This window comes from Cynocephalus volans, chromosome 16 (genome assembly GCF_027409185.1).
Source record: "Cynocephalus volans isolate mCynVol1 chromosome 16, mCynVol1.pri, whole genome shotgun sequence".
NCBI lineage: Eukaryota > Metazoa > Chordata > Mammalia > Dermoptera > Cynocephalidae > Cynocephalus > Cynocephalus volans.
The window spans coordinates 32,187,183-32,475,540 of NC_084475.1; the positions used below are offsets into that span (position 1 = coordinate 32,187,183).

Sequence of the window (288,358 nt, forward strand, 5' to 3'; positions counted from 1 at the left end):
GGTCTCTTAGTAAATGGGAACTGATTTTTTTTTTTCTCCTACTGTTTCTTTTCAGAGGCCAAGAGTTTTTCACTCCCGGTCTGCAATACCCTGCCTGGGCTATCACCCAAATGGCTTTCACACTTAAAGTGAGACAGAATTAAGTACTTCTGCGATTGAAAAATGGTTCTGCCTGCCTTGGAGCCACAAGACTCTCTTTACTGAACTATTCCTTTTAGACTCCAAAACTAAATGTACCAATGAGCCTACCATGGTGCCAAGAAAGAAACTAGAGAAAGAAGAAAATCTCATGATGGTGTGTTCACCTAGTTTTTACCCGTAGATGTTTTGGGGGAGGAAATTTTCACAGCTGTTTTCTGGTTTTCATACAGTGAGTCTAATAAAACCTCAGAGGCTGTTGTCTTTATATAATTTCCACACAATAACAGTCTAAGCTGGTTGCTCCCCACATTTTCATAATAAGTTGGTTAGAAGGAGATTTTACCTGTGCTTCCAATACAATATTGAACTTATCCCTATAACAGGGAAAAGCATTTAAGCTGATCTCTATCAATGATTATTCTCTTTGGAGGGCTAAACAGATCTCTTTACATCTCAAAAGTGTATATATTATCCTGTAATCTGTGTATGTCTTTTACAAAGCAAGTTTGCCAAGCAGAAGAAATATTTGAATCAATTTGCCTTAAATATCTTCCAGTATTTCACTAAATATTTACTTATCGTTATGCCCCTATAAAGAATGACAATCTTATAAATTCTGCGTATTGTTTAAGGCCAACCTTAGAACTATTGGATGGTGGCCTAGCAAATCTTTCTGGAGTCTGCCAATTCATTAAAAACTCTGGATTACAGTTCTTTGTTACCATGTTTTCTTTTTTTAAATGTAAATGTTCAAGTCATCATTTCCTTTAAGTGTTTTCCTTTACATAACTTTAAGCAAGTCTAACCATGTTTCTCAAAAGCAATTTTTAAAAATTCAACAGGGATCAGTGAGTCCACTAAAAATCAGTAAAAAGTAGAGAGAAGATCTGTATTTGAAACTGAGAGAGGGACATCCCTAAAAATCAGAGAGCAGCCAGTTTAGTTTTCATACCTGGAAAATACTAGAACAAATCATCAAAAAATCAATTTGCAAACACCCATACGATCACAGAATATGAAGTAATAATCAACATTGCTTTGTGAAGAATAGTCTTGTCAGACCCATCTAATTTCCTTCTAAAACAGAGTGACAGGCCTCGTAGATCAGAGGGATGAGACAGAAGTAACAGAGCTTGAATTTTACAAAGCTTTTGATTCTCTCCTCCATGATATGCTCATCAACAGATGACTTCAGGCCAGAAGAAATTTGCTACAAAGACTTACTGAAAAGCACAGCTCTCGGTGTTTTGACTTTAAATTGGCAAGTGGGGGGTTAGGTAGGAGGGTATTTGGTATGATATCTCCCAGACTCTTTAATATGCCCATCAGCCCTAAACACAGTCCTAACTCATGCTATGTGCTCAGTCAACTCTTGTTCAATGACAGAATGCTCAATAGTATAGCAGTTGCTTGGTGAACTATCATGACTCTAAAATTAATGAGGACAGAATACCCAAGGACCTAGGCAAGGAGCCAAGGCCCGTAGCTCCCTCCACCTGGAAACAGGCAAGTGAGTATGCCCGGGGCCCTAGCTAAGGAGCCAAGGGCAGTACACCCAGCCCAAAAGCAGGTAAGAGAGCATGCAGAAAACACCACTTTCCACATGGGTGGCCCACCACAGCCATTGCCACAGCCACAGTTGCTGAAAAAGCAGCCAACACCACAGCAGTAGCCACTGCCATGGAGTAGGCAGCCCGCTGGACACTCAACTGTACTAACCTGCATTAACACAAGGAGAGTCACCAGCAGAGACCAGAAAAAGAAGAGGGTGTCTCTCTCCTCAAAGCCCACTCCAGAGTAATAGAAGAAGCAACTGCATCACCAGATAACCAGACATCAACATAGAGATGATAGAAACACAAAAACTCAAGAAAATATGACACCACCAAAAAAAGACAGTAATTCTCAAATATAGACCCTAAAGAGCAGCAAATGCTTGAAATGACTGAAAAGGAATTCTGAGCAACAATCTTCAGGAAACTCACTGAGATATGAGAAGACTCAGTGAGACAACATAATGAAATGAGAAAAAAAAAATCCAGGATATGAAGGTGGAAATTTACAAAGAAATTAATACTTTTAAAAAGAATGTAGCAGAACTCATGGAACAAAATAAAAAGCACAACCAAGAGCTTAAGCAGCTGGCTAGAACAAGCAGAAGAAAGAATTTCTGATCTTGAAGATAGTCTTCTTGAAATAATGCAGGCAGACAAAAAGAAAAAAAAAAGAAAAAAAGAATTTTAAAAAATGAAGGAAAACTAAGAGAGCTAGCAGGCAACCTTAAGTGCATAAACATTCAAATCATGGGTGTTCCAGAAGGGGAGGAGAAAGGAAAAGTCATGAAAAACCTATTCAACAAAATAATAATGGAACACTTCCCAGGTACAGGAAGAGACACAGACCTTCAGATCCAGGAGGCTCGAAAATCCTCAAATAGAGTCAACCCCCCAAATCCTCTCCAAGACACATTATAGTCAAACTAGAAAAGCTCAAAGACAAAGAGAGAATCTTAAAAGAAGCAAGAGAAAAGCATCAAGTCACTTATCAGGGAGACCCTATCAGATTAACAGCAGACTTCTCAACAGAAACTACAAGCCAGAAGAAAGTGGGATGATACATTCAAAATAGCAAAAGAAAAAAACTGTCAGCCAAGAATACTATATCCAAGAAGGCTATCCTTCAGAAATGAAGGAAAAGTAGTATATTTTCCAGTCAAAGAAAGCTGTGGGATTTCACCACTACATGACCAGCCCTACAAGAAATCTTCAAGGGGGTCCTGCATCTGGAATCCAAAAAATGATAATCACTACCACAAATACACACGAAAGAACAAAACACACTGGTAGAACAAAAACACAAATGAGAAAGAAACTAAATCTTACCACCACAAAAAGCCATAGTCACAATGTAATAATGCCCCTACTTTATTTCCCATTTTAGTAATTTTGGTCTTCTCTCCTTTTCCTTGGTCAGTCTAGAAAAAGGTTTGCAAATTTTGGTTTTGTTAATTTTCTCTATTGTTTTTAAATTCCCTATTTCATATATTTCTGTTAATAATCTTTGTTATTTCCTCCTTATATTTGCTTTTGGTTTAGTTTGCTCTACTGTTTCTGCTAAGACATAATCTACATTACTGATTTAAGATTCTTCTTTTATATACGTGTTTACAAGTGTAAATTTTACTCTAAGCACTGCATGAGCCCTGCATCCTATAAATTTTGATATGTTGTGCTTTGATCTTTATCTCAAAGTAATTTTTCTTTTTACCCCTTGTTTATTTAGGAGAGTGTTGTTTAATTTCCACACATCTGTGAGTTTACTAAATTTCCTTCTGTTATTGTGGTCAGAGAACATATTTTCTATGATCTTAGGCTTTAAAAAACAAAAGGGAAAAAGTTAAACAAACAAAAAAACTTCATGGAAAAATGTCCATTATCTTTCAATTCTATATTCCCATGAACTTTCTGAAGTGCCCTTGTGTTTATATTTTGTTTTATTGATTTTTTAATGCAATTTATGTTGCTAAACTTAGATATTTAATTTCTGTTCTTTTTATTAAGATCACTTGTTGATTTGCTTAGAAGTTAATTTGCCTTTGAAAAGTTTATTCATCTTCCTCTGTTGAAATTAATTTGGTATTTGCATGCTTTTGGAAGACTTTAGAAAGCTATTTCAAATAATTGTAGAGATTACAAAATGAAATATGTAAATTTTAATAAGTTTCACATCTCCAGTTTGTGTGAAAATTAAGAGCCCTACTTTACACAGAGTATTGTTATTCATCTGTTGTTCAGTTTACGTACTTTTTATTTGAACAAATAAATGTGAATATCCTTGTTATATTAGAAAAAACTAAAAAAAATTGTTAAATTCATTTATAAATAGAAAAAATAAAAAATAAAATATGATTAATGGGTGGGAGAGACCAGCATATTGTAGAAGAATATTTGCCCCTCTTCTGTGAAGAATTAGCTCTCTAAGGGCACTAAGGGCACCTGAGACTCTAGTAGGTAGGGGATTTGCATTGTTTGGGATAGATTTAGTTACAAATTATTCTGACAGGTTTTATAAATATGCAGAAATAATGGTATAAAATTTATACTGAAGAAAATCAAAGTACGTAAGCTCAAGTTTTGTAAAATGCAAGATGAATTAATGGTATATGAAATGCTGGTTAAGTGAAAGGCCATATCCTTAAGACAACTTGGGGTGAAAATTTTGAGAAAAGTTGGGTGGCATGAAGTGAGAATTTGGGAACCAACTTGACCACTTATTAGTTGTGTGACTGTGGCTAAGTTATTTTACTTTTCTCAGTTGTCCATGTCCTTGCATGTACCATGGATCTTCCAAATCTTACAGAGCTGAAGTCACAAATAAATGAGACTTCATATTCACTTCATATTCAGTACAAGCATACTCAAAAAGTTAGTGGTAAATAGTGGAAAACATAATACGAATCTTTCCATGACCTTTTGGAAATACCCTCAGATATGCATTTAGGTAACTATGTATAGAGGCACCTCCTCCAGAGTCAGGCACACTTGTAGGCATGTCATAAATATGAGGGTACTTCCAAAAGTTCATAGAAAGATTCATATCACTTTTTAATTCTATTTTGTGCAGACTTTTTGAAGTACCCTCGTATTAGTTCTTCACTTCATTCACATGCAGGTCAGTCCACCTCAAGAAAGGAACTTACCAGTAGATTTGGTAACACAGCCACCAAGTTCCTGCCTTCTGCCATCAATCTGAAGTCACCACTGGCTGCTGTTCACCCCATGTTTCTTACCCCCATCCCAGTTTCCATATGTTAGACACCATACATGGAAAAGGCACAATTTTCCTGTGGATGTCTATGGAGACGCTGCCTCCCCAGTGGCTACACCCTTCCCCTTCTCAACCATGTTCAGACTACGTGGCTGTGACAGAGACTCCCTGTTTTCTCATATTCTTGCTATCTGCACCCCTATCACTTCATCTGAAGTGGGCATCTGAACCCATACAGGCCAATTACCACCAACACAATCGACTATTCCATAGGTGACCATCTGATACAGACGGGTCTTTGGAGTCTTCTCATAGAATTGGTTTTGAACTAGAACTCAGAGAATTTGAGGTGAGTCAGCCTTTCCTTTGTTGATAATCTCCATTAGACCTATGGAGATGTTTCTCATCATGAGAAAAAGCCAATCTGTCCATAAAACAATGTCCAGAGAGCAGCAGGCAAGAGTGATGGGGTAAGACCTGGCAACATGCAAACCCTGATTCCCATTGTACCTGAGACCTGGCCACACCCCTGCCCTGCTATAGCTCAGTTCTTCAACCCTTTGCATTCCTCTAGCCAATAAACTGTGTTTTTGCTTATGCCTTTTCACGTTGGGTTTTTGTCATTTGTAACTAGATTTCAAAATAACATTTTATGTTGTGTACATTCACCTGCACACACACACACACACACTCACACACACACACACACACCGAGTAACACAAGCCAAGTAGATGAGTATTACACCACAGGATGGGAAGATGGGACAACAGTGCAGAGGAAACCTGAATGAGCACGTGGAGTCGATCCACCCCCAGCCCAGCCCACCCACCTGACTCGGGGCTGTGATTTGACAGATACTGCTTTTTTATTTGCTTGTTTGTTTTTGATAGCAAGAGAAAATTACAACTCTCTGAGTCATTTATTTGTTATTATTAACTGTAAAGAACATTTCTAAATGGCACGCATTCAAATAAAAAATGTGATCCCCTTTAAAAAAAATTTTCAATTAAAGTCCTTTAAAAAATAATCTTTGACCATACCCTCAGATATTTACTTACAGTAAAATAATGGAAATTGCATTGCTGGGCCAAAGCTTGTGTACATTAAGAAGATTGAAACATATTTCCAAAAAGCCTTCCAGAAAAATTTTACCAATTTCAATCTGCAGAATATGAAAATGTCTGTTACCTACTCCTCCCTAACATTGGGTTAAAACATTTTTTTTTTTTTTTGCCTATTTGATAGGTGAAAAATGCTGTCTTTCTTAAGATGTACTTATTCAGCTATAAATGGTAATAGTGAAGGTATTTGCTTTTCATCTTTGCTGAACAGTCCATTGGCATCATGTACCCAATTCCCTATTGTACAATTTCCGATTGATTTGTAAAAGCTATCTATATTAAATAATAAAACTTTGCTTGTCATATATGTTGCAGATATTTCGTGCAATTTTGTTATTTGCATGGTTGCTGTGCTCTTCTACATAAGAGTGAATCAAAGGTTAAATAAAGAACAGTCCTCATTCCTTTTTTGGAAAAATAGTACTATAATTGCTCTTTCAGGGAATTCTCCAAAGCAATAATACCCACTAATTCTTAAATATTATTGAGCCATTCAAATATAATTGGAATATAATCAACACTTAGTTGTTTTCTTTAACCATTTAAAACCTCCAGATTTTGTTTACTTTTCCACCCTTCCAGGGAAAAACAGTGCACTTGCCATTTAAGAGCTGGGCATTTTTGTATGGGGAAAAAGCTCAAGGACTGTCAGCAGCTCTGTCCAATCTCGGTATCTTTCCATCTTGACTTTTCTTCTTTCTTTCTGGCAGGTAAGTTTCCTTGGTCCTCTCTTTCCTCCACCGTAACTAAAAGTCCCCTTCATATAGCCTACTCCATAGATGTTAAAATATCTATTCAGCCAAAAGAAAAAAAAAAAAAAACCCGAAGAAGTTACAGTTATTGGACCACTAAGGTAACAGAGAAAAAGAAATAGATATGGCTAGAAATGAACATAGGTAACCCTGAAAGTCAATATTAGTTTAATAACAATTTAGAGGGAGATCAAAACTAAAATGTGATGCAAAGAGAACTAGATAATGGATTTCTCCTTTAGTGTTGTAGGGAAAAAACGTGGACAAGACCTCAGTTACAGGTAACCTGTGTATTAGTTATTTATTGCTCTATAACAAATTACCTCCAAACAACAAACACTTTTATCGCACAGTTTCTGTGAGTTGAATCCAGGAGCAGTTTAGCTAGGTGGTTGTGGTTCAGGGTTCCCATGCACCTGCAAACAAGCAGCTCCTCTAACCTAGGGCTGGAGGACCGCCTTCCAACCTCTCACATGAGCCTCTCCACAGGAGGTTCACACATGGCAGGTGGTTTCCCCAGAGCAGGTGATCCAAGAGGGAGGGAGGGAGGGAGAGAGAGGGAAACAGAGAGAGAGAGAGAGAGAGAGAGAGAGAGAGCGCAAAACAGAAACCCCAGTGTCTTTTATAACCTCGTATAACCTAACATGCCTTCACTTCTGCCACGTTCTACTGGCTACACAGAGCAATCCTGCTACAATGGTGGAGGGGCAGCCATAGGTGGGACTACTGGGAGGCGGGATCACTGGCAGCCATCCTGGAGGCTGGTGGCTACGGCCAGTGGTCACTCGCTTTACTCTCTTTCCTCTTAGATCTGCCCATCTTAATTCTCAGGACTTTGTCCAAGCCTCTCCTCTGCTTGGTGTGTACTGTTAGGCCATCTCCTGCATTCCCATGGCTTCTCTTACCATGGGAATATTGAAAGCTTTGATGTTGGGCCTGTATTTCCACTCTCCTCCAAGACCTCTTTGTGTGTATGTCTTGCAGTAAATGCCATTCCCCACCCTTCACTTCCAACTTGCTCCTTCTATCTCAGACGATGACACCACCGTCCACCCAGGTGCCCAAGCCACGGACCTGGGCCCAACACTACCTGAATATTGGTAGCTACACACATCTGATCATATGTGCGTTTGCTTAGACATTAAGATATAGTTGAAAACAGCATGAAAAGGGAATTTTCCTTTTTAAAAAGTCCCCCAACCTGCATTGTAAAAAGTTGTGCAACTTTTTCTTTTTTGATTCGGTTGCCAACCTGCTTGATTATTGCCACATTTGTAAAATGGTAACTTATATATATATAAGCTAGTCAAATAGTTCCAAGAACAAAATGTGCACCAAAAATGCTCCTTACCTAACAACTTGAGAGCAGTGGAGACAATCAGAGGAAGAGTTAACGTTTTCACTGCCTGCCATGCTGGCCACCGGCACCACACAGGAGCTCCAAGAGAACGTGAAGTGCAAAAGGGGACTGTAGCCAATTCTGGACATAAGTGATACCTCCCTGGACTGTTGGTGATTTCCAAAAAGATTTTTCAGGGACCTCGGATGAATAGAATTATAATTTCATAACATCCCTAAAAGGTGATCCCACTTAAAACACTTACAGCTGCCCAATTCTCCTCCAGGGAGCCAATTATGCACTCATCTAAATAGCTATGCATCCTGCACTGGTTCTGGCAGCCCTTGCTTTTCACAGGAAAGCAATTCAGATAGGAAAGCAACTGGTCCAAGTTCTGCAATGAGATCTTAATTAAAACTCTACCAAGCCATCTCTCTGAATTCCCTTAAGAGTTCCTCATTTGGTAGGGTAGAGGATCAGCCTTCTTTAACACAGGTGTATGATAATAAGCCCTCAGAATATAAAACCAGCCTGCCCCCGAACTTGAGCAACAGATCACAATGCCTTTGTGCACCCAGAATAGTGGCACTCAGGATCTCAAGCAACCTGTGTCCTCTGCCTTGAAGCCCATCAACCTATCCTGCAAGCAGGGCCTTTTGTCTCAGCACAATTTTAAGATGACTGTAAACAATTGTTTTAACCACCATGGTTGGGCCTTTATGAACTCATGAATCAAAATACAAAATAGTAATCAAAGAAAAGCTTCCCGTGTGACCCATCATTCAAACAAGAAGATTGTACATGTTACAACATTCTTAAAAAAAAAAAAAAAGAACAGAACAAAACACACCATGTTTTATCAAAAGATTAATACAAAGGTAAAAAAAACTGAAAGACATTTTTGATGCCACACGTGTTTTGCTGATGTTTTAGTCACCATTAAAGTATATAGCTTTTAACAATGCCTCTCATCTAAAGATTAGATTTTAGTCACATAGAAAATATCATCAGGGCCGGCCCGTGGCTCACTTGGGAGAGTGTGGTGCTGACAACACCAAGGGTTACTATCCCCTTACCAGTCATCTTTTATAAGAAAAGAATAAAAAGAAAGAAAATATCATCAAACCAAAAATCAAGCTTCTCAGAGCTGAGGACACACTGTCTATAGCAAAACTCATGCTCCACATTATTTTTTTTAAAGGAAAAGTGGAATTTTGCTTGTGCTTGGTGAAAAAGTCATCTTTCACTGATCAAAAGAGACTCAGAGAGCATATGGAAGTGAATGTAGGAGTAAGAGGTAACCAAAGGAACATTCTAGCAGCTGTATCCCCATGCTGACCATTGGCAGAGGCTGGGGACATGTCTCTGGCATCAGACTGATTAAGCTTCTGTTATGTTCCCTTGAGTAAGTCACTGAACCCCTGGGAATCTGGTTCCTCCTTTGTTAAATGGGAATAACAAGAATACAGGTCCACAAATCCCTTCAATTCCAAAATCAAAAATTCAAAGAAAACTGGAAGTTTGGTTACAATGCATTTGGGGACAAAACCAACCTCAACTGAGCTGTAGATGTTTATAGTCATTGCTAATTCCACTTAGTATGAGCATTCAGATGTTTTGCCCCAGAAATATTAACAGAGTTATTATGGGTGCTCCTGGATGGGACATACTGTGCAGGGCATGCAACATATTGTCTTTTTAAACTCCAAAAGCAATCTGCATTTCTAAATACACGTGGACCCAAAGATTTCAGATAGGTTTTGAGGACCCAGACCTTTACTTCACAGCATTGTTGTGAGGACAAAAACGAGGTTGTGTGAGTAAAGCATTTAGCCTGCGGTTGGCGTCTCATTTGTTCTCACTAGTGTTAATGAAAGCACTAATGAAAGCATAGCTGTTACGTAGAGCACATCCAATAATTGTTATTGTGACTTTCTGCCATCAGGAAAGTTTTACAGCATTTTTTGGAAGGAATGAAAGGCAGAGGAGAGTTCAACACATTTGAGCATTTTCTGTCAAAAAGTTTAAGTTTTGGTTCTTTGAAAAGTAAATCTCAGTTATCTGGAAAACTAAATAACACAGTTTTTCGTTCCTTGAAAAGGCCAGATGACTGAGGTAAATGATGATGCAACAGAATCATTCACATCAAAAATGAGAAAAATTTTAATACATTTAAAAAGACAAACCTTTCTAAGATTGAGCAACACTGGTTTGCCTAGTCTTACCCTCCCCTGGAGGTGTGTGGTCAGGTTTTAAGTTTACATGAGTTTTACAAACCTAAACAAATCTTTTGCAAGGAGAAGCCATATGCACACACACGCACGCACATGCGTGCACACACACATGCACACTGCCGTGAGCTCGTGCCCGGGCCACCCTCTTCAGGCCCAGCCCCTCCAGGTGAAAGCAAACTCCACCATGTGCAAGTCCACCCTCAGGGACCAGAGTGAATCCTCTCACACTTAGGGGCACTTTATGCCTGAAGATCGTCCCTCAGGAAAAAGTGTCCGAGAATCAAGGCCCCTGTTCTCCGAGCAACCTTCACAACCTTCTTGTGCCTGGGGGTGTCCTTGTTCACTTGAAGATGTGATGCGTGAAGATGCACGTGCAGTGGGGCTGATCAGCTATGAGGACAGAAACTGTAACTCTGACTTTTTTGACTGAGCCACACAGCCTGAAATCACATTTCACTGACACTGCCCACGTAAAGATGAAAGGGACTACGAATGTCTGAAGGACACTTAGGAACAAGGTGTGACAATTGATTTCCTCAATTAATCCAGAAACAAGGTTTGTTTTCATTTACCTGGGAAGGACTAACAGCCTTTGGGGAGTGGTGCTTTATTCTCAGCAGTAACAGGCTTCTCTGTTTTTGTGTACTAGGTTACTGCACCTCAACCGAATAGGTGTTTCAGTGAATAGTTATTTGTTTCAGCTAAACTGTCCTGGGCAAAGAGTCCTCTAACTGAAGTTCTTTAAATAATGGGAAATCATCCTGAGGAAAACTCTTCTTTGCTCGAAGAACAGTTGTCCTGGAGTCTTACTTCGTCCCTCATGGCGTTTCCTGCTGCTGTCTCTCCGGGGTCCCTGTTCTGGCCTAGCGAGGAGGAAGGGCGCAACTCAGCCTGAGCCTTCATGGTCACAGCATCTGCAGCATTTTACCCTTGACTTAGTTCCCACCACCAACTCACTCATTCTACTGCAACTTCCTAGTCTCCAGGGAGGAAAAAAAATCCCTAGCTCAACCCACACTTGCTGCCACATGATACAAGATATGGTCAGGGTAGCAAGTCTGACAGCTTCTTTTAGAAGAGGCAGTGGAGGTGTCCAGTAGATTGGGAAATGGCCAACTGCTCCTTAAGTCTACGGAGAAATGCTGGGCTATTCAACTAAAGAGTTGGAAAATTTTGCCGCCTAAAATCTCAAAACCCAAATAGCTCATAAGTACCTTCTAGTGTGTGTTTATTTTGCCAGGCCAAGTCAAATAAAGTGTGGCATTTATGTGAGTCTAAGTCTTCTTCCAAAATAGCCTAGAACTTGTCAGTTCTGAATGTTCTCGTTAACCCGCAATGCAAAGTTAACTGGGTGCGCTCCCTGCCTGAGATGCAGAAGGACACGTACTCACACACAGTGATATTTGCATGCATGTGCCACATTCAGTCCCCAGGAGGCACACAGCACAGGAACTAAGCTGGTAATCTGCAGCTGATTTAAGTTTTCAGGAGGTTCTGTCTGTGATGCTGAGACCTCAAGTCAGTTAATATGCATAAAACAGAGCAGAGGTAGCAGTGTCTTGAACCTTCCCTTTCCATCTCTGCTCCAATTTGCTCCAACCTGCCATGCTGGACAGATGGCACAGAATTCTGGACTGCAAGTCAGGAGCCTTAGGTTTCAAGGCGGCTTGTATCCCTCGGAGACATGGAGCATGGGTACATCATTTTTATTGTGATCCTCAGTGCTCTTTTGTGTAAATTCAGAATTTAGCACCCGCCCTGTCTAGGCCTGCCGTGAGATCAGACGGGACAACCTTCCTAAACATCATCATCATTGTGCTCATAATTTTCCTCTAGACTACAGATGGCCCTGTGGGAATTCTTCTCTGCAGGACAGAGACCTAGAGTCCTAGCTGAGAATTCCCTTTCCCTGGGGAGAAGTAAACTAGAGCCCAGATCTCCTGATAATTCCTATCTAGGACCCACAAGATTGTTACCTGCTGCCAAAAAACCCAAACAAAACTAAAATAAAATGGAAACAGCAGCATACAAGGGAGTTCTTTCTACCCTCATGATAGCACTGCTGTTAAAATCTCTAATACATGAGAAGTTTTCTGATGTGCCAGGTTATAAAAATGAGCCATTTCCACTGTCAGTTATGAATGTAAGTTTGAACCAGAAGATAGATAAATGCAATTAGCTCTAAAGAACGGGGATGGTCACCGGCTGCAGTTCTACTGCTGATGCTCCAGTGAGAAGCTGTGGCACTGCAGGACCCAGAGCTCACTGTGGAAAGCCACTCTGCAAGTTGCCCAGGAGCTAGGTAGCTTCAGAAATAAGAGCATCCAAGAATACCAAAGAAATATACTTTTTGGTACCAACATTTTTATAATTGCGTAATTGCTTCCTCAATGCTGGACAGTCTCAGAACAAATTTCCTTCTGACTGCCAGAAATACCAATTACCCAAAGTTCAACATTTTGTTTCTAGGACAGCATCAGTGCAAGGATGCCGAGATCGAGGCATGCAAGCAGTAGCTGAGTTGAATGCTGTGGCTGCTCCCAAGGCTGGCATGTGCACGGCTCCTCTGTCCAGAATCCCACCTGCTGGTGGAGGGACATTGATTTCTCATTCTAGGCTGCGGGGTCCTAGAATCTCACGACTGCGAGAGATGGTTTAAAATGGACTTTCTGGAAATCCCATGGCTGTGTAATTCCAACCACTTGCAGGTGTTATGGGGCTGCAGCTGAAGTCTCAGCACACATCATTCCAGGAAGGCTGGAGCTCTTGCAGCTCACTGATCATGAAGCCACCTTGCTAAGTAGTGGCTTGAAGTGAGGTGTGATCCACAAAAACTCTAAGATCTTGGAGTGTGTCACTCTCCATTTGATCCATCCATTATAGGAAGGTCTTGATGGCTTCTTTAATCTGGGTTTCCTTCTATTGTCTCGATAGTTCCGCTTACGTCAGTCTCCCATACCCTCTATTCTCTCAATGGAACCAAGTTTTCCCTGGTTCAGGGTGATTGCTATCTATGTTGTTCTTCAGACTTTGTAAAACCATACTTGGAGCAAAAACTATACTAAACCTAAGAACTGAGTTTAAGCACTTACTTTTAAAATTATAATTACATCAACAACCTCCTGTACAGATCAAGCCAGGCCTGAGATTTACATATACCATAGGTACTTCAAAAGGTACATGGAAAAATAAAATTTAAGGATGATACAAAGCTTTCTATGATCTTTTTGAAATACCCGTGTAGATACAAAAATTAATCTGATAAAACCTTGGCAACAAGAGGAAATAGATGCCCTATTTATTTTAAAACGTTAGGTCTATGTATGCATTCATCTCCATTTTTTAAATCTAGTCCAACAGCCAATGTTTTGTATTTCTCTAAAGAGAGAACAGAAGACTTGACCTGTCAGATACCAAATGGGAATTCTAGTTCCTTGAGGCGGGTGGGTACACTTCTTCCTTACAGAAGTGTAAACACACTGCATGTGTCATACTTTTTGTGCCAAAGCTGTATTTTACCCCAAAGCTATATCACTTCTTAAAACATTTTAATGAGGATACACACATTGATCAAGGAATACTTTAAAAATGGAAAGAAATAAAACTTGACAGAAATAAAACTTCCTCACTACCTTCCCAATCCCTCAAATGCATCAAACACTATAATAAACAATAAGCCATAAGCCCCAGTACCAAAGCTGGGCCCTAGAGAGAAGAAGCTGAACACAGTTCCTGCTCTGGGGAAGGGGCACTGTGTCCCACGTGAGAAGTGAAGAGCTCCACAGAGGCCACCGTGTTGCTGCTGTCCAGCCCTTGGGATGCCACTCTACGAGGGATCGCCACCTTCTCTTCTTCAAAGCCATCCATAAATCAGACGTTCCAGTTAGGGCAATGTCTGGTCCATTCTGTCAGTCCACAAGGTCAGCTCTGATCTCTGTGCTTCACTCGGCTAACCACCATCCCCTGCTTCACTCCTAGATGCCACAAGTTTTCTAGTGTTGCTATAGTTTGGATATGTGGCCCATCAAAACTCATGTTGAAATCTGATCCCCAATGTGGCAGTGTTGGGAGGGGACCTAGTGGGAGGTGCTTGGGTCTTGGGGGTGGATCCCTTGTGAATAGATCAATGCACTCTCTGAGGGGGAAAGGGGAGGGAGGTAAGTTTTCGCTGTTACTTCTGGGAACAGCTGGTTGTTAAAAGGAACCTGGCACACGCTGGCTGCCTGCCACTTTCTGCCACAAGTAGAAGCAGCCTGAGGCCCACACCAGACACAGCTGTCCCAGAATCATGAGCCAAATAAATCTTTTTTCCTTATAAACTACCCAGTCTCAGGTATTCTGTTATAGCAACACAAAAACTGATTAATACCTGATGCAAACGTGTGCAGATGCACTGAATGCATCAGTCCCTTCTTCAGACCCACTTTTCCCTTTGGCTAAATCTTTGGAACAAAAGCTGCAAAAAATCTGAGATCATCCTGTAGAGATGACTAACATGTAACAGAAGCCAGCACAGTGCTACGCACATAGCAGATATTCCACATTCTTCTCTTCTGGTCCAACAAAACCCCCACCATCCTGCCTACAGGTGTACTTTTGAAAATCACTTTCCCCCATATTTTCTGATTTTTAATTTTTAGGCTGGCCTTGACAGACTTGTATGTCATCATCTGACGTAGCAGCATGTATGGTACTCACATTGAAAGTACAGTTTCTAATCCAACTGAAGAATACTGCTGACCTCTACTCTCTCGGCAGCTAAAGAGCTAGCATCTCTTACAGCCGATCACTCCAGACCACTGTGGGGCTCCCAACCCCCCGCCTTCTATTCAGTAGATGCTTAAAATGTCATATTTTGGGGTCTCAGGACTTAAGAATTCTTAATTTAAGCTCCTTATGTTGAATCTTCACACACCCAACCAGTAGAAGCCCAAGAAGTCTGGTGCTTTTAAACAGTTTTGTGTGTTACAATGGAAATGTTTCCCAAACCCAAATGGCTGGCAATGGTCTGTGTGGGCTAACTTTAAAGCAGTGTTGTCCACAGAACTTTCTGCAATGACAGAATGTTCTGTAAGTTTGTGCAATCCAACACAGTAGCCATTAGCCACATGCAGCTACTCAACACTTGAAATGTAGTTAGTGTAGCTGGTGTACTGGATTCCTATTTTAATTTAATTTTAATAAAGTTAAAATTAAATGTCCACAATGGTGGAAATATCCTAGTGGTAACCATATTGAATAGCGCAGCTTTAAAGCATCGAGGTTTGAGTGACTTGACAACTTTTTGACAGTGTTTTTACAAATCAAAGAGGTGCTCAATAAATATTTGGTAGCAACCTGTCATTGATAACCTCTATCCCCTATCCTTTCTAGCTTCTCTCAAGTAAAAATAAAAATAAAACAAAAATAGCAACAATAAAAAAACCCACATTATTTTAACACCAATCTGCCTTGAATAAAACTAGTAATTTTTAATATATAGGAGAGGAATAAAGATAAAAAATAAACTAAAACACGCAGAACAAAGAATTAGAAAAATAAACATACTAGAAGTTATTTATGTTTAATGCTTAAAAGTCTGAATGCACAAACAGTCTACCATTATAGAAGTACTGGTGGTCAATACAATGCATTAGAACTATGTACAATGCACAGTTTAGTATCAAAATCTTTCTACACTGGAGAGTTTTACGAAACCGTTAATGACATCAACACTAAGCACTTAAGACACCATTTTTTTTCTGCTACCACATTAGGAACGTCAATGGACAGTCCACTTCAACTTGCAGCATCCATCCATTTCTAGTATGAAATTAAGTAATTTTCTACTTGTACAATAAAGTTTATCTACACGGTTCTTTTGATTTTGATCCATAGCAGCAAAGGCACTGTACATCAGCAGATCCACAGACTTAAAAAGATTTTTAAAGCATTCAAACAAAAAATAATAATTAAAAAAAAAGGAGTCACATATTATAGTTTAACAGCAACAACAACAACATAAAAGATAACACAATGTTTCTGGCACAATGGCACAGCTTGTGTCCATTTCAGGGACATCCAACTAAGACATGGAAAGAACCGGAGGTAAAGAAAGCAAGTCCTCATCCCAGGAGAGAGTCCATTCTTTGTGTTTTTCAGAGGGAGGTCTCTGAAAACCCTCCTCTGTTTGTCCTTGTTTTGTAAAAGACTTGACTAGCACAGCGGTGGGAGTCTTTCCCGTATCTATGCAGCTCCAAAGAGCATGCCACAAAATAGCCCATAATTTCTCATAACAACAAAACTGCCCAAAGATATACATCTCCCTTTGCAAAGAAATGTGGCAAAAATATCCAGAAGGGATTAAGTTCTCTCTTTGAGGCCAAATTTAATTTGTTCATCTATCTATAATACAATAAAAAAGAATTAAAAACATATTACAAAGACACTTGTCAACAAGTCAAAAAAAGAAAAAGAAAGTTCAATTATTTTTATCAAACATAATCTAAAGCTATAGATATAGTGGGTTAAAGTTGTCTAAATAGACTCAAATGAATATGACTTGGCTTGTCGTGTTCTAATTATTCAGCCAAACTTCCAAATGTCTTTAAAATAAGTAGAAAACAAAAAACCTAATAACACAGCAACATATTGCTTCCATGTGTAATTATACATTTCACATCTCTATACAGTCATTAGTCTACACTTAGTGACATTTTTAATCAATTACTTTAAACCTTCCTTTCCCCTCCTTTGCCAAAAAAAGGGGGGGAGGGGTATCAAATACAATGCTTCATTATCAATGCAGGAGCAGACAGCTTTATTTAGTCAGTCATTGTTAGAAAGCCTTCTTTAAACAAAATAAATATATTACAGATATAATACATAATTAAAGTTTCCGTTCTGTTAAGTATGCTTATGCCATGTTCTTCCAAGTAGATAGCTGAAGATTTGGTATCACAGATTCTTAATGAGTATTCACAATTCAACAGCAAGTAGGAAATGGGGTTAAGGAAGGGGATTAAACTCCACAACTGCAATGAGTATTTGAAGTCCTTGGTTTTAGATGCAGGGTAGGGGGTGAACAGAAAGGATGACGGAGCAAAGTGCTACAAGGAGAAGGAGTCCAGTTTGCATGAAGATTTGTCCTTAATAAATAACTTCATAAACTGTGGCCTTCTTATCCCCAGAACCAGTGACAATGTATTTGTCATCCACAGAGATGTCACAGCTAAGCACCGATGAGGATTCTTTGGACTAGGAAAGAAACATATAGGAAGGAAACATATAATCAAAAATGTTAAATAGTGAAAGAAAAACCCAGGAGCACTGAGAGGCAGGACTGGAGGACTTGGAGCAACGCAAATGTAACATGCTCCAATGACCAACAGGAGCCCCTGTGGGGAAGGGAAATCACAGCACTTTCTTAAAATGGTGGCGCTGGATGGGACCCACTCTTGGGGACTCCTCGCCCGGTCAGTCTGGAGGCTCTTGTCCTGGGGACTTCAGATAGGCAGGCTCGTCAATGGTATGAGCACCTCTGCTGACGAAGCAAGGCCCCACTTCAAAGTCTATTCTCCAGAGGTTAAGAGGAGGGTGTTGTTAGTATGAAAAACCCTCATTTCAGCCAGATGGCTTGGATTCGGGTTGAGCTGCAGAACACTGGACACGTCTTTTAACCTGTCTGGGCCTCAGTTTCCCTACAGAGGCAAATCGGTAAAGACATGTTTCTTGCCTACCACTTCAGAGGGATGCAGCAGAGTTTAGGTGCAGTAACAGCCATGACACCACATGATGACATTTTGGTCAACAATGGACCACATATATGATGATGGTCCCATGGGAATATAATGGAGAGCATACCATATAGTATAGGTGTGTAGTAGGCTATACCACGTAGGTTTGTGTAAATGCACTCTGTGATATTCACACAGTGATGAAATCACCTAATGAGGCATTTCTCAGAATGTATCCTAACTGTTAAGGGATGTATATGTATGGGAAACAGCTCTGAAAACACAACATTTTTTAAGATGTGACATGTGAAAATATTCCTAGTAAAAAGCCTAATGTTCCCACTGTAAAAATATAACATGAGCTTTCAAGAAGGCAGGTGGTTTAATACCTGGAAAGAAAAACATATCATACTTAGAGTTTTGTTTACCATTTGCAACTACACTATGAAGGATTCAATGTTAACTCTGAATGTGCTTATTTAAAAAATAAAAATAAAAAAATCATAGGATTTTAACCAGGACTCTGAATATTTTGAACACTTAAAAATTAAATATACGATATGCAGCTGCTAACCTACTCCTGGTGTTTCTCAAACTTTTTTGATTGCAACTGATAATAATTTGTATTCACATCCCAGTATATACATAAGATAAAATACTTATACTTACTGTAAAAGATGCACTCTAATATTTTTTAATTCATTATCTTAAATGAGTGCTTTTGTTGGGACCATCTAAAAAGTTATGATCCACAAAATGAAAAATTCTGTATTAAATTATAAGCTCCATGACAGCAATAATTAGCTATTTTTATCCTACTAATTATCTTGCATAGTGTTTTCAGTCAATATCAATTTTTTGATTCAACTGAATTAATATACTCTATGATAACTTGATACCACTTGATCAAGGAAACTTTTACACTATTCCTAAAAAAAGAACACTAGAAAATAACGTGTTAATTATAGAAGGTTAAAACTGGCGTCTTTAACTTGCCTATGAAATTCTCATGTACTGTAAGAAAGAGAAGAAAATATTGTGTGTGTGCGCCATGTCTACAATTTGGTCCTTCTACAAATAATTTCACAAACTATACTAAATTCTACTGAGCTAATAGGAAGAATAAAAAGACCACACACACACACACACACACACACACACACACACACACACACACACTCTCTCTCTCTCTCTCTCTCTCTCTCTCTCTCTCTCTCCACAGAAGACAACACCTCCACCCTAACGTATAAAAAGGGATTGAGGAGGAGGAGGAGCCGGTGAGCAGTGCACCAGCAGTGCACCAGGTACAGCCCTGGCTCCAGATTCATCCTGCAACACTTAACTTCCCTCAGGCTCTGAACAATGGGAAAAGTACCAGTTCTGACCTCCTGGGACACGTAAGTGCATTATTAATCTGAGTGAACGCATAAGAGTTTCGTGTAACAATTGCCATGCAGTGAGCACATGGTAAGTGGTAGATGAATAAGTTCAGGGTTACCTGGAATATACTGGCCCCATAAGGTGTTCTCCAGGCATTCAGAAGGTTGTCCTTTCCAGTGCTTACAAACCATTTGCCTACAGGAAGAGGGTTTTGAGAAAGGCAATGTTCGTGTTACTTTGTCAGACACCCGAGATTTGTTTTACAAAGCATCAAACTATTCACAGAAAACTCACCCACCTTCCTGGATTTAATGAGACATTTATACTTAATGATAAAAATTAAAGTGGATTAATGCCAGAATTACATGGCAGTAAGGAAGCAGGCATGTACAAGGGAATAACACAGTTCTGAAGAGGGACACATTAATGTACAGGACCTGATGTGGAATAAACAGGAGGGCAGACAGAACAATTCTGGTTGACAGAAAATGGACAAAAGAGGCTTGCTTACCACAGTGGGCAAACTTGAGCGACAGCACACAGCTCTCGTGAAGATGTAGCTGGTATTTGTCTGGCTTGGTGACATGTAACACTTCCACGTTACTGTTCTCCATCCCCACCGCAAGCCACTCTCCGGTTGGGCAGTAGCCCAGAGAAAAGATCTAGAATTTTAAAAGGCGATGTTGATGACAGCTACAGAGGACATGCTTCCTTGCACAGTGAGGTACTGTCTTTTCTGGGGATACTACTCAATTTATGAAGGAAATCAAGGTAATTTGAACTACACAGGAAGAAACTGAAGTCAAACAAGTGATACCAAAGTAATGAGACCCCCCAAAGTAATCCAGAGTCAAAGTGACATTATCATATGGCAAGTGGACTGCCCCCTTTTTTGAGCAGGCCATTAAGTTTCAAAAAACCACATCTCTAAAAAGTCACAGGCACACAGACCATACCTGTGAGGTGAAGTCATGCTGCTGCAGCTGCCGCCCTTCCCGCAGGTCCCAGGACCTGACTGTGTTGTCCAGACCGCCTGTCCAGAGTTTGGTGCCATCATTAGAAATGTCAATGCAGCTGGCTCCGTCTGTGTGGCCCTGGAATTGCCTGAAAATGTCAAAATGGAGAGAAAGCCCTTGAAAAGTGAGTTTTTAGTTTAACTTCATTTACAACTCCTCGGCTTTCAATTCAGGCCTTATTTGTATATTTCATTTTGGTTTACTATGTTTTCTAATCATTCAAAGTAATAACAAAACATATACAAAAAGATTAAAGTTTAATTGAGATGCTGAGTTTCCTGTACTTTGTGTTTATTTCTGAAAACTTAGGAAGTTCTTCAAATTACTCTTACACGAAAACATGATTGATATTACTGATGAAAAAAAATCTCCAACTGAAATGAACAGAAGAAAACACACAACTACACGTAATGAACTAATCAAAGATATATTCTGAGACATATTCTATCACTGTAATATGAAGGAGAGAAAGAATTTAACTCCCTTCTGCAAAGGATTGGGGAAAGCCCAGGGAAGGGCACAGCACATCCTGCTAGCAAGGAGCAATGCACCTGTGGGGGGCTGTGCAGGACAGAAGACACAAGACACCCAGTGTGAACTGCTGCCCCAGGAATCACTTCTTATCAAATGTACAAAGGATACTGGGGGAAGAAGAGGTTAGAAGCAGTTCCTCATAACAGCCTTACCCATGTGCAACAAAAGTGATTTGTTTTTGGAATAGTATATAGAACTCAGTCCTTCAAAATAACTTACAGACAGTACAAGCCTCTTCTCTTTACATGCTCACTTTGACTTGTAGGTTTGATTACAACCTTCTCATACCCTTTGGTTGATCATACCTCACGCTTGCTGATCTCCTAGGTGTTGACATCTGGAGACTCATTTCAGGGCTTTACCTACCAACACCGACCTACCAAGGCCAACCCTATACGTTCTCATTTCTAAATAGACATTGTGGTTATGTTTATCCATCCTTAAAGGTGGGACTACAGATAAGATAGACCAATTTAGGGTGAGCAGCACCCAACACAGTGCCTGGGCCTGTGGCAGGTGCTAAATAATTATCTTGTTGAAGGAATAAACATGATACATATGGTACCCAAGACAGTACCACACATTGCGAATCTCCTCAGTGAGGATCTAGTGACAATGTTAGCAAGCACAGATGGCAAATTAGAGAAGTTGAATGAGCTCATGAGGTCATGGGAACCTTACGTACGTTAATTATGTCAAACTGACCTCATATTTTATAAAAATAGGAATTGATGCTTAGTATAATGACAAAAAAGAAGTTCAGATAGTGCGGAAGACAAGATTTTACATTAATATTTCGTAGCATCTTAAAATGAACCTGTTCTTAATAATAATCTATTTTTATTTTTGGTAAGATAATTATATTTCATCTACTTAAATACATATACATACACTCACACACACACACACACACAGCACACACACACACACACACACACACACACACACACACACACACACACACACACACACACACACACACACACACACACACACACACACACACACACACACACACACACACACACACACACACACACACACACACACAGCACTCTGGCACGATGTGGTAAAGTCAGCTCCTCCTTGCCACCTGGTAATGGATCCTGCTGACCTACCTTACCAGCGTCTGGTTGTGTAGGTCCCACACTGCGATGTTGCCATCGCTGCAGCACGAGAAGCAGACCTTGGAATCAGGGCTGATGGCCAGGGCATAGCAGGCGGGGGCTGAGGATGTCAGCTCCGCCTTGATGCGCGGGGTCGGAGCTGCCAGGTCCCAAATGGACAAAGTACTGGCTTCCCCTCCAACAATTAGGGTGCGACCATCAGGGAGCAATCTGCAGGAACGGATGTAGTTATCCCTGTTCTGTAGAGACAAAAACCATCAAGAGATTACTCATGAGGAAAGGAAAACAGCATTAACATGAGAGCAGAAATCCATAAAAGTATTGTGTTCGCTCCTGGTTTAATGAGCCATTTATACTTATGACAATGATAAAGTGGATTAATGCTAAAAAATTACATGAAATTAGGGAAGTACTTAAACTTGATCTACAAAATTTAGTACTGAGATATTTAATCTTAATTTGCATCAAAATGCTAAGATCTAGAACTACTCCCACCACCACACCAAATTAACCAACTGCTCGTGTCATTTGCACACACAGATACACCCGCACACTAATGCAGGAGCTTGTGTAGTCCTGAGCATCCCACCTGGAACTGTGGCATACTCAGCTCTGCTGTTGAAAGGTCCTGCTACTGCTGCCAAGAGAGTGTCAAGGGGTTAAAGACACCCAGCAAACTGTTCCTTTTGCTCGGCTGTGCATTACATGACTAAAGGGCATCATGGGTTTGACGAAGTTGCATCAATCAGAGGCAAGACTCAATCAAGTAGTGCTAAGTAACAGAAAAAAAACTCCCAGTGCATGAGGTTATGGGGATCTTATGTACATTTAACTCTGTTAAACTGACATAGCCTCGTGCTACAGCAAAAATTCCATTGCTGGTATGAGGGAAGCAAACAAACTGAAATTTCCTAAGTAACTCAAGGACAAATGCCAATGAAACAGCTAAGAGACTATCATGTTTGTCACATGAAGTAGTAAGTTACTCTACATGTGACAGATTATGGTATTTAGGTGCACTCTCATAGAAACTGTTGTGTGGGCTCTCAGTTTTCTTAAACCCCTTCATCAGATAGGAGAACAGGTATTTTGCCTATTCCCATGAGAGGCACTGGTGCACGTGCCACACATAAAGAGCTGGATCCTTCTGCCTCAAGGAACCGAAAGAAGACATGCCTCCAAGTGAAAGACCACAAACCACCAAAGACCAACTACCCACTTGGGGTCAACACTGTGTGGGACAGCTCGTACGCACACTCCTCTCACCATCCCTTTCTGTTTTCTGAAGGAAGGTCTACGTCTTTTTCATCCATGTTCACTCACCAGACAGTCGAGCTGAGAGACAGGACTCTTATTGCCAGGATGGCTGATGTCCCAGACCTTGACGCAGCCCTTCCCACCCGTGTACACGTGTCTTGTGGGGTTGCTGATGGTCACCGCACACACCACCTCCCCATGGTTGAGCGTGTTGATCTGGCGAGCATGTCGGGGAATTCCAGGTCCAATGAGGGCGTCAGGGGGGAAAGGGACAGGCTGCATCTGACCGTCTGCACTGACATGGAAGGAGTATGCTCTAAGGCAGTGGAGAGGAGAAAAGACAGGCAGAGGGGAACGTAAAAAATGTCACTTAACTGTTCAGTGTAATGAGATACAAAATAAAACATTTTCAGTGTCACTTGTGATTTGCAAACAAGTCAGATTTACCTGGTACTGTGGAAAGAACACAATTTTCAGAGTCACACAGCTAGATCTATAATCTAATCTGAGATTGCCTCTTTGCTAGCTGCTGTGTGACATCAGTAGATACTTAGGCTCTCTGAACCCTAGTTCTCATCTTGAAAATGGAGAGAATCCTGCCAGCACCTCACAGAGCATTAAGTAAGATACTCAGTGCCAAGCCCAGCACCTACTCTCTGGGGAGCAGTCTATAAACTTGCACTGCCTTTTACTTCGGGTGATTCCTAGGCCTGTGATGAGATTCTGCCTATAGATCAATTAATTCCAAGCGGGTGACTTTTTAATGGAGATCAGTAAGCCAAAATTATGAAGCTTTAAGGAGTTACAAGTCTCTAGGCTTAGATGCTGAAATGGCAGATGTGCCCTCAAAATTTAATAAAGTAGATAAAGCCCGATTTTAACACCCTGATCAGACTTGACAATCGCAAATTCTGGTAAATACAAATGGGATGGGAACCTGAAAAAGTGTCCTGTGTGTGACAGTCCCAAAGGCCCACCTATGAGCATCTATCAGCATCTCAATCTTCAGTTCCTGCCCAGGGAAAGCCCTCAGGTTGTGAAAGCATTTGGTTCTAAAAGGCAGGTTCAGTTAGAGCATCTCCCTTAACAGACTCATCTTTAATTTCAAAACAGTGAAGTCAGGTGCAGGGTGGGAAGGCGAGGCTATAATGCACATCATGTTTCTGGAGGCACCTGGGTCTGTCTTGGGGGCTATCACGGGCAACACCCATTTTGGAAATTATGTCATTCTACTTTGGTATGGAGCTTGGGAATGTGCTCTGTTTATGGTAAGAAGTTTACAAAAAACATACAAAGAGAATGTGTGCACTTGTGGGCACACAAAGGATAGGGGCTTGGTCAAACTGCAGGGAAGTATTAGAGCCAAGTTAAAACAGTTTACATCTCCTTAATGCAAAAATCTACAGGCTGGTCATGTTCATCAAAACTCACCCCAATAATGAGGGGCCCTCATCAACCACCTGAATGTTCCCAGAAAAGATGAAGTGTGCACTGTGGCTGTGGAAGACATGGGAGCCAGATGGTGGAGGGTTTTTACTTTAGTTATAGAAGAAAGTAGTATATCAGACTTGTTGAGGAGCTGGGAAGCTAGGAAGTCAATGGATAGATGATATTTCTTGAGTCAAATCAACAGGACTTGGAAACCCACTGGATGTGGGACTTCAGAGAAAGATGCTGAGGAGGACGAGGTAGATGGCATTAACTAGAGAAGGTGACAGGAAAGCACAACTCAAGGGTATACATGTGGGCAGGTAAAGGATTTGACTGTCTTGAACTTGAGGGCAGATGGAAATTCAAAGAGCTATGATTCAGGAGAGAGGTCAGGTTAGAAATATCAATGTGCGGTCAATCCACAAAGAAATGATAATTGAAGCTAAGGGAGCCGAAAGAATAATCCTGCAGCAGATTATGTGATGAGAAGTAGACCAGATGCAGAATCTAACAGAACACTTACATTTAAGGAATCCCCAGCAAGAGCAGTCAGGGAGGTAGATAAATTATCAGGAGAGACACTGAAGTGGAAAGGGGGAGAAGTTGGTCAATCACATGAAAATTTACAAAGAGATTCATCTGCTTAACATGTACCTTGGGTGCTCTAAGGTGCCAAGCATTATGCCAGAAAGTGGGCAAGAAAGAGACCCACCCATCCTGTTCTCCTGAAGTTACAGCTACACACTCACTGTGAGATGCTCACATAAATAACTACCAAAATGCCAGACAGTCAGTGCTGTGAGCAATGGAAGTTCCAAGGTACCCTGGGAGAAAGACAGCACGACGAGGATCCAGCAATTTCACTACTGGGTATACATGGAGGAGAGGCAATCAACACGTTGAAGAAATACCTGCACTCCCATGTTGATCACAATGGAGGGGGGGTAGGTAAAGGTTGGCTAATGGACACAAAATTACAGCTAGATAGGAAAAAGAAGTTCTAGTGGTATACAGTAGTGCTAGGCATCAATAATTAACAATAATTTATCATATGGCTAAAAGAGAGGAGCTTAAATGGTCTCATCACAAAAAATTGATAAATTTTTGCAATGATGAATTTGCTAACTAGCCTGATTTGATCACTACACATAACATACATGTACTTAAATGCAACTCTGTACCCCAGAAACATGTACAATCAATACATTTCAATTAAAAAATAAAAACAGTATGATGAGAAAGAGAATGACAAATATAAAGGCCAGAGCGAGAGAGTATGCATTATCCATTTATGCAGCAAATATTAAATGTCTTACATGTATCAGGTACTATTATGTACTGAGGAATCAGAGGTGAACACCGTAGACAAAGTCCCTATCCTCACACTAGCCTACATCCTAGAGGAGAAAACAATGAATATATAAGCAAATAAATCAGTAACTTCAGACAAGGGTAAATGCTGTTAAACACACACAGTTTCAGATAAAAGAGCTTAAGGGTGTGCAGGGTGGTGGTCCATGATCCTTCTCTGAGGAGGCAGCATATGACCTGAAGGTCCGGGGTTAGTGGGGAGGGGGTCCCAACTAGAAGGAACAGCAACTGCAGAGGCCTTGGCACAGAACTAAGCAGGAAGGCCAGAATGTGCTCAGAGGAGAGTGACAGGACGTGAGCTGCAAGCTGTGATAAGGAGTGTGGATATTGTTCTGAGTAGAACGGGAGGCCACTGGAAACTCACACAAGGGAGGGACATGATTCAGTTAATGTTGTCAAAGAATCTTCTGGTTGCTGGGCGAAGAATGGACCGCAGGTGGTAGAAGGAAGGACAACTAGTCAGGGGATTACTGCAGTAATTTAGGGGAGAAGCCAGTGGCTAGGGCCTGGGAGAGAGGGAGAAAATTGGAAAGTGAACTTACAATTCAAAGGATCACTCTGGCTGGGTGGGTGAGAAGGCTGCACTGGATGGGATGCTTGGATTGTGGGGGTGACACAGGGGTGATGACAAGCTCTTCTCTGTCAGCCTGTACATACAGGTGACTGAAGTAGAGTAGGGCAGAAGTTCACTAGAGACAAGTTGTCCACTTAGGGAAAATGCAGTGGAGAAGGTGGAGAAGAGAGGCAAATGGCACAAGCCTGAAAGGTGCAGGGTTTTCACAAAAGGGTGGAGAAAGCTCAGTTCTGGAAAGGCTGGGGAAACGGGGGCAACCACAGCCTTTATCAACCCTACCACTGGCCCTGAGGATTGCAGAATGTGGAAAAACAGAAGGTCATCTTTTGGAGAGTTGCAGGTGAAGGGTGACCTCAGGAGACAGCCAGGTTTTTGTTCAGGCAAGAAGGGGACAGCAGTAATGCTCATTAAGAAAGGCTGAGATTCAGAGGGATGACGAAGGAGAGAAAGGCTAATGATTTAGCAATTAAGAGGTCATGAAGACTCAACCTGAAAGGAAGGTTATTCCAAGTTTAGATGTTGTTATACATTCTTAACGATCATTTGAAAAGACAGCCCTTTCTCCTCTTTAGAATCACTAAATGGTTTTCATTTCAAACGATCCAGGCACCTGCAGTATGCTCTTTTTAAAACAAGTGCATCGAGGTCATTATTTGGATCATCATCTTTCAATGAAGACCCAGCACATTTAAAGAAGGCCCTTGGCCTTCCCGCCTCTCCTCCCTCCCCATCTCAGAGACCCACTTCTGTGACACTGCACTCACCTCTCACACCTCACAACACTTTCTCCATGTTTTCCATGTCTCACAAGACAGGGCTACACCCTGAATTCCCAATTAAAGGTCTGGCTGTTGTACTTTATGAAGTATGGCAGAAAACTAGGTTTTAAGTAGTACATGAGCCCTCTAGTAGGTGAGTCAGCCAACAAAAATTTGTTAAAGATTTTTATGATATACCAGCTATTATTCCCATTTTGAAAATCTTACTTTATAAAAATAAACAAATGCAACAACAGATGCAGATTTCTGAATTGTGAGCGGCCTGCAACCCCTAACCCTGAGATCTTTTGTTTTGGCTGTATTCACATGCCATATCCCATACTACAACTAGTACCATCGTTTTAATCAAATAGTTTTACACTATTCATAGAAGTTTCATTGAAGCAGTAAGTGAGGGAGAAAGTGGATTTTCAGCTTATACTGAAATTAAACTATGTTGTCATTCCAATTACATATTGAGTGGAACCCTTGCTAATTCACCTGAATAGACAAAAGACTCAATATGGATTATCAAATAAATGCTACTTTATTCATTAGTTTGAAACATGCATTTAATTATAATTTTTGATAATATCTAGCAATTCATTTTGTAAAAATAATTAGGACACAGATATAAGTCTTTCTGGAGAAAGGCAATTACTTTGTGAGTGTATGTGGCAGGGGAGACCTTTAGGTGATTTATTATGTTTTATGTTTTAGTACACTTAAAAAAGGTTTTCTGTTGAAAGATATTCACAGTTCTGTATCTTATGATCTGGAGAGCCACATAATCGTTATAATCATTTCTGCTATAAAAATATATAATAAAAGTATATTATCTCCACATGCATAAATGAATGTGAATTTATATGTCCTGTTACATAAAGACATACCAACAACAGAAAGGGTGGAATCTAATTTACTCAATCCAATCTTCTTGCCATTTCCGCCTCTACAAAGCATTGCACCTTCTACTGCATGAGTAGTTGAGAAATAATACTGTGGGGCAAAGCAGAACAGGAAAGGATGCTGGAGTTGAGCGAATAGCACCCCGTATTAAACATGGTGCTGAACACATCACTTATTATCTTACTCCATCCTCACATCCTTCTTGTTGAGGAGGTGCCACTCCTTGTTTATGCATGAGCCAAATGAAGCTCATAAAGTGAAGAAACTGTCCGTAAACTCTCTCTTCCTCGTCATCAACTGGTGGAATCAAAATTCAAACTTGGATCTGACATACCCCCAAACCCATACTCTGGTGACCACACCACACATATTCTGGTATTCCTGGTGAGATGTCATTTGCCAACTGCATGAGATGTGATGCCATAACTCCCATGAACAACACTTCTCAAAAATCCTCACTGTATAGGGATGGTACGTCTTCCCTAAAGGAACCCCTCCATCTCTCCCTCAAATTCATATGGAACTCACAGGTACTTGAGTCCTTATTTGATTAATCCTAAGACCCTGTTATTTAATCACTGCTTGAAACAGACCAAACTTCCACCTTCAAATACATCAGAGTTCTTGGTCAACAAGACTTGCCAGTCAGTCAACAACTATTTGCAGAACACACACAGGTACACAGAATTTTATCATAAATGATATTTATACCTTCAACTCTCAAGGAACTCAAAGTCTAATTTGCCTTGTCTCTCTTATTAATCAGTCAAATATTTACTGAGCAACTAGGCTATGGAGCTGGCACTGTGTTTGATGCAACAGGGAAGTTTAGGGTAGAGTCTGTAGAGAAGTCAGTCACAGAAGGAAGAACCAAGAATATGATTCATCAGATGGAAAGTGAGGAAAGGGTCAAGATCAGGTATGTTCAGCACTGAGGGGATAGGCAACACAGAAAAAGAGGACACGCAGGAAACACCGGTGTGACGACTAAGTATCTGAGTGCATAGTAGTGAAGAAACAAGCAATGGGAACTCAGAGAAGGAGAGTTTGGCACATATTCATTCACTGAACAAATATATACTGTAAGCACCAACCACCAGGATGGCAGAAAGGAACCAGGCACCATTCTAAGCAGTGGAGCAACTTCTGTAACTAAATAGCAGAAAGCTGTGCTCTGCTCTGACAGAACTTCTATTCAAGTAGGGAGAGGTATATAATGGCTATAAATAAGCATTAAAAAGGTAGAGGAATAGAAAAAAGGGGGGGAGGAAGGGAGAGAAGCATGAAATTTTAGAAAGTGGTGTCCAGGCAGAAGGCTCTGGTAAGATGACATCTCAGAGACATCAATGACACAGTAAGCCCAAGTAAAAGTGCCGCGGAAGAAGAACTAGTAAGAGCAAATGCCTCAAGGCAGGGAAGCCTTTAGCTGCTACTGAGGGTCAAGTTCAGACAGCACCAGAGACCAGCGAGGCGGCATGTGTATGGCGTGTATAGTGACAGAGAGGACACCAGTGTGAAGAGTGGTGAGAATGAACATACGCATGGGACTAACAAGGCAAGGAGGGTCTGCAGGGGATGCTTCTCAAGAGAGAAGAGGAAAAGCCAGCTGAGATTTTAAAGAAAGAGCCAGTGCTACTTTATAGTAAAGTCTCTTCGTCGTATCTGGGAAGATCAAGCCAATTCGCAGAGAGAACTGTGTTTAGTTAGTAATAAGAAAGTGCACTGGGTTGAAACGAAGGATGTGGAATGAGATACGTGAGAGACTAGAATGTACCAGAGGAGGCTGCAACAACTGATGTGCTGTATTTTGTCTTTCATAACTCAAGAGGGCTATGACTCCAGATGCCCAGCTCACAGCACACGAAGCCAACTGAGCAAGTCACTTTTTCTGGAAACAGAACGGAGCATGAGACTGCCCTTACTTCTTTTCAGCCTTTGAAGTTTGGCATGTCTTTTACCAACACATTCAAATTTTGAGCATCCAGTTTTGCACATAATAATCAGACTTTTTGAACAAAGAATTGCCTTGAAATCAGCAACAGATATAGAGAAGACCTGACTGCTAGAGATGTCTCTACAATTTGCATTTCCATATTAAAAGCTCAAGATTTTTAAGTGAACATACAAAACCCCACCTCATTACCTCTTTTCCTATGCTAAGACAGAATGAAAAATACTTCATGAGGAAAAAATGCAGGTCACAGGAAGCCCTAGCACTATAGAGCAGTGCTCAGGGTCTAGGGGGCCGGTGTACCAAGGCCTGGCACACAATGACTACAAAGGCATAAAGGAACTCACGGTTTTCCTCCAGGAATGCCTGTCAGGTTTGGAGGTATTGCTGGCACGCGCATGTGATGATGTGGATCAAATCCCACCTAGAATTTTTCCCAAGAAGAACAACAAAAAGAAACAGTTACACTAACTTGTTTCATCCTACTCAAAATCTTTTCTAAAACGTGGGACAGGAGATTCTTTAAAAATAATATTTTAGAGATATATACAGAAATATTTATTGATTAAATGATAGGATTTTTTGGATTTAATGGTAACCTACTTGGGGGTGGAACATACATTAAAAAATTATACTAATGATTACTGAAGCTCATGATGGAAACAAATGGTTCATTATATTCACGATACTATGCGATCTAATTTCATACGTTTAAAATTTTCAAAACAATACTAGTTAAAAACAAAAGACATGAAATAAAAAAGAAATTCCCTCACCTTACAAAAGAAAATGGATCTCAAGATATAACTAACTGCATGTAGCTTAATTTACAAATACATACAGATCTATCTCTAAATATCTCATACAGACAACATTTTTTAAAAAAATGTACGACAATCCTCTACACTCTGAAATATTACTTTATAAAAGCCACATTGTAAACGTACCACTGGTGACCTCCCATAGGCGGCGGCGGCGGCGGCGGCGGCGGCGGCAGCACTCATCTGTGGGGAGATGTTGTGCAGCCCAGCATAGGCGGCTCCGGGGCTGGTCAGCTCGCCATTCATCCCAGCATGGGGCACAATCCCAAATGGGGTTGGATATGGACAAGGTACTGCCATCGGGGTCCTTAGGCTCGAGGCTGAGATCAAAATGGAAGGAAAAAAGAGAAAAACCAAGAACACAGGAAACTATTTGGAAGACATTCTTAAACACATAAAAAAAAAATAAAATAGAATTCATGATTCAAGTGAGCTTATTTTAATATTCTCAAAAGTCATTCAAACTTCAGAAGGGTTCATTCATTCACCTTATTTCACTGAACACCTGTCATGTGCCAGACAGAGTTGATATCTGGCACTTAGTTCCGATTAAATAATTTTGTCTAACAGACATTTAATGCTGGTCATTAGTAAGCTTAATGTACTGCACTTTTTAAATTCTTTCACAACAAAACCATAAACATACAGAAAAATCTTTCTTCTTACTAACCCAAGGGGTCAACTCCTGGTGGTTTTCCAGGTACAGGTCTCAGTCCGGGAGTGGAGTTACTGCCTGGGGTGGGCGCATCAGTTCGTGGAGTAGGGGTATTAGACTTTGAAACAGGAGTAGTAGATTTTTCATTCTAACAAGAGACGAAACAAAATGTGCCAGCAATTAGAATGTGATTTTAATGATGTTAAACATTAAAAAGGTAAAGAAAAGAAAAAGGGAAAAAAAAAGGCAAGGAAGAAGAGAAATGAAAGAGGGTGCTCAGCTTGGACCTTCACTTTCATTAATTAAAAAGAGCTAACAAAAAAGTTCCTTGAGGACTCAGAATTAATGTCCAGGAGGACATCAACTGAAGCTGAATTTAGAGTAGAGAGTAGATCATTTCTAGGAAACTGGTCTGAGTCAGACAGAGGCTGAAGGAGGCTGACAAACCATGATGACTGTGACCGGCCACTTGCAGACGGCTTTGGTTTAAAACTGAATGGTTTAATTCGGGCTCCTAGGTTCATGTTACAAGAGGATTCCTGGTAAACAGGTCCCATTAGAAAAGATCCAAACCTGAACTGTCACAGAGACTCAGCACAGGTGGTACCATTAAAAGAAGGCCAGAAGGCCAAGAGAAAGCAACAGGAAAAAAACCTAATCTAGCCCTTTGCTAGACATATCCCCCTAATTTCAGACAAACTGAGGAAATTTCCTTTACTATAGCTATGAATTCAAATGGTTATTTGAAAACTGAATGTCTTTTTTTAAAAAAATGTCATGTTACAAGGAAATAACTGGTGAGGAAAAAATACTGTGCAAAAATGCAATTTAACTGCACAGCCACAGAAGAAGGGGGTTGCAGGGAGATTATCCTGACTTGTGAGCAGTTCATTTTTGCATTTGTGATTTGTGGTATGAGTCAAGGTAGACTTTTATAAATGACAGATTACTTTGTACATAGGAAGGGAAAATTATTGCAGTCATATAGCTCAGTAATTCAAACAAAGCTAACAACAAAATCACATCCCAGCCCCAAACTAAATCTACCATAAACCGCAGGCAACAAAACCATCTCTGTAACCCCCAGCATTTATTTTCCATCTTTGCTAAGACATGTTTTACTCAATTTCCCCACACCCCTCTCCTATCCTTGCAAAAAGACTCACAAAACAAACACCCACCAACACCAAGCTAGTAACCCATTCTGCTCCCAAAACACTTCTGTCAGTTAAACTTAAATACTGAACACACACATGCATTTGGAAACAAAAGTCCCATAGAAAGATATGAAAAATACAAAAATCAAAAACAAACCCAACCATCTTGAAATAGGCAACACTAAGAAAGATGGTGAAGAGCCGCTTACAAGGCTAAGTTCTTTGGATTTGGAGGAAGGAGTACTGCTGGAAGATGCAATAGAGGCTGGGCTGATTGGGGCATCTTTCTTGAGCAGGCGTGTCTTATCAAGGCCATTCTCTCTCGGGGAATGTGCTGGGCTCCCTCGAGGGGAAGATGGATCCTACAAAGGAACATCATGGGTAGTAACGCAGCACAATGCATTCGCAATGCTGGGGTCCTCAGGTGTGGACATTTCTAGCCAAAAGCATTTAACATCTTAGAAGTGCAAAATGTTCTGGAATGGATAACAAGACTCACTGAAATTGCTGAAAAAAATATTCAGTATTGAGGCCCCCCCAAAATACTACAATATTTACAGTACATATTTAAAACAAAAACAAAAAATCAAAATCCCACCAATCTGCAAGTTGCTGGTCAGTGAGTTTTGTATGCTGACCACAGACATCTGGTGTGCATTTGTTGTGGTAGAAAAAGACACTCGCACTTCATAGAAAAAACAGCAACAAAAAAAGGACCAGCAACATATAAAATTAGATAGACAGATAGATAGACAGACAGACAGATAGATAGATAGATAATAAAATTTAAATAAAAAGTGAGTCCCTTTGGAAATTAAAAGAACATTGTTGATGCTAATTGGGCACTAGTCTTTGTTACAGTTGGTGAGATCAGCAAGTTAAACAGGCCATAAACATACCTCATTGGAAACATCGACCACCAAGTTGTCATCACTCTTCTCGCCATCACTATCCTGCATTGACAAGTGAGAAGCATTATCTCCTCCCCCAGCAAAAATATCACATTTTTAGTCAGATTTACCCTAGATAAGTTTGGACTAATTCCTCATATCTTATAAAAATGAACTGTACCAAACACTGTTAAACACTGTACAATGTACTACTTTCTTTAATCCTCACGATGAGGTTATGAGGTGGGTACTATGATTCCATTTTCCAGTTTAAAAAACTGAAGCTGATGGCTTGCTTATTATTCTACAGTGTAAGCTGCAAACTGACATGCCCGGGCTTATACAGTCTACAAATGGGCGTGGCTGAATCCAGATTTTCAGCTTCCCATAAGGCCAGCAGTCCTGCAAGGCCCTAGCAGGGGAAGCAGCCGAGGGACGGACACACACGTACACACACACACACACGCAACGCACACCTCCCCCCGCCCCCCTCCGCCATCCAGCCTGCTCCCTTTCACTTGTTTGACCTGCCCAGCCACTGGTTGAAAATGAGCTTCAACTCGTGCTAGGGATATTCTGGATATCTCTGCAAAGTTATATTCCACAAAACTTGGTATATTCCTCAGCATGGGTCTAGGTATTTTAACAAATTTTCTGTGATTTTACATTTTTCCTTAACATCTCTAGTTAACCTAAGAAAATACAACCACCCTGAAATATACAGGGAGAAGCAAATCCACCTATAGAAATAACAACATGGAACACCCAAGTTTCCTGTCAGCTGCCCAAGGAAGCACTTTATCCTCTCACATGCACAAGTGCACACACCTGCACACACACAGGACTTCGCTAGCCAATGCAGACAGAGCTATAAATGCAATAAATATTTTTTTCTCATATCAGATGGTGCTATCCTGGTTCTAGTGTTGGTTGCTAATAGTCAAAGAGTAAAATGGCTGCAGATAAAAAGCAAGGCAAGCTACCCCCACCCCCAGCCCACAGCAAAGGTAAATGAGCTTACGTAACGAGCTGCAATTTCCTTTTCTTCAGTTTTCTGCTTTTTGCTCTCAGAGGAGTAGTCTGTGGAATTTCTGTGCTTCTCAGCACCTCGGAAACTGGCTGATGGGGATACCGAAGAGCTCTGGAATCAGAAGGGGAAGAAGGGTTGACAAACGATCATCCATTTACCAGAGTGACTCTTCTAATCCCTTGAGACTTTCTTTTCTTCTTGTTCTTTAGTACACTCTTGCAAAGCTTTTAAAAATGGATAGGAGAGAGTGGAGGACATAAAAGTAAGAGAAAAGAGGCATATATGGGAAGACAAGGAGAAAAAGACAAGGGGGAAAGAAACGGGAAAAAAAGAACAAGGGAGAAGAGGCAGAGATGAGACAGAGAGGAGAGGAATAAAAAAGTGGCAGAGGATAGTGTAAACTTGAAAGAACAGAATGCGGCTTGGTCTAAAGGATATGTTTCTGTTATACTGCTGAAGCTCCTTTAGAAAATTGGGAAAGACAGCAGATACAAGAAAAAAGGGAAGCGAAAAAAGGAAACCTTTTTTTTTTCTTTTGTTTTTTAAGTTTGCTGGCTAGTGGGAATCCAATATTTCAAGCTTGTACAGAGAAACTATGAATAGTCAAGCTTAAGAGATAATTAGTAATTCTTCAATGAAAAAAAGAGGAGAGGTAATCTTTGGGGATTTGAGCAACCAAAAATGGTGGTCATGTGACATAAAGATCATATCTGCAGAATTTTGCTCAGCCCCACATCTTAAGAGCCTAGAAGATGGAGAGTGGCAGAAAAAATAACACCTGCAAAAATGCACATTATTCCTTTCCAGACTCCTTTCATGAGCCTGCTCCTTTTAATCACTGGAAACCCAGGAACCCCACTGGGGCCACATCCATGTCTCTTGGGATCACGAGGTCAGGGGCAATCTGTATGGGCTGAGGTTGTATTCTTCACCTCTGTTCTTTCAACGAGCTCTCAACTGGAGGACTCCCACACAGAAAAGAAACACTGGTGATGAGATCTGAAGCACAGAAAATGAATCTGTCTGTCATTAAGGCTAGGTGGTTACTGGGCACATTTAGATGGTATGAGCGCTTAAACCCATGGATGAAGATGACAAAGCGCCAATGAAAACTGCAATTAACCTTAAGAATTGGCTAGTGACTACGTTATAGACAGACAAAAGGGAAGATCTTAGTAAAGTTGAGGAGGTGTAAGAGGGACAGTGGGGCCACGGGCAGGGAAGCCCTGTTGAGGGGTGGATGGACAGTGAAGGCCTGAGTAGCAAAGCCCCTCAGCTGGGCACCAGAGCAGGACTCCAAAGTGAAACTAACCCAGCTTGGGATAAGAAAGGGCTGACTTGGAGGCTGGTGGAAAGAATATTTGGTGATAAAATGTCTAAGGAGAAAAGATCTAGGAAGAACAAAGAACCATCTCCACCCGAACACTTTTGCCTGGCATCCAAATCAACTCAGAAAACTGTTCAGTAAAGCTCTTCCTCATTTATAACTATTCATTCATACAAAGCTGACTCTGAACTTTTCTTTTTCTTTTTTTTTTTTTTTTGCTTTATCTTAGTCTGTTGGTAATAATTAACATTTATAAAGATACATGAACTTTATGAGGGCTTTTTAATTAACTATGGGAGGCAGTATGACATCCAGAACTTTTGGCTCTATGTTCCATTTTATTTCTACTAAACCATAATGCCACATTCTCTTTTGTGCCACTTCTTAAACTTTCAAGGCATGTTGTTAGAGAGAAATCAATAGACTTTTTTCACGCCTGGGTCCGTATAGCTACTAAGACATTAGTGATCAGCTGTGGTGGGTGATGGCAACTGCACCACTAGCTCCTCCAAAGGTGTACAAGTGGGAGTTTGGTAGGGAAGAAGACGGGCCCAGTGAGTGGGTGCCCACTGCCAGGTGCTGGGTACTTCATCATCCCGTCCCCCTGCTGTGCCAGCCCCTCTTAATGTTTTACGTGAATACTCTGTAAACTGTATGCACCAAATCCTGTAACTATCCCTCAACTCAAACATTCAACCTTAGTGGCAGAAAAGATTGCAGGTATTATTCAGTAAGGCCAAGATTGAAGCAAAACATTACAAGCCAAACACATTTTGGAAGTGGACTGCTTCTTGACTTTCGTATATCTCCACTGAGTTCCAAACCTCATTTCCCAGGCCACACAATTTAGTTCAATGCTTCTGCTTCGCTTTCACACCACAACCCAACACAATCCGGTTTTTATGACCACTGAAACCATGCACACAAACACCATCTGTGAGCTATTACCTACCAGACTGAATGCCAGAACCCTATTTCTCATTGTTCCTCTCTCCAGTCTGTCTTCCACATTCTGGAATTCATATTTCCCAAAGATAGATTCAGCCACTTCTCATTCCTCCTTAAAAAGTACAAATGATTTCCTACCAACCACAGGAAAAAAGTCCAAATTCCTAAGTATGGCTGTTTTCCAAAGCTCTCACTCCATGCCCCAATCCACAGCCCTAGCCTGGCCTGTGAGCTTGCCTTCTCCAGCACCTTCATGTGTTTTCACTGTATCTGTGGCCTTTTCCCCTGGCGTATGGAAAAGCCTTTTCCCTCAGCATCTATCTTCTGGAATCCTCCTCATCCATAAGAACTGGCTCTAATGCCACCTTTCAAAGCTTCCTCAGATGCTGTCAGGCAGAATTAAACACTCATTCCTCGTTCCCTTAACATTTTGCTCCTCTACTGAGTACAGCGCTCACAATAAACTTATTGCTAGTTGTTTACAAGGCCACTTCCCACTTTGGCCTGTGGATTCCATGGGAGCGGGGACATCAGCACAGTGAGCAGCAGAGAACTGCCCAGAAATGTTTTTAAACACAAGTGGCTGAACATCCCCTCTACTCCCTTAACCCTAATCCAAAATTCACGTGACACACTTCCCGTGGGAAGTGGAATCCCATGGGAAACCATTCACTAGAGGAAGATGTGAGTAGCGATGCCCCTTGTAATCAGTAACACGGCAGCTCTGCCCCTCCTCACCTGCACTCCTTCACCTGACAAAGACTGTGCGTGTGTGTATGAATAACAACTACCTTTTAATTCTGGTACACTCTACTGAAAGTTATTTCCACTATTCAGAAGGAAAAACAGATCCATAGACAATGATAAAACACTTTCTTAATACTAAATGGTAATGCCTATTTAGATCTTTATGCTTATTATTTGCACATGTGTACAATCAAATAGCTTTATTCTTCTTAAGCTGGCTGTTTCTAGTTGCTCAGGCAGCATTTTATTTTTGCTTTTTACTGTAAAACAGTTACATGCTGGAGTTTCCTGGTAGAAAGATAAAGTAGTTAATTATCACTAGTATTTAAAGGTTATACTGCACAATGGGCAGTAGGGCAATCAGCAATGTTCTAATAACATAATTGCTCTAGAATCAAACTGGACTTGGCATGAACTGTTGTCATGAATCTTAGAAGTCTACCATTTTGCCACTGGAAGTTCACTTGGATCTTTGCTGGGCATGTGAACAGGAGAAATTAAATAAATATTTATTTTAAAAAGTCATGCTTCTATTAGAAAAGCTTGTTTTTATTTCTCTATTATTATTTTTAAAACTCAGCTAGGTCAGATATTTCCCTAGCTTACTACATAAGAAACTTACTTAAGCTGTATTATGACAACCCTGTATATATTTACAAATTTAGAAACATTAATATGTAAAATTGTCTTGAATGGAGTCATAGTCAGAAGCAATGGCTGATCCAGAGAAGGCAAAATATCCTGAACGTGAATGTTTAGTAAAGCTCTACATTTTAAAAAAGTAAACATTTATACTGGGATATTAAAAAAGAACAGGGTAAATGTGTTTAATTAAAGAAAAAGAAGGGAAAAAGAAGGGGAAAAAAGGAAAGAAACCAACAAAAAAAATATTTAAAACTTATGTCTTATTATATGGAAATCCCAATTGCTTTGGTAGCAAAAGATAAGCTTTAAAGACAGTTATTCCTAACATAACAACATCAGGTTCTCATCAGGTTCTCATTTCAAAATGAGAAAATCCTAGATCCTAGTTTGAAATCTACTCTAGACTTTCTGAGGCAGTTGACCAAGTCAGATGGAAAACCAACATCTCCAGCACTGAATAGGAGGGACCCGCCCCTATCTTTACTCCTCTGCCACCACAAGATCAAAGATTACCATGTATGTGAATGAGTTCTATAAAGTATCCCCCCCCCCCAAGAAGGCAGTGCTGTTATAATTAACTAATTTTAATAACAGAGAGCACAGATTTTAATAGCAGGCAATAGCATCTCTCTGGAGTCAGACTGCCTGGGTTTGAGTCTGGAGTCTTCCACTTAATAGCTATGTAGCCTTAGGGTAGGGATGTTGCTGTCTCAGTCTCTCTGTAGTCTGGGATAACAACACTCCACACCCCACCCCCACAGGGCTGCTTTGAGGACTAAGGAAAGTACAAGGCATAGTCCCAGCACATAGTCTACCACTGAGCTGCTGTTGCCAAGGGACTATCACTACATATGCTGCACTCCAGCCAGTTCTATTTACTGCACAGACTGAGACGGTGAACTAGTGTGGATCTTTTATTTTAAGTGTCTGTAAGGATTATGCTAGGCATTTGTATAGCACTTTGCCTCAGCATAGATATTCAGATGGTCCATAATGTTAAGGTTTCAATAGTCTGCTATTAACCAAAACACTTTTCCTTTCAACAATCACAGTAAGGTTTCGGTTCAATGCTGCACTGAGGCAGGACTATAAATACCACCTCCACAAGGGACTTTCTAATTTGATTTCAAATACATATCAAGCTAATTCTACTTTCCATTCACACAGGTTCAGTGCTCAGATGTCCCTGCCCACTCGCAAGATAACAACCAGAAAGAATATGCTAAAGGTTGAGTGGACAGCCATGATCAAGAACCCTAAAACTCATTTTCTATGGCTTGTTTGCTCATCAGCTATGCCTTCAAAAACCCTATCTAGAGGATGAGCCCTACAATCACGAATCATCCAGAGTCTATTATACTCACTAGTCCTCAAAGCACTACACATCAGAAATACTTTCAACAAGGTTTGAAGTAAAAGCAATAGCCTGAATAAATCTATGTACACCAAACTATTAACATAGTACCATATCCCAGTGGCATTTCTGATTGAGATTTCATTGTATAATATTACAGAAAATGTTTATATTCCCATTCATAGAACTCTTTATAACTGATAAAACATTTTAATATATATTACCTCATTTATAAGAAAACAACCAGGACAAATGGAGAAAATAATCCTCAACTGGGAAAAATTAAATATAAAATCTTCAAAATAAATAAAAATTATTTGGTAAAAATACACAAGTCTCACATATTGACTCATAGCAAATGCAAATTTATGTAAATTAATAAAATGTATGGCATGCTGGTGGTGTAAAACTTGAATATGATAGGGTTCTGAGCCAGTCACTGGTGTCAGTCTATTGCTCATTAGAAGACTTTTTCTTATAACCTGCTTGATTAAGGAAGTCATTAAAAGTACAATCTATATACAACCCTCACAGAACTTGTTTTCAAATTAACATAAATCAAAACTCACCTTCAAAAATTACGGGGCCTTTCTGAAAATGTGCCCTTGTTAACAGAAGATTTAATATAATCTCTATATAAAGTAACGAGCCTGCTCTTAATAATTGTTTCATCTTCTATAACATTTCAGGAACAACATACAAGGAGTCTTCAAAAAGCTCATAGAAAAATCCGTATTATCTTTTAATTGTTTTCCACAAACTTTTTGAAGTATCCTCATATTCTTTAAAATGTTGTATTGTTGTCTTTGTCTCTCTGCTTTTCGCCTCATAAGAAAACCTTGGGTCAAGATAAATTTCTCTTGCAGGTAATCAAAATATTATCAAATCAGAGTACTGATAAAAGAGAGGCAGTGTCTACAACAGCCATGCTATGGGTACTACAGTCAGCCAGCCCTGGGTTTAAGACTAGGTTGTAATACTTGCTGTGTGACCCTGAACAGGTTAATGAATCTCTCTAAGCTTCCATTTCCCCAGTAGGCAAAATGAGGGTAATAATAGTACTTCCTTACAAGGCTGCCGTGAGGATTAAAGGAGAGTTCACATTGTGAAGCACAGTACCCAGCATCTAGTAAAGCCCTCAAAAAGAGCTATTCCTCCTTGGCAAATGTGGTAACCACCATATAATCTTAGATCACTTATAGACTCATTCAACAAATACTTATTGAATAAAGTATACCCACTAAGTACAGAAGTACAAAGATGAGCAGAATATACACCTTACACTCTCCAGTAGGGCTTTGTGAGTCAAAGTATTTAGAATTTTAAAGTCCTACATATTTTTTCATTTATGTAGTAGAAAATACAGAACTTCAGTATTCAATCATTCATGTTTTGTTTTCATGGCCTCAGCATTATGTATTACTTGGTCAGGATAAAATGCTCTAATAATTTATAAGGTATCAATAAAATTGATTTTAAATTAGAACATTATCTTAATGTCCTCTTGGGGTTTCTTGACTGTTATTTCCTCTTCCTGGAATAAAGCTGTTGGCTCCACCCCAGAAATTTCATTAAATACAGTTACTTTAGCTGGCAAGCTGAGCTGCTAGGACATAATGCTTTGACACCAGAGATATAGGCTTGATTCTTAGGTAGGCAGCTTAGCTTCCCCCTTTTGATAGCCATAGTCTGCATGTGGTCCAAGCTGCAGGCAAATGAGCAGGCAGCTGGGGGAATGAGAGGGGACAACTACAACCCCTCACCACTGATGGAGAGAACACAGAGCGTAAGCTGAATTAATCAAGTAATCTCATTCCTAATTATTAGAGATGGTATAGTATTAACAGTCTACCAGAGGGCCGGCCCCGTGACTCACTCGGGAGAGTGCGGTGCTGGTAGCACCGAGGCCACGGGTTCAGATCCTACACAGGGGATGGCCGGTGCGCTCACTGGCTGAGCATGGTGCAGACCACACTGTGCCGAGGGTTGCGATCCCCTTACTGGTCAAAAAAAAAAACCCAAAAAACAAAAAACAAACAAACAAAAAAAACCCACCAAAAACCATCTACCAGAAACTACCCTAATAAAAATTGCCAAGTGCACACAACTTTGTTCTTTCAATCTAATCACACCAAAGCTATTTCACACCCTTCAATCCAATGGACCTCCTCAAAGTTTGCAAAAACCTAACATTCCTACCTGCATTTGTCCTCCACCAAGAATTTCCTGTCCTCATAGATACAGATTCTATAAATCTTGTGTGCTAACTCTGTGTAAATTACAGTTGCATACACTGGCCACTTTCTGGCATTATTTTTTTTCTGTATGGCACCTATAAAATATAAAATAAACCACTTATTCACCTACTGTCTTATAACCAATGTTACTAAGTCTCACTGGCAGAGAAGACGCAGTACATGAGTCTGACTGTGCTTGAAAACAAAGGGGGGTGGGGAGAAGGCTGGCAAAAATTTCCTTCCTGAATATTCTGGGAAGGTGAACTGGCTTTAGACTATTCCTGCCCTGTGCTCTGTTTTAAAATCAAAATATCAACACAATTCAAACAGCTGCTTTGAAAGAAGTTGAAGTACGGTTGTGGCTCAGAGAAAATAAGTGACTAAGCTTTAAGACTTGGCAAGTCATATCTTAATGGACCAGAATACTCATTTCAGTAACTATTAAAATTTATTGGAAAAGAAAATCTTTTCATGTTGCTATTTTTTTTCCAGTAGACTGTTTTAATCTATTTGAAAGGCTGAACTTTTTTTCTTCCAAAGAGTGTTAACTACACAGAGGCTTATATATATACTTATGTATTACGTATGCAAATATGCTCTACATAATGTCTCAGGGTAATTCAGCAGGAACATAGGAGGAAATAACAATAAATCAACTTAAAGGGAGGCTGCCTAACAGTTTTAAGGTTGCTAGATCAGGAATTCCTTGTCTTCATAGTACCACAACAAAATGGCTAAATAGTTTTCAGTGATCACTTAACCAATTGGTTTTAATTAAATATCATGTGCGTTGTTCTTTAGCACCAACAAGCGGAAATATAATCTGAGCCACATGTATTTCACATTTTTCTAACAGCTAGTTTTTTAAAAATGTAAAATAAATAAGTAATATTAATTCTAATCATATATTTATTTTACCCAATGTATCAAAAAATATGTCGATGCATAATCAATATAAAAATTATTGAGACAGTTTACATTTTTTAGCACTAAGCCTTCAAAATCTGGTGTGCCTTTTATACTCACAGCACAACTCAATTTGGACTGGCCACATTTCTGGTGCTCAAGAGCCGCATGTGGCTTGCATCAATCATATTAGATAACACAGGTCTAAAAGTACTCAAAGTCACAACAGAAATCAACACCCATTACTACAAGCATTTAGCACTTTCTAGGAGTACCTGCCTGATCTGGCCCCTCCCTACCTTCTCCAATCTGAAAGTATTTTAGAGTGCTGGACAGGCCAAATTTTCCACTCCTCAGAGGCTTTGTGCAGAATTTTCGTCCCCGACCTCTGAATGGCTAGCATCTTTCATCTTTTATGTCTCAGCTTAAATGTCACATCCTCAGAAAGGTCTTATCTGTGATGCTATCCAAGGAGGTCCCTCCTGTAAATCTCTTGTCAAAGCCCCTTGTGTGCTTCCTTCCTAGTACTGTTATCGCAGTCAATATTGATTATTTGCTTGTCTTGTCTACTTAACTAGAAGTTCCACGAAGCCAGCAACCAACGCGTAAAACCAGCACTTTGCTATCTTGATTCTGAGCTGCTGAAGAAATGAATGAGCACAAAACTTGATCTACTCATACATACTTCTTACTTGTTCCCACATCATTTTCATTACATTGAGATTGGAGATTATGCATTCCTAAACAGCATGTACTATTGTGCCTTAGTTCTTTGTATCCTTAGCACTCAATGCAAATGACATGTCAGAACAACAGGGGTGTGCGTGCATGTGCACGAAATGTGCAGGCACACCAAAGGAAGGAGGCAGCCTTCAAAAGTGCTAGTTTTGAAAGTGATATGGTGACAAGACACTTCTCAGAACTATGCTGAAAAGATATTAAGAGGAAGCAGTGCAAAAATAAAACTGAAACGAGGGTCCGAATGGTGCCAGGCAGAGAAGGGTCAAAGGTGGTACTCTGTCATTGTTGTTCCCCCACCAATCAAGGGTGCAGGCCCGTTCCCAAGGTCAGCGCCAGGTTTGGCCTCTGGGTGGGCACGCAATGAATATTCATTGCTGAGTAAATGTATCAAGGCCACCAATTGTTTTTCTTTTTTGTAAAAGAAAAAAATCTTCAGCACCAGGGAGCCACTGGTAGCCCTCCTCCTTGTCTCTCAACATCATGCACTCCTCAGCTGTCTGCGACCAGGAGAAACAAATCTTACTGAAGCCTTACCACTGAGGAGGCAGGATTTAAAGGAATCCTGCCTGAGAGACCCACCGCAGGAAGAATGCAGACATCAGCAGTTTTTCTTGCCGCTCATTTAGAAAATAGCCACCCCTGGGAATCTCATTGAAATGTTTATCCCCTAAAGAGATATGTGGTGAAAGGAAAAACATTCTCAGTACTCCCATTTTTACTCTGGATAGTAAGTTACCACACACAGGTGATGAAAGCCAAATATAAGGCAGACAGATATAACACATGTTTAAAACAAAAAAGGAAGAGGTGTACATTGGTTGATTTTTAAGTTACAGATGACTACCAAGAATTTTATGGAAGTTTTTAGTATGTAAAGCAATATAAAGCATTAATATCAGTTGTGATTGATAGTGACTTCAGTATACTAAGGGAAGAAAACAAATGAGATACAGATACTTACAGATACAATTTCAAATTGTTCTAAAGAAATGATTCCAAGCAGTAGCTTTTATAAGATCACTGCAACTAAAGATGCAAGGGTGGTTGACTAAGTATATAAAACACCAGAAGAAGAGGCTGATTCACCAAGCATACGTCAAGACTGCTCTGGTCTAACCGGGCACTCCACTTATCAGTGCTGAAACGCTGGAAGGGAAGGCAAGCTGCGGTCTATCTTTCAGCCTCCCCCGGAAACGATTATAGTTTAGAGAGCTAAATTTAGGGGAATAAGAAAAAATCTTAGCACCCCCTTCTAGTTGCCAATCCCAGACAAGTGATTACTGGTCTAGTGCTTCTGCTTCTTTGACCTTTCCCTCTCCCCTCTTTCCTCCTCTTTTTGCTTCTCTCCTTTCCCTTTTCCATACTCCTCTCCCCACTCTGCCTGCCCCTGCCCCCACCCTATCAGCAACATCTCTGTCAATACTTAGTCTGGCTGGTAGCACTATGGGCTAAAGAGGTTGTTGACCCTTATTCTAACATGTCCTTTTAGGTTAATTACTTTTGTATACTCGGTGTACCCAGTGACATTTAATCACTACAGAACTACTCGGTAAACAGAACTGCATGAAGCCAACTGCAATTTGGCACCGAGCTAAATGGTACGGTAATAGCAGCATGCTGAAAATGGACTGGAAGAAAATATATTCACTCACCACACAGAGAAATGAGGTGAATACCATTCGATCCACCACCATTTTATTAAAAAGAAAGAACACTAACTCAGTGGTATAATACTAAATATGGCTCAAAGGACATCCTGCACTTGGTAATGCAAGGACAATTCATAAGTGTTTGCTGAACTGATGGACTGAAGAAAAAATAATTCAAAGCACATACATTACTTTTCTGGTGTAGTCCAACTGTCTCTCTTCACATGTGTATACACATGTGCACACACATCTTATCATAGGACAACCCTCTACTGACACTGGCCAACAGCCTATATCTTGCAAGTCTAGTGGTTTGTAAGCATCCAGGGCACAGTAATCTAGATGATCCCACAGCCTAGTGTGTACAAAGCATCCAGGAGCATGGGATTAATCAAATATAACGTCACTAAAGTGTTAGAGCCATTGACAAAGTTTGCTGTAATAGACATCCACTGACCTCCCTCCACTGAGAATACAGAATGGGTCAGAGAGGTCATTAGCAGTTCTGACAGGGCCAGCCAGGCCATGGGGGGAGGAAGAAGAGGGTGATTCTGCCTACGTATTTTCAGCACTAGCTGGTAGATGGAAAAATGAGGTTTTACGCCTCCATCTGAAGAATAACGAAGACTTTACAAGCAGAGTCTTGTAGTATCAGTCGAATCCAGCAATGTGCTAGGCACTGGGGACAGAATGGTGGATAAGGCACCCCCTTTATAACCTTAGTCTAGGGGGAAGGGGACAGCATGGAATAGGAATGGGCTGTAGAGTGAGAGTGCTCTGGTTCCAATTTTCAACTACAGCACTTGTCAACTGTGTGACTCTAGGCAATTTAACCCCTCGAGGTTTCAATCTTCATGCCTGTGAAATGGAGATAAGAACATTTACCTTACAAGACTGTCATTGCTGTGGTCTGAATGTCTGTGTCCTAACTCCCAAGGTGATGGTATGTGGACGCAGCGCCTTCAGGTGGTGATCAGAGTACAAGGATGAAGTCCTCATGAATGGAATAGAGCCCCTATAGAAGACGATCACCCACACCTTCTACCATATAAGGACACTGCTAGAAAGTGCCACTTATAAACCAGGAAACAAGCCCTCACCAGATACCTAAGCGGCAGCACCTTGATCTTGGACTTCCCAGCCTCCAATACTGTAAGAAATAAATTTCCTTTGTTTAAGCTACCCAGTTTATGGTATTTTGTTATAGCAACCAGGACGGACTAAGCTAATCATGATGATCAAATGAGATCTACATGAAGTGGCAGGCACACTGCTCTTCCTTTCATGCTTATTTCTGAAACCTACCTTAAAAGGCAATAGCCAAACCTTTGCCAGCAACCCAATCTGGGCAGCCGGAGGCTCAGAGAGTTGCTGAGAATGTCTCCTCTCTGCCTTCCTTTGAGCGTAACAGGCATTTTCTCAAACCTCAGGACTCTGGGGAAAAGCCACTGCACTTCTCCAGATTCAAACATTTCAGACAGCATGTTCTCAAATCTAGGCATCTACTCACCCTCTTCGTTTGGTGCCCTCTTCAGAAGTTCTCTTTCTCCAATTTGTAGAATTCATGTCAAATGTGCCTTCAAAGACAACCCTGAGTTAAGGTGGCAGAAGTAAGGACTAGACTTGCACCCCCAACTCCACTAGAATTTGATAAAGGACTCCAAAGTGAGTGAAGGATGAAGACTAATTATGGGAGGGAGGGTTGCGGCACTTAATCCCTTGTCAATAACAAAGCCCCAGGGTTATTTATGAAGTCCTCACTACGTGCCAGGCACTCTGATGGGACCTGAGGCACTAGGCATACAATAAAAAAGGCAGATGAAGACCCTGCCCTCAAAGAGCATCCATTCTAGTTAGAGGACATAAAAATAAAGTAAAGTAAGTTCTTAGTAACATTAATAAAAAATAAGTGCAAATGGCGATGTGTTACAAAGGAGATGAACAAGATAATAAGACTGAGACTAACTAGCACCAGGGTGGGTCAGGGAAGGGCTCTCAAAAACATGACATTCTGGCTGACACCTGAAGCAAAAGCTGGAGCCAACCACAGTAACTGCCAGAAGAATGTTCTAGACAGAGGGAAGAGCACATGCACAGGTACCAAAGAGGGGAAAAACTTTCAGTGATACTGGAACACAAGGGTGCCTGATGTGGAGGGAGCATCAGAGGACAATGCTGTGAGGAGGGGGGCCCAGAGTGTGTAGGCCCAGCAGGCCACAGTGAGGGCTGTGTTTTACTCTAGTGCCACTGAGCGAAGTGATGAGACGACACACATGCTCTAAAAGTCCCTCAGAGATCTGAGAAAAGTTGTATGTGAGAGGGAGGCTAGAATCAAGTAAGAATTTTAAAAGCCCTTAACAACAGAAAAGATTATACTGCCTACCTCCATCCTTTGCAAGTAAAAGTAAAAACAATAGTAAGTATACAGTATAAATCTTACATGGATGCTAAAATTAAAATAGTAAAATTCTGAATCAGATCATCAAAGATGAGCCTTCATCACTTTTGGTACCCTTGCTTCCCTAGTGCTGACAGTGTGCACTTCAGTGGGCCTGTCGCATACCAGAGCCTTAGAGGGGAAATGGGGCAGATCAGGAGCTGCTGCAGTGGTCCAGGAGGAGATGCTGGTGGCTCATACTGGAGGGGTATTGAAGATAGGGAAAAGACGGATCTGAGAAAGATGTCAGAGATATAACTGACTCATTTAAACAAACACGTGTGTGTGTGTGCATGTGTGTACGTACATGTATAAAAATTAGAATGGAATCAATTTTGTTAAGAAAATGATGATTCATGAACTGCAATTTGACATAGGTTCTAAATTGGAAAAGGGTAGGAGTCTTAGGTATCCCACAAGAATGCTCTTAACCTTAAGGGGGTCCTGGGACTGCATGATACACGTGAACAGCACCCTCCTGGTTTATCACAGATGGGGGAAAAACAACTGGGAGGTTGATAACTACTGATCTAATCAACCAGGATTAAATGTCCACAAAGTGATTGTTGGGAAAACAGAATTTAATCAGGCCCCCTCACCTTAGGTCCTGTTAGTGGTGGTGCAGCGCATTCTTTATAAATAAGTTGTGTGTGGGTGGAGTTAGTGTACCTGCTTGGTGCTGCCACCTGGCTGGCATTTACTGCCTCGGGCATCCACTCCGCGTGGCCATGCTCTGGAACCTACAGCTCCAAGGAACTTTTTGCCGATTACCTAGCTCATAGACCTGCATGTGAAGGGTTTGTGACCCAGTCTGGACAACGGGCTTGAGGAGTCTGTGAGCTCCAGACCCAGCCCTAGCTCTACAGTGGTATACCCAGGTATTTGAGATAGATGCTATAATGCTGATCCTTACCCAAAACAACTTAGAAAAAAGGAAAGTAAGATGTATTTATGTGATCAACAGTAAACTGAATTATAAGAGCATTGTGAGATGTAAGAAACTGCACTCTCAGGTTTACGGAAGGGTGGATCCATCCACTGAGACCTCCTATAGGAGAGGTAGCCCTAGAATTGCTTGGAAAGGAGAAGTAAGCTACAGGACCCATACCTGGACTATTCAGGAATGTGAGGCAGCTGGACTAAGTCTGGCAGAGAACAGAGCAAGACTGAGGCATACAGCAGCAAAGACCCCAACAGAATGGGGTTATGGCTGGGATGAGACAAACCAGCACAGAGCAAACAATTCAAGGACTTGGCAGTGGTTCTCAGCCCTGGCTGCACATCAGAATCACCTGTGCAGGGTTTTTTTTTTTTGTTTTTTTTTTAAAGCCCCACCTGGGCCCGACCCCAGAGCAGTTAAATCAGGCTCTCACCAGAGGGGGTGGGCTTGAGCAAGGACCTGGGTACAGGTAATTTTAAATGCTCCCAGGTGATTCTAAAGTTAACGACCTCTGACCTAAGACATGTTCAGATCACCAGCAAGCCACTGTGATTGCTGTCAGTTAGAACTCCTCATCAACTAGACCTGCCTACCTACTAGCACTAAGTCACCTTCTGCTCTTTCCCAGAGCACAGTTAGTTCAGTGGTAGATCCCAGACTTTATCTCCCTGCAGCAGATCATACCAGGATGGACCACATTTAACTCGTAAGAAACAACATATTTCAAAATCATAGTTCAGAGTTGAAAGAGAGAAAAAACATAATCACAACCCTGTCATACAATGAGGCTAGATTCTCTTTACACATTTCTGAATGCCTGAATGTGGCATTCCAATGTGTGATTCTACCGTGCTGACAAAGTGATGTATTTTGAGTGCCATAATTAAAACAATAATCTCAATAAAGTGGGCATTATGAGATAATTGGCCATCCTCAGGTATTAAGCAAACTGTGGTAAAAGCCAAGGATACTCATTGCCAAGGTCAATTACAATAATTGCTTATCTGAATTACATTATTGCTATTGTAAACTCTGCTTGATTTAAAAAACAATAAAAATTGATATAACACATACCACAGGGAAATGACCTGAGAAGTGTTCTTGTTGTTCTTGTTGCTTGACTACTGGTCATTTAAGAATTCTTATAATCAAATTTGCAGAGCCCCACTTACACCCTATGCCTTTAAACACACACACACACACACACACACACACACACACACACACACACACACACACACACACACACACACACACACACACACACACACACACACACGTTTCTTTGGCTTTGCTGTCTGAATTCATTAAGGCAATATGTCTATCAGAACTTAGAGAAGTGGCTTAGAAGAGCAATATATGGTAACATATAGGAAAATTGAGTGACTCTAAATTAATAATAAAATTAGAGGGTGTAAGGGAAAAATAAATGCCCACTACTCTGTGAGTTGCATTTATTTTCCATTAGTACATTACTGAAATCATCACTGCCTGGATCTCTCAGTTATGCTCATGGGAAGATATTTTGTCCTCCACATGCCACTGTCATCTTGTCTAGATTAAGTCTCAGGCTCAAGTAACCAATGGTCAAATAGAAAAGAGTCCAGAAAAGCTTTGAAGACCAGAAAGGGGAAAACAGAATTTTTGACCTTCCTTCAGCTAATTGGAATGTGTTTGGCAATCAAAGAGTATAAAACTTCTCTTTAAGCTGTGATTAAACATCAAGACTTTGATGTTTTATACGGCATTCTTCCCCCACAACTAACTTCATTAGTGTAGTTAATTAGTAGGGAAGAATACCGTATAAAACATCAAAGTCTTGATGTTTGTGTCACCATCAGTTCAACTAAACAGTAATAAAAAAATTTCTTAAAACACATTTTATGCACGCTCAGCACTTCTATTTACAAGCTCAAATTGTATGATAGGAACATTTTTCAAAACATCCAAAGATGCTATCCACAACATTGCAATCCAGCCGCACTGACAGCAACAACATACCATTTAATGTAGTGCAATTAAATGGCCAAGAACGCCACATAAAGCAAAAGAATTGAGGCATTTAATCACAGTTATGAGGATGGTTATAAATCTACCATTACTGTGAGATGAAGGAACGGGGAAAACCCAAGGCAAACAGCCACAAGAAGAACTATGTAACCTAAAGGCTAAGTCCAGTTATGCATTAGACATTGGGTTTAGCTTCAGTCTGGGAGGAAAAAAAATGGGCCAAGCTATAAAACATGAACTGCAGACAGCAGGTCCTTTCAAGCACTACTCAACAGCAGCAAGTGTACTCTGACCTTCCCATTGGTACAAAGTGTGCAGGGATGGTGAGAATGCTGGAATGTGAAGACACATGGGCTGGGCCTTCTCAGTATGGAGCTCACAGCTACAGACAGGCTCTATTGAACAAGGCTGGAAAGTTCTAACTTTTAGCTGAGAGGGACCGGAGAAATCATCTAGCCCCTTGCTACTCAAAGTGTGGTCCACTGTCTAGCAGCAGCTGCTGCCCCATTCCTGAGAGCTTGTTAGAAATGCAGAATCTCAGCACCACCCCCAGAACTACTAAATCAAAATCTGCATTGTAACCAGCATAGGTGTTTTTTATACTTATCAAAAGTTTGAGAAGCACCTGTCTATCTCAGCATCCTCATTTTATATAGGAGGAAACCTTAATTCCGAGGGATGGAGGAAACCTGAAATCCAAGGGATGAAGTCACTCACACAAGGTCACAAAGGGCCAACACCAGAAGACAATCTTCTGATTTTAAGGAATGACTATGACATAAGAGGCACAGGAAATAATGCCTTTGTATTGTGGAAAGAAAGCAACCTGTACACAAGGCAGCAAGGAAACATCAAGAAAAGACAAAGAAGGGGACAAGGGAATGACAAGGGGCTTGCTTTGTTAGGGCTGATAGATCTGGGTTTAAACCTATCGACTTACGCCAAGAGCTCTAAGAAACATGTATGAAGTAAAAACTTATAAGTTCTATAAACATGAAAGATGAAAAGGGCATTAAAATGTTTTTTAAAAAAAGAAAAGAAAAAAAGCTCAGAGAAGAAAAGGATCGGAGGTCTCCACTTGGAGATTCTTTTGGAGGGAAAGGGAGAGACAAGAAAGAAAACTTGGCATCCATGGGGCCACCACATATGACTGCACAGGACAAGACTGCACAAGCCTGGGGAGTGGCACAAATGTATGCATCACAGGCCATGGGGATGATGCTTCTGCACAACTGTGCGATGCCACACTCATCACCCAGGCCCGGGAGGGAGGAAGGCGCATGCACAAGCTCGCTGCCTCAGTGAGGATGTGGGAGGAGAACAGGAACCTAGGCTATGTAAAGGCCAACAAGGTGCTACCATCAGAATTGTCAATGTGTAACTGACGTGTCTCTCCCCAGTGAAACCTAAGTTCCATGAGGGCAGACATTCCTTCCTTGTTTTCACCATTGTATCCCCAAAGCTTAAGTACACTGTCCGCAGGTGGCTAGGCAGTGAAAGACAACATTTTAAAAGCTTTCAACATGTAACAGTTTTGTGGCTTATTTTATGTACATGCTCACTGTGTTTAGCATCATACAGCATCATACATACACTGATGATGAAACAAAACTGACAGATAAAACTTGATTCTTGGAGCTGTATCAGTTTCCTAGCGCTGCTGTAACAGCAGAAGTTTATTCCCTCACAGTTCTAGAGGCTCTAAGTCCAAAAACAAGGCATCAGCAGGGCCATGCTCCCTCCCCAGGCTCTAGGGAAGAATCCTTCTGTGCCTCTCCCAGCTTCTGGTGGTTGCTGGCAGTCCTTGGCATGCCTCGGTTTGTGGCAGCATAACTCCACTCTCTGCCTCTGTCTCCATGTGGCCTTCTTTCCTGGGCCTATTCCTTACCTTCACATCTCTTCTTATAAGAACAGCCGTCACTGCAAGTAGGGCTAACCATATTCCAGTATGAACTCATCATAACTTGATTACATCTGCCAAGGCCCTATTTCCAAATAAGGTGACATTCACAGGTATCGGGGATCAGAATTTTATATCTTTTGAGAGAGACAGTTCAGCTCACAACAAGAACCAACATTACAGATGTTTTAATAATGTTTAGAAACTGGTTGGCTCAAAGCTTTGGTAATCAGCCATTAAGACTGTATTCTCCTCGACCACAAGGAAATACAACTAGAAAAATGTTCTCTCTCATTTTACATATTTCCCTGCCCCCACCCCCCATCAGTAGGGTTTACAGTGTCACTGAAGTGTCTCAACAACTATTTGTTCTAGATGACTTTCTCAGCACATCTACACATAGCCACAGTGTCAAGGTAGAGGCACTGGCTTTTTTAAAATTAGGATCTCTATATCAAAGTTCCCTGTTCTTATTTCTTTTGGTGTCTTGCCTCATCTTCACCTTTCGAAGTACTAACAGAATTCAACCTGTAGCACTTCTCCAAAGGAACAATATTTATATTACAAAATGATGAACCTGACCCTCCAAAACATTGAGTCAAGATCTTGAATTACTGAGGATAGCAGCAGACAGGATGTGAGAGACCCATAAAAAAATTCCTCATGCAATGTATGTAGGGTCCCTTGAGACACGGGGCTATTGGGCTGAAGATGAAATAGGAATACATGAGCTTTCTCCTTTAAAAAAAAAAAAAGATTTTAAAAAGATAAATGATATGCTTAAATGATGTGACTGATATATATACACATTTTCTTAATTACATGGGAGTCAATTTCTGAAATCAATGTCTCAATCATAAAATTATTTCTGAAAGAAAACTCAAGATGTTTTTAACTCAAGCCAAAGTAGCTAAAAAACAGAAATCACACTCTCTTACATCCCAATATTCTGCCAAGTAGTTAAGTGTGATAACTGACATTCAGACATATGACCTTCTGTTCAATTCAAATGAGTTATCTTTAGATATTTTGTGATGACTATCCTTGTGATTTAAGTACCTCATAATAAAATCCATCTTTCATCCTGCTTTGGTTTAGGAAAGGCTTGAATAATCCCCCTACAACAGTGTTCTGGCAAACATTCTTAAATTATGTAATTCACCAGGTTCAACTCTGCTGCTACTATCACTTTCAAAGAAGATGGTTATAATACATTATCATTACAGCTATACAATCCAAGTTGAATTTTCCTTGGCTGAATTCCTAACATTTTAATGCTGAAATTGATCTGTTTTAAAAACATCATGTGAAGGGTTTTTAAATACCATACATGCCCAAGCTCTTTATTTTAAATGCTTTTGAAATGAGCTTGCATAAACAGGGGAAAAAAAAAAAAAAACAACTTGTTCTCTAATCTAGCATTAAGCATATTTTAAAGAACAACAGGCAAGTTTCCAAACAAACTATAGCAGTATCCAAACTACCCAGCAGGAATTAGGATAACAATGCTTCTTGTATGGGTTTAGAACCCAAAGAAAGCTGACATTTTATCAAAGTTGTCTTGGAAACAATATTCTTTGTGTTATTTCAAACACGAGAGGTGCATATTTGGGTATGGGCTATTTCTTGCGAAGCAGTCAGATGGTGAGGCTGCCAAAGTTCTAGTGAAATGACGAGGAATGAGAAGGTGTAAGCAATGAAATTACAAAAGGTGTTTGCATGAACAGGGGACCACCACGAATCACATGCCACCAATATGACTCGCACGCCAGGCTCCAATACAGTTCCCACTTGGGCCGACTTTCTTTTACTTCTTCCACCATTGTGTTAAACTGACTGCAACAGTGGCCGCAATTTTTCACACCTCCCTGCATCCATATTTGGTAGTGCCCTGTCACACTGATGCTAGACTTGGTCATATGACTTGCTTTGGCCAATGGTACAGCAGCAAACTTGATGCAAAGAGAGGGTCTCTTGGACTCTGCACTACTGCCAAAAGAACAAGCCTTAACTTAGCTTGCTAGAGGGATGTGAGAGATACAGGAAGGAGAGCAAGACCACTAGAGCTGAAGACCTCCTAGACCGTCTGCTCACTATAGACACATGAGAAATTCAAGCCCAGCCTAGACAAAAGAACTTCCCCCACAGGTGACACAAAGTCTAGAGATATAACAAATGGGTTTTGTTTTATACCACTAAGTTTTAGAAAGGCTTATTACACAGTAATTGCTAATCAATGTAACCATTTAATTGAGAATATGCATTATAGGAATAAACAAACACCCCTGCCCCTTCTCAAGATATCCATATTAGGAACAGATAAAATAATGTAAACTAAAAAGCAACCTCATTCTTTCTATGGAATTATGACTTCTGGTATATTTAAGAAATGATCAATGTATGTGTAAATGATAAAGTATCACAACAAATTCATTACTGCTTCACTAACACCATTTCCACATGCACCATCACATATGCCCTCCCCAAACCTTAAAAAGAAGAGTATTATTACCACTATGTTAGTGATGCACAAGCAGAACTCTAGTGAGAGTAAGTGACTGCTTATGGTCACACAGCTAGAGAAGAGTGAAGCTAGTATTAGAACATGGGCTTTCTTTTTTTTTTTTCTTTAATTGGTTATGAATATTCATGAGGTACACAGCAAATTGTCACCACTCGTGCCTAAGATGTGATGGCCAGATCCATACTGGCAGCATGCCCATTACCACAAATTGGATTATACCCCCTGTCCCCCACTCAATTATCCCCACCTCCCTTCCCATCCCCCTTTGTCCACTCCACTTTGTATCCCTAGGTATGCTCTCTCCCTCTGCAAGTCCAATACACCACTGTGGTCTTTCCTTCCTTCTTTCCCTCTTAGCTCCCACTTAAGAGTGAGCACATACAAACATAGGGTTTCTGACTCTAGACCTCAACTGATTTTCACTAATATCCTGACACAAAATATGGAGAATATGACAAGGTCAGTGAGATTACTCACACTTCACCAACTCATGGATTACGAAACAAGATATAAAAAAACTGTATATTGATATAACTAAAATAATTTCGAAAAAAATAGAACGGCTCACAGTATGATTCCTAAATTACATTGATATTCCAGGATTACATAATTTAGATATGTACCATTGTTGTAAAACTATCATTTCTTTAGAGTAACAAATATTTTTCCAAGTCAACATTTTTGAAATCACTTTCAGTATTCAAAACATATATACAACTTTGTCAATCAAAGGAATTTTGAAGATGAAGGAACCGGAGTAATGGTACCTTAAACCATTAGTCAGAACAGGCATATGGAAGCTCTATAACTGGTTCTCTCCACATCTGAATATTAAAATAACCCTCAACTTCATTCTACATATCTTCATTTAAGTTTCCTCCTGAGCACATTTTTTAAAAGGAGATATATATATATAAAGCATATTTTAAGATTATCATTTTTTCATGGAAAAAAGTACCACCTGAGCCCTGTAAGAATGATCATGGAATCAGCAGACTCTTGAAGAATAAGGATGGAGAAGGAAAAAAATCAATCTTAAAGACAGGAGGAATAAGGGCGGTAACTAAATTAATGGTCTACATCAGAGGTTGACACATTTTTTCTGACAGGGCTTGACAGGGCTTGACAGTCATCATTTTAGGCTTTGTATGCCACATAAGGTCTCTGTTGCATATTCTTTTATTATTTCTTTATACCCTTTAAAAAATGTGAAAACCATTCTTCTCTCATAAGCCACAAAAAAACAAACTGGGAAACAGATTTCACTTGTGCGCCACAGTTTGCCCATCCCCCGCCTATATAACTGCAAGAGAATGGGGTATATTCCTACATTTTTTTTTTTTTTTTAATAATCTAAAGACTACCACTACAACAATCATATCAAGTTTCCAGCACTCTCTTCTCAGGATGCACTCAATAGAACTCAAGAGAGGCGAGATGATGGTTGTAGTATAGTATGACCTGCAGCTCCACCCAAGTCATTTTACCACCCAGAGATGCCTGAGCATTTTCATTTTCATGATTTTAAATGCAGGGGAAAGGACCTAAACTATTGCCTGTTAACTTCAGTTATCAGGCAATTGAGTCTCACAGGTGACTTTACGCCTGGAACACTGCACGGGAAGGGAACTGCTGGCTGACTAGTTTGCAGCAGCAGTTGCCCCACTGTTCCTCCCTCCCTGCACTGATTAGTTCAATAGTGTAACAAATGACTACTGTAATAGAAGCACCCTCACAGGCTGAAAGGAACAAGGTCTTTGCCCTCTTTGCCTCTTTTCAATGGGAAAGTTAGAGATAAGATAAGCACATAAGTTCCAAGGCTAGACTTACAGAGGCATGTCAGATATTCTTCATGGCCAAATTTGCTTTGGAACTCAGTATTTTGGGAATCTGAGGAAGGTAACACAATACATTTTACTGGAGTAGGGTCCGTAATAACAGCCTATAATCAGATATTACTATTTTTATTGTCATTTCAGGCCAGGTTCTGTTTTGTGAAATGAGAAGCAAACAAACAAACAAACAAACCCTTCAGTTTTCAGAGCTTTTTAAATTTCACAATAGTGAATAAGGGAGTGTGGGCCTGCCTAATATTAAAAAAAGCCTTATATTTATCTTTATTTCTCTTTTAAAATAAAGTTTTAACTTAAGAAAATCACAGAATATGATGCTTCCAGTTCCAAACTCCAACCAACTGAACTAGTGTGGCCTTCTTTACAGCATCAAATCTTAACAACAATAGGTTACCTGAGACACCAATGAGGTGAATTCAAGCTAATCAAGATTTGACTCTCTCGGTAAATTTCTTATGCCATCCAGGAGTCATTAAAAACATAAATAAAGGGCCCAGCCTGTGGCGCACTCGGGAGAGTGCAGCGCTTGGGAGCGCGGCGACGCTACCGCCGCGGGTTCGGATCCTATATAGTAATGGCCGGTGCACTCACTGGCTGAGTGCCGGTCATGAAAAAAAGACAAAAGAAAAAAAAAAAAAAAAAAAAACATAAATAAAATGAAAAAACATATATATATAAAATACTCCCTAGGAGGCAGTTAAGGAATACTTGGAAAGCACGTAGCATGTTTTTCTTAATAAATTACCCACTGAATCCCTGGATACCCGTATCTATGCAGTTAGAAAAGTCAATATGCACTTGGAAAGGCCACCTTAATGTGGACATTGGCTGTGGATTGAATGCCCCCCGCCCCCAAACTTAATCCCCACTGTGACAGTGTTAAGAGGGTGGGAAATCCTATTATGGTAATTGAAAGGTGGGTCTTGAAGAGGTGATTAGATTGTGAGGACCATGCTCCAGTAAATGGATTAATTTACTGATAGTTTAATGGTGGTCATGGGTGAGGTTCTGAGGGCTTTAAAAAGAGAGCCAGTGAGGAGGTTAGTCTCTCTCTCTGCTCCTGCCATATTCACCACGTGATACCCTGAGTCGCTGTAGTCACCATGAGGGTAAGGCCCTCACCAGATGTGTTCCCTGAACTTTGGACTAAATGGCCTCCAAAACTGTAAGCAACAAATATAAATTATCCAGTTTCAGGTATTCCTGTTGTAAGCAACAGAAACGCACTACAACATAATAGCTGCAATTTCCAGGAGAACATGTCCCAACACCCAATAATATGAAAGCAAGAGACCTTTTCTGACCTTCTCAGTATGTATGTCCTGTCACTCTATGAGGAAAGAGTCTAGATCCAAATGACCTTTGCTTCTGCTACAGCACTGCATGTGAAGAGCTTTTTACTGTGTAAAGCAAGCTCTTTATCAAAATCTAACAACTATATAAAAGCTATTTTTATTTGTACACTTAAACATGAAGAACAAAATACAATGCTCATTGAATTGACTGATGGTGACTTCCTTTCACCACAGTGGATAAAGTATATCTAAGACTCATTCTAATCATCAGTATATAATTTTCTCCAGATTAAATCTTAATTTTTAGCTGTGCACACAAGCTTAGAGAGCTCCTAGTCTTACCACTTCGGTGGTAAGTACTAAGTAAAAACAGGTGAAGGGACTTTTTCCAAAGTCTTACAACTACTAAAAAGTAAATCCAGAATTAGAAAAAGGTCTGCATGTGGTTTCCAATTCAAGCTTGCAATGGAATTCTGCTAATAAACGAGGACATTTACCCAACAGAATACAGATAGATGAAAGCTTACATATTATTTTTGGCCTTGCTACATTAGGCTCATCAGAGAGTCAGGATTACAAGGAAACAAAGGTATTAGTTATCAAAGAGGCAGATTCACACACATAACTTGATGAAGATCATCATCCAAGGACCTCAGCATTCTGGATGCTTGATAAGGCTGCTGTGCACAATTTCTGTTCTGCCTCATGTCATTTATTTCGCAATATAGTTCACACATGTATTAATTTCTGTAACAGACATAGAGATTGTAAACAGTATAAAACAGTTCCCTGGATTTGTTTAGCAATTACATCACTCACTACTTGCTTTGCTCAGAAGCTAATGATTTGATACTCATATCCTTAGACACAGATAGGTCTTCTAAAGAGAAGAGAGAGAGAAATCATACCTACAGCAGCTGGTAAGGCTAACCTTTCAGTAATTTCCTTCTAAGGTTTCTCAGTTTGATAAATGTAATGAACCTCTTACAGCGCCCACTTCTGATTCTATAAGTAAAAGAGAACTCACAATTTGACTATATTTATGTAAGTGTGAAAATGACTACTAGCCCACAAAATTCAGAAGCAGGAGAGTTGTGAGGATGCCATATCTTAAAACTTCTGGACTAGGACAGGCTCAGTGTGTGTTTCCAGAAAAGAAAAAAATTAGATCTATCTCTGGTTATATATAAATTCAAAATACAGACGAGTCTTACAAAAGCTTGGTGAAGAAATAACTATACAAGAAGTTATCAGGATCTTTAATTACCAATTTACAAAGATAAAGCTTCTACCATGTCATCTTGTCCCTGCTGTTATCATAGTCCAGTACTTACAGGTAATTAAAATTAACGTCTTACAGAAAAAATTAACATCTTGCCCTAAAATAAGACAATGCATGTAAAACACATGGCCCAATGTCTGGCCCAAGACACGAGCTTAAGATTCTCTAGTGATCTAGCTATTGTTAATACTTCTATCTGGGACGCATCTGCAAAAAGAACAGAAAATCGTGAAGATGCCACAAACTGAATTAATGGTAGGGACTACAACTTTTAGCATGCAATTTGTGTCTTAAATTAGCCAGAATACTATTTTGAATATAATCACTGAGAACTGACTATAATGCCAGGCACTTTGACAGGTACTTTACACAAAGTCTCATTTAATCTTGTAATAACCCACTAAGATAGATGTTGTTATTTATTATTATTAAAAAGGACCTTGGGAGAAATTGAGTAACCTGCTAAGTCATCTACCTCTAGTCTATGAAAGACTGTGATTTGAACTCAGATCTATCCTTACGGATGTTATACCAATATACTTTCCACTATACCATGTTTATTCATAGCTAAAACCATGAATTGGAAGGGAAATGCACCTTCAAATATACTAAGTAAACTAAAATAACAAATAAATCTTTGGTTTACATTTCTGAGACAGCTCCAACATTTCACTCAGAATACCTGAATGTACAGAATAGCATTCAGTTCGAACTAATATACTGGGACTTTTGTATAGTAAAACACTGCTCTTAAATATTAAATAAAAAAAATATTTCATAGGTACAAATAGTACTTGATGAACTCTAGGTTTAGAAGAACCTGAGAGGTCATGCAGTCTGACTTCCTCAGTTACAGACGAGAACTGAGGCTCAGAGAGGACAGAGGGCTGGTAACAAGGTCAGAGGATGGTGGTAGATCTCCTGAATCCCAGTCTACAGTTCTTTCTACTACAACTCTGGTTGGCTTTTTTCTCTTTCTACATTATTATATTTAAAAAAAAAAAAGAAGAAGAAGAAAATGCACTCAATAAGTTAGAGTACTGAACCAGAATAGTTTCAGTGGTAACAAAAGCAGTGATTTATTTATGTGTTGTGCCCTTTGCTAGAAAGACCTTGGGGAGCAAAAGCAGTGAATAATCCCATTAATTAGACTATCTAAAACAAACATCAGTGGTAATTAACAGACCATCAAACACCGCAGTAGTATAAAATGAGCATAAAATAGAGATCCTTTACTGCCACTCTACCAGGACAATCTAGCCTCAAGCATCTTGCATGATACCTATTATCCAATCACATCGAAGTGGCTGGTATATTTTGGTTTTAAATAATGGTGGTCAGTTAAATGAAGAATAAATGAGATTTAATTTTTATGTCTTAAATCTTTTCAAGTGGATTCATAAATCAACACAAAAATGCTCTTATTTTTAAAGTATAAATCACCATCATATGTAGACCTCAAGTTAACACCTTAAGTTATCCTCAACAAATACAGCACTGGAATCAAGCGTTCCTCTGTGACTGCCACCCAACTATATGATCTGCTCTATTCTCAATATACTAAGATTTCCCTTTTTTTGGAGGGACAGGAGGAGGTAGTAGCAGAGGGAGAGAATGGAAATATTAGAAAGGAAAACAGAACAGTATCATACACAAGTGGTCCCTGTTCAATCCATGCCATAAAAATCACCAAAAGTCACCTGACAGGGAACAAGAGCCAAAACATCAAAAGTCTGAGTATTTGTTCATCAATTAAGGAAGAGTAGAAAGGATGAACAGATTTAAAAATTATAAATTATAGGCACTTAAGTTATAAAGTATTATCACTAAATAAACTTATTGGTTATAAAAACCAAAAAACTGACCCTTTCTTCTCCATGATGTCAAATTATAAAACCCAAATTAGGGAATTCTGTTACTTTAAGAGTATTCCTATTAGCCTCCAGTAAACCGAGGAGACTACAAGTTATAACTATCAGATTTTTTATCTGCATACATTTTAACTGATCAGATAACAGATTCTGAGCTGTAAGAGAAGGAGGATACATCTGCTGGATGAGAAGTTTAGCACAAAACCACGCACAGCAATGTATGATGACATTCCAAAATGCTGCGAAGTAAAAATGGCCTTGAACCACCATTTTGAAGGTCCACAAAATGTGAAGTGTTGTAACATCTCTGCCCTATGTGACGAGTTTACACTCTGTGAGCATATGACAGGTCACACAAAAACAACAAATCATAACAGCACTACTGCAAATACACAGTCAGCATCCATTTAGTTTGGATTTTTGTTGATTTGACAGAGAAGAGAAGAAGACCATACAAGGATACCTCAAAACAAACAAGTTCATTAAAAAATAGAATTAAAAGATAATACAATTCTTTCCATGAACTTTTAAGACCACTCATATGATACTGATTAAGTGCCTTCCTAAGTGTCAGACACTATGCTAGGACTTGTCGTGTCTCGAATTCTTACATTTTGCCTACACCAAATAAGGTACATCCACATGAGGTTTTTAACTGACCCTAGAGTAGAGATGATGGGGATGGGCTCTGGAGACTAACTGGATTCTAACCAGCTCATTATTCACATTCTGGGTGACCAAAAGCAAGTTACTTAGGCTCACTGTGTCTCATTTTTCCTCATCAGTAACATGGGGATAATAGCGAACTCCATTTTAGTGAGCTGTTCTGATGACAAAACAGAATGACAGCTATAAGGACCTGACCAGCACAGAGTACATATACCCACAGTGCTGATTATTATGGTTATTATTATTATTATTATTATTATTATTATTATTATTGTCCAAGGTCATAAAACTAGCAAGCAGCACAGCTATCTCTAGAACCCACGGCAGTGGCTAAAAAGCTCATGCTTTTTGCTCTATACTAACCAGTCTTCGAAGTGTTTTACATAAAGATTGAGAAAAGACCACCTCTTTTCTATCTTGGAGGGGTCCACTACATGGGAGGGAAGCCTGAGGAATGTGAAATATGAGGGATCAGAGAAGGGAAAGGCAATTAAGAGGAAGAAGATCCCAGGGTGATGAGCCCAGGGACAGGCAAATGCAGGAGCCACTAACCAGAACTGCCCTACAAAGTCATCCCACTGAGGAAGGTATGCACAAGCAGGACTGGAAGCAACTGCCACCAGGGGTTGGGACAAAAACCACACACATGTGGCAATGCCCACTCACTCTGTATTTTGAGCCTATGTTTTGTTTCATGTTTCCTACATTTGAGCAAGCTGTGGCCTGTGGTTTTGGTGGCTGCCAATGAGTAAAATGTAAATTATGCTACTACTTTAATATTTTTTTTAGGAGAAAGTTATTCTACTAAATACGTGAAAAACTTTCTAGGTGTAAAATAAAAGAAACTAAAACATGCAAAGGAGGGAATCAGACAGCAGCATTTCATTCTTCCCACAAAACTAAACACTTCAATATGGACCTATGCAGAAAATAAAGTGAAAGTTAAACTATGCTTTTAGAATCATACAGTATATCCCAAAGGTAAACAAACATTTTTCAAATCTCTTACAGCCAATCTGCTTATACGGATTCCAAGAGGTAAGTAAATCAGGAAAGAAAAACCTCCAAGACAAACTCACATTATTTTGCCTTAATGGAACAGAGTTACATTCAATATTGTTATAAGTAAGTGGATGATTGGTTAGGGTCTAGAAATTGTTTGGTGATAGAGATGTTTTTGTTGTAATGATATTTGTTATAATCAGATTTGATTTGTACATCTCCCAAAACAAATGTTGTGACATCCATAAAAAAATTTCAGGATCTTAAGACAAACAAAACTAGCTCATTTAGAAATTTCATTCCTTGTAGAATAAAAAGACTGTACAACACTCTCTGATATTTATTCTGAATATTTCAATGATGTATCTTCCATGTTCTTGAAAGCCAAAGGCACATAATTTATAGCAGGGCTTCTGAAACTGTGCCCTTTTCATTGGTTGCCGGCATTTAAAGCATGTTTTCACACATCTTGCAATGTTCTAAGACTATCCAAATTGATTAGGATTACATTTTAAAAGCATTTTTAATTGAGTCCCTGGGCTGAGAGCTGCCTGCACCCCACCTGCCCTCACTTGTCTTTAACAGAACTCTAACCGTGGCTGTAGAAAGTTTCCACTTAATCTAGTCCTTCCTCATAGGGTTTTCTGAGCTAGAAAAATGTGTATTTCTTTCCCTTATCTTTTAAAATAAAATAAACTTCTACAATGATACACAATTGGTGTTTAGTTTTGATAACTAGAGAAATGTGAATCCCTCATAATCAAACTCCAAACCTGAGCTAAGCGCCCCAAAGTGGATCTCAGGTGGGTGAGAAAGTAGAAGGGGACAAAGATTCAAGAACTCTCATGCACAGTTGACCCCACAAAGGCTTCCTGGGCCTTCAGAGAAAATAGTATTTTAAAGAAAAAAATCTGGTTCTTGGTAAGAATGGGTTACTTCAAATATGGCCTGATAGTTCCCAGGTCCTTCGTCTCACAAAAACATATCATCCAGGAAGATGGCTCAACACATCCAGATGAACTAATTCTCTAGAAAACAGATTCACTTGAAAGACACCTCCTAAGCCTTTGCCAGACCAGCCCTGGCCCACGTGAGAAGCACGGCCACGTCAGCCTGTTGTCCTAGAGTCTCCTATAGGAAAGCCACACTCTTTCCAATGAGGGCAAACACCACCCTATGCCCACTATGTACCTTCTTTTCCAGACCTCTGGCCCCGTTTACTCCTATTAAGAAAATATGGAATTTGCTAGAACCCTATTGGTATAACTTTAAGCAATCTGAATTTTCATTCTGGGAACCCTCTCTCCATGATAGAAGGGCTCCCTCATTTTGTAGCTCTGGAAGACAGCTATGTAGCAGAGCACTGATAACTGAAAGGGCACACACCAAAAAAATAAGCAAAAAAATGCAAGTACTGGTTCAATGGCCTAAAAAGAGTAGGCCATATAAAATCTTCCCAACTGACATTTTCATAGAGAACCTGAGGCTAGTCTCTACTGAAAACACAGCAACCAGAGTCACTCTATGAGAAGTGTTCATGTCTCAAATAGGAGGAGTGGGGGCAGAGTCCTTGGCCTCCGCCGCCAAACACAGTTCTGCTACCTCCACAGCACTCTGAATGTTGCAAATGCCCTTTCCCCTTCAGACACACCTTTGCCAAAGCCCATACCAAGACTGGCTCTCACTGCCTCGTGAGATTCGTATGCTAACTCAGCCTGAAGAAAAGAAGCTGCAAATAAATCATTATTATAGTGCGGAGATATGTGTTCCTTCCCCAAACATCCAACCTTACTGAGAGGGATTAGGTGGATCAGTAGTAAAATAATGAAAAGCAGCAAGGTCTCTCCTGCTCGACAAGCATCTGTTGGGTATACTCCCTCCTCTCCCCACACAATTAGAAGAACATTAGAATTGCTACGGTTTACAACACTGGAGGGAGAAGTCCATTTTACAGAAAATCTGACATGAAAATAAAAGAAGCTCTCTGCAAAACACAAGGTAAACCAAGAGACCACAGTCTTCAGGCCACTCATGCAGCACCTGTAAGGGTAGTTATCAGCTTCTGCTACCAGCAGAAGCACACAGTACTGGCACAGCAGGTGAATGTCTTTTAAAACCAGGATTTAGACAGGCAGGAACCCACAAGTTCTCTCTGTTTGATCTCTGATTTCATCTATTATGAGTGGCAAGTGGTTTTGTTATAAAATACATAAAAATCATGTTCTCAGTCAAGGCTGAACTATCCCAAAACACAAAATCCCCTTTGGAATTAAATACGTGCTCAGATCAGCTAAAGTTAATTCTCAACCATCTGCACATACAAGATCCATTTTGTAGATTTTTTTGCAGCAAAATTCTAATCCCAGAATAATTTCCCCCACAGCCTGGCACATTTCTAGTTTGCTTCTTTCTGCTGTCAGTCTGGTATCTGCTTATTGAATACAAGTTCATTTAAATATTAACCCCCAAAAGAGCAAACAGAAACAAGTTTCAAATTACTCATAATATAAAAAAAGTAATAAAAGCCAACTACTAAGTGTTGGGCACCTTTATCACCCCCATGTTACAGTAAATAGAACACAGAAAAGGAGCTTGCGCAAAGTCACAAGGTTGGTAAACAACAAAAGGGAGGATCTGAACCCAAGCCGTTTGACTCCAGAGCCTGAGTCTCTAACTAGTATCTCTGCACTGATTTCTGCCTATGGGCTGGCTAGACTTCCCGGCATGTCACATGCACAGAAGGACAATTCCCAACCACATAGCAGCTTCCCAACCTTAAGAAATGAGGTTCCGACAGTGTGCAAAGAGTCTCCTTGAGTCACCCTTCACAAGGGTGTTATTTCAGATTTAAGAGCACAGGAAACATGAACACCTGCTCGAGTAGCGGGAAAAGAGCAGCTGTGAAGACCAAGGCAGATCTGTCTATAAAACAGGTCTCTTCCAAAACATGCTTACCCTTGTAGCCCTGGTCACTGCCCGAGGGTGCAGTGTACCAATCTATTTGTCTTAGCCTAAGTACATTTCTCTTGAACTCATTCCTTTCACTTGTGAGCCTTTTATTGTTTTTTTGCCCAGTGGAGTCATGCTGAGTCAAGTCCGTGGAGTCTCAGTCTCTCTCTTTTCTTCTAGCTTGTCCATGATGATGAACTTTTTGCCTTATTGTCTTTTCAAGTTTTCTAACTTGCATAATTTTCCCACCTCCTCCCTTGAGCACTAAACCCTGGAAGAAATATCAGCTGCTTAATCACATAGATCTATGTGTACCCACTCAATACCAGTCCTTTCAGTGGTTTCTTCCTTATGAATTTACATCTAGAGCCCTACACTTGATAAAACAAGCAAAAATGTCACCTTGAAACTGAAGCATTCATTTTGTATTACTTTTTAGTAAATTTCAGAGCACAGCCATGTAATTCACGCTCCCATTTCCAAGTCCCAATCTCCCAACTGGTTACTGATGTACAGATGCTATAGAGATTAAAACAATCTACCATTCCCATATTTAACATAACTGCAGTAGATTCCTATTCTTTCGTACTACAATTCCTCAAGTTTGGTCACATGAATTACTGGAACCAAAGAACACTTTCACAAAGGTACAATCTAGTCTTTCTGTCACTAGTGGGGGAGGGGAATCCAATGCATGAGGTCAGAGAGCAGAGACTGAAGTGGAAGCCCCAGCCTCCTCCTTGATCTGACACTGGTGAAGTCCTGCCAACAAAAGAAGGTCTTAGTGACGGTCCCCAGAATGCTTCAGACCAAAATTGGAAGCCAAATACAAAGACGTGACTTAATTTTCCTGACCTTTGAAATGTATTTTTAGTAAACTCTTCAATTATCCTATCTCTGAAATCCACTGTCCCAGAGGGCATTTTAACAACCTAAATACAGTTTCTGTCTATCCTTGCCCATGTTTTAAAACATTTTTCTAACCTCAGTACTTATTCCAAATCCGTTACTTGCCAGGGAAGGAAAATTCTGTGGCAGTTCCTATCTATCCCTTTTGCTGGCTTTTAGACAGTGGCCACAGACCTATTGAGATGAATTCTTCAGAGGGACCTTTCTCCGAAACCTGCCCACTTCCACTGACCATCTGTGCACTGAAAAGAACTCCTCAGCTTCTGCGTCAATACTCAAAGGGAACTTTCACTTGGAGACATTTTAAAGGAAGAAATATGCATTCAATCCTCAGCCAAGAAGACTTTATGTTTTGGTTTGTGATAGGGAAAATACATGCACAAATGAAGCCTGAGAGGACTAAACGTGAATTGAAATCATCGAGCAGAAGGACAGCGGCTTCTCCGACACTCAATCATTTTCAGTCACACTATGTTGTCCAGTAACCTACACTGATAATTCCTCATGAATAAACTGCCAGCATTATCATCTGCAGCTATGTTGTTGACATGCCTTTGCTATTTCACTAAAAATACCATTAATTTTCTGGCTTCACAACAGCTGAGCTACTCCCCATTTGAATATACAAAAGAGTATTTTGTTTAAACTAAATTAAAAGCGTTCCAGTAAATGACTTCCATTTTGCTAGCTATACTATTTTAGCATATACTGTTCTTCTTAATCCTCTCTACCTCAATGTCATGCCTGTCATCCCAATCCAAAATACTTCCATTATTAATACATATATTTTTTTAAGTTGAGGAGGGGGAATCCAGAAACTATTTCTGTTGTAACATTCCTGGCCAGCAACACACCTGACAGCTATGGTTTATGGGGGTCATAAGACACAGTGTCCTCCTTGATTCTCTCACCTCTGTGAGCCTACGTACATAAGCAGCAAACCATTTTCCAGTTTGCTATATGAAACGAAAACCATCACACACAAACACACACAATACACCTTCCACTTCCCATCTAGTTAAGTTCTGACATCCCCCATTTAAGTCAGAATGAAAACTGCTACTCCTGCCAAGCCCTCCTGGCATCTCACCACTTTATTTGTTCCCATTTGTATCTAATGCTTTTGTCAACAGTTCAACAAAAGTCAAAGCAAACAACCCACTGCAAACACTGGGGGTAACAGCAACAAGCATGAATCCTTCACAATTATCCAGCCCAGCTGCTCAGAGCTCGTCTGGGCTGCTTTCTTTTACAACAATGTCAACAAAAGGCTGAAACCCAATAACTAGATGGGTCAATACCACCACTGTATACCCTCTGGAGGAGGAAACGCTGTTCTTCTCCTTTGTTGCTTCTGCAAACATGTAGGATAATTCAGTCAGATGGACAAGTGCTTGTCTAATCATTTGTTATGTGAATTATTCAACGACTTTCCACGGTAAACTACTAAACAGGGCTCTTCAAATATTTCTGTGGCACTCCCAGCTGTCCAACTGTGGAAGCGCATAAAAGGAACAAAGGCAGATCAAAACAGAAATCATGACCCGAGTCAGTTCCCAGTGATAATCTCTAGTCTAAGAAACCTGAGTCTCCATCACTAATCCCTTAGGTCTAACCCCTGGTCTGGTGGTACTGTCACCAGCACCCAAGCTTTACTGTGGCCCGTCCTGGAGAGGAGGCCGAATGGAAAGCCATGCCTGCAGAGCTCCAATGTCTTGCTCAACTTGAAAGTTTCCCCCTCCCTTTCACAAGCTCTTCTAATAGCCGGATTTAGGACTTTTAATGGAGTATTTGAAAAGCATAGTTGACATTTGTAAACAAGCTGCAAAGCACAGTTTAAAAGCACCTTTTCGATTATACTATATAACGTTGAATATACTAATTATGCTGATTTGAGCATCGCATATTGTATACAAGTATTGATATTCAACTCTGTACCCCACAGATATGTACAATCTGAAAGTACCTGTTCCTAAAGATGATCTTTTATTTTATATTACATATATTTTTATTATATTTTAGAATTCCCTGTTGACATTTAACACGTTGACATTTACTTAACAAAGAATTACTTTGAGATGTAACAGTTCCAAGTTCCCATTTCGCTCTTTCCTCTTAAATGTATAGCTTATGAAATAATACCACAAACCAAGCAGCCTGACAAGAGGGGCCCCTGACTTGGGCCTGGGCCCTCAGCCGGTTGAGCCCCTCCTGGAACCAATGGGACATGCCCACACAGCCTTTGCCCACCCCCTCTACACCATGAGCTGGATACCCAGGACCCTGAAATTCCATGCCTAAAGGCCCCACGCGCAACTGCAGGGCCTAGCCAGTCCTCCTCCCAGGGCCACCCAGGAGAAGACCAACACTGCTGGTTTGAGTGCACCTAGACCTGAGAGCAATTGTTGAAGTGCAATGAAGCTCTGAAGTGAGAACTTAGGTGTCTACAAGAAAACATGCGAGGGCCCACACAGTTCCAGAAATGAACTCCAAAGGACCCGAGAATTTTAAATTCAAACCTGGTCTTTCAGGTCATCATGACAGTGTATTTATGAATTGAATTTGTATCTTTTAAATACTGAGGCATATGGTATAAGGGCCTCCTCATTTGGACTCTTTCCCTGACCCTGAAAATGTTAGAAGTAGGCCCAACAGGAAAGTATCAGACACAATGTTAGGTAGTCCCATCTTAAAATGTTCAAACCACTCCTATCATCTAACATGCCACTGTAAAATCGTGTGTATAAGAAAACCATGTAAGAATTTTTTCCCTTAAACACTTTTGCTTTTATACATCCACATATCCACAACAGTAATTAAACTGATTTTATTTCTATACTACTTTTAAAACACGGTAAGTTAAAAAGTTATAAATAAAATTCAAGAATTATTGCTATTTGCCAGAGATACAGTAGAGATAAAATGTATGAATCCTAGAGACCTTTCCTTTCTAGATTATTTTGTGTTCTCTTTCTTTTTTCCAGCCTTCAAACGACCAGATAACAAAATTACTGCTTTTAACATACATTGTCAAGCACAGATGAAGAAAATAGCAGAGATTCATACTAATTCAAACTCATTTCCTCGTAACACTATGGTCAACTTACTGCCACTTATTACTGTGGAATTTTTACTTTTTACCACAAAGGTCTAAGAATTTTTAGTTCTTAGCAGAAAATATTATGCTTTAAAAAAACAAATATCAGTCCAGGATATAAAAACACAACTTGAGAATTCTACCTCCTTCTAAAGATATGTAATGATCCCTGTAATGATTTCATTTCTGATGCTGGTTTCAAGTAACAACTAGAAAGTTGGTAACTTTAAAAAAGATTCTTGGAAAAAGAAAATACCTATAACATCTGAAATGAATGAGAGCAGCAACAAAAACTATCTTTTTTCTTAAATTGGAGAAACCACCTGAAAAGCAAGTGAGGGTGTTCAAATACCAACAAGTCAGATGGTAATTTTTTTAGCTCTACAGTTCAATTGTTTTGCTGAGTCCTATAAAGCACTTTCTGAATTCAAGCAAAAGGCACACATCAAGATTGGGAGTCTAAAAGTCAGTGTTTGCTAAAGGTTCCATGTTTGCGTGTATTTGCACATCAGTCCTGGCAGATTCCTGGGAAGACTGCCTTCAGAGCTAGTCCTCCAATCATCACAAACTAGTTTTATATGCACATCTTTAAAGAATTCAGGATTCACCAGAAGCCCAGAGAAATGAAGAGAAATGATCCAGTAATATATTTTATTCTACTCAGAAGGCAGGATATCTCAGTTCCCTACCTGAGTAGGAAAATGACTTGAGGGAATGGATTCTATCTAATCTTTACTATGCACCCCCAATGACACAGTGCAGGCCTGTTTGCCCTCCAGATGCCAAATCAATACCTACTGACTAATTTTAAATATTTTATTTAGACTGCATTGCTCAATTTTCAAGTTCATCCATCAACACCAACAGGTTTCAAAACCAGGAATCATTAAAATACTTTTTGGTTAGTTATATAACATAATCAGGACAATCTCTCAGCTACAGAGGTATATGAGTAGCTGTGCCTTTTTAATATCCAAAGGAAGACATATGAATCGACAAGTAGTTCTCTCTACTTAAATGCCCTTCAATATTAATGACAATCAAGAAAATGAAATGGACCACCATGTAGCACAGACTATGCCTTAACACATTTATTAAAGAAATTTTTCACCCTAAATATTACACTACATCCATTGTGAAACATTTCATATGTAACATTCTTCTTTCCTTCCTCCCCAGGAAGGAAAGAGGGTTGACCCATAAGTAAGAAAAAAGGGAGAGAAACAGAAGGGCCGAAGGAGGAAAAAAAGGAAGAAAAGGGAATTGAAAATGACAAGGGTAAGCAAGACAGTTTATAAGTGAGCATCCGGTAATGACAGGAGGAACTGAACACGAAGTCTGTAGTCGTGCTGATGTCTAGAGAGAGGGTGACAGTTTGAAAATGGGGGGAGGCGGGAGAGAAGGGGAAGAACTGAAGAAGTCAATCCTGTTAGGGGTGAGGGAGTAACTAACCAACAAAAGGATTATTCCTGCCTGCTTATATATTTAGTCACAGTTTGCTCTATCCTCCCAATGGCAAAAATGTCACCAGCTTAGTTTTAAGTTTTCCTAAATAAGGTCAGACTAGGTTACTACCAGATTTATTATCAAAACAGACTCCAGCCTAAGCATTCAATTTGGGAGTCTCATTCAGACCAGTAATAGTCCAATATGGTCTGGTTATAATCCCTGGGACATGGGCTGGGCCTGGGGCAAAGATGTGGAATAATTCAGAGAGCTTTCAAGTCCTGATAACTGTGGTATAAACACAAGTGATTATTTCAATTTTCTCTGCAGATTATTTTCTCAGGCAGCCCAATAAACCCAATAATGCCCAGCTTTACTAGAAAATTTTTTATTCATTTCCCCATGCACCAGAAAGTAAGCTAATGACATCCCATTGAGAGTGCTGTCAGGCTAAATCCCTCCACTACTGAACACACTCCTGGGATAAATCTCCCCTCACTTTCCATTCCACCATCCACTTTAGGGCAGGGCCCTGGGGACAGTTCCAGATTACCCCTCCACACAGTCACAGACACAAACCCGAGTGGCCCAATCAGTACCAAGAAGAGAACAAACTAAAAAAGATTAATTCACAGATGTTCATGCATTTCACATACACTGTGCCCCATGGTCCGTTGCTAGGGCAACAGGAGACCACCAGTGTGAGCTTTGTTGGCTTTATGAAGTGCGTCTCAGGGACTATAGTCCAAGAAATGCTGCATAACAATAGTGTGGCTTTTCTGAAGCCTTGTTTTATGTTTATCCACATTTAACCTTCTGAGTATTATAAAGATCACCCTTATATAGCCTTCAAATCCCCTCCCCCCACCAAACTGTTACAACTTTCTATCTGGAAACATTAAAATGCATCTCCTAGGGGTGTATTTTGGGAAGACCCATGTTAAACTACTCAACCAGTCCATGAGAAGAAAAAAAGAAAAAAACCTACAACCAGTTAAAGATCACTATATTTGTGCAGCCTACCATACAAACCACCCCTGGGCAGTATAATACATGCTCCTTGTTTTCTATGCATGGAGAAGAACCTTGCTTTTGACTATCAGGAGTCAGTTTTAACCAGATAGAACAGCAGAACCAGCCAGGCTCATCAGGCCAGAGTCTCTCTGAAGCACTGTCCAACAGAACTTTGAGCGATGGACATTCACATTCCCATTGCAATGTTCTATTCCCAGTTAAACTCATTATACTCATTCTTTTTTTTTTTTTAAAGAACTTTGCTACAGTGGGAATGTTCTGTATCTTTGTTGTTAGGGTAGTTTCTATGGCCACATGTGGCTACTGAGCACACTTATTATGTGGCTAGTGCAACTGAGAAACTGGGTTTCTAAATTTTAACTAATTTAACTTTAAATAGCCTCATGTGGCTAATGACTACCACACTGGACAGCACGAGCCTCAGAGGCTTACCAGACAACTATGTATGTTTTTAAAAGCTCCTAAAATCTGTCTCTTCATGCTTTTAGTTCCTGCTTATTTCATAAAAATATAACTTCAAGTACATGTACACAGAACGGCCTACATGACAGCCGCTGGCTCGCTTCGTAAAATAGGCCCAGGGAGCAAAACTAACTTCCTCTCCTTCCCCTCCCCCACCCCGACCCTCACCCAGGTTGGGAGGTTAAAATCACAAATGTCACAACCCTCAGAGCAGTAGCACAGATCAAGTGTTAATCTAAAGGGAAGGGGTGGATAAGGGGGAGAATACAGGCTGGTGGGGACGAGGGAGGACCTGGAATGAAGAGAAGGAAAATAAAGCCAGAGAATAGATCAATAGAAGCAACAGCTTACATTCAGATTCACAGGAGAAAGAACACACCGAGACAATCATTTCCTGGGAAAAGCTCAAGCCTAATGAGAATTTACTCTGCGCCTTTATGCGACAACCAGCCCTTTTGTGGTGCGGGCTTCCTGACTGACAGGAACCCAGGGCCCCTTAATAGGATTTCCATATTATTTCCAACACCTGCCCAGAAGTTATTTGTTTACATTGAAGAAGGCAAGATTCTCAAATCAGACATCTGCTTCTAGTTCAGGCATATCTTAGGAAACCATCTAGAAAGCAGCTTTGTTACCATGGTGACATTTTTATTTTCCTTCTTCCCTTGGCTCAAAACATTAGCATTTCCAATTTTATTTTGTTGTTCCAAAGGCCAAATGTTGCTCAAAAAACCAGAATTTTTTAAAAAGATAAATGAATAGAATTCTGAAAATTTTCCAGAGTAATTAAAATGACCATGAGTAAGAATAAAAAAAATGAGGTGTTATTACACTGCCTGTGGCTTCTCTCATTGGGTGGCATCACCAACATGTTTACCTCCTCTCCCGCAGCCCACACCTTTCCCCCTCAAATGTGAACAATCAGCAACCCAAAAAGTACCAATTTAAAAAAGAAGATTCAGGAATCCTTCAAGAAATGATATGATTAAATAATGAGTCCATTTCCATGATAAAGAATTACTCATACTCACCCTTATCACTGTATCTTAGAAAGTCCACTTACAAGAATGCTTCAGACATTTTAACTTCCATCTCACTGCTGGCAAGTCAGCACAAGGGGAGGGTATGAGGGGAAAGAAAGTGTAAGCTGGCCATGAGCATTTTGTGGATGCAGAGGGGACGGCAAATCAACAGCCTGAGAGAGGAAGGGGAGGCCATCTGTGAGCGGATTCCTTGTACGAGCATGTTGATTTCTCCTGTTTCCATCTAGTGAAGCAAAACCAGAAGCAACACCGAACCCAGGGGCAGGGGCAGGGGCAGGGGCAGGGGGAGGAGGGTACTTCAGCCAGCAATTGCAGCAGTTATAAACAAACAGAAATTCCTTAAGTTACAATACTACTGCTTGCAGCCTAAAATGTCTTTTAAAGCAGTATAATATACCACATACAGAAATAACTGGATTGGTTCTGAACAATGAACAATCGGACAAAGTTAAAGCAATGTGACATATTTTGTTCAATATTTAGATTCAAAGAAAAAAACTAAGCACCAACTCTAACATTTAAAGTTTTGATTTGCCAAATCTAAGCAGCATTTAGTCTTGAAATGATTTTAATTATTTAACAGTAAGCTTATTTAAAAGAATCAAAAACTCTCAGAAAGTACTACTCAGCTCTCAGCAAACCTTTCCATTGTTAATTCTTTCACAAAACTGGAACTCTGTCCAATCCTGTCACAGTGCAGGTGCCACGGTAATAATTAGATAGGACTCTTCAAGTCCAAGATTACAACCCTTATTAGTGGTGGCCCCTAAGTTTAGAGTCTTTGAACCAAGAGTTATTTCAGACCACCACAGAACAAAATAACATAAGTTGGATAGAGGTAAGTGTTGCAGAAATAACTCAAGAAAGTGAGGAGTAAAGGTACTAAACTTCCCCATGGGTGATTTTATGATTTCTCCAAAGTAGGTTCGTGTTCCATAAGAATTCAAAAAAACATGGTAAACAATTCTTTGGAAGAATTCTATTGGAAGAATTACCTACATTCTGAGAAACGAATGCTTTTGAAATTCAAGTGCCAGTTACAACACAAATAAATCTTGGGCCTCTTTAAAAATTTTTTAAATGTGTTAAATGCAAAAAAATGACATAATATTTTTTGCAAGAGGTGAAATGCACTCTAAGAAAATTAGAGATATTAAACATCAGGATGAAAATGTCTAGTAAGAAGGCTGGCTTATGAGGGAGAAAGAATTAAACCACTTTTGCCAAAATCAGCCTGAGAAGGCTGACCTGACCAGGAGCCCGCCCTGTTAATTAATATTTGTTCTGCTTTAGCAATCAGTGGAGGAGGGTGCGGCAAAACAAGCGTATCCCCGTCATATCATTACTGCCTTTCTGCTCACCACCTGAGGACCAGCTAGGCCCTACAGATATTTATATTCATCTGCTCCTCAAACAATTACAAAACATTTTCCAGAATTAGGGCACCTGTTACATTTCACACAGTTTACATGCCTAGAGGCAGGTATTAATTAATACTGAACAAATTACTGCATCATAAATCCACAGAATAAAAGTTACTGATTGTTCTTTGATAAGGTAACTCGAAATAGTAAAATACCTGGTGGAAACAGATACCTTTACAAAGAATTCAAAACCAACAGTAATATGGAAACATTTAATTTCAAACTACCATCTTATTTTGGAAAATTGAAAATTACAACGTTAAATGCTTGAAAGTCATCCTTTAGACATTTAACTATCTCCCTGGCACCCAACCCTCCAAATGAAATAGAACTACCACTGTGTATATTTGGCTAATGGTATGGCCAACTTTATTGCTGAAACATAATCTACAGTATAATATTTTTACTTCAAAATTCATTTCTAGGACAGGGCTGAATAACACATAAGAAAACACCTTCATACCAAACGCTTGATAGAATGCCTAGAGTACAGACTTGAGATCCACGGCGATTGCCCCTGATACACGGCTTATCTAGTGGTAGAGAGAAGAGGATTGCTGAAGAACCTGGGACAGCCTTCCTACAGAATGGCTCATATTCTAGATGTTTCAGTGTGCTTTCTTGTGGTGTCAAGAATACTTCATGTGGAATCACACCAGGAAAAGCCCTTTTCTTATGATGGGATAAAAGAATGAAGTCTGGGTTTGCATGTACATGTTGATGATGAACAGTAAAGTGAATTTTACCAATAACCAAGGGAGTAAAATATTTAGAAATGAATGGTGATCATCCATCAATAGATAAGAGTTCTAGTTGTATTCTCTAACCTTTAAACATAGACTAGAATAGACTGAAACCCAAATCCACTGTTCAAATGTAAGTCCTGCTTTTAATAGGCCTTTTAAAATATACTTTTAAATATAATTTTTAAAATAAGTACATCTATTTCGCTATGGGCACTATCTCTGATTCCCCATGTCTCAAACTCTCTCCCACCAAATTTTCAGCTCCTTGAGGACAAAAATATTAATCTTCTTTGTGGAACTGTATAAGAGAACAATCAAGGATTAGTCTGAGAAGGTAATTATAGCAGAATTAGGCAGTGGCTTAGAAAAAAATTTTAAAACTGAGAAATACTTTTAGATTTAAAAACATCTAAGAGATATCACAACAAAATGGAATGGATCCTATTCAGGTTCCACTTCAAGCAAACCAATTATTTGAAATAATCAAAGAAGCTTGATTATAGACTGGATATTAGAAGATATCAAAGAATTATTTTTATTAAGTGATTAATTATGGTTATCTTTAAAAAATGCCCATTACTTAGACAAATGTGTTGATTTTACAGATTGAAGTATGTAAGGGCAAAATGTGTGCTATCTGGGATTTGCTTTAAAATATTCAGCAAAGAAAAAGGAATAAAATGTGGCTAAATATTGATAGCTCTTATATCTAGATGTTGAGTGAATGGGGATTCTTTGTACTATTCTTTGTACTTTGTAGTTATGTTTCAAATTCTTAATAACAAAGAGTAAGACTGAGTCACCAAAAGAGCTTCCCCCTGAGGATGGCACTGGCCATGTGACCTTTGGCCAGGGCCTTCACACCTCTAACCCTTTCCTCAGGTATGACATAACAAGACCTACCTTCATGGGTGAAATCTAAACTGGGAGATAAGTATGCAGTGAGGGGTGGGCTCAGATCAGCGGAGCTGAGTGGACCCCACAGACTCATCTTTTTTTCCCTGGGCTGTTCAAGTCACAACCCTTAACTACGCAGCTCCTTTTCTCAGATTTTAATGACTGAGGGGAAAACAGCAGATAACAGAGATCTGCTACTGTTTTGTTTTTTTGCTTAGACACTCTTTTTAGTGTTCTATTGATTTCACCTATTCCTCCCTTTTTAATCTAGCTTTCTATTATTTTATGCCTTTGTCTTTTCACAATGTATCCTTCTAAAGTCTAAAGTAATGCAAATTTATACCACCAAGGTTTCTCAAAGGGTAAAGTTCCTATCTCAAAGGGATGTATGGTAGAACTGTTAAAAAAAACTGCCTGGGCCATGTGATTATCCTCTCTCCACCTGGCTCCTTTCCTCCTAAAGTGGTTTCTTCTCTGCTATTCTCCCACATAGGGCATTTCAAAGGGTTAAACATTTCAAAGGCACTCTTCTTTCAGACTGTGTTCCTTTGAGATAGTAAAAACAGGTGGAAGCATGGGGGCAAGTCACACATGTTACACAAGATCCCAGAAAAAGAACCTTGACCATTAAGTCTCAACATGCAAAGTGAAGTAGCAAATAGAAGTAGTCATTCTGTTAATTCAGGCTAAAAACCCACTTTCACCTGTTCCACCCAACTAATGAGGCAAAGTGCTTTCTTGGCCTGAATCATAGACTTCAATTTGAACATAAAAACAACCTTATTCTAATTTTCCACCAATAAACTTTTACCGCCAACAGAGAATAACTGGGAGAGAAAAGAGAAAAGCAATGCACCATGTTTTAGTTATCTATGCAGAATAAACACCAAAATATAAGTAAGGCAGAACACAAGGGATTGCCTTAAACACAATGAATGATGGGCTCATTATAAAAATCTTTAAACAGAAACAGAATTCACACAGGATTAAAAAACATCATATATACACCCACAGAAAAGCATAACTTAAAAAATAACTACATATAAATTTTAAGAAATCAAATACACCATCTATACTCATCATACCAGCAAAAACTACAAAAATATAAACTTCAGCACTGGCAGACTGTGTGGAAACATACTCAAACACTGCATTTGGCATTTTAAATTGGAAGAGAGCTTTTAGAGATCAATTTGTCAATGCACAAGTCACTAAAAATGATCATACACTTTGATGATGCATACAGTACTTTGGGGAAGGCATTCTAATGAAATAATAAAATAAAAACACCACTATTTTAGAGAGAAAAAAAATGTTTGTACTTCTGCTCTACTTTACAGATAAAAAATGACAAATCCCTCCCAGACTTGATTTGAGAAGGTTATTGCACTCAAGATAAAACACAGGAGGACCAGGTAGATACATTAAAAGGACCTATGAAGTAATAAAGAACGCACAATAACAGCAACTTGGGAGTGGCCATGGAGCTAATCAGTATTAGGGGACAGTGAATCTTTCTATTTATATTTAAGCTGGGCATGATCTTGATGCCTATTTTTTGCTACATAGCATTGAGATTATGTAGACCTGGGGAGGGGTTAATAAGATTAATTCCTCAACCTCAGATTCCTACCAAGTTTTAAGCAATTTGGTCTTCACAGCTTTGAATCATTACCCTCATTTCCGTCACTCAGATGAAAACTTAAGAGTGATGTGTGGCACCTAATGACTCAGAGCAGCTGACTCCTCTTTACGAATTGGTACCCCCAGCAATCAGGAAGGTCCTGGCAGAGTGTGGGAATGTCCTCTCTGCCACCACTTTGGAGTCAACCACTTTTCCTCCTCAGGACTCAGTGGGAGAGATAGGCAGTGGAAGATTCCATCACCCCAGAAAACATTTCCTCGCTTTTACTTATATGTTTTCTAGAGATGAGAGAAACGGTTTTCTAAAGACTCCAGAAGATGGTGAGAAAGCCGCCACCTAGGAAATAGGAGGAGAGCCCAGTCTGGAGGCCTTGTGAAGAGCCAATCTAGCATTGAGAGTAGAGTGAGTGTACATCATGGTCTGTGTTTCTTGCTGTATTCAGGCCTCAAATGTGGGCTTACTGTTTGACATACAGTCATTGGACGGCCAGTGGCAAGAAGGAAGACTGCAGGTACCACGGCCCCTTACTTCGAGAGCCCTAAGAAACACACTGTTCTAGTTTCTCATGACCAAGGAAATTGATTCGTGGGCTCCTACAGTGATTTCTCCTTTAGATCTATATTTACAATCTCCATCCTTGTTGAAAAACTTCACAAACAGGTCTGCAAACAACAGGCTTAGGAATGAATTTGGCTACTGAAGCTATAGAAAACAAGATCAATAAAGCCAATACTACGTGATTTAATGGCCAAAGAACTTCCAAGAAAAAGGAAAAGAAGGAAAAACACCCAACACTTTAACAAGTGAATTTCTTTCATTTTACTTGGCATCTAAAGGTAAAGCACCTTAATTACCTAAATCCTTAGAGTAAGTTTAGATTTACATTTTATAAACTATTCTGCAATCTCCCCTGTTTAATAATCTGTAACACCAAGGAAACATTTTAAAGTATCTCTCACAATTAAACCCATCCACAACCTTGTATAAATCAAAATTTTGCTACCATATCAAAACGTTAAACTGGGGCTGTATAACATCGCCCACATCCTCATTACATGCAACACTAATTACTAGCAGCAGATTCAAAATTTTCTGCACATTAGAGGCTTTTAGAGGAGCTATAAAAAATTTCAGGCACCATTAATTTAAATTTGTATTGAAATTTCCTTTTGACAGATGGCCAAAAATTACTTATTATTTAGAGTACCAGAGCTGCCTGTTTGCACATTAGAAGAGGAAAGGGAAAAATTAAAAGCAAGAAGGAAATTTATGTCACGTTCATTACCTGTTAAATGTTAAGGAGCATTATCCTGCATGAATAAATTATTTCATACAAGCCCGACTCCAGCTGCAGGCAACTAACTGGCACGCTCTGGCTGATAAAAAACCATCAAGAGTCACACAGCAGACAATCATAAAAAGCCCTTCTTAACCAGGAACCACTTACGAGAGGACAAGGAGGATCGATGCGACAAGCAACTAACTGCTTCTCTGAGCATCACAGAACACATTTAAGAAAATTAGTGAACTATTTCACCTTGCAAAGCTATAGGACAGCACCAGACCTGACACAATACAACTTCAAATTAGAGAATGGTACCCAACAAAAACAACTATTTATAGCTACCATTCCATAATAAATCAAGGTAAAATCATTCACCTGTAATTTCTTTTTGTTTCCCCCCTGGCTTTTAGCTATATAAACACTCACTTTCAGGCTCATTCTGAATGATTACAGATTATATAAAAATACGCCCTACTCTTGCGTGAGGGAATATAAAACATAACTGACACAAAAGTGCGCACTGGAGTAGAAGTATTTTCACAGTCTTCTGGGAGTGAGACATGGGAAAAGCCTTTTGTTTAGTTTACTGGCCTGCCTAAAGGTATGTATTTATCATTAAGAAGGCAGGAAATGTTTATATTATGACCTCAGAATAACTAGACAGGTTTTTCAAGGGCTGCTATCAGTTAATCCTGGACATAGCATTTACCTACTACTTCCTAAGTACACATATATGAAACACCTACCACACTCTGATTAAGAATGCTTTTTAATCTAGGTATTGATATTCGTATTATACAACAAAATACACAACTCTAAATGCATAATTAAATAATTCAATGTGTGCAATTCCAATTGCAAATGTTGACATTTATATAGGACTGCAGATGCCCTTTCAAATTATAAAGACTCTTGAAGGGTAAAATAGATACACTCAATTTTTATATTCCATTATTTAAGAGCTCTGGCAAAAAAAAAAAAAAAAACCACCGCAATTCCCTTTTACAGGACAAGGAGTAAAGGGGCAGTCAAAGTGATCACGCATATGTTTTTAGAAGATTTTAGTCTTCATACACACAAGCTTTATTAAAAATTGCAAGAGATGTTAACTACCTACACTCCAAAACATTCAACTGTTGTGAAATACAAAAGGAACTGACAACATCTGTACTTTAGCCAATGTTTAAGAACTGTCCTTTCCTTCCAATCAATAAGTAACACAAGCATATGTAATAATACAATTATGCCTAATACAATGGCAATTTACATTGCGCCTGGCTCAAAAGTGATCAAAGCTATTTTCATACCTTACTCATTTTCTGCCATGGCAGCCTGTTTTTTCTTGTTTGCTTACTAAATAAATTCAGATATCCTTAGCACATCCCATTCTGGTGTTATACAAGCACATACAAAATTAGGCCCTAAATACTTTTCCTCTTTCCCTACAACTTGTCAACAAAAAGATACAGAAGGCAGATAAGGCAGATGTAAAACTTAAAGAGAATTAACTTGCTATGCTGGAAACCAAGATGTTAATTTAAAATATATATACACACACATATAAATATATATTTGTTATGAAGAAAACTGTTCTTAAACATTTTGATAGTTTTGTAGGATGAAACTGTTTCCCAAAATATGAGACTATTATGTATTTCCTTACAAACCTATTTATGCAAGCCAGATCTTATATTCTACAGATCTGATTCTGACAGAGAAATGGGACCTTATTTTCAAAAATCTCAACTACAACACCTGAAAGTAATCCAAAAATTCAATTAACTACTATTTGGTAAAGTCCACCAAATCATTCTCTAAATCTCAAAGAATCCATTATTAGATTTATTCAAATAATTTAGAGCCCTTTTAAAGCATTTCTTTGTGAATTTTGAGTCTTACCTTGATGGAGTCTCTGTCTATAGGCAAAACAGCAGCAACACAGCAGATAAAGTGGTGAGAAGAAGGAAAAAAGAGAAGTACTAGTCAGTTTACACAAAATCATACATTTATCATACCTGATCTCTGATAAATAATAAATTGCACAGATGTTAACTTTGCTGTAAAGTTAATTATTAATAGTACTCAACCAGATTCACAAAGCATCTACCTTTGACATAATCTACCTTTGACATAATTTCAAAAGGACCTAAAAGCTGGACCTTCTTCTTATTTATGCTCCTTGTGGACTTTTCCACTTATAAAAGTGTTTACAACCATGTGAGCTCTGTACCACAGCATTAGGATAACTGGATAACAAATATTTCACTGTTTCTAACATCAGAGATGGGAAAGTTATGCTTAAGTGATAAAAATTTGCCCAAGATTATAATTCATGACAATGAAAGAAGGATATGAGCTTTTAATCATGAACCACACCCTTCAAACCAATGAACCACTCATGTACTAAGCAAATTCCCACAAAGGAATGCTAGGATAGACTTTTACATTTGCTTTACTCTCACTGACTAATAAAACTTATTAGTAAGCACCATACAAACATATAGTCACATCAAAATGTTTCTGCACCATCATCTAACTTAGTGGAGTGAAGAAACCACTGTAGAAGGAGCACAACTGGCCTTTAAATCAATTAATTGCATAAATAATTGTCTTGTTCTTATAAGAAGAAATTAATTAATTTCATGTTTTCAAATAGACTGGGTCTTTAAAAGAGGTAGTTAAACAAACAGATTTTATTAATTTGGGCTGTACCTTCTACTGAAATTGTTTTCTTACCTGTGAGATGTTTACTGCTCTATATAGGCTCATGTGATTTATAAATAATTGATTTGGTCAAACATCAAGTGAGCCTTTATCAGGAAGTCTTTCCTCAAATAAATTCAGTCAAAATTACCATTAATGCAACACAGTATTTCAAACACAGAGTACCAAGGGATTTCACGAGTGATTTAGACGTGAGGAACATACGAGGTAGCAAGGAATCAAAGGCAGGAAACAGGACCCAGGCCCCCCTGCCTCCAGGAAGTGCATTACCTCTTCCCAACCACTAGGATTCATTTAACAAAGGACTGCTTTAATTTACCTTCTAGGAGAAATCATTAGTTTAGTTACAGTCACTGGTAAAATTAAATTCAGAGACAGAATAAACAATGGCACCCAGAACCTACCCGCAGCAGCAGGTAGGTAATCTCAGACTGACATCCCAAGAGGATTGCTCACCTCTTTGGTGATCATTGTCATGGTGCTTCTTCTCGTCTTTAATTGGAAGGTGGGACTGACCACCCAGGGCACTAGATAGGGCCAGAAGCCCGGCACTGCTACCAATGGGTGGAATGGCAGGGGGCTGAAGCCCTGAAGGGTGTGGAGTCAGAGGTACAGGAAGACCATGTCCATGTGATAAATGCTGGGCCTGGAGTTGTTGCTGCTGTGAAAAATCAGAAACAGATATTGAATTTGTCCCATATATCCATCCCCCACCCCAGCAAAAAGAAAGGAGGTACAAATAGGTAATGAAAAATCCAGAACCCACAAAGCAAAGATTTATCTTGCCATAAAGGAAAGATGTGTCATGAAGTTGGTAAATGCTACCTTTCTTAACTCAGATTTGGGGATTTTCCACATGTACTGTAAATAACTTAATTTTTAAATAATGAAATTATCTAAGTAACTTAATAATTGAAATTCAAACAGATTTCTTTAACAAAGCCTCAAAAAAGGGCTTTTTTGAGTTCTTAAAAAGAAAAAATCAGTCCTTGCTATCATACATTTCTAATCAAAACATGTATGTGAATAACTGTTAAAGCGGTTATGTTGAACAAAAAAAGCTGAAAATTGAGAAAATTAGTGTTAAACAGTTCTCCCGGAACTGCTGCACAGCATGCAGGGAGAGTTAATTTGAAAGAGAAAACCTGAATTAACAACCCAGAAAAGGAAACTGGTTGCAGCCACCGTTTTAAGCCCTTTAAGTGTCCTCAGCGGTACTTGAGCAAATTACTAAAGAAAATCTAATGTAGCAAGGCTTGGGTCCTCCTGTAGGCTTGCTCAATAATGCTGAAATAATTGGGCACTCTGTGCACGTTTAGTGATGCTCGAATGAAAAGCTAGCGGCCTGCCCTTGTACTCTTCTCTAGCGGCCGACTCCGTGTTGTGACAGGTTTATTTGAGTGGGACTGTGATGCATGCACCAGTAACTGCGCTGACAAGAGTTTAAAGTCATTTTTACCAGCACACTGGCAACACACAGAGAAAGCCCTCGAGAGGCCGGAATGGGAGTGCTTGACCTCAGCCGAGAGTCTGCATCAAGCTCCGCTACAGGAACCACGTGGGCAGGCCTTGTTGCCTTTGGAGAGGGGGGGATGACAGGAGGATGTTAAGTTAAATATATCCCTCAACAGGAATCCCTTCAACTCAAACCCTGCTTAGCAATATTCCAACAGAATAAGTGTTGAGTAATTCTCAGATTAACTTTTGCAGCGAACAAATTTGTTACTGCCTTTAAATAAATCAGGCCTAACCTATAACAGCCAAATAGTCCCTTCTACAATTTTCTTTCCAAAGAGGGAGGAAGGAAGGGAGGGAAAAAGTATTCTAGTAAGAAGAATCTTGAAATTTTTTTCTTAATACTTGAAAGAAAAAATTGAACACTTTTTTTCTCCTCTCCAAATTACTTTGATTTTCTTTTTCTTCTACATGTCTTCCTGTGTTTGATTATAAAAGTATAATATTAATTAGCTCTTTTCTCCTATTGGCCTGCACCTGTTTTCTGGCTACATGCACTTAAAATATACTCAATAAAAGAAAGTAGTAAGTAACACTTTGAAGGAAAGTTTACATACATAAAATGAAAAATCAGAGCAGTATCCAGGCACTCCACCTACCAAGCCTCACCCTCAAAGACCTGCCATAGCTTTTCCTAACTGGATTGTTTTTAAATAAGGTAGTTCTTCATTTGAGTGGCCAAAAGCATGTTCATAATTCTTTACATACCATTATTTAGTCGTGACCCAAAAGTATGAGCACACAATTATTTTCTCTAAATGTGTAGAAAATAACATGAAAAAAACATAAGAGTTTATGTAAATATACGGCAAATTTATTTCAAAACCTTGTTCAACTGAAATAGCCAGAAAATTGCTCCAGTTCTCTTTCTCCTCTACATTCCCCTAATACTTAACGTGTACAGTTTGGGCATGTAGCCACTTCTACCTCGGATCAGAGTTCAATTGGCAAGCATTTGTTAACGTCCTGCATATATGTCTCTCCTGCCTCCTCTCCTGGACTCTCAGCTCTGTGAGCCTACATCAACACAACCCCAGCTAAATGCAGTCACTGAAACGGTCACACATTGTCTGATAAACTAAAATATATATTTCATTAGACATTAAAAAAAAAAAAAAAAAAAACAACTCAGCCAAAAATCAATACCTTCAACCCTTCAATGATCCAGGTGTTTTACTTTCATTCTTCTTCTCTCATAGGATAAAAAAAAAGCACTAACTGCCTCATTTCTCCATCTGACCAGGAACTTTTCAAAGGCAGAAACTATGCCTCCAGTTTGTCTTCTGCACATGGCAATCATAGTGAAGACTTCCAGGGTGCCCACTTCGTTCTCTTCCACCTACAAACAGCCTTCAAGCCCTCAGCCACGTCCTGCCTTGCACCCGCTTGGAGGAAGGCCACCCGTGCAGGCCACACCACCTGGCCTCGCATCCTCGTTCCATCCAATGCTCCTTCAGTCCTCCAATGCTCTCCCTCCTCTTCGGGTGTTCTCTGGCACTGATTTTGTCCTTCTGTTTGTAAGCTTAATGCCAGAGTCTCTATCATTTTGTTTACCATCTAAAGTCAAAAGAACTCGAGGCAGCACTTTTTGGGGGGGACAAAAACCCCACTGTATTTTAATCACCTTTGTCCTCCACTTCCCTCCTCATATAGTGCCTTGCACCCAACTGGCACTTGATAAATGTTAAATTTAACTAAATTACCTTCTTTTTCCCCACTGGCAGTTTTTTCCTAAATGCATGTCATTCTGCACCTTTTAAAATAATCTCCACATTACTTATCTAAGTTGTACTCACCCAGATCAGCTCATGTTTCACCCGTTCTCTAAAGGCTTCTCCAAACATCCCATGTGTCTACTATGTTACAGGACCCCAGTATCATTCACGGGGACATGTTGCCTCGTAAAGGTATTGTTATTCGTCTTTTTATGGATAAGACGACTCTGACTTGCCAATGAGATTGCGAGACTTTGAAGAGACCAGCTTCAGGCCTCTTTGTAGCCCTGGCACCTAGCTCAGTCCCCCACACATGGTGGGGACGCACTAAAAAATCCTGATATTACTGATAATACAATATTTCTTTGACAGTTACTCCCTGGTTCCAAAACAATAGACCCCTTTTATCTAAAAGTAAAAGTTCAAATTTCTCAGTACTCAAGACCTCCATAAACTAGCATCAGCCTAACTTTACACACTACTGTGCAACACCATCCAGGAAAATCTTCACGCATAACACTAGCCTATTTAGTGAGACATCTAAAACCCTAGTAGCTCAGCTTTACTAATTAATTAACACACACATACACAGTCCTGTCTCATTTGTCTCTACATATTTAAACTCTGCTCATCCTTCTATGCCAAACCCCTGCCTATCTTCTCTATGTGAAGACATCCCTAATCACCCTGGCTCGAAGTAATTTCTACCACTGCCTCTAAATTCTGACAGCATAGAGGCCAATGCCATTTATGTCACTTAACAACTCAAGACAATAAAAGATTTTTTAAATATATGCCAAAACCCTTTAATCAGAGCATATCTTCTAAATTTCCCACAATGACTAGATATTTCTTGTACTTAGTAGGTACTCAAACAGGTTATAACAAATGTCAACACCAATTTTATAAACTAATGAATTTTGGTACTATATTCTTCCAGATAAGGTCTCAATCTTCAGATTTTAAAATGAAACCAGAATAAATGAAAAAGTAAGCTGCTTAGAATCTTTCATTTGGACACTTTAGGCAGCAATAATCTAAAATGAGAAGGATATTTTGATGATCAAATTTAGAGCTTGGTACCTCCATATGAACAGTCTGCATTTATTTTTATTGTTGGTCTTTTTTTAATTCTTAGTATTATGAATTAGAAATGGGCTCAAATATAACTACCACTAAACTTTCCCTAGTGAACTCAAACTATTTAGTCATATGTCCATATATTAAAGCTTTTAATGAGTTAAGTCTACACATATAGAGTTCCCATATTTTCTTTATCTGCCTGCCTTCTACTATTAACATTTTTCATAACCACAGAATTTATTAAAACTAAGAAATTAACATCAGTACATTACTATTAACCAAAGTATGGAATTTATTCAGATTTCCCTAGTTGTTCCACTAATGCCATTTTTCTGTCCCAGAATTCAAACCAGGATACCACCTCATATTTAGAGAGGTTTTATTTTTCAATTGTTATTATACCAAAACTACAAAAGTCCTTTCAAAGATCTTATAAATGGCAATAAATTACAGGCATACTGTGTAACAGAGAACATGACTTGAATTTAGGAGAGAAAAGAAAATGAGGGGGGACTCCACAAAACTATTTTACAAATCATCCATTATATATACAAAATATCAAACAAAAAAAAAGGAGACTCAGTAGAGCATCCCATAGAAGCAATTTTTAATCAAGTGTTTTAAAATATAAAACTATAAAACGAGATTAAATATGTCACCAAATGGTATATGATAAAAATGTAAGACAGATATACTGAAATGCCATAGTAGGTTTTAAAATGTTTACATCAATAAAACAGACCACTTTCTGTACTTAGTGGTCATTTTTAAGTTTCTTTGTAAGTTCTAATCTTAGGAACTATCCTAGAACTAGAGTGACATACGTACTTAAAATTGATAATAATTAGTCATTAACACATATTAGAGACCACCTTCTTTAAATAAAAACAATATATATCACCACTGGCTAAACTGAACTTCACCCTTTTCCCATTAAAAACAAATGGCTTTAATTTATCAAATTTCAAATAACGTTCAAGAATTCAATTAAAAAAAAAAGAATTTCTATAAAGTCTTCTTTATCAGCAGAGGAAAGCTCAAAGCAAATGCCCTCGAAAAGGAGTCAGTTAGATTTCTCTGGCTATTATTCAAGGAGCTGAGAATAGCACAATCTAATGGACTCCCTACAGTACGGTGGAAGCCTGTTAATGTTTCCCAATAGCCTTGACACTGTCCTCTGATCTCCGTCCCATCTGTGTTAATTACAGAGCAATTAACCCGTAAAGTTTTACTACTTTATACTATAGTCACACTAAGAAACATAAAACCTCTTGCTTTTTAAACACCAAGAGAAGGGAAATGTGTATTAAGAGTACACAGATCAACACAGATTCGTTACTAAAATAATTTAAGATAAATTACCACTCTAGATAATGACAAACCAGCAAGTTAAAAAATATTGACCTTAGAAGAAAAAAAAAAAAAAGGCAAAAAATCAATCAAGCCAAAGAATCAAAGAGGAGGGTACAGACTGCAGTAGCAATTAAAAATGAAAATTAATGTACTCTAAACCATGACTGCGAAAACTACGTGTCATCAAAAAATTCTTCTCACTGATCTTCCTAGGCTGTTCCTGAGTGTCTTATTTCATTAAAAATAACAAAAAAAACAAAAACAAAAACAAAAAAACCCATAACTCTCTTATCTGAAACCACAATACAAAATAAACTGTTTTCTATATAATATACTATTATATTATACCATTATATAAATATACTATTTCTTCTTTCTGTTATGGGCTATTCAAGAGAATAAATATTAACATGCAGTGAACTTTAAACTTAGGCAAGTACTCCTTTAAGATAATTAATTTAATTCTGAAAAATAGCCAGTATGTCTGAATGAAGTAGTAGACACAGCCTCAATTCTGTTAGCAGCTTGGCTTGTGAATTCAGCAATGAGGTAGTAGACACAGTCTCAGTTATGTTAGTAGCTTTTTGATGAATTTTCTGTATTTCCTTGCAGTTTCAAGTTTGGCACAAAGGGCAGAAAAGGACCACTAGAGAATACAGTTCACAGGAAAGGTCTTTCGAAATGTCTCTTAGCAAAAAGTGGAATTCTTTTTAATCAAACTGCTTGATCACGAAAGGCTGACTGGTCAATGACCAAGCAGGAGCTGGTGAGGGTAGAGCTGCAGCCCCCCATGTCCCTAGCTATTCTGACATCTCCAACTGGAAGCCAAGCAGAGGTTTTCTTGCTCACCACCTCTCATCTCTACTATGCTCTCAAGAGCAGAAGGAAGAATCCTCAAAAACTATGCATCTTCCTTAGAAGCAATAACATCCCAGTAGCAAACAGCACACCTAGTGTCCACATCATGGTTTCTAAAAAAAAAAAAACCAAAGTACAAGGTAAGCCCACTACATCTTGTGCCAGAAAGCAAGAAAGCTATGTAGACTAATGGGTAGTGTCCAAAAGACAACAAGCCAAATTGAAGAGGTCCCCACTGGCAAAATGTGAGACAATTTCAGCATCATAAAGAATAGTGACTCTAATAGATTATAGCACATTTTTTAAAGTTTCCAGGAGTGGAATACTTGCTACTTCAAGAAAACAGGTGGAGCTGTGGTACATTCTGGGGTCAAGGACTAGAGAATAGTTCCCAGGCTAGGGCAAGCTCTTGAACTCAGGGCAGGTTGGCTCACACCCAACTCTACAACCACCCTTCCACCAGCTGGCCAAGCTGGGTGCACTGAGCATATGTGCCTGATCAAGCCAGGAGACACCATTCTAGGAGAACAGAGAGGACCCCGGCAGACCATGAGAGAAGCCAGTAAAGAAGAGGCAACAGATTGCAATGGAGCAGCAAGTACAGCAGGGAGCCCAGGACTGCACTGGTATCTGCACTCCTTGGCTTGTGAAGACACTGTTTAGTAAGGACACTTCTGCTGACCTGGCTCCTCTCTGCGGGGGATGGACTGAGTCTGAGAAAGGAGGTCCTGGGTGACATACAGGAAGCATCACAATGAAGTGGTGTCAGAGCCACCCAGCTGGAATCCTTTCCATCTATGTGAGCAAGAGCCAGTCACTGAACATTTCTGAGCTTCCGTTTCTTCACATAAAAAGCAGTTAACAGTTATAAAATCTACCTACCAAGGTTGCTGGGAGAATTATATGAGATTATGAATATAAAATACTTAGCACTGTGCTTGGCAAATAATAAACACTCAATAAATGATGGCTGCTATTATTCGAAAAAGGTATCCAGAAGTCCATATTCGCAAACATGCACACACACACAGAGAAAGAGACGGACAACAGGAAAAGCTTTTCTTTGCAGAATAATACTAATTTAAAAAAAAATAACTTAAAATTTACCACTTCACCACTCCAAATGTATTTATTATCCAGGACGGACCAACTGATAGATGCTAAAATCACTGGGTAAAAAGTTGTTGGGGAACAGGTTATTTGATGTCAAAGAATCATCCCACAGACTACCTAGCTTCACCAATAATCAATACAATTGGAAATACACAGCATCACGTTGGCAGTATTCCTACTATAGATACTTACACTGAATCTAAACATTAGAAAGCAATCAGAAACAATCAGACAAATCCAGACTGTGGAAGATTCCACGAGACTGGCCTGGAATCTTCAAAATGCCAATATCATAAAGTAAAATGATTTGGGGACCATTCTACATCACAGAGGAGTAAAGAGATATGACAACAACTTTTGAATATGAATCCTGGATTAGACGAAAAATGCTATGAAGAAAAAGTGCTGTCACAGACATTTTGTGGACTCCTAGAGAAACATGATTATGAACTGCACCACAGAGATGTGTTAATGGTATTATACAGGAAGGTGCTCTTGTTCATAGAAGACACGCACTGAGAATTAAGGGGTGAAACATCATGACCACCTCTTATTTTCAAACAGTTCAGCACGCTCAAAGAAATTTATGTGTATCTGTTGTGTATGTGCAGAGATATAAAGCTAAATGATGAGTATACAGGGTTTGTTTATTATTTATCCAACTTCCCTGTAATTGTGGGACGGAGAAAATTAGATGTGCCCTTTTTGCCAAAATACGGGAGTTCTTCAACAAACATCTCTATAGCAAAAGCTAACGGTTAGTGAATGTATGTAAAGAAACAAGAATAAAATGAACAAAGGGAGAAACTTTTCAAGCTAAGCTTATCTGCAACTCATACCCAATGTCTTAAAACATGGGATTTATTGCAGGGGAAAGACAAGCATTTAGAGCAGCAACCCAAGAAAGATTATCATTGAAATGGTAAGTTCCTCATGCTAAACAAATCACAGATCTCTGTAGTTCTTGAGCTCTCTCAACTGGTCTTAAGGGCCAGCCCGTGGCCCACTTGGGAGAGCGTGGTGCTGACAACACCAAGTCAAGGGTTAAGCTCCCCTTACCAGTCATCTTTTTAAAAAATAAATAAATAAATAAACTGGTCTTAAAAAGACAGGTAACAAGCAAAGCAAGCAAATCCCATGAGACCTGTGCCAAGGGCTCCATTGTCCTAACTTGTAGTTTAACTCTCTAAGTAATAATGGCAAGAAAAGGAAGGGGGGAGGGATTCAAAAAACCTGATTTATTGATTTTCCCATATTGGTGATCCTGTTAGCATTTTTTTTTTGAGTTGACCCATAGTTTACTAGGACAGTTACTTCTAAGCAAATTAATTATGGAAATACAATTTCCTGGAGGCTTGTTTAAGCTATTTAAGGAAAAATTTTAGAGACTTTAACATCTTACTGAAACCAAAGCTTCTATTTCATAAGTTTTAGTCATTAAAGTCACCCAGCTAAGGGATTTCTTTAGTTACTTCAGAATACTTTTAAAAAGTAAAGCTGTATTTAAAAAGCCCAGGTACTTTAGGTTCTTCAGTAACTTGCATTTGATCTTAGAACTTTACAGGTGAAATGAACCTCAGATGTCATCTAGATAGGTTGCTTTCTAATATTTTGACCATAACTTCTGCATAGAATATACACGGAAATGAAAATAAAGTTTATCAAACAATACCAAACACTACTATGTGCAACACAGTCTAATATTTTCTATTTTCTATCTTTTTTTAATTAAAAATGCTGCCTATGGCCCACTGAATTGATCTCACTATATGCTCAGGAGTCTTCTGAGCCACAATTTGAAGAACACTGTTCCAGGCCAACACCCACACATGTGAGGTCCAAGGTGAGAGTTAGCGGGAGACAGTATCAGCATCAAGAAATGGAGCACAAGTCCCCACAATCCAGGCCAGTGATGTCCCTGCTGCCCCCTCAGGACCTTTTCTCAACTAGGGAGGTTGTACCATAGGAGTTAAGCAATCGTTCATTCATATGAGCGAATGGCGGCAGCTACTCTGGGGAGTACCATGCAGAGAGTTGGCAGAAGAAAATCAGAGGCAAGAGAAAAGCAGTTGCAAAGATCCCGAATCCAGGTGCCTGCTGTGACCAGTGAAGAAAAAGGGAACCTGGTGTGAATACAGCGTGCAAGGGGGAAGTCGGGTGGAATATGAGTATTCTGGGAGTCAGTGCACACTGAGGGGTTTCAACTTTTATTGAAGAATAATGATAGCTCTAGGCTGTGGTCGGTTTTTTGGTTTGGTTTGGTTTTGTAAACTGAACTTTTAGTTTGTCTTTAAGTTTTATAATATGGATCATAATCATTTGTTGGTTACATGTGCTGCAAATACCTTCTCCCATTTTCTGGCTTGTCTTCTCATTAAGGTATCTTTTGATAAAGAGATGTTTTTCATTTCAAGTGAGTAATAAATACTATCAATCTTTTCTCTTACATTTTGAGCTTTCTGTGACCCATCTAAAAAATTCCACTCTGCCCCATACCAAACTTCTTCCTGTTTTGCTTTTTTCGGGGTTTTTTTTTTGTAAGTTTTGAAGTTGTCTTTTTATGTTTCTAGGATCTACTTCTGCATATTAAGAAATGTATGAATCCAATTTCATTTTTTCACAAGAATAACTATTCTCCCAGTAATATTTGCTGGTGTCCATCTTTCTCCCCACTGATCTCCTTGCCCACTCTAACATATATGAGTGGATCTGCTTCTGAGTACTTTTTTCTATTTTGCTGGCCTACATAAAGACTAAGAAATATTTTTAAGCTAGAATATAAAAAATTTAAATTTTTTCTACAGAGCAGAATACTATGTAAAGATTGGATCCGAGAGTAGCAAGAATAAAAGGCAGGAAACCAGCTAGGAGGTAATGCAGGGGTTGAAACCAAAAAATAATGATGATCTGGATCAGGGTTGTGGCAGTACAGGTTGCAGAATAGGAGGAGTTGAGATATATTTTGGAGACAGAACTGAAAAGACATGGTTATGGAAGGGAAGAGAGGTGAGAATAACTGGAGGAATTGGTTGTACCATTTACTCAGATGGAAAAAAGAAAGGAAGAATGGCCATATACATACAATTTTGTCTTAGAAACTTTTTTTTCACATTACAAGAGCTGCACGTTAAATGAAGACAAGCAGAGTGGCAAGAAAAAATAAGTCAAGCATAATCCTATCAGCCAAAGAAAATTACTAGTATAATGTTGGTGCATCTATCCAGTAGTTTTTCAATGGCTCTGGGTCAACATCTCTCTGATTCTACGGCCTCCCTAGTATCCCAGTCCCACATCACAAGATGGCCGCCACAGCTCCACAACACCTCACATCCTCACATAACAGCGTTAAAATGCAGAAAGGAGGACAATTCCCCCTCCACGGGTCTTTCTGTTAAAGAGAAAAACACATTTCCTTATATCTATTCATTAACCTGGATAAAGTTGCATGCCCACAGTTCAACTGTAAGGAAGGCTGGAAAGAACACCTGGAATGTTTTAGCCCCCATAGTAGAAGGTAGGCTCTGCCTGTAAGAGAGAACCAACCATCAACAAAGCCTGCCTTGACACCTACATTTACTCATAGGCCATACTGAAACTATTAGCTGAAAGAAACCTAAAAACAACCTCTGAGCTTTCAATCCAAGTAGATGGCAACTTAAACTATTTTTTCCCCTCAACAGTTTCTTCTCCCAGATATTAATTTGTGCAGAGCTCTGTCTACAAATTGCTATGGTCAACCCAGAAACACCCTGGGGAAATAAAAAATACCAAATGACTGCCACTTTGCTTCAGGACCACACTGGCACTGCCCTTGTTGGTCACAAAAGAGAAGCTGGGCCAAGACAAATGCTACCCTTTGTTATGACCCTACCAAGGGGGGAAAAAAAAAGCATGAGAATCACAAGGGGCAGACTAGCCATGAAGCTGCATTAAAAAACGTTCAAGAATGTGTCATTTCTAGTTTTTCTTAAGAGGTTTGTGTGTGCAGGTTTAGCTCTAACTCTTTATTAGGTCAACGTCATTTTTTAAGATTGTAATATTACTATAGCCCATGAAGTGGTTGTTACTCTTAAGTAGGATAGACGATATCTCAAGCTGGAGAAATGAAAGCAGAGAAAATACATAGCTTATCATAAGGCAATGAAATAACTTCAAAGACAGGACCCCCCAAAACATACTGGCAATCCCTCTGGGTTCTAACTTACTACCTCGACTCTGACTGGCCACTGGCCTAGTAAGGGACCTTTGTTGTCCTCTGTTACCAATCATCCCCTCTTCCTCACCTACTGCTGCCTGCAATTAGCTTACCACCAATAGTTCTTAATCAAGAAACCCTCCCACCCCAACCCCCTGGACAATACTTAGAAACGAATTCATTATAAACTCCCGACTTCCAGTTTTTTGAACAATCATCCAGCAATGTCTCCTTATAATGCTATAGACAAATACCTTATGTTCTATATGCACCCCACAAAATATTTTACTATTTCATATCAGGATCTCACATAATCCTACCTATTCGCATAAAGCATAGGTTCAAACCTTTTTTTTTTTTTTTTTTTGCATCAGTCCTGGGACCTTCTGTGAATCTGAAAACCACAAACGCCTGTCTCCAAAACCCAACACACATACATACAATTCTGCAAACATTTCAGGGAGCTAATGAATAGCCCAGTGGCCAACCATTAAATCCTAGAACCACCAAGGACCTAGGTTTAAAACACTTGCCTCAGTAGTGGTGTTTATGACAACTTTTGGTTCTTATACATAAGAGTAAGAAACAACAAATAGGAAGAAACACAGCAGGAGTCAAGAGTATCCAACTTATCTACAGAACTAATATAATACAATTTAGGCTAGCCAATTTAGTATGTGCATCAGGCACGCCCTATTTCCATTTTCCTCACAACCTTGAGCTCTGGACACAAAACAATGGACAATTCCTATCAGTGGATCTCAGAAAAAGAGAATATTGATCCCAGTGTAAAAGAAAGAAGAACAAGAGGTCAAGAGAACAAATAAGGGTCAGTGTAGCATCGTGGTTAAATGTGTGACCTCTGAAGTCAGTCAAAGTCTGGATCCCAGTTCTGCACTTTCTCCTTGTGTGGCCTTCAGAAAACTACTTACCCCTTCAGATCCTTGGTTTTATTACTTGTAAAGTTGGGACAATAATATTTCCTTCCACATGGGGTTGATGAAAACATTAAATAAAATAATGCATGTAAATTCTTAACAGTACTTGACACAAAGCAAATACTCAATAAACATTTGCTATTTTTAGTTAACCATTTCAGGGGAAAGAATATAGGCCTAGGGTTATGACATACAGAAATACCTGTGAAATAAAAGGATCCCAAGGTTTAATATAAAAATTTCATAATGATCAAAACAAACAGGCATACAAAATTATACAATGTGAGACTAGATACTACTTTAGTGGCTATCAGTTCTAGTCTTGCATTCTACAGATGAGAAAACTTAAATGAAATTCTTAAAAGCATACTACAAGTGACACCCAGGATTGTGTGTTTTCTACCTGTCCATGCTTCCTCTCAATCTTGGCTCAAAACTGTGAAGGGAAAATCCAAATGAAAAAATGGCTCAAAATACAGTATTTGTTCATTTAACAAATATTTATTGAACAATATTGTAAACAAATTATCACACGTTTATTGAACAAATAGTTACTGAATATTTATTGTACAGATATTTATTGAAAATGATGAGCTACCTGCTGTCCTAGGCACCACAGCTGTAAAAGAGAACGAGATCTCACCAGCTAATGAAAGTAACACAAAAAAAATCAGTAAGGGCTATGAAGACAATAAAACAGGCTAACTGGACACAGAATAAATTGGATAAATCCCTGCCAGCCAGGGAAGTCCTTCTCAGGAGACTACATCTGTGCTGAGACTTTGAAGAGGAACATGAGGAAGACAAAGTCAGGACATGAAGGAAGGGCACTCCAGAAGAGCTGATACATAAACTCGTAGTGAAGAACGGGCTCAGATGCCCCAGGGACAGAAGAAAGAGGCCAATGTGACTTAGGACAGTTAAATGAAGATAGTAAGTGGTACATGATGTCAGAAAGGTGGGTGAAGGGTCAGCTCACACAGTCTTGTAGGCCACAGTTGGAAATTCAGACTTTTTTCTAAGCAAAAGGGGAAGCCATCAGAAAATTGTAAGCAAGGAAGCAATAGGATCCAATTTATACTTTAGAAAAAGATCACTCTGGCTGCTGTGTGCAGAATGAAGTACATACCAAAAGACAAATGCAGAAACAAGAAACCCTATCAGAAGGGGACTATAAGAGACTAGCTGAAGGAGTGCCTTAGACCAGGGAGAGATGGAAGATGCACTCACCCTTAAGAGAACAGTTAGGAGGCAGAATAGATATCATTTTGAGGAGAGAAAGTTTTTATATCGCGCTTGAATCATTTCCCGTGATCCATCAGCCAGACTTTAGGATACTGACAATAAAGACCTGAGGGTCTAAGGAGTACAGACTAGAAAGGGCAAGCAAGAACAGGAAAGAACAAGTGCAAAATGGAATGGAGAATATCAATAATGAAAGCTACAGTAATCAAGACAGTGTGAGACTGGTGAAAGAAGAGACCAACAGTTTAATGGAACAGAACACAGTCTAGAAACAGACCCACACACATACAGTTGAGATTTCCAACAACTGTGCAAAGGCAATTCAATGGAGGAAGAACAGTCTTTTCAACAAATGGTGCTGGAACAAATGAATCAGATATCCATCTGAAAAAAAAAAAAAAAAAAAAAAAAAACAAAGGAAAGAAAAAAAAAGAAACAACCCAAACCTCACACCACAAACAAAAATTAAACTGGATCATGGGTGCTGGGAAAATAGAATAAGTTTGGTCAGGGCCCTCATCTCGGGTCCAGTTGGGTGTGGTTCAACAACCTTTGTAAACAAATTTTGTGTGTGTGTGTGTGTGTGTAGTTAGTGTGTGTGCGTGTGTGTGTGTGTGTGTGTGTGTGGTTAGTGTGCATGTGCACCAATGTATCTTTTTAGTTTTGTTGCTATTCTGGTGTTCAAGGGAGGGAGGGAAGGAGGGAGGGAGAGAGAGGGTGAGAGAGAGGGGGAGAGGGAGAGGGAGAGGGAGGGAGGGAGGGAGAGGGGGAGAGAGAGAGAGAGAGAGAGAGAGAGAGAGAGAGAGAGAGAGAGAGAGAGAGAGAGAGATTTGGTGCAGCAGGCGGGCAGGCGTTGGCCTCGGGCGTCTGCCCAGTGCAGCCATGCTTTCCAACCTAAGGCTCCAAGGACCTTTTGGCTGGTTACCTGGCTCATAGACCTGCGGCGAAGGGGTCTGGTGACCCAGACTGGCAGCGTATGAAGGGTTTGTGACCCAGTCTGTGAATGGGCTTATAGGGCCCTAGCTCAACAATCGGCCCAGTCGGTGCAGGACTACCAGCATGTAAAAGAGCCCAATAACTGGCGTGGTCGTGTAGTTTACAACGGGCATCACAAACAGGATTAAGAGGTAGACAATTGGCACTGTGAAGATTCCAGGCCTTAGCCTAGCCAGACAATGGGCCTAAACATAAAACTTCTAGAAGAAAGGCAACAATTACTTAGAGACAACAACAAAACTAAGATCCATAAAGGAAAAAAATTCAAAAATTAAACTTCATCAATATTAAACACTTCTCTTCAAAAGGCACTGTTTAAAAAAACATGAAAAAACGAACTACAGACTGGGAGACTATATTTGCAAAATACTTAAAGGAGTTATATCCAGAATATTAAAAAACTCTCAAAACTCAAAAAATAAAAGTAAAAAAAACCTGACTCAAGAAAAATAAATGAGGCAAAGATCTGAACAGATACTTTATCAAAGAAGACACAGAGATGGCAAATAAGCACAGAGGACACTAAACATCATTAGTTATTATGGAAATGTAAAAACGCAATGAGTACCACCACCTATGAGGATAGCTAAAAGAACCCCAAAAGCTTACAATTCCATGTGCTGACTAGGATGAAGAGCGAAGGTTCTCTAACACATATTAGTAAGACTTTGGAAAACAGTATGTCAGTTACTTTGAAAGTTAAACATACATTTACCACATAACTCAGCAAACCCTTTCATTTCACCCAAAAGAAATGAAAATTTATATTTGCTTGTAAAAATCTGTACATGAATATTTCTTGTGGCTTTTATTCACAATGGCCCCAAATCGGAGATAACTTAACTATCCTTCAAGGAGTAAATGAATATACAAACCATTACATCCATACAGTGGAACATCACTCAGCAAAACAAAAGGATCTAACTATTAATATGGGCAATTACATGGACAAATCTGAAAGCCTTATATCAAATGAAAGAAGAAAACTCAAAAGGCTATATAATGTATAATTCCATTTACATGACATTCTCAAAAAGGCTCACTTTGGAAGAAAAAACATTTTCAGGGGTTGCCAGGGGATGGAATAGGGAGAAGAACTGACTACAAGGGGAACAAGAGGATTGAGGGCAGGGGAGAACTATTCTGTATCTTGACAGTGATGATATAGTTACATGACTATTCAATTGTGAAAATTCAGGAGGGCAAATTTTACTTTATGTAAACTATACCTCAATAAATCTGACTTAAAGGAATATAAAATATCGATAATGAATGTATATTTCTGGGTTCCTAATTCCACATCTGAAAATATATCTGCAAATATAAAAAAGGTACAAATCTGTAAATGTACGCAGCCTCATTTTTATCATGTCTTCTATTAGTTTCTTTACTGTTATCCTTGGAAACTAGTTTACTTATTGCAATTAAAATGTATTAGTTAAAAGTTGACTATGTGTAGTAAAATGTAAAACCAGGCACTTACAACTACCAAACCCTTAAAAACATGATTTAAATGTAATTTGAGGATCATTTCAGAACACATTTCAAAGAAGTTTCAAATATCAATCAAAATGAAAATAAAATGTGTCCCTTTAATAGGATTTGGGGAAAGTACTCACCCTGAATAAGTAGATATAATCATTAAGTCATTCTTACTATTCATTAAGGGGTTCTAACCTTTTCACAAAGGTCCTTAGGAGACCACAAACGTATTTTTGGGTAGAATTCCCAAACTGATTTCCTAGGGAGCTTTGAGAACACACAACAAAAGTCCTGAAAACTTCACCTAGTGCTTGACAGTCAGGTGCAGTCATTAACCCTTTCAGTTGCCTGTTTGGGTTGAGCCTGCCTCTCTTGATAGGCTCATGCTCACTCCCTCCTGCCCTCAGCTTTGAGGATACATGACAAGCTAGGTCCACAAGGAAAAAGGTCCCCGACTAAACTGGAGCTGGTGATGCTGCTTGCAGAAACACTACTGGGAAGAAGTCATCAGAGAATACTTAAAGAGAAAGAAAAAAAAAAACTATAAAAAAAATAATCTGCAACTCTGCAACTGCAAGCTTGCAAGGTGCCTTGAGTAGAACCCACTTTTCTGTGTAACAGTTCACCCCTGGCCCTGCACAGGCTCAGCCTGCTGTGCTCTGGTGTGGATGAAATGCACATTTGCAGATCTGGGAAACTGCTCTCTTCTCAGTGGAAGCCCAATGCCCACATGCCTTAAGCTATGTCAGATGCACCCCCTCAAACACATTTTGCAACTGTTGTAACACTACGTGCTGAACTCTAGGGGAGAGGGAGAGAAGGAAGGCTCCTCCCCAAGCAGAAAGAAAAAAAGTAGCATTTCAGATTAGTACCATTTTGGGGAGGTGAGGATTGGCCAGCTTCTAGAAATTAACTGAGTGCACACCAGAAGCACAAATTAGAAATTCTCTTCCTTACCTAGTGTTTTTTGGGAGCTCTGAAGTGAAGGCAGAGCTTAAAAATTAGATATATGAGAATCTTTGTTATGAGAGAAAGGAAATTACTGCCTCTTAGAGCCTCATCAAATTGTAGCAGGAAGATTAGATTATAACCACATCACTCAATAATGTAGTCCCCTACTCCAGGGTAAATGAACCACATGTGGGGGAGGAAAAGGTGGGGGGTGTTGAGGGGCAGGCAAGGATGGGATGTAAAACTGCTTTGGCTTTCACAACATCACAGCTTTGTGACAGCAGGTGAACAAAGCCCTAGGAGTGCAAAAACTAGAGTACATCTTCACCCAACCCCCATCCTTCAAGCTGGGTATGTGATGCAGCAGCCAGTGGCCAGCATATTTTATAAACCCTTTAAGCTCCAGGCACACTGTGCAGTAAAGACAGTAACAAAGCTGAAATAACAGTCTGTGATAAAACACAAATCTACCTTTTAGCTCATTTTTAAGTTCTTTTTGTATTACATACATTTAGAAAATAACAATAGTAATCAGTTGAGAGAAGCAGAACAAGAAAGAAGCTCACCTGTAAGTTTACTGAAAAGCATTTATTTGAAATACAATGTGAAAGCTGAGTTGTAAAAAGCTGAGCTGTTAAAGAATATATTTTACATACAGAACTCACATCAGAAAACAAGCCATGATTCTAGCATGTGACTACAATTAACCTAACTGCCCTATAAAGCCCTCTTAAAGAGCTTAAGGCCTGTGAAGTCAAATCCTGAGTTCTAAGGAAAGACACTCAAGAAAAGTGAAGGGACAGGGTTTGGCTGCAGGTAATTTTTTAAACGATTCCACGACAGGCGTGGGGGCCTAGGGAAAATGAATCGGGGAAGGAAGAAAACTCAAAAATGAGTCATCATTACCATGGGCAACTGAAGCTCCATCCTGCTGAGACCATTTGTGGAGTGGAGTAGAGTAGAAAGCTTTCTCTAAATTGTCCACCCATGAGAGAACAGTATTCCACTAACTCTGTTTCCTTGTGGGGTCCAGTGTTACCCAATGGGGCTTAACTCCCGCTCTTTCCAGGCTGTGCATATATTAGTGAAGTGTGGATCCCCACAAAGGCCCCCCACAAAGCAGTGGGGGAAAGCGAGACCTCTACAGTGTGGCTGACGGGAGGTGCTGTCAAGCCATGGGACACATGTTGTAGTGGCAATGGCTAGAGAGAAAGGGACTAAGGGGTACGACGAGGTGGGTCCTGAAAGGACAACACTGGGTCAACACTGTGGGGACAGCCACACCCCCAAAAAAGGATAACAGTAGACCCACCACACGATTAACAATACCTTTGGAAGGCCCTTTATTAGTGAACACAAAGACATGAAAATATGGCTCTTAGATACTTAATACATTTTTGCTCTTCTTATAAAAGTGTTTTTTTAAAATTTTATTTCAAGTTTTGTGTTATTGGACGCCATGTGTCCACAGGAGTATACATCATGCATTTGGGATATAAGAAAGGGGAAAACACCCTTGTTTTTATACATGCCCACATATGCAGGAGTATATCTTTCAGTTTTTTGCCTAATGGCTAATTTGTTTTAAAAGAAGACAAGAAAAATTACCACAATGGCTCACCCAAATGCCTTTGAAACTTAAATTGGCAGTTTTGAAATCTACAATAGAGAAAAGGAGGGACATGGATTTTAAAACTGTCACACTTTGCTAGATCCTCTGCCAGAATGTCAATCTGGAATATATATGTGTACACACACACACACACACACACACACACACTCTCTCTCTCTCTCTCTCTCTCTCTCTCTCTCTCAAGGTCTCAAGGGTCAATCACATGAGAAGGACAATAAAACAACATGGGAAGGGGGGACCCTGAAGGTATTGTCTTTCTCAACGAACTCAAACACATAGGATGGTAAAGGAAAAGTCTTTTAAATCATTTCTTTAGTAATACAAGTAATATTTAAATAGATTTAATAGTGCTGCTCCAAACCAATGAATTATGGGTTTAAAACCTATTAAAATGTAATGTTTTTTTCCTGAGCTGAGAGGAGAGAGATTTAAATCCACTGAATTTTAATATTTCAGCTTGAGCTGCAGGAGGTAGAGAAAGTCCAAATGAACTATTCCATCAGCACCATTCAAGCATGAACATTTTAATCAGTTTTACTTCCTTGGAGTTCTCTAACACAGTTTACGCTGTCATTCTGAAAGCACTTAACACAGAGAGTGTGAAAAACCACCAAGGCTTGTTATTGCCTTCACAATTGATGGCAAATAATTTTGCAGACTTCCCATCATTAAAATGTCACTGCTAAAAATTGAGGTTCAGCATTTCTTGTGCTAAACTGCATTTTCCCACAACACCATACATAGCCTACCTGTTTTTAAGTGTTTTTCAGAGGGAGAGGTGCTTTTTTAAAAAATACATACATTTCTATCATTTTTTTTCCCCTCAAATAGATTTAAAAAGAGGGTAGGGTGGTTTCTAAAAGAACCACATTTTGAATTTTTACAAGCCAAACATTTTCTTTTCCAATGTTCACACTAACAAAACTTTTTTTAATGGTAGTTTCTTTAGTGAAATTCTTATAAGGTTCCAAGTTAACCTCCTTTATTAAGCATAACCACATTCACACAGCATGCACTGATTATATAGCATAATGGATTTAAAAAGAATTTTAAGATAGTCAGATGACTCAATTTAATAATACAGGAAATGAAAACATCATTTCTAATTAGATCATATTACTGATTTAAAACTACAATTTGTGTGTTGTTCCAACAGTGTCATCTTGCAGAGATTCTAATTTAAAAACACAGTGGCTAGTAGGACACATGACGAAATCAAACTAGATACATAACATTCCCCCAGCCCATTTGGGGGAACTTAGGGAAAGCTTCAAGGAAACGTGAAATATCACCAGTTCAAAATAAAACACAAAATATTAACTATAGAAAAAAAAAACAGGAATCTTCCCTGTTTTCTTCCTTATAAATAAAAGATAAATGATATTTAACTTATTTCAATCTATCAACAGTTTTAAACTGAATATGACCTGTGAAAGAAATCATTATAACTGTGTTTCATTCCATTAAACACAACTAGCTTATTGTCACGAGAACAGCAACCTCTCCAGGTTTCAGGCTCACTTCAGCATTTTGCATTTAAACTGCATGGATCACTGGTTTGGCTCATTTACCAATGAAGGTAGAATAATATTGCAGAGTTAAAAAGGTGCTTCATCAGATTTCATTAAATCTGGGAACATTTGCTCTTGTCTGGATGGTGTTCATACATATAAAACAGATACATAAAAAGTGATAAATAAATGAAGGTCTGCAGGGGCTGAGATGGGTCTTTGCCTCTCAGGAGGAAAACTGTCATTCCTTCAGTGCAGAAAATCACAGTTGGAAAAATCAAGTAACAAAAATCTGAAATTGACCCCTTATCATTTTTGGTAGCAGATCAAAATACCATCACCTCACAACACATTCATGCTCCAGGGAAAAGAGAACAGCAGGCACATTTAAAATTCCACAAGGTAACAAAAAATAATAATAAAATTCCACAATGTTACAACTCCAAAAACTACTACTGGACACAAGGTACTACTGCAGTGCTGAAAAGGACAAACAGAACTTCAGCAACAGAAATTCATCAAGTGAGTTTGTAACTGGGCTCTTTCCTTATCACTTGGTTTATGTTCCCTAAAACTGCTAGATTTTTCTATTTCTGCCATCTATTTTTTTCAGAATAGTCAGATTATGTGATTTTGACTCCATTTTCTGCTCAGATACAAACAGCTTGGAATTCCCACCAGATCCAAGTACAGCACATGGTGCTTTGATAGCATGCAGCTCTATTGAGTTAGTTCTTCAAATAAGTTTTTAGGTTACAAAATTAAATTAGCTTTTTTTAAATAATTAAATCCAAATATACACAATATGCCTGTCAGTAACTCGGCTACAGTCTAATAAATCATCGTTTCCCTGAGAAAAGACAATCTGCCATCCCATTCAAAACAAAGTATATAAAAAATGAAACAGACATAAAACAGTATTAAAAATACACTCGATGTCATAAAAGGAACTTGTTCTGATTTTATGTCTTTCCTCATAACTTTAAGCAATATCCAACACAAAACAATGTGTTTTTGACTTAGCTTACTCTCTTCACTGGACGGTCACTAAAAGACTTGAAACAAAAAAAGCATTCTGTTTTCCTAGAAAAGACTCTCAATCAGATGTAAGGTAGGATGGCTATCTGTATTTTAGTCATTCATAAAAATAATAAACAGTAAGCTAGAAATGACCCAGCAAACTCTCCCATCAGACATCACTCTGCACATTCTCTCCAAAAACAGCAGACACTGCAGTGGGTGAGAAATGTAGGTTTTATCCTTTCTTATCCATGGAGGATTTGGTAACAAAAATATACATACCATCTCAACGTGAATACAACACATGAATGGGTGTGCACGCTTCAAGCAAGCACAGCTGGTGTATACATACATACTTAACTTTAAAATTAAAGCTTTCTCAACTCTTTATAAATTTAATATACTGCTGTTTTCTGGAGTTTTAGGAAATAAAAAGTAACTGAAATGTATTCATCTCTAATGCCCCCAACCCATATCCAGCACAGAAAATGAATGACGGAGCGGAGCATGGGGATGGGGAGGGATAGGTTGAGTAAAGGGCATAAAGAAAAATCACCATTTGTAATAATAATATCCTTATAATAAATGAAAAGAAAAGAAAATGTATGACAAATATTATTTGTGATTCTATGTGACTTGTTCTGTTTCAGTCTCTTTCCAAGATGCGCTTTGGAGGAAATAAAGGTTATTACTCTTTTCCATTTATTATGTCTGATAATTTACTACCCGTTTTTTTCTTGCAGTCAGGGGACACAAAATAAAGCTCCAAATAGCCCATTAAAAAACAAGCTACAATCAGACAATTGTGCCCCCACCACAAGCAGCCACACCAGAGTTCTGATTTCCTTGTTAAAAGATGGAGGCATAAGTGAAGCAATATCTTCACTTTGATTGATTATCAGGCAACCCTTATCCACATCCTCACTCAGGAATTTGAATTTTAATGAAAGTAAATGAAATAATTAGCATTTCAAAGTATGTTTGAAACACTAAGGAAAAAAAGAGAAAAGACTTTTGTGTATATGCTATACACAAAAGAAAGTATTTGGGTGGGGATAGAAAAAGTTCAGCTATAGTGTCTTCACTATTCTAAGCAACTGCTTATACTGTATGCATCAATACAGAAGTGAACACTGTGCTCTTTACAGCTAAGATATCTTGCCTTCATTATTATTTCCAAGTTTTGTCATGTTATTTTATTACTTTTTACCTTAGTCTGAGAGAACAAAAATATAAGTGGAGTTGGAGTGACTGCCCAAACCCGTGAATCCCGTTGCAGGACTTCTATGCTACATTTATGTCACTATTACCAGAAAGGATTTTCTGACTGGGCCACTGATTTTTCAAAAAAGTATAGTTCAACTATTACTTGTACTACACACGGACACTAGCCCATAAGAACCACAAATCCCAGGGGAGGAGAGTGAATAGCAGGGGAAATGTGAAAATACACATTTCACTAAAAAATGGTATTAAGATACTCTACGTAATCATCATTTAAGGGAAGATAAAAGAAATATTATGAGAAAGTACTACCCAGTCTCCTTAGATACTACATTAGGGTATTATGAGAAATATTATGAGAAAGTACTACCCAGTTCTCAGGAACACATCAACTTGAATTAGTGAGAATATGATCCAAACTTTCTGAGGCAGCCATCAAATTTCACAGGAGATTGAAGGCAAAGTTCTTAATTTAACTTCGTGGTCACCTAATGTTTTTTGCTCCTTTCATAGAAAAACTTTTAAAAAGAGAGCATGAGAGAGCTGATGACAAACACTAAGATGAGAGCTAGAATGGAAAGGCCACGTACCCCAATGATGGCGTTCAGTTCTGCCATGGTCACCTGCTTGGCCCGTTCCACAGCCTGCACCACTTGTTGCTGGTGCTATAAATGAAGATCAGAAACAGAATACAATTATTTGTTTTCTACTCGGTCATGAACAGCTTTTCCTAACATGTCCTCTAACTTCAATTACATGCAAACAGCACTTAGGGGTCTCCAGATTTCCAAATACAAGCCCCGGGAAGTGGATGACTAGATGTATAGGTACCTTCAGGTCCAAAATGAGGAGGAGTAACTGGACATCCAACTACAGGTACCATCTCTGTGCCCCCGTGAAGGATGTTCCTCTACAACTGGTGGGAGCAACTCAAATTCACTTTTAAGTCAGTGGTACACTTTGACTAAACATTTCCAATAGTACTAACAAACAAAACACAGCCCACCCGACCTGCTTTCTTTGTATCCCCTTCTCTCTTTGCCATTATCATAAAAAACTTTTTTCAAATTATTTCCTAGATGTTCTTATTTTTAAATTTTCTCCTGATATTTGTTAGAGTAGACACTGGAAGGACATATAGAACCCAACCTTTACTTCTCTTCTGGAAATGTGAAAAGTGTTCATGTTTTAATTGTCATGAAGGGCTGCATGTTTAAGAGAGATCAAAAATGTACAACTTAAGTTTAAGGGCTTCAAATATTTCCTTTAAATGAAATAGAAAAACTAAAACCTACAAGTTGAAGTTTTCTTTAGAAAAACTAGGATGGATAGTGCAGGCAAATTTCTCCATCCACAATTCAGTTCTAAAGAGAAAGGGCAATGAACTGATATTAGTAATTTTTGTAACATTAAAAAAATAGCACAGAAATCTCTGGGGGCACTCCCATCTGGACATGCACAAGTGCTTATATTAGCACCCCCAAAAATGTAAATATTATTTCCAACTAAATACACTTGAACACTCTAGTGTCTACAGACTCAAATTTGGTCTAAACTAGGTTTGGACTTATTTCTACAGGTTTCTGCAAGAGTCTCATTTTGGTTGATCTCAGTTGAAAAATTTAGCTAACTATCTTCACTTATTTGAAGTGAATATGAAGCTCAACTACCATACTACTTAATACATACAAAGAACTGTCAATTAAACATGGAATTACCCTTCAACTACCTGGTCCTCATTCCAAATCTCTCAAATATACAGTTACTGAGATTAACTAGGATGACCACTACTTCCACCTCTGAGCTGTGTAGGGGAAGTAAGGTGGGGATGTGGGTAAGGAAACTGCTTTAATTATCTGCCATGTGGTGTTTTCACCCTTGGTTTCCTAACAGAAATGTGTATTGTGCACCTATCGCTGATGGAAAAATGTCATATAATAGATCGATGCATTTTAAGTTTTTAATAGACTCTGAACATTAAGTTACATACTTTTTTAAATTGGATTTTCTGTTTCAAAACAGGGACTTAAGAAGCAATCCCAAAGTGTTTATCAAAATCTCTGTCCATTCTCTTACTCTCTAATAAATATTTGCCAAAGTCAAATAATTCATTTCTCTTTCTCTGAAGAAAGTAAAAATCCTAAGGGATTGTGAGAACACCAGTAAGAATGGAGAGGCATAATCAATCAAATGGCCAGTAATATTAACTTCAGCTTTTCTTAAAGGCAGCTTGACAATGTATAAAGTTTACTGAGTACTTACTATGTGCCAAGCACAGAGCTTATGTTTAGATTTAAGACAATCTGGTTTTCAGAGTAGTGAAAAGTGGCAGCACTTGAAAAACACAGAAAAAGACAAACATAGGGCTCTGGAATTTATTTAATAATCAAAGTGAAATTATAGACAGTTTTTTTTTGTTGTTTAACATAAAATAGAAACTTTATTTCTCTGGAAGAAGCAGGTAATGATAGCTGGGCAACAACTCTGATGACAGGCTGGTGGGAATACATATAGAAGCAGAAGCGGAAGAGTTGGGGTCAAAGAGAAAGTATTGGTGTCCCTCCAGGGCAACTGCCCCCTTGGTTTCCTTTCAATCCTGGGGCCTTGGGCCCTAGCCCTAGCCCCTGCCAGAAAATGATCTGGCACCCTTTCTCTGCTTCCTGAGCCACATTGGGCTATTTCCAGGCATAAGATCCTAAGACCAGTCGAGTCACATTACATTAGACAGAAATTTTTATGGGCTTTTCCACCTTTTCCTTTCCAACATTCAACAATGGCTGCTCAACACTTTTAAGAAACTGAAACAAAGGACCACATGTACACATACAACACACATACTATGCATTCAATTGATTCATTCAACAAAAGTTTTTAAGTTCTTATTCTGCCATTTCTCCATATTACTGAAATATTATCTGCTTTATATTAAGTATTCAAATAATAGTTCCATGAGAAATAGACATGAAAAGAAAAGGGTCCTTCTACGTGAAGACTATTCAACTCTTGCTTCATATATTGGATTCCAATTGCTAAGATGGGCAAAGATGCCTTAGGGAGTGGGGATATCTTTCTGGCTTGGCATTAAAATCAAGTATTTTTTTGAGGAAACTAGAAACACACACCAGTGAGCCATAACTCTGACATCAGATGATCCTAAAGAAACTCTTGCTAAAAAGCTAAAATGACAATGGAAGTCATGATTCAGCTCCTCGTTTTTGATGGCAATGGCGTGGGCTAATACAGTATCTGAACTTGACCTGCAGTTCAGAATTCTGCTTTCCTATTTCTGCTTACAACCCGTGAACCACTTACTGTTTAAGGACCTTTATGAACAGAAGCTCCCTAAAGCAAACAGTGCCTCCTCCCCTGTGTGCTCTGAAAGCATCAGAAACCCCCTGACGTTGCTCACTCAGCCACATACTAGCAATACACTGCAGACTGAAGAAGCACCCACCAGGTAAGATGTGAAATTTAAAACTCATATAGGAGGAAGGGGCAAAAGATCACAAAAGAGAAAAATTAACACTCGAGGAAGAAGCCCAAGAACTCCAGTAAACTGACTCAGGAGGAATGTTTTTTTCTTCTTTCCATTTTCAGATTTTAACAAATAAGCTCTCTGACTCAAAAAATACATCAAGTTTTTCACATCTTCTTAGAACCCTGATGGCTTTCCCCTTACGTCTGCCATCGCTTCCCCCTTTCTTCCCCTTGCTCATCTGTCCTCTCCTCCCACTCCACCCTCATCCCATTTCCTCTCTCACTTCCTGCTTATCCCCTCTGCCACAGCACAAGTGCTGATGGCCACTCTGGCCCAGACAGCAGCCCTACTGCCCTTCTCATTACTCCAGCTGCTCACTCAGATATGAGCTCCCTGTTTGAATGTTCCACCAGCATCACCAAATAAAATGTCACTGAGGTCATATTAATAAGGCAAGAGTAAGAGAGAAGGGCCTATAACCAGGCTTTGAAAGAGAAAGAAAGGAAAAAAAAAAAAAAAAAAAAAAAAAAACCCTCAATTATTCTTTAAAATACCGTGATTTATAATTTTTTTAAAAGTCCTTAAAAAAGAAAAACATGAATCAAAAAAACTAGACCGTGGTGATGTTTACACAACTTTGTAAGTTTACTGAAAATTACTGAAAAATTAAAATGAGTGAATTTTATGGTGTATAAATGATATCTCAATAAAACTGATTTTTAAAAAGAGTACTATGATTTAAGAAATGCAAGTGTGGTATAAAAAAAAAGGCCAGTAAAATGAAATTCTGTACATTAAATCACTTGCCTACTTACTTTTATCACCATAAAATTCTTTTTGGCATTTCTTCGGGAAAAGTATCAAAAATATTTTTTTCTACAAGAAAGATTAAAACAATAGAAGCTCATGATAAGTCCAACAAAACCTGCTGAGAAACAGCCCTTAATAAACCACTAATATGTGTGTACTAGGTGTTCCTATGCATGTTTCTCAGAAGGGATTAATTACCATGACAATACTCATCATGCCAATATTTCAGGGCATGGCAATAGAGGTGATACTTCTAATAAAAAACAGTAATAAAATACTCTATATTACAACTTAGAATTTTTTTTAAATGCTCCCCCTATTGATAGGGTAGTGAAAGGGTATTATGGGCAGACATATAAAACGAACTAGGATTGTTATAATAAACAACATTAATTAACGTTCCTGACAAGTGGAGATGTGAAAGTGAGAGACGTTAACAGCCCTGCTTCTCACAAAACTCACAGTCACATAGCGTATGTTATAACTCAGGAATACAGGATATAAAATATTAGAGAGGCTTTAGGAGGGAATGGTCAGCACATTACCTGGGGCATCAAGAAAGACTTTGTTTTCTTATTCATTTATTCAAGTATTTATTAAGCACCGACTGTGCGCCAAGCACTGTGGTAGGCTCTGAGGTTACAGTAATGAACAAGACAGACCACGCAGTCTTTGATCTCACAGAGTTTAAACTCTTATCAAGGAAAGTAGTGTGTGAATTAATAACACTCAAAAGGCTCTATAATTACAACTGGAGTACAATTTACATAAGAAAATTACAGGATGCTGGGCGTCATTTATCAGATTAATATGTTAATCTAATCTTGGGGCCAGGGGAAGATTCCCTAAGAAAGTTGACCTGACAACTGAGACCAGAAAGATTTGCAGGAGTTCTGTGGAAGAAAAGAATGCTGGGCAGAGGGCAGAGACTGAGCAAGGTCCCTGAAGGAGAAAGGAGCTTGTCTCTAAGGAAGAAGAGAAAGACATGTGGCTAGGGGAGGAAAGTAGGTAGGGGACAAATGTGGAGAGACAAGCAGAGTAGGATTTGTGGGGAGACTTCTTGAGCATGGTAAGACACACATGCAAAATATCTTTAAAGTGGAAGAGATATTCACCAAATGCACAATAAAGGCAAGTACATGAAGACATGGGAGTACAGTCTGGGCTTCTTCTACAGAACCCCCCCATACAAAAAAGTTGGACTTTATCCTGTTAAGAAATGAGACATTATTAAAAAAATTTTTAAGCAGCTGAGTGCTATCATTTCTGCATTTTAGTAAGATGGATCTGGGAACAATAAAGAAACTGGATAGCAGGGAGGAGAAACAGATTAAAGGGAGAACAGTTAGAGGACTAATGCAATATTCTAACATGAAAGATATTAGGCCTAAACTTGGACCAAATACCCTTACCACTAACGGGAACCATTAGCCATATGCACATAAAAAGCCACTCACAGAAACTCAGAATCAAAAAAGGCCTTTAGAGATCATGACACCCAGATGCCAGCAGTACCATAGGCATTGTTACCAACCAACCAACAATTCTCCATAGTTCCAAATGCATACAGATTTCTAAATGCTACCTGGGCTGAGGGGATTGGAATGATGGAACTGCAGTAACAACCACAGGCCAATGCCACTACTCTATCCAATGGATGAATCTCTTCTGTCACACACTAACCAGCCATCAACCAGTCTCTGATCATCTCCAGTGAAAGGAAACTTACTACCTTACAGACTAGCTTTTTCCATTCTGAGATAAGGAGCCCTAATACTGAGTTGAAATCCGCATCTCCCCATAACTTCTTCCCACTAGACCCAGTTATGTCTCTTCCATAGGACTGACACTTCAAGTATTTAAAAATGGCATAATACATGTTTTCAATTTTCTCTCCTCCAGGTTAAATGTTCTCAGGTCTCTCAATGATTTCTCTTTGTCACTGGCTCTAGGCTACTCATCCTTCTGGCTAGTCTCCTGGCACAAATCAACTTTAAATTTAACCCCAATCTCACCCCCTCAAGTCAGCCTTTCCTGAACAGTATTACAAGAAATGTTAGTCCCACAAGATACCAGATATTACTTAAAATAAAAACAAAAACACAGGTTTAATTTGGCAAGCTGCAGGACTTCTTTCTCAGAACTGCAAAGCTCAGAGAATGTGAATGTGTATGCAGGGCTCCCAAACAATTTTGGCTATAGAACGTGGAATTAAAGCTCTTAGGAACACACTTTGTGAAATGCTGCCCAAGTCGTTTTCCTACTGACCATTTGGCCTTGCCTTCTCCATTCTCACATACATGGGGACAGAGCATTCCTCCCTGATAATAGTAACCGTAAGCTCTACAACTTCAGTGCTGTCCAACAGAACATTCTGCAATACTGGAAATGTTCTGTATCTGTGCTAATAATATGGCAGCCACTAGCCACACACAGGTGGACAGTGAGCCCATGAAATGTTGCTAGTGTGACTGAAAAACTGAATTTTTAATTTTATTTAACTTTAATTTAAATCTGCATAACCACCCCTGTATTGGAAAATGCAACTCTACTCAATCAAACTACTTTAAAGCTTAGCTCCAGTATGAAGGAGGCCCAGATTTAAATCTGCAGAAAAAAACTTCTACCTCTTGAGAACCATCTTTCACTTCCTGAGGTCAAGCAGGCTATAATGCCACCATATGGCTCTCACTGAACAGCCCAATTGTCACCAAAACGCATGATTATGTACAGAGCAACCCAATCAGTCAACCGTGGAACATGGGACAGAATTATGCTCTCTGATGGCTCATTCAGTATTATGAGAAAAAAATATTTTAAATGAAAGGTTACCCGTGTCCACACCTAATATGAAATCAGAAAACTGTACAAAATCTTCTGAAGCCCCAATCTATGAGTATTATTCATTATAGGACATTCTTTCAATGTATAGCACTGTCATAACACATTATCAGGACTGACCAAATGGCCCCAACTGGGAAGCAGCAGACAGACGGTGCCCTATGCAGGCTGCTGGCATTTAATGAACACTCTCTGAGGATGGTCTTGGGGTGTCACTGTGTACTTATCAGGTGATCTCTGGTGATTTCAGCCAAGCTCTCCTACATCAAACCATGTAATCACAAACCATTGATTCCTTACAAAGTTAACAAGCAATAAGATGAGTTAACCTGGTGCGATTATGAGGCTATAACACTGCCACCAGTGCGTGTAACCACTGGATTTTGTTCATTTCCTCTCTAAGGCACAATATGAAAGTGACATCACATCTTTCAACTTCCATTTCACAATTATTCCATACATGCAAACTATGGTTCAGAGTTATTCAGTACTATATTAACCCAGGTGCCCAGATAAACAGCATTTGAGATATACCCATATCTCTCAATGTAGTATAAGGGGTTTATTTTTCATCAAATTACAAGGACTGAATTTATGGCACGTCCAAAACAGATTTATGTATCATTTGATATGACTAGTTATTCTAGCCTATTGGAATTGTAATTCAAATAAACTCATATTACCGCTATTACATAATTGTGAATTATTTTCTACCATTTAAATGCCATGTACAGTGCCCAAATTAAATCTACGGAATTCTGGAAAAAACACTACCTATTTGGTACTTCTTGTTATAAAAGTTTTAAGTTTAAATATGTACCAGAAAACATTCAAGTTTGAGCATTCCTTTATCTCTAGGTAAACTTAAGAATGAAAGCAGAAGGCTTAAATTTTTCACTCATCTCCCCCTTCTAAAAATTCTAATCATCAGAGAGTTACTGTAAAATGTGTAAAAAGAAAGAGTTAATTCTTTATTTCATCTGTTAAAACAGTATTTACTTAAAACAATTGATGAGAGGAAAATACAGTGCTGTTCACTTGTAACCCAGGTCCCCAAGGTCCACTCCACATTGCCACTGTGAGGACGAGCCTACACGGCTCCTCCATCAGCCCCTATAAAGCTCTGCTTCTGTTTTAAGTACTCAAGGAACAAAAAATCCTAGAAATGGAATCACGGGAGTGGGGGAGAAAGGAAATACGCATCCTCCTTGGCACTGAAGGACTTGAAACAAGCTGTAACAATCGGCCGACAACAAGGTAAAAATGAATGCCATTTCCCCAAAGCTAACAATGACCGTGAGTTTAACAAACGGGAATCAGGAAGCCACTGGTCATAAGGAACCACTTTTCTATTCTCTCGCCCTCTCCAGGAAGGTACACACATCTCTGGTTATTTCAGGCTGTGGTTTAGAAATGGTTTGAGGACCACACCATCAAATGGATCAACTTTGATGCTACACAAAACAATCAATCTGAGCTAATTTTTCTGATATCTTAAAACCCCACAAAACCAAGAGTGATCTATCCAGTATATCTTCAATGATTCCCTGGGGAGGCAGACTGTCAAAAATTTGATCCCATTGTCTCCATTTCAAGGACAATACATATTTACAAAAGAGTAAATAAAATATGTGAGAGAAATCACACATGAGAAAAGATTTCCTCAATAACAACTCTTCTAGCTTCAAGAAGCATTTTCCTTCCAGCAAATCTACAAAATATGGCGGGCCATGTTTGATCTGCTGCACCCCATCCTTCAAGTAAGATGTGACTCCAAGAATTTTTGTACTTTTTTTCTTTAATATGGCCATAAACATGAATAGTTAAGACCCTGTGGGTTGTCTAAATCTAGATATGGGGTTCTTTTCATCCCCTGCAAATGTATGAGTGGTAAACAATACCTGCTAGGTGACTCTTCTCCAAGATTTAAATTGTAAGGAAGAGACTTCTATAACAAGAACTATGCATTATTTTATATTTTATGTGATAATTTAAAATACAAGTTGTGCCAATTATATAGTCAGAGCTAGATTTGTCATGTAAAGACACACCACTGGCAATAATAATAGCCATTATTTTTATTTTGCACATAGCACTATGTTTGGAAGCAACTGCTAGTTGTCCCCCATATCCCCTCTCTTACATTAGTATATGTTTCAGGTGGACATAATGATCACTCAGCTAAGACTACATTTCCAGGTCTCTCTTGCAGCTGGCCGTGGGCAGGTAACTAGGTGTTTGCCACTGTAAAGGGGGCAAAAATATGAGCATCTTCCACAACAAGCCCTTAAAAGGAAAGAAACATGCCCTCTTCCTTCTCCTTCTGCCAGGAACAGGACACAATGGTCCTGGGGATAACGAACATCAATATAGAAGGAACTTGAGTTCACAACATCCTAGAGTCACCAAATTAGCCACAGCTGCATCTATGCCACTGTTATCAGAGAGAGAAACAAACTTGTACTTGATTAAACCACTGTTGCTTTGATCTTTGTTAAAGCAGCCAAATATCCAGCTAGGTCCCTTACATTATCATTTTATCGCTAATCCTCGTATGAAAACCTTACAGTGCAGCTACCCCATTATATGGATGAGAAAACTGCAACCCAGAAAAGCTAAGCATTTTGCTCAACACTATAAAGGAGGCAAGTGGCTGAGACAGGATTTGGTCCTGGGTCTGGATGACCTTAGGCTCTTGTCACATTGCCTCTCACGTAACTCTGCTCTTCCAACGAAAAATACAAATGTACTCTGCAGAAAGATTTTCAGCTATAATGTAATAAAATTTCCATCTACTGACCCATGGCCTATTACAAGTTTGAAGTTCTCAAAGGTCTTAGGAAGACCATGAAACATACCCTGCCTGTCTCAAAAATGACCCTTACAAGGGAAATAAGAGTACACAAAACACAATCGTCCTCCAAATCAGGTCCTCAACTAAGTGTTCGATATTTAACACAATCTAATAGGTTAAGACAAATACTGGCTTACCGAAATACATACATATTCCCTCCCTTCTGAAAGATAATCTGTGTGGAGCCAGCTGCCCACTGCTGGAAGCAGCCCCTAGAGCTGCAAGGCCTAGGTAACTTCACAGGAAGATTGCCAACCAGCTCATTCTGAAATACTACCTTGAACTCTTCCTTGTTTTTACTAAGTCCTCCTTCTCCAAATGTCTCGGGACCTAAAATAACCTGGAATAGAAACCATCCCCCTGCAAATACAATAGGAAAGGAGGGAGGAAAATGGCATTTACTATGTCAAGTGCTTTACATTTTAATACATATAATAACATTATAAAAATGGGGCTATTCTCCCCGTTCTATATAAACACTACTAAGGCTTAGAGAGATCAGATTTCCCAACAGAAAGCCAGTAAAGTGGCAGAGCTGGTCTAATTCCAAATTAGCAAAAATGCTGCGGTTACTGCCTGGGTGTCACAAAAATGCAGTTCTCCATCCACATTAGAATCTCCTTAAAGGTATGTTCCTGGAACTAGGGGTGGGGGGTCATGGAGGGGTGGCTGTCACTGGGACACTGAGAGCAAGACAGCATTTACTGGCATCCTTCAATTTTACTAACAGCCCATAAGGTCTAAGGATCTACAAGCTATATCCTAAACCTAAAATTGCTGATCAAAAAACCCCTAGATTTTTAGTTAGTTCAGAGCCCTGGGTTCAGTTTTAACTTAAACTTTCTTCCTCTAAAAGGACATTAGAGAGAAAGATAACCAATTCATATTCTTCCAAACTGCAAGGCTTAAAAAGTGAAAGGAGGGCTAGTTCCTGATCCTCCCAAAAAGGAAAATGAGAGCTGTTTCTGCTGCCACTGTTGGTAGACTACTACTACTAGTAGTCAACAGCAGGAGGTGCTTACTATGTGCTAAGCTGCCCAGGTATTAATCCCAGATAATCCTCACAGCCATGGGATGTGTTCCATGCTATTATTAACCTCATTGTACAGATGAGGAAACTGAGGCTTAGAGAGGCAAATCACTTGCTAAAGGTCACCCAGCTTAGCTCGGTTAGAGTAAGCCAAGCTATTTGAAATAGCGAGCCCAGGACTCAACCCAGCTCTGACTGTCATCATTCTGGCATCTCTTGTTTGTGGAACTGCCAACTCAGAGTTGATTATTTATAGTTCTTCCCCTGCAAACAAGACCCAACTCGGGGGAGAGAAGAGCTTCCCACTTATTATCATGAGATTTGCCTTTTGAAGAACAAATCTGAGGACAGACATACATAGATCAGTCTTACCCATTCCTAAAAACCAAAAGTAAGTGGGAGAAAAGAACAGCTTCATACAGATGAGGACTCACAAGTTTTCTCTAAACTCTGACATTAGGGATCCTGTGAAATTCTAAGAACTGTAAGTGATGGTTATTTACTTTTAGTGACAGGGGTTAGCTCTATCTTTGTCTATGGCCTAGGACTTTAGAAGTAGCTGTGAGTGCAAGAGCACATCCATTAAACTACATATTGGCTATAATTTAAGTGTTTTAGTGAACTCTAATAGGAAAACACTTTTCTATGTGATTTTTATACACAGACACATTTCGAGTGTTTTTCAGCTATAATTATACAACTCATTTCTAACAAAATCTTGCAGCTAAAACTAAATTTATTTAATAGTTGTCATTCGGTACTATACAATTTTTTCTAAGTTTAGAAAATGTGGTAAAACTAGACATAAGCAATATTAAACAGGTACATTAATCAGTACATGGGTGTTAAATTAAAAATAGACTTCATCTAGATGTATGTAAATTTACCTCTTGTTCTTGTCAAACTCCAAAAGGCCTGACTTCATACACTCGAAATCCCTCCAACCACTGTCCTGTAGCTTATGCACTAGTCTTCAGGGAATGTTTTTCTTCTTTGTAAATATGATCATTTAATTTTTAAATAAAAACATTTTAAAATTAATTCTAATGCTGCAGCTGCTGCTGTTTTGGCAGTGAGACTGTCACATAGAGAGCCGGTGTTAAAAGATCAGATTAAGTGCCTTCAGTCCTGGCACAGAGTGATGCTCACAGCTACACAAGAGTGATTTTCCATGCCTCTGAAGAGACAGGAAATAGAATTCATCTTCTTCTAATAACCTGCTCCTCCCCTCCCTCCAGATTACAGTCCATCTGGCCTCAGAGAAGAAGCAGAGAGAGTCTGATGCTCACAGAATGCCCAGAAGAGGAAATAAGGTTGACAATTGAAGTTCAGACACAAAACAACAGAGAGGCCCTGACTTGACAGGAAAAAACATGTTTGTGGCCCACACATTAAAAGATACATATACTTTAGGAGACAAGAAAAAGAAGAGAAAATTAAATCCCAAGTAAGCAAAAAAAGACATGCACAGAATTAGGATTTAGAAAACCATGACATAGGTCATTATACATGAATCAAGGATTTCAAGAAATGTCGAAATACTAGGGAAAAACAGAGTTAAGTGGTGAGAGTCTGGTGCCTATCCTCCCAGCCTAAAGCAGCAGCAGAAGAATTGTCAGTATCTCCCCATGGCTTTCCTCTACAGGGCACAACTTCCTTAGTCAATTAATTCCAACCCAGTCTTGCTCAGCAGCACTTCCATTACACATTCTGTTCCTACTGGGTATCTCACACAAACAGCGTAACTTATGTGGGAAAACGATAATTGGCAAATCAATTCCACCAGCACCACCAAAACCCCCTTCCACTTCTGAACATAACCCACAGATCCTGCAGAAATGCCACGGGAACAAAGCCGTCCCAATGATTATATACCAGGTTTCATGCTTGCAGAGGCCCAAAGTCTAATAGCACCCTGGCCACCTTGGGGTATGACATCTCAGCCTGGTTATAGCTCTGTGGGTCACACATTCTTCCCATTCTCCATCTCGATAAAGCAGAGCTGCTTAAAGTAATAAATACACAATGGTCTGGATCAGGTAAGGGGCAGCCAGGCTTCCTAAAGAAATGCAAATATGCCCCCTGACTCATATTCATCAAGCCATCTAATCTAGTCTCAAGCAAATCTAAGTAAAAAACAGGTAAATGGGGATACGACTAGTTAGTTGGTGGTTTTGCGGTCACAGCTCAAGTGGGAGAAAGTCAAAACATCCTTTGTTTTTCTGTGATCCAGAAGAACATGTGAATTCAGAATGTTAACAAGGTCTGTGAGCCTGGCTGCCCCTCTCCAACATATACCCCACAGAGGGTACCCATTGGTTACTCAAGTCTAGCCCAGTCCAGACAAATAAGAAGTCATGTACAGCAATTCGCATGTCTGTAATACACAGGCATGCTTAAATACCGGCTACATGCTAACATGGGCACATGCCCGCAGGTAGGCAGGTGGATGAGCTGCTCTCTTGAAAAGCAGTGATGCCACACATCTACAGAACTAGAAAGGATGGAAGGAAAGTGCCCAGTGCCTTCTCAGCTAGCAACACAAAGCACTGCGGCTACAAGACATGCAATATTCCATTAGCCAGCTTCTGCCTTCTTACAGCTGATCTTAACTGAGCAAATGAAAGATTCAGTTATCCAGAAGCAAAAACTATCTCTTTCCAGCACTCTCACCTAAACTTTGTAACTACCAAAAGCAAGCAGGTAAACAAACAAAAAGGGCAGGGGGAGACACAAGGAACCCACTAGGCACCAGAAATGCACTTCCTCATTCCAACCTTGGAGTGTTTGCTCACTGTTCTCTTCCCGGTGGTGAGCAAGAGAAGACCAACAAGCTGCATGCCAGACCTCGGCATGTGTGAAGGCCCCAGTCACCAAAGCCTAGTTTTGAGAAAAGTGGCACTCAGAGAAGTGAATCCACTAAGTCCATGTTGCAAGTCTTCCCACTTGCACAGACAATATAAAGACTTAGTCAGGTAATAAGTAACTTTTTAAAAGCAGCTAGCCAAAAGTTACATTCATTTGTTTACTATAAAGCCTTTCTATTTGATATGTCCTCTGCCAATTCTTAATGCCCAGTGACAAAAGTGTAGAGCAAGCATTTGTCTTCCTGGAATTTTCTCAATCTACCCTATTAGATGCCATTATGAGCAACACTACATCGTACAATAACAACAAAATATTTTAACAATTAAATTTTGCTTAGCATATTAGAAAATATTTCATTACATAAACACATTTAAATTATATTCCACTGAATATTAATAAGGTGTAGAAGTTGGAATGAGAACACTGTATCTTAGAAATGTGAAATACAAACACCAAGAGACTGGCAAGGTCAGAGAGTCAGTTCTATAATCCCTTTCAGCAAAACCACTAAAATGGCAACTTCTAGCTCAGTACCTGAAATCAACTACCTTACCTCCTGAGACAGGAAAGGAATGACTTGTGCACAGATAGCATTCAGCCTCTTGACAATCTCTGCCTGCAAAAAAAGGAAAGAAATGCAATTAAGAGAACAGTTAGCTGGTTACAGATTCCCGAAATATTAACAGGAGGAGATTAAAACACACTTTATATTCTGGCTGTCGTATTTTCAAAGAAAGAAGAAAACTATCTCATCAGCAAGCCCATTAAAAGGAGGCAGTGACAACAGCGCCACATTAATAGCATAATTTATTAACCAGCACTCATCTTTAAAAGTTAAACTTCGAGCACCAGGGCATATAAAAAGGAATTTTATTTTCATGATTGGAAATCAGTTTTCAAATGGCTACACCAAGACCCTTTCCCATTCTGGTGTCATTTTTCATAAGAGTTTACATACTAAAGACACATTCTTTGTTATTATTAATTTTATATAAACATTATATATTATAATTTATTACTACTTATTATTCTTCAGATAGTAAAGACACATCCCAACTCTCTCAATTAGTAACTCATTAGATTTCAATATTTGTGGGCCATGTTTTTAACAACGGCATTGGAATTTTACCCTCAAGTCTCCAACCTCATGAAACAATAGCACCCAACTCAAATAAGTTGATTAACTCAGTTAATCAGTTGATTCTCAAAAATCAGTTGATTCTTAGCTATAAATTATTGGGGAACAGGGTGTATTCTTCAACAGTAAAAATTTCCAAATGTGTCCTACAAGGGTTTTTAGTGTGTATAGATTTAGAACATGCTAAATTTTACTATACTTAGCAGAAGAGCAATCTATATATACTATAGATCCTTGGGAACTATCTTTTTAGCATAGATCTGCAAAAGTCCCAACAACGTCAGATAACAGAGTTTATTGTCTAATAATTTTTGGAAGTACAGAAATTTTATAGCAATAGGATGCTATGATAAGTTAAAAAAAAAAAAAGAAAGAAAAGAAAGACCACGACTACGAATTTTCTTTAAAAAGCAACCCAGAGTTTCACTGATGTTCATCTTAATTTCTATTTTCAGATGGTGCCTTATATACTCTATGATATGTGAACAGTTTTATACATGTACATATAGCTTATATTTTAAATGATGTAGTGGGGGGAAAGAGAGGTGAGAAGTGTTAAAAGGCAGAAAACATAAAGCAATTACTATTCCTGAGACATTCTTAAAATAATTCCCATCCAGGATCAGTTCCTCATTGTATGAGAGAACAAAAATGCTCTTTTTCTTGCTAAGTCATTACCAGAATGACAGCAACACTCACTCTGCTTGTGCAATCTAGGCTTCCTTCTTTCATCAGCAACCCTTCTGACTTTAAAGCTATGCAATCTTTTAAATGCCAGCACCTTAAAAACTTTGCCAGCCAACAGAAAACACAAATTCACCATGAAGTTTCAAACCTAAGCTTTCCATTCCAGCCTGCATTCCTAACAGGATGGACAAAAACCCAGCACCAATAAGCAGCAATGAATAAGGACCCAACTGTGCTGACCTGATTTAATTTACTGCACTGGCCCCATGGAGCATTTAGCCATCCTTTAAGAATGCTTAAACCACCATGAAAAGCTGCAATGGGAATCACCAAACCACTCTCCACCTGGATGAACATACCACAGTGGTTATGGGGTGAAATTCCAGGGTGAGCTAAGAAAATAGAGGAGCATTCACCATGCTGAAAGCACTGAGTCTCACAGGCATTTGGTTGTTAAGCTTTTTGTAGGAAGAGGTGGAGGGGGAGAGAATAAAAGATAATGAGACACTTTGGGGCAGACCAAACTGATGATTCTAATGCTTAGAACCATCTGCCAAGCATATTTTCCTCATTATGTTGTTTACATAAATAAAATAGTCCCTTGCTAGGAGGGTTGAAAAATGTGTGGGCACATAAGAAAACTGAGTTCTTTAGTTTGCCTACATAATCTAGGCAATAAAAACTACTATACAGAAATCTCATCTGGCAAAATAAAGACCAAAAGGTATTTGGCTCCTTAATTATGGACCTAGGCTATGTTAAATTTGAGCAATTATTTAAAAAAAAAAAAAAAAAATTTACATTTTCTTAAAAATAAATGTAAAAAGGAAAAACCCTTTTTACTGAATCATGTAAGTTGACCCACATATATAAGAGAAAAAGGACGGGAGAAACCTTCCAAACTTTTTCTTTAGAAGTCTCCTTTTGTTTAGAAGACTTCTTAATTTCTTTAAGTTGTCATGCCAATGAATTTTCATGGTCAGGCTAATTGGCAGCAGGGGGGGAGGGCGGTGGGGGTGGGATGTGTGTGTGATTTCATAAAATTAAGTAGGTCATTCCTCACTTTGAAAACTAAAGTTGCCTTGGAAACACTCCTGCTTCCATGGTCATCTAATTTTGCCTCTTTTGTCCCATAGGACCCAGCTTTAGGGAGACATCATTTATTTACAGGCCTTTCCACTGGGCTTCAGCGATCAGCCAATAATACTGTGGACACACACTTCTAATGGCCTATGTTTTGAAACTGAGTCTAATCTAATGGCGTGGGGCCCAAACTCCTTTTCCAGCACAACCATTAAAGGATGTAGGTTATTGCTGTTGTCACCATTGATATTTGTCATTGTAATGTAATTAGGGCCCTAAAATGATGCATTACAGCCCTTGGCACAGCTTCTATTAAAATCTTTTCTTCTGCTCACTGAACTGCGACCTGCTTTCTGATGAATAACAGACAGACAGCTTTAGGGTAAGGAGCAGATTCATCAAAGAAGTATTTTTCAGCTTTAGGGAAAGAGAAGGGGAAAAAAAGGCAACCTAGGAGGAAACGCACTAGGGGAGGAAAAGCCACAATACACATTTGAATTTCATCTGACCACTTGAAATTCTGATTGCATCTGATGAATCTTGCTTAGACAATATATTCCCAGTCTTCGAATCACATGGTTAATCAGGGCTCTAATCTGCTATGCATCAGCCTATGCCAGCACTGCAGCTTCCAATCAAATTTATAGGTGATGTGGGTCATGCATCCCTGAGCAAGTACATTCACAGATAGCCCATTTAAACAGGCAGATTCTGAAATACTGCTGTTAGGGTTACTGGATGTTATAACCGTATTCGGTGCTTTATGGACACGGCTAAACTATTAGCTTTTGATGCCCATGATATTCCAAAACAGCATTAACAGCCCCAATAAAAGGACAATTGTTCATGTCAAAATATAACAAAAAGATCATTTTGGTAGCCATACATTGTCAAATACATTAACAATTTTTGACATTTCTATTATGACTTACCCCTATCCATCAAGATAATCATTTAAAAACATAACAAGTTCCACAAATAACATTTTCCCATCCTCAACTCACTGTGATTCCATTTGGTCTTTCTATAATTCCCCACCTTTACACCATCCTCCAATTAAAAAGAACCAATAAAAGTGATGACCATCCCTGCTGAAAAAGAAACTTGGTTTGGACAACATACCTTAGAAAATGGTAACTTAACAGAAAAGGCATTCTATGAAAATCCCTTGGCACTTAACACCTGGCACATGAATGCCAACAGGCTAAGTCTAAAGAGGTGATGGACGATGGACTGGAAGTATGACCAGTTAGTAATAGAGCAGGAAAACACTGAGAAGAATCTTTCATCTCTTTTTGTCTTCACACTCCAATACTCGAGAATCATTGGAAAACTTAACTATCATCAAAATGATGTCATGCAAAAGAATGCTACAACTCAATGAGTAGATTAAAAACTAACAAATACTGAAGAACAACATCAAACACATACTTTATCTCTTATAACAAATTACACTAGCCATTTAAGTAAGACAAAATACTAGTTAAGCCTATATCTGAATTCAATTCCATCTCCTCAAATGGACCTGATAAAATAAAAATCTAATTTTTATTGATATTATTTCTGCCTATATATTCTTCCTTAAAAAATAAACAAATTTTATTTTAACAACATAATAAACTTGAGAGAAAACACTGATAACTTTATTTCAGTAATCAAGGAGACATATCAAAAAGAACTGTTTAAAAAGTGTTTCATGGGGTTTTCAGCCTTTCGTCAAAATAGGAACATTACTACATATGCATTGTTGAAATAAAACATAATAACAAGGCATTATTAGGAAACTACTTCAGTCAACTTTTAAAAAAAAAGCAATTACAGTGTCAGGAAAACATTCTCGAAGAATAACATTTCACCATTAATTTGTTTTCTATAGCAGTTCCTTTGCCAAAATTTTTTTTAGTAACATGAATCTATTCTGTTAAATGTTTATCAAGAACATACACTCCCACATTATATATAAACACTTTAATAAGAGGCCAAAGAATCCTACTTATCCTGCTTGAAATCCTTTTTGGAACAGGCACAAATAAATCTTGCAACCTTCTCCCTTACTTCACCACTAAAGAAACAAAACTGTAAGTTTTTAAATTTCAATCCGAAAACAAGTTATCTTGATCTGTTCATGGACCTATTTCAAATTTTTTGAAGAAACTGCATAACTTCTGGAACTGATTCTGCTTGACCCTAGATTTAAAAGTCAGAGGACTAAGGAGAAATCCCTTCTGACTTAATAGAAATCCAGACACAACATAAGGAAAAATACTCCACCAGTACTATTTCTCTAAATTGATAACTCAGTTTTTATCATGTCATCAAAATTCAGCCTTACAAAAGAGATAAGAAGGTGTAATGGATAAAACTAATTTTAGGTATTTAAAAAAAGGCCAGGCTGGAATAAGGCTTAGGATTTAGACCAAAGGTACTGTCAGCATTGCTAGCAAGTTGATAAACCAGATGTCTAAGTTTTATTTTAGTTCAGGTGTTTATTCTGGACAAAATATTTAAGTACTGCTTAATAAAGCAATAAAATGATGTGATAACATTATAAGAATCAATCTAACAGAATTCTTATCAGTTTCCTAAAGGACTAATTCAAACTACCAAGACTTTTTGGACAAGTATTAAGGCTGTTTTTTAAAAGCTCTGCCCATCCCACTTCCTCCAGTGAGAAAGAGGTACTGTCTTCGGGGTACTCGATTTGTATTATCTTGAAAAAATGGGAAAGTGCCAATATTAAACCTTTTTTTTTTAAAACTCCTCCACTCCCTTCTCCCCCGAGGAAGTTTAACTAAAACAATGATTCTACTAATGGTAATACCACAAACAATGTCAAACTCATTTGTGTTTTGCACTTATATTTACACTATTTTACAGCATCTTAAGTGTGCTATAAAATACCCAGTGTGCAGCTCAGTTGACTGAATACACTCAAGAACCGCATTTGTTTGTCCTAACGTGTTACTACTGTTTGTAGTGCTCACTCAGGTATATGCAGGACAATGTCTTTCATGAAGTCACGTATACCCACATCGCATGAAATTCTTCTAATCTGACCCCAAAAGTAAAGCTGTATTTCACTGAAGCATTTTGACAATGGTTAAAAGAGTGCCCTTCCTCTCACCATTTGAGCTTTTTAGAAGGTAGTCCTATAAGGGGAATCCTAGATAGGTGCCTATTATCCTACATACATCTTCTGATCTCTGGTTATTGTGTTTAATTACTGCTCCAATGTTGAGTGATCAAGAGAGCCATATATTATCAACACTGAGAATGACAATCATTGTGCCAGACGTCCAATTACTCATACAAGGTCAAATCATCTCAGTTCTCAAGCCTAGAAAACACTGTAACCAATGTCATCACAGTTACACTCAGCTCCACCACAGGGGAGGGGCAGGGAAAAAGAAAAAAACGATGGGAGGGAAAAGTGGGATGTCAGTGGGAGTAGCACAAGAAAATTACTTTCTCTGGTGAGCTTAACAATTTCAGGCTTCACAGAACAGGGTGGAGATGTTCAGAGAACCTGATTACAATGATTACTAAGACACCCAAGTTCTGCAAATGCTCTTTCCTCAGCACTCCTCTGCTCCATCAGTGTGCCATAGCAAGCCCTGCCAGCTACTTTTTGTTTCTTTTCTACTCTCTTCTCCCTCCCTCCCCTACTTTTCTCTCTCCATTCTTATTTATTTATTTATTTTGCTTTATTCTTTCCTACTGACATAAATGTACAGGTGCCTTTAAATGATTCATAATTAAACATTTTCATACTCCCTGTGCCCATAGTAGATGGAGATCATTCATCTTGATTTTTTCCAGCATGATCTGTGTGATCAAAATGATGTGAGAAATACCTAAAGATGAAGGAATTTTGGATATAGGAATAAAACAAAACAAAAAAGATGAGTGGTCCTTACCAAGCTCTCATCAAGGAAGCTTATCTCCAGAGAAGCATCAAGCCACCCTTTATACACTGAGACACATGCTATATGAAGGGTCTTAAAAAAGGTCATGGGAAATGCATATTATGAAAAAACTATGCATAGATTGCAAAATTTTTGCACCAAAATAAACTTGTACTAACTTGTTATAACATGCTATCTAGTTTGAGGTACTAAAAAGGATAAGAGATCAGTTTGAAAAGAACCCATTATCAGAGCAACAAGAATTCTGCTAAAATTGTAGCAAGAACAGCATCAAACTTAGGGTGAAGTTTGGGTGGAAGAATGATGAAATCATTGATGCTTTATGAAAAGTTTATGGGACAATGCCCCAAAGAAATCAGTTTATAAATGGAGAACTCACTTTAAGAAGGGACTAGATGACACTGCAGATGAAGACCCCAGTGGTAGAACATGCACATCAATTTGTGAGGAAAAGATTAATTGTGTTTGTGCCCTAATTGAAGAGGACTGACAATTAACAGTAGAAGCAATAGCCAACACCACACACATCTCAACTGGTTCAGCTTATGCAATTCTGACTGAAAAATTACAGCTGAGCAAACTTTCCACTCCATGTATGCTAAAACTGTCACAACCAGATCAGCTGCAGAAAAGAGCAGAGCTTTCAATGCAAATTTTAAACAAGTGGGATCAACACCCTGAAGCAAGTTCCTCAAAGAATTATAACTGGTATATCATGGCTTTACTGGTATAACCCTGAAGACAAAGCACAATCAAAGCCTTGAGGTGGGTCAAAGCAATAGTGAACTGGTCAAGAGCAAAGGTCATAGCAACAGCTTTTTGGGATGCTCAAGGCATTCTGCCTGTTGACTTTCTGGAGGGCAAAAAAATGATTAACATCTAATATTACCAGAGTGTTCTGAGAAAGTTAACCAAAGCTTTAGCAGCAAAATGCTAAGAAAACCTTCACCAGAGAGTCCTCCAACACAACAGTGCTACTGCTCATTCCTCTCATCAAACAAGGGCAATTTTGTAAGAATTTCGATGGGAAATCATTAGGCATCCACCTTACAGTTCTGATTTGGCTCCTTCTGACTTCTTTTTGTCTCCTAACCTTAAAAAATCTTTAAAGGGCACCCAATTTTTTTCAGTTAATAATGTAAAAAGACTGCGTTGACATGGTTAAATTCCCAGGACCCCTCAGTTCTTTAGGGATGGACTAAATGGCTGGTATCAACACTTACAAAACTGTCTTGAACTTGATGGAGCTTATGTTGAGAAATCAAGTTTATATTTTTTATTTTTATCTTTTAATCCCATTTTCCCACAAATTTATTCAAGTCCCCAATTTTTTTGGTCTTTCATCTTTGGTCAGGCTAAAGCTTCTATGTTTACACTTCTTATTTACCTCGATTTTTCAATAAATCTCCATCTATATCCACATTCCCCAGCATTTCCTTTCCACTCTTTCCAATTCTAGCATGGTTTCTAACGGTTTCTTTACCCTCTTCCCAATTATATAAAATTTCAACTTTCTGAAGCCATCACTGACAAAACATCCTTCTGATCCCTTTGTTTTCTCACTATGATGAGTAGCTAGCCCTTATCAAAACCAGAGTGGCCTAGATACCACTCTGCCATACACTTCCATGTCCAGGCAGAGTGGGCAACTGAAGCCACAAGCCCTGGCCTGACTAGAGCAGAAGGCTTTAGCAAGGATTGAGAGTCCCTCCTCCTGGCCTTTGCACTTGCTGTTCCTTCTACCTGGAACCACTTTCCCAAGATCTTCCCATGGCTCATTCCCTACTCATTATTTAAAGCTCAGCCCACAGGACAACCCCTCAGATACCTTCACATACTGTCCTCAATCACTCCCTCTCCTCCCACTCTCTGGCCCATTATAATCTTATCTCTTTTTTGGGCAGCATTTGTAATCACCTGAAATTATCTCATGTTTTTGTTTACAAGGACTAAACTAGTGCTTCTCAAACTTTAAACATACATACTAATCACCTGGGAACTTTGTTAAAATCTGGAGTGGAGTGGGGCCTGTTATACTTCTAACAAACTCCAAGGTGATGCTGGCACTGCTGGTCCACAGACCATATTCTGAGCAGCAAGGTTCTCAAGAACATATGCTCAATAAGGGTAGAGATCTTTGTCTATAACTCCAGTGGCAGGTACGTAGAAGAGAGTCAACATCCATTTGTTGAATGAATAGAAGAAACTACAGTTTAGGTGGCTGGAACCTCGTCAATTCTTTTGCAGACATGCTAAAATTGCTTGGGAATATTTAGAGCACATCAACATATGAACCATAAAGGAATATCCATCTGGAAGACTTGCTTACATTCTGATTTGGTTTGTTTAGCTTCCCATTACACATCTTTTCTGGCATTTAGGATGCCATGCTGTTCAAAAAGAATAATAATCACAGTGGGCAACAAAAGGAAATGCAAATTCATTCTGGACAATACTTGACTGGTGAGTAAATGATTAAAGCTTCCACTCTGAAACCTTGGCAGGATACGTGTTTTAAAAGATTATTTTAGAAATACAATAAAGGAGATGTAGTTCAACTTCCTTACTGAGATTACTTATACCAGACTGCTAATTGCCTGACCCACTGGAATTCAGGGTATTTGTTAGATGGCACACTGGGAGAGCACATTGTAGGCAGAGTTCATGATAAATTTCTACAATGGTATCTCTTGAGTGGACCAATCTGATGACTGTCAGCCCAAGGAAAGGCTCTAGTCATATGATGGCATCACCGGGCTCACAGGAAGTAAAGGAGCAGTTCCTAATAATTCAAGGTGTAGTCTCTGGAATTATATGCACTACAATATGTGCAGACCAGTTCATACTTCGTAACCCTGCTCAAAACCTGACAGTCAGAGCCAGGCTGGCGGAGCCATGAAACAGCTGCAACATGAGGACACCTGGAGAGAAGGGACCATTCGAATCCCTTCCAAACAAGGCCCAGGAATTGCTGTAGCATCAACTGTCGCTTCAGCCCTGGGCAGCACAAATTGTCTCCACACTGTCCGCGACAAACCTGTTTGAATACTCGCAATACAGGAAGATTTTAATAATTAGGAAGTTTTTACTTAGAGTAAACTCATTTCTTGCCTGTTTTTGTGTTTTCTGTCATGGAGTGGCGTACCTTGAACAAAAGTCTATCATCATTCACTGATACCTCACCCAAGCTTCTTTCAATGGTCACACAAATGTGATCCTCACATGCTGGGGAAAGCCACCTAGGACAGACTGGCTTTAAGAAAAAAAGTCCATACCACACACTGAGAACTCTCTCTAATCAGAAAAATAACAGCATTTTCCCTATAAGCAGGTTCATATCTACTTTTGCTTGTTTTCTTTTCTAATAGTTAACTAGGCAGGTTGAGAAAAATAAAGTTTATTGTCATCTATTTGTGCTCCTATATTCCTAGTTATTTTTAAAATGTATCTCAAATTGTTTTTAAATTGAACTGTACAGGAAGTTTAAAATATTTAAACATAGTAGCTTAGAAAGAACCCAAACAATAAATGTATTACCTCCTTTTTGTCCTTTCAACAAATATTTATTAAACACCTACTTACTGTCAGGACTATTTTAGGTGCTGAATAGAGACAGAGAGGTAAACAGACAAAAGTCCCTGCTGTCAAGAGGCAGGAAGACAGAAGCAAGTGTATAAGTACATAAAGAGAAATTTCAGATACTGAGAAGTGCTAAGAAGAAGATAAAATAAGGGGTCTAAGAGAGAACCCTGGGCAGGGGGTTGGGGTCTGCTTTGGATGAGAAGATGGAGAAAGACAAAGAAGTGACTTAAAAATAAAGATTCTTGTTGCTGAAAACATTTCCCAAAGCATTCTATACCACATTTTGCAGATGTTATTAACATTATACACACACACACACACACATATATATATATATATATATATATATATATATATATATAAAGGGCTCCCTGATCAAATGACCTCCCACAGCTTGAAGTTAAATAGATTTCTTTTTCTCAGAGCCTTTCATTTGATAGTTAGTTCTACATCTCTGGAAAAGAACACATAAAAAGCACTACTACTCAGACTTCTTTGACTATGTAAGCTGGGTGAGATGACATTCTGTAGGACTGAGCTGGTTCGTGGTTTCCAGCCTGGCTTTACATCAGCATTACTAGCAGACTTTTCACAAACACCAACGCCCAGCCCAGGCCTCACCCCAGACCAATTAACTCACAATCTCCAAGGGTAGGACTTAGGCTTCAGTACTTCATTTTAAAGCTCCCCAGGTGATTCTAATGTGCAGGAACGGATTGAAAACCATTAAGCTAGAGTGCAGGATGCATGCAATAAAAAACAAGAGTGGAAAATAAGGACAGAAAGCATTCACTAGGGTCAGACTGTGGAAGGTCTTGAACATCACAACAAGGAGATTGAACTTTCCTTAGAAGGTAGCAAGGACCTATCAAAGACAATTCCTAGGAAAACGATGATAAACACCAGACAGGTCAAGACACTGCAGTGCATTTCTGCGCCGCCCCCCCCCCCAACTTCTTCTTGTCACAGATTACATTTGCATGGCTGTGGAAAGACAGAAGAGATTTATAAACACAAAACATACCACAAGAGGAAAGATGGAGGATGAAAGATCATTTCAGAATAGGCACAAAATGAATTCCCAAATCACCCTAGACTTAGGAAATTCAACGAGATGTTTTCAGGTATTGGCTCCTACTCTAAGCTAAGATCTGTGGTAGAAGTAGCAGGGAATGCAGAATTGATCTGAACCCTTGAGGTGTTTGTAATATAGTAGAAGAGAAGACCAAATAGAAATAAACAAAGTAATAGACACATGTGGTAAGTGCCCTAAGTGGTACACAGAGGAGCCCTAGAAATGTAAAGGTGCAGGTGGAAGAAGCTCCTTTTGGCTTTGAGGAGAAAGCAATATGTGAGCCAAACTATATGATTCCACAATTTTCAGTAACTTTGTACTACTCCACCAGGTACTATGTCATAGTCTGAGAAAAGAGTAAGGGAACAAGACAGGATTTATAGAGCCCATAATCTAGCAAATGAGACAGACACTGAAAAAAATACAGAATGCTGGGTATTTAAAAATGATTAACAGAGGACTGCTTCCCTGAATAACAGAGTGAAGTGAGTCTGGCAGACAAAGGAGAGAGAGGCAGGGAAAGGGGAGAGACCATCCCCAAAAGGGCCAACCTGCTGCACAGTGTGGGGCATTCACATTCAAAGAACAGGAAAAGAGAAAAGGGCCCTGGCAGTGCACAATGAGGCTGCAGATGTAGACACAGAAAAGCCAAGTAGACCAGGATTATCTCCACCTAAGTAAGAAAAGTTAGGAAACAACTGCATTACCCATGGTGAGCTGGCTCTGAGCCAGTATTTCACTTAATGCTCAGAACAATTTTAGGAGGATTATTTTTGTCCCCATTTTACAGATAAAGCCAAAGAAGAATAAAGTGGTTAAGTGATCCACCATGATCAGACAGCTGGAGAGAAGTAAATGCAGGGGTAACTGGGAGTAGATTCCAGAAGACCCAATGACTGAGTGTGGCTGGGTGTGGCTAATTAATGAGAGGAAAGACAATAATCATCTGTCTCCCTGCGGGCTTCTGGCTTGAGAAACTGGGTGGATGGTGCTGGCATTTCCTCAGATAGGGATCACCGAACCATGAGCACACTTGTGGGGGAGGATGTCATTTTGAGACCTGTTAAGTTTAAGTACCTTTAAGACATTCAAGGGGAATGGGGACATACAATGGTCTCAGAGGAGAGTAGAAAAAAACTGGGATTTATCTACTCAACAGAGTGAATGAAATCACCTAAATAATAAGGGCAAAATGAGCAGGGAAGAGGAAAGAGCCACACTGGGAACACTGGCAGGATTTCCAGGAGTAGAGAAGGGCCCCTAAAGAATTACCCAAGACCAAAAGATGGATACAGAACTATATCCATACATGGATACGGAATACTTATCTCCCATTATCCCAGCTAAGGGAGCAGAGAAGTCCAAGCTGTGGGTGAGAAGACCGTCAAAGAGGCAAGCACAGCCTCCAGTATGACAAGGTTCTGATGGCCAGCGATGGTGACCATGGTGGCAGCAAGGAAAGGAGACAAGCTACGCAGGGAGAACCAGCAGCACATATGGCTTCAGTAGATTTGGACAGCCACAGGAACAAGGAATCGATGATTTCAGTTTGTGAAGCCTGGATATGGTGCTACCGTTCACTGAAATAGTTAAGTCACAGGCTTGTGTCAGAGTTTGTTTTGGGGGACAATTTTGGAAAGGCATGGAAAAAATTCAGACTCAAGTGACAAAACATTCCGAAAAGCACACCAGATACTGTGAATGATACAACTGTGGAGTCCCAAATCCCAGGGTGACTCTCTAATAACTAACCTAGCTGAACCACGACTTGAAGCAAACCCCCAAGTGATCCGGACTCCATTTCTACAACCACGTAATGGGGAAAAGAGCTGCTCCATATCTGGTTAACAGAAATATTTATGAGGGTTGACTTTTGAATAAAATCCATTAAGGAAACTGATTCTGTTTTAGGACAGAACTGAGATTAGATAGTGCTACAAACTGAGTGGCTGTATTGCTGGGTATCGATTCAAGCTTAGGGCTCTTTCTCTCAATTAAAAGCCTCCCTCACTAATTTACACTACATGGGGGAAGGACTGCTGGGCCCATGAGGAGGCTGGGGACAGATCTAAGAGGGGAGAGGGATGCCAGACTCACTGTCATAGTAACAGGGGACAGTGCCTCCTCATTGGAAGGAATGAGGTCACAGGCTCAGCCCCAGAAAATTTTCTCCTTCTCCACTTTCTTGCACTGTGACCCAAAAAAGACATGCTCAGTATTTTTGTTCCGCTACTGGCAAAAGGATCTCTTCCTCTTTTCTTTGTAAACAGACTCTTGCCCTGGATGCACTAAATTATATGTATAGTAATAGAGAGTAAAGAATATCATCAGGCAGGGGAGGGGTTGCAGAGGGGGAAGTCAGGCTTAATTTTAAAGCTTCTCTGATAATAACATGGTCCTGAAACTTAAGACTACAGAATAAAAGTTATGTGAGACTTACAGAAACATGTCCTTTCCATTAGGTAGATGGTAAAAAATGGAAAACAAAAATTCTCTGAGAGGGAGAAGAATGCAGAAGTACTCAGAAGAACATCAACAAATTTTGCATCAACCCAGGCAGAGACGGCAGTGCCTCTCACAGCTTCCTACTGGTGAGTCTGCATCAGCCACCTTGACTTCACTTACCTGTGGCACGTGTTCATACCACCTTGAATTTGATACTACCATGAACCTACCTTGCCTTTAAATTTACTTTTTTATTTTTCAGGTTACACTGTCCTCTATGTTATGAACTTCAAGCTCCGTCTATTCCTAACTTATAAAACAACCAGCATAAACCTTTGATTGATTAAATATTCTAAAGTAGTGCTAAAGAAAGTAGTCCATCTCCAAATTGTTACCAATCAGCAAGCAGATGATGGGCTTATGCTAGAGTGTAAATCAACTACTGTTTAGTTCAGCTAAGTGGGTTTTTTGGTTTTATTTTGTTTTTTGAAGATAAAGACATTCTCCATGAAGAAAGTGGTGTGTTGACTTACATTTTGGTACAAGCTCCTTATCTCATCACTCCTCTTTAACAAATAGTTCACAGACCTGCACCAGTCCATGGACCCACACTCACTGATCCAAACTATAATAACTATAATTTCTTATTGCCTTAGACTTTAGGTGATAATCATGTTCCTTCAAGGCAACAAAATTCTTCAACACAATTCTGATAAATGGAGCATTCCTTAATCTCTTCCCTGCTTTATTTAGAAAAGCTAAGTGTCTACAGTTGTAAGAGTACTTAAAGGCTGGTGAAGTCCTAGAAATCAGTTCTTCAGACACCCCATTAAGGGGTTTTCCCACTAGGTCTTGCTACCTTGTAGTCTGAGGCTGTGCTGCAGCAAACAAAAATAAAGGACCACAAATTATAAATAGAATTTTCTTATTTCTAAAAACAATTACCAAATGATAAAGATAAAGAACAGCATGACAAATATTACAGCTTAAGTATGTCTGAGATTCTCCTACAACAAAATATGATTCTAAATTGGAATTCTTCTTGCTTTATGTTTAATAAAATATTCTGCAGAGAACATGCTCACATGAGAAACCAAATTAAAACAAAATGCATTTCATGATTCTTTGTGCCCATTTATACCCCCCAAAAATCACTCATGAATTGGAGGTTGGTATGGGGAGGGTACCTGTTGAGGGATGAGAAGGAGATGGAATTTGAAAGTGTAAGTATCTGTTAGTGTGGGGTCTCAGTGAACAAAGGAAAGGAGGAGGAGGAAGAAATGAAAAATGACCCTCTTCTCTTTTCTCTGTCGCAGTGTAACAACCCACCAACCACCAGGTAGAGCTCATTTAGGCTCTATTAAAGTGACTTTAATTGTTCAATTGTTGCCAAGATGCACGACTCTGGAACTTATGCAACAAGAGGTTATTCACATACCACATTATCAATCTTGACATCCTAACTCTGGGATCTCATTCAAGCAGCACATGGACTCCCAAGACTACATAAACAATACCATGGAGATAAGAAAAAACACAGAGGAAATTATGGAGATACTTTGGCTCCTTGCTACCCCACATGTGGTCAGTGGACCAGCAGCATCAGTATCACCTGAGCTTTTGTTATAAATACAGAATATCAGGTACCAACCCAGACCTGGGGAGAGAGAATCTGATTTCAACATGAGCCCCAGAGATTTACATGCACATTTAAGTTTGAGAAGCATTGCTCTAGGTCACTGGTACTCAGCCTTGCTGTGCACTGTAATCTCCTCTGGAGTTTTTAGAAAAATACTGATGTCTGGATCCAAGGTGACGGAGCCCAGGAACCAGCATTTCATAAAAAGTACTGATCCAGTCCTTTCCCCTGGTTTTATGGATGGAGAACCGAGACTCAGAACTAAGTTAAAAGACTTATCAGGGTCACAGGAAGTTACTGCCTGAATTAGAACTAGATCCTAGAAAATACTTAGCACTGTGTTGCCATAAAGAGCTGAAGAAACCATAAAGTTACCAATAAATTAAAATTAATTTTAAAGATCTAAGGTTTCATTTTACAGTATACTTTTTCAGACTTCAAAAATAAACAAAAACATGCTATTTATTTTATGTATAACCCTTTGAACCTCGACCAGTGTTTTTCAATGAGGGGGGCATAATCTCCATCAGCCACAGCACATATATATGGTGGAGACACAGGGAGGCCTCTACTTTTGGCCTTTTCCTGGTTAACAGAGTAGTTTGGATGGGTGACTGTGGTTCTTTCTTTTGCTTTCTAAAATTTCTTTAACATTGTTTAATTTTCTTTAATACTACTTTTTTTTAACAAAGAAGCAAAGCACTTCAAAACCACCTTTTAAGGACCTCAATCTAACTTACACTAAAAAGTTCAACAAGGACAATCTCGGTGTTCTGACTGTAAGTTTCCAAAAGCACAGAACTGATAATCAACACAACCAAGAAAGAAACTCTTGTCACAAGTGCTGACCCTTTTACTGGTTGATGACTGTCATTACATTCAAATCGCCCATAAATTAGCACTAGATACACAGGGGTGTGGTAGAAGGTGTGGGTGGAATGAAATTAAAAGCTGCGGTCAGACTTGAAAAAACACACCATAAAGCAACGTATGTTTCTGACAGTTGAAACAGACTGCATGACAGACAGCAAAACCACATTTCCGCATTTTTTGTGGGGGGGAATGGATCTGTGGCTTTATGCCACCAAGCAATACTTTGGTTTACCAAAATGTACTCTATGGCCTTTTTAATTTCATGTTTCCTTAACTTTCCTTACTATCACTCATTTTCTGCAGTTCTCACTCAACTATGGCAACTTAAGACAAGTATCTAAAAGGGGTAAAGCTTTAAAATACAAAATATTCCACACATTAGGAAAAAAAGAAAATTAACCACAAACAATTCACACTGACTAAAGCATCTATTGCAGTTTTGGTGTTTAGCTAATCAGGGACATAAAGAACAATGGGAATAATTATTTCTTTTGAAACATGGTAGTTTCCCAAAACTATTAGACTCGGCCTCATGTTTACAGGAAATTTCTCAACACAAAAAGGATACGGAATCACAGACCTGTCCAGAGTTGTTAGCCAAAATGCAAGAATTGAAAAGAAATACTTATGAAAGAAAAGAATGAATTGAACAAAGAGTTTCAATGGCTGATGAATAATTTAAAGGATTCTGTACCTACTTTTAATGTTAAAGAGGAAAAAGTCAAAAAACAAATAATTTACAAATTCCATTTTATCTATATAAGGGCAATGGTAGTAATCAAGCAAAAATGATTAACAGAAACTCTCTCACACAAGTGTCAAAAGATTTCCTTAAAATAAAAAGTTCCTAGGGCAGGCCCGTGGCTCACTGGGGAGAGTGCGGTGCTGATAACACCAAGACCACGGGTTCGGATCCCTATATAGGGATGGCCAGTTAGCTCACTGGCTGAGTGTGGTGCTGACGACACCAAGCCAAGGGTTAAGATCCTCTTACTGGTCATCTTTAAAAAAAAAAAAAGAAAGAAAGAAAATTTCCTAAAACCACTGCCCATGAAGCATTACCTGGCAAAGTCCATCGTGGTCTGGCTATATAATACTGGGTATAGAAGGGTACTTCAGAAAGTTTGTGAAAATATAGAATTAAAAGAAAATACAAATCTTTCCATGAATTGTTTAAAGTACCTCTTACTGACAGGAACAGAGGTCTTGCTGAAAAGAATTCTTGAGGTATTTTGGCAGGAGGACAGATTTGGCGGGAGAGATAAAAAGAAGGTCATATAGGAAGGCATAAGAAGCAACAAACTCATTCACTCTCCCCTCTTCTTTCACTCCCTCCTCCTTAGGCACCGTACCATGCAGCATAATCAACACCAAGTTCTTCCCCTCCAGCATCTCTCCTATTAATACCATGATTCTGCCACTTTGCAGAGGTCAATGTCTTAGAGGTCAGTGTCTTGGGGCCTTTCTTCTGTGCACTTCCATACCTTTCATCCAATGAAGGTCAAACATGGATTCCTCCTTTCCAGTCCTACTGCTGTTTCTCTACTTCAGACTTCACCTCCCCAATCCTGTCCCTCTCCAGTCATCATATCCCTTTTCATTCAAATCATTTCAATAAACATTTATTGAACATTTGGCTATCAGGACCCATACTACCTGCTGAGAATACAGTGAATGAGAAGACAATATGGTCCCTGCCCTATTACCTGATTAATCTTCCCTTTGCTTTCCTTCAGTAGCCCAAGCACCACAACTAGCATTCAAGGCCTTCTATATATATAGCATCCCAAACCTGCTTCTCAACTACTCTCTCCTCTACCATTTAATAAAGCTGGAAATGCTAACCACAGCCTAAATATGCACAACACTTTCCTGTCTCTACAGCTTTCACGTAGAATCCTCCCCTTTCCTTTCTTCCTGCTTAAGTGTGCCCCTCTTCTGAGCTCATACTAAGATGTCCCTGCTTCCTCTCTAACAGCATCCTTAATCATCCCAGAGCCAAGAAGATTCCCTTCTCTTCTGCCTATGTCACAACAGTGTTATCACTACTCACTGCCTTTTACTGTTCACACTGGTCCAAGAGACATAAAAAGGTTCTCTGTGGAGGCTAGTCTTCTACCTCTCATAACTCCATAGCCCTCAAATCACCCTACACATAGTATGAGGTCAATTAACATTTGTTGAATGAAAGAATAAAAGCCATCATAGCCATTGGCTTCTATCTGAGTTGTCCAACACTAATGTCTCTTAACCAAGTAACCTTCTCAATGAAGGAAGAATAAAACAACTTCATAAGGATTAAGTTATTTTTCATGTTTAAGTACTTAGGTTATAATCCTCTTAACCTCTATAAGTCCAGCTCTACGTATTTCAATTTGAGAAGCTAAATATTTCAATTTAGAAAAGTTAATTTTACAAATGAGCCTCAACAAAATAACCAAAAAAAAAAAAAAAAAAAAAAAACTGGCAGAAGCATATAACCCTAAAATGTAAAATCAAATATCCAAGAAAAAGTAGGATTTATAAATCTTATTTGGGAAGCAGGCATGAATACATGAAGGCTAATGAAGGATGATACTCCTAAAAAACTTTTACTTAGGAAAGGAATAAAACTAAGTCTAGTGCCTTCAAGGGGTAGACAGTTCAAATGGGCCTCACATAAAGAAATTTCTGCCAGTCCAACACTTCCAATGACAAAGTGTTCTGCCTTGTGTAGTAGCATCCCAACAATGTGGATGGTTTCAGCAGAAATCAAGCATCCAATGAGAAATTCAACTTAAGTGTGAAAAGTCCCTCCCACCCAGAGGGTTTATCAAAGACCATGTAATATACCCATTCACGGCATGACATAACTATCACCAACCCCACTCCGTTTACCATCATGGGAAAGGGGGGAGAAAATCTGAAAAGACAAGTATGGTTTGAAGGATTCTCTCAAACTGACTTAACTACAGAAACCAGACAAGGCTGATTCTTGGCCTCTCTACTCAAACCTGTAACTCTCCTGGCCATAAAAAAGCAACAGAAATAAAATATTTTCCTCTCTTTGGAGCAGGGTTTCTCAACCTCAGCATTATTGAAATTTTAGGCCAGATATTCTTTGCTGCAGGGGCTGTCCTGTGCATTGTAGGATGTTCTGCATCAGCCCAGCCTTTAACCACCAGATGCCAGTAGCATCTCCAACTTGTGAAAACCACAAGTATCATCAGACATTGCCAAATATCCTCTGGGGAAATGAACTACCCTAATGTAAGACCACTGTAGGAACATAGTAGCTCCTAAACTCTTTTGTCTGGATCCCAGTTTTCTCATTGGATCAATAAATGACATGGAGTTTGCTTCCACAGAAAAAGTCACACAAATGTGTATGAGTTCAAGCACTATGTGGATCCTTTAAAACCCAGCCAAGAACTCCCATCCCACCCCCACCCCAGGCAGGCACTCTAAAGTTTTACAGTCCTTTGAACATTCCCATGTGGTTATAAAAGAAGGTACTGTGCCCGTTTTAGAAATCTCATAGTCAGAAGTACAAAAATATCTAGAGGCCTGTGGTCATCAGACCATGAACCAACACTAGAATCTGCAATAAAAGATGAGCCGATGGATCCACTAACCTAGAGTGCTGTTTACAAAAAAAGAAAAAAAAATTGTACCCAAATAAGACCCACTATTACTTGGAACATTTAAGATCTGTGTATCAAAATGGTCACTTATGAGGCAGGTATTGCCAGTGTTCAGAACGTGAGCTCTTAAGCCAGGCTGCCTGAGCTTGAGTCCTCCCTCTGCAACACACCAGCTGTACAACTCTGGGCAAATTTCTTAGTTTCTCTTTACCTTAGTTTTCTCATACATAATGAGGATAGTAAAATCCCTTCCTCTAAAGGTTACAAATTAAAGAAATTAATACATCTCAAACATTTAATGCATCACCAGTACCCAGAAGGCACTCAATAAATCTTAACTGTTATTATTATCACTAATATTCCCCCCAAGATATACATATCAAAAATCTATAACTATATGTAGTCACTGACGCTGTTGGCCTAGAGAGGGACTGGGAAGATGTGGCTGTCACTGCAAAAAAGCAACAGGAGAAGATGGTTCTAGGTTATGAAACATTGGCAATATTAGTATTATTTTAGCTATCTACAATAGCTTATCGCCAGGTCAAAGTGAGGTTCTTAAAAAATATATATATAACAGCTATCCTAGTATTTCTCTTACATAAAATTATCTCAAACCTTAACTTATTGAAATGACATGCCTCTAGTGTCAAGCAATAAAATTAGGGATAGACCTTTTGCTAATGCTGGTCATTTTTAAATCATACAATGTTAGAGTTGAAAGAAAACCTGGAAGTAAATCATCTGGCAATGAATCTAATGCTAAAATTTAAAGACGCTAATCACCAGCTCTAGGCCGGTGTAGGCAGAACTGGGGTAAGAACTCCCAGCCTCTGACAGTCCATCTAGGCCTTTTTTGCTCATCACAAAGCCAAGTCTTCCCTAAGACCATGGAAACAAAGAAAGCTCATACAGAGGAGGCTGACGCTCAGAATGTGGCTTACTGCAGGAAATGCAATGAAATGAAAAACTTAGGCCATTTCTTCAGTTGTTCTATCATTCATAAATTCATTGTCTCTACTATGTTCCAGGCATTGTTCTAGGTTCTCAGTGTACGGCAGTGAGCAAAACACATGCTTCCTATCTGGCACTTATATTTTAGTGAAGGAATCTGATCTCTACTACGTACTTGATCCATGAGCTCCAAAAGGCCTAGATTAAACATTTATCCCTTCTTTTATTTACCATTAAATCATTTATTTATAATGAACTTACCATAAACCAGTTTGAGAAGTCCAAACCTACCCTAAGTAAAGGATCCCTGATGGAATAATGCAAGAAAGCCCTGAAGATGTGAGATGCTGAGCTCCATGTAAGCCACAATTTACAGACATGCTTTACCCAGACTGTCATGAAGAACCTTAGCTAGAGAAACTGACATCTGCATTGGATTGTGGATGGGTAACTAATCCTAGGAGCTAATAACACAAGAGGTAATAAACTACTACAAAGCCCGTCCACATACCTTTGGAAGAAAACTACCACATCACATTACAATTCACACAATTTTAGAAGTCATATCATTAAATTTTCTAATATATGCCAAAGGAAAAGTACAAAACTGATCACTTTAAAGAACCACTGGTATTATATTTTGTCTTATATTATATATTCTTTATATTAAACATTCACAATAATTGCTCTAGTTCTGTGTCAACATTACTTTAGCCTGATGCTGGTTCTAAGAGAATCAGTGAATTCTGAGCCATCTACTAATGTAACTGTGGAATTTTGTCATTTAACATCTGTGTCTCATTTTACTTATCCACAGAATAGGAAGAATCTTTCATTAAAATTATTGGGGCTTAATGAAAAAATAAATGATAAAGTACCTTGTAAAATATAAAGTATCACATAAATATATATTTCTACGCCTAGTTCCATTAGGTAATTTTGGATTTTAAAAACTCTGAAAGTGTTAAAAGGGACTTTGAGACTAAAAAGAAATGATACTAAGTCTCAATATTATGTTCATTTCATTGGGTCACAGAAAGCAACAAACTAAACACATTTTAGACTAAAGGAGCTAATAAGATCTGAGCATTCACTTTCACTATAATTTTAAGCTGGGAAAAGTACAGCCTGAGAAGTTAAAGTACTCAGCAATATCACACAGCTGGTTACTAACAAGACCACAAGTAGAATCTGAGGCTACTAACTCAACTCCAGTATTACGGAGAAGGTAGCAGAGTGTGCTGGTAGTAGAGTATTTCAAACATAGCATTTGGAATAAGGAAGGAATATCTATCATACCAGCCTTCTGACCTTGAGTCAAACCCAGGGTTTATTTTACTGGCTGGCTGATCTCCAGTAAGTTATTTAAGCTCTGTGTGACTCAGCCTCTTCATATGTAAAATGAAAAAAATAATAATACAATAATTTCATAAGGTTGTTGTGAGAATAAGTGAAGTATTACCTGCACGGTAAGCTCTCTAAAATTGCTGTTATGATTATTACTCTTTCTTTCAACGACACTATACTATCTCCACTAATTAAAAAAACTAAGATATCTTCAAAGTTCCTTGACCCTTGAGAAGAACTAGAAGCTTGCATTTTTACTGATTTGGAGGGAAGTTAGCTAAACACACCACAGTATAGTTAAGATCAATATCTCCCCACATTCATTCAAACCAGACGTACACAGACCAATTAATAGTAAAAGAATCCTTCAGATACACACTGACTAGTGATAGGGTGATGTTCAAACTGAATTTTAAGTTCAGTTAGGAGGGATTCATGTTTTCATCTTTAAAAAGACAGACTCAGTAGGCAAAAATACATATATATTCTACTTGAGCCTAACTCGTTCCTGAAAGGCACACCAAGTTCAGTTGCTTTTACTTCTTCCTTCCACATGTCATTTTTGCACAAACTGAACTAGTAGGCAACACAAGCCTAAGTATGCTTGCAGGTTCCGCATTTGTTATCTACATGTTATCAGCGACCCAAATACACCCTTAAAAATATTAAGTCATGTATATTCTTGGCTAGCTCTATCTGAATGCATGCATCCTCTCATTCACCAAATAATTTCATGAGCCCAGCACCTATTACATGACAGGCACAGTTCTCAATACTGGTTATACAGCAGAAAATAAAAGCCCCTGTTCTCACGGAGCTTACATTCTAGCGGGAGAGAAGAAACCTAGGAAATAAACAAGTATGTATCTAGTATAGTGTATCTGCGTAGTATAGTTTAGGAACGTGACCACAGCCAGTTTTATTAAGCACTTTGCTTAGAGTGGATTTTGGCTTTAAATTTCAATGTGCTGATCCTAAACTCCCTCTGGCAGGGCACAGGCACTGGAAGGGAGGAGGGGAGGAGACTGATGAGCTATACCCAAACACAAACACACAGACCAGATCTCTCAATAGGCGTGACAGTGTAAGAACACTCTTGCACTGCCAGTAGCATCACCATGCTTGTCATGGTGCAGAAAGCCAAGAGCATCACAGAAACAAGCACATTATGTGCTATTTGGAAACAGTGTGGTCAGTGAAGGGAGCCCTTGAAGGGAAGTCAAGAAACCTACTATTTCCTCTTCTGCCAGTGACTCTCACTATGCCACCTCGGGCATTTGCTGACCGGAGTGAACTGTGGTATCCCCACCCGCGTGCTGATCCTCCCTGACTGTGACACTGGGCTAGTCTCTTAAGCCCTTAAGCCTCAGTGTCATCTGCTAAAAGAGGCCAGTGGAATGACACTGCTTGGCAAACTGTCGGGTACTCCACTGACAGAAGCTATTTAAATAAATACATGGATCCAAGCTTGCTACCTGCTTTACAGGAACATCAAGAAGATTAAGGAGAACACATAAAATGCCTTAAGCTCTCTGCAAAGAAAGGGTGTTACAGAGTACCAGTGCTTATAATTTCTACTATGACTACTCTTTCCAGTTATATTTCTTTGCATTTTCAAATCTATAACCAAAATAATCCAGACCTTCAGAAGCAGAATACATAATTAGAAAATAAGAATGAACAGAATCCTAATTACAATAATAAGTGACATAAGCTGCTAAGAAATCAGAAAGCCAATATCCCTCCCTCCTTCTCCCAACCTCTCACTTGCCTGGGTTACTGAAAGCAGCAGGACCCTGCAGAGGTCCAAGCACACCATGGCCAGTTTTATCTGGAGCCTGGTCCTCTGCCAGGAGAAACATTATCCTTTTATTCCATGAAACGCAGAAGCTCTCTCCATGGTACAAACCTTGAAAGATTTGTGGATGAAATCCTCAAAAAGGATGACAAGGTGACCCACTCACCAGAGGACAGAGTAGCAAAGGGGTGTCCTGAAGTATTTCTCTTCTGATTCTTCGATGAGCCAGCTAAGAAAATCCACACCTTGTCTGTTTGCCCTCCTGGATGGAGTACAGGTTACACACTGCAGCTCTCTGAGGATAAGTTTTGGCTCAATGATATAGAAATAGCAAGAACTTGGCATACATGCTGGGTCAATTCCAATGAAAACAGAGAGGGTATATAGATTTGTGGTGATGAATGCCAACTAAATCCCTCTTTACAGATAGAAAACAACTACCTCCGACAGCTGTTACTAAGGCAAATTCAAAATAGCTCTAAACTTCACTTTGGACTAAAACTTTTGAGGGAGGCCCTTCCCCCCCAGAGTAATAATTTCATAAGCTCTGTTTGCAGTGGACTTATTTCGGACAAGTCCTAAGCCTCGCAAACTGTCATTTTCAGTGTAAATACTCAGTTGCCCACACCTAAATGTGCTGCCTCCTGTTTCTGTCCAATAGGCCAGCTTGCAAAAATGATAACTTAGCCTGTACAAGACCAACAGATCTGCCACCACTGATGGACTGCTGGAGAGTTTTTTTAAGAGGAGGGTATGGGGAGGGATCAAGGAAGGTATCTTCTAGAAACCATATTCCTTTCATTCTCTAACCACCAAATATATTATTGCTATCCTTGAAGTGATAAACCAAACTGTCAAGTCACATGAAAGGCAATAAAAATTTTCTCACTAAAAACAAACACAAATAACTTCTAAATGCACATTTTTAACATTAAATTCTCAACTGGCTTCCTTACCTATTCTATAATATACCAATAAAAAAGAAGATTCTAGGGGAAAAAAAGACTAAATGAAGAACGTGAAGAACAATGGGCCAGCGCCTGCACTACCCCCTCTTCATCGAGGCTGCAATGGCACCTAAAGGTGCATCTTGATCACCTCGTCCATTAGTCCAACCTAGCTCAAAGTGATACTATATACACACAAAGAATTTTGCCCATCAAAACAACAAATAAGTTAAAATAAGCAATACCCAGCAGAGATTAAGGGGTAGTGAGAAGGAAACATCCCTTTGTTTGAATGATGCAAAGAAATTACTTTAACAGTAAAAGCAAAACATCTGCCTTCATTTAAAAGTTTGAGTCATGTGTGATTTCCTGCATCTAAGAACCTCTTTCTGAACTACAAAGAGGCCACAAAAACATCACATTTCCCCTCCCAGCTTCCCCCTTCAAAAACCCACAAGATGGTGATTAACAAGCAGCCCCTTGTCTTTAGGCACAGTCTTAGAAGCCACAAAGAAAAGATAAAAGTTAAATATAAGAGCAAGTTTGTAAACAAATGAGAAACAGGTTACCTAGGGAGGAAGCAAATTCCATCTTGATAAGCAGACAGCTCTCCCAGCCCTTGTGTGGGAGACTCCAAGTGAAAGGGACACTCGCCCTCTCAACCCACTGAAAGCAGTCTGGACGGAGAGCCCAGGCTGAGCCTTCCAGCTCTGGACTCAAGACAGTGCCGAGAATCCTCTGACATTCAAGAGGTTCTGGGTACGAGCCAATGAAGTTCAGGGACTCAAGAACAAACCCAAAGACTACCCCAGCCTCCCAGGGACTCTCCATTCCAGGAATGAGCTGGAGCCGGAATCTCCAACTCCTGACAGATCCATCTCCCGGGAGACATCTTCCCAGGAAATTCATCTTAAGTCCTAACTCCACTACCTATTAGCTACATCACCTTGTGCAGATCTGACCCTGTATAATCACCGTTTGATTGGACAAATTGATCCTTTCTCAGGATCATTGTGAGAATTAAAGGAAATGATTTTGGTAATGTGTTCAGACTGGTGCTAAGCACATGCCACATGTATAATAAATGTTCACTTCCACTGAAAAGAAACTCCAATTCCACTCCACCATCAGTCACCCTAACATATACACACACCCTAACAGGTTAAATTTCATCCTCCAGATCTGCTTCTCTTGCAGGTCCTGTGACAAGTAAAAAGGCAGTTCACTGGGTGCTGCCCAAGGTGCTGCCACCTAGTATCAACTGCCCTAATGCTAGATCCTCTGAATGTTTTGGAAAAAATACAATTTAAAATCTACATATATCTGGATTTACTAAATAGGAGTAAAGTGAAGTTGGTCCCCTATCCCAAATGTCCAAATCAGAGAGATTTAAAAAAAAAAAAAAAAAAAAAAAAAACCATCAACAACCTCTTTTCAGTTAATATTAACTATGGAATATAATCAGAGGATAAGTAATCTTAAATTAGAAAAGGTGGCTTTCAATCTTAACAAAAACCAAAAACACAAGAACCTGCCCCCCCCCAACATACATGCACATGCATCCCTTCTAATTGTATCTGGAGTTTATGCAGAGTCATAAAAATTTTACTTGTAATCTCTTTGATATTCTCCAGCCCAACGGTAACCATCCACTGTTTAGACCCTCTAGATTATTATTCCCTAATGTTTTAAATCAAAAGAAACTTAAGTCAGCACAATTTTTGTTGGTTTGTTAGTTACTTTCAGCTGTAACACCCCACCTTTGATAATGGTTCCCTTTCATTACTATACAAGAGTTCAATCACACCCATTTCTGGAAAAAAAAAAAAAAAAATTAGTCACCATGTAAGGATACTATAGACCCATTTTTGCCTACATATGCAAACACCTGCTTCCACATCTACTCTTCTAAACCTAAGCATATACAATATGAGATAGGAGATGTGTGAGAAATAATGTCCCAAAAAGAAAGTTATCTTAAGGGAAACCTGGTCTAAGCAGAACTTTAAGCAAATTTGACTTCCACTGCAAGCACTGTCCCCAAATAAACATAGTGCATCCTAGAATCAAGTACACTCAAGGCTGGAATGTCATGTCAGTCATATATTACTTCAACCTCAATAAATCTCTTCTTATTCGTCAAATCCTAAGCTGCTTTCTAACATAGTTCACTAAAAAGCACCAACCTAATTAACAACAGCTTCCTCTTCAACAGTGGCCTTGATTTCACATATTTACACATTAACTGCAGCCTCCTTTCGGCCAATCCAGTCTATTCTCTGTACCATGCCGAGCCTTTTATCTGCCCTGGACAGCATTTTCTCCAGCAGATGAAGTAGATGCCGATTGATTTGCTGTCGAGCATGGTAAATTAATAGCAACAAATTGCTGAGGGCCCGTCTCGCTGCTCCACCATGCTTCGGCAGTTTTGCTTTATTTGCTCCATGATGGGCAGCAGTCGGCCTCTTCAAGTCAATTTCTTCTTAACAACCTGCAATACTTTTCAATGGTGAAAATAGAGCTGTTCCTTGTAAGTCAGAAATCAATATCCTATTGCCCTTAGAAAATGCTAAACAAGCAGTATTGGCAATCCACTTGGTACTAGAGGGTATCAGATATAATGCAAATCCATACTGCTTCCCTCCTTGTAGTTATTACAGTTTGCTAAAAGGTTCCTAATGTCATTTATCATCATTTACCATCGACCAAAGAGGCTATGATTATGATATCCTATCAGTTGGCAAGGCCCTTTCATTTCTATTCAATTAATATTTTAGCAGCACTCAAATGGTTGTGGCCCAAGTCTAGTAATAAAATTTACATGGCTTGGAGTGAAACAGGAATTTTCCTGCTTTGATTAAAAATAATAATACACACACACACACGCACACACATGCATATTAATATGCAAACACAAATACACAGACATTTATACATAAATGTGCAGTACTCACTTTTCAATTGTGTTATAGATTTCTAAAATTTTCTAATTTTTAAAATTCAAATTCTTGCAGAGGCCTTCACATTATAGAATATTAACTATGAGGAAGTCACAAGATGTTCCCATTCTTCCCTTTCCAAAACATGATATGTTCATCTTCATTTACAGTTCCTGTAGGTCGAGTCCACATATTTATTGTTCCTAATCTACATCCAATATTCATTCTTTAGAATAGTAACTACTGCTGTCAGATTCCATCAGGGAGACTTCTTTCGAGACAGCATTTCAGGTGAAGGATGGGAACAAGCAGCATTCAGTAATGTTATCAACTGCATGCACCACCCTGTTCTGCCCAGGGTCACTGACACATTTCGAAGCCACACTGTATTTACAAAGGACAATCAGCCGGGGGGGGGGGGGGGGGGGGGGGGAAGTAAACTGAACCCTGGGCCAACTGTCCCATCCAAAACAAAAAACAAAAACCCCACACTTAGGAAAATCCTTAGGGAATAAAGACCAATGTTTTTCTTTTTAAAAATTCCATTTTGAGGACATCACAACAATACATGTGCCATTTCTAACCACATCCTATTTGTCATCTTTGCTTTCATGCTAGAACTTAAGATAGTGGTGAAATATTAATTCCCATTATAGCCTAGAACACTCCCCCCTAGCTTTTCTGGTTTTTTCCAGCTACACCTGCTCAGCTCTATCAATCCAACTAAAGATTACCAGAAATTAGATTCATATTTTATGCTCCAATTCCATGTCATGTCACCGAGTTCCCCTTTAAAGAAAAACCACTAATTCTACCAGACTAATGCTATTTACTCAGTTACCAAAATTTAAATTAATTATGTTCTCAAACATAATTGTTAAAAATTGGCAACATTATGCAGGCTTAATTAAGATTAAATCCAATTTACTAAATGTACTTTAATTGGTACTAATTACATTAGCTTTCATTTCAGAATGACAAATTCCCCATAGGTTTCACTTTATAGTTCTCTATCAGAAACAACACAGGGTGACTGATGATGAGCATCACACAGAAAGGGGAGGAGAAAGAATACCGACCCCCACCACATTTGTCATTGCTTCATACCGTTATCCTTTTATCAGTTTGCTAAGTCACAGAGTCATGACTTCATCGCAACCATCATTTTCTGTTCCAATGAAAAATTTCTCTAAAAATAAATACTCTGTGGCTGGCAGCAGCCAAGAACAGGAGCATTAACCAAAAAATATACAAAGGTTTCAAATATCAGGGCCACCAATTACTAGGGTACTTCCAAGGACTCAGGGGACTCCTACTCTTGAACCCTTCGAGACACAAATCTAATAAGTGAATAAGCCTAACCCGATCTTGAGAACTAGGCCCAATTACGCCGCAGGGCAACTTCCCTGCATTATTGCTGCTTTCCATTACAAGGGTATCCAGCGAATGCATCTGGAAGAGAGAGGCTAAGAGGAACTAAGGCTGTCTGCCTATGAAAACAAATAAAGACAGATATGCCTCTGTGCTTAAGGGGGAGAAAGAAAGAAAATATAATAAGTAGGTGGTTTGCAGGGCTGTCTGAATTTCATAATGTGATAAACTGCCCTCAGGATTCTTGATATGATTGAATTTAAAAGCAAGAAGAAAAAAAAGGAGAATGTACTCTTCTCGGTTTTAAATGGATGGTGTTTCAGTCTAGCTGGACAAGAAGATGACAGAAGTATAGAGGTATAAAATGTGTAAAATTAAGGGATCTCAATACCCTCTCCCCAAAAGAAAAACATACAGCCGAATATCAGCTATGTGCTTTTCAGAAACGCAGATGGTACAAGGAGATCTGGGAACTAAGTAGTTAGGGTAAACAAGATACAGAAGAAGAAATAAAGGAACATTAATCATCTGGTCTAATTTTTAAAAAGACACTAATTAATCTTGGGAGAGTGGGATGAGGACAAAAACCAAAAAAGACATGTACAATATCCAGACCTAAAAATGAAATGCAAGAGGATAATTAACAAACACTATCTCTTATGTAATTTATTCCTGTAATGTAGAGCTTAAGAGAATCTATCCATAAGCTTGAATGGATTTTGTTTAAGCAGGAGATATCTACATTACATTTAAACAGAAATGGCAAACATGCCAAAATAAAAATTTATTTTTAACGTGCAGCATTCAAACTATACTATAATGATAATATTGACATTACCAAATAGCATACAAAGTAAAACAGTATCTGAAATAAAAAGTGATCAGTGTAAGTAATGTCTTATTTTTTTTCCCAACTTTTTTTTCTTATTAATCAAATACTATCCATCTGATTGCCTTTACTGTCTAACAGTCATCTTTTTAAGACATACTATCTGGGCATGTTCTGCGCATGTGGTGAATAACTAGAACCAAAAAGGAATCCACAAATAGCAAACGCCTAGTAATATGTGGTCATTTCATACCTTCTAAACTTAGAAAGTAATGACGTCCACCTTGAACATAAATAAAAAATCAAAAGCATGAAGTTTTCCCCTGTCTTTTTCCCAGCAGGCAAGCATATATGCACCTATTCTGAAATAGTTGATGAGACCTGAAGCACTTCCACTAGGAAATCACTAAAAATAAATGCTTACTAGAGGAATTATTATTGCCAAAAAAAATATTATACAGATATGCTATCTTTCTGTCTAGGAAACTTAAGGCAAACCATTTTATTCGGTCTCCTGCAAAAGAAAAGGTGGCTATTTGAGTCATGCCTCTCAATGCTTTCCAATTAATCATTATCTTTTTTCTTTTTATCTTGCTTAACTAATTGCTCAATTTCAAGACCCAGTGTTGAACCTCATCACATCCTTCTATCAGGCTCATTTACTCCCTAAATATTTTGGAAGTAACAGTTACAATACCTAGTAAGACCCAACTAACTAGCCTCAGGGGACCAATACAAGGATTTTACATCAATTTTTTTTGTAGCTCCACAGATTTCATTTTGATCCTCCCAGCTCACTCTCTACCCATTCTTTCACACCAAGCCAACAAAAGTTCCATGCAATTTACAGTTTTACTTTTTAATATTTTCCAAGAAAAGCTTTTTCATAAGACAAGTTTGCAATGCCTGAAATACATAAACTCTTCCAAAAGAAAAACAAGACATTTTAAAATTTAGCATCCTGCTTTTGAAAGTGTACAAAGTTTAAGATGCTTTCAAACTTTTTAAAATAACGTTTTTAAATGATTAAAATTAGGATCATATGGAAGAAAGACAAAGAACTACATACGAAAAAATAGCATTCTCTCCATTACCCAGTCTTCTAAAATACAGGTAGTCACAACAATGTGTAAAATAAAATCCAAAACATAATCTTCTTTTCAAAGTTCACCAGTATACTGTCATTTAAAATGGTTATAAAGAAATAATAACTTACCTGCTTGTGCATTTCTATATTCAACCCATAGGACATTTCATAATACTGTCAAAGAAGGAAAAGCAATTAAATTTGTGCCCTTCATCAATCTCCCTAGTCTGTTCAAAATGCCCCAAGTATGTTTAAAACAATCAAGCATAAAAGACTCATCTAAACCAAAATATCCATAATATCTATGCCAGTTGATTGAGAGGGATACCCAATCACTACCTTTAGCCTGATAAACTAGAAGCCACCTTAAGACACAAACTCTAAGAGAGAATAACTTGCAAAACTAAGAAAAAAGTTCAAACACAGCATTCTTAACATCTCTAGTGTTTACACATCACAAGCAAATGAGTCAAAAAGTCTGATGAAAATTTGGTACCATATGGACTCTAATTCCTAGGCGCAGTGGGCAAGTTAATGGCAAAAACGTGTCTTATACAAATGCTGATGGTTTGAAAGAAGACGATGCTGCTTAAGAGCTCAGTTTCTCGTTGTTAGAGTACTGCTCATACTCATATATTAAAAGCAAAAAAGCTTGACAGAAAATGAATGAATGAGTTATTCTGGAGTCTTTCTGAACAATCAATCATAAAAATGTGCTTCATAATACTTCTGTACAAGCAGACCTGATTTTTTCTGAACATGTAGTATAAGTGGCATTATAGAAATTCTGGCAGAACAAATCAGCAATACAGGAGACTACAACACTCCTCAAAGCAATATACCACCACAGAAACTGAAACATACACATGCACAAATATAAACAAAATAGTAACACAAAGAGTGGGGAAAAAATTTGAAAAGAGGTCTGGTGTCTTTTCTTATCCATCATTCTTTAAAAGAAATGACACATTAAAATTTTAACAGGACACAGAAAAACTGTCTGGTTAAAATTGAAGCAAGAGCAATAAAACAACAAAGAAAACCACTAACACAAAAACATTTTGCTTGTGACTAAACATAAATGAGGTTTCATTTTTTTTTTTTAATCTGTAAAAACAAAGCACATAAAATTATCCCATGCAGCTGAACTTTTTGAAAATTCAAATCAAAGCTGCTTGTCAAAGGCAAGTTTTAACATCCTAGAATTACAGGTTGCTAATGAACACATTCCCACAACCTCAACTACACGGGCAGTACGATTATGATCTATCCTGCAGCCTCCAGCAATTCGAACATATTCTTGCTTTTGGTATTCCAAACTAATTGGCACTTTGAATCTGAGACACAGTTTTCTTACCATGACATAATGCCGCTGCATCTCTGTCTTCTCACTGGCTAGTTTCTCACATTCCAGTTTCAGACTGTTGAAGACAAAAAAAAATCTAAGTACAGTGCAGAATTTAACTTAAATCCTTCAAATATAAATACACATTCATCACCTACACCGCCAAATCAACAATTTTAAAAACTAACCTCTTTAACGAAAGTGAGGGGAAAGAGAAAAGAGTGATCGGAACCAGCCTAGATTTGCCCCTAGAATAAGGATCAAATGTGGGGTTTACGGGGGGTTATTTATTTATTTATTTATTTATTTATTTATTTATTTAAGTTTTGGAGAATAAACCCTCTAGTGAATTTAATTCTGGAACTTCATCCAGAAGCGAATATTCATTAAATTCACTTAATAAGAGAAGATCGAAGTAAACACCAATAATAACTACACATCCAAGAACAAATAAGTCCCTCGAAATGTCACAAGGGAGTTTTAACGTTGTACGAAGAGATTAATAAAAATACGAATCAAGCACGTCTTAAGGAATGATGTCTTGCTTTTTCCCTCCAAAACACACAGACAAGTTGAATACCACCACCCAGGGGCAAAGTGTCGTCGGGTTCAGTGGCTTGTTTTGGTTTTTGCATTTATGAAATAAGATTATGCATCATTAGAACCCCAGCAAAAGAAAAATGCTTCAAAGGCACTTTAAGTCTAATAATCGCCTCTAAGATGAAAACATATTTTTCACCATAAAAGTAATGAAATCGCTCATTCGCGACTTCCAAGGGCTCTCAGCTCTCCAGTGGAATGGCAGAAAGAAGTGAGAAGGAATCAGGCCCTGAGTAATGAAGAACCTTGAAAGTCAAACGGCCCCGGAACCTTCCCAACCTTCCATCCTCCTGGCCCCAATAAATCAATATCGAAAGTTTGGCCTCAGCGTTTTCCAAGCCTCCCCAGTTTCGATTGCTCTCCTTCCTTTTTTTTCAATGACGGAAGAAAGCAATGCTTAATTTCTTTGCACCTGCCTCAAGAAAAAGAGGCCTTGACTTGCCCTTTCTGCCCACAGGAAAAAAAGATAATAATACCTTTGTGGTGGCCTAAAAGAAAAAGGGAAGCTGGGTGTTTGTGTATGTTGGGGGGAGACAAGAGCTAAGCAAACAGGAGGATCAGCTAAAGTCAACATCGTTACCTGTGGTATTGAGCCTGCAAAAACTGAAACTCTTCCTTAATCCGATCACAGGATTCGGAAATTGTAAATTTAAAGGGTTGAGCAGGCTGATGCGGTGCCTAAGGAACAACAATAAAATATTTAATTAGCCCACATCACAGGCGAAGGCGGGAGACGGAGAAAACACAGCACGCGGCGCTGGCGGGGGGCTGGTGGTCACCGCGCGGGGAGGCCCAAAGCCATTAACACTCAACTCCCGTCCCCCTCTTCTCGCCCAACAGCCCGGGCAGGGGCCGATTTCGGGGGATCCTGGGCCCTCGCGCGCCCCGGACCCCGCGGGTTCAAGCTCCAGCTCCCCTCCCCGGCCCACGGCGAGCGCGCAAGGTCCGGCGCGCCGCGCCCACTGCGTCCCCACCCGGAATCGAAAGTGGCCCGTCGGAGGGAGCCGCGCCATGGCTTCGAGCCGCAGTCAGGCCGGGGCACGGGGCGCCGCCACCCGCCGGGCGGGCTCCTTCGCTGCTTCGCTCGGCCCGGTGGCCCGCGGCGCTGGGGGCCGGCGCCCCGCACTTCCGAGCCGCCGCCGCCGCCGTCCCCGCCTCCTCCATCGCTCGCCGCCCCCCCGCGAGGAGTCGCGGCGCGGGGACCTGCCACGGGGGCTCCGCGCGGCTTCCCAGGGCTTCCAAGACAACAATAAGAAAATGGCTACAACTCAATTGTCGCTCCGCACCCCCTCAGAGGGCCACCGCGCCGGGGGGGGGGGGGGACGAGGGGCCACGGCGGGCGGGCGGCTCCCAGAGCGGGTCCCCGATGTCGGGCCGCTGTCCCCGCCCCTCCGGCCCAAAGACACCACTCGGCGCGCAGAGGGGCGAAGCGGGGATCCCCGGCGCCCGCACTCACCGGGTGTCTGGTCTGCGGGTACATCTTGCTCAGGTCGCGAATCATCCAAAGCGCTTTAGTTGGCTGCGCCGGGCAGAGGCGCGCGGCTCATTGGCTTTAATGGCCCCGAGGAAGAGGGGGAGGCGGCCTGCCGGGTCCGAGGGGCGGCTCGGGAGGTCCCGGCCCCCGCCGGCTCTCGCGTGACGCGGGCGGCAGGAACGCGCGGCGGCGGCGGCGGCCGGGCCGCTCCGCATTCCCCGCGGGCGTCACTGGCCCGCCGCGGGCATGGTCCGGCGCGCGTCTCCTGCGGCCACGCTCCGACGTCCGCTCCGCCGAGGCGCGCCCGCCCGGCCCCGCGCCGCTCAGCCGGCCGCCGAGTGCGGGCTCCGCGCCCCGCCGCCCGCCGCCCGCCGCTGCGCGTCCCGCTCCAAACTTTGTTTTATTTGTCTTTGAACGGGCCGCGGTTCCTCCGAATGAACGGTCTCTTCTGCCTTCACAGCGAACGCCAACTCCGGGATTCGGAAGGGCGCTCGGCGCTGCCGTTTGGTTCCTCTGGAGCTTTTTCTCACTTCACAGCCACGATCTCTCAAAAGGCACCTTTTAGCTTCTTTTACCACATCTCATTTCCTTCTTTTTCTTCCTTCCTGTTTTCTTTTTTTTAAAACCCCTAATTGAAGGGGATTATAAAAATAAAAGAGTGAAACGCTTGCGGCTTGTTTTTTTTTAATTCTCTCTCCTTTCAAACTCTGCGACACCACCTCAAAATAATATGCAAGCGTGTGACAGAGGGGGACGAAAGCCGCCAACAGCCCAAACACCCGCTCAGAGAAGCTCTAACAACACGCTCTGTGTAGGTGACTTCTTTGACCAAATTTAGCAGCAGCTAATCATTAACATTCTGATACATATTCACAACAGTACGTGGAGGGACCGCGGAGCATCCCGGGAGTTGTAGTCCGCCCGGGGCGACCGTGGCTCCAGAATACGGCCAGATTGACTACAACCACCGGCCGGCCACGCGACCGCTCTGGGGAGCTCGCCAAGCGCCCCGCCCACCCCCGGCGCGTGAGGCGTCTCCAACCACCAATCAGAGATGGATGAACATTAATCGTGGTTCTGTGTTACTGCCCATCATTTCACTGTTGACAAATGGGGAGGCAGGGGGGAGGAGCCAACTGAGCTGGAACCCACGTGGGGGCCGAACGTCGCCCCTTGCTCCGACCAATGAACGAAAAGAGATGGGTTGGCGGAGGCGGGGCGGAGGTGGCCCGCCCAAGGCGGAGCTTCGCCTTGGCTGACGTACCTTAGCGCGAGCGTTCGAACCGGCGAAACATTTGTTCAGCTGTCAATCAAAGTAACGTGGGGCGAGGAGGTGCGGCGACTGCTGCCGTGGTTCCTCCCCGGACTGCATCTTCAGAACTAGGTGTTGGTGGAGGCAGAATAAAGGGGGTGAAGGGGCGGTGAGCCCAGGGGCCGGTCAGAAGATGTCCTTCCGAGTCTCGTGCTCCCGCCCACCCCCTCCCAACCCAAACAGCCTCGGCCCCTCGCTCCGCGGCCGCGCGGGGAATGCGGACTAATTAGGGTCCCATGTCTCCTTAAAGAGACAAGCTCGGCCTGTGGAACGCGCCGAAACCCCTGTGGAGACGAGAGGGAGGATCACGCCGATCCCGCTTCGTCCACCTCACATCAATTTTACGCGCCGCTGGAGCCGGCATCATTTTCCGTGTGAACGCGGACTCCGGCCCCTGTTCTTGTTCAGAGCCTTCGACCGAGTCGCGACACCCCGGCCGGGGCGGGGGACGCGAGTGGGGACCGCCTCCCTCCGAGCCTCCGACGGGGCCACCTCCCCCGAACCACCTCGGGAAGAAAACGCCCCAGACGCTCCGCCCGGGGGTCGCGGGGGCGTGACCGTGGGGTCTCCGGGTGCGACTGAAGGGCTGGGGGAGGGAGGAGACCGGATTTCAAAAGATACTTGGCCGAGGGGCCACCCGAACCCCGCAGACGGTCGGTCCGCACTAGAGCAGGCCCACGGGGGCCAGACCCGGGTACGGGGAAGCCAACGCCTCTGCGCGCCCCGGGGCCTCCCCACCCTGATGTGCACGAAGGCCACCCCTCATCTTCCCGCTCTTTGGAGGAGCGAGTCACGTCTGTCCCGGTTGAGACAGAGACAGCGGGAAGGTGGGGGCGGCCCGGGGACAGAAGCTGGGGGAGGGGCAGCCCTAGAGAAGGGGCCAGGGAAATGGCCCTGCTCCAGGCCGCCTCTCCACCGTTTGTCCCCGTCCAGCTGGGGACAGCCTTCCCGAGGGAGCCTCTAACCTTTGGGGACTGGGAAGAGTTCGGAGGAAGTCAGGTAGGAGGTTGGCTAATGTCATGGTCTGGGTTTGGCGCGGTTCGTATGTAAGTTTCTTTTTCCCACTGTAACTTGAGATGTTGGCCGAGGTGGTGCTGTTAGTTCAGAACTAATAGAAAACCATTTTTCTTAATGATATGCTTTTCCTTAGAGAAGGGATCAATGACTTAGTGTCCGACGTAGCACATTCTCTGGACCTCCTGCACGGGCCGCGGTGGAGGGCTGGCGCAAAGGCAAGCTGTGATGGTCTTCATCTGCCTCTAGTTTCTTACCAAAAACCCAGAACTAGAGTTCACAGAATGTTTCAGTTCAGCAGATATTTTCTCCTCCATCCCCAAAATAAGAGGATGGTGGACTCCTTTGGCAATTCCACAAGAAGAGGGACTTAGTTATGTTCATGGTTGCACTCCAAATGCCCAGAATGATATCTAGCGTCACTGTCTGATATTTGGTGCTCAGTATTTACTGATGGCGTTAATGAATGAATACCACATTGTGTCCATATAGAAAGCTGCATCATTTGAGTCGTATTTATTGAAATTCTGTGCGCTTATTTCCCAGGACAGGAAACGAGGGTTCTAATAATAGAGCCTGAAGAGCTAATGAAAGGGTCAGTGGACAAAGGGGAAACTTTGCTTTGTTAGGAAATGTCAAATAGATTGTAGCAGGGACCTTTCTGCTAATTTCTCTGGACAGTTTGCATCAACGGAAAAGTAGCTAGAGAAATCTTTATTTTTTATTAAGTGCAATTTTAAAATATAGCCCTTGGATATGTTTCACATTTTGGCCATGTGACAGATCTACATAACTCACAGCTGTGTCTCAGAAAGATGCTAAGTGAAGCAACTGGTGGCTCAGGCCTAGCCCGGACACAGAAAGTGAGAGGGGCTCATGCCTACTTTGTGTCCTCCCGTACTCTCTGCCTGAGCGTCTCTCACTGCACTTCTCACAAACAAACTGTTGAGCCAAACTCTAAAGTCATTTGGGGGCTTGTCTGATCCCTACCACAGAGTGGGGGGTTCCGGAGTTTTCCTGTGGGAGGGGTTTGGCAGCATTCATGTTGGAAGCTAGGCCTGAAAGTTTTAGTCTTGAACTGACATATGTCAAGCAAGCACACTTTTCACTTAAGTTTGATGTTGTAAATCATTTATTACTTCACCAAATATTTATTGAGCACCTAACGTGTGCCAGAATATGGGAATTTAGCAGTAAATGTAGGTATTATTGGTTTATTGCCTCAGCTCCAAGTTCACCCTGTTGACCTGCTCAGTGAAAATGGATCTGGGCCCTTTAAATATTTTCCAACAATAAAAAGTGTTGTCAACAGAGGGTGCTGGAGAGACATTGCAAGAGGAGAGGGTTTTCCTTCCTGGTTCTGGTGTGCTTGCTGGACAGGTTCCTGCAGCTCAGCACCAAGTAGCAGCACCCAGCAGCCAGCAGCTTCCTCCAGAACATCCTTTAGATGGTTTTGGAGTGAGTGCCTCTGATGAGACACCTCCCTGAACAGCTTGATATGGCTCCTCAAAGGATGAATTTCCAGCGAGTTCTGGAGTGTGGATTTCTGGCAAGTTCCAGAAAGCAAATTTCGAGTAGGGTCTACCTGCTATTCAGAGAGCTACAGATGTGTCCTCGTCAAAAGGTCTGAATCTTAGCCCTAGAGTGTGTCTGGGTCTTGAAAGGACTCTTCTAGGTGTTCTTGTCAGCCCTACAGGTAGTAGCTGCTCCTTATATCTGATATTTCTATATTCTTTAGAGTTTTCTTTATCTCTTATGCACCAATCACTTTTTGCTTCAATTCCTTGTTGTAGGTAATTATTTTTCATATTGAACTTTTCTTGCTCAAATTACTGTTTTTTTCTCCTAATGGGACCCAGACTGATACAGTAAACATCATAAGCAAAGTCTCTTCCCTGCTGGGGTTTACATTCCGATGGAGGGAGACAGACAGTTAAACAAGTAGCATCATAATAGGAAAGTGGTGGTAAGTGCTATGAAGAGAAATAAGCCAGTGGGGATAGGAGTGACTAAAGTAGTGGAATTAGTTCCGACGGGAGGTTGTAGGAGGCTTCTTGGAGGAGGTGACATTTAAGCAGAGACCTGAATGCCAAGAAAGAATCAGCCATGGCAAAAATCACTGAGAAGTAAATTTTAGGTGGATACAGAGGCCCCATTTGGGGAAGTGTTGGTGAAGGAGGATTTTTAAAAGAATGGTATGTGTCAGTAATCATATTACTCCACCTGATCTCATGAACTTCTTATACCTGATAAAGGTTTTCTATTCAAAGTGTAATGAAAAACCATTGAAAAGCAGCACTGAAAATGGAGGAACGATTGTAAGCAGGGAGTGACAGGATTATTATAGATATCAAAGTAGTCCTAAAGTGCCCACATTCACAGGTGACCTAAGATTAAGAAAGCATCCTTTTCCATATTCAAGAATAATCTATTATTTTTCTTTTGGGGCAGCTGATTAAGCTTATGGAGGCACATGCCCTACCCTGCCCATGCAATTCAGAAATGTCAAGTTCTGCTTTGAATATACAACTAGAACAGTGATGATCACAGAGAATCAAGGACATGAAGATCCATTTCTAGATAAGCAGTTGACTTGCTCAGTAACTGACTTGTCACCACTTTGCCAAATATGATAAGATGGAGATAACTGTACAGTGTACTCCTTATTAAAAAAAGGTTTATGTTGAAGGGATACCTGTACTCTCATGTTCATTGCAGCTCTATTTACAATAGCCAAAGTATGGAACCAACCTGTGTCCATTGACAGAAGACTGGATTAGAAAAATGAGGTATATATACAAAATGGAATACATTACTCAGCCATAAAAAAGAATGAAATTCTGCCATTTGCAGCAACATGGATGACTCTGGAGAAAATTCTGTTAAGTGAAATAAGCCAGACAAGGAAAGAGAAATAACATGTACTCAGTCATAACTGGGTGGAAGGGAAGGGAAGAGGGGGGAGGGGAGAGAAAGAAAGAAAGAAAAGAAAGGAAAGACCACATACGTTGAACTTACAGAAGGAGAGAACAAACCTAAAGATACTAGAGATGGGGGGCGGGAGGGGATTTGGGGAGTGATAGGTCGGTAAAGGGCATAAAGAAAAATCATGATTTGTAATAATGAATATACTAATAAATAATAAAAACTTAAAAAATAAAAATAAAAAATAAGAGTACATCAATGAGAATGCCAAATTCCTAAACTTGTTTGGTGAGGCACAGTTTGTTTTTTGGGGGGAATCCAAACACTTGAGTTTGGTGTTATCAGCCCCATGCTCCAACCAAGTGATCTAACTGGCCAGCCCCAGAGCTGTTTTTCCAACTGCCTCTCTGTTTAGTGGTGGCAACTGCATTGCCATCTTTTGTGTTGGGATGTCCCTTCTTAACTTGGTGGATAAAAGGCAAGTGAGCGCCTATTGCCTTTTGTGGGGAGGCAGAGACTGGGTTTGGGAGTGGGGTGGACAAATTTGTATCAGAACTGAGGAGGCTTGGGGAGAACTCTTCTTATTGAAATGCTACATTATTTGAATCCTTTCAGATACTCCGCTGACAGGAAAGAACACTGAAGCCTTTCTCATTCCCTCCCAGGGACTGCGGTGCAAGTATGGTGGCGGGGAATGGGGGATTCCAGAACTTACCTTGAAGACAACAGGAGAATGAATCAGTGACCAGGGTTTACTAGCTACATTGCAGAGGCAGGAAGTATGGGTCTTTCACGTTCTGAAAGAACTCTTGGTTAAAGATAGGAATCCCCTCCTGGCATAGTCACCCTGGCACTAATGGGGTGCTTTGGGATAAATGGCTAAATGTGTGAGCATGATAAAGGACTGTATAGGACCCCCTGTCTTTAATAGTCACACCTTGTGTCAGCAATAGTTCTAAGGGTCTAAGGGAGACCCCAAACTTCTTGCTAGTCTGAACAATTGTCTTGAATAGTTAAAAAGAGCTGTGTGTTTATCCTCTAAGCTGGTAAAACTAATCATATCTAAGAAATACATTGTTAAAAATGACCTCCTTAAGAACAGCTCACGTTATTTTTACTTTCGTTGGATCTAGAGAGAAACTTTCAAGAGATTTTTCTGTTCCATTCCCCTGCCTTTAACCAAACAAAGTATTATAATCCCCACTTTAAAGATGAATCAGCTGAGGCTCAGAAAGAAGTTATTTGCCTGAGGTTATACAGCTTGTAAGTACTGAAGCAGAGATCAGAATTCCTGTCTCCTACCTCCTTATTTCATACCTTGCATAAACCCAAATTCCACAAGTAGGTATTCAACTAAAGTATGTAATTTAAACACTACCCAACTCACCTGCCTGGTTTACTGCTTTTCAAGCAGTTGTTTTATTGCTAAAACGGAGGTGGAGAGTGAATCAGGGAGATGATTGTGTTGCAGATGCCACTGGGCGAAAGCTGAACTTGAGAATTCCCACCAGCTGCAGGAAGCAAACCTCCTTACTCCAGCCCCAAACCTCGGAATGACTGAAGGCTTGATAAGCGAAGTTCAAGTCCTTTTACTTTCAAATAACAGCAGGGTTCACACCTATACAGCTGCTCTTGCTGCGCCTTCACACAGGCTCCCACTCTTGCTAACTATCACGGCAGCCCGCAGGGCAGATATTACAGGAGAAAAACTGCGTATTTACTTTCTGAAATGGGTGGCGTGGGAATGGGGTATGTATAGGAAAGTATAACTAAATTCCATACTGCTTGCTGTGTACGAGAAAATAATACATGAAATTCCAGTATTATTTTCACCAGAACTGGAGCTCAATTCACCATCTACCATAACCTGGTTAACTTTGGTTAGTCCCTTTAACCTTTCTCATCCCATCTGTATGGCACCTTACAGATAAGGGAGATAAGTATGATCTCTAAACCCTTTTCCTCTAAATGCAAACATTTGCATCTCTAAAAATGTTTTATTTCATCATCTGGGAGTTGAATTGGTCAGATGGACTGGGTTTTGGGTTTTGGGTTTTGATTCAAGATCATCTGCTAAGCTTGATTAGATTTTCTTTCCCCCTTTTTAATACTTCAATAGAAGTGAACTCCTGGAATGAAGATTATTTTAGGGAAAGTGGCTACAGAAACATTTTGTTGAAAATTGATTAGTTGTCTTATATAGTGATCTAAACTGTAAGGAACTATAATCTTGATGCTAGTATGTGGACTCACACTGCTATAATTCAAGACTTGTCCTCAATATTATGTGGCCTGGAACAATTCTGGTAAATCATATGACTTCCTTTAATAGCCATCCTTGTAAAATAGTATGAATGTGCCATCATTCACAATGTAATATCTAGTCCAGTGCACTACAGCTTTTAGAAAAAAGTGTGATATTCTGGGAAATTTTCATTCATGGAGACATACTCTGCCTCTGCTGCTTGGTGTTATATAGAACAAAATTTGAATGCTTTTATTATAGGTTTCTATTAAATATGTCCGTGAGAGAGACCATTTGATACCTTCTTTCGGTGTGGACCATGAGTGTTTACATAGTGCTGTCACATATTGTTACATTTGGTAATTTGGCAAATGCATTGAGAGATAAGCAGGATGGGTATTATAATTCCCATTTTACAGTTGTGGAAACTGAGGTTCAGAGAAACTAATTGCATCTTGAAGATTAAGTAAGCAAACAAGTTGGGAATCAAACTTGAGCTTTCAGATTCCACTTCTTTCCATCCCCCACTAGAACTAACTTTTAATGCTGTACAATAATTATAGTGCTTTGTGCTCTGCAATGTGCTTTCCACGTGTCCCTTAGGTCAAGAGAACAGGTATTGTTGTGACCATCTTACAGATGTGAAAATTGTGACCTGGAGAAAAGTGACAGGCCCAGCTCATGTGTATGTATAAATAAATATAGGAACACATCACCCTTACAGTCCAAATCTACATGTATAGCCATATATAATAATCATAACTTAATGTCTTAAAATATTTTCATTTAGAAAATACACAGAAAGGTGTTGTCAGTATAACTCCTGTTCACTAATTGGATGTCCTCATCTTCCATCCTGCTGGGCTCCTTGTTTTTATAGCTTTGAGATGTCGGGGGCCTCTGTTTCTCTGAATCATCACTGGCTGTGATTTCTTGTTTCTAATGAAATCTTGATCTCCATTGCATGCCTCCTGCTCATCTGTCCATTTTCCACACCAGACTATGATTTAAGACATCCATTACCCCTTGGAAGTACCCTTGACATAAGCTGTGTGCAATGAACACTTTTAGTGACAGTCTGGGTGATGGAAGGAGTTAACAAGTCAGAAGGGCAGGACTGAAAGTGCAATATTAACCATCCCTGTCCCTTGGTTACACCCACCCCTTTGAACTGCTCAATGGCAGATGCCACCCAGCCACTGTGCAGTCTAGCAACTCTCCTTCCCTCATCTACCCTCATCTCATAGGAAATCTACAATTAGCATGATTGGCACACCTTTCTGTAGTATAGTTGCTGCTATGTGGCATTTTTATAGTTTAGGGTAGATTTCTGAATCTAATTTTTGCAACATCTATATGAAAGAGAGAAATGCAAAAATAACTCACTCATTCTCCATTCTCCCTTTGTAGTCCAAACCGTGGTACCTTTTGTAATTTATCCAGTGAGAATTTAAACAGAAATTGAGGCTTTTAAAAGGAGAGCCATGCTGAAAGTAATCTTATAATCTCCAGGAATGACATTCATCAAGGACTTAAATAGCATTATAGACTTTGTTTTTCTTTACAAGCATAAGAAATTTGGTACTTATGCTTTTTTTAAAAAAAAAAAAGTTTATTTTTAAATCCTTGAAAGATCTTATATTCTTTGAAATTTTTAAGACATAATTAATCATTTGGAAGATTACTTATGGTGATGATTTTCATGTATAAACATATTTTAATAAGACATTGAAAATGTAAAAGAATTGTCAGTTTTTTTGCAAATTGAATTCAGAAACATTTTTATAACATTTAGATTGCTATGCAGCAATCATTCTCTAACAACTTGCTCCAAAAACAGTAAACATGTGAATCATGTTATAAAAATTAGTCAGATTCAGAGATCTACTCTAAGCTATAAAAACATGATAATAACAACTGTACTGGCAAAAGACATGCTAACTGTACATTTTCCACCAGTTCGAGAGCAGAATGTTTACAATAGCCTAACATAACCACATTTAACACTCAGCTTTTAAAAATTCAAGAGAACTTTAGATTTTTGTTGCATGAAGCATGTCACATACATCTTTGAATTATTTATGCAAAGCTTAGGAAAATTTATAATCAAAGTTGCATCAAAGTAACTTTAATTAAATTTTTATTATCTGTAAAGCTACTGCATGCACAACTAGAACTTTACTAATTATTAAAACCAAATATATACAAAGTCATAGATTAGGGGGGAAGAACTGCCAAACAAAGTACTAACTAGTCAATTCAACTGGAAATTTAAATAGTGATGAAAAGAGATGTGTAATTTTGTTCCTGACATTTTAAGTAGAAAGAGTGCTGAGAGAGAGTCTCTGATTTCTGTTATGAACTTGCCTCAATGAGTTCTATTATATCCAGGAAAGCACCTGTATTTATTCCATGGCCAGATTAACCCCACTGGTAGCTGACAGTTATTGAGGGTGCAGGCACCCTCATATAAATGATTGAATACTGAGCCTTAATTTTGACCTCATCTTCTTTTTACAGGTGACTCTATGGAGTCTTGGACAGGTTCCCTAACTTGCCCAAGTTCACTCACCCAACAACTTGCAGAGTAAGTTTCAAACCCAGGACTATTTCTTTAGAAGGTTTTTTTATTTATTTTTTTTTTTTTGGTCTCGTTTTGGTTTGGTTTTGGTTTGGTTTGGTTTGGGTTTTTTTGCGGTTTTCCTATCCACCCTCTTCCACATCAGGAAGGAATTTAGATACATAATTTTGGTTTAAAATATCTTTTGTTTTCTTCATTTTGTTTTCAAGGAATAAGTTGTGGTTAATAGTACATTTTACACATCTGTGCTGTGAGATCTTCTTTAGAAGAATTTTGATATGAACCGGTGAATCAACAAATGGTTGCTAAGTTTATATTTCCTCCATTGAACAAGATTAAATTCTAGTTCATTCAAATTGTTTTAATATTCTGATGAATAATCAAATGGCCTATTCTCTAAGCCTGTCTTTTTGTATTTTTAATTCTCAGCAGAGGAATAATCACTAACATTAGTGTTTAAAATATAGAACTAGAAAACATAAGTAACTATCCAAAGCTGATAGTTACCATGATATCCTGGGAATTTAGAAATATTTTAAGTTTCAGGCATGGTAATGTGCAAAACATATAACCGTAATGGAAGTTATCATGAATAGCAGATACATACACACACACACTGTGAGTATTAGCAGTTGATTTCATAGATAATTTCCTGCCCCCTGATGACTGCCCCCAAATCTTTCTTAACTTACAGAGAAAAGCTGATCGTACTTAATAATATAGCTTAATTAGCTGTATCTCTTATATTTACACTAATAAACAGTGTTGTAATGTACTTGTTTTGATAAGATAAAAAAACAAGTAAAGCTAGAACAAGGCCTTGTATTGTTTTAGAAGATCCTTGATACATTTTAGGTTGACTGTTTCATAATGATCCTTTTTTCTCAGTAAGGTTCACTCAAGTTAACTCAGTAACGTTAACTCAAGTTAGTAGTCTAGTATTAAAAAAAAAGAATATTCAGAACTCTTTTTTGCTAACAAACTTAGATTTATGAGAGACAGAAACGTTAGAGAAATCAAAATTTCATATCAAAGTCGAGGACAGAAAGAAGCCAAATACAAGTGTTTGTTTTCTGAAGCTCTGCTGAATACATTTTCTGGATTGTACCACAGAAGGTTGAAAGCAAAACACGAGTGGATCTATCAAACAATCCCTGACTCTGTTTGTAACAACTGAAGCTGTGCCTTTAGTATCGAGTCCCATCAGAAAGGGGAGGGGGGAAGAAGGGATGAGCCCATCAGTGAAATAGTATCCTTTAACAACAACCAGTCGCTTCCTGCAATCAAAACCAGGCTAGCCTGTGGCTTGTTCAAATAAAAATTACTTGACTGGAGCCAAACAAGGAAAAAGTAATTGATAATGTGGTTTTTCAGAAACCATCCATCCATCAAATGTGTCAGTCCTTCATAATACTTTATTTCCCTTCTGAACAAAGATCTTTAAAATTCATTGTGTGCACTTAAAAACAAAGTGTCCTTGTGTTGGTTTATAAAGATTCTCTTTTAGTTTGGGTTTGTTTTGTTATTTGATTACATTCCCCTCCCATCCTGCATTTTTTTTTTCAAGATAGTTGCTGGAAATTTCTGCCATTCTTAAACAAAGCATCTTTGTGCTGTATCAGCTTGCATTTTCCCTGGATTGTGTTTGGATGATGCCTTTTCCCTGACTTCAGCATTGGAGAATTGTAGCCATAGCCTCAGTAAGTAGACTGTAACAAACAGATTCACTGGCCCTTTCCGTGTATTGCATGCTATTAACCTGCTGGTGGGAAGCACTGCTCAGAGCAAGGCACAAGAACTACTGCAAACAGAAGGAAAAACTGATGAGGAAATATTGGATCATACCTGCAGCTAGAGAAAGCCACGAACAGTTTAAAAAGAAATGTTCCTCCTCTTCAGTAATCCCACCAATAGGAAAATCTTTTAACTAAAACTTTTCATTTACTTTAAGATCCTAAAGATCAGTTTGCAAAACTGATAATAGGTTAGCTCACCATTAGTGTCCAAAAAAAACCCCTAAAATGTCTATAAAGTAAATTTCAGCAACGTTCACTCTTTTATGGTCTTGATGACTTTCATATTAAAATCAAGTTTACTAGAGATTTAGTGCTACACAAACATACACACATAAAATTTTGCCCCTGATATAGTCACAATCACATTTCAAAATCCATATTTACAAAATATGAGTTTCCTAAAAAGTGTATTTTAAATGGGAGCTCTATCATTAAAACACTGCAACTGAAAATATGAGAAATAATGAGCCTTTGGTAAAGAAAAATATAAAGAAACAATTCCGTGTGATTCTGAAAGTTTTTCACTTCTTTTAGATACGTATTTACAAATCAATGCAATCAAATTATCTCTTTGTATACATCTACTACTATCAACTATTGACCAGCCAATTACTTTAGTATTATATTTGGTTTTGTCATCAGTGTCTTAGGACATGCTAGCAAGTAGTCAGCCCTTACAAGATAGTTGTTCCTCCCTGGCACAGGCAATGAAGTCCTAGCCAGAGAGGCCACTCCTGTTACATCGCCAGGCATCTCAGTAAAGTTTCTTTTTAAAGAATGCCAGGAAGAAAAAACTTCAGTAGCAGCACAAAATCTCCACACTACAAGTCCTGATCCTGGAATTTCTCTTTTGGCCTGCTCCAGAATAATACTAAAAGAGTCACATTTATACAAGATAATAATAACAATTTTCATGTGTAATAGCTGCTCTGCCTTTTACATATTAATACTAGAATAGCAAAAAGAAGCAAACATTCACTCCTCATCCAAAGATTGCAACACAAAGAAATACAAAAGTATACAGGGCCTCAGGGTTATTTTTGGTGGGAGAGATATCCTCAATTTGGAAATAGCAAAGAGGTCAACTAAGTCAGCATCCACGGTGGGTCCCTTCCAAACAAGATCTAATTTAGCTTTTTGTGTGTGGGAGATCACCAGGAAAATCAGTGATACAAATTCTGCCTTCAGAGATAACCACAAAAAGCCAGGGGAACAAGTAAAAATATTTTCATCTTGTTTCTCAGCTAGAACTTGCCATAAGTCAGTTTTGCCCATTGCTCCATGCGAGGCCTTTTGGGAAGATAAAAATGAAACTGGATAATTTTTTGGTAATATTTTAATATACTTTGATTTTTTATTTTGTGTTTTCTTAAATTGAACTCCTCCCCCTTCTGCCAGAGGCATCTAAAAAGCATACTTCAGAGAAGTTTAGAATTGTTATGGAAATGGTTTAAAAAGAAAAAAGGAAAAAAAGAGAACTAATACTCAATTTCTAACATCCAAAAGATGATTTTATCACAAGTCAACATCGTCTTGAAAGCTAGGCTTTGTCAAGACAAGAAGGGCTTTCCGAAATCATTGCATCTTCGTATCAAGGGCTAGGCAGAGCTGACTAAATGAGTTTCTTGCATTGTGAGGAGAAGCTAAGGGGTGCAGCTTGTGCCCAGGGTAGCAGGAGGGTACCATGACAAGAAACAAATAGTCCAAAGCCTGTTCCTCTTGGCCTGAGAAACTGTGGGGAGAAGGAAGCGATAGGAAGGCTGGTAGTGGTCTTTCCTCTTGGGGCCAATGTTCTTTGAAAAGGAGCATATGTTAGACACAAATCATTTCACTGATTTGATAGATGTATATTTTCACACTTTTCCATCTCTGAAGTCAGTGTGCATCAGGATGTGTCCTAGGCACTGTTTTCTTTTCTAGTGGTATGTAGAACAATGGTATGTCTTAAAATCAATGGAGTCTTAGATTCCATGAAGTGTGTTAGGTTGAGGAGAAAGGACAAGAGAGGGGCTTCTGCCCTGCTTTCCACTGGGGGCTCTGTGAGAACAGAGCCTTGTTGACTGCCCTCAACATCCAGGAGAGGCCACATCAAAGCAAACCCCACATCTCCCCTGGTGAGGCAGAGGGTAGACCTCCTGAACTGCTGTCTGCTTCTCTGTGGCATGAACGAGACCTAGCAGATCCAAGGAGGGTCTGAAAAGTTAAAGGAGAATCTGGTGGGAACTTTCTAGAAGGAGGGAAGTCCTGTGTTAGGGGCAGCAATTGAAGACTGCCAGGCAGACTGGCTGGGCCAGGATCCATGGGGAGTCCTCAACACCAGCAAGGGCAAATAAGGGACTAAGTCACCAGAGATGACCAGTTCCAAATCAAGCTGAAAGAAAAAACTGACCATCATCTACACTAGCCCCAAGTTCCAGGATCAGTTCCCAGCAGAACCTTCTGGAAGGAGAGCCACTAAACCTCCTTCCGTAGTCAGTAGTTCCCCAGCCCAGGGGTCTTCTGCAGTAGACCTCATGAGGATCCAGAGTGGACACTGATGTTCTAAGGACCCTGTCTCCCCACTACTGCCACAAGGCCACACAAGCCCTACCTCTTCCAATGTGCCCAGAGGCCATCTGGGGAAGAACAGGGAGCAAAAGCAGAAGTTTGAAAGACTGAGCATTCCTTCCAAAATAGGCTGAGTGTTTATGTAGAAAAGCTGTAAAAAATTAATGAAGCAGATGAAATTTTCTGGGTTGTTAAAATAGATTTTTCTTTTTTGCCTGCTACCTATCGAGGTGTTTATCAGTGAATAGAAAAATGAAAGAAACTGTAGCTTTCTGTCAGTATCTGATTGGTAATATAAGTGAATGTGTGACTTCAGGACCCCAGAGAAATGAAGACACTGCCCCCACGAAGTCTAGAATCTAAAGAGTGATAGTTCGAGAGCTTACATAAATGTAACATAAGTTACCCATTAACATAGAAGTCTATGAGAGATAGAGCAACTTTTAATTAGCAAAATTGAATTAGCATAAATTAGCAAATTAGATAATAGTATAGACAATTCTGTGACCTATCCTTTAATATTAGTGGTGTTAGAATTGGACCAAAAAATACTGTTGTTATTAAGATTGGTATGATATCGTAATAGTGTTTCTTGATCCTGGTTTAGAAATGCGGCAGGTCTTATGGGTGGATGATAAGCTTTTAATGATAATACTCAATTACACGTGAAAACAAGTGTCAGCATTGAAACAAATTATTGTATGATTGTTGATGGGCATTTTCAAAAAATAATATAAAATAGTGCAAGAAAAAAAAAAGGGAAGATGTCAGGGGCATATGGACAATTGTGTTTTGAGGGTCTGACAAGACAAGTGCAGAAGGACTCTACCGGAGGAGGTCAGTGGGATTGGGAGAAGGTGCTGTGGATTGACTGTGTCCCCCAGAATTCATGTATTAGAAGCTTACTCCCCACTGTGACTGTTGAGAATGGGAAATCCTATTATGGTTATTGAAAGGTGGGGCTTTGAAGAGGTGATTGGATTGTAGGACCATGCCAAAGAGAATGGATTAATAATGGTGGTGAGGGGCATATTTCTTAGGGTTTTACAAGGAGAGCACATGAAAGTCTCTCTCTCTCTGCTCCACCATTTCCTGCCATGTGAGACCCCTGCATTGCTGTAAAGCCACCACCAATGAAGACCCTCACCATAAGTGTTTCCTGGACTGTGGACTTCCCAGCCTCAGAAACTGTAAGCAATAAATTTCATTTTCATATAAATTATCCAGTTCAGGCATTTTGTTATAAGCAACAAGAAACAGACTAATACAGGAGGATAGAAATGGCAGTGTGGTTCTTTCTTGAATATGTCAGCTCAATGATCTATCCCTGGCATCTTAATTCCCTGCCTGTGTCCCTCATCACAGCTGTGCTTTGAGAAGGGGACAGCAGTGGCACCTTGAGTCCCAGTCCGGATGTGGACTTGCATGTCAGGGTCTCCCCATGGTTGGCAGGGTCTCATCGGCTACTGAGAAATGCTTCCTTGGGGGCTGAATACAGTTTTCTTTACTCTTTCTTCAGCCCAGAACCCGGGATTCCCATAGTCCTCCTCTCAGCCTAAAATTTGGAGGTGTAGTGTTGGGTGAACAGAGTAGACAACATAAAGTGGATGACCATTCTGTCATAATGACACAGAGCACACTGGAATACCCCTTTTAATTCAAGTGAGTGCCCTCTTCACAAAGCTGGGCTTATTGACTAAAGGCCATCATCATCATGGTGAGACTGAAAGAGAGGAAGTGGTCAAACATGCTCTTTCCCCCTTTTGTGTTTATAGTTACCCAGAAATGAACATCAATATTTAAATGTCTGGATTATTTTAGGCTTGTAAAAAAACAATTAGCTACTCCTCTGGCCCAGCGTTTGGAGCCTTCGTGAGGCAGAGTATGGGACTGTTTAGTTCTTGTGGTCAGAGGCAGGGAGCTCAGAGAAAGGTTATAGTGGCAAGGGTCATTGCTGGGTTAGTGGGGTCTCATGGGACATTATATACTAAAGGGGTAGGCCAGGGCCAGGCAGGAGTCTGCGGCAGTCCTTGTAAGGCACTCAGAGAAGGATCCAGCAGGACTGTGGGCAGTACCCAGGACACTTGGCCAGAAAAGCTGCATCATTAAAAATACATCACAAACTTGAGCCTTTCATTCAGGGCAATTTAGGACCATCTCTGCCTTCAGGTAGAAACCTCTAGGCTTCTAAGACCTTGGTCAGCTACAGTAATTTTGGTTCCTCTGAATTAATAAGGCCTCCTCCCCAGTTAGAGCAGACATGTTTATATTTGGAAATAGGGCCCATCCTCAGACTTAACAGGTCCTCTGCCAGGACATCTGTGCTTGGCTTGGGGCAGAGGGGGTTGACCATGGGGGCCAGGGTTTGTATTCATTATGAAGGTGCATTAGACCATTTCTGTTGCTTATAACACAAATACCTAAAATTGGGTGATTTAAAAAGAGAACGAAATTCACTGCTTACAGTTTCAGAGCCTGGAAAGTCCAAAGTCCAGAGAACACATATGGTGAAGGCCTTGGTGGTGGCAGCAGTGACCCAGGAGAATCCCAATCAAAACAAATTATCTACTTCCAAGACACCTTGGTGGGACGTGCACAAAGTACATATTCCTGTTCAAAAAGGGAAAAATAGGCCAAAAGAAAGGAGTAACACATCCGAAAACAAGTCCAAACCCCTGCAGGTCAGACATTAAATTTCAAAGCTGGTGAATCATGTACCTTGACTCCATGTTCACCTCCTTTCCATGCTGGTATGGGGTTAGGTCCCCAAGTCCTTGGGCAGCTCCATTCCTGTGGCTTTCCTGGTCTGAGGCCATGCTTCAGTTCTCACAGGCTGGCACTGCATGCTGTTAACTCCACAATTCAGGGGTCTGCATAGTGGTCCCACTCCCACAGCTCCACTAGACATGGCCTTGGTGGCATTTTTCTGCTGCAATTCTGACCCCACAATTCCTCCTCCTGGCATCACTCTAGTGAAGACTCTATGTGGTGACTCCACCCCTGTGACAGATCTCTTCCTGGGCCCCCAGGCTTTTCCATACACCCTTTGAAATTGGGGTAGAGGTTCCCAAGCCTTCACAGCTCTGATGTTCTGTGAGCCTGTAGACCTAACACCACGTGGATACTGCCAAGGCTTTTGGCTTATATTTTCCAAAGCTGCAGGTCCAGCCACACATGGGGCCAATTTAGCTACAGATGGAGCAGCCAAAGCAGCTGGGGTGCTGGTGCTGGAAGCAGCTTCCTGAGGTGGCCTTGGGCAGCAATCCTGTGGAGGACACCTCAGGCCTGTTCCCCAAGACCATTCTGTCTCCCTAGGCTTCTGGGCCTGTAATGGAAGACACAATTTCCAATATTTCTGAAATGCTTTCAAGGTCCTTTTTCCCTTCTCTTGATAGTCCCTTCCTTCTGCACTCATCTCCTTAGAACACGGTCACTGGGCTGCGTCCTTGCATTTATTTCCTGAAAATGTTCTCTGCTTTCACCATCTCTCAATGTGATACCATGTGTTGCTGAAGTCACTGCCAAGGAAGGCCTTCACCAGATGTGTTCCCAGGACTTTGGACTTCCCAGCCTCAGGAACTGTAAGCAATAAATTTCATTTTCTTACAAAGTACCCAGTTCCAGGTATTTTGTTATAAGCAACAGAAACGGACTAATACAGAAGGGTTCCTGTTATCTTTGTGGTCCAGTTTCCAATGGTCTCTAACTTTCAGAGGATGAGAATTATTATCTATTTTGTGTTAATTTTTTTTTCTCGTGGACATCATTAGTTGTCTACTCAATATCCATTTGTCCTTTTCTTCCTTACTAATAGAACCTCATATCTCTTTGTGGCAACAAAGGATCCAGCCCCAGACGAGATACATGATTTCCCAACTTCCACGGCAGCTGGTGGTGGTCAAAGAGGAGTAAGTGAAAGATTTATGGGTGATGATTTCTGGGAAAGATTTTACCACCCTTCCTGCCTCTAACTCAGACGTATTGTCTGGAGCTGCATTGGGATCAGTATGCAGCTAATTAGAGTACAGAGATCAGAGGCCATTTGTATTTCACATTTGCATTTGTTCAACAATTATTTGCTGAGCTCCTGCTGCATTTCAGGCCCAATGCACAAGACACAGACATGGAGTCCATGTTCATTATTCATATCAGGTATTGCATTACTCGGGACTCCTGTTTGTAATAGAAATTACTGCTGGTTTAAGTAATAAATGCATTCAAATATAGAATAGGATGGGTGAGGGGATTCATAGAAGATAGTTGATATGGAGAGTTTCATTGGGAGACTGAAAAATGTGACTTGCAAAAGAGACAAAGACAGGGAGGCCAGGCATCAGGAGACACAGCCATTGTTACACTCAGGAATGGTCAAGTCAGAATCAGGACAGCATCATCACAGCTCCCACTAAGGCTGCGACCACATCTGCTGCTGCTGCTGACTTTTTCCCATATTCAAGAGCCAGTATCTCAGGAGCAAGCATCAAATTCTGCTGAGCTCTGCTCACATGACTACACATTGGCAATTTCAGAAAATGAGTGGAAGCAGGATCTGATGCCTCCCCACTTTGCCTTGTTTTTCCTGGATGGTGGTGCTGGAATCACCATTCTGCCAAGACCATGCTCGCAATGCCTGGGAGCAACCCCCAAAGAGAGTGGAGCACTTTGGGAAGAAGGATCAATGCTAGGTAACTGAAAATTAAAAAGTGCATGATGGTAAAAATAATTTACATAAAGCATTACAGATTTCATAGTGGAAAACTATGTAAAAATAACTTTCAGAGAATATTTTAACATTTTCAAAAGTATGGCTGATCTTCACAAGACTGAGATGCAGGCAGAGCAGGTATCATATCTGAGCTTCAAAAGTTGAGATTATTTTTATAGAATATAAGGTGTTCTGTTATCTTTTTATTCAAATAGAAAAAGATGTATAACCTTAAGTATGTAACAATTTCAGTTGGGGATGACTAACATATTTGGAGTGCAAACAATATCTTCTGTGGACAACGTTGATTTTTATGTACAAGTGAACTAGTTTTCTGAAAAATGAAGGTATTCTATTGGGAAGTTAAGATGATTATTTTTCATAGTAGACTCTTCTCCAATTTTATCTCAAACACTTATCAAATTCTTATTTTGTAAAGAAAAAGCCACATAACAGACCTGGTCTTAAGCTTAATTGTTGCAGAACAAGGGTGGCAAAACATGGGCATCTATCTTGTTACTCCCATATCTCTTGACCTTGGCAGACATAACTAGTTATTCATGGCATTCATTCACACAGGACCCACACATGGCCTCAGATTCCCTCTCAATGCAGCACTGTATGCAGCCCCTACCAGTCAAGCAGAGTTGGCAATTCTAGAGCGGTGTTTGATATGAAGTTGTAATGGTCAGGGATTTGTTTTGTTTGCTCGGAATGTTGATATTCTGGGAAGAACACCCTTCTTCTGAAACAGTCTTACAAGTTTAGGGTTCAAATTGTAGGTGGTTGTGCAGATTTGAAGCTATTGGTTAAACTGTAAGCTGTGGTCTCTTGGAATTATTTCCAGCAAGGCTAAATTTTTGGAGAATGTGGTAGAAAAATGTCATGATAGTGTAGCATGGGGGCCACCTCTTAGGGCATTCAGTATGGTGCTGCAAGAGGAAGCCATGCTTTGCCCATGGTGAAAGCAGACCAGCAGGAGCGAGAAATAGCTTTGTTAAGCAAATCTATTACTATCTGGTCCTATAGACTAGAGGTGGTCCTATACTGCTGGAGGTCTGGCATTCATGCACTGGCAAATTGCAAAAGTCCATTTGTCAGCCCAAGCTAAAGTGGGATATGAGGAAAACCCAGGGGAATTAGGAAGTCTAATCTCCTAGTCTCCTCCTAAGCACTATCTAGAATTAGGGGAGAGATTAGTTTTGCCTATCTCTCTACCCACCCTTTCAACCACAAGACAAAGGCAGAGATCTAATTCTTTAAACTAAGACCTAAGCAGATAGAGGCTAGGAGAAAAAAGTGAGGATGATGTTTAGTTCAAATATCAGGCCAGACCACATTTCTGGCACTGGTGACAAGGGAGTTGTAATGTTGCGGGAGAAATTCCAAACCTGAATACAGGGGCCAGTGATGGCTTGTGCCCCAAGGAAATCTCTAGCCTTCTGGGATTTCCTGCATCAATTGCAGGTAATCTTGGGGTGTTCTGACTTCCCCAAACCTCTTTTCCTTTTCTCAGGGTTGCTGCTCAAGAAAATGGAGGAGGAAAATCACCCAGCTGGCAGAACCTGAGCTGCCAGATTGGCCAATTAAAGAATTCTGTATACTGCCAGGGAAATGATTCAGCACATAGATGCCAATGAGACCTACTAAAGCCATCATTTATCTTATTATTCCTGTCCAGCAGGATAGTTTTTGTAGAGATGAGGGGTGGCTGGAATCACCCTCCTGCCAAGGCCACACACACAGTGCTTGAGAGCAACTCCCAAAGGAAATTGGAGCACTTGGAGCCAAAAATCAATAGCATGGATAAGTTCTCGGTAGCTTTTGCCCCTGAATGTAGCTTCTCTTTTCCCCATTTATAAGTAGGAAGTTTTGATTGGTATTATTTGAATTTTCTGCCACCATTAAATATTTCTGTCACTTTGCATCTAATGGACAGGCACAGACATCATCCTGTGATACTGGACATTGGAGCTGTTGGCATTGAGGTGGGCTGATTACATCTGTGGTTATATGTGGGATTATTGCATTTTATAAACTGGTGGCTATATTGGTTATCTATTTCCACAAAAATTCTGTTAACATGCAACCACAAAATCCAGTAGTGTAAAACAACATCCATTTATTCAGCTCATGAGTTTGTGGCTTCGTTGGGTAGCTCTTCTAGTCTTGGCGAGGCTTGGCTGATCTTGGCGGAGCTTGCTCATGTGTCTGTGACTCAGCTGGTGGTTTGGCTGATGGCTGGCTAGTCTAGAATGAACTCACCTAGAACAGTCTGGCTCTCTGTACTGGGTCTTCATCCTCCATCAGACTAGGCTGGGCTTGCTCTAATGTTGGTGGCAGGGTTTTAAAAGAAAAATAAAAACACATAGAGCCTCTTGGAGCCCAGGCTCAGAACTCGCTCACTGTCACTTCTGTCCATTCTACTGGCCATAAAAAGTCACAAGACCAGCCTAGGGTCAAGGGGTAGGGATGTGTACTTTGCCTCTCAATGAAAGTTGCTGCACAGTCACATGGTGAAGGTGATGGATAGAGGGAAAAGTGGAGAATTGGAGCCATTTTTGCAATCAATCAACCACAGAGGCATTTGGAAAATTATTTAAATAGGAAGAAAAGGGTATATGAGAGAACTAGGTAGCTAAGAGATTAGCAGTGGTGGAGGTTCATCTCTAAGATCTGTTCAACACTCTTCTGTTCTTTTCCTCACCTTCTCTCTTCTAGGAAATGCTTATTTTAACCATAGGACTGACTTCAATGGAAACCCACAACTTCCCTCAGACTCTGCATCCTTGGCCATAGTGCTTGGCCAGAGATGGGCACCTGACCCAACCTAGGTTAATCAGAGTGTACCTTATCTTGCTTTGGTGCTTGGTCTAGTAGTGGACAAGACCTAATTCAAGCCACTCAGAATGCTTCCACAGGTAGGAGAGGTGAGAATCTGTTAATCCAGAGACCGACACCAGCCATGGCAGCATGGACAAAGCAAGCCTGTGACAATGAAATTGACATCTAGAGAGAAGCAGTTCCTGGACAGGGGAAGAATATAGTCTTGTGGGTATTTCAGTTCCTGGTACAGTTATCCCTGAACCCTGTCACACTCATCTTTCCTATGAGTTGGTTTTGGAAGATAACTCTTTTTCTTTTTCTAAAAAATAACTGAATCTGGGAACTGGTCTATTGCAACCAAAGTAGTCTAATATAGGTGTGATTTGGGAACTAGCCTCCCTGCCTTAAAACATCCTTTCATTGTGTTTGCAATCTCCTCAATTAGCAATTCATTCTTTGGGTTAAGAAGGTATAGGAATTAGAACCACTCATGCACTTTGATACCTTAATATGTGACCTGGAAAGTCTTCTGACTCCTCACCCTACAAACCTGTTGTCACCTTTTAACATTCAGCCCAATGTCATCCACACTTCAAAGACCTTTTCCTCTCCATTTTTTGACACCTTCAAATCAATGGGCCTTTCCTCTTTGTGCTCCTAAAATACTTTAGACACATTTCTAGGATACCATTCATATTTCATAGTCTGTGCTCTAATCTCTATATTCATCTTCCTAGTTAAATTGTGATTCCTTTCTGCAGGCTAGACATTTAAAAAATCTTATTTACCTTTGTATTTTTACAGTATAGTATTGCATTCTTTTAATAAAAATGCAGTATTCTAAAGGTTAGTCTGTTAAAACTTTAATCCATTAATATCTTAGCTTGAATTTGTTGATAAACATTATTTAAGAACACATTCCACCCATCTAAATCTCAGCTGCACAGTAGAATCACCTGGGGAGCTCTTTAAATATATTGATGTTTGAGACTCACCCCAGACCAATTAAATCAGAATTTCTGGGATTGGGGCCCAGACATCAATATTTTTAATAGATTTCCAAATGGTTCCAATATGCAGGCAGGATTAAGAATTACTGACTGCCCTGTATGCAGTTTCTGTCTGTTACAAATAGCTAGAGCAGAAGGAAAGATTACATCTTATTGGGAGGAAGGCATCATGAAAGTGGTGACTTTTGATTAAATCTTAATGAACGGATAGAATTTCAGTAAGGAAACAAGAGGAGATAAAATAGAATGTGTAAAGGTGGAGCCCATCAGCTATGTATAGGAAATGGTGTGTTCAGCTTATCTGCAGTGTAGGGGTGAAATGAGAATATAGCATTTACTGACTCCTCTGAGTTAAGCATTTTACACACATTTCTTATTTAATTACCACAATTACCTTCTGAGGAAATAACTATTATGTGCATGAAAAGGCTGACATATAGGTAATTTAAACACTTTCTTAAGGTGATGGTGGATCTGGGACTGAAGCCCAGGTCTAGGTTGGTCTCCAAGATGAAGCATGCAACCCACCTCAGGGCTGGAAAGTGAGATGCACCTGTTAGCAACTACCTTTTTCCCTGCCTCTGTCTTCTCCAGCTGAAGCTACTAAAGGACTCATGGGGACAGGCTCAGGCCTATCTGACTTCTGGAGTAAATATCTACAGGGTTAGTGCATTTGGCAGTAGCCTGTATTCCCCTGGCAGGTGGGGTTATTATGGTTGCTCTCCAGAGTGAGCTCTGGTAACCTAACCTCATGGCCAGCTGCCTGCCTGCCTCCAACCAGGTTCAAGAACCAAAGGACTGAGGAAAATCCACCTAGCCCTTGAGCTGCAGTGTCCCTACTCCTTTTGATGATCTGGATTTCCCAGAATTATGTCTCTGAAATATTTGTTTTATGTCTCCAATCTTCCATATTTATTTTACTCTTGATTTTAGAAATAACCACAAGGCAATATTCCCAGATACCACAACTGCCCCCTCCCAAGCATGCCACAGAATCCTGACTGCTTCTCATCCAAGTCTTATTTTTTCTCCCTCTCAACTGGCTTCGTGCTGCTAAGCCTCATGCCTAAGCTGGCCAAGTTGAGGCAGAGGCCAGATTGTGCCTGTCAAGCTAAGCACTGAGGATTTATTGTTAAATGTGCTTTAACAGGAGAGTGCTAGATCAAAAGGCAGATCAACAGGGAGTTTTTTCTAGAAGGACTAGAAGGTGAGATTAAATATGGTTAGGGAATATATTTTTTAGAACTCTCTTATTGCATGTGACAGAAAGCCTAATTCAAACTCATCTAAGCACATAGAAGGATGAATTGGCTAATATGATTGAAAGTCCAGTATTCATATCTTCAGGCAAGGTTTGATCCATGGGCTCAACCCATGTTATCAGGCATCAGTTTCTCCATTTTCTCTGCATTACATTCATGGGTTTCATTCTTGAACTCCACATGGGTGCCCTGTATCTCTAAGATCATATCATTGTTGGTGCTAGTCATCCTAGCAGAAAAGACTCTTCTATTGATGTACCTTACCAAGACTCAGAATTAACTATGATTGAATTAACTTGGGTTCTTGTCCATCTCTAAATCAATCAGTGTGCCCAGAGGGATACAATTTTGATGCTAGCGCAGGCCGGGCTCATGTGCCCACCTCTGAACAAATCCATATGGCTAAGGAAATCAGTATGGATAGAATGATCTGTCTCAGACCACATGATCTGAGATTGGTGATGGGGTAGCTTCACAAAGGAAATTTGAAGTGTTGTAAACTGAAAAAAAAAAAAAAAAAAAAAAAAAAAATGAATACCAGAAAGGTAAAAACAACAAATGACCACTACAGAAAACTATTTAAGAAGTCCAGGCCTGGCCCAGATAAATCCTCTTTTGGCAGGTGGCAAAGACAAGGGATATAACAGGGTTGTCTTCAGCACCCTACAATTTACACATCTGTAACAGCAAAGACTGGCACAGTCACCAGGCAAATCAGATCAGTTTGGAACCATTGAATTGCTTCTCATCTCTTCTGCTAAATATGGTTTAGAAAATTTACAGCAATATCTCTCAGCCTTCGTGCTACTGGGGATCATGGATAATTGAATCCTACTGTTAACCTCAATGTGTCATTTTACATAAATATTTTAATTCCATCACCAACCTTTATGTCAAAGCTGTTAACAAGTCATTAAATTAACTTACTGAAGGGTTCCACTTTTACATATTTTTTAGACTTTCATCTGATAAATAGAAAAATGGGCCAAGCAGTCCAGAGATGGAGAAACATCAAGCCTAAGTAATCTATAATTGGCTATTTATCCCTTGATGTTCCAAAGTAGAGTGAGAATTATTATTTATTTCTTTATGATGTTTTAATGTTTTTAGCATTGACTCCACATAATATGGGTAACTCCTGGTTTGGTTGATCAGCATGTTTTACAAAAATCAGCTTAGCAGGTTAGTATCGCAGGTTTACACTGACAGATACAATGTGGCCATATGCACATTATACAATCTTATCATATTTCTTAGAATTTCATTGAACAAAGCTGACATGGGATAAGTTTAAGGCCTGTGGCAAAAGCATTCTACATTCTTATATTAGAGTTTTGTATGCAGGACTGTAATAAATATTCAGCAAAATGATCAAACTTAGCTCTCACATGTTCATAGCGAAATTTAGGAATAGAAGGGACAGATGTCCAGTTCAGATGGAAAGACACAACAGATAGCCGTCCTGAAAGGCAGGAGCCGGCAAGTAGACTGGAATCAGTTTGGAACTGTCATCTGCCCTCTCCCTTCCTTCACCCTGTCTGTGATGTCTTTTCTCTTGTTCTTTTCTCATCTTTGGCAGTTTTGCATTTTATTATATTAGCTTTAAAGTGAAAGTTTTAAAGACCACCAATCATCTTTCTCAATATTAAAATAAAATGTGGAATTCACTGTTTCCAAAAGGGAAGACAATAGAACGTTTACAATTGTGGGCTCTATAGTCAGACTGCCTCTAAAACCCCAATCATTACCAACATCATCAACAATTTACACTTGTGGCAAACAAAAAATATCTTTTTGGGAAATTTGAAAGTCAAGAAAGTCTCCATGAGGGCATAAGGATGATTTTTCAATTTTATATATATATATACACATATATATATATATTTATATACACATATATATATACACATATATATATACACACACATATATATATATACACACACATATATATATATATATATATATAATGTATAAAATCTGCCACAACAAAGTGTGATCAGGAGAGATTTTTTTAAAAAAGGTCTGACAAAATTCTTATTTTAATATCCAGTAGCTATTGCTATTAATGCAAAGGAGAGTGCAAGATATCTTGGAACATTTTATTTCAGCCAAGCAAGTACAACATGGGCACTCTTGCATGTAAAGAGAAATAAACATGTTTATACAACACTCCAGGTTTTCAAAAGTGCCTTTAGCTGTATTTTTCTTCATTAGAATTAACCCAAAGCCCATAGCACGAGTCCTATGTGAACCCAAGAGAAGATCTTCTTCCTGCCCTCCTGTATAGCCTTTTTTCTACTTACCCAAATAATCTCTACATCCACATACTGCCCTTGTCTACCCCTGTGCTGGGCCTGGGAGACTGACTTGCACCAAGCTGCCCTCTTGTCCTTTGGCTTTGGTTGGGATCTGTGATTCAGATGCATCAGGAATGTGAGGTTGGGGCCTCTATTCCTCAGGGTCCCCCTGTCAGGATGCTGTTCATTAGCTGTGCTCTCCCTTCAGTGGCCCTTTTCATTCAGCAGCCCAACCTGGGTTCCATGACCTCTCTGTCCTTGCCCCTTTAGGCCGGAGAGTGACAATAGCTCCCTGCCTGCTAATCTTTTCACCTCCACCCCCATCCCCCTGGCACTGCCCTATTCCTTGCTGGTTTTCCTAAACCCTGTCTACACCTTTGTAAATAGTCTACTAAACTCCTGTCCACTGTGCACTTTGGGTGTGCCATCTGCTGTCTGCTGGGTTGCTTTTCTGTTCCCTATATATATTTTAGTCTTATACACTACATTGACAGAAAGTTCTGATCAATCAACATTTTTTCCATTCCAACACATTAAAAGAAAAGAAAAAACAGCAAAACAAATATAGTATTTTTCCAAGTCCATCTCATTGACATAACTAGTAGTGTTTCCACAGACCCATTAGCAAGAGCTGTCTTAATAGACTTATTTTGAATAATGTAGTGGAAATACAGTATTATTGTACTGTAATTATTGTACATTATTGTAAATGTACGCTAATAGTGGAAATACAGTATTAACAAAAATCTAAGTGAAAGGGAAATATACTCATGATTTTATAATCCCACATACTAAACTTCTTTCATTTTCTTGTCTACTTATAAAAAAAGATACACTTTTATTTTTATTTCACATAATAACACACATTTTCCCCAGATGCTTACAATTTAAAATTTTTAAAAATTATTTTTCCATTGAGAGCATGCAGTGTACCTTTGACATTTTTCCTCTCACATATCATGAAGGTTGCAAATTATTTTTATTTAGGGATTGGTATAAAATTTTATTATAGAGCCACATATGTTACTTTGGAAACAGGTTCAAAGAATTCATTATTGGACTCAGATCTCATAACTGGAAACAAATTCACACATATCAAACCTCCTAATTAGCACATGCCAAATTTTCTCTCATATTTATTGTGGAAAGTAACCATTGATATTAAGTTTTTATGCTCCTGGAAGCTTATCTCCTTATAACTTTTCTACCCGATCTCATACACCTTTATATTTTGTTGAAAAAATTTTGCCATAGAACTGTTAGAGCGAAGTTGAGAAGATGATTTTTGAAACATAGGCCAAGGAACTTCAAATCTGAGCTAGAAAAAAACAGAAGGAAAAAAAAGTCTCTGGAGAGAAAAAATGTAGTCATCTTTAGTCCACAGCATATAGGTAATAATCTGGCCAGATTAATTCCCTCTGCTGGGTTGAATCACAAACTATTTTTAAGAGTCTTTATTGAAGACCCTGTCTCTGTCCAAACTTCTGTTCTGGGAATAGGCTTCATGATGGCAAAATCCCAGAGTGATTCCTATACATTTTTCTAGTAAGTAAACATGTTCCTGAATTCACCAGGTTATACTGAAAAATTCTGAAATCACCCCCAAGTTGTCTAATATGAGGCAACAAATGGGGACCATGTCTTTAAATATATATAATTAGAAATTATTTGCATTAATATATACTTATCTATCAATTTGCTAAATGTCTTACAGCAATCAACACAAGTGTTGACTATTTTTTTTTTTTTAGATCCTGTATTTTCTAGACCCTGGCTATGCCAAGAATGGTCTATTGACCAGCAGCACTGACATCACCGAGGAGCTCGTTAGAATTGCAGACTATCAGGCCCTACACTGATTTTCTGAATCAGGGTCTGCATTTTAACTAGATTCTCAGGGAATCTGTTTGTACATTAAAGTTTAAGAAGCACAATGTGGACTCACATTTGTCTAATAAATGAAAGAATGTGTTTCTTATTTTTGGACAGTTGAATCATAGATGGATAAAGGCATTTTAGAAATGATCTAATCCTGCATTTCCCCCCATGTATTCCATGGAACACTCTTGTCTTAGTGTGGCTAGAGCAGAATACCACAAACTGGGTAATTTATAAAGAAAAGCAATTTATTTTGAACAGTTCTGGAGAGCGGGAAGTCCTAGACGGAGGGGTCACATCTGGCCAGCGTCTTCATATTGCATCAGCCCATGGCAGAAGGTGAGAAGGCAAAAGAGTGCAAGAGATCGAAATTCCAGCCTCAAGCCCTTTCATACTCTGCATTAATCCATTCACAAGGGTGAAGCTCTCATGACCTAAACATTTGCCATGAGGTCCCACCTCCCAACACTGTTGCACTGGAGATCGTTTCCAACACGTGCATTTTGGGAATACAGTCAAACCACCATAATTCATTTCATAGAATATTAATAGGGCTTAAGCTGAAAAAGTTTAAGAAATGCTGCTGATTAAATAATGCAAATAGTTTACTGCAGGATTTCTCAGAATCTTTAATAAACTAATGTGCATTGGAATTCTCCAGGGATGGGGAAAGAGATATAAAACAGCAATATATTGCAAAATGTCTGAGCATGGAACATTATTTTCACAGGATATTATATAGGACTAGTGTACCTGACTTGGTTTGTTCGAGCTGCTACAACAAAGTACATTAGATTGGATAATTTATAAACAATGGAAACTTATTTTTCACATTTCTGGAGACTGGGAAATCAAAGATCAAGGCGCCAGCAGATTCAGTGTCTGGTAAGGGATCTCTGCTTCCAAAATGGTGCCTTGTTGCTGTGTTCTGACATGGACATGGCAGAAGGGCAGAGGGGAAAAGGGAAAAAGGGTCAGACAGGCTTCCTCCAGTCCTTTTATAAGGGCACGAATCTCATGAGTGCTCCACCCACATGACTTAATCACCTCCTAAAGGCCCTGCTTTTAATATTATTGCATTGGGGATTGAACCTCAACACATGAATTTTGGAAGGACACACATACATTCAAACCATAGCAGTATCCTTTGATACATTTTGATTCCTTTAATTTAGTTATCACATTTAACAGACATATCCTTTATTTTCATCTTGTAATTTGACAAATGTAAGGTAATTTACTCTAATTTCTTATTGAATTTTTAATAGGAATGTGACTGCTGCTGTACTGGTTATAAAAACAGACCCAAAATGTAGTGGCTTATTCATATAACAGTTCGGTGTTTTTCTGAGGTGGGAGAGTGGGTAGGTGTCAAGAACTGCGAACATCTGAGGTCTTATTATGCTTACAAGATCACAAGTTAGCCTACCATAGTTTCATGGGAACTGGCAGAAGATGTAAAATTCTTGGGTCAGAAACAAATGACTCTATTACTCATGCCACAGCAAGCAGCATGAGCTACATGTTTGTATCAGTTGCCCATGTGTCCCAAGTTCCACAAGGCAATACAAAGTGTCCCTGGTGAGTGCTGCTTGTGGAGTGGATTTGAAACAAAACTAAGGATTGTTGAGTTTAAGGAACCCAGACCTTTTATACTGAGCTACAAGCAAACCTGCCCTTTGCCCTGAGGGAGACATTACTTTTATTACACTAAACAATAAACAAACATGCCCTTTGCTTCTAAAGGAGATTATTTATCTTTCAAGTCTATTCACTATACAAACGTCTTGAAAAAATAGTCCAGAACAGAGGCATTTAGTGCTTCAGCTCATAGGACGTGCAGAAAAACAAGAGACCCATAAAGAATTGTCTCCCAACTTTTATGGGGTGAGAGACAGTGTAGGTGTTCTACTGCACAAAGTTATTCAGGAATTCAGACTGATGGTAGCTCTACCATGTTCAACACATGGCTTCTAAAGTCACTCTGTGTGTGTTGGGGGTGGGGGGCGGTGGCAGGTGGATGTCCTCATCCCAGACGGTTGGAAGGGCAAGAGTTGGAGAAGCATACCTAGGTGGTTTCATGAGCCAAGCTTGAAAAGTGGTGCACACCACATGCTAACATTTCATTCCTAGAAGACGGTCACATGCCACACCTCACTGCAAAGGATTCCTCCAAGAAATGCAGCCTTGCTCTGTGCACAGGAAGGAGGGGAGAACAGGGTTTGGAGGACACCCAACAGTCTCTACCACACTACTAATTTTGGTAGTCATTTAGCTAAAAGTTTCTGTGTTTTTATCTCAAGTAAAAATGAGTAAACATACACATAAATGCCTTGGGATGGGGCTTTATATTTTACGGTGTCATAAAATTTTGGAATTAGAAAGGCCCTTAGAATTATTAGTTTCGGCCATCCCCCACCTTCATCATTTTAGGAGTAAAGAAAGTAAATCTCAGACAAGTTAAATGGTGTAGCTACGTGGCTTATTAAACACAGCTGGCTACTTAGCTGAGTTGAGATTTTCAGATCTCTGTTCTACTGCACTTCGACCTGGACCAAACTTATGAGCTTATGGGACCATTTTGTATTTTAAATTATCATTTCTCAATTACCTGTTTTTTATATTTAGAATTTTGATGATTGGGATTTTTTAAATCACTGAATGTCTAGGTATATAGTTCATTCATTCAAGAAATATTTATTGAGCCCTACTATGGCAGACACTATTGTAGTTGCTGGGAATACAGCTATGAACGGGCCAGGCAGGGTCCCTGCTCTTGTAGAGCTAACACTGAGGGGAGATTTCATATTTAGAATATGATTGATTTCACAGCATGAGAGACATGAGGGCCAGTTTATGATATAAGCTGCTATGTATGGATTCTAAACAGTTCACACTATTGCCAGCTTAATTCAGCACAGACTTTAACAGCTTTTAAGTTTCTTTACAATTAGTTTATAGCAAGATTCCCCTTGTATTTTATATAACTAAACTCTTAAAATAAGCCCTATGCATTACTTCTATAAGAAATAAGTTATTATAATTTTGTTATTGCCTTTTGGTTAACGAGTTTTATTATGTTCAAGACAGAGCTTTATTTCAAATCTCAAAACAGATTGGAACATTTTTAACAGAAATCTCATTCATATGTTTTGATTTATCAAAGCATTTTATGTTTACTTAAAAAAATTCTTTCTGTTCCCAAGAGAAGTCCATAATGTACTCAGTGCAAATTGTACATCAGAAATATAACGTAGTCAAATGACAGAATAAAATTCAAGAGAAACTGCTGAAGCTTTGTTCTTTAAAAGAAAAAAATCTGTGTTTCTATGTTATATTATATGTATGTATTATGGAAATATTTGAAAGATGCACAGCACCCATACACAAATATTGTTCATAAACAAGTATATATAATGTGGTTTATTGAAAAAGGGTTCAATTTAAAGTAATTGTGCATGAAATAAGCATAGTGTGGCATTTGCAAAGAGGTCTGGATCGCAAGCCTTGAGAGCCAGAATTTAATCGTGATGGTGCTTTAAAAAATTACATAATATAAATATTTATATAGCATTTTATGGTTGATAAAGCTTTTATTTTTTTTCCCCTTTTAACAATAGCTAGCATTTATTGTGCACTCACCATGTACCCAGCAGGGCAATGTCATGAAGTCTCACTGCACCTCTGCGAGGTGAGTGTTGACTTGTTTTCAGAGCTCTGCTCCCCATCCCCACACGCCCTGGTGGTTATGAGGGCAGGTTGACCTGGACTCCTCTCATCCCACACAGGGATGCTAAGGAGTGCCTCCACCTCCTTCCGGTACACAGTCCCCTCCTTCCAGAACTCAGTTCCGGTACATGGTGCTGACTAGTTGGTAGAAGTTCAAAGGCAATATTATTTTTAAATTTCCGTGTTTCACCAGCATTAACAGAATTAAACAGGCCACGGTTTCCCTGTAATTCTCAGGCATCCCTGCTTTGGTCTACACAGTTTACAGACCTCTCCAAACCCCTGCTGATTATGTTGCCTCTTTTGACTAAGGTGCTGGCCCAGAGGCAGCCTATACACCAACCCAGCTGGGTGGTCCTAGTGCTGCCTGCTTCCATGCCCAGCTCAGGATTGCACATCTGTCGCCTCCTGTTACTGTGTCGTTACAGCACAGGGAATGGGTTTTCATTCTTGGTCACATTATTTGACCCCAGTGCAGCCTTCCTGGGAACTAACCTCAATTCTATTTTGTTTATATTTTAAAAATTTACTTACAAGTGTGTGCAAACTATTTATGCTTTCTTGATTAAGATTGTGCAAAGATTGATGTATTTACTTCCTATTTTAACTTCACTTTCTTTTTTCCCCTATCCATAATGTTTTCTTTTTTTTTGATGCCAGCCTGATTTTCTTCACATATGTGCCATTGGACCTTCTTTTATGTTATCTATTTACTCCATTTGGTAAATGCTGTCATATTACATCAATTCTAAGATGCACGTTTTTCACATTTTAACATCTCTGAAATCAACATACATCTCACAATGGTTGCCATCTTACAATTCATTGTAGCACTTTAAAAATTTGTTAGTAGAATATAAAATATTGTGCATCTTAAACAATCTAGGGCTTCTTAGATTTGATGAAATAAAGCTAATACAATCATAGCAAAGAACCTGCAGCTTGGAGAGGCCAGCTGACTTGCCCAAGATCTTGCCCTGGGACCAGGTGAAGCTGGGCAGGACTCACCCCATGTGGGCTGACTCGAGAGCCCTTGCTTTTTGCCCTACCCTACAGTGGGGCAAAGTGAGGTTCAGAGAGACAAGTGACTGGCCCAAGGGTACCGAGCTGCCATGTGATGGAATCAGGATGTGAATCCAGAGCGCCTTCTCTTTCCACTGTAACACATGAATTGGTTCTGTGACTTTGAGAGTCACATAACTTTTCTCATCCTTAATGATGCATTTTAAATTCAGAAATTTGGCCTAGAAAATCTCTAAGGTCTCTGCGACCTCTAGTACTCTGATTTAAAATAGAGCCAATTCTATTTTTTTTTATGTTTGAATATTTAAAATATGTTTTTTCTAGTGCAGGTAATGTGAGCATGTGGCACAAAATTTTAACAGTAGCAAAGGACATATGAGGAAAAGTAATTTTTCTATCCTATGCCCAGCCATTCATTGTACTCCCTGGAGGTAAACACTGCTACAACTCTCTTGTGCATATTCTAGAGACAGCCTATGCATATAAAGCATATATATACACATATAACATTATAAAATGATTATCCATGTGCTCACACTGTCTCCAAGTCCAATTCCACAACACAGGTCTCATTCTAGTTTTCTCCCATTCCAAATTTGTAGTCCCATCTCCAAACTGATCCTCACTATATTTCCTTATTTGATCAATTCCCCTTTATATAAGCAATCCCCTGAGCCATCATCCCTTTCTTTTAGGAATGTCCTTGGCATCTAGCTTGGGTCTGACACTGGGTGCTAACCTGCTGTCCCCACTGCCCCTTCTCCATGGATGCACTTCTCATCTAGACTGCGCTCTGAGGTAGACTTGGCAGACAGAATACAGGACATCCAGTTAAATTTAAAATTCAGATAAACAAGAATTTTCTTAGTATATGTATGTCCCAAATATTGCATAAAATATACTTGTACTAAAGAAATAACACATTATCTGAAATTCAAATTTAACTGAGCTTTCTGTATTTTTTATTAACTAAATATTTGTTATTTATTTGTGGTGACTATATTCAAGATCCTTTTTTCTAGCTATTTAGAAGTATACAGTAAAATATTATTAGCTATGGTCACTCTAGAACACCAGAACTTACTCTTCCTATCTAACTGTGACTTTATATCTATTGACTAACCTTCTTCCTCTCCTCACTTCCCACTTCCCTTCCCAGTCTCTGATAACCACTGTTCTGCTCTTTATGTCTAAAAAAAGTGAGAACCACCCTTTTCTTTCTTTCTTTTTTTAGATTCCACATGAGTGTGGTCATGTAGTATTTGTTTCTCTGTTCCTGGCTTACTTCACTTACATTATGGTCTCCAGTTCCATCCATGTTGCTGCAAATGATAGGATATTATTCTTTTTCATAGCTGAATAGTATTCCATTGTGCATATATATCACAATTTTTTTATCCATTCATCTGTTGATAGACATTTAAGTTGATTCCATGTCTTGGCTATTGTGAATAGTGTTCCAATGAACATGGGCATGCAGGTATCCCTTTGAAATATTGATTTCATTTCTTTGGGTATATATGTGGTAGTGGGATTGCTGGGTCATAAGGTAGTTTAATTTTTAGTTCTCTGAGGAACCTCCATATCATTTTCCACAATGTTTGTACTGATTTACATTCCCATCAACTATGTAATAGAGTTCCCTTTTGTCCACATCCTACCAGCATTTGTTATTTTCTGTCTTTTTGATAACAGGAAACTAACTGGAGTAAGATGATATCTCATTGTGGTTTTAGTTTGCGTTTCCCTGATGATTAGTGATGTTGAGCATGTTTTCACATGCATGTGAAAAAACTTATATGTCTTCTTTCAAGACGTCTTTTCAGGTCCTTTGCCCATTTTTAAATCAAATTATTTGGCTTTTTGCTGTTGAGTTGTTTCAGTTTCTTATATATTCTGGATATTAGCACCTTGTCAGATGCTGTATTAGCCTGTTCTCTGTTGCTATTAGAATTCCTGAAACTGGATAATCTATGAAGAAATGAAATTTATTTCCTACAGTTTTGGAGGCTGGCAAGTCCAAGGTCCAGGGAACACATCTGGTGAGGGCATTTTTCTTGGTGGGAACTCTCTACAGGGTCCTGTGGTGACACAGGCAATCACATGGAGAGCATGAGAGAATGGCAAGAGTTCTTTCATGTGCTCTCCTTGTAAAGCCCCACTCTGCATCCATGATAACCCACTAAACCATTAATCCATTAATCCATGAATAGATTAATCTTTTCATGAGGACAGAGTCCTCATGACCCAATCACCTCTGAAAGGCTCCACCTTTCAAATACCATAATCAAATTTCCCACCATCCTAACACCATTACAATGGGGATCAAGTTTTCAATACATGAACCTTTGGGGGACAAATTTAGTTGTTAGCAAATGCATAGTTTTCAAATATTTTCTCCATTCTGTACTTGTCTCTTCACTTTGTTGATAGTTTCTTTTCCCATGCAGAAGCTTTATGGTTTTGTATAATCCCATTTGTCTATTTTCTTTGAAGTCTTTTTCAAAAAAGCCTTACCCTGTTCAATTTAATGAAGCATTTCCAGTATGTTTTCTTCTAGTAGTTTCATAGTTTTGGGTCTTACATTTAAATCTTTAATCCATTTTGAGTTGATTTTTGTGTGTAATGAGAAATAGGGGTCTAGTTTTAGTCTTCTGTATGTGGATATTCAGTTTTCCCAGCACCATTTATTGAAGAGGCTGCCTTTTCCTCAGTGCATATTCTTGGCACCTTTGTTAAAGATCAGTTGACTGTGAATGTGTGGATTTATTTGTGGGCTGTCCATTCTGTTCCTTTGGTCTTTGTGTCTGTTTTTATGCTAGTACCATGCTGTTTTGGTTATTATAGCTTTGTAATATGTTTTGAAGTCAGGTAGTATTATGCATCAAGCTTTGTCCTTTTTGTTCAAAATTGCTTTGACTATGTATTTTTATTTGCTAAATTTGGTAGCCTTTCATGCTGGGCCACTCCTTGCCACCATCCCCTAGTGTGGAACTCTCTTCAACTCAATGGAGTTTTAACATCCCAAGCTGAGCTGCCCACCTCCCCATTATGTCCTGCCCAGTCCTGCCTAATAGCTTTTGGGCTTAATTGTCAGGGAAGGGAAGGAAAGTTCAGGGAAAAGGAAGAAGGGGGAAGGGGAAAGAGGAAAGAAAAAAGGAGACAATGAGACAAGGGAGAGGAAGAGAAGAAGGCATTTCTTTTTAAAAATCTAAATTTATGAAAATATAATTTCTCACTTACCTACACTATGTACAGTGTGATGATTTTTTAAAAACCCACATGGACAAAAATGCTACCTAAAGTCAAGGAATAATAAACTATGTCAAGTCTAAGTCAATTAATACTAAGTTGACTAAGTCAGTAAGAACTATCATGGTGAGATAAGTTTAAAAATTCATAAGATTATCAAGTCTTGCTTTGGGCAAAATATGGTGGGCAAAGTTTATTATTGATGTTTATCATCTCCCTATGCAGAAAAAATTCTCAGGAGAAGTAGCCTTCTTTTGATTATCGCAATATGGGAACATATACATTGTAAATAAAACACAAAAAATTTATAGGACTTGTTAAGCAAACCATGCCCACTTTACAGATTGAGTATTGCTTTTTAGAAAACAATAATGAAACATTGGATTAAAATATTCCCTTTCACCAAAAACATGCATCTTGGCTTCTTACAGAGAGAAAATAATCAATTTCAAGCACAGGTATATTCAAAGTGAATGGTTTTTATGGATGGTTTATTTTCTTTTTCTTTCCTTTCCTTCTTATTCTTTTCCTTTTCTTTTTTCTAGCCCAAGGCAGACAACAGCAAGTAATGATACTCAAACAAATGATCCAAAGTTGAAAGCAGCATTTGGCAGGACATCCATAGCATGTGGAAATGGTTATGAAAAAAGGGGAAAGACCTGCAGAGAGCACAGTGGGGCGACTCCTTGCTAAACCACCTGGAAGTGCTGGATGGAAGCAATTTGAACACTGGGGAGGCTGAACTCACTGGTGAAGGCATCCAAGACAAGATGGATGTGGGCAGATCCCATGCTCCCTGGCATTGTATTGCATGCGGCAAAGTTGGATGTTTGTTTTGTGCCTCGGTCAGAGGAGATGTTCTATGAGCAACTGCATATGCTGTATCTAGTATCACCTTTTGGGTCAGAGTGAAGATATAGCTCAAGGAGTTGAAAGGGTTTCTGGAGAAAAAGAAATACTCAGAGGTACAAAATGTTCCTTTAAATTCCACCCTCACGCTTACTTGCTGCGGGCACTTTGGACACTGATGGAAAGGAAATAGCCTCTGTCTTGTCCTTTGTCACAAGACAGTCGTGGAGGAAAGGGGAGAGTGAGGTGGAAAAAGCATGGACTTTTGAGCCCAGTGGATACTGGCTCAGAAGTTTTGTTTCCTACTTACTAGTTGACCTAGGGCAGGGGTCAGGTTACTTAATCCTCCAGAAACTCTTTCTTCTTCTGTTGAAATAATACCACCTTGCCAGGTTATTGAGAGGCTCAATAGAGATAAAATAGGATAGTGGTTCTCAAAGTGTGGTCCCTGGACCAGCAGCATCAGCCTCTCAAGGGATCTTGTTAGAAATGTGAATTATTGGCCCCACCTCAGACCTGCAGAATCAGAATCACTGATGCTATGGTTTCCTCAGCCCTCCAAGTGATGCCAGTGCATGCTAAAATTTGAGAACCACTAAAATAGGAAAAGCCCCTGTATGGAGTCAACGTGCAAAAATGGTAATTACCCTGATGAGCACGCTCCTTCATCGCTATCTTCTTTTGTTTCTCCAGCTTTCTCTTTCTCCTTTTCCACTACCAGAATATATTAGTGTTGCCTTATAAAAAGGAGGGGCTGGCACATCAGACTCATGCCTCAGGGGCCCTACCACTTACCCCTTGATGCCTGTTAGTCTCCCAGATTTTTGTTAAATGCCACCCTCACTGGGCCCACACACCAACCCACCAATTCCTGGAAACCCCAAATGAAGGAGAGTGGAAGGAAGCTTGCGGGAGAGTTTTTCTCATCCTCTGGTAGGCCCTACTTAAACTTGTGACATTTCTTCCATCTCCCGTCTGTGTTCCTCACTGCAGCCAGATCATCTTCCTGAAGATAAAATATCTGATCCTCCTACTACTCTATTAAAGTCCTCTGTAGCCTCCATCAGATTTTTCCCATAAGATTAGGCCGAACTCCTTAGCATAACATGTAAGGCCTTTCTCGATCTGGTCCCAAAGGACCTCTTCAGCGACCTTTCCCGTGTCCTGCACAACCTTCCTCTCCCTACCCCCATCCTCCTCTTCCCACTCCCAGCACTCACAGGCTCACATGCATATACCTGACTTGGCCCAGCAGGAACGCCCGTGGCAGGCAACACAAGGCTTCCTGGTAGATGTTACCCTTGAGCTGATCATGAAGAAACTCAGGAAGGTATTTCAAGCAAGAGGAACAGAGGTGTGAAACAGCATAGGGAACTACAAAAGGTCATCAGGAAGACTTTTTCTAAAGTGTAATGTACTAGGTAATGTGTGAAGACAGCTGAGGCCGAGAAAGCAGGCAGGTCCAGGAAAATTTTTAATAATGCACTAACTAAGAAGCCCAACAAAAATCAAAATGCATGCTCATAGGCAAATTTCAACACATTGTAGACTGTCTAGTAGTTACATGAGATTCTTTTTGTTTAGATCTTAGATAAAAGTATGCATATTATCTCCGTCAAATAGCTGAGGACACAGAGACTCAGAGAAAGTAAATTATTACTCACGGGATGCTTCCACTATAAAATACTGAGAACGTGATCCAAAGCCATCACTATGCTCCCAACCACTACACTGTTCTGCAGCCAGGGCTTGGCCTGGCTTCTTAAAAACCAGAGATCGACTTCAGATTTGGACTACAGCTCTAGATCCAGCTCAAAACCTTTTCACAAAGGTTGTCAATTTAGGGGAATTACTTTTTGGACCTTAAGAGATGTGTTTCCCTATAATTGGTGTCTTAATTGTTTGTTATTATTATTATTTATTCCTTAACCACATTGGCTAGGAATATTCTGGGATTTGCACAATTATTTATTTTGTGGATCTCCTTGATAAATTCTTGGTGGAGAGCCTTCTCTGTCTGCACAGCTGGTATCAATATCCACAAAAGGCCATTTATGCAATTTGTCAGCTCTCTAAGTGTCAATTTCCTGGAGTGGGTATCTTTAGTGGCCTCCACTTATGTTTGAACAATTTTTATGAATGTATTTACTTCTGAATTCTTTTCTGAAAATATACGGAAAAAACAATCTTGAAAATAATGTTTTGTTTTTAAGAGATGGGCCATTGTTCTCTTCAGGAGCTGGTGGACAAAACTTAAGTCTGAGGAAGCACAGTGAAACCTCAAAGTGCAAGAAACAAACAAAGGAATCAGTACATTAAACTGAAAACTAGACTTTTTGAAATCACTATAAAAATGATAAAATTAATATATTAATAACAATACTGAGGCTGATAAGTGATTTTAGAAAAGTATCTAAAACTTTTTAAGGGTTTTCTTTCCATGTTGGAAAAATGTTTGCATACACCTTAAAGGGAGAAAAGCTATTATTATTAATTTTTTTGACTCCATTTAAAAATTGCCAATATTAAGACATATCTTAAATTGGAAAAAATGTAAATTAACTCCAGCCTGCTAAATCTCTCAAACTTTTATATCCTTTGAAGGCAAAGATTATGACTGTATCCCTCAGACTGATACGGAGCTTGCTCTATGGCAGTGAATCAAAAAATATTTGTTGAATCAATGAATGAAAATATTATTAAACCAGATCAATCAGCCTAAAAATAATATTAATATTTCACCATGTTGCATTTCCATTTAAAACCAGTTAAAATAATGTCAACTTCTATTTAATTTACAGATAAAGTAGCACATGTGCAAAATAGCATAAGTACTAAATAAAGTGCAAAATATTATTTTCAGCACAGGTTGTAACAGCATAGGATTGAAAGCAATCCAACTGTCTGTCAATAAAGAACTAGTTATTTACTTACAATGGAATACTATGCAGCCAATACAAAAAAACGGCATCCCTATATGTCATTAAGTGAACATGGGAAGGGTTTTTTTTTTATTTTGAAACAGTCTCAAACTTAAAGAAAATGTGCAAGAATAATACAAAATTATTTTTTTTTTGGTCGAACCATTTGAGATTAAGTTGTTGGGATGATGTTCCATCCCTTCTCAATACTTTACTGTGTATTGCTTGCAAAAAAAGGACATTCTCCTATATAACAACAATACAAATACTGAAATTAGGAAATTAATATTGATACATTCTTACCATCTAATTGTGAGACTTCCATCAAGTTTTGTTAATTGTCCTAATGATGTTTTTTTATAGAAAAAGGGTCCAGTCCAGAATTGTGTACTGCATTTAGCTGTCATTGAGTTTTAGTCTCCTTGCCCATCCTGGTGTTCTTCTGTTTTTTAACTTTTAGAACCTTGACACTTGTGATGATTGCAGGCCAGTTAATATGTAGACTATCTCTTATTTGGCCTTGTCTGATGTTTCTTCATGATTAGATATAGGTTATTCGTATTAGGGAAGATATTCTTTTCCTTGCATTCTATCAAGTGGCATATGGTTTCACTGGATCTCATTACTGGTGATGTAAATGTTGATCCTTTGATTAAAATAATGTCTGCCAGATTTCTCCGTGGTAAAGTTATTTTTTCCTTTGTAATTAGTAAATATTAATAAGGACAGATAGACACATGTCTGTGCGTGTATATATATATATTCGTGTGTGTGACTGTGTATATATATATATATATATATATATATACACACACACACATTTACATCTATATTGAAGGTGTAATTTGGGATAGTTTTAATAGATCACAGGTTTTGTATTCTGACATAACCTCAATCTAGTGAGGTTAGAAGCTTTGTTTTCCTTTCCTCACAGATGGTATTTAAGAAATTATACACCCTCTCCCTCCAAATCTTTTATTTTCCTGTTTTCATGTTTTTTTTTCTCTTAATTTATTTTTATCTGTGTCCTCAAAAGAATATATTAAAGCAATGGCACCTAAGGAAACAATGGGTGGGTTGTGAGAAGATGTAATATATGCTCAACAGCTAATAGGACCCTTATATTTCTCAAAATATGTAATTTTATGACATTTATGACATTTTATGACAAGCTTCTAGTAGATATTGGCCATTGCCCATAATTATTCCTGATATCCCTTCTTGCTATAAGAGCCTTGTTTTGTCCAGGTAGAGGGAAAAGATCCCTGGATTTCTGGGAGGATAGGATCCTGTTCTCAGCCCACAGGGTCGGTCAGTTTATACTGGCCAAGGCAATTTTGTTCCTCTTGGCCTGTGATTGGTCTAGGAGTGAGCATGTGACTCAGTTCTAGTCAGTGGGGTATAATGGGAGGGCTGGCAGGGAGGGCTTTCCTTCATGAATAATAATTCAAGGCTGTTTAAGGAGGGGGCCTTTTAACCCTCCCTCACCCCAACCCACCCAATGTAGATAATGTCTAAAGGTGCAATAGCTTTTTTCAATTGCAAGATGACAGCAAGAGGATAAAAGCCAATACTGAAGAACAGTAGTGTGATAAAACAGGATCCAGGTCTCTGATTCATCACTGAACTGATGACTCACTGCCAGCAACCACCTGCCTCAGGGGTTCTGTTATAAGAGAAAAATAAAAGGTCTGTTTATTTGAGTCTCTGTAAGTCAGGTTTTCTGTTATCTGTAGTCCAACTGCAGCCTTTTAACTGATTAAAGAACTCTGTTCCATAGTCCCAATCTCTACTAAGAAAACATCATTGCTAGTATTATATTCTTCACTGCAAGATAGAAACTGGAAAATTTAAGAGGATAGGTAAGGGATGTCTTTAAAGGCAACTAAATAAATAAAAATTATAAAGCAATGTGTACATGCTATTTCTTTCCTTATAAGGGATTAAATAATACCTTCATATTTTCCTGTACTTGCATAAAGAAACATCCAAAGGATTCACACAAACACACATACAAATAACCAAATAACTAAGGCCCAGGAGAGGGAGGAACAGGGGGAATTGGAAATGGTGCAGGAGTAAGGAATAAAAAGTAAACAGGGAATAGAAATGTAAACTTGCTACAAAAAAATTAAAATTCATGTTTACAAAAAAGACTTTTTTTGATGAAACTATGTTTTAGTTCTCTTTATGTCATTTACTGGCTTGGTGATTTTGGGAAATCACTTAAACTCTCAGAGTTTGGTTTTCTTATCTTTGGGATGAGAAATCAATGGTTTTCTAATTAGACCTTTTTTATTTCTAAAGCTACACAATTCTATGATATATCATCCAATTGTGTCATTATATACAAGGTTAAACGATAATATTTAATAATTTAAATTATTCCAGTTAAATTGTTCCAACTGGAAATTCTCATTTGGACAACTTTACAATGAGTTATTTAAAAAGGCACATTTGGAGACAGCCTGGGAATGGGTCAGATTAAACAATTCTGACTTGTTCCTGTTACAAAACATTAAAACTATTTATACTACTTAATATTCCAACCCTTGTCTGCTATTCCAGATTCCCTTTCCTCTGCTGTACTTTTGCTTTTCTCCATAGCACTATACCTTCTAACATCCCAGATAATTAGCTTATTAATTATGCATCGTGTTAATGATCTCTCCCCCATTCTATAAACTCCACGAGGGCGGGGAATCATTGCTTTGTTCACTGTGTATATCAGATGCTTGGCACAGAGTAAGCGCTCCACAAATACTTGCTGAATGAGTGAATGAATGAAGTCATGGTAGTGCATGCACTAGATCTGTTTAAATGCCTCAACAAGCTTGTACCAATGTTGGGAAGAGCAGATGGAAGACAGCAAATCATCAGTTTTCACATTTGGGTGGTTGGAAGGTTTGTCAGGAAAATACACAGAATCATAGTTTGTTCTCTCCTGTCTCACCTTTTATAACAGACAGGTATGAAGTAAAAGTAGAAATCTTAAGAACTCAAAGATAGAAAGCAAATCTAGATACTTTAAAAAAAATAGAGTAACCTCTTCAATATTAATGTGAACCCAGGTGTCCCTGGGTGCCCAGAATATGTAAATCTGAGAATAGGTCACTTCAGCCCTCGAATAGAGAAACTCAGTCTCAGTTCAGGTTTCCAGGAAAGGTTTCCTGGTTGGTATTCTTGTTCCACCTGTGCCTCTGGGAGGCTGGGTGCTGGGCTGCTCTGCTGACCGCTGGCTGCTGATGGTGCCCAGGCTGCCCGGGCACTGGTGTTCACTGTCCTCTACCTTGCACATGATGAGGTGACCACTGTCCCACTGTGCTCTGGAGAGTGCCCTCTCCTTCTAATGTCCCCCTCTTCAGCTGCAGGGGGCAAGGGAGAGGGCCTCCAGCAGAGTTGCTTGAACCTTCAGTTGCTTTTCTTTCAGTTTTGCAATTTAGTTTTCATCTTCGCAGAGCAGAGAGACACGCCTCTCCCTGCTCTAGGTTAGGGTGCCCTCCAGTACAGCGTCTGCTCTACATCATAAACTCTTCTCATTCTCTTCAAGCAGTACTGAGGCTGCCCTCACTTTTTGGGGGGTGAGGAGGGGCGCTGGCTGGTAAGGGGATCTGAATCCTGGACTCTGGTGTTACAACACTGCACTGTACCCAGTGAGCTAACCAGCCAGCCCTGCCCTCACTTTCCAGTCTCTCTCTCTCGGTTGCTATCTATAATCTTGCTTCCCTCTGCCCCCAAGTATGTCAGGCATGTCTGTATATATCTGAATTATAACAGTGGACAGGATTAAAATTTTTTTCTATTCAACTTCTGGGTTCTATGAAAATTCAGGGACTATCGTCGGTATATATTGGTAGACAGGGCAAGAAGGCAGAGGGGCAAGTCCTGATTCAATATGTTCATGTGAAAGAGACATACTGACCTGGGTTTGAAGCTTGGTTTTACCTTGTTTTTGTTCTGTGACCTTTGGCAGCTTACCTGGTCTCTCTTGAACTCAGTTTCTTCATTTGTAAAATAGGCATAATGATAATACCCACCTCATAGAGTTATTTAAGAATTAAGTATGTTAAGGGCATGAGGGGCACTTAAAGCAAGATCCACATAAGCTCTCCAATGTTAGCACAAAATCATTAACATTATCATTATAAATTATGTCATTGTTAATGATAAATATTATAAATCATTAACATTATAATTCTATATCCCTCTTCCTCCTCCTCCACAATCATCATCACTATCACAGCCACCACCGCCACCATGACCATCGTCATCATTGTCATTTTGGTTCTCGCTGAGACTCCTGTAACACTAGGTTTCTCCCAAAACTCAAGTGTTTTATCCTCTCAACATAGCAAAATCAGCATTTAGCTTCTTCTAAACTTCAAAGATCAAACTCAATATCTAGAATAGGAGAAAATCACATAGAAAACATGAAATTGATTGTATTACAAAACCCCTATTCTGAAAAGAAACACCTCTGAAAATATCCCTCTTTTCTGCCTCCCACCCAGTGCCCACCCCTGCCTTCAAGTTCAGACACTAAGGGGAAAAATGTTAATATGTAGGCACAATACTTCACATGAAAATATTGGGTATTGTCTCGGAATTAGAAAATCTCCTCATTTTTTACATGGGAGAGACATGAAATATGGTCATGTTGACAACATTTATAAAGCTTTAGACAGAATATTTGGAAGGTGGCCTCACTGAGAAATATTGGAAAAGGATGCAATCTGCCAAAATGATTCTCTGAAAAACTGGAAATCAATAAATTGGAATAGAGAAAAGTGGATATAAATTTGGAACCCAAATTTTGAGATCCATCTCCTGGGAGACAGAACTGGGTGAAATAGGCAACTATTTTTCCTTGTTATATTTTGATAGTTTAATACAACCCTGAATTATTTTTTTGTAAACTCCTTGGGCCATTGCTTCTAGTATTTGTGTGTGTGTGTGTGTGTGTGTGTGTGTGCATACATATTTATATTTTTTGAATCATGGTTTCCTGCACTTTTATCAAGCTGTGGGGAAAATTAAGAGTTTTTTTAAAGCTTTTTATTTTTTAATACTTTTGAATTTGTAGAAAAGATACAAAACGGTGCAAAGATCTCTGATATACCTTTCAATCAGGTTCTCAATATTGACATTTTAGTACATTTATTTTATCATTCTCTCTGTCTCTGTATCTTTCAATCTCTATCTCTGTCTCTCTCACAGTACACATATATGTGCATATTACTATATATTTTTCTGAAGCATTTGGAAGTAAGTTTCAGATATGATAGCTCATTACCTTCAATGTGTATTTTATAAAAACAAGGACACTCTCACATAATCAAAGTCAAAACTTTAAAATCAGGTAATTGACAATGATAAAAGATTACCATCTAATCCCCAGACTTTATTGAAATTTTGCCAATTTTTCTAGTAATATCCTTTACGAAGTCCAGGATCCAATCCAAGATGACCCATTGGATTCAGGTATTATGTTTGTTTAGTCTTCTTCAACATGGAATAGTTCCTCAGTCTTTCCTTGTCTTTATGATCTTAACACCTTTGAAGAATAAAGCCAATTATTCTGTATAATGTCCCCAAATTTAGGTTCTTCTCATATTTTCTTGTGATTTATACATTTTTGGCAGAAGTACCATAGAAACAATGTTGTGTTCTCAGTGTATCATTTCTGAAGGTACATGATGTCAATATGTCTCATTCTTAGTTCTGATTAACTATTATCACTTGGTTTGGATGGTATTTTCCAGGTTTCTCCATTGTAAGCTCACTTAATGTGTGTTTTATACCTATCAATTAATGAGTAATTAAGTTATTTGTGGGGAATAGTTTGAGACTATGTAAATCTCCTGTTCCTCATCAAATTTAAAATTTTTAAAACATTTTTTCATTGATGTGTATCAATTGTACATACTTATGGGGCATAATGTTATATTTTAATACATGTATACAATGTGTGCCTCATCAAACTTTTATCAATGAATTTTACCATTCTTGATGACTGTTCCCTGAATCAATTATTTTTGTAATGGTCAGCAAGTGGTGATTTTGTAAAATCTTTTTTTACCTTTCACCTTTTACCTTCATTCCTTTTACCTTTATGTCATTCTACTCTATGGTAGAGATTTCTCTTTTCTTATTTATCCATCTGTCGTCTATCAATCAATCTATCAATCTATCATCTATCCATCAATCTACCCACCCGCCATCTATACCAGTACTGACTCAGAATCTTGTTTTACTCTATGGGCTACAATCAATAATTATTATTGTTGTATATCTCAGCGATCAAATTCTCCCAGGCTTTGCTAATGGAAGCTCCTTTAAGGTGACTCTTATGTCCTTTGACTTGTTTTCACAATTTTTTGAACGTTTTCTTACTTTCTGACACAAGATGTTCCAGGCTTATCTTGTTGTTTCCCTGCCCTGGCCCTGGATTCAGCCATTTCTCCAGGACCCTTGTTTCCTTTTAGTGGAGAATGCTACTTAGGAATCAAGACCTGAATACCTTGGATACTTCTTGCTTCCAGGGTGTCATTGTATCTAGGCCCTTTTTGCAGACAGAACCAGGAAATATATTCATGTATGCACACATCCACACATGCACACCTCCAGTTCTATCTATTTCTGTTTATGTATATTTAAAAACCATGATTCCACTCTGACCCATTCAATTCTAATTCAGTACTACAGGGTTAATTCCAGGATTCACTTTTCCCATATTTGTAACTCCTTTAGCGCTGAGAAAACTGCTTCGCATTATTCCCAATTTCTTTATCTATTTGTTCAATACCCCTAAGTAGCCAATATCCTGACCCCACAGGCATTTTCCTTAGCCTTAACCCTGCCAACCTCTTCTGCCCCCCTGAATGTGCTAGCTGATAGCTCAGCTCCAACCAAAGGGTACAGGAAGGAGGTCAGATGCTGTATTAGTCTGTTGTTGTGTTGCTACAACAGAATACCTGAGACTGGGTAATTTATAAAGAACAGAGTTTCATTTGGCTCATGATTCTGGGACAGCTGTGTCTGGCATAGGCCTCAGGTTGCCTCTACTCAAGGTGGAAAGTGGCAGGCAATCAGCGGGTACAAGTAGATTACATGGCAAGAGGAAGCAAGAGAGAGAGGGAAGTTCCAGGGTCTTTTAAACAACCAGCTCTCATGGGAACTAATAAAGCAAGAACTCACTCACTACCCCCACATCCTAGGGGGAGCATTAATCCATTCATGTGGGATCCACCCCCGTGACTCAAACAGTTCCCAACACTGCCACATTGGGAATCAGATTTCCACATGAGTTTTAGGGGGACAATAACATCCAAACTCTATCAGATGCTTTATGCCCTCTGCATTATTCATTAGTAACATTACACAGAGATAGGATGGAGAAAGAAAAACCTGAGATGCTAATGAAAAGTGTTCAGATGCATCAAATATTAAACATACAGACCCCAAATATTTTGCCCGATTTATGCTAAACATGATATTATCCTTGTTATATAGGCTCTGGTGTTAGTCTACTTTTATGTACATCTCCATCAGCAGTACAAATGACGACTTAAGTATATTCCACTATGTTCTAATAATTTCGTAATCCCATTTATGATTGACAGGTGAATTTATTTGGGGCAAAATCTGTGATTTTGTGACTGTAGCGATTACACACTACAGAGGGTAGACAGTGTAGGGCACGCCACTTGCCGCCACCTCCCAGAATGTGCAAGGCCCATGGAAGTCATCTGGGCTTCTTTCTCCTCTGAGCCATAGTATTTATATCATAAGGCTGAAACTTGAAATTCCACCCTCGTTTATTCCTTTTTCTTAAAAAGGTGTCTTTCTTTCTAAGGATGTAAAGCACTTAAGGACAGGAGGTGTCTCCTTAGGACATCTGTGTCCCAAATATGCTCTATGAGTTCCCCCCTACCTTTTTTTTTTAATAACCAGGGGTAAGATTTTCCACAGTGTTGGCTGAGAATGGTAGAAGACTTAAGAAGAAAAGGTGTTTTCAGATCTTTCTCTCTTCTTTTCTTCATTTTAGGGTGCTCCTATCAAGGAAATGAAGAGGGTATATAGAAACTTTGGTGAGTAAAGAATTATATAACACACAAACATATCCATACAGACCTCCTCCCCCCTTCCAAATCCCAATCATAAATATGCTGAAAATCTTCAGAACAGTAAAGTGATATGGTGACCAAGGACTTCTAAGTAAATGATCACTTTATAGAAGATTTTATAAAATTCTGTTGACGAAATTTGTGTTCATGTGTTCCTAGTTCGTAACAACAGAATAATTATATTGAAGTAGTTTCATCTTACATGTCATGATGTCTTTTCAACTATTACTAACAATTTATTTCAAGAAAATATAATAATGATCCCACATCCTCACATTTACTGAAAATTATTTTCCCAGTCAAATCTGCTCAAACAAATTGAGTCCTCAGAACAGGACTCAATGATGAGTTTGTTATTCTAAAGCTTGACTTTTTCACGTTTTTACTTTTTTTCTAAAATTCTGAGACCCCATTGGATATCTGAATTGGAAAACCTACCTCTGGAGAATGTATCATTACACTCAAAAAATTAGTGTAAATAATTATTAATATAATGTAAGTTTGGTCATTGTCTATTATAAGATCTACAAACCATTATTTTTGTTCCAATAGTCAGGCAGGCAGGGGAATACATGTTGTAGAACTTTGCCAATAGAGAGTATTTCTGGAATAGATTAACTGATATCCAAGAAGCACTTGGAGATCTTTAAACAAAGAGAGATCCAGATTACAGATTGATTACTTGATATCATATATACTCCAAAGGGTCAGTCTAGAAATGTTCCATTTGTCAAGAAAAATAGAGACTTTGGATTCAATAAGGCATTTTTACAGACTGATGGAATGTGATTAGATAGGAATATTTTCAATTACTTTTACTTAAAGAAATCATATTTTATTTTGCTGGTTTTTTTACTTACAGTAATAATCCAATATATGAGGATACTTCAAAAAGTTCACAAAAAATTTGTATTATCTTTTAATTCTGTCTTTTCATGAACTTTCTGAAGTACCTTGTATTAGTATATATATCTATAGTGTAAAGTACTTTCATATACATTAACTCATATAAATCTGCATGGGCATATTTACAATAGGAAAAGTAGGCTAGAACCTTATAAAGATTAAGTTCAAACAGAAGGATTCTCAAAGTGATGTAATAATTTCTACTTGCAAAATCTGGTGTAAATACAAATATTTCTTAGGATACAGCACATTAAACAAGGCTAGAAGAATATCCACAAAAATCTGCCAATTTAATATATTCTTCTATTTTAAATTTTTTTGGGAGGGTGGGATTCTTTTTTGTGGTTGACTTCTTGGTGGGGGGGCTAGTTTAGTTTTAGATACATTGTAAAATATACATGATTTTACAAAGAGAAATAGATTATTTTTCTTTGGAATGATGGAAGAATGAAGTTAGTTTTTCATTTTTTGTTTTGAATGAATGCTGAAGAAACTTTTCCTTCATAACTGATATCTTATGGTCAGAAGTCTTTCACTTTGCTAATGACAGTGAAAATTAGACTAAAATATGATGGTGATATTGTGCCCATGGTGGCCAGACAGTTGGCCAAGGCGGGCAGTAATTGAATGTTTTATGGAGTCTGGTTCATGCTTGATCCTCTTGGACTGCTGAGCAGTTCTGGTGCAGAATAATTGGGTGGAGAGACCTGTAGGCAACATTTGAAGGAAAAGATTCTAGAAGTTTCAGATGAGGAGTAGGTTTTATTTTTATTTCACTTGAAGGTGCCTGGTTTCCTACCCCTTACGCTATAAATAAGAGGCAGCAAAATTTTCCAATTAAAATGGAAAACACTCCATCTGGGTCTATGGGGCACTAAATAATTGGATGAGAACTCTCTTTACCACGGAACTCGGCCCACACTCGCTCAAATACCCAGGATATTTTGTTTATAACCTGCTAAACACTGGGCTTTTTGGAACATTGGAGATGTTTGACTGAATGTTTCAGTTTCCTGGCAGATGCCTCAAAGTTGAAGGGTTAGTGGGATCATTTTATTTATATATATATATATATATATGTATATATATCTCTTCAGTTCATCTAGTGATCATATTTCTTTTACGTGATCTTAATCCTACCAGCTAAACCAGTGGTTCCCAAAATTTTGGGCCTCAGGACCCCTTTATACTCCTAAAAATTTTGAAAACACAAAAGAGATTTTGTTTATGTGGGCTTTGTCTATTAATATTTACTATATTAGAAATTAAAACTAGCAAATTTAAAAAGTATTAAATTATTATAAAACAGCAATAATAAACCCATTGTTTGTTAACATAAATAACACATTTTTTATCAATCTAACTATATTGTCTAAAACAAAAATATTGATGAGAAGAGGCATTATGTATTTTTTGCAAATTTCTTTCATATCTGTTTTAGTAAGGACAGCTTCTTCATTCAATCTAATGTGACATCACATGTCATATAGCCTCTGGAAGTCTCTGCCACACTCTCATGAACTAATGAGAATGAAAGAGGCAAGATATTCTTATTATGATGATCTTATGTTATAGTTTTTACTTCATCGTTCCTCTGAAAGGGTGTTGGAACTGCTAACGGTCTCTAGACACAACTTTGAGAACTGCTGAGATAAACAAACCTGAATAAAATTGTGACCTGGTTAAGTACTCTGGTTCCAAACCGAATAAGCGTGACAGTCTTGATTGGCTCCTCATTCTTCAGAAGTCAGCTTAAAAGTCATCCCCTCAGAGAGGCTGCCCTGACAGTTCTCTCTGAAGTAAGCACTCATACCCTCTATGTTCTAGAGCTTAATACCCTGATTTTTCGCTTTATGAAATATTTCAATTTGTAATTTTGAAATTTACCTTTTTTTTCTTATTATGTTGATTTGACTGTCTCTCACATTGGACAATAATTTTCTTGAGTTTTTTTGTCGATTGTCTACATGCCTAGCAAAAAAATATACAAAATATAAAAAATAATCAACTTAGATTGAGTTATTGAAAGTTTTTACCCTGAATTTGGAAAGCATAAACATATCAGTTACCAATATAAAATAATTATTTGCTGACTTTGTTAATGAATAGATTAGTGGTATTGCTGCTTTTCTCACTTATCTTTTGGTCCTTAGATCTTATATTGAGAAGATCAGTGGAAACAGGAGAACTGTAGCAAATACATTTTTATTCATTCATTCATTCATTCATTCATTCATTCAAACAAATACTGTTTTAGAGCATCTCTTATATACTGGTCAAGTTTACAGGATAAAAAGATGAGTGAGACAGAGCAGCTATCCTCAGTGATATCCCTGTACAATAAGGCACACCAAGAGAGAAAACTTTGGCTGCATCCTACATAGAAAAAGTAGATGTTATCAGAAAGCAAGCAGGTCACAGCTTCCAAGATGAGCGAAAGCTTGGTATATTCAAGGAACTGCAAGGAAATCAGTATGTCTGAACCATACAGATTGCTACAAGATTGCAGAGGGAACTAGAGAGCAGAGTGAGATGTGAAGCTAGAGAGGTAGGCAGAGCCCAGGATTCATGGGACTTCGGTTCTGTATTAAGGAGTTTGGACTGTATCCTGAAGACAGATCTTATGAATTCATTGTACCTGTCTAAAACAAATAAATAAATAAATAGAAAGAATGGTGTCCAGAAATAGATTTACATAATTACTTATTTACAACAAATGTGCCACTGTAGAGCAATGTAAAACAAGATTTTTGGAGTTTTTTTAATGATGCTAGATTAATTTGATAAATCAAAAAAATAAAAAGAATCTTGACCCTCTCGCACCACACACAAAAATCAATTCCAGAAAGATTATAGAACTAAATGGGAAAGTTAAACCCATATGACTTCTTAGAAGATATAGGAAAGCTTTTTTTTTTTTTGACCTTGAGTTAGGAAGTTTTCGTAAATGGAAGGCAAAGGGCACTAGCCATATAAGGAAAGACTGATAAATCGGAATGCATTAAAATTCAGAACTTCAGTTCATCAGATGACAACATGCAGATAATGAAAAGAAGAGCAAGAGAATGGAAGAAAATATTTGCTATATATCTCCAGCTAAGAACTCCCATGATTTTTAATTTATACACACACATGTATTTTCTGTACATAAATAAGTAAAAATAGCCAACAACAAAATAGCCAATAATTTGAATAAACATTTTGTGAAAAAAAAATCCAGATGGTGCATAAGTACATGAAAAGGTGCTCAGCAACATTAGGTATTCTGGAAGTACAAACAGAGCCTCACTGACATACCACTACATCCACGAGATGACTAAACACACCCAAACCCAAAACCTCAGAATATACCAAGTGTTTGATGGGTACAGAGTAAGTGGAATTCTCATACACTTTGGAAACTGTTTGGTAATATCATCTAAAAATTAAAAATATGCTTATTCTGTAAACCCAATAATTTCCCTCCTAGATATTCAGCAGAAATGTTACATATGCACACTAAACATATATAAGAATGTTCATAACAGCATTATTCATAATAGCCCCAAATTGGAAAAAATTCAAATGTCCATTAAAAACTGTATGGATAAATAAATTGTGATATACTGATACAATGGAATGCCACACAGCAATAGGATGAATGAATCACAGCTACCTGAAAGAACGTGGATGGTTCTTATAGGTAAAGATTGCATGAAAGAAGATATGGAAACTATATAAAAAGTCTACACTATATAATACATTTATAATAAGTGAAAAATAGGCAAACTGATCTTTGGTAATAGTTTCCAAAATTCCTTTGCTGTGGGGTGGGAATAGGTAAGTAATGACTAGCAGGGGATATGAGAGAGGCTTCTTGTTTGCTGGTAATAATCTATATCTGGGAGGTGTGGTGGTTGTGTTTCTTTTGTAAAATTCATCAAAATGTATATTTTAGATTTGTACCCTTTATGGTATGCATGCTAAACCACAATAAAAGGGTCAAAAACAAAACAAATCCGTTGCTTTCTAACCCGAATGCAGGCCTACATTTAGGACTCCCACCTATACTAGTGATTTGTTGTATTGCTCTTTGTCTCAGAAATACTTTTACTAAAGATCTATATACTGCATAATGTAATTAATACATGATTCTCTTATGACAGGGCAGCCGGCACAGAAGAAAGCACTGGAGTGCTAGGCTCTGTCAGCGAACGGGGACAGATCACGAAATACTTTCCTCAATTTGAAATGTGTTGTCAGTCAGTTTGTTGACTCTCTTGAGCCTCTAATTCTGCTGTTGTTTCCTGTTCAGCTGAAGAACTGCGACTCATACTAGCTGATAAAAAGTGTGTTAGTAAACACACCAGAGGTGGGGCAACAGTGCAAGTAAGACTGTCAAGTGGCTCGAGGTGCCCTCAAGGAAAAATCGTGCAGGAGGGGAAACAGGGTAAAACTCAGGTCACAACTGGGATAGGTGGACGACGGATACTTGTCCCTGTGGACAGGGAGACGGACTACAACAGTGTGGCCTGTATGCAGAAGAAATAATGTCCAAAGACACATGATGATATAAAGGGAGTTGAAGTAAATGGATAATCCATTCATTCACTCATTCATTCAACAAATATTTGAGTGTCTGCTCTTGAATAGGGACTGTTTTAGGCACTGTTAATGACTGAACACATGCCGTGTAGGGATCACAACCTCAGAGGATCTATGCAGTGATAAACATAGATGGTGCTAATTCACTCAGTGTTCCCATTTCCAGGACAGCATTTCCTATGCTAATGAAGGTATGCCTATATTTTCCTCAAAACAAACAAACAAACAAAAAACACAGTCTTTATTTGTAAACATCATCTATTGCTGACTCATACAGAAGGCCTGGTAAGCGGGTAAAGAAGTCTTGATTAATTTATACATATTCCTATCTGGTTCCTTCATAAGCAACATTATGCATTTTTAAGAAATTTAGGCAATAAATAGTGACCATGAGTTGTAGTAAAATGTATCAGCTTATATGTGACTTGTACCAATGCCAACTGAATGCAAGCTTTGCTTATATAGAATGGCATGAATTATTCAACAATTTTGTGTTAACTGGGCATTTTTGGAATATTGTCTGTATGTCTGAGGGTTTTGAATTTTAAGTGGTAGGCTTAATTTGTGCTTACCCTGAAATTATGTGTCATTCTGACATACTGCCTTTAAGCAAAGCACATATTCATATGCATGGAAAATATATTTTAGAATAATGGAATGATTCTCTTAAACACACACACACACACCAACCACACTAATTGATACCATGTAATCATATTGCACAGTCCTGTGCACACTGCATGCTCTGAAATATTTCCATCATGACTGAAGAGCCAGAGATTTTACAAGTAAAATATAGGTGATGGTGGTGGCGGTTTTTTTTTTTTTTTCCCCTTACGGTAAGTGTGCATGCAAGAGATGTTTAGAAGTGACTCCCAACCAAAAGAGTCACAAACTAGCAATATAGACTGGGCTGGGCCTGCAGACAGAGCTGAATGTGTAGCTGGACTGCTACTTACCAGCTGTGTGGTCTTGGGCAGTCTACCTAACCTTGCTCTGTTATGCTCAGAAGGAAGCTTCAGTTTCCTTCAATGAAAAATGGGAATTATAATAGTACTTATCTCCTAGGGTTATTGTGAAACTTAGATAATGTATACAAAATTCATCGTAAGAATTTTTTAAAGAAAGGACTATTAACTGTTAGGAGAAACTTCTGTACTAATCAGATTTATTTTAATACTGTCTGCCAATTTGAAGTGTCTCTCCTTATTTAAGGTCCAGTTGTGATGAAATACGTATGAAACACTGCAGGACACTTTCACACTTCCCAGAGAAGATGAAGGCTCTTGCTGCCACATCCCCACTGCTGGTCTGTGTCATCTTGGGTGTCTCTGTGAAGTTTGAAAGAAAAGAGAAGACATTTTGTGCCATGATACAGTTTATTTAATTGCCAAGTGAACGGATAAAATGGATTGAAGGGGATAAAGGCATTGAGAATGACACTTAATCAAAGTATACTCTCTACCCATGTCTTTGACACTCAAGCCTTGAACTTCTTAGGAGCCAGTTTTATATATACTTCAAATTTTAACAAGTCATTTCTGATTCAGCATCCATAGTTGAGCATATATGTAAATTTTAGTGAAATCATTTTTTTCTGAGAGTTCATTGCATAGCCCCAGTATTCCACCCCATCCCATGTTCTTCCATGCATTTGGCATGTACCATTTGAATTATTCCACCAAAGATAAATATTTTGATCCTAAATGAAAGAGGGAGTAGAAGTATATCTTTAAAATGAATTCTCCTAAATTTACTCTGTTCAATTTTTTCGATCTAATTCCTCTTTTCCTGGTGTAGGAATTCAGACAAGGCTTTCTCCTCTAAGGTGAAGATTGCTCTTCATTAAAGAGTCCTGAAATCCCCTTAGTAGTTGGTTTGAATCTGGAAGCATTACAACAATCTCTCAACCGATCAAAAAATGGGCAAGGTGGGAAGACAATTCAATGACTTACTTCTGGCTTCTCTGAGAGTATCTCTCAGCAAGCAAAAGTATTATTGTTGGGAACATTGTCACTTTGCTCACAAATTTCCACTTCCTTCCAGGAAAATAACCAAGATTTTAAGCCACCCCACCACTAATGCTACCCATTGCCATGGCAAAAAAATAATACAATTATTAGCAACGCTTCTTCGCTTTTTAATGTTTAGCTTGTTGAAAAGTGGGTAGACCAGGAGGGGACACAGATAAGTAAATTATGTTTGAAATGAAACTGACTTTCATCTAGCCAAGATTTGTCAGATGTGGTACAGTTTTTCTCTTGCTCTTACTCATCCCAAGTTTTCTTTGCAGTCTGAAGATTACCATTTGAAATGCTCTTTGAGTGACGTAAAGTCAACGCTGGGATCCAAAGTAACTTTGATGTTTTCCAGGAAAATGCTGGAGTTCTAGTACACTGCAGTTTCCACAGAGCATGAACAACTCCAGCTCCAGATAACCTGCAAAAAAACTCAGAGAGAAATTAAACATAAAAAGAAACTCCTTTGATAAAACAAAAAGAATTAGTATCTTTCTGGAGTGCGCATCTGGAAAATTTTTCAACCCTTCTTCCTTAAGAAATAGGCAGGCATTAAATTAAGCTCTTATCTTAGACAGATCATTTATATGTCAATTGGAAGAAATATGTACAGAGGTGCAGTTGACTTTAATATCTTATTGAGCAATGTGACAAGAATTTGAAAATGTACAAACTAACCATATGATGACCTTTCAAAACTGAAATGCATAGGTGTGGATGACATTTTCTCATTCAATTACTTATTTTGAAATCTAAATTAAAGCACACACAACACCAAATTAAATACCTCCTCCCCAGAGTGAATATCTCAATCATTTATAACTAAGCAACTTAAACATCCAGTAATCAACAAACATTAACATGTAAATACTTTGCTTTAATAAGCCATAAACATTAATAAGCACATGGCTGAAATTAGTCCTGCTAAAGTTATTCATCTGCAACCCAAAATATCAAATAAGGGCTGCAGAGAAATAAAACTGTTACATTTGCTTCTGAAAACATTCAAGTGAGTTTGCATAAATCTTCTTTATTTTCTAGTGGATTTTTTTAAAGATTTTTTTTTTCTCCCCCTGCTAGGAGTCTTATGAAACTGAAATGTCAAGTGAGGGTTGCTTTATATCATGTTCTGTCAATCAAAAGAAGGGAGGCTTTATGCATCTGTTGCTAGTATATTGGCACTTTTTGAAGAGTGTTTCGGTGGGAGCGAGAATAAATAAAGATCCTTCAGGCACTTTCTCATTTATGGATGAGGAATCAAAGCCGTCTGAAACTTCATTTTCAGCCTGATACCCTGAAGATTGTTGGCTGATAATTCTGGATGGAACAGCTTATCTTGGAGGATTAGGGAGAACATGGCCTTCCTATTACTTCTGGCTTCAGCCTATTCAGTTGGGTAGACTTTGTCACACAGTATCTGGGCCTTTACATATGTCACTAATCTTATCTATATCTTTTCAGCTCCTTCTGTTGGAGCTGTGGTTTCCCGTGCCTAAACCTCCCGTTTCTTCATTACACCAGCTGTATAGGCATTAGTCTTCCCTAACAGCCTTTCTGCACCGTGTCATTCAGTAATGGTGAGTTTTGCAGACGCTGGCTTTCTTGAGCAGGTTGGGGTAGGATTTTATGCCAAATCTTGAGTGTCTCACATCAGTTACATTAAAAAGCTCCTTGTAGTCCCCCAACAAACTCATTTTTCCCCTTTACCAAATCCGCTTAACAAAATGAAATAATCTCCACAATGCATTATCTTTGCAACGTTAAAGATAATGTGGACTCCTCCCTTGCGTGCCTGTGTGCCTGTGCCAGGCTATCACTTCTTTCCCACGGGATTATACAGCTGTTCACCCAGGAAACAAATACAGAATGCCTAGTGTGTATAAGACATCAAGAGCCACAAACATGATTTCAAAACTGCTTTGTCCTCAAGATGAGTACAATCTCCTGGGTGAACTATGAACTCACACAAATAACTATGATGGCAGGTAAAAATGGTGCATACCCAAAAAGGGTGCATCAAGTGCTTGGACAGTTCATAGAGGGTAGAAGAGTGAATAGAAGAACGTGAGGAGGCTGGGTGAACGGGGTGGCATTTGAAATCAAGGATCTGAACAGTTGTGAGGGGGTCAGGATGCTTCCAGTGTCTATTTCCCAGCTACTTTTAGAATGAGGGATATAAGTCAAAAGTCATTGTGGAGTTAGCCACTGAGGCTGGGAGAGATCTGTATCAAAGACTATTCCTTCCCCATCAATATCCATTCTCCATTTTACTCTCAAATTTACCCACACTCAGCTGGGCATGCTTCAACCCTGAGGAAAGACCACATTCATCGTGCTCTTGCAGCTGGGTGTGGCCATACAGCTGTGTGGCCACAGTGAGATGCAAGTGGAGGAAATGGTCTCTAAGGCAGAGGGTTAGCCTTTCTTCTACCTTTTTGTTATATGGAATGTGCATACGAGGGCTGGATCCTAGCAGCCATTTGGAACATGAGAATGAAGGCCACACCCTAGAAGTGGTAGAGTGAGAAGCTGGAAAGGCCTGGGTCTCTGGCCAGGGAGACCCCACACCAGCTCTGCCTTGTGATCTCCAGCTGCCTTTATACAAGAGGGATGTAAAGTTTTGTAATTTCTGTCTTGTTTTAGGGATTTTTTTTTTTTTTTTTTTTTTTTGGTTATGTACTCACAGCCATGCTTTCCTAACCAGTATACTTTATATCAGTGTTCAAATCCTGGTCTTCTGAGCACTTATTATATAATAATACCTGATCAAGTTTCTAGTTTCCCAGGATAGCATTAAAATGTAACATCCACAAAATATTCCTGAAATGTTCAGGGAATTTTTCTAGGCAAAAAGAACAAAAGCTATGAGGCCTAATCTCACCCTCATGAAACAGATTTTACTTGGAAGGTTAAAACATGCTTGTTAATAGATAATTAATCATATATAATCAAACATGAATGTAGATTGAGGAACATAACTCATCATATCACAGGAGTTGAGAGCAAACACTTAAAACTGGGTTGTGGTTGCCAGATAAAATACAGGATATGCAGTTAAAGTTGAATTTCAAATCAAAAAATTGAATAATTTTTTTGTGTAACGATATCCCAAATATTGCATGGGACATACATTTTAAAAAATTAGTTGTTGTTTATCTGAAACTGAAATACCACATTCAAATTTAAATTCTAAGTTGCAGTTGTCCCAAATTTTGCATGGGACTACTTACACCATAGTCCCCACTTATCCAAGGTGGGTACATTCCAAGATCCCCAGTGGATGCCTAAAACTGTAGACAGTACCAAACCCTGTATCTACTATGTTTTTTCCTGTACTTACATACCTATGATAAGGTTTAATTTACAAGTTAGGCACCGTAGGAGATTAGCAATAGTAACCCATAATAAAATAAAACCATTATAACAATATGCCAGCATCACTACTTTTGTGCTTTGGGGCCATATTAAGTAAAATAAGGGTTACTTGAGCTCAAGCGTTGAGATACTGTGACAGCTGATCTGATAACACTGACAGCTACTAAATGACTAATGGGCGGTGTGTACATTGTGGATACTCTGGACAAAGGGATGATTCACATCCCAGGCAGGACAGAGTGGGAGGGAATGAGATTTTATCACACTAACCAGGACGGAGTGCAATTTAAAACTTATAAATTGTTTCTTTCTGGAATTTTCTATTTAATATTTTCAGACTGCAGTTGATCATGGGTAACTGAAACTGTGGAATGTGAAAGGCCGATGGGGGGTTGTGGTGCTAAAGTATTATAGTTGATTTTCTGAAATTCGGATTTAACCAGGCATCTGTATTTTCCTTTGCTAAATCTGGCAGCGCTCAGCTGTGGGCCTCTGGGATGTCTTCCAGAGCAGGTTGGAACTGAGCTGTAGACTGAGTGGAATCAGTGGAAAGACAAGGATGGAACCAATCTTTTAAAAGCATGGTGTACAGTTATGCGCCAGACCCCAGGCCACCAGATAGACAGCATTTGTTTTCTTACAGTGTCAATTTTATTCAAAGAAAAAAAAATAGTATATCGAACATTGAGTGGAATGCAAAATTTGCATATAAGCAGGACTTCTCAACCTCAGCCCTTGACATTTGGGAATGATAATTCTTTGGTGCAAGGGGCTGTCCTGTGAACCGTAGGATGTTAATAGCACTCCTGGCCTCTGCCCACCAGAGGCACACTTCTAGTTGTAACAACTGAAAGTGTCTCCAGACATTGCCAAGTGTTCCCTGAGGGCAGGGGACAAAATCACACTTGGTTGAAAACCACTGATAGAAGGCATGATACTTCCAAAAATATGTTATGATTATGATAGACCATCCTGGGCTTTGTCCCCAAAGTGTCAACCACATGCATTCAGTCTCTTCATCACCGAGGTTCTTTTGTGGACAATTTGGAGACATGCCCAAAGAGGCCATTTCTCATGGTGAGGAAAACAAGCACCTTAGTACGAATTTAAGCCAGGATGTTACTTTTCTTTCTAATTAATTAGGTTTTTTCTCTAATTTTCCAGATTATAAATTCCATGAAGCAAACATGTAGCTCTAGCACATGACATATATATAGTTCATTGATGTGAACTGCATGGTGGCATAAAAGTTTTTAGCTTTTGTTTTGAGAATCCCAGGGATCAAAGAATGGGGGGGTTGATGGGAGGAGGAAAGGGAGACGGAGGAAGGCCTTTAAAATGACCTCAGGTAAATTGCCAGGTGAGAGCAACGCAGTCGATGGTAGCAATATGTGGGATTAATTTCAAGTGTAGGACTTTAACGTAATGCGGTCTTGCAAATAGATTCCCCAGATGTGTTAACACTTGCTTTTGGGAGTCACTGGCTATTGTCTGCACTTCCTATTTCCACTAGAAAGTTTCTGGCATCTCCCTACCTAGTTAGAAGCAATATTCCCTCTCAGCTATGCGCCATATGCTTACCCCAGCCCCTAGTCACCACTACCTAAGGCCTCTATTTGTAATCTGCTGCCCACTCTGCTCTCCTGGCAACACACACACCTGAAATGAAAATAAGCCTCGAGGCCAGCACTGCACACTGATCAGAAAACAGCCTGGGCCGAGCCCATGGCGCACTCGGGAGAGTGCCGCGCTGGGAGCGCAGCGACGCTCCCGCTGCGGGTTCAGATCCTATATAGGAATGGCCGGTGCACTCACTGGCTGAGTACCGGTCCCGTAAAAAGACAAAACAAACAAAAAAAAAAGAAAGAAAGAAAACAGTCAAAGCTTCCAACTCTGGGCTGCACCACCAACTCCTCCACGGTGACAGGAGAACCCAGGGCTTCTGAGAAGTGTGAAGATCCCAGCAGAAGCCACTTGAGTGGTGTAGACGACAGGGCCATGTGTGTCTGTGCACATGTCTTGGGGTGTGTGCGTAGGACTGTTCTCAGGCACATTGTAAAAGCAGTGCAGTCGCTAAGGTTTGAGGGCCGTTCTCATAAATATCATGGGCATAGAGGATAGATTTGTGGGCATGAGATGACATGCCTGAAAACCGTTCCTCCTGCCCAGATGGTTCTCTCACTTTTTCTTTCACCTGCTTCTTTCTTTCTCAAGTCCATCTTCCAGGGTCTCCTATTCCTGTCCCCGCTTGCATTCCGTGCGTTCTTGGGCCATCGTCTCTCTCTCTCACTGAACACTGGAGGGATGTTGTCGCTGGCTCAGGCCACTATGGGTCCACGCCCCTTACTTGTTGCTGTTCCCCAGAGGGCGGGTTCTCCTCAGGTTTGGGACAGGGCAATGCGTCTAAGAACCACTGAGGTAAGGAAAGGCAGATACCAGCTTTCTCTACGACCCAGGCCCATAGCAGACATTGCTCACAATTTTTCTAAACACAGCTCCCCCAACAACTGGTACAATTCTGCTGGAGTTGGCATTCTAGATAAAACTCCTTTGTCATCCCTGCCTGAGATCATGGAAATGGGAAGGAGCGGGTGGGGTGTCCAAGACATGAGAAGTGCTTGGAACAAGGGGCCTGAGACTTAAGGCTCGGAGGGGGACGCACACAGCAAACTCTGGCTTTGTAGCAAGCAAACCTGAGAAATTTGTCTGTAAATGCATGTGAGACTCTTGGTATGCATTGTGCTGTGCATATACATGTGTCCTTATGTGTGATGGGGATAAAACTATACAAAATGTTAGGGAAGATAATAAATATTGACATGGATAAAGATAATGATAAACTAATAAAGAAAAGATAAATTATAAAATTTTGGATTTCCTACATAATCTTAATATTTATAGTCAGGTATATGAACCATTTACTATCTTTGTCTTTTTACCATGCAGCGTGACAAATAATAAGCATATTATTAATGATGTAACAGATTAACTTTCTTGTACATTTTATTTGATAACATTGAACTCACAATACATGAGCTCAAAAATTAGACACGAAAGGCATTCATGTTTCTCTCTATTTTGCTAGTGACAAGGCTTTGCTTACCTTATTCTGCTCAGAGTACATGGTCTCCAGCTTACAAGTTAGAAGAGACTACAATATATTCTTACACATCTCTCATAAAACAAGGGAATGGAAGATGAAACACCTAATTTTCTGAGGCTGGCAATCTAGCTTCCAGTTGTTACTGATGAAGTACCTGTATCGTGAGTCCATCTTCTCATATTTACTGAAATTTGTTCGAATGTATTCAAATTTTCTTTAGCCCTTTTGTAGTGGGACACATAAATTTTTTGGCTAACTCACTGTGATGCAAAAAGACTAGATCCAGTCTTTTTGTTTCCACTGAGGATGCAATAATACCAGGAGGCAGGGAGAGGAGCAGGCATCGCTCCCAGGAGGGCCTCAGTCTTTCCCACAGGGAAAATAGAGTTAATGTCAGACATCCTTCAATTCATGGACATTCTCCTTTTTTGTTTCCCTTTCTCCTTCTCCTTCTCCAATTCAGGCACTTTTTTTTTTCCCCCACTGGAAGATTTTTTTTAACTCTGCCAAGTCCTAACACTTCAATTTGCCAAGTATTGCCAATGCCTAAGGAATTACAGGCATGTGCCAGAAGATAACACCATAATAAATAAGACATGGGCCTGGCCCTCAGCAATCTTTTGGTCAACTTGGAAAATAAAAATATTATTAATTAATACTTTCCATATTATATGGCAAGCAGTAAGATAGAAGATGTTGCGGGAATACAAAAATTTCGTCCTACCTCAACTTGGTTTCTAACTCAATTTCTCACAAGACACTGTTTCTTCAATGGAGGTACATCTTGTCAGTGGCCCACCCAATAGACCTTGGTTCACTTTCTCCTTGCTGACCAACTCCTAATTTTGTTTGGGCCAATGTGAGAAATAATGATAGATCTAAGCCATTCAAGACAATTTCATTTTCCTACGTAATGCAATGATGAGTCCACGTGAACCAATCTTAGCAAAGGGATAGTCTTCCTGACAAAAGAGGCCGATATTGTGGGAGAGTTTGTTGGTGAGCCATCTTTCCCTTTTTATGCTGGGGATGCCACATAAGATATAATGCTTGGAGCTATGGCAGCAATCTTTGGGCTGTGCAGAATGAAGCATAAATACGGAAAGCCCACATGCTGAGAACAGAGGAGCAAAGGGATGGAGACAGTCTGGGTCACCAATGAGACTGTTTTTTTGGTTTTAGTTCAAATTTATTTTTGTTATATTGACATAAAATTGTATGTATTAATTGTGGATGAGTCCAACATAATGTTTTGAAGTATACATGTGTATGTGTGTGTGTGTGTGTGTGTGTGTGTGTGTGTGTGTGTGTGTGTGTGTGTGTGTGTATATATATATAGTGAAAATGGTTACATCCAGATAATTAACAAATGTATTACTTCACATACTTTTTTAAAATTATTTTTTAGTTGAAACATAATTGATTATTCATATTTATGGGGTAAAGAGTTGACTATCAGTATTTATGTACAATATGTGATGATCAAATCAATATTATTATCATGTTAATTATTAAAAATTTTAATTATTCTTTGCTCTATCATTTTTTATTGCTCTATAGCAGGAATCTGTGAAATCTGCCATGAGAGCCAAATCTGGCCCACAGCTTGTTTTTGGATGGTCTATGAGATAAAAATGGTTTTCAGATTTTCAAATGTTTGAAACAAAAATTTTTTTAAAAGAGTAATGTTGTGTGATACATGAAAATGATATGAAATTCAAATGTCAGTGTCCATAAATAAAGTTTTATTGAAACTCAGCCACAGTCATATATTTACATACTGTCTATGGCTACTTTTGTGCAGAGTTGAGTATTTGAGACAGAACCAATGAGCCACAAAACCTAAACTATTTACTCTCTGGCCCTGTACAGAAAGAGTTTGCCACCCCTTCTCTACCCTATGAATCTGCATCCCAGTCAGTGTGATCTTGACTGTTTTAGGTGTGACATTCTCTCTTCCTTCCATGCTCTTGACACTGGTTTCCTCCACTGTGATTGTCCCTCCTCTACTCTCTCTGAATCTTTTACATTTATTGCTATATTGAGTTTGTAAAACACTTCCACAAATATTAGTTTATTGGATCTTTAAGAAAAATTCTGTGAGAAGGAAGAGCAGAGATGACAATGACGATGATGACGACGACGATGATGATGATGATGATGATGATGATGATGACGATTTTATATAGGGGAAACTGATGCCAGAATGCTGCCCAGTATCAAAGACTTGGAGTTAAGCTGGTCTGAGTCAAATGTTCAAATCTCCACTCAGTAGCTGTGTGGCTTTGGGTAAGTCAATTAATTTTTCTGAGCCTCAGATTTTCATCTTTCAAATGTGGATACATAATTCATCCCATGTTAAACCATCATGTGACTGGAATATGTCCCCCAACTAGTAAGAGTTAAGGCTAGAGTTGGATTATTAGCTTTTCAGTTGATGGTCTCAATCTATGTACAAATTCACAGCTGGCTCTGAGAAACACAGCATTAGGAAGATAAACTCCCGTTCAAAAGGTGAATAGGAAAATATCTTGGAATCTTCATTTCTTAGACTGGAACTGATGAAGCAGTTAGGAAGCTACTTGCTTGCTTGGAAAAATAGCATATTGAGAGGGAGAGAATACAGTGTTAACTTTTAACCAAAGTGTATATGGCTCAGATAAATCAATCAGTGCTTTTTAGTTAGTGAGTTTCAAAACCGTGTGCATTCTAATACACAGGGGGGTGACTATGATTAACCATAATGTATTGTATATTTCAAAATAGCAAGAGAATTTTGAATGTTCTCAACACTAAGAAATGGTAAATACCTGAGGTGATGGATACATCCCTTACCCTGATTTGACTGTTGTACATTGTGTACATGTATTGAAAGGTCACACAGTATCCCATAAACGTGCACAATTATAATGTATCTATTAAAAATATTTTTTAAAAAGTGGCATGCATGCACCACCCTCCAAGGCTCCCAACAGTCCTTCCTATGTGGTTATTTTAGTTAAAAATACAGCAAAATAAAAGAACTGACTCTTTCACTGAACTCCTTGGCCTTGAAACGTATTTTTTTCTTGCCCAAAGTACCTCTCTGTCAGCCGCTGGCTCTCTCCTAACTCCCACAGCATATTTCAGAATTGCATATTTCAATCACCTATACGTGCTAACCGAAGCTGAGTAATGAGTATCTGGAAGGTTTGCACAAGGTTATTAAAAGTTTCTTAATCTGCCACCAACTTCTCTTTTAATATTGTTTGTAGATTTCCTAAAGCACACGAATAAATTCCCTTGACCCTCTTACTCATTAACTTGGAGAGTATGGCAGAAAATCAAAGGTACAAGCCTGTTAGGGTATTTGGTCCCTTTTAATAACCTGTGACTGTAGCACTGAAAAGATAAGGCTATTCCTGCTGTTGATCAAAAAGACAAGGAAAGGCAACTACTACAGCAACAGAAATGTTATTATGCAAATAGTGGTTTTAAAACCATTGCCTCTTTCTTCATTTTCCTAATAGTATCTTCTAATTAGGGGGCATTTTAATAAAAAAAAAAAAAAAGAGAAAAGGACAGATTTAGAATGTCTTTATATGAGGGGCTTTGTGTTGACAATCTAATGGGGGTGACAAGGGACTCATCTTGAAGCTGTGTGCTTATAGGAAGTTACTTAGATGTTTCTCTTATCTAAAGAAAATAGGAAGAAGTGAATTTTAAAACAAAACAACAGGATTTGTTTCTAAATTCTACCACTTGTAAGCTGTGAGTAGTTGGACAAGTCATTTAATTTCTTTGGGATCCAATTTTTTCATTTGAAAATTGAAAATAACAACACCTAACTAGAAAAAGTACCCATTTTTCCTTGAACAGCTACATGTGCTTTATATAATTTAATCCTTTTGGTAAGACTGTGAGCTATTATCTCCATTTTACCGATGAGAAAGTGAAACTCAGCGTTCAGCTATGGTGCCCAAGTTTACATGGCCAGTAAGTGCTGGAGCTCAGACAGATACTCCTGAGCCTGTAAAACGGAGCTTCGGGGAGGGTCCGGAGTAATAATTTAAAGTGTATTTTTCCAAACTGCAATTGCCAAGCTGTAGAGCCTTTTCCAGAAGCACCCTCCAGAGGATTTTGCTTAGAATGTTAAAAGAGAAGGTCGTTTAAAAACTATGTTGTAAACACATTCATATTTTGGGGAGTGAGGGAAGGAAGGTCTGTGTGTTCTTTTAAATGTGTGAGCAATAAAGAATAAATAGAACATGTCCTTTTGGTTTGTTTAGTTTTCAAATCATTCCAGTGCAATTTGCAGTAAAAACTGCTTTCATTTTTAAGTGATCAAAGCAGTACGTGATCCAATCAGGTCAACAACCGCAACAAGCCAGAACAATGCAGACATGCCTGAGCTGCCTGTTTACTGAAGATGTCCACAGCAGATAATGATGTGCACGTCTCAGGATAGTTAAAGAAAAATAAACATATACAGAGGAAACCAGCTTCAAGATGACTCTGAGGCAGGCAGGCGAATACCTAAAATGTGCAATTGGCATTTACTGCCCTCGTTGTTTTAATTATAATGAGAGGAGTAGTTGAAATTTATTGTTTCTTTTTTTCCTTCCCTCCTCTGGAATTCCTCTCCCTTTCCCCCAAAGGGCAGTTTACTGCTGAGGCACCTAATTTTCTTTGAGTCATAGAGGACTTTCGTGGCCTTTGGAGGAAACTCCTGCTTATTCACAAAGCACTCTGGCTTCTCAGGCATCCGTCTGGGTGTCAGCAGAGCAGCAGGACTCAGCCTGAAGGTCAGGCATACCACTAAGACTTTTAGCTCCAAGCATTTCTGAGTCACACCAGACCCCTTGGTCGCTGCCCCAGAACAAGGATAATGGCCAAATGTGTGTGCTTGTCAAGGACACAGTGCTGACCTGTGATGAGCAAAAGTGAAAATCAACTTTTAGGAGCCTGTAGTATTCAGAATTTTCAAGCAAACTCTTTCAACCAGTTGCAGGTTTTGTATTATCCTATGTCTCTTTCAAAAACATTTATTTTAATTGAAATAGAATACATTGTATATATCTGTAGGGTACAGAGTTGAATATCAATATCTGTGTGCAACAGGTATGTGATGCTCAAATCAGGATAATTAGTTTATTTAATATTATACAATGTAATCGTTTTTTGTGGCCCTTTACCAAGTCCCCCTCCCCCTTCCCCACCTCTGGTAACCTCAGTTCTGTTCTCTCCTTTGAAAGTTCAACAAATGATTGTGATCTTCCTTCCTCCTCCTCTCTGCCCCTCCCTCCCTTCCTTTGTTTACTTTTTTAGCTCTCACTTATGAGTGAGGACATGTGGCATTTCTCTTTCTGTGCCTGGCTTATTTCACTTAACATAATTTTCTCTGAGTCCATCCATTTTGCTGCAAATGGCAGTATTTCATTCTTTTTTATGTCAGAGTAGTATTCCATTATGCAGATACACCACATTTTCTTTATCCAGTTGTCCGTTGATGGACATTTAAATTGTTTCCATGTCTTGGCTATTGTAAACAGAGCTGCAATGAACATGGAAGTACATGGATCCCTTCGACATGATGATTTCCACTCCTTTGGTTATATACCTAGAAGTGGGATTGCTGAATTGTATGGTAGCTCTGCCTGTAGTTGAGAAACCTCCACACTGTTTTCCATAGTGGACGTGCTAATTTACAGCCCCACCAACAATGTAGGAGTCCCTTTTCTCCTCATCCTCGCCAGCATTTGCTATTCTCTGTCTTTTTGATTATAGTCGGTCTAACTGGGGTGAAATGATATCTCCATGTGCTTTTGATTTGCATTTCTGTGATGACTAGTAATGCTGAACATTCTTTAAAGTTGGCCATTTGTATGTCTTACTTCAAAAAATGTCTATTCAGCTCCTTTGCCCATTTTTTAATTGGGTTATTTGTTGTTTTACTGTGTAGTTAAGTTTTTTGTATACTCTGGATATTAATCCGTTGCCAGATGTATAGTTTGCGAATACTTTCTCCCATTCTGTAGGTTGTCTTTTCACTCTGTTGATTGTTTCCTTTGCTGTGCAGAAGCTTTTTAGTCTGATATAATCCCATTTATTTATTTTTCATTTTGTTGCTATGCTTTTGGGGTCTTATTCATAAAGTCTTTGCCTGGTCGTACTTCCTGCAGTATTTCCCCTTTGTTTTCCATTAGTAGTTTAATAGTTTCAGGTCTTATGCTTAAGTCTTTAATCCATTGTGTTGTCTAACTGAGTTCTCTCTTATCTCATTGAGTTTCCTTAAGATAGTTACTCAGAACTCCTTTTCATTTATTTCAAGGGTTTTCTGTTCTGTAGGGTCTGATACTCAGGAGTTACTAAGTTCCTTTGGTGGTGTCATATTTTCTGGGTTTTTTTTGTTTCTTTTTGTTTGTTTGTTTGTTTTGTATTTCTAATACCTCTACATTGATTTCTGGTCATCTGGAAGAATAGTTGCTTCTTCTATTACTCAGGAGTGGACTTTGAGGAGAAAAACTTCTTCCTCTTTTTCCAGGCTCCTGGAGTAACTCTCCTTGTGTCAATGAAATCAAATATGCAGCAGGCCACCTGCACGGTGGTCGTGGATGTTACTGTAGCAGCAAGCCATGCTTGCAGCAGTAGAAGCTGTGGTGGTGACTGCTGTGGACCACTTCTGTGGAAGCTGTGTGAAGCCTCCCTGGTGGCAGCAGCATGGGGCCCTGCCTTCTGCATGAGCTGGGTGGGGCAGGGTGAGGCAGTGTGGCCCACGGTTTTGTTTTTTAAAGGGTGGTGGTGGTGGTGAAATTGTTGGCTCATGCAACCGAGAAATCCAAGATTTAGGCATGAGTGGATCTCAGAGATCAAATGGTACCATTAGGACCTGGATTCTTTCTCTTCATTTCTTGGCTTTAAAAAAATTCTGTATGTTGGTTTCTATTTTGTGCATTTTGTTTATGGCAGCTCAGGCTAATATAGTCATAGTCCCAAGTCCAGCAGATATAAACAGTGTCTCTTTCCAGTGTGCTCCAGCAAAATCCTACCATTGGTTTGGCTCTGATTAGGGCTTGTGCTCACTGCTGATCCATTTACTGAGGCCCAGTGGAGTCAACGTTGCCATGGGTCAGGTCTGTATTTCATTCCTGTCCCTGGAGCCGAGGATGGAGTTGGCCCAGGTGGATCAAGAGTGTAAGAAAGGTGGTTCCCCAAGGAAAATGTAGGTTCTGTTGTGAAAAGATGTATTCTGGACAAAAATAACACGTTTACTCTAGTGATGAAGTTGGGAATACCTGTGTATGCTAGGAGGCATGTTTCAAATGTGCACCCCATGTATATATTTTGTTTTCATTTACAATCATTCTTCCATCTTTAAATAAATGAGCTCTTCAATCTCCCGGCCTCTATAGGACCTTCATCTTCCTGCTGTTACACCGTCATCACGTTGTGACTATCATCATTTCAACTGTTCATTAGCAGAGCTGGTGTGAACAAGCAGAGTCTTAGCTAGTCAGTAAACCCAGATGGCCACTAAACATTTATATCTTATGTTGTCTTCATTATACATAATTTTGGAGCTTGAGGGAACCCAGAAAATAGTAGCATTTCCTGCCTGGGTTTAGAATAAACCGAGAGAGATTTAGGTCTCAAGCAGAGGGAGATTAAAAGGCCAATTTGTGACTAATAAAGTTTAGGGAGTGCAGAAATATGGGCTTGCTATCACTCCTCTGACTTGAACTTATACCCTCAAACTGCAGGTTGTCCCTATAGGTGGCAAATCCTGCCTCACTAAACTTACCCCATGGGGTAGTGCTAACAGATGCAAATGTGTTCTGTATTGGCAGGTACCTCACAAAGAGAAAAAGAAGAGGCAAGAGACTGGCTTAAGAATACTCAACTACCCCTAAGCTTAGAGTCACTCTAATTCTACCTAAATCAGTGTTTCTCATACTCATGCTACTGACCAGATTAGTGTTGCTGCAGGGGGCCGTTGTGTAAACAAACCTACTTGTTTTCTTGGTGAAAAAATTGCCCTCCCCTAAAAGCTGATTGTTGTTACTGGTGTGGAAGCGGAGAGGTATAAGGCAGCTTTCAGCAGATACTTCTTGGGTGCATGCTGGGCTCTCAAAGCTCTCAGGGTTGTAGTGGTTTGAAAGGAAGGAAGGAAGGAAGGAAGGAAGAAGGAAGGAAGAAGGAAGAAAGGAAAAGACAGAGAGGGTGGAGGGAGGAAGGAAGGAAGAAAACAAAATAGAAATAATGAGCTCTTCTCGACTTACCTGAGGTATCGAAAATAGCCAAAATTTTAGAAGTAGAAGATAAAATGGTAGTTGTTGGGGACAGGGGCAAAGAGGGAAATGCACAGCTGTTTTCAACTGGTATAAAGATACAGTTATACAAGATTCATAATTTCTACATATCTGCTGTACAACACAGTGCCTATAGTTAACAATATGGTGCTGTGCACTTGAAAATTGGTTAAGAGGGTAGATCTCGTGTTAAGTGTTCTTAACACACACATACACACACACACGCACACACACACACACACACACACACACACAGCAAAGGAACACATGGAAACTTTTGGAGGTGATAAGATAGTGAATATGTTTATTACCTTGATTGTGGTGGTGCTATCATGGATGTATGCATATGTCCATACTGATTAAATTGGATACATGAAATATGTGAAGTTTTTTTGTATATCAGTTATACCTCAATAAAGCCTTAAGAAATAAAAAATAATGGGCTCCTTGACAATAACTAGGAGTTTTGGAAAGTAAATGAGTGTAATATCTATTTGGCAGGGACTTTAAATAACATAAACAAGACAATTATAAACTCTATATGAAAACCAGAACGCTAGATTCATGAAACTATTCAGAAAAATGCGCTAACCACGGCTAAAATTACTGCTTGAGCAATACCTAAACTTCAAAGTTTGAAACAATAGTTAATTTGATATAGTTATGCTCAAGAAATGTATCACTCTCAACAGGAATACCCGAACTAATATTTCAGAATTCACAAACTTGGGGATTTCAAAGTTCTCATTTTGTATCTCTCATGAATGTCAAGTGTCTAATTACATATAATTGTCACTTCATTTCTGTTTATTTATTATTTAGGTCTACCACACTGCTGTTATTTCTCCCTTACCTTTATTTATGTTGCTTTTTAATTGGGGTTCAAAGCATTTCACAAGATCATGTTGATTAAAACCCAATAAAATGGTTATTGAGAAAAAATGTAGGATAAAAGAGATGCCATATAAGCCTGGTTGTCAACAAAATATTATTTTAAGTCAGCAAATTACTCTGAGGTTTGCTGCTTCTAGCAACTTCTGAAGAATTTGCAAACCCTGACAAGGGGGAAGACTTTTGTTCTTCTAGGAAAACATTGGTGTTATCTTCAGGCCTGCCCTCTGAAGGAAAATGAATGCCTAGAGCTTTCATTACCTTTTCTCTTTAATCTACAAACCAGTGTCACTCCATTCTTTAGACTTTCTCATTGTTTGGGATGGTTACTGTGGAGATGGCAAAAATAATAATAATTATACCTTATATTTTCAGTGAGGTATTATATTTTCAAAGTGCTTTTATATCTATTTGAGCTTTTAGGCACTCAAGAAAGGATATTATTATCTTCATTTTCCATATGAAGAAATTGAAACCCAGAGAGGTCCAAGACTTGCCAACCTTGTCATATAGCTCACTTGTGGTTCCCAAGGCTGGCTGCTCCCATCGGTCCTTCAATGGGCACTTTCCTGTACCTCAGCAAGTTCCAGTCAGCCCTATTGAAGTTCTATGGCAAACCCAATCGTGCTTGGTTTAGAGCATTGGCTATGTGTTCTGAGGCCCCTGGAGATGGGGTAGTGGGTGAAATCAGGGTTATCTCAAGATAGCTCCTGGTCAGAAGGAAGCATTTCATGGGAATACATTCATGCATTTAAGCATTCCTTCAAGCAGTGAGTAGTTACTGAGCACACACCATGTGTCAACCCCCTGCCACGTATCCCCAAAACACCACCACATCATTCAGCCTCTTCATGAACAGTAGAAAACAATCCGAGTCTGCAATCTGAGCCTGTCATAGTCAGGAGGAGGTAGCTTACTATGAAGTTCATAAGGGCCATAAGTCGCACAGGGCATCTATCTCAGGAGACTAACAGTGTGTTTGCCTAGTACAGAGTGGAAATATTTATATATTACTGATTGTAAATTGGTTGGTTTTCTCATTCATACTCAAATTCAAGAGCGCCACTGATTGTCTATACATTGTATTGACTCTTGGAATGATATTTGCCAGAAGGAGGTCTAGTACACTGGTGAAGCAAATGGAAAACAAATTTGGCAGTGTGTATTAAAGACCTTGAAAATATATAAACATTTTTACATGTTTCATTTTGTTTTTACTTCTGAGAATTTATCCTGGGAAATAATTCTAAATATGGAAAAGGTCCGTTTGCATATGATGTTAAATTGTTTATTATTTACTACAGTGAAAAATTTCTTAGAACCTAGCTATCTAACAATAAGGAAATGGTTAAATGATCATTTTCCAAAGTGTGCTCTGGGGAACACCAATGCTGTATAATGCTCATGAGAAAATGGTTCCATATTTAATTAAGTTTGAGACAAAGAGCACACTAAGCTCCTCTCCTGGGCTTCACAGTACCCAGTGGTGTTGTGGAGTTGGTACAAAGTAACATCATTAACTTGCCAACTAGGTATATTCCAATCTATTTACATTTGGACCCCAGCTTTTGAAGTAATGTATATGGATATTGTATGGACTTAGTGCCAGGTTAAATAATTTATAATTTACTGAGAAATGCTATGCAGTCCTTAAATTTTATTTTTAAAATATATGAAAATATAAGAATGATGAAAATGTAATGTTATGGAGAGTAGGGAAGATAGAGAAATTGCACATATATATATGCAAGCTGTAAGCTGAGCTGATGAGTATTTCATTCATTTCCACCTAAGGGGCTAAGCCCTTAAGTGTTTATTTTGTTTTCTCTTCTCTCATTACTCCTCCTTTTCTTCTTTATCCATCTCTTTCCCCACTTCTTTCAGAATCAACAAACATTTGTTACCAAATGTCCATACCATGCCATTTCCATTAGGATCCACTTGATTGTACTTACCCAGTTCCTTGGAAATGTGCAGCCTTTGTTTTAACTTTGCACATGCTTAGTACTTATAATAGAAAGAGACAGGAACCAAGATGATTGCTTTTTTTAGTGAGAGAAAATAAAAAGAGAAGACAATCCAAAGGAAGCCATGGTGAGATCATCAGTAGATAAACATTTCACAAGAGAAATGATAACCACTATTATGAGAAGCAAATGCAGCTTTTTTTTTTTTTTTTTTTTTTTTGGCCATAGAACTTTAAAACAGTCTCTGAAAACATCCCGTTATCCCTCAGCTAGCAGACACACATCTTCCAATATTTGACAAATACCATCTTGAATCTTTCTTAGTGCAGGTGGTGCTAACTATGTCATGCTGTTACTCTCTTCCCAGTTAAAGTCGCATTTCTTTTTCGAATTCCTTCTGCACAGCAGAAGAAAACCTTAACAGATGGATTAGGGTAAAGGAAATGGTACATAATGAATCACATTTGAAACCCCAGCATGCAGATCAATATATAAATATATAGTCCCCCTCCTCATCTGACTTCAATGAATTTGAGTGTTTGGGGGACTCGAGAGGCCAGAATCCTGCTATGTGCTGAGAAAGCGTCTCTCTGCAGCTGTGCCTGTCTTTTTCAGAATGACTTCTTTCCTTCACTACCATTATGTGATCTCCCAAGCCCAAGCCCTCTGAGCACCTTCAGATAGCAATGGCAGAATTCTCACCTTCTGGAACTCTAGGGAAAATTTCCAATGAAGCTCCCCCTTTTCATAGGGATGACAGTAGATGAATTAAAGTGACTTGTCCAAAGTCACAGAACATACCAGCAGTCTAAAGCCAAACTCCAGAATGGAAACTGCTCATTCAACTAAACTGAATTACACCAAAGCGCATAGTTAATTCTTTTCTCCTAAAAGTTTACGACATGCAATCATGGCTTATTTTTTTCTTCCAGTTCAACCCAAGGTAAGTGAGCTAGGTACTTTGTGAAATAGCAGCGAAGGTCAAATCTTCAGGCATCACAACACCTATGTTCCCAGCTTCTTGTTACCTGACCGGAATTTTGACATATTGGATTTAAACACTAGAGGAGATTGCCGTTACCAAACCTATGTGAAGTCTAACCTTGTATTTTAGTGTTAACAGGACAAACTTTTAGGTGGGAGCAGCTGGTTAATGGCCAATTTGTAGAATCCCACAGCATTTAAAGTTAGCCAGTGGACTAGTGTTTTTGTGCACCTACTGTTTGCACAATACTTTATTCTTAGTCCAGCTGTGGAGGAAAATGTATACAGGTACACAGAAAAACAAGTGCTTTAGTGCATTTTTAATGAGAGAATAAAAAGATAATCCCAATAATTTACAAAATTTTGTGATTAGCAGTCTTCAGGTCTTTAATTTTTAGGTTCCACAGTTAAATGAATTCATTACCTTCTTTCCTTGATATCAGTTTTGCACAGAAATTTTGCAACTGATTAAAATGTTTTGCATTTTGTGTGTGTGTGTGTGTGTGTGTGTGTGTGTGTGTGTGTGTGTGTGTGTGTGTGTGCATGTTGGAAACAAGCTTCCTCGAATGTTAGAGTAGGGTTTGTATCTAACTGCAACACACCAAGTAATTTCCATTGTTTAAGTATCTAAGGATCTCTGTAAATCAGGAGTGAGGCAGAAACTTGTCAGTTTCTTGCCATCAGAAGCTACCAAACAGGCAACAATGTTGATGACTGTACACATGAGGAAAGTATTTGCTGTGATTAATAGTTTTGAAGAAACAATCTTCATGCCAGACTAGATAAAATTGTGAGAGAACTATGACTTCCAGGGTGAGTGGTAGAGCTGAAGGCAATTCTTGCTGCGTATGGTACCAATAATGAACAGAAAGACTGAAATGTATCAGGAGGTCAGATTTTTTGGATCACTATTTAAAGAGCTTTGGGGATGGAGGTGGGGATAAAAGATCCCATTTGGGAAGTGACATTAATAGAGCATGCTTCTTGTTCAATCTTACCCCCAACAAAATGTGGATATCAGACAAAGCTGGTGAGATGTTGAAACACACATAGAGTGACACAGCTCTTTTTTGTGAGTATACTCACAGAGAGTGCTACAGAAATCTCCAACAGAAGAGGGTAGGCCTGGTATAATTTTATCAGATGTATAATCTCTGTCTCTCAGCTACCATGCCACTTATTTCCATCATTCCTACATTGGCAATGTTGTATTTGGTTGAAAAATTACCCTGAGTTTCTCACAGAGAGGTTGTTTTCCCCATGGAAAGTAAATCAGAATGGCACAGAAAGAAGACAGGCTCTGGGGATCCCATCCCTGATTCTTTCAAAGACCACTAAGCCGGGGTGTCTGGGCTGGCCCTTCTTGCATGTCTCCTTTTCCCATTTCTAATTCTGCCTCTTTCCCCCATTTCTAATTCCGGGATTGTTTTGAGAGATGTCAGAAAACAAAGTTTGTGGTAAGAGGGTGAGTCTTAAAGAATGGTTGAAGAAGAGCAGTGAGAGAGTTGACAATTTGTAAATTCTAGTAATTAGGATTTTTTGTGAACAAAAATAAAATTTGTTTTTTTCTTAGAAAGTACTTTTCTGTGTGTTCTGGGGTTAAGGGATGGGACAGAAGATCAGGAATGAGGACGTGAAAGCCAATAGCATGGCTGCAGCTAAGGCTGGACTTTCCTGGGTGTAAATTTGTTTTAGTTGAAGCTCCAATTCTGGAGAGTGAAGTATTGGTAAATGTATAACTGGATCTTTGAAAAAAAAAGTGCATATTTAAATGTACTTAAGTTGTACCTTCCTCAAGAAACACAGTGAATACACGAACCAAACACTATTTAATGCCACTGAGATAGGAGGTTCTCAGTGTCCCTGAGTTATGGTTTCAGGACACACCTCTGGGTTTCAAGCCACTCCCCAAGGTCTCAGGCCCCTCCTCTAGTCAGTCCCCTAGAGGAGAGTTACTGTTGCTTGTTGGACCTACTTTCCGCATGGGCACAGGGAGATTGAGACCACAGGGGCAGATTTATGTAAATCCACTAGCTGAGCATGCTCAGTAAAAGGAATTTATACAGGCTTATATGACCCAGTGACCAAGTATGCTCAGTGTTAGGGAGTTTATCCTTTGAATGACCTTTCACTAGGGGTGCTAATCTGACCAATGAACATGCCCTAAAAGGAGACCAACTGAGCACATGCAAGACTATGTTACATAACTGAGAACCACCCCATTAACTGACTATTCATTCGGTAACATGAATATATATTAGACAGCAAAACTGTAAAAACTGAATCCCAACAGAAGGCAGGGCTGTTACTCACTCTCTGGGGCCAGCCTGTGCTCTGCCTGTGGAGTGTGTATTTCTTTCTTTTTGTATCAGGCTTACTTTCAGCTAACAGTTGCTCACTTTCTTGAGCCAGCCTGCACTCTGCATTAAACTTTTAAGCATGTATTTTTTACTTTTGTATTAAACTTGGTGCAGGCCCTGCTCAGTCTCTGGAGCTAGGCCATGCTTTCTCTGTGAAGTCTGTATCTCTTATCTGTTACATTAAACCTGTTTTCATTTTCTACTGTGACTCTGCTCTTGAATTCTTTCCTGGTTCACTATGTTAGAAAGAGTCAAGAACCCGGTTAGAGGACGGAGTGGGTTGAGGTTGGTTATCGGGCCTTCCCAGACCCTCTCCTCCGACATCACCACTAAGAGTTTTTATGAGTGTATATGGTACAATGGCAGGAAAAGTCCACTAAAAGGTGATATAGAACACAAGACTTAAGAGAATAAATTTTGAAGTCAGAAAACCCTGTCGTGGAATTATAGGGCCAAATAATTTACTGAACTTTTCTAACACTTAATGTTCTGGTAGGTAAAATAAAACACTAGTTCCTTTACATACAAGGGAAGAGGCAAAACAATAAATCAAGTCCTGGTTGTAGCATTTGTGATTTCCATGATGTAAATACTCCCATCGTGGCTGATTTCAGGCTGCCAGCACCACGTCACTCAGTGCAGACTTGGAAAGAGATGTGCACAGCAGGTTTTTCTGTAGTATTTCCACCACACAGATGCCATAGACATGAATAACCTCAAGAGCAAAGATGATAGCATGAGGTAGTAAAATATTTAGGAGGTGATGAGTTTTGACTATGTATTACCTTTTTAAAAGGTAATTTACTTAATTAAAAGTTTATGTATTTTGATTTTAAATAATTGCCATGTTTCACAACAAGCTCATAAAATTCCTGAAAAATTGACAGTTGGATACCATGAGCCCAGACCAGGCTCCCATACTTCACTGGTTCTGGTCAAATGTGAATCTGCCTTTTTGTTGAGGAATCCGGCATCAACAGGAGCATCGCTGCTGGCTGCTCAGCAGCCTGGTTCACATATGTTAGTACTTACACGATTAGCTTCTTCAGTCTTAAAAGAACAATCCCTGTATTTCTCTCAGGCTGCACTTAAAATCCAAGGTCTGGCAAACCCTACCCAGATGCCAACAGCCAATAATATATGTTGGGATTAGGAATGAGAGTGAAGAAATGTTACTTGTTAATTATGATTGTAAAGACCACACACACTATGAAAAGAAACATTATGTACAAATGAAAGCACTCCCAGTTATAACACCCCACTTAGTGACAAGCAAAGTCAGCCTGCATTTCCTATGCTCTCTGCAGCTCCACCTAGGGGCTTCCTATTTGCCTTTTCTTAATCGAAAGCCCATCACTAAAATGTCTTATCAAAAACCCTAGCAACTGTGGAGTTCCTGAGAACCAGCAGTTGACAAAGGCATTACAGTACCGTGTCATGCAGGCTTCTAAAGAAATCCAGCCCTGGTGATAATGTGTATATTCGTTCTGTGTAAATGATTAAGTTCAAAAAAGCTATACAATGAATCATGGCAGCAAGGCCAGACTTGCTTTGATTAACTACACTGGTATAATGAAACCCAACAGAGCAATCACTGAAACATTTAGCTCCAAATGTAAATCTTCTTGAACTCTGGGAAAAAAAAAAAAAAAAAAAGGCTGTTAGGCAATGAGAGGTGTTGTATAATACAGTCATATTTCATATAATGAAAGTGGAGGCAGTTGTAAAGAAAAGGGAATGTTAAAAAGTTGTTATGCTGTGTTTGGCAAGAATGAGTCATTTTAAAAGTGTCAATCATGATAATCCAACATATTTTTAATCTAAAGGTCAATAGAAGCAGTTTCTAAGGTGGTACAATAGTTATGCCGAATATGAAAGCAAGCAGTTATAAGATGATTTCAAGTGTTAATACTGTACTGTAATGTGTCTTGGAGAATTAATCTCAGTTCTAAATTTAAAAGCATGGATTGATCAAGGTGGAAGAATTTTTATTAAAAATGTACTGAAGTAGATGGTGACACTGTCATTTCAACCAAACTGCTCTGTGTTCTTATAATTCAGACATGGCTTAGGGAAGGCAGTGTGTATCTTTCATGGTGTAGTTATTTTTCTTTTGGGGTTAGGTCTTCATTTGCTAGTGCTAGTGTCTACAGAATGAAAACTCTTTCTTACAATAGTCTACGAATCATTTTCTGAAAAGCAAGAGAAACACATGCCAATGAGACATAAAGTCAGTGTTCTGTGATGGAACTGCAAGCCCTTCGTGAACACAGAACTCTTTGCATCAATGCATAGTTTCAGTTTCAGCCTTGAAAAGCTTTCAAATGTACCTCAGATATGCTTGGGTCATTCTGTACATTTAAGTATTAGCAATACTCCATGGGAGAAAAGTAAAATTATGTCCTGTCTTTAAAGTTTATGGGAATATGTGGTCTTCCTTATGGGGAAAGCAATTGCTACCTCGGCAGTATTGGACTTTCATCTTGTGGGTTGCATATGTACAGGTTAAACATATGAGAAGTTTTATAAGGCTATAGAAATTGTGTCAGAGAAAACAATCTATAAGAACTCTGAGTCATATAAAAACTACTGGACACATTCAGTTTCATGATAAAGCTCTTTCCAAAGTTGTTAGATTGCATAGTTCAATCTATGCTATTGTGGGGGAACTTGGGTCCAATCATTGCTATAGATTATAGTAATAGTTCTGCATAGACACACTCATGTTACACAGAAGCTCTCACAAACCTGGTTGTAGACTAGCACTAGCATATTCTCTTCTGTTAATCCTCATAAATCTAACCAATAATTCGTTTCTGTTACCACAGGAATTAAAACCATGGTCATATTTAAAAATACCTAGCACAAGTGTATATGCAAATATGTCACTTTTTCTGGTAAACTCTCAAGAGCATATTCTACATAATTTGTTAGTTAACAAACATTTACGGAGCTTTAATTGTGTTTTCAGAAGACTCTTGATGGTTTAGTCAAATAAAACAAAAGAAATAAAAGATAAACCACTCTATCACATTCTGTCCTTTTCCCAGGACCTCTGACTATGGGAGAAATGATCACACAGAGGTCAGTATAAATGCCCTAGGACACAGATATTTGGACCCTCTGATATTTCTCTATTACCCCCCTTCTTCCTTCACTTCTTTCCTCCCTAAATTCTTAAGTCACATAATTTATCTTCAAAGTGTGAGCCTCACAACCATTAATTATTTCAAGTAGCTAAAGATGTCTATGGTGTAATTTACCTACCAGTACATTGTACAGTAGTGGTATGGACACCCAGTGTATGCTTTGTTTTTTTTATTTTTATTTTTTTCTAAGTACAAAAATAACACATACTGATATTAGAAAAATTGGAAAATCAGAGAAACTAAGAAGAAAATAAAAACAACACATAACCTTGCCTCACAGAGAAAACTACTCTTAAAATTTTGCTGTATACTTTTCTGGTGTTTTTAAGTATGCATACATATATACACACATTAAAAAATAAATTTGAGATCATTGTGCAGGGTGCCCATAAAGTCTGGAGACATAGGTATAAAAAGATATTATCTATGTTAATAGAACTATTAATATTATTAGATTTGTTGACATTAGCAAAGATTTGTCAATATTATTTCATGTTATTTTATTTTTCTTATAGATTGGAGATGTCTTTGATGGCCTTTGTAATTTGCCTATGTTTCTAGACTTTTATGGATACCCTGTATATGAAAAGTATACATTTCTTGATGGTTGTTTTCTGCAATATAACAAGTCTCAATCCTGGAAGGACCATTACAGGTGCTCACATGGGCAGTGGTAGCAAATGCAGAAATGTTCATACTTGCTGTTCCAGAAAAGAAACATTTCACTAATATCCTGGATTGTTTTTCCAAAAGGTCAGTTCACAAGCTCTCTGCAGATTTATCAGTTTCAGGCTCACTGACCATAATACAGAAAAACATTTGGCAAAAATCCAAGAACTGAAGACATATTTTCTCAAATTCCTTACCTTTCTAAACACCACTCATTGTAGAAGAATTAACAGGGGGTGAGGTGTGTGTGTGAGAAGTAAGAGAAAAAAAAGTCAGCCTTAGCCTTAGCTGTCTATTACACAGTCAAAACATGGACAGAGAGAATAACAAAGGAGAGACACTATGAAACCAATTGCTAGACAGGGGTTCAGTTATATTGACTTTCACAAAACATGTCTGCCCTGTCATAATTAAGGAAGTTATTGAAATTGAAATCGAAAATTATTTTGGGCTCTTAATAAAACAGCTGCAGGATAAGGCCAGTCTCCATCACCTTCTGGGCGAAGCACTTTCATGGAGCTAAACTCCATTGACAGAGCAATTATAGACTTAAAGCCCAAGTGCTTGAGAGCCACATCTGTCTCAAAGTTTCTCTTTTCCATAAACTTCTCTTTCAAAATAATGTTGTTACTCTCCTAGTGGCTGCGGTTGTAGTTACGACCTTTTGTGCAATGTTTCCATTTGACTTGACTCATAAGCATTACAAGTTGGATATTGGGAAAAAACTTTAGCATGAAATGTATTCAAATGTTTGATGCTATCCTAATGGTGTCAGGTGTGAATTTTATATGGCAATCCCATCACTGCGGAAGAGACTGGTATGTTTCCGTGTGACGTAAGCCTGTTTGCATCTATTATTCTGGTGCAGGAAAAACGAAAGCAATGCAAGTAGAGGTATTTTGTGCACAAGCTGGTTCCAACTCTTGGCTATTGTAAATAGAGCTGCAATAAACATGGAGTACAGGTATCCCTTCAACATGATGATTTCCATTCTTTTGGGTATATACCCAGCAGTAGGATTGCTGGATCACATGGCAATTCTATCTGTAGTTGTCTGAGGGACCTCCGTACTGTTTTCCATAATGGCTGCACCATTTTACAGTCCCACCAGCAGTGTAGGAGGGTTCTGCTTTCTCCACATCCTTGCCAGCACTTGTTATTCTTAGTCTTTTTGATATTAGCCAGCCTAACTGGAATGAGGTGACATCTCAACATGGTTTTGATTTGTATTTCCAGGATGCTGAGTGATGTTGAGCATTTTTTTCATGTGTCTGTTGGCCATTCATTTATCTTCCTTTGGGAAATGCCTATTCAATTCCTTTGCCCAAATTTTAATTGGGTTTCTTGTTTTTTTGCTGCTAAGTTGTTTGAGTTCTTTGTATATTCTAGATATTAATCCTTTGTCAGATGCATATTTTGCAAAAATTTTCTCCCACTCTCTTGGTTGTCTTTTCACTCTGTTAATTTTTTTTTTTTTTTTTTTTTGCTGTGCAGAAGCTTTTGAGTTTGATATAATCCCATTTATTTATTTTTCTTTTGTTGTCTGTGCTTTTGGGGTTGTATTCATAAAGTCTATGCCTATTTTTACTTCCTGAAGTGTTTCCCCTATGTTTCCTTTTAGGAGTTTTATAGTTTCAGGATGTATATTTAATTCTTTAATCCATTTTGCGTTGATTTTGGTATATGGTGAGAGATACAGGCCTGGTTTCATTCTTCTACATATGGATGTCCATTTTCCTAGCATCATTTATTGAAGAGGCAGTCTTTTCCCCAGTATATGTTCTTGATGCATTTGTCAAAGACCACATGGCTGTAGGTATATGGTATGATTTCTGGGTCCTCTATTCTGTTCCACTGGTCCATGTGTCTGTTTTTATGCCAGTACCATGCTGTTTTGGTTGCTATAGCTTTGTAGTATAATTTGAAGTCAGGTAGTGCTATGCCTCTGACTTTATTTGTTTTGCCCAATATTGCTTTGGCTATTGGGGTCTTTTGTTGTTCCATATGAATACTAGGATTGTTTTTTCCATTTCTGTGAAGAATGTCATTGGTATTTTGATGAGGATTGCATTGAATGAATAGATCACTTTGGGTAGGATGGACATTGTCACAATATTAATTCTTTCAATCCAAGAGCATGAAATATCTTTCCATCTTCCTGTGTCTTCTTTAATTTCTCTCAACAGGGATTTGTAGTTCTTGTCATAGAGATCTTTCACATCCTTGGTTAACTTTATTTCTAGGTATTTTATTTTTTTAGTGACAATTATAAATGGGCTAGCTTTCTTGATTTCTTTTTCTGCTAGTTCATTGTTGGAGTATAAAAATGCTACTGAGTTCTGTGTGTTGATTTCGTATCCTGCATCTTTGCTGAAATCCTTTATCAATTTCTAACAGTTTTTTTGTAGAGCCTTTAAGCTGTTCTACATGTAGGATCATGTGATCTACAAACAGGGACAATTTGACTTTGTCTTTTCCAATCTGGGTGCCCTTTATTTCCTTCTCTTCCCCTATTGCTCTGGCTAGTACTTCCAAAACTATGTTGAATAGGAGTGGCAAGATGGGCATCCTTGTCTTGAACCCATACTTGAGGGAAAAGCTTTCAACTTTTCCACATTCAGGGTGATATATAGGTTTGTTATATATGGCTTTAACTGTGTTGAAATACATTCCTTCTGTACCTAATTTGTTGAGCATCTTTACCATGAAAGGATGTTGAATATTCTCAAATGCTTTTTCAGTGTCTATTGAGATAATCATATGGTTTCTGTCTTTGATTTTGTTGATGTGGTATCACATTTATTGACTTGCATATGTTGAACCGTTCTTGCATCCCTGGGATGAATCCTACTTGATTGTGATGTATAATATTTTGGATGTGTTGCTGTATTCTATTGGCTCATATTTAATTGAGAATTTTTACATCTATACTCATCAAAGATATTGGCCTGTAGTTTTCTTTTTTTGTTGTTGTATCTTTGTCTTGTTTTGGTATCAGGGTGATGTTTGCCTCATAGAATGAGTTTGGGAGAATAGCCTTTGTTTTAGTTTTTTGGAATAGATTGTAGAGAATTGGTATTAATTCTTCTTTAGAGGTCTGGTAGAATTTGGCAATGAAGCTGTCTGGTCCTGGTCTTTTCTTTGTTGGGAGACCGCTGATTACAGCTTCAATCTCTTTGATTGTTATTTGTCTGTTCAGGTTTTCTGTGTCTTCTTGGTTCAGTCTTGGTAGTTTGTGTGTGTCCAGAAAGTCATTCATTTCCTACAGGTTTTCAAATTTGGTGGCACATAGTTGTTTATAATAGTCTCTAATGATTCTTTCTATTTCCATGGTATTGGTTGTAACATCTTCTTTTTCATTTCTGATTTTTGTTGTTTGTGTCTTCTCTCTTCTTTTTTTAGTTAGTCTAGCTAATGGTTTGTCTATTTTGTTATTTTCTTGAAAAAAACCAACTTTTTGTTTCATTGATCTTTTGTATTGTTTTGGGGGTTTTTATTTCATTTAGTTCTGCTCTGATCTTATTTATTTCCTTCTACTAACTTTGGGTTTGGATTGTTCTTCTTTTCCTAGTTCTTTGAGGTGAAGTGTTAAATTGTTTATTTGACATCTTTCTAGTTTTCTGAAGTAAGCATTTATTGTGATAAACTTCCCTCTTAGTACTGCTTTTGCAGTATCCCACAAGTTTTAATATGATGTGTCATTATTTTCATCAGTTTCAAGAAATTTTTTGATTTCCTGTTTAATTTCTTCTTGGACCCACATGTCATTAAGTAGAATATTGTTTAATTTCCATGTATTTGTATAGTTTCCAGAGTTTTGTTTGTTATTGCTTTCTAGTTTTAATCCATTGTGGTCTGAAAAAATATATGAAATAATTTCAATTTTTTTAAGTTTGTTGAGACTTGATTTGTGACCTAACATGTGGTCTGTCCTGGAGAATGTCCCATGTGCTGATGAGAAGAATGTATATTCTGTGGATGTCAGATTAAATGATCTGTAGATGTTACCATCTCCAATTGGCCTAACGTGTTGTTTAGATCTTGTGTTTCTCTGCTGAATTTTGCCTAGATGATCTGTCCAATGTTGTGAGTGGGGTGTTCAGGTCCCCTGCTATTACAGTTTGGGTTTCTTTCTTCAGGTCTAGCAGTGTGTGCTTTATATATCTAGCTGCTCTGAAGTTGGGTGCGGATATATTTATGATTGTTATGTCTTCTTGCTGGATAGATCCCTTTATCATTATATTGTGATATATATATCTTTATATCTTTTTATGGTTTTTGGTTTAAAGTCTATTTTATACAATATAAGAATAGCTACTCCAGCTCATTTTTGGTTTCTATTTGCATGGTATGCATATCTTTTTCCATCCTTTCGCTCTTAGTCTGTGTGTATTTTTACAGGTGAGGTGAGTCTCTTCAAGACAGCACATTGTTGGATCTGTCTTTTTAACTCAATCAGTCTGTGTCATTTGAGTGGGGAATTTAATTCTTTTACTTTAAGTGTTATTATTGAAAGGTGTTGATTTACTGCTGGCATTTTATTGATTTTTGTTTGGATGCTTTAAATTTCTTTTGTTCCTTTCTTTTCTGTTTTATTGTTTGTCTTCTGTGTTTGTTGGTTTCTTGAGGTGGGTTGGTTTCTTGAGGTAAAGTTCTTTTCTATTTATTGTTTTCACTTTTTTTTACTGGTGTGCTTTGTTCTTTCTTGAGCATTCATGGTAGTGATGCTTGTTTTTCAGGCACCAGGTGCAGTAGTCCCTTGAGAATTTCTTGTAGAGTTGGTCATGTGATGGTGAACTCCCGTAGTTCTTGTTTGTCTGAGAAATATACTATTTGTCCTTCATTTCTGTGAAGTTCTTGTTTGTCTCAGAAATATACCACTTGCCCTTCATTTCTGAAGGATAGCCTTGCTGGGCATAGTATTCTTGGCTGGCAGTTTTTATCTTTTGGTACGTCGAATGAATCATCTCATTCTGTTCTGGCTTTTAGGGTTTCTGATGAAATGTCAGGTGTTAGTCTGATAGGGGCTCCCTTATAGGTAACTTGATGCTTTTCTCTTGTAGCTTTTAATATTCTCTCTCTGTCTTTGAGCTTTCCTAATTTGACTATAACGTGTCTTGGAGAAGACCTTTTGGTTTGAATATGTTTGGGGATCTTTGAGCCTCCTGGATTTGAAGCTCTGTATCTCTCCCTATACCTGGGAAGTTTTTCACTATTACTTTGTTGAATACATTTTCAATGCCTTTTTCTTTATCCTCCCCTTAAGGAACACCCATGATTCAGATATTTGAGCACTTAAAGTTGTCTGCTGTCTCTCTTAGATTTTCTTCATTTTAAAAAATTCTTTCTTTCTTTCTTTTTTTTGGTCTGCCTGGGTTAATTCAAAAAGGCTATCTTTAAGATCAGAAATTTTCTCTTCTGCCTATTCTAGTCTGCTGTTAAAGCTCTCTGTTGTGTTTTTTATTTTGCTAAAAGAATCCTTCAGCTCTATAACCTTTGCTACATTCTTTTTTTAGGGCATTAATTTCTTTGTACATTTCCTCCTTCAGGTCCTGGATACTTTTTCTCATTTTGTCATGTCGTCTGAGTTTTCTTGTACCTCATTGAGTTTCCTTAGAATTATTGTTCATAATTCCTTTTCAGTCATCTCAAGGACTTCCTGTTCTATAGGATCTGGTATTTGAGAATTATTATATTCCTTTGGTGGTGTCATATTTTCTTGTTTCTTCATATTTCCCATATCTCTATGTTGGTGTTTAGTCATCTGGTAAAGAAGTTGCTTTTTCTCATACTCTGGAGTGGGGTTTGTTTAGAGGGAAATCCTCTTGTGGACATGTTTTATAGTGATGGTTGAATGGGATGTTTTAGTATTGGTTCCAGGTAGACACAGTAGTGTAGTCCCTGTGGTTGTACGTTGGCCAAATTCAGTCAAATTGGAGTTGTGTGAGAGTGCTTCAGTGACCTAGTCTCTGCGACACTTAGAATTTCCTTGCTGAGATTGGTGACACTATGTTGGTTTGTCAGGACATGGATGAGCTCTCAAGTTTTGGGGGATAGTGCCTTGGAGTCTTGTCACTCTTAGGTTATGGTGGGTGTTCTTGAGCAGGAGTGTTGGCTCCCTGGCTAGCTCACCCTGACCCTGATGGGTGCACTGGGGTGTACTAGTGCTCATCTATTTGAATGGGTGACTCTGTGTGGGTTTTTTCTTTTTTCTTTCCTCTTTCTGTAGGCTCTGCTGGTGACTCTCCTTCTGTCTACACCAGTGAGTGGTCACCAGGTAACCTATGAGGTAGTGGTGGCTGCTGTTATGGCAGTGACCTATCCTTGTGGCTGCAGTTGCTGTGGGATGGCTGTCACAGCCCACTTGTTCCCCACTGGTGTTGGCAGGGAGTGTTGCTGACTGTGTGACTGCTCGTCACTCCTCTGGGGCCTTATCAGTGGCTGGGAGGGTCTCTCAGGGTTGGGACTCACTTGCCTGGGTCCTGCAGTTGCCTGTCACTCCAGTGGAGGCTTGGGCCACAGCTGAGAAGGTCCCTCAGGGTTGGGGTCCACTTGCTTGGGTCCTGTGGTTGCCTGTTGCTCCAGCAGGGCCTCAGCAGTAGCTGGGCAATAAACAGCTTTTAAACCAAAGAACATGTGAACAATCTGACAGTATAGGACCTGCATTGTTCTTTTGATTCTTTGTGTTCAAAAGAATGGAGAGGTTGTTACAGTGACCAGTAAATAAAATTCTCAGTTTAGCTACTTAATTATCTTATTGATTTTTTAAAAAGTATTCTTAGCTTTCCTGTTGATCAGATCAATGAGAAAAGAAGGAGGAGGAGAAAAGGAATAAACAGTCACTGAGTATGATTCAGGAGAATTACATATATAAATGATCTAATTTAAGGCTCTGGACAATCCTCAGAAGTATCACCCCCATGTCACAGAGAACTAAACAGGATCAGAGAAGTTAACTCAAAACACAGAGAATAAAAGGAGGAATTGGCCATAGAACACAGGTCTCCGAATGCCCAGTCCAATTTTCTTGCCACTGGATGATGTTTTCTGAGACTAGAAGCATACTTGTAGCCTTCAAATATAGAGTCCTCATATCCTCTACTAATATACTGGTATATACTTGGAGAAACTGCTTCTCAGGATTGCAAAGCCACTGGAGTACATCAAAAAAATGAGGTGGTAGTGTGCACTCTTTGCTTTGGAGAACACATCTATACACCTTCCTTCTTGCTTCAGTGACAGTTTTCATCTTCAGCATGTTTCAAAGTTTTGATCACTTACTTGAATCTGTTGCATAAGAGACCAAAAGAAAAATAATAAAAAGCTCTTTATTATTGGCAAGGACCATAAATTTGTGCTGGTGGAAGCCTGTGTAGCAAAGCAGATGGCTTTTGAGCAGACAATGAGGTGAGTGTTAGTTACAGTTTCCCTGGAGAAAGGAGGTTGCTCATAGGATTGTGTGTTATACAAGAGACACGACAGGAAGAATAATTCTTTCTCCTTCAGTAGAATGAGTGGGCCCTTGGACCTCGTTGGGTGATCTAAAGAGAAACCATACTCTGAAGCTGACAGTATAAACTGGAAAACAAGTACGATCAGTGCCAGAGTTCCTTTTTAGATTTTTTAAATTTTTGGACAGAAATATACATTTAGCTAGTTGGCTGCACTCAGCCTGAGAGGGTGGCTCCCTCCTAAGGGGGCATGAATTCTTTGCTGTAGTGGATCTAATAGAGGCATCTACTGGCTGAGTGCTGGACTTCCAGACCAGTTGCTGCTGGCTCCAGTGATGGGCCAATTCCCCCATCTCTGACAAACTTGTAAATAAATGAGAATGATAATAATAATTATTGTATTTGTTTATACAGAATTACTGAGTGCACAATTGGCATGTGTACAAATACTGAAACATTCAGAGGTCGGGGTGGATGAGGTTGGTAAAGACTCAGCTCTTTGCCCATTGACTTTAAATTTTTTTTGACCACCTCTGACCAAGGAATGGTAATGATGCTTCAGTTCTCCTATATAAAAAAAGTCAGGAGTTCAAATTCGGGAGTAGAGCACCATGAATAACTGTTTTCTGCCTAGCAGATTAGAGGAATTCAAGTATGAATGCAAAATATGAATTACAGCCAGGTAAATCCTGAAGTAAATCCTGAAGTGCCTCAGTGGGGGTATATTTTCATATTAAGCACCAATTTATGGGGCCAATTGAAGATACTGATGGATCTATATTGGGGGGAGAAACAGTTCCCATGAGCAGAGCCCACCAGATAATGTCTTCTGGCGTCTGTGCTACACGACTGCTCCTTGGCTGCCTCTGCTGGAATCAGGCAAATATCTGCGACATTGGGATTGGGCCTCTGTTAATCAGCATGAACAAACCTCCTCATCTTTACTGGAAGGAATCATGAACTGGAGGACTGAATATAGGCAAACAAATCCAATAACTGAACCCTCGCGGCCAAGACATAAGCAAATATAAATCCCACTTGTGTTATTATAATGCCTACCAACCTAATTGAGAACACATTTGTTTTAAGCTAAATAAATTACTGCTACAATTATATAACCTTGAGGTCACCTCCTTTAGGAGATGGCTAACACTTGTATTAACTATTCCACACTTTACTATAAGTGGCCTCAGCCAATCAATGCCAGATAAATGCTGTTAAAATATGCATTTAATTAACTCAGTCCTTCATTTATTTGCTATTTTAGCCTAGGGAAGAAGAGGAAAGTGAAGTTAAACTGTGTGCATTCTCAAACGAGACTTGAGAATGGAGAGCTTTTCCTTTCCCGTCAAAGCACTCTCTTCCTCGTTAATCTGGCCAAGAGAGAACATTGCTCAGACTTTAACGAAATAGTACATCCATCTGAAGAATGGGGCTTTGCCTGTAATTTTTATAACCCCCCACCCAAGAAAGCAACTCCTTTAATTTTCCTTAGAGAGATGGATTTCCTTAGAGAAATGTCTTTTGCACTGACAGTTCGATCCCTCGGACTGTGAGCAATTATTAGAGAACCTTTACAGCCACATGGATACAATGGTAATTACATCACTAACTTAGGGATTCATGAATTACTTTACCGTGTCAAGACACAGAGCTGTTTTTGGCTTCGTTTTGGAGTATTCTGCTCTCTCTTTCCTCCTAATGTTATGCAAATAATCCTAGCAGTACAGTCCTAGCAGGGGATATGCTTTTTACTGATATTCCTCATTTGGTTTCGATACTGCTGGTGTAGGCCCATTACTACTCCCTGCATATCCATCTGCCCCCTCACCTATCCCAGCTGCCTTAGTCGAAAGCACCCGGCATTGGGCTGTGAACAGAAGGGATGTGTGCGACGCCCCGCTGAAGCATTTAAGGGCTGATGCACAACCTTCTACGTCTCCTTGGTCCACTCCTGAAAGTCGCGATGGTAGTGGTGTGAAACGGAAGCAGTACAGCTTGCTGTGTCATTGTACAGAGGGGAGCCACTTTGAGAGGGACTCCGACTTACATCGCTTTTTGCATGAGCAAAACAGAAACCATTGCTTTATGAAACCACTGAGCTTTCAAGGTTGGTTTATCATAACATAATCTAGCTTATGCAGACAAGTATAATTGGCTTCTATGGTAATAAACAAATCCATAATCTGTAGTACTAAGTCATCACCTAAACTGTAGTAATTTGGATCTTGTTTGCATGAATACTAATTCTCTTAAACAAGAAAGGAAAATTATGATATTCTACAGACTTCATACCTTCAGAATAAGCCACTTGTTTATTAATTTTTTAATGAGAAACATTCATTATTATGAATTCTTTGACAAGACTTTGATTCTTTTTGTTTGGTAAGTGATGACCATAATTAAGCCCCTCATCATGAACACAGCAGTTTTTAAACAGTATAATTTATATAATGTTTCTCCTCTGGGAGACTTAGTTTTCTTAATAAAAAGCAACAGTTTTCATAATGCACGAGTTTGTAGTTATCATCACATTCACCTCTGCTTTCATTCATTCATTCGTCTCATTGACACATCCTTTCTGCACTTTTTGCAGAACCGAGTTTTACTCAGTCCAAGACTGAATTTTAAAAAAACGAAACTTTAAATACACTGCAGGATACTGGGTTACTGGGAATATAACATTTCCCTTCTAAAGGGCTTTCCTGTTATTATTGGCTTAATGGCTTCATTTATCTACGTAGTTCAAAATCTTTTTAATTCTATCATTCACTTCTATAGCACACAAATGTATTTACATATACAGTAAAGTCAATCATTAATTAAAATACTAAAACTATTTTTCAGTCGCATTTGATTTTGGACACAAAAGGATAAAAATAGAAATCTCTCTTATCTGTTTGCTCCATTAGGGAAGCCTTAATTGGTTCCATTTTACCCCAGATCCCAATAGAAAACATTGGCTAGAAGATGCTCACCTGCACAAAATAACTTTTCTGTAGTTCCTACCATAATCTGGAAAATATTAGCACCACTGCTTGCTTATCTCATCTGTAGTAAAGGCAAATAGGCACAGACAAATTTAAAGGTAAAAAGGCCCAAATTGAGCAGGATCCAGTTAATATTAACCCATTTTCCCCCTTTCGTTCTACCAAGTCTACAGGTCAGATGTCAAATGACATTTTGAATCTGAGAACATTGTTACAAAGTTGTTGTTTTCATTCACTGCTTCTCATAGGTAATCTTGGTTCCTTCTAAGAACTTCTACCAGATGAATTCTTCACTGCTCTGCAATTTAATATTACGATACTTCTTTTATCCATCCTTCTTATATTCCTGATGCCCTTAAGTCTACTCTATTTTTATCCATAGCACTTTCCACTTTTTAAAATGCTGTATACTTATTGTATCTGCTGTCTATTGTCACTACCACACTAGAACATAAGTTCCATAAGGGCAATGATTTTTTTATACCTTTGGTTTATTGATGTAAATGCTGGCACATAGAAAGTACTCAGTACATATTTTTGAGTGAATGAATGTGTAAATGAGTGAGTGAAAGTATCCCTGGTCCAATAAAAACATTCTGAGATTTATTTTCCTAATATCCTCTTTAACGCACTTGAATTCCATTTTACCTCTGGCCATCTTGTACCTGAATCTAATTCATTCTTCAACTGATCTTGTCAGCTTTTCACACGGCTGACCTGCTTAACAATCATCTAACTTTCCTACTCTATTTTTGAACCCTGCTAGTGTCTTTCCTTCAGAATGATTTATTTCTGAACTTTTTAGGTAATTTCCTATGTGTGTTTTCATGGGTAGCCTGACCAGAAATGGTGAAGTCCTACAGGTCCAGGATTTCGGTAAGCATTATGAATTGTATTTAACTTATTGAAAAAGTAATTTTAAGTTTATTTTTAGAAGATTTTGTTCCTAAAAGTAATATATGCACATGTGATTTAGCAAAGAAGAAAATAAAATCACCCATAACTCTACTATGAGATAAATCTACAGTTAATATTTTAAATAGCATTATCTATTTTTTTAACTGAACTGACTACTTAAGCTAAAACCAACCAAGTTAATTCATAAAAACAAAGTTCAAGTGTTCACATTTTATAAAATCCTCCAAAGTTTACACAAGAATACAACAAGAAAAGGGATAAAAATAGGATGCTGGGAATAAGGACAAAGAGAGTGTTTCATAAATGAAGGGTACACTTGCAAAGAGCTCTCTGGCCTCAAGTCACTGTGAAGCTAGTTGAACTTACAGGATACAGAGCTTGTATCCCCAAAAGAAGCTTTGTGTGGAAATGATTTCAGAGAAAGTTCTGGTCCCGAGAAAGGAGAATTTAGGCCAAATTAATTGCACTGGTTAGTAGAGCTAAGATGACCAGCTATCCAGGACTGAGGGGTTTCTTCGGATGCTGGTCTTCCAGTACTAAAACTGAGATAGTCCCAAGCAAACAGGAGCAAGTTCATCACCCAAACAGCATCCCAAGCTGAGTGGGCAACTGGGAAAAAATCTACACGTTTCTTTGTATGTAAGTCTTGCCTTAAATAATTGTTTAGTATTTGGTCAATAAAAGTGCTGCTAGGAATTTCTTTATGATTGAAATGTTAGAAAAACAAAACAAACAAAAAACTACCACCGAGTGAGGATAAAAGGGGTACCAACTCATCAAAACTAAACTAAAAGCTAGAGTGGGTCCAAGCTGATGTTAAGTACAGAAGCACCTTCATTTCATTCAACTGTAGTAAATCAGTTCTTATCAATATCTTTGCCTCTGCCAAGCAGAGTCAGCAATAAGGGTAGAATAATTCAAGCAATTTGGATTAACTGACAAGCAGGAAAAGCCCCCTTTTCTCAAGACCCTGACAGAAACAGAATGGTCAGCTGTGGCTTCCAAAGCAGGTTTCAGACTGATTCAATCTTGGGTCAATTAAAAAAAAAAAAGGATTGGACATTCTCTACCATAATTGTTTAAGGCAACTGTCTGTCCCTTGGTGGTGTGCAGTGGGAAGGCAAGTGAAAAGAAAAAAATTTGGAGCATTCAGAACACTTCCCTCTTTGCTTTCTTTGCTTTTGTTTATTAAGGTCCATCAAGAGGGTGGTTTTCTGAGTATTCTTCTCATGAAACCAAATTAAGAGCAACTAAAGTAAAAACAAAGTTAGGAAAAATATCCTCCTTTCAAAAGAAGGAAAAAGATAGAACTGAAAATTGGAAGTTAAATTCAGAACAGATTTTCCACAAGTCACATTTCAAGGGTTAAAACAAAAGAAGGTTAGGTTTATAGCCCTGTCATTACTGAAAGTTTCACGAGAAGTAGGAGGTGTTTGAAGTAATCTAAACACTAGCTTTATGTTACGTGTGACTGAGGTATGAAAAAGGTGCCTTTTTAAGAAAATGGGTACTTGCCTGTTGTCTTAAGGAAATGTTAAACAAACCTGCCTTCGACAGAAGCACTTTTGTCCTGCAAAAACGTGTTTGAGCTACCACAGTTATACCAGTAACTCACAATCAATAAAATACTCACAGGAAATTAAACATAATAAAAATGCTAAAATCAAACAGATTACCCAGCCCTGCTGCATAATCCATAATACCAGTTTTACTCCTTAGATAATTATGATATCTCATTGATTATCACTTTCAAATTTAGTCTCCCAATCACTCGATGGTTTAAGCGTTAATCTAATTCCCATTTTGCACACCGGGAAACTGAGGACAAGGATATTTGTGGTTTACTCAAGCTTCCACAGCTACTAAATTCAAGAGCTATGATTGCACTTAGGTCCTTTGAATTTAGTGGTTATACTATTGACATAAAGCAAGCTCTCAGTTTAATCTCACAGTCTTTTGACTGTTAAGAAGACAGCACCCTTTTCAAGATTATCTGTACATTACATTATCAGGCATTGAAACTTCTGGTCACTTACTTTAGCAATTGTGGTTGCTGGAGACTTATATTTCCTTCATGTTGAGACATTCATGAAACCTCAGGGATTGTAGCTGAAAAATCGATGCCAGATGGCTGTAGAGTAGAGACTCCTGAAGATTCTGCTACTGTCAAGTCACCCCAACAGAAATGTCCTCAATGCTGATGAAGTTGGAGTTAACACATGCTGGCCATCTGTTCCAGCCACATGGCTTTTAACAAGGAAAATCTCTTAGGGTGTAATGAATGAAGAACAGATACAGGCAAAGGAGCATCTAAGATACATTCCCTATTTGTCTGCTGGTCATTAGCTAATAATGGATAGAGATAATTAAGACAAGTCTCAAAAGTTGCCCCACAGTTCAGCTACTATTGCTGAACATGTAGAAACATGTCAAATGATGAGAAATCAATTTGGTTGGCAAAACTGCCTCAAGGAAGCCCAAATATGCTTCACCATGATTTTTTTACTGGAGTGTGTTACTCCACTTTTTTCCAATATATCTGAGATGATTTCTAACAAAAGACATAAGTGAGTAAAATTGGACTAGAAAAGCAAAACCTGAGCACAGTCAGAAATGATCACTACCTGCAGCCCATACATACATTGCAACAACTGGTACAGAATTGTGATTGTAACAGGGAAAGTTTTAAATCAAATTAGGGACACTTCAAGCATTTGTGTCCATTTTATAATCAAGAAAATGCTTGATAACATCAGAAAGTCCAAAATCACTTTCTTTTTCTTTGATAGTGACTTATGAAATCCATACATGACCTCTTTCCATGGATTTTTATCATGGTGTTGTAATCACATGTAGGATCCTGGAAAGATGGTTTTCAGGAAAATGTGTAAGATAATGAAAATTCTTACCTGAAGGTGCCTGCCTGGAAATGCCCCTCAGTGAGAGATGAGTGGTATAGACACACTGCTCACATTTGTTCACTGACGCATTTTGAGGGGGTCAGGGATATAAAGACTGGTAATAACAATACCCATGAACAAAAAATAATAACATTATTATCAAACTGTTGTACTCAAGAGACTGACCAAATTAAAAACAAAAGCTGTTTTGAGTATGTTCTCAGAAGTCACAACTTAGCTGGAGTAGAAAGAGAAGGTGGGCTGGCCGGTTAGCTCAGTTCATTAGACACCAGGACCAAGGGCTCGGATCCCCATAGAAAGACAGAAAAATGTGAACGCTGCAGACAGCACTGGATGTGAATATTGAGAATTTTGCTGCTGTTGTTCTCAATGAGGGAAAAGAAATGATAATAGAATTGTGTTTGTAGGTGGGTCGGTGAGCCTGGCTTTCTGGAGGGGTAGGTGGAAGAAGCAGCAGAGAGATGGAAGATTTACAGTATAAACGCATCATCAGGAGATTCTAAACAATGAGGAAGAAGATCTGATGGTGCACACTTCTCTTTATCTCTTTCTTTGTGTTTTGTCTCAATCTCTTTAAGGAGATATTCTGCACAAATAATCATGGTTAATCACAAGTCTTAAAAAATTTGGCCTTCTAAGCGTGCTGGTCCCATGAGCCTCACCAGAGCCCGTCTCACAGTTTTGGGACTCTGAACAGATGATGCAGCAGCATCACATTGGTGTTGATGAAGATCAAAATCATCAAAATTCAATTGCTGAAGTCCAAGCATTTGGAGATCACATTATTTGTTTCGCTCTGTTCACATTTGCTAAAGATCTTCAGGACAAGCCATCAATTGATGAAAACAAGATCTTGGCAATGGTTAACACCCAAGTTGATTTTTCATTAAAAATAAAAAAGGTTTCAAAAGAACACGTTATTCAGGAGGGTTTGCTGGGTCACAGAGATGTGCAATAAAACAGTGCATTGTGATGTGAAGGAATTTAACTTTTGCTCTGGTAGAACTGCCAATTAATTGCATGGTCTTAGGTCAAAGACACTTTGCCTCCCTGGGCCTCACTCCCCTAACTGCATGCATAACAGTGGGTTTGATGTCTCTAAGTCCCTGGAGTTCTAACATTGACTATGCCATGAACTTTTCTGCCACAGTGGATTTTTGCTGTCTTCTGAATTGGCCCCATCAGCCAAATAGTTGAATTAAAGGAAGAAAGACTACTGCTGAAGATTTTTTTTTTTGCTTTTTTGTTTCTATTTAAAAACATTTTCTTAAATTGTGGCAAAAACACATAACATAAAATTTACCGTATTAACCACTTCTAAGTGTACAGTACAGTTCAGTAGTGTTAAGTATATTCACATTGTTGTGCAGCCCATCTCCAGAACTTTTTCATCTTGTAAAACTGAAACTCTGTACCCATTAAGTAATAACTCCCCATACCTCCTGCCACCGTCCCTGGCAAACACAATTTTACTTTCTGCTTCTATGGATATGACTAGTCTTGGTACTTCATATAAGTGGAATCATAGAGTATTTGTCTTTTTGTGTCTGGCTTATTTCACTTAGCACAATGTCCTCAAAGTTCATCCAAGTTGTAGCACAAGTCAAAATTTCCTTCCTTTTTAAGGCTGAATAATATTCCATTGTGTGTGTGTGTGTGTGTGTGTGTACCTCATTTTGTTTATTCATTTATTCATTGATGGGTACTTGGTTGTGTCTACCTCTTGGCTATTGTGAATGGTGTTGCTATGAAAGTGGGTACAGTTATTGCTGAGTTATAAAGGAGTAAAATGCATATTTATTTTCCCCAGACTCCAAGCAAATCACAGTACTGTCAATAATCTTCTGATTTCATCTAGGGAATTTCCAGGGATAAGGGAAGTGGGCCACCAAGGTGCTTAAATTCCATTCTGGGAGACTCATAGGAGGATTATTTGGAATATTATTTCTGGATGTGTCTTAGGGCTAAAATGTATTTCCTTCTGTTGTATTATCAGTCATAAAAAAACAAAAACAAACAAACAAAAAAACAAAAAAGAAAAGGAAAAGAGAAAAACAAAGTTTTGTCATCCAAAATATCTTTGCCACCAGGTTTTATTGTGAACCTGAATCTTCATAGAAAAATCTCATTTTTTATTAGTTATGGATTCAAACCTTTGTGAAAAAACATCTCTCAGGGATTTAAAAATTTTAGTCCCACATATTAGCACATCTGTCCCACTTCAAAAGGAAAAAAAGTGTTAAACAAAAAAAGGAAAAAAAGTGTTAAACAAAAGGAAGTTAATGTCCTTGAATCATTTATATGTCTAACTCAAGCCAGATAACATTTTAAGCAATAGACTCAGAACTTTAAAAAAAAAACTTAAAAAAATATATATATAAAAGGAAGTCACTTTTTAAACTAGATAGATTAAGACTCCTACATTTGAGTAGTCAACCACTAATTAAATACATAGCATATATATTTTTGACTTTAGAAGCAGCAATGTGTTGCCTGATAACTGAAGCCACTTCTGTACTCCCCATATTTGCATTTTGTTTGTTTTTGTACATTCTGCTACCTTAAGCACTTTCTCTTCTAAGCAGGCTATATAAAGCTCATGTTGAGTGCAGCTAGAGAATCTTTTAATGAAGAAAGGCTTTCAACATCACTGACAATATTTTTCACTTTATTCAAATATGAAATTTTAGGGGAAATGTCATTAGAAGAATCCTTTCCAAATTAGATGTTCAGTTTGAAACAGGAAAAACAAATTCTACTTAAATAAAAAAAAATAAACCACTCAGAATCCATCATTTCCGTCTTCTGTATCTGTGATGAATGTAGGTGTAAAGGTCCCACGCATGCATTTCTCACATAGAACCTCACATCGAACTCCATGTTCAAGCCTTTTAGATCACCATTGCCCATAGAAAGGTAATTCAAGCTGTACACGTAATTTAAATTTTTCTAATAGCCACATTAGAAAAAACCAAAAAGAAACAGGTGAAATTAATTTTAATAGTACATTATATTAACCCAGTATCTAGAAAATATCACCTTAAGATGTAATTAATATAAAAGTTATTAGTGAGGTATTTTACTTTTCTTGGTAGTAAGTCATCAAAATCCCATGTATATGTTTCACTCAACAATACATCTCAACTTGGACTAGCCATATTTCAAGGCTCAATAGCTGCATGTTGCTAGTGGCTACCATATTGAACAGCACACACAGCCTTAGATGACTATTTTCATTTGATCTTCTCATAATTGTGTATATTCATTTATAGATACGTGCAATTTATGTTATCACTTGTATTTATATATGCATTTTTAGATGTTCTAAGCTTTTTAAAAGCTGAATGTTCAGACACTGATGAGTATTTATTTATTCATCTTACCAATAGTTTCCTCACTTTACAAAACGTTTCATCACAGTGAAAGCTGAGTGAGAGCTTCTGGTTTATTTCAAATGATTTAATTTATAGAAATATGTGGTGTAATCCTGCCGACGATGCCAATCGTAGAGCTAGGCCTGGGTCTGGAGCTCACAGACCCCTCGAGCCCATTCACAAACCCTTCACATGCAGGTCTATGGGCTAGGTAACTGGAGAAAACGGTCCTTAGAGCCTTGGTTGAAGAAGGAACAGTCTTTATTCAGCACACACAACACTAAGAATTAGGCGGTACAAAGAGAAACTCAGAAACTCCAAAACTCAACTGCTACCAGCAAAGTCCAAAGAAAAACTGAAACTGAGCAGCTGCCAGCAGAGTAAACATGCTCTATTGTTAGAGGGGAGCTCTCTGCCACCAGCCTGCTTCACAAAACTGCAGAACACACAAAAGCAATTAACTAGAAAGATACATTGGCCCACATGTGCACTAACTCCATCCACACACATCTTGTTTACAAGAAATGTCTACGGAGCTTGACTATAAATTATCCTATTTTCCCCACAAAATGTAATTTTCAATCAACTTTGTAAGAGTAACACAAACACTATGTAAACCAACAAACACCTGTATATCCTCACAATAAAGAAATCCAGTTGGAATCAAACCTTAGTCCTCCTAACAGGGAAAAGTGAAAATTGAGTCAGGGTAATTTAACATCTGGAATATCTATTGCAGTTCTCTCTTTACTGTGAGAGGACAATTGCTTTGCCTTTACTCAGATATTTAAATGACACTTATTTTATTTAGATCAGTATAAAGTTTCCTACGTCCAAAGTATAAAGGACATACCATGTCTTTCCTTTGATTCCAGGATCAAACACACACACACACACACACACACACACACACACACACACACACACACACACACACACACACACACACACACACACACACACACACACACACACACACACACACACACACACACACACACACACCCGAGTAGGTTAGAGTGGCACAACATAAATGTAAACTTACATGTTGTAATTTTTGTCTCTTTGTAGAGAGTGTGATAGACTATTAAAACCTGTATCTCATATATGTGGAGTACCAGCTCCCTCAGTTTTGCAGATGAGGAAAGACCAGTAGTTACGGAATGACTTGTAGATCATCACATGTCCAGGCTACTCAACACCTAGCCTCTAATCCTTTCATTTTATTAGGGATAGTGTTTCCTCTTTCCTGTTGTGTTCTTCTTCTTATCACCTCTTTCTCTTTTAATCCCAGTTCTAGCTTCCTCTTGTTTTCATAGTAAACATCCAACCTTCTGAATAGTGATCGTATCAACCTGGATGATTTCAGACTTGGTGATTTTCTCAGCTTAAGTTTCATAACAACTCGTCATTTGTTTAGTCACAACTGGCAAGTTTTGATGTCTTCCACGATGTTGCAGATGCATTCTAATTTTTCTACAGGTATGTAGTGGATTGAATTATATCTCCCCCAAATTCCCTGAAGCTTGAATTTTGTCCCCCAAGTTTTATGTATTAGAAACTTAGCCCCCACTGTGACTGTTAAGAGGGTGGGAAATCCTATCACAGTAATTGAAAGGTGGAGCCCTGAAGAGATGATTGGATTGTAGGACTGTGCAGTACTGAATGAATTAAAAATGGTAGTCAGGGGTGTGGTTCAGCAAGGCTTTAAAAGAAGAGGAGAGTCTGTCTTTCTGCCGTCTGGGCTCTGCCATCTTCTGCCACGTGAGACCCCTGCATTGCTGTAAAGTCCCCACTGAAGATCCTTTCCAGATGTATTCCCTGGACTTTGAACTTCTCAGCCCCGGAAACTGTAAGCAATAAATTTTGTTTTCTTTATAAACCACCCAGTTCCATAGTATTTTGTTGTAAGCAACAGAGATGGACTAATACAACGTACTGTTCTTTCTACTGAATACACTCTAAGAACATTAGGAAACTAACAAACACAGACAGGGACTTTGTTAGCTAGGGGAAAGTAGAGAAAGGGAATTCCACAAAGAGATAAACAAGGAGATGTAACAGTGCTTGGAATAATAAAGAAAAGACAGAGGCTGGTGCCAGTGGACTGTTGGGTCCGTATCAATGACTGTTGACACACTAGTTCAGGAAGGCCAAAGGGCTAGTTTGAGAATGTTCCCAACTGCTGGGATAGCTACTGAGTTTGTTCTGTAGACAATGGGAAAGCAACCATGGATTATTTAGTGTTAACCATTAGGTTCTATGCACTCCGCTTGGGAGCCTACTGGTCTGTATAATAAACATTGTATGAGTCCTAAGTTGACACAGAGCCCATACAGATACTCCCCAACTTAGGTTGGGATTATGCCTCAATAAACCCGTTGCAAGTTGAAAATATCATAGGTCAAAAATGCACTTAATATAGCTAACCTACTGAATATCATAGCTTAGCCTAGCTACCTTAAATGTGCTCAGAACACTTACATTAGCCAACAGTTGGGCAAAATCATCTAATACAAAGCCTATTTTATAATAAATTGTTACATATCTCAGAATAGCTGTATGGATACTTAAAGTACAATTTCTACTGAATGCATATCACTTTGCACCACATAAAGTCAAAAAAATCCTATATCGAACCATCATTAAGTTGGGAATCACATGTACTTCTTAGTCTGATAGCTACTTCACAAATTGATGTTAACTTTTGGCTCCTGAAGGCATCTGAGTTTGAGATCCTTTATTATTAAACCTTATCATCAAACAAAACAGGACTACTATTACTTGTATACTTGTATATAATCCCTGTTTTTATTCGTTTTGTTTGGTTTTTGACTTGTTCTTATGTATCAGTGCTATAAATTTTTTTTAAATGGTTGAGCTTAATGTTCTAGTGATAATGTAGCTCACCCCGTTTAACACCACAAGTTTGAAAAGTGAGGCACAGAGGAGTTTAACAAAATAGCTACTCAAGTTGGAGGCGGAGTCTGTTAGAGACTCAGGATTAGAACTCAGATTTCCAATGCTCAGTGTTTTCCTTTCAGATACACAGTCTACCTCACTGGTGGCTTAATATGTAAACATCTTGAGCATGCAGATAACCTTTTACCCACTTGTTCATGTGATTGGCTGTACAATTATTAACAAATTTTGCATGATTATGACAATTATTTAAGATCATGGTTGTTAAGTCTGATTCCTTAGAATCACTAGAAGAACCTCTAAAAATATACTAAAGCCCAGACCCTCATTTGCAGAGATTCTTTTTAAATCATTCTGAAATGTGTGATCAGGCGTTCGTATGTTTAAAAAGCTTCTCTGGAGATTTTAATGTGCAACCAGGGTTCAGAGCTCTGATTAAGACCTACCCTGACTTAATGTCTTCCTTTGAGAAACTCACTAGGAGACACACATGGCTGTAAATATGAGGCCTGAAATTGTTGTGAAATTGTTTTTGAGCCATATCATATCTCTTTTTAGATAAAAGAGAATTTGAAAACTGTAGCTCAAAAGATTGACTTAATAGATACATATCTGATCTTATACTTTGCAACCAAAGAACACACATTAAGTTTTGAAATGACTATGGAACATATAAAAATGATCATATTCCAGGCTTTCAAAACAACAAAAATATAAACCAGTTAATAACAAATCCAAGGACTTGTTGGAACCAGCAATCAGGCAACAGAAAACTTTTCTAGTGGATATTAAGAACCCAATAAAAGGAACATTTCATGTGCCTGGATGAAAATGTTCAATTTCATAAGTTACCAACTGTCCCCAGTTTATTTTGAGAATGTAATTCCAATCAGAATGGAAAACTGTCAAATTGATTTTAAAGTTAATATAAAGAAATAAATAGGCAAGAACATCAAAGAAAATTTGGATATAGATGAAAAGGATTGCAATTGTTAAAAAGCCCTACATAGTTAATTAAGACAGTGGGTAGTGGTGCAAGAACAAACATATAGATCCACAGAACTGAATAGGTATTATAGACATAAAATTTAAAAGCCACAAATTCAATTCAGAGAAGAAAGGAAGAATTAATACCAATTCTTAGAAAATTGGTTAAAAATTTGAAAAAAGAAGTATTTACATTGCATGTTACACCAAAATAAGTTTCAGACTTATTAAACAATAAAATATAGAAAATAAAACTACTAGACAATTATAAAAGTCGTAGTAGCAACCTGGTATTAGTAAATATATAGGCATTTCTTTTTTTTAATTTAATTTTATTTTGTCAATATACAATGTGGTTGATTATTGTGGCCCATTATCGAAATCTCCCTTCCCCCTCTCTCACCACCCTCCTCCCGACAACCTCATATCTGTTTGCTTGTCGTAACAACTTCAAGGAATTGTGATTGCGGTGTCTTCTTCCCTCCCAGCCCAGTTTATTTGTGTATTTATTTATTTATTATTAGCCCCCACAAATAAGTGAGAACATGTGGTATTTCTCTCTCTGTACCTGACTCATTTCACTTAATGTAATTTTCTCTAGGTCCATCTATGTTGTTGCAAATGGCAGTATTTCATTCTTTTTTACAGCAGAGTAGCATTCCATTGTGTAGATATACCACGGTTTCCATATCCACTCATCTGATGATGGACATTTGGGCTGGTTCCAACTCTTAGCTATTGTAAATACTGCTGCAATGAACGTTGGAGTGCAGGTACACCTTCAACATGATGATTTCCATTCCTCTGGGTATATTCCCAACAGTGGGATAGCTGGGTCATATGATAGATCTATCTGCAATTGTTTGAGGAACCTCCATATCATTTACCATAGAGGCTGCACCATTTTGCAGTCACATCAACAGTGTATGAGAGTTTCTTTTTCTCCACAACCTCGCCAGCATTTATCATTCACAGTCTTTTGGATATTAGTCATCCTAACTGGAGTGAACTGGTAACTCAGTATGGTTTTGATTTGTATTTCCCAAATGCTGAGTGATGTTGAGCATTTTTTCATGTGTCTATTGGCCATTCATATATCTTCCTTTGAGAAATGCCTATTTAGCTGTTTTGCCCATTTTTTAATCGGGTTACTTGTTTTTTTGTTGTAAAGTTGTTTCAGTTCCTTGTATATTCTGGATATTAATCCTTTGCAAGATGTATATTTTGCAAATATTTTCTCCCAATCTGTTGGTTGTCTTTTAACTCTGTTAATTGTTTCTTTTGCTGTGCAGAAGCTTTTTAGTTTGATATAATCCCATTTGTTTATTTTTCCTTTGGTTGCCAGTGCTTTTGGGGTCGTATTCATGAAGTCTGTACCCAAATCCCACTTCCTGGAGTGTTTCTCCTATGTTTTCTTTAAGAAATTATATTGTTTCAGGGTGTATGTTTAATTCTTTAATCCATTTTGAGTTGATTTTGGTATATGGTGAGAGGTAGGGGTCTAGTTTCATTCTCCTGCATATGGATATCCAGTTATCCCAGCATCATTTGCTGAAGAGGCAGTCTCTTCCCCAGTGTATAGGCTTGGTGCCTTTGTCAAAGACCAGATGGCTGTAGGTGTGTGGGTTGACTTCTGGATTCTTTATTCATTCCATTGATCTGTGTGTCTGTTTTTATGCCAGTACCATGCTGTTTTGTTATTATGGCTTTGTAGTATAGCTTAAAGTCAGGTAGTGATATTCTTCCAGCTTTATTTTTTTTGCTCAGCATTGCTTTGGCTTTGTGTAGTCTTTTGTTGTTATTCCATATAAATGTCTGGATAGTTCTTTCCATTTCTGAGAAAAATGTCATTGGAATTTTGATGGGGATTGCATTGAATTTGTATATCACATTGGGTAGTATGGACATTTTCACTATGTTGATTCTTCCAATCCAAGAGCATGGGATATCTTTCCATCTTCTTGTATCCTCTCTAATTTCTCTCAGCAGTGGTTTGTAGTTCTCATTACAGAGATTTTTCACATCCTTGGTTAACTCAATTCCTAAGTATTTTATTTTTTTTTGGTGGCTATTGTAAATGGGCTAGCTTTCTTGATTTCTCTTTCTGCATGTTCACTATTGGAGAATAGAAATGCTACTGATTTCTGTGTGTTGATTTTGTATCCTTTAACTTTGCTAAAATCATTTATCAACTCTAAGAGTTTTTTGTAGAGGCTTTAGGCTGTTCAATGTATAGGATCATGTCATCTGCAAACAGGGACAGTTTGACTTCATCTTTTCTGATCTGGATGCCCTTTATTTCTTTCTCTTCTCTGATTGCTCTGGCTAGTACTTCCAACACTATGTTGAATAGGAGTGGTGAGAGTGGGCATCCTTGTTTAGTTCCTGTTTCATTCAGGATGATCTTGGAAGTGGGTTTATCATATATAACCTTAATTATGTTGAGATACTTTCCATCTATACCTAACTTGTAGGGAGTCTTTATCATGAATGAGTGTTGAATTTTGTCAAATGCTTTTTCAACATCTATACAGATGATCATGTCGTCCTTGTGCTTGATTTTATTAATGTGGTGTATCACATTTATTGATTTGTGTATGTTGAACCAACCTTGTATCCCTGGGATGAATCCCACTTGATCATGGTGTATAATTTTGCATAGGTATTGCTGTATTCTGTTTGCTAGTATTTTATTGAGGAGTTTTGCGTCTATATTCATCAAGGATATTGTTATGTCTTTATCTGGTTTTGGTATCAGATTGATGTTTGCGTCATAGAATGAGTTTGGGAGAATGGCCTCTGTTTCAATCTTTTGGAATAGTTTGTAGAGAATTGGTGTCAATTCTTCTTTGAATGTTTTGTAGAACTCTGCAGTGAACCCATCTGGTCCTGGGCTTTTCTTTGTTGGGAGCCTTCTGATAAAAGCTTCGATTTCTTTTATTGTTATTGGTCTGTTCAGATTTTTTACATATCCTTGGCTCAGTTTTGGTAGTTTGTATGTGTCTAGAAATTTATCCATTTCCTCCAGATTTTCCAATTTGTTGGCTTATAGTTGTTTATAGTAGTCACTAATGATTTCTTGTATTTCTGAGGTATCAGTTGTAATATCACCTTTTTCTTTTCTAATTTTTGTTATTTGGTTCTTCTCTCTTCTTCTTCTTTTTTTTTTAGGCTTGCTAAAGGTTTGTGAATTTTATTTATCTTTTCAAAAAACCAACTTTTTGATTTGTTGATCTTTTGTATTGTTTTTCGGGTTTCAATTTCATTAAGTTCTGCTCTGATCTTAATAATTTCTTTTCATCTGCTAACTTTGGGTGTGGATTGTTCTTGTTTTTCTAGTTCTTTAAGGTGAAGTATTAGGTTGTTTACTTGCCATCTTTCCATTCTTCTGAAGTAAGCATTTAATAGGATAAATTTCCCCCTTAGTACTGCTTTTGCAGTATCCCACAGGTTTTAGTATGATGTATCATTGTTTTCATTAGTTTCAATAAATTTTTTGATTTCCTGTTTGATTTCTTCTCGGACCTAGATGTCCTTAAGAGGAATGCTGTTTAATTTCCATGTGTTTGTATAGTTTCCAGAATTTCATTTGTTATTGGGTTCTAATTTTAATCTTTTGTGATCTGAGAAAACACATGGGATAATTCCAATTTTTTTGAGTTTGTTGAGACTTGATTTGTGACCTAACATATGATCTATCCTGGAAAGTGACAGATGTGCTGATGAGCAGAATGAATATTCTGAGGTTTTTTGGTGGCATGGTCTGTAGATATCTGCCAAGTCCAATTCGTCTAGAGTGTTGTTTAGATCTTGTGTTTCCCTGCTGATTCTTTGCCTAGATGATCTGTCCAATATTAATAGTGGGGTGTTCAGGTCCATCCTTTCACTCTTAGTCTATGTGTGTCTTTATAGGTGAGGTGAGTCTTGTGAAGGCAGTATATAGTTGGGTCTACGTTTTTAATCCATCAGTCAGTCTGTGTCTTTTGATTGGGGAGTTTAATCCTTTTACGTTAAGAGTTGTTATTGAAAACTGTTGGTTTATTTATAGCATTTTATTGATTTTTGTTTGGATGTCTTAAATGTCTTTTGTTCCTTTCTTTCTGATTTACTGTTTGTTTTCTATTTTTGTTGGTTCCTTTGGTTGTAGACAAACTTTTTTTTTCTTTTTGTTGTTGCCATTTTTATTTTATTAGTGGGTTTTGATTTTTCTTGAGTTTTTATAGCAGTGTTAGTTATTTTTCAGACACCACACCCAGTACTCCCTTGAAAATTTCTTGTAAGGGTGGTCATGTTGTAGTGAACTCCTGCAGTTTTTGTTTGTCTGAGAAATATACTATTTGCCCTTCATTTCAGAAGGATAGCCTTGTAGAATGAAGTATTCTTGGCTGGTAATTTCTGTCTTTTAGTATTTTGAATATATCATCCCATTCCTTTCTGGTTTTTAGTGTTTGTGATGAAAAGTCTGATGTTAGTCTGATTGGGGCTCCCTTATAGGTGACTTGACACTTCTCTCTTGCAGCTTTTAATATTCTCTCTTTGTCTTTGAGTTTTTCCAGTTTGACTATAATATGTCTTGGAGAAGACCTTTTTGGGTTGAATATGTTTGGGGATCTTTGAGCTTCCTGAATCTGAAGATCTGTGTCTTTTCCTATACATGGGAAGTTTTCTGCCACTATTTTGTTGAACATGTTTTCAATGCAATCTCCTTTTTCCTCCCCTTCTGGAATACCCATGACTTGGATATTTGAATGCTTAAGGTTGTCTGATAGCTCTCTTAGATTTTCTCCAATGTTTTTATTTCTTTTTTCTTTTTTTTTTTTGTCTGCCTGTGTTATTTCAAACAGCATGTCTTCAAGGTCAGAAGTTCTCTCTTCTGCTTGTGCAAGCCTGCTGGTTAAACTTTCTGTTGTGTTTTTATTTCATTGAATGAATTCTTCAGCTTGGCAAGCTCTGCTACATTCTTTTTCAGGGCATTGATTTCCTTGTACATTTCTTCTTTAAGGTCCTGTATACTTTTCCTCATTTCATTGTGTTGTCTAGCTGAATTTTCTTCTATCTCATTTAATTTCCTTAGAATTATCAGTTGAAATTCCTTGTCAGTCATTTCAAAGGCTTCTTGTTCTATAGGATCTAGAACTTAAGAGTTATTACCCTTTGGTGGTATACTTTCTTGATTTTTTATATTTCTGGTATCTTTCCTTTGGTGTTTAGTCATTGTGGTAAGAGATTTTGCTGACCATTTGTTCAATGCTATTGTCTGGCTAGGATCCTGCTGGGACTGCCAATTTGGCACAGCTGCCTCAGTGCCTGTAGGTGGAAGGTTGGGGCTTCTCTGGGCCATGGGGATTGGACTAGGCTGGGAGTCCAGCAGTGGTGACTACCTGTTCCCACATGGGTGCCTTGGGGCATGTGGTTGCCATGGCTCTCAGGCCTCTCTGGGGGCACCTCTCTGGTTGGTGCTCACTCACCCAGTTTGGGGGTGAGGTCCGGTGTCTGTGGTGCCTACCTGCTTGGTTGTGCTTTTGCCTTGGGGGGGGGGCGGCGTGGTCGCCATGGGTCTTAGGTCTCTCTGGGGTTAATATATAGGCATTTCTAAGCACAAAAGAAAAGTAAAAAATAATTTTGATTACATAAAATATAAAAACCTCTGTATGTCCAAAACACACCATAATGAATTTAAAAAACTATTGCTAACTATGAAAATCTTTGCAACCAGATGTCAGAGAGTATATAAAGAGTTTTTATGAATTAAAGAGTAGAAGTCAAGCATCTTTGCAGGAAAATAGGCAATAGATAATACATCTGAAATTCTCAAATAAGAGATATCAATGGGTAGGTGAAAACCCCAAGGTATATAAAGAATTTATACCTCACTAGTAATCAGTTTAGTAAACAAAAATGTAAAATAAACAACTAGACACTATATGGACCAAATGTTCAAATATTTAAAATAAATAAAATGCTTATTATTGGGAAAATGGAGATTAAAGTTAGCACTATCTTAATCCCTTGTAATTGAGAGGACTAATTGGTACAGTCCTCTTGAAAGGTAATTTAGCAACATTTAAAAAATTAAAACTTAAAAAATTGAAAATTCTTCTTTGATCCAGAAATTCTACCTCTAGGAATCTATCTCAAAGGAACATCAGAGCAAGAAAAATTATATTTTTTATAAGTAAATTTATGCTCATCCCAATGCTATTTCTAATAGCATATGTGAGAAAAACCTTATGCCCAAGAAATTTAGGGAATAGTTACATAAATTATAGTAAGCCATGTTAAAAATAATATTCAAATATGTAAAAATCAAGAATCTCATGCAAATATAAAATAAATGCATGAAGATAGGTTAGCAGAAACTTACCAACAGAACAGAACATTCAATAACTGTGGAATAGTTTCAATAGGTATAATACATATGTCCTGGAATATCAGAAGGAGAAGAGAAAATGGAAAAGAAGAAATATCTGAAGCAATTATGGCCCAGAATTTTCAAAATTCATGGCAGGCACCAAATCACAGATCCAGGAAGTTTAAGAAGCAACAACTAGGCTAAAAAACTACCCCTATAGTTATTCAAACTGCAGAAAACCAAAGACAATGATAAAATTTTAAAAGAATCCAGAGGGAAGAAAAACTTATTTATAGAAAAAAGAGTAAGAATTTCAATGGACTTCTTATTAGAAACCATGTAAGTGAGAAAAGAGTGGAATGAAATATTTAAAGTGTTGAAAGGAAAGCAAAACCAAACTAGATTCTATATTCAGTGAAATTGTCTTTCAAAAGTGAAGGAGAGAGCCAGAGAGAGCTAGAACAATTTGTCAAGAAAAATAAATAAAAGGCATCTAGGTCAGAGAGGAATAAATAAAACTATCTCTATTTGCAAATGATATTATCGTGTATAATCTAAGGAGTCTACTAAAAAGCAATTAAAATTAATAAACAAGTTCATCAAGGTTGTGGAATATAAGATAAAAAAAAAGAGCAAAAATCTAGAAAGCAACTGTAGTTAAGATTGTGTATACTGACATGAAGATAGACATATAGATCAACAGAACAGAATTAAGAATACAGAAACAAACCTATGCATCCACGGTTAAATAATTTTCAGCAAAGATGCCAAGACCTTAATAGGGGAAAGAATAGCATTTTCAACAATTATTGGGAAAATTGAAGAGCCATATTCAAAAGACTAAACTTAGACCCTTACATTGCACCACATACAAAAATCCAGCCCCCCAATATTTTTCTTTTTCTTTTTGGTGAATTCTATTGTGTATTTAAGGTAGAAATAGTACTAATTATTCACAAATTCTACCAGAAAATGGAATAGTAGGAAACACTCACAAATTCCTTTTGTTAGGCACCAATACACTAATACCAAAACCAGGTGAAGAAAATAAAAAAAAAAAGGAAACTATAGACTAATATCTTTCTTGAACTAAGATACAAAAAACCTTAGCAAAATATTAATAAATCTAATCTAAGAATATATAAAGGGAATTATACACCATGACCAGCTGGGGCTTATTACAGGTATACAAAGCTGGTCTAACATTCAAAAAAATCAACCAATGTAACCTACCACAAAAACAGACAAAAGAAAAATCATATGATCATATCAATTGAAGAAGATAAAGCATTTAACAAATTCTAACACCCATTCATGATAAAAACTCTTGGCAAACTAGGAACAGAAAGAAACTTTCTCAACTTGATAAAGAACATCAATAAAAACCTTAATGATGAAAAACTGAATGCTTTCCCTCTAAGATCATAAACAAGGCAAAAATGTCCCCTCTCACTACTCCTGTTTGATATCATACTGGAAGTACTAGCTAGTGCAATAAGGCAAGAAAGAGAAATAAAAGGTACAGTAGACAATATTTACCCACTGTTTTGCTTTCTGCAATTTCAGTTATCTGCAGTCACACATGGTCCAAAAATATTAAATGGAAAATTCCAGAAATAAATAATTCATAAGTTTTAAATTGCTCACTGTTCTGAGTAGCATGATTAAACATCCTGCCATCTTACTCCATCCAGCCCAGGATATGAATCATTCCTTTGTCCAGCATATCCATTCTGTATATGCTACCTACCCATTAGTCACTTGGTAATCGTCTCAGTTATCAAACCAACTGTAGCTCCAAAATGTAAGAGTAGTGATGCTGGCCATTCAGGTATGCCAAATAGAAGCCATAAAGTGCTTCCTTTAAGTGAAAAAGTAAAAGTTCTTGACTTAATAAGAAAAGAAAAACAAATCGTATGCTGAGGTTACTATGAGCTATCGTAAGAACAAATCTTCTATATGTGAAATTGTGAAGAAGGAAAAAGAACTTCATGCTAGTTTTGTTGCATGCCTTAAACTGCGAAAGATACAACCACAGTGTGTGATAACTATTATTACAGTGTATTGTTATAATTGCTCTATTTTATTATTGGCTATTGTTAGTCTCTTTACAAATTAAACTTTATCATAGGTATGTATGTACAGGAAAAAACAGAGTATCATTTTTTTCTATATACCAGTAATAATTGGTTGGAATTTGCAACGACAAAAAATAAAACATTTATGATCACACCAAAAAACGAAATACTTAGCTACAATTCTAACAAAATATGTACAGTATCTATATGCAGAAAACTACAAACCTATGATGAGAGCAATAAAAAATATCTAAAGAAATGAAGAGGTGTTTCATATTTATGAATGGGAAGATAGATACTGTTAAGATGTTAATTTTTTTTCCAACTTGATCTATAGTTCACTGCAATCTCAATAAAGATCTCACTAAGTTCTTTTGTAGATACTGACAAACTGATTTTAAAGTTTATATAAAAAAGCAAAAAATCTAAAATAGCCAAAACGAATACTATAGAAGAAAAAAAAGGAGGACACCTCATTAAAGAAGATATACGGATGGCAAATAAAAGTATTTAAAGATGCTCAACATTATTTGTTGTTAGGAAATTGCAAATTAAAACAACCACCACTATGCACATTTTATAATGACTAAAATCCCAAATACTGACAATACCAGCTGCTGGTGAGGATATGGAGCAACAGGAAAGCTCATTCATTGCTGGTGGGAGCGCAAAAGAGTAAGTCACTTTGGAAGACAGATTGGCAGTTTCTCATAAAAGTAAGCATAGTTTTACCTATAAGGTGCTCCTAGGTATTTACCCCAATGGTCAAAAAACTTAGATCCTCTCAAAAATCTGTATGTGAATGTTTGCAGCAGCTTTATTCACATTTGCCATAAACTGGAAGCAATCAAAGGAAATGGATAAGTGTACTTATTGAGTGAATGGGTAAACAAACTGTGGTACTTTCAAATGATGGAATAATTTTCAATGATAACAGCAAATTAGCTCCCCAGCAGTGATAAGATGTAGAAGAATTTTAAATACATACTGCTTGGTGAAACAAGCCAGTATAAAAAGGCTATATACTGTATTAATCCAATTATATAATAGTCTAGAAAAGTCAAAACTGTAAAGATAGTAAAATATCAGTGGTGGTCAGGGGCATGGAAGGAGAGAAGGAGAGGTAAATCCGTGAAGCACAGGGGACTTTTTAGGGTTGTACAACTATTTTTATGGTACTCTAAAGGATGCATGACACTATGCATTCATCAAAACCCATGAAACTTTATAGCACAAAGAGTGAACCTTAATGAATGCAGATTAAAAATAGTCATTTAGAAAGTTGGGGGATCCCAGAATGGAATGTAGAGTGTGACAAAAACAGTCTAACTGCCTTACAAGTGTGTGACACAACCCTACTGAATTTGGTGAGGGGAAAAGTGCTGACCAAAGTAACTTTGGAAATGAGTGTGTCTGTAAGACTAAATTCAAAAGAAGCTGTACATAAGCATTGTACTCTAGTTGATAAAGATGTTTCTCAAGGGTGTATAAGTTAATAATTCTGATGCCACTCTACTTGTGCACTGCAATTGAACTATTAGGTAAACAGATGGTAGGAGCTAGTTTTCTCACTGTTGGAGTGGGAGGTTACAGATAATCAAGGAAAGGAGGCTAGAAAGTATGCGGTAATGGATTAGAGGTGCAGGCATCATTATGAGCTCATGTTTAGCTTAATATAGATATAGTTACATATAGAAATATTTAGAGATATGTGCATATAAACAGTTTAGCATACACATATATATTTCCATGTGTTGTCAGCTGAAAGGGCCCAGAAGCAATGACATTTCAGTAGCAATGAGTATATCTAGCACCAACCTCTTGGTTTCTAATACATTCTCCAACAGAATGAAGAAATGGCTGACTGTAGGACTGGGCTGGAAATATACAAGAATGAGCTTGAAGCCAAGAAAGTTAAGAAAGTTGGCCAAAGAAAAGCAAAAACCATGAAACAACTCACGATGATGGTGGGTATTTAAAGGGATATAGGAGCCAACTGATAGAGCTCCCAATGGCTAAAGCTGGAACAATTTTAGCAAGAAAATAAATAGGATTATAATCTAAAGTATACAATAAATATTCATGAGTCTATTTATAGCAAGATGAAGTTGAATACATTATTAAATAAATTAAGCAACAGAGTTAATAAACAAATTTCCCATGCAGAATAATTTCAACTAATTTATGTAGATAGTCTGCTCAGAAGTAGGTGTAGAATAACTTTCCATTCCTTACATGTGGGCTGCACATGGTTACTTCCTTTCAAAGAGTACAATTTAAAAGGAGAAAGAGACTAACTCATTAGTGGAGAAAACTGACAAACACCACCTTAGCCAAGTGATCAACCAATGTCACGTCGATGGTGTATATTCCACTGTCATATAGACCTGTGGTCTTCCTCCCTACAAACAGTCCTCATCTAATCACGAGAAAAACATCAGACAAATCAGGATGTGGCACAAAATACCTGACCTCAAGCCTTTCAAGGTCATCAAAACAAGGAAAGTCTGAGAAACTGTCACAGCCAAGAGGAGCCTAAGAAGGCATAAAAACCAAGCATAATGTGGTGTACTAGGTGGAATGTTAGAACACGAAAAGGACATTAAGTAAAAACTAAAGAAATCTGAATAAAGAAAGGACTTTAGCTAGTAACGATGTATCAATATTAGTTCATTAGCTGTTAACTATACTGTACTTATGTAAGATGTTATTAATAAGGGAAACTGAGTGTAGGGTATATGAGACCTCTTGGAACCCTGAAACAGTTCTAAAATAAAAAAGTTTATTTAAAAACGTTAATAGGGCTGGCCAGTTTGCTCAGCTGGTTAGAGTCTGGTGTTAATAGCAGCACGTCTCATTTTCAATCCCTGTACTGGCCAGCCACCAAAACAAAACAAAAACCCAACGCACCTGTGTGTGTGGGTGTGTGGGTGTGTGGGTGTGTGGCTGGGTGTCCCTTGATCTTGGTGTTATAACACTGGGCTCTAATGTCTTTGGATTTTTGAATTTTCCAAATTATTTATGAAACCATACTACTTTTAAAATTAAAAAAATGTTTTCTAATACTAACAAACAGATATTTTGTTAAAAAATAAACCATTTTCAGATTGTTTCCAAAGTATTTATTTCCCTCTGTTTACATGATAGGCTTGCGGAGGGTAAGAATAATACTCCTCTTTTCTTTCTTCCCCCAGCCGCCACCTCCATAACCCTCATCTGTCATGGTGCTCTGCTCATCGTATAGATCAGTACATGCTTGTTGGTGACACTGACTACTTATATTGACAAACTGTTGCACTGAAAATTTTCAGTTTGGTATTTTTATTTAATCTTAAGTAGCTCAACTATATATTCATTAATATACATGTAGAAATGGCTCAGTAACACACAAAAGAACTCAAGAAGTCCAACATGGAGGATTACTGGATGCCTCTAGACTTGGCTTTTGTCTAAAGGGCATCTAATTGTTTGAGAGTTTATGTCTCTGCCAACTGATCTGGTCAAGTTGAGCTATACGATAAGTCATGGCCACAGTCATAAAGACCCAAATAAAACTACTGTTTTAGCAAGAGCTAGCTTCGCGGTCTCTGGAGATGTCAATCCTACAGTGGGCACTGAAAGATGACTTAAGTAAGAATCTATTTTCATTGACAGCAAAACTCTCGGACATGTTACCATAAGAGCCAAGTCCTGTTGCCCCAGCCCTGCGCTGATTTCTTTGTCCTCTTTCTGAGGATGGAAAGTTTGTGCAGAACACTCTGACCCTGTTTCAGTTATGTAAGCAGGACAAACTAAACTTTAGTCAAAGTTGTCTTTATCTTATGAAGATTTAAAGCCGGAGGTGCCCTCGTTCGTGCCTTTCATCAGTGTCTACAAGAAAGATTGCAGCCAAGAGCAAGAGGCCGGAACATAGCAAGCCACCCAAAATCTGTCTGCTGCTTGCAGGTGGTGGGACTTCAGAAGTCCTTCAAGATTTGCTACATGCCCAGGAGCAGAATGGGAGCTGCCTTGGGGTCCAGGATTGGGCTTTGTGTGTGGATATGTAAAGTAGTGTGTGGCCTCTCTGCCCCAGAAATGATCCTCTGCAGCATCCCTTTTCTTGGAGAAACGAAATGCAAACAGAGAGGCTGTTCTCAGCCAGGCCACAGGCACATGTTTATGAGCCTTGAATAATTGCTGGCACCTGTTTGGGAAAGAAATTCCTAAACATTCCCTAGGTGCTCTGGGAACTGCAACTTTGCTCCCACTGCTGCCTTTGCACCCCCAAACTAAACAGTTGAAAACAACAGTTTGTTAATGGTCCTAGCATCTTTTTCGTTTTTCTTGGGGTTTTGGTAAAACTCTAATTAAGCTAGTTGAGATAGAACTCCCTCTTTTCCAACCGATGAAGAAAGGAAACTAACTAAATATCCTTATCTTTTTGTGTTATATATAGGCATAATTGGAGAATACAAAGTAATTTGCTGTAACAAAACAGCACCAAGTAAAAGTCTGCCTGTGTTATATTCAAATCCCTCCGTGTACAAAGCCCCCCACAGGCCCTCCAGTTTGCTGGCCCACTGCAGTGCTGTTCTCTCTCTCTGACTGCAAAGCAGCTCGTGTCACTTTGGTCATATGCCTTTCTGTTAATTTCCTCTCCATTCAGCTTTGGAATTAACTTGTTAAATTAATCTCATCTTCATTTATTTTACAGTGTCTTCATGTTTAAATGCTGATTTTATGAACATCTGTTTCAACCACAGTTGCAAACCCATTACTTTTATGAGCTGTACATATTTTAGAGAGATTTACTGCTGACCTTTGTTGGTGAATTGAATGTTTTTGTTGTCAGTAACATTTCTGTAATTGATGCCATTGTTACTGCCACCCAGATAGCGGTTTCAAATGAGATATGTTTGGGGGAATCTTATCGCTTAAATACACTAAATCAGACAGACATCACTTTTAAATTGCGTGGCTTTGGTAAAAAGAAGTGTGTTAAATCTTGCAGGATGAGATGGGGGTAAACTGCCACTCAATTTTCCTGTATCTTGCAACAGTTTTCAAGTTTCATATTTGCTACAAGTGATGTTTTTTCTCCCCGGTTCTTGTCATTTAATAATACAACTGGGGAACTGCACTACTTACGTAACTGCTGTGGGACTCCTCGTATATCCATCAATCAAAGTGAGGTCAGTTATGCATTCAGTTTTCCACCCCCTTAGAAAGAAATATTGTTTTTCAGAGTCAGACAGTAGAGCAAAACACCACGCAAGTGTTGGATGTCCAGTCTCTGGGGAAACGTTTTGAATGCCCTCTGTGTGTCAGGGATCTCGTAAAAAGTGAAAGAAATTTTCTCTCTCATAGCAAGCTGATGAAAGTGGCAAGATGTTCCAAATATCTCCTGATTTAATGAGCAGGTAGGCTGAATCCTGCCTTCATCCTGGAGAAGGCAATCAGAGTTGGAGAACCTTGGAGGAAGGAGGTGAAAAAGCCATTCCCATAAAGATGATAAATTTATTCTCTAATCCATCTTAGAGAAAACTTTCCTCTATCTGGTATGATCCTTCCTTTCTGTACCTATATAGTGGCATCTTCCCAATTCTCGTACTGAAAGAATTTGTTAGTTTCTTTTAAAAATGATCTACAATTACATCAATTTGTCTATATTCTAAACCAAAAGTAAGTATCTAGGCTCCTCTGAGGAGGAACAATATATTTTCTTTGTATTTAGGTGATTCTTTAACCCTAGATAATGAGTCTTTGATTGACATATAACAGGCTGCTAACTGTCATTTCAAGACCTTGCATTATAAAATAATGTTATTAAAGTACAAAAATACATAGTAATAATGGAAAACTATACAAATATATATTTAAATTGAATTTTTCCTTACCAATAATATATTGTCGTTTTACTTGTTATAACCCAAAACATACAGTGATAATATTGTCTTCCTTTCCAGCACAGGAAACAATTGTAAATCACAATTATTATAATATCCGTGGTACGTGTCATTTAGCATCTACATTATCTGGTAAGAAAAAAAGAGTACATTACTTTTGCCTTTTTATTATGCTGACTGAAGTGCTCTCCTTTCTTTTTTCTCACTTCCCAGTTTTGAACGTCATACATACTTTCTGTAGAAAACCTGGAAGACACAGAAAAGTATTAGAAATAAATCAAAATTACCTGCTGTGCAGTGAATTACTCCCAATATTTAAAAATATTTCCTTTTGAATATGGTTTTATGTCCTGATTTTATCACTAAACATTATATTATTTTTCTCTGTCATTGTGAAGTCTACAAAAAGACAAACTTTGATGTGCGTGCGTTATTCCAGCAGAGAGGTTTACAATAATAGATTTGACTAGTCACCTAGTTTTACATGTATAGGTTGATTCTGATTTTTTTTTTATTTTTTATTTTTTTTAATTAATTTATTTTTTTTTACTGTTAATATAATTTAAGTTTATTTATTTATTTATTTATTTATTTTTAAAAAATTTTATTTTGTCGATATACATTGTGGCTGATTATTGCTCCCCATCACCAAAACCTCCCTCCCTTCTCCCTCCCCCCCTCCCCCCCAACAATGTCCTTTCTGTTTGCTTGTTGTATCAACTTCAAGTAATTGTGGTTGTTATATATTCTTCCCACCCCCCTGGTTTTTTTTTTTTTTTGTGTGTGTGTGTGTGTGTGTGTGTGTGAATTTATATATTAATTTTTAGCTCCCACCAATAAGTGAGAACATGTGGTATTTCTCTTTCTGTGCCTGACTTGTTTCACTTAATATAATTCTCTCAAGGTCCATCCATGTTGTTGCAAATGGTAGTATTTCATTTGTTTTTATAGCTGAGTAGTATTCCATTGTGTAGATGTACCACATTTTCCGTATCCACTCATCTGATGATGGATATTTGGGCTGGTTCCAACTCTTGGCTATAATAAAGAGTGCTGCGATGAACATTGGGGAACAGGTATACCTTCGACTTGATGATTTCCATTCCTCTGGGTATATTCCCAACAGTGGGATAGCTGGGTCGTATGGTAGATCTATCTGCAATTGTTTGAGGAACCTCCATACCATTTTCCATAGAGGCTGCACCATTTTGCAGTCCCACCAACAATGGATGAGAGTTCCTTTTTCTCTGCAACCTCGCCAGCATTTATCGTTCATAGTCTTTTGGATTTTAGCCATCCTAACTGGGGTTAGATGGTATCTCAATGTGGTTTTGATTTGCATTTCCGGGATGCTGAGTGATGTTGAGCATTTTTTCATATGTCTGTTGGCCATTTGTATATCTTCCTTAGAGAAATGCCTACTTAGCTCTTTTGCCCATTTTTTAATTGGGTTGCTTATTTTCTTCTTGTAAAGTTGTTTGAGTTCCTTATATATTCTGGATATTAATCCTTTGTCAGATGTATATTTTGCAAATATTTTCTCCCAATCTGTTGGTTGTCTTTTAACTCTGTTAATTGTTTCTTTTGCTGTGCAGAAGCTTTTTAGTTTGATATAATCCCATTTGTTTATTTTTCCTTTGGTTGCCTGTGCTTTTGGGGTCGTATTCATGAAGTCTGTGCCCAGTCCTATTTCCTGAAGTGTTTCTCTTATGTTTTCTTTAAGAAGTTTTATTGTTTCAGGGTGTATATTTAAATCCTTAATCCATTTTGAGTTGATTTTAGTATACGGTGAGAGGTATGGATCTAGTTTCATTCTCCTGCATATGGATATCCAGTTATCCCAGCACCATTTTCTGAAGAGGCAGTCCGTTCCCCAGTGAATAGGCTTGGTGCCTTTGTCAAAGATCAGATGGCAGTAAGTGTGTGGGTTGATTTCTGGATTCTCTATTCTATTCCATTGGTCAGTGTGTCTGTTTTTATGCCAGTACCATACTGTTTTGGTTATTATAGCTTTGTAGTATAGCTTAAAGTCAGGTAGTGTTATGCCTCTAGCTTTATGATTCTGATTTTTTTAAAGTATCATCAATAAATTGTGATAAATATATTTTTATGTAAATCTCTTTGCATATAGCTAAATTTTCATTCAGGATAAATTCCTAAAAGAAAATATAGGGGTAATATAGTAATTCTGCCAAAGGAAATATATAATTTGAAAAGTCTCTAAATTTCCCTTGAGAAAAGATGTACTGATTTACAGTCTATAGCAGAATATAAGTGGTCATTTTAAATCCTCACTTATATTGGCTATTGGATCTTATTTAAAAACACACAAAAAAATTGATGGATGAAAAGTATTTCTATAGTTTTAATTTGCACTTAAAGTTTTTTTGATATTTAACTTTTTTCATTGATTATTATCATTCATATGCATACTTTGTGAATTTGCTGGGTTTTTTTGGTTCATTTTTTATGGGTTATTTGTTTCTTATTAAATTGTAAGAGCTCTTTATATATTAAGGATACTAACCTACTATTTCATATTTATGTGGCAAACTTTTTCTATTTGTCACTTGCTTGTTATTATGTACAGAAACATTTAATTTTTATGTCACCAAATTTACTTCTTCTTTTGCAAATATGCTTACAGAGCCTTCACACAACCAAAGATGATCTAATTATTTTATTATTTTCTTCTTTTCATATAAATCTTTAATTTACCAGTAATTTATTTTGGAGTATGGTAGGAAATGAATATTTTATTAAATTTTTTCCCAAACGTTGAGCTAATTTTTCCAGGTCAATTTGTCTACTACTCTTCCCTCATGATTCCATATTTACCACCTTCATAATTTTTACATCTACCAGGGTCTGTTTGGAGACTTTCCATGCTGTTTCACTGACTATTCTTTTTTGCTGTTACTGCATTTTAACAGCCATAATAATATATTTGTTAGAGCAAGTTGAATGACTTCCTCCCCTCATCTCAGGAATACTACTCTCAAAATAGCTCACATACAGTTATGTCCAACATAAAAAGTTTCACATTCTTTCATGAAAAATTTTATTTTATTAGTTATAAGATGTACTCATTTTAGATTTAACCACTGAAATTGAAATGTGTCCTACAATCAGCATTAGCAGATAGCAGTCATGAAAGGGTTATTAGTTCATGCATTAATATTAGTACATTAATACGTTCAGTAACAGTCATAGCTGTTCCTATTTTGTTACATCAGTTACATTTGTGCATTGTCAACATTACCTATGTTGAATTTGTACCATTTAAGATCCTCAAGATTATATTGTGATTGTTCATTGAAAAGAAAATTTGTGTATGCAAAATGGTGTAAAAACTGAACAGAAAGTCATATTTGTTGTTGAACAATGGACTTTGATTTCATATTTTCTAGCAAAAGAAACACCTATCTGCTTCAACTGACCTAAGCAAGGAAGATGCGCACAAGTATTCAAAACTATTACCTGTTATTACTAAGATACAAGAAAAGGATTGCCTATCACGCTCTAAGCAATGCAACTAAAGACATGAGAAATCGCCAAATCCCTTGGAACAATTGAAAGAAATTTCAAAGCAGTGAGAAACATAGGTGAACTGTTTCATGCATTGTGCAGGGCACTGCACATTAAATGATCAGAAACTTCTTTTTAACTTTGAACAAAAGCTGCTTAGCTTAAGCATCATATGATTCAATTGAGTGAAAAGGTATTGGTATTAAAAGTTGCAAAGTGGGTATAAGTGTCTTGGGAAAAAACGCTGGAGACAGTAATGGAGCACTTTTTCTGAATCACTAATCCTATTAAGAACCAAGGATGATAGAGCAGCAAAATCCCTGTCTCAATAAGTGCTCAGCAGTTCTTTCAATAAGTATATATTTTTTTAAGTGAGAAAAAAGGGTTGCATTAAAATTTAATTACCATCATTGGTACTTCATAAAATAATGGTGTATCTTATGATCAATACACACTATTTTAGATTGGAAGAAAACCAGCAGTTACCCTGATTCTCTACTTTAGCGACTTGGTGTACCCATAGGGCGAATCCGCCTTTGTCTTGTAGAACTCTGTGAACAGACAACAACTACAGTCTTGCAAAGTTCTTGAAGGACACAGTAGCACTGCATCTTCCCTGCAGAAAAACTGTGGTCTCAGTTGAAAGCAGGCCTTCCAAATCCACTCCTGTCTAGAGCTCAGCTTTCCAAGTACCTCTCACTTAGTGATTTTTTAGACAGCCCCAAGTCATTTGGGGGCATTTTGGAATGCTCATGCATGTATGATTCCAAACTATACTTTCTAACAAGATTTCCAATATCTAAGTTCCCCAAACTCCATTCTTCTATGAAACCTTCTCAGAACAACCAATTGATGGTTTCCACTCTCTTATCTTGAGAAGTGAATGTCTTCATTCATGTATTTAGAGTAGAGTTCAAAAGCAAAATTTCTCTTTGTTGTTCCACCTTTATTAACTCTCTTGTCACTAAACACTGGTTCTCAATCTTTGGACACTTCTTTGCCTCCGGTAGTTAGAGTTCTCTCCTTACATGGACCTCCTCTGTGTATCTATCTTCCTAGACCTTCCAGGTTTTCTTTCCTTTTCCTCTCTGTATTATCTGGTACTTCTGGCACTCTTAACAAAGTATAAAATGCCTGTTTTACCTTTTGCCTTTTCCCACCCCATCTTTCTTTACTAAATTTGCAATCTCCGGAACATGATCATTACCCAGAACGCCAAATGTAGGTCAATTGATGTTGCTGTGAAGAGCACTGTAAAAAAGGGAAGTGTACTTGTTCTTCCTGCATATTGCAGAGAAAATATGAGACCTACAAGGCTGCATTGGGGAAAAAGCACTTCCTGTGTAGCATCAATCTAAAAAATACTTTCATAATACTTTTAATAAACCGTACGCTATTTATAAAAAATTTGAAATAATTCTTCCTTTTATTTTTTTTAACTGACTTGTGTCATCAATTTTACTGTATACACAATTCTTATAGTTGCCATATATTGATGTATTCTGTTTTATAATTCTATCTCTGATGAAATCCTACACCAGGTGTATAGGGCACAGAATCAGGAATTACTTAAGGGGGAGCAGGAAGACTTTTGATTCTTTGTAGGTTTGGTGGTTTAAAAATATATCCATAAAATTTCGAGTATTCTCCCAGCTCAATGTGGAGAGTGATTCTTCTGCTTTTGAGTGGGGACCAGACTTAGCAACTTGCTTCTAATAGATAGAATGAGGCAGAAGTCGTGGCGTGTGACTTCTGAGAGCAGGTCATAAAAGTCATTGCATCCTTCACCTTGTTCTCTCTCTCTCTTCATCACTGTCTCTGGGAAAAGCAAACTTCCCCTTGGTGAATTCACTCATGCAGCCCTGAGGAGAAGCAAGGAACAAAGGCCTCCTGCTGATAGCCAGAAGGAACTGAGGCTTACTACCAGCCCTGTGAGTGATCTTGGTGGCAGATTCTCCAGCCCCAGTTAAGCCTTCAAATAACAGTAGTTGCAGCTTGTATTTTGACTGTAACTTCAGGAAGGTCCCTGCACCAGAAACACCCAGCTAACCCTCCCCTGAATTCCTGATCCACAGAAACTGTGACATAATAAATGTTTGTTGTTTAAAACTGCAAAGTTCTGGGGGAATTTGCAATAGAGACCTAAACAGCAACAGATGATTGTAGTCAAGGTAGATTATACCTCCAAAACATTTGCTGGTGGTACCAGCTGTAGTCCCAGGGGCTAGGCCTCTAGGATGAGATCAGTGGTGGCCTGCCTGGTCACACTAGTTTGTCCATCCTATTTCCAACATCTCCATCTCCTCTTTATCACTTGGTGTGGGAATAGCCTCGTGCATCCTAGTCACCACATGGAACAGAACAGGTTATCTGTTCTATTCCAAAATCATGCTGCAAGCATTGTGTGTGGTTCTGGGCAGCTATTATCCATATTGGAAGATGGAGATTTCAAGGCACAGAGTACAGGAGGCTCTATTCTAATTAAGCTGCATCACAGTGCTGTCCAAACTATAATTTAATTTTTGAATTTGTAATTTGAACTCTATCTGCCTTCAACTAGGAAGTCAAACCAACATATACAAATTGTCAATGATAGTTAATTCCTTAACTATAGAAATAAACTCAGAGAGTAAGAAGGAGTAAGGAAAAATGAACTAACAGTTATTGAGGACCCACTATATTCTGGCATTGGGCTGGGCAAAATTAACACACCGAAAGGAAAGATCCACGCAGTTACTGTAATTGCTCTACCTCCTTTGCTCTTGACTTTGTTGCTGGTGATTTGTTTATGTTCTTAGTTTGCCCCTCCAGTTGTCTGTACAGTCAAATTTCTCTTGGCCATGGATCTCAGGTAGTTATTGCCTATACTTTTCATGTCTTCTCTTGGGTTTGCTGATTAAACAATGATCAAATAATATAACACTTCTCTTTTGATGTGCACACCCTCCTAACTCCGATTGTCTTTTACCATTTTTTCTCTATGGGCAGCTTTCATCTTCATCTGTCATGACCTCTGATTCTATTGTACCCATCTATTTTAGACATAAATTCCTCATTAACAGACATCATGTGAAGTTTTATGGACACTGATAGAAAGTAACACCATTTACAGGAAGGAATTGCAATGACTGCAATAAGGAAGAAACAGATTATGAGTTGAAAATGCAAAATAAATGGTCCCAGCTGAAGCTCATTAATTCTCAAATATCCTTATCATACTCTTGCACCTGATCTCTCTGATTTGAGATTACTACTTATCACTCAAGTGACCATGGTTCCTCTCTATTTTAACCTGCAACTACAATGTTCTGCCAGTAGTTGGACCTAGTTAAAAGTCTATGGTCCAATTTTTCAAAAGAAGACATACAAATGGCCAACAAGCACATGAAAAAATGCTCAACATTACTAATCATCAGGGAAATGCAAATTAATATTACAATGTGATATCATCTCACTCCAGTTAGAATGGCTGTTATTGGAATACTACTCAGCTATAAAAACGAATGAAATACTGCCATTTGCAACAACATGGATGGACCTTGAGAGAATTATATTAAGTGAAACAAGTCAGGCACAGAAAGAGAAATACCACATGTTCTCACTTATTGGTGGGAGCTAAAAATTAATATATAAATTCACACGCGCACACACACACACACACACACACACACACACACACACACACACACAAACAAAACCGGGTGGGGGGAGAAGATATAACAACCATAATTACTTGAAGTTGATACAACAAGCAAACAGAAAGGACATCGTTGGGGGGGAGGGGGGAGGGAGGAGGGAGGGGGGTTTTGGTGACGGGGAGCAATAATCAGCCACAATGTATATCGACAAAAGAAAATTAAAAAAAAAAAAAAAACTTGAATTGGTATGAGAAAAAAAAAAAAAAAGAATGGCTGTTATCAACAAGACAGAAAATAACAAATGCTGGTGAGGATGTGGAGAAAGGGAGCCCTCCTACAGTGTTAGTGGGAATGTAAATTGGTACAGCCATTGTGGAAACCAGTATGGAGGTTCCTTGGCGAACTAAAAATAGAACTACTTTATGACCCAGGTACCCCTCTACTGGAAGTATATCCAAAGGAAACGAAATCTGTATGTCAAAAAGACACCTGCACCTCCATGTTCATTACAACAGTGTTCTCAACAGCCAAGAGATGGAATCAACCTAAATCTCCATCAACACATGAATGGATAACAATTCTGTGGTATATACACAATGGAATACTATTCAGCTATGAAAAGAAATGTTATGCTATCGTTTCTGGCAACATGGTTGGAACTGGAAACCATCACGTTAAGTGAAGTAAGTCAGGCACGGAAGGACAAATACCACACATCTCACTCATACGTGGAATTGCAGAAGTAGAGCATAGAATAAAGGTTACCAGGGACCGGGAGGGGGAAGAGTAGGAGAGAGGAAAAGTGGTGGACTAGTGAGTACAAAACTATGCTCTCTGCCCTGTATGAATCATTGTGAAGTATATGTGGGTATTGAAACAATACACTGTACCCCACAAATCTATACAAGTACATGTTAAAAAATTTTTAAAAAGTCTATAGTGCAAACAGCCAAATTGTAGGCAGAGGCAACACTGAGATAAATGAGGACTTTGGCCCCACTTGATAACTGTTGACTCTAAAATACTTATCATAAAAGATAAAATTGTTTAAGTCAAAAAGCAAAGTTCCTGAATAAGATATAAACACTCAGATTTGCTCTAAATTATTGTTAAGCCTAACCCTGGTTTATTCTTGAGCTTGACTTGACTACTTTTTTAACTTGAATTTGTAAAGTTGGATTCAAAGTCTCCATGGTCAAGAATTTTGGAGTTTGCTGTCATTCAGATGAAAGCTTTGTCTGCATTCTGTAAATCAAAGACAAAGCTTTAGTTTTCCTTTTCAATCATGCTGCTTAACAGACTGCTACATTGAAAGGAAAGACCTTATTGGTGAAACAGGATAAAAGAAATAAATTACAAATGTTTTAACCTCTCCCCACCCTCAACAAATCATCCTGAGAAACAGGGAGAAGGATTTTTTGCTTGCTGTATGAGTTCCTAGGCATTTGTTGCTGAACTGAATCTTGGTAAAGGAGAAACAGGGGACTTGAAAGAAGTCAGCAAGGTTAAAATGAGCCACGTATTAAAGAGGCCACACTGGAAACAGATGACAGTGGATGCAAGAGATGCTGTATTAGTTAGGATGGGAGAGATTTTCGGGAGGAGGAGCAGGGACTTTGGGGCCAGCTGCTACATGTGGAAGGAGTCGATAGGATTGAAAACATATTTCCGAAGTTTTTCTATATGCATTCCTTTTTTGGTGTTTTTATTAAAGGCTGCAGTAAAAATTTACATTGTTTTTCAATTATTTTGGATGCCAGACTGACACTTTTTTAATATGAAATTATGCCCACAAGGGCCCATGAGAAGACTGGGCTAAATATGGATAATACATTTTATAAACTTTGTGTGTGTGTGTGTGAGGGAAGGATGGAATTGATGCCAAATTGCTCCTTATTTAGATATCGCAGACCTATTTATGATGCTCCCCTTAGCAGCAAGCTATGTAACATGCAGTAAACTCTGTAAATTAGTTTTGTGAGACTGAAACTCAAAGTAGCCAGTGAAACACAATATGAAGATGTAAGGAGTGGAAAAACTCGCCCTTCCAAAACGCTCCATTTGACTTTTCCATTCTACCACGTTCTGTGAACCCTGCTCCATCCCATCTATCTCCAGTGGTCTAGCCTATGGCTTTGTGACCTGATAATGTTGTTCTGTCTCCCTCCATTTGTGGCATCTCTGGTTACCTCTTAACTCTGCTGCACCTTAGCGTTGGGACTTGCCACTGAGGTTCAGCTGCCTCACAGCTGATCTGACCAGCCGGTTCCTCTGCCTTGGCTCCATCATTTGGTGGTAGGCCTCACAGGCTTCCTTGGAATACAACTACTTTCTTTTTCTAAGCAGCCTGTTGAAAGTGCTTGTAGGTAAAAGCAACAAAGATAGTACTTGTTTTTACTGGAAAGGCAATTTAGTAAGATCTGATCTGTTAGAACATTTTATCTAGAAACAGCAAATAATCAGAACTTTATAGGGCTTAAAATAGAGATGCATAGTGTTGCTGCTCAATAATTTATTTTTAAAGTCAAAATATCAATGAACAAATAATTTGATATATATTTGCATATTAAGTTAAGAGCTAATATTTATCATTTTTCAGAAGGCTTAGTTAACTATCAGTTTAGGACCAAACCTCCCATTGCAATCACATAAATTTGGCACCTGCACAATGAATATGGCCAAGTGGATTAGGTTACGGTGAAAAGAATGGGGAAAATGTTTTATTTTGTTAACATAAGGTATCTATTGAGCTAAAATAAATACTAACTTCTCAGTAAAAAGTGGTACTCAATGATAAGAATGCAATTGTGAGAACTGAACCTCTTGTTAGTAAACAAATAAAATCATGATTGAAGTTTTCTTAAGAGAATTTTCACCAAAAATTGGGGAGAAAGGTACACATACATATTTTGTAATTGTTCTTACTTAGTTTCAAAGTTTGTGAGAAACACGTAATAATATATGGTTAAATGTATGATGAAATCATCACCCATTATAGAGCTAAGAAAACCTCATCAGGGCATTTTTTGTGTGGAGTAGAGTGGATGGGGTTTAATAATATAAGGTATATTCCTGATATCTTGATGGCATATACAAGGGGTCTTCAAAAAGTTCAAGGAAAAATTCATATTGTATTTTAATTCCATTTTCCCATGAACTTTTTGTAGTACCTTTGTACAGGAGGGATGACTGTTCAAACCTTGCCTCTTCATTGTGAATAACTCACTATTTAGTTGGAGCAATTAAAAATAATAAATGAGCTTTTGATGAAAACTTATGCCCACAATTTAATTCATTAAGACCCTCAAAAATTCCAGTTGAAACAAAATTTTATTGAACTTGATACCTTTCTCTGCATCTCCAACTCATTATGAGTCATCACATGGTTCCTTGCTAACAGGAATATTTAGGATGTCTCATACTTTTATATGAAAGACAGATTGTGTGTGTGTGTGTGAGAGAGAGAGAGAGAGAGAGAGAAGGAGGAGGGGGAGGGAGAGAGAGACAGAGACAGAGACAGAGAGGATGAGAAACATCAGTAGGAGAGGAAAACAGAGTCAGCTCTCAATTATCTGGACCAATGGAGTGTGGATAAGACAAAATGGGATACTATCAGCCAATTGGCCTGAGGGTTTTTTCTCTCCATTACTGACTTATTCTCACACACAGGAAACTCAGATTAGGAGAGGTGAGCCTGGGAAGCAATCTGGAGAAAGACTTTTAGGATTGTGGTCAGGAGATGTTTTTTATTGGACCCCTTCAAGGATTGCTCAATAACTTTTCTTCCTTTAGCAGAAAGGAAAATACAATGGCCTTTCAACCTTATTCCCATGAGGCATTTACTCATCTGCCCCATCCCTACCAAATATTATATAGAGGAAGAGATGGGACTAGCTGACATGCTTGTTATATCTGCTCCAGTAACAATATAATTGTCACTATCTTTAGATTCCTTTATTAAGCTATTTGGAGGAATATATAGGAAACGCTTAACAGAGACTGTGGAAGCTAAACCTAACAGTGTCATTCTAACCACATGATCTTGAATAACCAGTGACAAAGGGAGCAATGAAGTAATTACAGAAATCAGTGTGATGTCACAGGAATTTTCTAGTAGATTTAGCTTTGAAACCAACTATAGACAAGAGAGGAAGGCCAGGTAACCAGAGGACAGCAGGAACCTTCAGGAAAGTCATCATGAAGGCTGCAGCTGGAAATGGTTAAGATGTACTTTAACTATTTTATTTGGAGAAAGAAAATGAACTCATGTAGTGAACGTTTATTTGTTGTCTGCCTAGATCTCCTGCCTGCCAACATTATCCCCGTTTCTCTTTGTTGAATTCACTCTCATGTATGAAGTTTATGGGGAAACGATCACATTTTCAGTCCCTGAGGTAGGCCCAGAATCACTTAATCCAATTTTTACATGAACCGTGAATCAATGAACCATGATAATTAAGGTTCATTTGGAGGTGGTTAAGCAAATGTTTTCTAAAAGAGTTGAGTTTTGAGTGGCTAGTGTCTGTGCTATGCCATACTATTTACTAGAGGAATTTTATTAGGGTTCTTCAGAGAAACAGAACTAATAAGATATGTATATGTATAAGTATATATCTCAAATTTCCCTCCCTTATGTAGGTGAGCCTCATGCAATCAGTTGAAGGCTGAATAGAACAAAAAGACTGAGTAAGAGGAAATATTTTCTGCCTGGCTGCCTTCAAGTTGGGACATAGTTTTTCTTGCTTTTGGACTCAAACTGAAATATCAGCTCTTCCTGGGTCATGAGCCTGTTGGTTTTGGGGCTGAAACTAGACCATTGGTTTTTCTGTGACTTTGGTTTGCCAACTGCAGATTTGGAGACTTGTCAGCTTTCATAATTGTGTGATCATGTGACCCAATTCCTTACAATAAATCTTTCTCTCTCTGTAAATATATATATTTATGTATTAAGTCAAGAGCTAATAATTATTATTTCTCAGAAGGCTTAGTAACTACTGGCTTAGGACCAAACCCTCCAGTTTTTAATCAGTTTGTTCATTTTCTGACAGATCTAAAAAGAGGTGCTGATTTTGCAGTTTGTTCAGCTTTATACTTGTCAGGATGGAGTGGTAACTTCTATGCTCCTAACATGCTGAACTGAAACTGGAAGTCCACAATCTGCTTTTTAATCTGGAACAAAAGCATAGAATTAATATCTCTTGTGGAAAAGGCTCACTTATCTGAAGGTCAGCGATTCCTTCAGTTGCAGTATAGTTTCTTTTAAAGTAATATTAAATTATATATTTTTAAGAAATGAAACTATGTTTAATGTTAACTCTTTATATATTTTTTCTTGTCCCTTAGAACATTCATTTATCTTCCAATTTGTGAATGAACAGGTGTGAAAATAATATATTTATTTTGGGAGGGTGGCCTTTTCAGTGACTTCTTGCTTTTTTTTCTCCACACTGCTTATTTTTTAAAATTTAAGCATGTATTGATCTTATGAAAACAATAAATGCTTATATGAGAAATACCTTAATAGGTTAAATATGTAGACCCATAAGATGAAGAGTCACAGGGACAACTGTAAGTTTCTGCTTTTAGTTGTAAGGAATATAGTGTTAGCTCATGAATGGCATTCGCAAACCAAGTTAAGTTTTCTGTTTCCATGTCCCATGTCAGTTTTCATCCATAACGTGCTACCAGCAAAGACAGTTTGCAAAGTCATTGACTAGATCTTAAGGTGGAAACCAGCTTGCATGTATGATTCTATTTTTTCCCCCCCAAAATTACAAGGATTGTAAGTAGTACTATTATTGTAAAACTGTGTTATTTCAAGCATGGAGAAAGAAATAAAAATAACAGAATTAATATCTACATATTTGCCATTTATACAATCTTAACATTTTGCCTTTTTTACTTTGGATCTTCTTTTCTTAAAAAATTACGTAGTATAGATACAATTATATGTCCTTGTGAGCCCCTCCCAGAAGCCGTTCACCTATCCTGCTCCCCGGAATTACATCCTATTTGTTGTGCCCCAACTAAATTCTGGCAGAAATCACATCCATGTAGCATTTTACTGTTTTTCTGAACCTTCTAGGATATATGGCAATTGTCTGATTCCTTCCCATTCCTAGCAAAAAAGTGTTTTGTCCATTTATCCAACATAGGTGGGGCTTGTGACATATGGCAATATCTGTTGCAAACACTGAAAATACCAGAGAGATTAATACTTGAGTCCAACCTTGAAAAACCCCACTGTTTTTATTAAAATTCAAAACTTACCATCAATTATTAAGAACATTCTCTCCTATTTTGCAGTAAGCATGAAAACAGTGAATTTCATTTGAGGAGGAAAGGGGGCAAGAACCTACTCGCAGGTGTTAACTGTTCTGTAGGACTATAACACTTTTGGTTTTGAACAATAAGTCCCACTCATGGAAATAAAGCAGGTGATAATGTCTGTCTTGGTCAACAATACAGGAAAAATAAAACTGGCCAGAAAGGATGATTTTATGGACAGTTAAGGCACGAGGTTAAAAGGGATCCCCAAAAGTTAGAAATTTACCTTCGGTTTAGAAGGCCATCATCTCAGTCTTAGTGATTTACCAAAATGCTTTTAAATCAAGGGAGCCTAAAAGGTTTAGAGAATCATGCAAACATGATAGGACCAAAAATCAATAATCTGCCTTGCCTTGTTTAGAATCCAACTGGTGCCTATTAAAATTTAAAGTTGAAAGTTCAAGAGAGGGCTCAGGAAATCAAGCTCTCCCCGTGGTCTAAAACATCCTCCCACGTAAGTGCATAAGGTGAGTGCGGGGAATCCATCAGAGGATCAAATAAATGAGTGACCAGAGAGAGGATGAGTGAAATCCCAAGCACCAGACATCACGAGATGGAGAAAAAGAACAAGAGCCTGACTCTCCTTATAACAAAGATCAGAAATATATGGGGAGAAAATGCCGAGGTTCTGAGTTACGGGGGCTCGTAGCTAAGTCAGAGAAGTAAGATGAATAATAAGAGCTCTGTAACTTATATTTATATGCTGTCTGTCTCTGAGTTCATAGTACTTTATGGATAACGTCTAATTAAACTTTACAGCATGCCTGGAAGTGAGGGATCAAGTGTTACTGCCCTTGTTTTACAGATAGGAAACTGCGCTACTCTGGGAGTTGGCTCACAATTGTTAGTGGCACATTAGAAAGAGGCTTTCAATCTGTCTTCTACATCAATGCTGTAATCCATTGTCCTTTCTTACTGAAAACATCAAGAATTCTAATGGTGGTGTAAGATGTAAGAAATCTGGATGAACCATTATTTCCATGTCCTGAATGCTCCTGCCCAAATGGATGGCTTCCCTTTCCATGCAGGAAACACTCTAATCCTAAAAATGACCATGCAATGGGGGAAAATAATTCCCATTTCACAGAGGGAAAATTGAGGCTTAGAGAGTTTGAGAATCACCCACCTTCACCTAGTAACAGGCAGAGCCAGGATATATATTAGCTCTTCTCTACCTTAAAACTCATGCTGACTTAATGAGGTGGGGTTTCTACCTTCTGCACCTAAGTTTGAAAGCACTGGGGTGGGCTAAAATGCGTTGATTAAGCATCCTGTTTACCATCCCTAGAAAGCTCTTTGTGATTTGGCCCTAGGGTATCTCTCCAGCCACTTCTCTAAATACTTCCTACCTCCCACTCCAGCAAAGCTGGATGGCTTCTGGTTTTCCATTGCACCACGCAGTCTAGCCTCCACACCCCAAAGCCTGAATTTCCTTTTCTGTCTAACACTCCACTAACCCTTTTCTCTGCTGCATTGCTCAATATCCCACATCTCAGTTTAGGAGTCACTTTTCCTTGGAAACATTCTTTAATTCCCCCAGATTAGGCTGAAGGCCCTTCCCACTTTCTATCTAGCCGTGGGCAACCACCATCGTGGTGCTTTTCACTTTTATTTGTATTGGCTTTTTACCTGGAAACTCCACATCAGGATGACTATATCTGTTTCATCCACAACTGAAATTTTAGCATATGATCTAATGCTTGGCGATATTAGGTGCTCAATAAATTTGTATTGAATGAGTGAATCCTGAACCTTTAATTATTTACATTATCCACTCCCCAGCCTTCCCCAGACCGTCACCTCCTTTCCTGGACCCAACTGGCCTTGATTGTCTTCTCTCTGTGAGCCTGAGAAGTCCAGGGACAGTCTTAGCTTCTCTATGCTAAAAAAAATCAGAGACACTGGGCATCTCCACAGAGCTACCATGTCCCCACAGGAAGGCTACATGGTTTGTAGGGTCCCTTGTGCCTGGATATCTTCGATGCCAATCTGTTTTTGTGTTGCTATAACAGAATACCTGAAAATGGATAATTTATAAAGAACAGAGGTTTATTTGGCTTACAATTCTCAGACAGCTGCATCTGGCATGGGCCTCAGGCTGCTTCTACTCATGGAGGAAAGCGGTGGGCAGACAGCAGATGCAAGTAGGTCACATGGTGAGAGGAAGCAAGACACAGAGAGGGGAAGTGCCAGGGTCTTTTAAACAACCAGCTCTTGTGGGAACTAATAGAGCGAGAACTCACTCATTAATCCCTCCACCTTGGGAGAGCGTTAATCCATTCATGAGGGATCAGCCCCCATGACTCAAACAGCTCCCAACACTGCCGTGTTGGGGATCAGATTTCCACATGAGTTCTGGGAGGACAATACATCCAAACTCCATCAGATGGCTTTTTACACCCCTGGAACCCCCCACCTCTGGTCATGCCCACTCTGGACACTGAGTCTGCCCAGTGATGCCTCTTGGGTTGCCTGAATTGCTCCCTATCAGCTTAATTCACATTCCTATTGATTTGTTTTCTGGCATTCCTTTTTGTGATTCATGGGGATTGGACTAACTCTCTACCACACTGTTCATTGCACCCCACCTCAGCAGACTGGCTGAAGACTTCCCTGTTACCAGCAATGTCTGAAACTTATCTTCCATTTTTCTCCCACCCTTCTCTCTACCCCCATTCCCAAGCTGCTGTTTTTGCCCCAGTGTTACTCTTTCCTTTGGCTGACTTCCTACTAAAGACTCTTTCTGTGAAATCTCCCTGTTACTAAAGACCCCAGCTAGCACCAGTCACTCCCCTGCCTCCTGAAAACACCCCTCTTCAGCAGGTTCTGCTCCTTTCTTAGCACCCACTGGAGAAGGATTAGTCCTGCATCAATTTGGGAGTTAAGGCTGGCAGCTTCTTTGGATAAATGGTTTGAACAGAATGGACAGCAGGCCATGTTTACACAGGTATATATTTTGCTTGGTGAGGTCCAGGGTGAAGAGATTAGACTGAACGGTGGATCTTGGCCCCTTTTTTAATGCTTTCATGGTCATTTCATAGTAGTCAGAGCAGCCAAAGCTAACTAACATTTTCATCTGGGGGAAAGGAAAATCCCCAAGAACTCAGCGGTCATAGTCTTAATAAAGTGTATTTAACAACTTGTAGTTTTTACATAATGCATTAGCACTATTCATAAGGAAAGAAAGGCCACAAAAGCCAGGGTGAAAGATGAATATTTTAAAAGAAACTTTTCCCAACATATAAAGCAAAATAATGAACGTTAAAACATTTTATTGTCTCTCTCTTTTTTTTAAATTTTAGATATGACATTATCCCCTTTTAATAACTGTATTAATCTACTTTCAACAGTAGTTTACTAAGTCCCTACTATGTGTTTGGAATATCTTTAATGCTATGTAAATATCTAACCCTTAAAAAAGTGAGTGAATCTAAACATTTATAAAGCTCTCCTTTGCAAAGCAAACTTCTTATCTAAATTGTCAGACAGCTACAAGTTATGCTGCTTTAATGTTTCTATCCAACTCATCTAAACATTCCCTACTGTCCAAGTGAGCACACCCTTCCTAATCATGCCTAGCACCCTCTTCCTCTTTCTTTACTTATCACACCTCTGCAGGATGCTACCTCAGTAAGGAAGGATCTCTTCAGATGTCAGAAATCACTCTTCCACCAAGTGGGATGGCAGGGATGCAAGTGTTCTTCCAACATAGGGGGAAAGGATTCTGGGGAATCCAGTAATAATCAAGAGCTCTTAACACAAGCACAAACCAGCTTCGAAACTGTGCCATGTGGGGGCTGGCTGGTTTAGCTCAGTTGGTTAGAATGTGGTGTCATAACACCAAGGTCAAAGTTTGGATCCCCACACCAGCCAGCTGGTCAGCCATCAAAACAACAACAACAACAAAAACAACAACAACAAAAGCTGCCCTCTGCAAAATAGTGGCATTCTGAAAACAGGAGTTTTGCATTGCAAAGTGCTAAAGCA

The 288,358-nt window shown here is 38.8% G+C and overlaps 1 protein-coding gene across 4 annotated transcripts; it reads right to left on the reverse strand.

Annotated features, from left to right (window-relative positions):
- Nucleotides 1-15,899: 15,899 nt before the first annotated feature.
- Nucleotides 15,900-154,657, reverse strand: TLE4 (TLE family member 4, transcriptional corepressor). 4 transcript variants are annotated; one of them, XM_063080235.1, is made up of 20 exons: nt 154,388-154,657; nt 153,512-153,609; nt 152,344-152,407; nt 151,116-151,160; nt 120,197-120,259; nt 106,353-106,427; nt 83,387-83,591; nt 82,106-82,122; nt 34,923-35,042; nt 33,911-33,964; nt 33,221-33,373; nt 31,870-32,002; nt 31,326-31,519; nt 30,726-30,802; nt 23,451-23,700; nt 22,119-22,366; nt 20,407-20,554; nt 19,962-20,112; nt 19,569-19,645; nt 15,900-17,591 (listed from the first exon to the last, which is right to left on the reverse strand). In XM_063080235.1, the coding sequence occupies exons 1-20, from the start codon at nt 154,430-154,432 to the stop codon at nt 17,484-17,486; spliced, it is 2,325 nt and encodes a 774-aa protein (XP_062936305.1). In that variant the 5' UTR covers nt 154,433-154,657; the 3' UTR covers nt 15,900-17,483. The 4 variants fall into 4 exon arrangements, with proteins under 4 accessions (XP_062936305.1, XP_062936307.1, XP_062936309.1 ...); XM_063080237.1 differs by having other exon boundaries at nt 83,387-83,588; nt 154,388-154,656; XM_063080239.1 differs by lacking the exon at nt 106,353-106,427 and having other exon boundaries at nt 83,387-83,588.
- Nucleotides 154,658-288,358: the final 133,701 nt, after the last annotated feature.

Excerpts from the sequence above, each read along its gene's own strand:
- TLE4 (XM_063080235.1), bottom strand. The coding sequence starts at position 154,432 with ATGATTCGCGACCTGAGCAAGATGTACCCGCAGACCAGACACCCG. Across the intron at positions 33,374-33,910 it reads TGGTCGATGTTTCCAATGAG|GATCCATCTTCCCCTCGAGG; the intron begins GTATGTTTATGG and ends GTTCCTTTGTAG. Across the intron at positions 17,592-19,568 it reads ATGGGGCCAGTATATTCCAG|TCCAAAGAATCCTCATCGGT; the intron begins GTAACCCTGAAC and ends TTTCTTTCCTAG.